The 288,358-nt window shown below is 39.4% G+C and overlaps 1 protein-coding gene and 1 long non-coding RNA gene across 4 annotated transcripts; both read left to right on the top strand.

Annotated features, from left to right (window-relative positions):
* The first annotated feature begins 77,770 nt into the window (after nucleotides 1–77,770).
* Nucleotides 77,771–81,419, top strand: LOC147218314 (uncharacterized). The gene is made up of 3 exons (XR_015108833.1): nucleotides 77,771–77,807; nucleotides 79,356–79,410; nucleotides 80,541–81,419. It is a non-coding gene; the product is annotated as an uncharacterized LOC147218314 (long non-coding RNA).
* A 32,475-nt stretch (nucleotides 81,420–113,894) lies between these two features.
* LOC147218313 (netrin receptor UNC5C-like) lies at nucleotides 113,895–287,721 on the top strand. Of its 3 annotated transcripts, none has more exons than XM_086174323.1 (18): nucleotides 113,895–114,328; nucleotides 196,339–196,575; nucleotides 212,580–212,723; nucleotides 225,506–225,609; nucleotides 249,844–250,024; nucleotides 251,894–252,061; nucleotides 252,378–252,542; nucleotides 256,519–256,575; nucleotides 265,340–265,531; nucleotides 269,198–269,298; nucleotides 270,604–270,739; nucleotides 271,480–271,567; nucleotides 273,650–273,818; nucleotides 276,854–277,087; nucleotides 278,562–278,711; nucleotides 278,994–279,158; nucleotides 282,285–282,463; nucleotides 283,853–287,721. In XM_086174323.1, exons 1-18 carry the CDS (start codon nucleotides 114,187–114,189, stop codon nucleotides 284,013–284,015), a joined length of 2,775 nt encoding a protein of 924 aa, XP_086030449.1. In that variant the 5' UTR covers nucleotides 113,895–114,186; the 3' UTR covers nucleotides 284,016–287,721. The 3 variants fall into 3 exon arrangements, with proteins under 3 accessions (XP_086030449.1, XP_086030447.1, XP_086030448.1); XM_086174321.1 differs by having other exon boundaries at nucleotides 269,081–269,298; XM_086174322.1 differs by lacking the exon at nucleotides 256,519–256,575 and having other exon boundaries at nucleotides 269,081–269,298.
* The last annotated feature ends 637 nt before the right edge of the window (nucleotides 287,722–288,358 follow it).

Genomic DNA, 288,358 nt, shown 5'->3' with positions numbered 1-288,358 from the left:
AAATTGACAATAGGCTGTGTGTTTGTGTGTGAGGCAGGGCGAGGCAGAGATGGCAGGGATTCATTGGATAGCCTTTGTACAAACTCCAGCCAGTGGATGGGGCTATCCACTGGCGCAGGCACATCGATAGCACATTTTTGCTATTTTACTGAATTTCTTACAACTTCTGTGTTTTGTGAACAGCAGTGGGGTGTCATGAGCACACAGAGTTGTATCAAGAATGTTATGTTTTCCCCTTCCCCCTTGTCAAAATCCTACCCTTTATTCAGTGAAAATGGCACGCTCACGTAGTCCTATACACTCACGCGGTCTTCATATTTATGATTCTACTGAGTCCTTGCACGGCCATTGTTGAACAATCGGTCTTTCGGACTGTGCGATGCAGCAGTCTGTAAAAGCAATCACTCTGAGATATCACAGGTTTTCAAACAGAAGGGACATGAAATTACAGAGAATAAAATTGAATATGAGTTATTTCCTGACAATTTTGTCTGGACAGCCGAATAAAGATTTTACACCTGCATTCGTAGAATGACAGATATCTGCTTTGGACGCTATATGATCCATTTACAATATATTTTAAATGACATCTGGTCTGCCAACCAAATGGCCAAACCATGTATTTCTATTTGTTGTTAAGTTAACTTCCATCCAGCCATGCTTTTGCGATGCTGGCATGCTTTTGACAAAAAAAACATTGCCATATTAGCCCTCGACTCACTGCTGGCAATGTTTTACATAATAAAATCATGGAAAGTGAGCAGGAGGAGTTTGTTGCTTGAAACATGACTCTGCAAAATTTTATTTATGGGAGATGAATTGTGTTCACATCCCTCAAATTTTTCAAATCCAGTCTGAGATATTTTGTGATTTTCCTCCTATCCCATTACCGTAAGAGTTTGTGAACACGTCTTTTACTATAAGTCGCTTTTGTCACCTTTACTGTAACACTGACAGATGAAAATCAAATTAATTAAAACAAAAAGAACAGTAATGTAAAACGACAGTTTGCTGTAATGCAGCTTCTTGCTGTTCCATGGGTAGATTAAATTACTGCATGCTATTGATGTTCAACGGTGATTGTATGTTTAAGAGATTATTGGATCATACCAGAAATGTTTGCGAAGCCTGAATGAATTGATCATTTCGCAGAAATTTTCAAAGAATAAAATATCAGAATGAGTGTTTGAATACTGGAATCCATAATCCTATGATCAGGTATATTAGTAAGTATAATAAGTACAATTCCTATTAGCGTCTCTCCTTTTTGATAGTCCCTGGATTTAGCCTTGTTTCAATTTCACTTTCAAAATCTTTGTGTACCAACCCTGGATCCAAACCTCAGCGGATATTTGATTGAAAACCGGCTTCTCTCTGAGAGCATCATCTTGTGAAACCCAAGTTTATTGTTTCTTTTGGATCTCTATTCAACCACCAACAAACTGTGGGTTTATGACCTCATGCATAAAAGCAATAATGTCAGTCATATTAAGCTCAAAAAATGAACAATTTAAGCGACTAAAGGTCCCATTTTTTTGATATCCAAAAGCACAAGAGTATCTCTCTCTCACTCACACTTCCTTCCTCTCTCATTGCTACTGTATAGATCACAATAATGTTAGTAGTGACACTTCCTTCCATGGCCATTCATCTGAAACAGAATTACATAAGCCATTTACCACCCGGTCTCCATGATGGATGGCAGGGCCCCCAGCCAAAGCAGCCAGGCCTGATCGCTTCGCTTTTCTCAGTGACAAATGTCACCGGGGAGACATATGACACCTTCCAATTTTGCACAGTTTTAAATGAGAATATGTTTGTGAGAAAAAAAAAAATACAAAAGCTTTATCATACATGAAATTATCAACAGCGTTTGGGGCAACGTTTCTCTATATATTCCATCTCGTGTTGGTGACTGTCACATTGACTGATAGACTTATTAGAAAATAATTGTGAATCTAGGTGATTGTATTTGCGCGTGTGTCCGTGCCCGTTAATAAATTACGCATATTGTTTTTTTCTGGTGTATTTCTGGACCATTGATGATTGTCCACACAAATGGGACTGGGACCAACAAGTCAGGCTAGAGTAAGAGGCTTCTGTTTCAGGACAAAATAAAGATGGTGGGACACTTTGTGGACACCGTTGTTTTCTCCGAATCTCCAAAGCAAGTCTGAAATCCGGGCTGATGTTTATTTTTTTGCCCTCCGCTTCCCGGTATGTCATCGTTTTTGCAACTTGACACCGACAAATGGAGTTGGATTCAAACGAGATAAGTCATGCTGTATATGACCACACTGCACTACAAGATGCCATTCAGAGTTGATATTCATTAAAACAGCTGCAGGGCTACTTTATTAGATACTTACAAATGGAGATATACAGAGGAGTCGATAAAATATTTGCATTTTTAAACGTTTTCATTTTGACATTACTTGCGCTCTCTTGATTATCCACGTTATCCACAGAATGAGCATACTTTGTTTTTGCACAGTGCTCAAGTGTGCACCGAAACACCTTGACAGAACACGACGCTTAGCTTTAATTAAGATGTTGATTAAGGTAAAACAATTAATTACTGTACTTTTATTTCAAAAGACAAATGATTTGAGGTGCTGCGATAAATGTTGCACATAATTGTTTCTTCCGCTGTCAAACAACATAAAAACGATGCAGTTCTGAATGTGAACCCGTTGAAAGCACAATATTATTTTATTTCATTTCTTCATATTCTTTTTCCAAGTTATATAAATCCATCTTGTTGTAAGCACAGAGTGCAACCGGAAACATAATTCTATTTCAAATCATTTTAAGTATGGCATCACGAAAACGTAATTATAATCAACAACCCAAATTCAAATGAAACGGCGCCGTTTTCTACTGCGTGCCTGGGGAAAAAAAAAAAAAGAAGACAATCTGCATTGCAAATATTATTAAAGGGATTTCATTTATGAAGCACCTTTCTACCTCAGTGACACACAAAGCACAGCATGCTGTTGCCTCATTCACCCATTCCCACGCACACTCACTGCCAGAAACCTTTCAATTACCAGATGGCCACTCTGCCTCCCGAGCCATGCCACCCCCATTAAGCGCAACTTGTCATACAGTAACAGTGTCTTTTTCTATCATCATTTTTACTGTGAAAGAAGAAACAGCTGAAAACAAGGATTTGTTGGGGAATTAGATATAAAGTCTGTGTGTGTGTGTGTGTGTCTGTGTGAGTGTATGACAGAGAAAACAACAGCAAAAAAAAACCTTATCACTTACTCCAACCGCACTCCGTATCTTTATGCTACAATTAGGTAATTAGGGTGATTACATACGATGCGCGCGTGTGTTTGTGTGTGTGTGTGTGTGTGTTTGTGCGCTCCCGTCTTCGGCGAGGACCGACAATTGACTTTAGCAGATAATTTGGCTGCAGCTCATGAAAAGAAAAAAAAAAAACATTGCGTCTCCGCGAAATATCGTGACCCACATTATCCAGATGGTGCCGATTCACATCAGCAAGCTCAGCTTTTGAGCTTCACAGGCTGATCCTTGAGATTCAGTCTGAGATCTGTAGACTGAGACTCAGCTGAAGAGCCAGGTGGGATTTAGATGGGACAGAAAATCTGTGACTGAGTGTACAAAGCTCCACTCAGGATTACCAATGAGGTCACTGATAACTTTGTAAACTTCCATAGACAATTGGAATCATTGTGTCTCTTCCATTTGTGAAATGAGAAGAACGTTTATACGTCATAATAAAAACATTCTGCGGAGAAATATTTGCTAAGAGCTGATTCTGAAATAAGATTGTTGTTATTCAATGTTCTCATTCTATTTTAGATTCGACCCCAAGTTGACCTCCACACACACCAATGCACTCACACGCAAACACGCACACACACACACACAGAATCTCGTGCACATCAAGAGAAAGAAAGTCAAAACCACCTATTCATGACATCCACATATTCAGAATGACACCAGTGATGTGATTTTTCCAGTCTTTCTATAAAAACTCAACTGCGTGTTCACCTCAGAAATATATTGATACTTTAGCATCACAATGATAGATAGCCTTTTACTGTTTGACTCTTAAAGAATATTTGAGCCTGGTGTCCAGACATGGCGTGGGTTTTAGAACAGAAAAGATTTGAGATTCAAGTGTTGCACTGACACAATTCTCTTTTTATTGCACTAGGTTTTTTTTAATGTCAAGAAAAAGGGCAATTTTGCTGCAATACCCACCCGCACTGTTTGGTTGTGACGCTTGCAGCATTAGTATTGATGCAGTAGTTTGAGCCTGAATCCGTACAGACTAAAGAAAATTCAATCAGTCTATATTTCATCTGTTCCCGACCGCCGACAAAGAAACAATCTCTGCCACCGCAGATTATAATCGTGATGAAAACCCAACTACGGCCGCAGATCCAGACAAATACATGTCTGCACAATTAGATCACGTAAGCCCGTGCCATCGTTCATGGAGACCGGATGTGTCACGGAGACATCAATGTGTTTGTTAGCAGCACACAAGGTACAAAACACTACCAAATTGCACTGGAACAAAGGAGATCTTTCAAAAGAGTTATATATTCTATAAATGAATTTATCAATGAGTGCCTCTATTTCAACAGAATTACAAGCGCCCGTGTATTTTCACCTGTGCTGCGGATCAGGAGAAATTCACTTCCACTTAAAATATTTACCATCATATTGCTGTGAAGAACCTTCAGAATATTTCCACAGGATTGCTACGATACGTCTGCGGAGGTTCTCAGTCATCCGGGTCATGGTGAATTCAGTTCTGAGGAAGCCTCTCGGATGAGGGGTGAAATGCCTTCAAGTGAAGAAATTCGGTTCTTTATTTTGTTTTATTCCCAACTTTCAGTATCTCCTCCAAGACACTTGATCCTGATTTACATGTAGAATTTAAAGTGGCCAGTAGAGCATCCATCCACAGGTCCTCTCAGTCATCGGACTAATTTGAGTCACTGCCACTCACTGATCTTCCAGGGAGAGACAGAAAGCGACAGGGAGCGGGCGAAAGATAATTTAAGTGTGTGTCTCGCTCTTTCTGATCATCCAAATGCACTTTTCTATCACTGTCTTCAAGCTCCTGTTGATACTTTCAGTCGGACTTGTTTACGGGTTGTCAGATTTTTTAGGTTCCTTCAAATTATTGGACTTTCATAATAAGAAACCATCGTCTCGAGGACAATTCAGGATTGATGAGGTGGTAGAATTACAGAGTGCGAGAAGGGAGAGGGGCTGAGAATAGGTACCGAAAAAAAAAAAAAGGAAGAAAGAATTTGCTGACAGCCTGGGAGAGAAAGACAAACCGAATGAATGCAGTCTGAGAAGTGAGGATCAAAGCGTCGGGATATGACGGGGTTCAGGATAGAGGCTTTTCAAAGTGACAAAGCAAATTAAAGAGATGTGGAGATGTAGGCTGAGGGGGTGCAAGGAATCGTGGGGTGACGTGGAAAAGAGGAACGGCGCATCAATGCGGGACGGCGCTGTTTTCAGAACGACGAGTATGAGAATGGAATTGAGACTTTGGGTTACTCAGCAAAAAACTAAGAAACACGAAGGGAACAGAGGGTGGATGTGACGCAGAGTAAGAAGTGACGTCTTCGATAGTGGAGTGTTTTAAAATGTATTACACACACACACACACACACACACAAAATTTGTCACCGCACTGTCCTCAGTCAGCCAAGTCAGTCTAATACCAACCATACATTTCAATACTTTGAAAAGAAATTTTAAAAGACTTGTGGAAAACTATCATCTCACGCCAGCTCTCATCTACAGACTAGTTTTTAGAGTTCTGAGATGGAGATTTTACAAACAATATTTTAAGACTATGAAAAGATTTGGAAAGGTTTGTAGAAAAATACAACTACATTCTTTCAGCCATTTATTCCCCCACCACCATACAGTGTTTTTACTAGGTATTGGCAGAGCTCTGCTATTTCAGTCTATCGCTTATCCTTCTCCGCTCGGTCGTGATTCATCGAAGAGTTGACATTGTACAAGCTGGGCTGTTCTGCCCAAAGCGCCGCCGTCCGCTCCTCTTCCTGGTCGGCCCATATTGATCGGAACGTCCTTCACTGTTCCCCTTCATCAATACCGCCGACAACTTCCATCTCTGCCAACAATACCGCTCTGGTGATTGCTTGTCTATCGGGTTTGGTTTTTCCAGTTTTGTTGGAGCTCATCTATGGGTTGTTGATTGTGCTCTGGGACCGCGAGAACCGGGGGACTTGCAATAAAAACAAAATAAGTTTAGTATCCAAAGCCCAAGGCTAGGAAAAAAATGACTGTAAGATTACTAGGTTACATGTAACACCGTGACTCCACTTAGACTCATTTAGACTCCTAAGACTTCCTTCTGATTTTTAGTTTTAAGTCTGCGTCTGTAAAAATCATATGGTATGAGTCCAGCTTAACTGTATTTCGTAAAACACAACCCTCCTTCTCACAACTGAAAACGAGCCCTTTAACAAGTAGCTTTCCTACGAATAGGTTACTTCTTACAGACAGTGACTACAACATGATAGAGACCCATTAAAAGAGGATGGTTTCTTTTCATGCGGGGCAAATGCAATGCTTGTTGGAAAAAAAACAAAACAAATGAACCGGCCATCAATAGAATGCATGCACAGTTCTAAGTATAGCTGGAGATAGGAAAATAAAATTAAAAGAAAAAAAACTTTATATGTACAGAACCGTTTCGTTATGGCGATAGCAATGTGAAAGACCGTTATCCAAAACAAGACCGTGAATGTTACTGATTTATTTTATTACCTTGGTTTCTTGAATCATGTGCTTTAGAGCTTACATTCATCATAAAATGGGTAAAATTGTATCTCAGCCTTTTAAAGCGTGCAGTGCATGTATAAGTTACTCTTGTATGAAATCTATTTATCACACAAATATTCACTTATTTGTACCTCTGCAGAAAAAAGTTTTTTGAAATGTTGCAAACCTTTTTTTATGTTTTTCCTGCACTGCTGCCTCTTCAGCCTTGACTTTTTCTTCCCCTCGTGTTTCTTCCGTCCTCCGCCTTGACCTGTTTTACCACTTACGCCATTCAATTTACTCTTCATTCTGCGGTTGAAACTTAATATCAGGAGAAAGTTTTTCCACTGCCTCTTTGTATTTAATTTTATTAACACGGTCGGTGTAGGCAAACAAACCCTTTTCAGACCAGGTAACATTAAATCCGAATGACAAAGAGGGAAGTGGGCGTGTGAAAATGTCCGATCGCAATGAGGTGGTCAGAACCACATTCTTTATGAAAAGAAATGTGTCAGTGAGGCAGTTGCGCCTCTCTCACTCTTTCACTTGTTAAAAGTTGATTTTGATCAGCCGAGGTCCCTCTCTCTCCCTCTTTGTGTAATAATTTAAAATGAGTAATAATCTAGCTACACCATCGAAAAAGATGGTGTTTCTTTGAATGGTTTTACCAAACTGACTTCGATATTGGATTTTCCACATGATTAAAAAAAACAAACAAAAAACACCTGCAGATCTTCACTCTCTTACAGTCAAAACCATTGAATTAATGATTTTGAAATTCATTGATTCATTGAACCGGACCCATCGCAAGCCAATCACAGAGTGACATGTATTTTTTATTTGCCTCTGGAATGGGTAACTAGTATTCATAGCAAGTGGTCATTTTAGACAAATTGTAATACCAGATCATAATTGATATATTTCCATCACAAAACTCAGGACATGTTGGTTTCTTGGCCACTTGGGCATTTCTTGATACGTTAAACATAATTTATGCGGACAGTTGTACTCTGGCCATGATTTGCTTTTGTTGTTTTGCTCTGACCTTCATTTCATAATGTCCAATGCTATGAAATATTAAACTTTGTTTTTCATTTCACCCCAACATTTTCAAATTACCTCTTTTTTTATGTGATGTGGGAGACATTTTATCAGCACTTGAGAAAAGTTTTTATAGATGTGTTTAAAGCCCATTGACATCCCGTCACGATGTTTATGACTTACTATGTCCGACACACCACAGAACAGTCTCAATCCCTCAAGGGCATCAAGAACAATCAATATAGATAAAAAACTTGACTTTAATAATGTGGCGTGACATATTCTTGAGGGATTATTGCGATGTCCCATCTTAAACTTCTGCAGAAGAGACCACAACTCACTTTTATTTTCATAGAAAAATAACAAGACATCGGTTTGACTGAATTTGATTAAGTATCTTATATAATCGGAACACCATCAAAGTGTGAGATTCATGTATTCAAAGCGTGAATGTACCTGGTCTTTATTTCACAATGAGCACTGGATAGCAGAACTATCATAATTGCAACGGCAATCAGATCAGTTTGAATGTATTAGTGTGGTTATATTCCTGGAGCATTATCTATCATAATGTACCAAAAAATTGGACATCCATTGTCAGTGTGTCGTGAAAGAGTTTTCTGCAAAAGACTAAAATATATAGTAGTATGGAGATTTTAAAAAGAGTCATTTCTGAAATGTCACCACATCCCATCCCATCCCTACCAACTACTGAGCTCAACAAACCCGGCTAACCTTTACATGTTGGGCCAAATTAAACTGTTTACTTTTTTTGTTTTTGCAAGTTTCGTGCCGCCTCACTGTATATATGAGTTGAGAGATGAAAATGTGGGGAGCAGAAGTATGATAGTGATTATACATTATACTTTGTTTTCAATTAAGGACAGACACATTGTACCTTTTCATCTAAAGCTACATTGAAAGGGTTTCAGGAGTCTGGTTTGGCCTTTCGTTGCTCTCCTTTAAATGTAATGTGATGACATTTACAGACAATTCCAATTTTAACTGCTAAAGTTGAAACAAGGATGACATGGTTCAACACTGTTTAGTGGACTCATAATATCAAGCTGGTGCCTGAAATGCTGAAATTGGAAATGCATAGCTTGAAAGGTGGATGGCGCAATAATTAGTGCTTCAAACCTCACAGCGAGAAGGTCCCTGGTTCAATTCCCGGGTTCAATTCCAACCATGTCTGCATGGGTTTTCTCCGGGTTCCTGCTTTCCTTCCTCAGTCCAGAAAACAGTTAGTAAGTCAGTGGAGACCATCAATTGCCCTGACGCGTGCACGAGAGGGAGAGTGCTTGTATGTCTCTATGTGTGGCCCTGTGATTGACTGGCGATCTGTCCAGGGTGAACTCTGCCTCTCGCCCATTGACAGCCGGGGCAGCCTCACCGCCACAGCAAGCCTGTGTGCACAATAAGCAATATATATGATGATGGATTAATGAATTAATGGCACATTGAGCTAGAATATTTCAATAGGTAAGATTTTGATTTTATTTTAGATGTAACCTTTCAGACTGTAAGTTGCATAGGAACAGACAAATGGATATGCAGAGGATGTATTATATTTAAAAACAAACAAACAACAAAAAAAAAAAACTGTCTGACTGACAGATGTGACTGACAACCAAAGCATACGATGATGTAATAACTGGCCATTTTTTCAAAAGTAAAAAAAAAACCAAATAATAATTTGATGTGTTACTAAACAGATTTGGTTAATTGCAGGAACTGCATAACAGTCACATCTACAAAAGACCAAAACAGGGCTAAACAAAGTATTAAGCGCTCATGCTAACTGGATGACGGAGCATTTGTTAGACATGATCCATTTCCAAGGGCCTTATGTCGGCATACTTGAAGGAAACCCAGTGAAAAAGCCCCTGTCACCAGCTTTGATTTCGGTAACTGCTCTTAAAGCAGGGTGAAAATTGGCCTCAGCTGAGCCTTTTCATACAACAAAAAGCACTTAGTGAGAATGCTTATGAATAAAAATGCCACGGAAAATTGGAGGCTGCTCCAAGACAAGGTTTTGACAAGATGGCAGTCTGCCATTTTGATTATCTAAATTCACCCCTAAAGAGCTCTGAAATAAGGAAAATGATCAAGCTACATTCCTTTGGCAACCAGACTAGATGTAACTGTATATCCAACTAGTAATGACTTCTCCCTCCATTGCCACAATGACCTTATTCAAACCAGATCGTCTAACGCCGTCTATTTAGGATGTAGATTCTACCTATAGAATTCAAGAGGGAAAAGTTGGTCAAAAATTAAAGTTTAGACATTTTATATTGAGTAAGGATTAACTTCTGCCATCGCGCCCGGTATCTTCTCCAACTCTTCCTGATGATGTGGTCACCTGGGATCCTTCCACTCGGCACGACAGCTGTCCTCCGCAGCTTGTCCGCAACCGGAATGTCTGGCTGGATGGCAACGTCTGGATTTGCGTCTCTGGGACTGAAAATCCCGCAGGCTCTTGCTTCGGTCCTTCTGGATCACCTTTGTGACTGTCGACCACCTCGAATCCGATGACAGAGTTGCGCTAGCCACTTGATTGTGACACTCCATGTATGCTTTCCCTGGCAGCATCTTAAAGCCTGCTTTTATATATTGCTTTGTCTCAGGGTCATCTTCGCACAGCCCGCGCTTGGGGTCTGGATGTTGGCCTTGATCGATCTCGTGTTCAAAGCTTGCTCCTGTGTGATCAATGCCTCCGCGCTGTCTTTCAGTGCAGCCTTTTCGAGCCAACGCTATATTTTTGCGATGTCAGCTACCCCAGGCTGTTGATGGTAGATGCCATTGTATTTGTCTGTGGCTGACCTCTGCGCAGCCAGCTCATGGTTGCCATTTGCTTGTCGGATCCCCGGGTATTTGCAGCTATGCTGAACATCTGCTATTTTGCCTTCAGATAGTTCAACCCCTTTGGTGGTGATCATCTCCCCCCCCCCTGCACATCATCCACCCACCCTTATCCAGTCCAAATGATACCCCCTACGACAAGGCTATGATGGCCCGCTCAGTCCTGTCTGGGTTTTCTTACTCCTCTGCCATTGATAGTAGACTTTGGATTATTGGAGAACTGTCAATTTGTTGGAGAATGGTCTATTTATACTCCTGGTCTCAACTTTCCTGCTGTATCTCTTCCAGGCGGGTAGCCAGGGCTGCGAGCCTCTGCTCGGCAGTCTCCAGAGCTTCGTCTGCGGGCATCTTGCTGTATCTGGCTGGCACTTTCTTTCTGATCCCTACACCTTTCTGTATCTCAGTTTGCAAGCAAGCCTCTCCAGTTGTTGCCGTGATCTTGTTCTCCATGATGCATATATATATATATATATATATATATATAAATATATATATATATATATACAGTTACATAGGATTATTGGTTTCTGTTACTGATATATTGTGAAGTAGCAGTAGCTATAATAAAAACAAACAAACAAACAAATCATTCTTTGCTGGAGCAATAACATGAAAACATGAAATAGGGGAAACTGTACTGAGCACGGTTCATTTTAGCCTCACTGTCTGCTGTTGTTATGCCCTGACAGGACTATTGAACAGAGAATCTCTTAATTTCCAGACAAAAATGCCAGCTTTTGATCTTAATAGTCCTCGGGGATTTCACTGTAATTCGAAGATGACTCACTTTACTCTCAGTTGTACTTTTAATCATCTCTCACATATCTTCCTTTCCTCTGTCATTCGGCTCTCTTGCTCCTTGTTAATCATTGACGAAGAAATGTTGATTGAATTACATCAGTGACATCGGAAAATATTAAACTATGTTTCTGGCATGTAAAATCACAGCTGAAAATACTTATGATTTGGTCTCTACCCCCCCCAACCCTCCTTTTTTTCTTCTTCTGCAGAATTCCGCTCTCTTTCTTCTTGTCAACCAGAGGCATTGGTTGACACTTGACAAGTCTGCATTATACCACCATTTATATCAGAAAAAAAACAACAACGGGGTCCATATAAGCCCATGTAATCCAGAAAGACGTCAGTTATGCAAGATATTATATATGCATTACACTCAGAGCTCTGCCACCTAATTGTCTCAATACACTTTATGTAATCATTTTGAAGTGTCATGGAGAAAAAAGATGACAAGAAATTGGTATGTTACAAAAAAACAAAACAAAAAGTGACTGCAGTCAGTGTAGCAGCCATTTTCAAACCCCGTCATGTCATACCGAGGCAATGGGAAGGATTTTCGAGTTCAAAAATACTTGCGTTCTTTTAATGATTTCGCCATGTTTTGATGTTGCCATGCACTTTTTAGACCTTGTTATTATGACTAAGAGAGTTTAATTTCACTTTTGCTGTAAAGCGGTCAAGGAGTTTAAAGATATCAGGCCTTTTGCTCCTGTTACGTCCGTGTGTTTCTAAAAGCCATGATGTGCTGGCCGCCCACAGCTCTGTTTGCACATAAAAAAAAAACAAAAAAAAAACAAGACAGTTGTCAAACTTCTGTACACAACCTTCTTTCTTACCTCGGCGATGTTGTCGTTATGGTACTCTCGACAAAACGCGCTGCGTGCTGGGGGTCGGGCACTTCAAGACACGAGGAGCACCGGTGAGTCCGCCCGCTCTCCAGACCACATTTGGTTATCAAAACCGGCAGGGAAGTGACAGTGAAGTGGTTTCACCTGTGTACTCAAAGTTTCAAGTGCTCACTATTGGTAGCAGTGTCCTCTCATTGCACTTGCGTCACCGCTCTGCTTTGAAGCCACCGACAACAGCTCTAAACTATCTCTAGGCCTCCTCTTCCCTAGATTTACTCTTTTCGTAAACACGATCAAAAGAAACTGTTGCAGCAAAAGGTAAAAGGAAGATATTTGTGATTAAAAAAAAAAAAAAAAAAAACTAAACATGTCTATGCAAAGAAATGTGATGATATTTGGCGGCTGGGATGAGAGCTCCAGCATGAGATCGATTCGATTTTATCTCATAAAACCAAACGGCTTCCGATAATCTTGTTTCGAGGATTTTGACACTTGTATCAATATTACTTCACTCAAGGACAAATTGCTAGTGATAATTACTATCAGACGATGCTCCTATTTGGATATATTTATTTATAAATATAAATATTTGATGTAGTTTTCCAACCCTTACCAACCACAATAGATCACCAATATTTCCCAATATTTGTCTTTGCTCCTCTCTTTCCCAAATAAACACACTGACACTGGTCCCTCCCGCTACTCTCCTCTTTCTTGCTCCCTCACAAAAACTTGGCTGGGACGGGCCATGACCATGTAGAGAGGAGAGATAATTGAATTTCTCCCCAAGAATAACTCACATCAATGCTGACAATTTAAACAGAGCCACGCGCAAAATAAAAAGACGGGGAGGGTCTCGTATCAGCTTAGCGCCACAATTAAGTTCAGGAGGACAAAGACCCTTAAAGCCTGAAGAAGAAAAAAAGGAGGGATAAATGTGACTATTGCATCTCCAATTTGTAATTTTCAGTATTCATGGCTTTCAGAGTAATATCTCATTAATTCAGATCTCCTCCTATATGTGTGCACAAGTGATTGCATATATGTATCGTCCTCCTTGAAAGTACAAGTAGCTATAATGTCGCAAAATACAATTTCAAATTAGATATGCACAATTGCAGTATTGTATTTTAAGCTCAATATGCAGTTATGGCTGTTGATCTTGTTGACCTCATCACCTTTTCTCAATCTCTGGGAGCATTTTTTGAATGCTGCTGCCCTCACCTCAAATAGTTCCTCTATTGGGAATTTATTAAACCTATTCTCGGTCTTTAGTTTGCGATCCATACATTTTCAAAGACTCATGCCAGGGAATCAAATCAATGAGGCGATAGAAAATGTGCAAATATCACAAGATACTGGTCATACTGGTCAAGAACAACCCCACTGGTGACAATCGGCCAAAGGCAGAGTGGACACAGCACAGTAACATAACCTCATATATATATTGTATATATACATATACACGTATATTTTCACTTTTGTGTCTGTGCTCTTTCACATTGTATCAGTAGTAATCTAGATTTCTTTCATAGAAACACAGGTCAGAAAACAGAAAAGGGTCAGAAAATCTATCTTACCATTGAGGAAAAAAAAAACCCAAACAAACTAGGACTGCAAAGACCTTGAATTCTTAGAGTGCTGTCCTGATTTCCAAAGAATGGGACAGACAGCAATGTTCAGATATAAAACATGTTCTAGCGAATGGCACCGATTTATTTTTTCCGTTCGTTTTCATGCGGTAAAAGAAAAGAAGATGGGTCGGTGCAATGTTTTTTTTCGACTTCATGTAAATAAAAAACAAAACTGTCTCACACCACAGGAATTAGAGTAGCATATGCTATGCATAGTGCACACTTTCTTCCCTTGCAGAGAGCCATTAAGTTCCCTTTTACTAATCTGCTCCATATAGCCTGGCTCTCTGGTTCCTCTTGCTATTTAAAGGCCACTTGATCTTCAGGCCAAAAGTTTTTATCAAGGGGCTTGAGCTGCTGGACTACATTTGATACAGTTCAGCGCTTGGTTAGACTTGCAACCAAAGAGTCAAGGACCTGATAAGATTGATAGTTCAGTCTTTCTTCATCTCATCCTCATGGCTCTCAAATCGCTGGTAGTTTGTTGGATTTGTAGATTTCAGTCCAGGGCTTCTTTCTTCTCTGTAAACAGTTCATTTCGGATTTCATGATAGTTACGTTGTCTGTAAATCATGAAGTGGTCAGTTGATCTTGGACTTGTTTTATATTTTGCAGTCACTGCCTCCTTTCCCCGAATGTTTGATCTAGAACACCACTGCTGGATTTTTTTTTTTTTTCTTCTGCAGTTGTCTTTATCATGACTAAAACCCTTGAATGAATGTGACTAAAACTTTGAATGCCATGGATTTCTGAGATCAGCAACTGGATATGTAATCGCATCATATGTTCTGGATTGTTCAATGACACAAGTGGGGGAATTTTTTGCTGCAAGATATATAGTAGAATTACATCACATTTCTCAAAATGTTGTCATGGCAAATGTTGTGGTTATTATTCTGTCTCTATGTCCGATTAATCTTGCCATCTGTTAGAACCTCCCGATAGCAATTTCTTTGAAGTAAAATGTGCAGGTGAAATATGAGGACTTTTTTTTTCACTCGGAAATTGAAGGACAAAAACAAATGGCACGGCATCGGTTCTCGGTGTTTACGCGTCTCACCTGCTCAGTGCAGTCTAAGCAGCGATTGTTGGTTTCACCTGTTACAAAAAAACACTATATGCAATGTCAGTGCACCAGCTGAACAAAGAAACAGTATTCATTTTGTTTAAAAATGCAAGGCAAATCTTATGCGGACTACTGAGGAGGGAGGGACGTCCTGTGATTTGTGCCAGGCTACAAAACTTTGTCTGGGCTTTCAAGAGCAGCCCCATTAGTTTGTTCTTCAGACAGACAGAAGCACAAAAAGGAATAATTTCCCCAGCATACCTGGGATTTTTGGCCGCATCGATGATACTCATTTACAAATCCCAGCAACATCTAAGATATGTTATATAAAAATGAAAAGCTTTCATTCAAGTAATATTCAGGATGTGTGCAATGCAGAAATGACCAGATGTGGTGTCACACTGGTAAGGGTCTTCATATCACGTATTCACCCGTATAGCACACTGTCAGATTTTGTTTGGAGGGTCTTCTTTCTGGAATGATGTTTTCAAAAAGTACCTGACATTTAAAAAAAACGGCTTATGACACCAGCTGCCCGAACGTAGACGGAAAGGCAATGTTGGACACGGCTGTTTATTTTGCTCAACCCAGGTGTGTGGTACATGGTTTGATTTTATATGAAATGTGTCCATTCTTATTAAACAGGGTGATTTTAATGGGATGACCAAGATCAGCGACAAAATATCAGTATTATTAATATTTTTCTCTGTACCTTTCAGTGTGAAATAAAGATGGGGTGAGGGAGCGCGGGCAGCATAATCCTTGAAGTGGCTAGGCTACAAAAAAATATTGCACAGCCAGGAAAGTAACTCTCCCAATGGAGATGGGGAGCCAGAAACAAATCAGCGACTGCGATACAGAGGGAGATGTGACAGACTGTCTCATCAGAAGCTATAAAATTTGGATGATTTTTTTTTTTTTTGTGATGTATAAAACATTTAAGATGAAATGGATCAAAATGTTCATTCCATTCCTGATGGATCGGGGGATACAATGTTTCATCTCAAGTTGGACGGGGTAAAATTCACCTTAAGAGGCTATAAAGACTGGTTCAAGACTTTTCTTCTCATTTACTCTGAAATCTATCGGCAGCAAACTGGGATACACCCGGAGATGATTGGACGAGTGGTCCGGCCCAGTCACTTCTAGGATGACTTTACATCGATGTGGAGGGTCGGTGAGCAAGTCAAATTATAAATATATATCAACATCAACAGGATCTGCGACGGTGTCATCGGGATGAACTCCACTGACTTTCAATATATGAAAATTGCAGATTTGAATTGACACACAAACCTGCATGCACAAAAAACAAATATCAAGAAGAACATCCAAATAGCCAAAGTTTTGTGTTCGAAAACATTGTTTCACTATTGTGTTGGTCACAGATTCCTTTGTATGTCATATGGGGAATATTAATTATCGATGCAAATACAAATTACTCAAAAACAGATGATGTTAAGGAGAGGATTAACAATTGTAAATATAGGTTTAGAGTCAACGTTTATCCAATAATGTGCCATAGTTTTGTGTCAATGTTCTCAGAAAATGGCCCATATTTCTCAAAAGCAATGAGGAGTTATGGAAATATATAGCTGTGGGGTATTCTGGTTGTCTCAGTGGTGCAGAGCCCATTTATCACGATATTGTGACACCGGGGGGAATATACTCCCTGGGAGATTCCAACAGAGACGGATGCCAGGCACTGAATATTGTACAAATGAATATATGCAGGCCCGAATGCATGCATTTGGGCAAACCCATCCTTAGATGTTGCGTTGCAGAAACATGTGAAAGAGGAAATGCAGACCCAACGAAAGTGGAAAAATATGACTCAAAACAAATGTTGACATTCCCATACAGAAAAGTAGAGGTATTGAATGCTTCAATGAATTTAATGAATCATATGGTGGTGTGCTTTGCTGCTTAACATGCCACTTCTACTGGCACAACCAATCAACCACTACTGACCCCAAAGAAATGACTTATTACCATTTAGAGACACATGCTTCTGAAATGCAAATTAGTCAACTTTAAAAATGTACATTTAAAGATCATCTTTCCACGATACAACTGTAGACAAAAATATTCGCGTTTCAACCTGATGATGTGGGTTTGAGGGTTTGCTTGAATGAACCATTGATTGAAACCATAGGTTTGGTGAAAAACAAATCAGAACAAAACATAGAGATTAGAGTACGCAATTCCTCAGCTCATCCCAACACTGAAGGTATAAATCATCTAATGGTGTTTGAATTTTATGTATATATATGTATATATGAATACTAAGGGTTGGAAAGAATCTTACAGATTACTGGCTATTGCCAAATAAGCCGGTTATTGCTGTCTCAAACATTCTTGTGCAGTTTGTCTGTCCAGCCTCTGCGGCTAAATATGAAATGAGAAAAGCTCCGTCGAGGGCAAGTCAGATGTAAAAACGGTGAAGAAAAAAAACACTATTTGTATAATGAGTCAATCATATCAATGCATATTTTATTGAAATTTATGCAAGACTTGTCTAAATCCAAGATGCATTTTGTATGTCATTACATTAATGATTCAAACAGTTAGTTTGCTTTCATATGGGAGACGCCTTTTTACAGAACACAGAAGATGAGTGGGGTACAGTCTATTAACTTTTCTGCCGTCTGGTGTTCAACAATTTTACAACATCACATTGACAACTCATAAAACCTTTTCTTGGTTGTTGATATTGGGTTTATCATGCTGTTGATGATGGTCATGTTTCCTAATAGAGTTAACAACTTTGTCCCACTTTGGATTGTTTCACGTTAACGTCCCCTGGTAACGGAGGACAAACCATTGTGGCGAAATGTACCCAGTTTCCTCCACATGTGGGAAAACTAGTTGTGATTTGCCAGGTGTTTGAAACACCATTGGAAATTGGAATGAATGGCAGGGGATCTAGATGGATGTGCGGGGTAAAAAGAATTGTGATTTTTTTTGCCAAGACCATTGTTTTTTTCTTTTATAGGATGCAGTAGCTTTTTAATACTTGCATATTAATAGACAAAGGGAATGGCAGGAGCAAAATCTGTCAGGTTTACACAAGTTGATATATATGCTTCTCCCTCACCGTGCAAAGCAACCAGATGCAGTGCATGGCTGTTTGCCTGGATCATGGAGAGATTGCAGATCCAGGGTAAACATACAACTCATGGCAAATCCTGCATTCTCTCCTGGTTTTAGTCTGATTGGTTTCATTGTTGCCTCTCACATCTCTCATTGGTTGCTGCTTCATTAGTTCCTTTAATTTGACAGCTGTAAGTTCAGCCTGTTGTGTCCATGGCAGTGTTTTGTCATTGGCCACTGTAAATGCCCTCTGGAAATCTTAAATGAACTGAGGAAGACCAGGCAAATGTACCTTGGCAAATAGTTCCTCGTATAATGTTCTCACGTGTCATCTATATGAGGTTTTAACAAGCGAACCATTGCTTCAGGTAGTACTTGGGATCTGAACAGCACGACTCACTGATTTGCTTCGCGCCAGCAAAAACTCTCAAGACAAAAAGACAAATGGGCGAAGGGTGGGTGTCCACATGCATTCAGAGTGTTTGCAGCAAGGTACTAGATATTGGGAGAGACAGTCAAACGGATCATCCAGTTCATCAAAGAGAAAGAGGAGGAAGACGTTAAGATACACTGTGTTTATTCCTGGTTGTGAGAGGTGGGGGATCTTTCCTCCTCTGTCAGCTCTCATCACTACAAAAATTGAGCCGAAATGTTGAAGGCTCTGCTCCCTTTAGCTACATTCCTCCTTTGCGCTTCTGTTTCTTCAATGTGGTCTGAGTCAGAGGTGATAAACGATGCCCAAAATCCTTTTTTCCGGAGGAATTGTGAAACAATTGCGCACGACTGGACGTTCATGCTTTCATTCATAAGCAGGCGTTGATCTTGGCAGGGAACACAATATATCATAGATATCACATTCTCGAGAGCAATTTAAAGCATCATAGTGACATCTTTGTGTAATTAAATTAGTTTTAAAAGTCTTTCTCAATATGTTTTATTTTTTTTTTTTTTTCCTGTACCGGATTCCTACAGTATGCAATAAGAGCAAGACTAATGTGTTTTACCCAACAGATATTGTTTTGGTTTGCAATCATGTTCAACTTCAAATGTACGCACACATCTACTCTGTCTGCTTCTAAAAACAATGCAAGAAATGAATCCCTCACAAACTGGATCACAGCAACGTCTTGCTGCAGTAAAACTGCCACACTTGGATTTTGCTGCTGCTGTTGTAGTGACTGTTGCTGTGAATCTGTATTTCCAACCCGTGGCTTAACGTGCTTTCAGAACATATGTTGACACTTCCAGTTGGTCTTGATTTAAATCTTTAAAGTATCTCAGAACTTAATGTGAAACGAAAACTTCTTTAAACAAGGTACATATATGCATTTGGGAACTGAGTCAAAATTTTTCGAGAATTCTGTGAAAGCCCCGAAATGATTTTCATGCTTGCATCTGAAAAAAACCTACTTTTGGGATGTAATCTTGCCTTTTCTAGTCAATCAAGTATTTTCACTAAAATGTAAGAAAGGGGCCAAAAATGATCCCCTTGCAGATTCGTATTGGTAAAATCTCAAATTATTTTAGGTAAAAAAACTGCTACACAAAATACCCAATGGTTTAAATATCTTTCACGGCAGATCTGATGCATCACCCTATCCTGAATCGACCCAATCATTATCAAATCAAAGAATGTTATCATAATAAACTCAAAAAAAGATACATTTTTATGTTGGTTTGCTGATCTCTTAGTCGCATTTCAAAGCAAAACGATACCCTTTTAACTGATTTAGAACAATGAATATGACTTCTATTTTGATGTGGGTTGATTTTGCACATCACTCAGCCCTTGTTTCGAGTAAACACCCGAGTCTAAATGACTTTAAAGCAGGGCACTCACTCTAAAATGTATTGATTGAAGTATTCATTAAAAAAACACTGTTGCTCTGAAACTTCTTGATTTATCCTTGCTTATGGTGTGTTGAGGGACAACAACTTTTATTCGATGAATTATTGTAAATTTCACTTCACGTCTGCCAAGGGTTGATGCCGATTAACCCAATTACTGCAAGGCGATAAGTAGGCAGATTACAAAAAAGCGTTACGTTGGATGAGTCGGGGTTTAATACGAAACGACTGTCCCTCGGCTCACTCGTGCTTGGACGGCCCTCAAATCCACATAAGGAACCTTTCAGTGGCATTTGAAGATTTTATTGCAGTTCTATGAATCACAGCATGGCGCCTATACAGGACACATCTAATCACGACAGTTGATTGTCAAATGCCTCATCCGATACAAACGTCTAATCGCTTTCATTGGCATAGGTGTCCTTTTGGGTCCGGTATGTTTAGGCAGCTAACACATATCTGGTGAGGTGAAAATGTGTAAGGGCTGACCATTCAGCATGACACTCTTTGAAAAATGAACATGAAATGCAAATGAACTATTTCATGATTTTATTTTTTTAACATGAAAATTGCATACTTTTTATGTCTTAATTCAGAACACAACGCAAAAGTTTTTACCAAAATTACTCTAAATACCACATAAAATGAGGAAAAGGCCTGTCTGAAAAAAAAAACCTTCATAAAGATTAAACATATCTAAGTTTATATGAAACATTAAATATCATTCACTATTAAATTCTTACTATGAACTTCTAAATTCAAGTGAACATGAAACTAAGACCAACAGTGATATTATTCAGGAGTACAAAACATTGAAGTCCATATGAATCCTTGTATTACTCGTTATCAAACGGGAGAAATGCAGTGTTTTTCATTATTTCAATTTTTGACTTTTTGATGAAAAATACATAAGAGAAAAACGGGCTGCCGGACCAAATCTAATTTGCAATTGATTATATGACAGAGGCTACGGGCCGGTGAGAATTTGAACAGGGGCCGCGTTTAGCCCGTGGACCGGACTTTGGACATACGTGACCTAATGAGTGTGGGTGTGTGTGAAAGGGAATGTAGGTTGAGCATTTCTACAACCTCTGTCATCAGACGGACTGCTTTGCAACACCTAAAGTGGTGTCAGGAGTTTAGTTTTATCTCCGAGTTTACAGTGTGCATGCTTTTAGCAGAGAAAAGACAACCAAACTATTTCCACAGTGTTGAAGTGAATCACATATTTGCAGACAGCTCACAGTTTCGAGGGTCATCCGATGCTGATACATTCAACAAACAACATTAGTCTCTTGCATTTAGGTGAAAAACAAATCTTTGCTTTTCTTATTCCCTATTTTGCTGCCCGGGCACAAACTGTAAATCCTAGTTGATTTGATGTTCATTACTGCTGATCCCATCCTACATCCCGGATTAAGTCCAGATGTTATTTATACTGGCATCATCTTTTTCAAAAAAGCTTTCTTGGATATTATAATTTAAATCTGAAGGAAATGTATACAGATATGTTACCAAAATAAAGGGGTAAAACCAAATATGACTGTGTTCACAATACTTGAACTTAAAAGAACTTAAATTCACATATGCGTGGTGGACTTCTGCTTTATCCCAGCACTGACCTGGTTTGAAATCCAAGCAGTTTAGTCTTGAATGAGTTGTCCCCATGACAGCACTTCACGGGGAATTTGAATAAAAGAGCTGCCTTTTCGAGTCCAAAAACAACTTGCAGCACTCAGCCGGGCACAGGTCCCTTTACTTTTTGGTGATATGCTGAAAAAAAAAAAAGACTTGTAGTGTCATATTGAAGATAAGAACGATGAGTCAGATTACTGTTTAGCCGTTCACTTTGCCTCCATGTCTTGTTCTTCAGGATTTTTCTGACTAACTTTAACTTCACTAATTTATGAGTGACAAATATCTCTCTGTAATGTAGGTGTGGTCATTTGGTCCATTTTCAGCTAGGTAATATTGATATTACTAATACTAATGCTGATAATTAATATGTATAGGGCACCTTCCATCAAAATGCAGGACAGGAAACAGGGAATAAGAGTAGGATACAAATGATGCAGATTAATTAATCATTAATTCATTCATGAATGGATGAATTCATTCATTCACTTATTTTCTCTCTCTCTGCTTTCTCCTTTTATATTGAGTTATCATTGGGCGAGAGCCAGGGTCCTCCTGGACTGGGCGTTTAATATATATATATATGTACATATCTACTATATATAACACATACATACATACTGTATCTCTATATATGTATAATAATATAAACATGCAATTCTACTTTTTCTGTACCAGTAAATATATACATTGAAATTGATTTAGGAAAACCCTTGCACAGTTTATCCTTGTATATGTGTGTGCGTGTATATGTCTGTGTGGGCACGTGCATGTGTGTGTATGTGTGTATGCGTCTATGTGTGTGTGTGTGTGTGTGTGTGTGTACTTAGCATTACAATCAAACAGACACCGGGAGAATCTTCTTCTAATTGCTTTTTTACAAACACCTGGAAAGTGATCAACAATTTCATGCATTGGTGATGTCAAACTCAGGCTTTAAATTTTTGGTTTATTTTATTGAACATATATTTTCAAGGACTGTTTCACACGCTCACCCATGTAGACACCATCTGTGGGGGGTTTCAACCGATGAGATATTTATTGGACAAACCATCGAAAAAAATGACTCGCTTTCCATACAGTTGATAAGTAGCAGGGTGAAGCTATGAGGATCCGTTTTTAAGAATTGACGACTGCTTATCATCTGCCCACAAAATGGATAATAATCTGAGCAAAAAAAGAGAATTTACTTTGAAAGCTGCCATGGTTTGCAGTGAAATCTTCCTGGCTGGGCAGGAACCCGCTGCGGTCATATGATAGAAGAGGCAGCTCGAGTTCAAACGGTGCATATATAGATAACACATAGATCTAGATCAGTCAACTATAAATCCAATAAAAAAATGTACCAGCACTAAAAGTCATCACATGTAGCACTAATGATACTGACTGATCTTGACTTTGTGGCCACATAATGTAATTTGTGATGATTAATATTGTTAAACCACTACTGATCACGAGAAAGCTTTGTCTTTCAGGATACGACGCTAAACACGTGCAGTCAGACTGCTAACAGCGGAAAAGGTAGAAGATATATTACTTCTTAGAAATGTGCGATATAACAAACGTAACAACAGTCGGTCTGGCCGTGCGGAGAGAATCTTGATGTCTGTACTCAAAGATATAAGTAAAGTGAAAATAAATAAAAGAAAACCAATTAATAATTAAATAGGCATATTTTTTGGGAATAAAATTGGAAGTACTCTTTAAATAAAGTTCATGTGCCACTTGACTTTTGTTGTATTCATCAGTGTCTGATCTCCATCGGGGAAAATGGGCCGGTGGTGACAGCATGTTCGATTCTGTCTGTCAAAAGTTTTCTGTGCTTAACAACCTAAAACCTTCCCCACACAGACGCTTTGGCATAAAAATATTTCTTTAAAATCCAACGGGACACATTCCTTCTGGATTTTTCACATTTCAGGTTACTTAGTTACGAGTCAACGTTTCCCCAGTGCTGTGGTTTTATGGGTCGGCAGTGACACACTCTTAAGTTGGCCCGTCCTCTGCAACTCCAGTGGAAAGTCTGGTGTGATCCTTTGCACCTTCTCCCGGGTGATGTTAAGGGCCTGTGCATTGCGATCTGGCTTGGTAGTTCCATAAACAGCTTTTCTTTTCCTCTCAAAGAAACAACACGTGTTTTAAATAAAAATGACCATGCTGGTTGTTATGATAAATAGATCCAAGGTGGGAAAGTATAGAGTTCCTCTGCCTCGAGCAATAGTCTTCCTGTTTTGATTAAGGGTACTATTCTAACCACGTGTATTGCATTATCTCGGAACAGATTGTACATAATTAAAGTTTGGAAATAACAAATATAGATACTCCTTGAGACGCTGATGAATAATGAATGTATAAAAATGATTAATTCCCGCAACTGTCATCGGACATGAAAATTTAAGTTTGGCTTTCATTAGACCAGGCGTCCCTTGCCTCCTATGACGGGGTATGGAGCCTATTTGGAATTTGAAAAGAATCTTTTTTCCGATATGAGCATTATAAAAGTAGAACCAGAGGACGGTCTTCACCTTGAGCTTATTCATAAATACATTTGAAAAGAAAGGTGTGGGAATAAAGCTGCCAAAAGACCCCCCCCCCCCCCCCCCCCCGCCCAACACGCCCCTTTGCATCAGGCGGAGAGTCGCCACCATCAAGTTGGACGGGGTCGGACCAGATTCTAAGAAGGCATTGACGAGATTCCCCGTGGTGAAGGCAACTTAAAATGCGGGATAGAACTTCCTCTAAAGGCATCCTTGCATCAAGTCAACCAAATCATTAAATCCTCCCGTGATGGCTGGCGGGTCAGGTACTTACCAGCGGCTCCAGTGACTCCTAAGGAGTTGCATGAAGGAGAGGTCAGGCAGACCTCCCAGCAATGATTCACGATTGGAAAGTCTCTCTGGGGAAAGGACATCGTCTTACATTATGGCCTGAATCTTAAGTCTTAAGGAAATGTCTTGAGTACATTAAGTTTTCTACATGTATGTTGGTTTATTTTAACAAATACCCAGCAATCGTGGGTTTGCTGTGCTTCAGTTAAGATTTGTTTTAATGAGGCTCTGTGAAGCAGCCACGTGGGATGCTGATAAAAGTGCAAAATATCACCGCACCAGAAATCTAAAATTCAACAAACTAATCAAGTTGAAAAAAAAAAAGTTTAAAAGAAAAGATCAATTTACGACACAAACGATATCAAAGCACAGTTCAGAAACTCTGCTTTCCTCTAAAAGATATTAAATAATACATAATCATTATTTACTTTGGGAAAGTGAAACTTGGATGGAAGATAATTACTCATTAGATTACTTGGACATGTTAAATAATGTGTATCAACATGGAACTATGTCATTAAAAACATCAGTTTTTAGTAGTTATGATTGACTGTGTGCGTGCGGCAGAGGGAATGAATTGAAAAAAAGAAATGTAATTTGATCATGTACAGAATTCATCATGCTGTGGAGAACCTATATTCAGACAGTCTCATCTATTATGGAGAGATCCATAAGTCTGTGGACAGAGAGGGAGACGGCGCGAGGACCGAAGGAATGCACGGAGATATAAAGGGAGAAGGACAAGAATTAATTGAATCAGATGGATCAAGACAAAGATATTTTATAAAATCCGGGGTAATTAGATGGATTAATGAATCACGGACAATCCTTGAAATGGAGATTAATTCTTATGGCATGGCCATCATGTTATGTATTTATCAATGTCAAGTGTTTTATTCATAAGGCATAGATCTGGCTCTGTCCCTGTGGCGAATAAAGGGATGATATGTTTAATTTAGAAAGTTACAGATGATGTAGAGGAAGAGGTGTCGGGACCAAATATGGCCACGAAGACAAAAAAAGGTTGCTAGAAAGTCGCCATTGCTCTTTGATGATGTTCTCCTGATTTCATCCATACAGTATGAGATGCTGATAAGCGTGTGTTTAATACCTCGCATGTAAGATTGTGTCTTAGAAACACATTTTCACATGAAGTTTTACATGTAATTGACAGCACAGCTTGAACAATAAATCACGGCGGTCCATTTGAAACGGTGAGCTGATTATGTTTTTGCTCCAAGTTTTCAGATTTTTATCCCTGGCATTTAATCAAAATGAGCAATTGCTCCATGTCCGTTATTCAATGTGTTTTTGATAACCGGCTAGTGACTCAGACCGCTGGGAATTGAAACCAGTTGTGGAGCAATTTCACCCACAGTGACTGGATAAAGACTCTTTCTGAATCACCAGTTATGATGTTTACAATGGAGAGACTGGTTTAGTCTTATTGGTCTTTATCGTAGTCCATTCAAGATGATCTGTCTCCATCACACATTTCTAATATCAGAATTATATGAATTATGCCTTATTTCCACTTAAAAATCAAAGTCACTGGATCTGTGTCCCACATTCCAACGTATGCTTCTCGTAACACCTGTGTGCTGCAAAAAAAAGTGACTGTGAATAATGGCAGTCATTAGTTTTTTTTAATCCTGTTAGGGTTGATGCTTTCCTGCATGATGGTTGTGTGATACAGACAGATCAACACACACACACACACACACACACATGAAAATAAGAATAACACATGCATACTTACATGCATACATGCAGACAAACCCATGCACCAATTTTACTTCCAAATGCATCATTCATAAAATAATAATAATTATCATCATACACACATACATATTACACTTGTATGACAAAAAATTCAAACACATGGAATTTCCTAGGGGAATAGCATTGTAATAAACCTTTCTCTATAAATATGTTCTAAAAAGGACTGGAAATAAAGAACTAAAATGTCAGTGTATGTCCTTGAGACCACTTTGTTCCCTTCTGCTGTCTGCTCTGCCATCATTGCTAATTACAGTAAATGACTTTTAATATGGGATGCTGAGGCCTGCCTGATGTTGGAGATTAAGCGTCAATATGCATGTAATGTCACACTGTCTTTCTTCGTCATTAATCAAGGTTATGTATGAAGTCACAGCCTGGGAACACGTGTCGCTTACCATTAAACCAAGGAGCGGCGTTATCGACGACATTTAGAATTGCGTGAAATCCCTGCTTCAATTTTAGAATTAAAAATAAAAGAGAAAATTAAAAAAAATTGTTAGTGAGTAGTCTGACAAGACCCCCAGGAGAGCGGCAATCACATCACCCATTAGGGTTATCTACAACCATAAAGCTGAAGATATAAATGAACTGCTAAAACACTGCAGCCTGTCTCATCTTTTCCAGCCAACTATTTCTTTTCTTTTTCTTTTTTCTTTCTTTGATTTAATGAGACCAGTCTATGAGTTCTGTACCGCAAAGCTAAAGCTTCCAATACATTTCTTCCAGTGAGGATAAATTATGCAATAGCTCTTCCTGCAAAAATTCAACTGTCGCATCATTTCTGTCATCTTGTGTTGATCCTGATTAGAGGCTTGGAAAAATTTAGATTCCAATAAAAAAAAGAAAAGAAAAGGACTTCAGAAAAAAATCTATGCAAGACAATTTGATCGGTGTGCTCCAAATGATAGAGCGGCAATATGTGCAGCAAAATGTAATGGCTTGTGACAAACTAAACGGTCCCTGAAATGTTTGAAAATAATTTAGTGTTTATCCATCCACTGATTTGCAGTACTCGAGTAATGGCATCAAATGTGTATAAGAAAAGTTTACTTTTCTCAATTTTAAGCTCACAATGTAAATGCAATGAAATCTCATCAATTAAAATAACATTTTCATTGCCCATGAAGCTCGGTGTCAATCATAAGAATTGTTCTAAATTATGTGTGGATCATTTCCGAGCTTCTACAACTACTGTCACTGCAAGTAATAATATTGCAAATATATCATCTTTATTAGACAGCACGCTTGGGCAGGGGTCAGCACTCTTGCTGCACAGTAAGAATGGAAGTTCAGGTCTGGTGGCTGTCTAAGGTCTCTCTGTATTGGGTTTGCATGTTTTCCCTGTGCCTTTGTGGGTTCTCCCTGGGTTTTCTGGTGTCCTCTCGCAGCCCAAAAGCAGGTTAATTGAAGACTCTCGCTTATGTGTAGATGTGGATGAGAGAATAAGTAGGGTGTCTTATGTGGCCCTGAGATCGACTGTCAAGGATGAGCAGCATAGATAATGAATGAATTATCATGATTTAATTCATAATACAATCATCATATCTTGTCTGTGGAGGTTCTCAGTCATCCAGGTCATGGTGAATTCAAAATCTTCTCGTGGCGGCAACTGGACTTAAATCCGAGAGACTTCTTCGGTTCTAATGACTTGTGGGGAGTTTCCGAATATAACTGCCGGGGTTGTGGGCGGGTCTAGGTTATGGTGGCTTGTTATGTAAATGTAGGAGCTGATCGGCAGAAACTATGTCTAAGGGGGTTGTTCGTGGGGACAAAGGAGCAATTTTTGTGGGATTACCTGGATTGGAATGTGAAAAGGTAAAGCTTGGCAAATGAGTGAAACCTGTTGGATCCTTTAAATGGAGGTTGAGGGCTGGTTGTGGTGGTGAATCTTCCCGGGGTGTTTGGAGTTTGCAGATGGTCCCGGTCAGTGTGTGCAAATTGGTCTTGGTATTGATCCCAATAAGGTGTTATACGTCGTGAAAGGTTGTGTCTTAGGCCCCTCCTCTGTTCAGAGATGGTTTTTCTGTTGTGACAGACATGGTTGTCGTCCTCCTGTGAAGAACATAGAACAGGAGGAAAACAAACAACAACAAACAAAAATACATCTTCATACCATATGTCGCTGGTGTTTCAGAGAAACAATTACAAACACCATAAAACCGGTACATTTAAAACCCCACAACAGCCTGAGACAAAAACTGGCGCTCCCCAAGGACAAAATACCCAGGCATAAGATCGAGAATGTGGCGTATGCTGTGACTTGCACTGAGGATTGTGATGGCCTCTACAGTGGAGAGACCCAACAACCTCTGCACAAATAGATGATCCGACACAGGAGAGCCAACACTTCCGCCCAGAGCTCCACCTACACCAAAGGGACAAGGACCATTCTTTTGAAGACAGCAATATTCGCATTCTGGTCAGAGAAGACAGATGCTTTGAGAGTGGAGTCAAAGAAGACGTCTTTATCAAAACAGAAAACCCATCTCTGAACAGAGGACGGGCCTCAGACACAACCTTTCACAAACGTATAACGCCGTCCTGGGATCAATACCAAGACGGATTTGCACACACGACCAATCCCGTCTCCATCTGAACCAGCCCCCGGCAACTTCTACATTCACAGTTCATGTGATCCAACAGGTTTTATTTCTTTTCCTGGGTTTAGCTTTTCACTTTTCCCATTCCAATCTCTTGTCCCCAATGAACGAAGCCTCCATTAGCATAACAACCCCTTAGACCTGGTTTCTGCCAGTCAACTCTTACATTTACATAACAAGCCACCATAACCGAGACCCGCCCAGAACCCTGGCAGTTATATTCAGAAACTCCCCACAGGTCATCAGAACTGAAGAAGTCTTTCGAATGAAGGGTGAAAAGTCTTCAAGTGAAGACATTCAAGTCCTGTTGCCAAGACAAGAAGATTTTGACATGATATCATCAAATCCACTGTCAATGTGCCGGGTTAAGAATGAATTCATTGCCTAACTATGTCATTTTATTAAAAATACATGTGTATTGCTGTTAATGAGCAGGTGGCTGGTTGTTAAAAACCCATCATTTTTGTTCCATTGCATTGCATTCCATTCAGACATACATTAAATGGCTTTTTATATGTTCACCTACACTTCCTCCATTTTTAAGTCAAGCGACATAATACATTAATATACGAGTGTGTTAATAACATAGTACTTTAAGTTGGTCTTTTTCATTTTGTCGAGTTTAATTCATAGATCAGGCAATAGGGATGTTGAGTTCTAAAGAAAGATAAGATATGCATGTCATTGTAGATGCGGGAACGAATTTGCTCACTGCTGGAAGCCCATGACAGTCAAGTACACCAGAGGTCTCAATAAAACTACTTTTATTTATGAAAAGGGAAAGCCCGGAGAATGATATCACACACAAAGTAACACAGACCTTGGTGCGAAAAAGTGAACCGCGAAAATAGGCTCTGTTTACCAGACCGAAGAGTTGGCAATGTAAGAAAAATTGGCACGTTACACAAACTATCCAGGTAGGAAAATGACAAAAACATTCGGGTCGGTGCCCCTCTTTAGGAGAACAACGGTGATGTCACTGGAAAATGTCCACGGAGCCAAAGTTTGACATGTGAGTTTTATTTCCGCCGCGGATCTGAAAGCATGCTGGTATTACTTAGGGGGAAACGATCAGATCAAATTGAACAGATCGAGATGAGGTCGTTGCTTTTTTTGCTCCCCACGGTGACTGGATTTTTTCATTCACCTTTAAAACTCCGGCCAGTAATGAATAGCTTGTGCAATTACTTAGCATCATTACGATCATTATGTTATTTGTCTACACAATTATTATGCTGCCTGTGTCGCAGAATACCCAAACTGGACAGGAGTCTTGTGTCCTGACATCGTTGCAATTTAATCTCCTTTAAGCCTGGCCCTTCAATTTAAATTGTCTATTACATGGCACTAACGACTCTGACCTTCTCCGCCATTAAATACTGAGCCGGCAGAATTTGGGGCGGGTGAAGGGATGAGGGGACACGGAGATGAAATTCCTTAAAAAAAAAAAAAGGAAGCAAGAGGGAGAAGGACAAGATGACAAAGAGAAGAAGAAGACAAGATTTTTAAGGCCCTGGCATTCACTTAAGTCATAAATCTGTGGTGTATGGAGAAATAATGGTCGATAATGTGGGTAAAGGTCAGCAGAGCACGCCAGCCAATGGAAGATCATCAAGAATGATGAGTTTGGTCACACACTCCTTTAGAAAAATCATATACATTCCCCTTTGTCTCTATTACATATTTTTTTTTCTGTTTGGGTTTATTTTTCATTTCATTTTTTACAGTCTTTCAGATACTGTAAATGTAATCCCGCATAAAGACCACCTGTAAGGATTGCTGCATTTATTGGGACAGGAAATATTATCATTGACGACCACCTGACAGAACGTATCAACTTCCTGTCTAATGATCGGCATCACGAGATTGTGGGAGCTCATGCATGTGGTTCTCACCGGGGACCGCTTCACTGATTATTAGTGGATAGAAAATTCATTATCTGGTGATAATAATGCTCACAGGTAGTGACTTCATAGGTTTGTAACCATCTGCTGTTGCCATGGATTTTTTTCAACATCGCTCTGCATTCAAAACATACAATTCTTTTCAGCTTTAAAATTGAATCCTTTGTGTGACAAATCCTTCAGTATTCAACTAGCAAACCCCTGTATGAGAAGTTGGCAACCAAAACTTTTGTTTGCCGGTTTTGCTTATGTAACATGTAAATGGGGTTAGAAGTTTAATTAGAAAATACAACTAGTCAGCTGTAACACATCGTTGTTAAAATTGTTGACTAAAGCTAAATGTATCATTGATTTCCATATTAATTCCCTGCTTCTTAAACCATAAAGAACACGGACAAGCACTTTTAAGCGTACATTTATATCGTAGTCAGAGGCCGTCGGATGCCTTTTTTCATCGGCCGTCTGGATCTGAGAGGGCGATTATTGCGTAATGTGAGCCATGTGAGGAACTCAGAGGGCAGACGTCACAGACGAGAGAGCCGTGGATGGATGCCATTTTTCAATGAAACCGTGTAGGACAAAACCTTTGGATGGATAATCATTTTGCTGCCAAATGAAATGCAAAGTTATGTTTTGTGCTAAGTTAATTTGTCTTAAACTCTGAGTCGATCAGAACATTTCATTCATTATCTATTAGACTGCTTATCCTGCTTATCGGGGTCGCAGGGGGGGCCGGAGCCTATCCCAGCTGTTATTGGGCGAGCGGCGGGGTGCAACCTCAGACTTCCAGAGATTTGGAGTCTCGCACATTGTTCACATTAAATAATTTAGTCACAAGTCACTTGTGATTTATCTACAGTACATAATTTATTGCAGGATGCAGCGGGTGCTTTGTTGTCACCAGATTGCAGCAATGGAGACTTTGGAGAACAGGTGAAGAAACGTTTTGGAAGCGGTGAGGGAAGGTCTCAGGGTGACGCGTGGTCGAGCGAATGGGCCAGAATAACAAGCAAAATGTAGAAGAGGCGAGTGAGAGCAGCAACGTTGTCCGATTTAGACAGTGGCATCGAAGAACAGACGGGTGGCAGAGCTGGAAGCAGCAGAGATGACGATGCTGAGGTTCTCTTTGGGAGCGAAAAGGATGGATAGTATCAGGAATGAGTCAACACATGTTAGATGTTCTGGAGATGAAGTCAGATTGTTTGGACGTGTTAAGAGGAGGGATAACGAAGGTCCGGCCGGAAGGATGCGGAGGTTTTAACTGCCAGGCAGGGGGACTGGAAGAAGGCCGGAGAGGTTTATGGATCAAATGAATTGACAGGAAGTCAGTTGGTGTAAGAGAAGAGGATGCAGAGAACAAGGTTAGATGGAGGAAGATGATTCACTGTGGCGACTCTTCGAGGGAGCAGCCCAAAGCAAAAGAAGGCGAATTGGGTGCTTTGTAGAGCTGAAACAATCTTAATTCTGATCGCATTTCAAGCCCTTTTTTTTTTCTGTTACTCTTCATTGTGTGCTCTCTGCGTGCTCTTATAGATTCAGCCTGCGCCAGAATCCGTGAGAGCAGTTCATACTGTATGTGCATCTAATCTGACTGATTTCCTATCAACCTGTTTTTTTCCCACACACCGTGTCCCATATGGCTCTTTATTGATCCACTTTTATGCACCTTCAGCTTGATTATGGAAAGTAGCGGAGGTCCTCGCTGACAGAACAGGCAGAGATCGAGTGCAGATTCACTACTATGCCAAACATTTGGTACATTTACCTTTGGAGATGAACATGAATCAGGATTAGCAGAGTCAAATGAGAATTTTAGCCACAACATGCTCAATCTAAGCGATCCAATATGATCTATGCAAAATGCAGGGGTGTAAGACGTCTCATATTACCCTTTCACAAGCCTGTCTTATCATGTGTAACCAGACAAGCTGCTTGTTGACTCAACCTTGCCTTCCTCAGAGGCAACATTTTGAAGAGAAAATTAACATTTTGATGAGAGTGACGTCTCAGTACGCTGCCGAAGCCACTCTGTCGTCTCCAGCTGATAAAGACTTTTTAAAAAAAAACTGTCAGAAATCATCTCTCCTGCGATCGAATCGGGACGATAAAAATCACGAGGAGGTTTTTCATTTATTTGTTCCATTACTCATCAAAAAAAAAAAAAAAAAGAAAAGAAAAAAAAAAACAATCATTCTGTGGTAATGATTAAATCGAAATAGAAATTATGGATTTGACTGTAAACTTGGCTTGTCCTTGTTAATTGAAAACATTGTTCTACTCTGCCTTGTGGGTATTTTTAGTTGAAGTTTTTTTTTTTAACATCTGAGCTCAAAACTTATACTTTTAGAGCGAAGGTTGTTGTTTGTACCGTTCAGCACTTTGTCGTATGTACAATAAATGGTCAGCTCAACATAATGACATCCAACTTTAATGGCACATACTGCAGATACAAACTAAATTCCTTAAGAAGTGCCTCTGGAGACTGCCCTTTTTGTTTTAAACTGTGTATGAATTGCATCAATATTATTTTAAGTTCCGGGTAAATAAATTGATAATGAATTCCTCTTATGGTCGGTACAGACAATGTCATATTTAGTCTCAACAAGGACACGGTATATTGATTTTGTTTGATTTGCTATTGGTAAGTGTTTACGCCATTATCCATTATTGTGTTGGAAATGAAAGCCTGTTAAGGTTATATAACATAATTACCCTGTGATAAAGGCATCCGCAGGTTCTGTTGAACTCTTGGAAAAGTACCACACGAGTCTTCCCTCATTTCAGTATCTATTTTGAATTACAGGGTTAGATGATGAAACACGTGTAATACACTTTTGATATATTACACTTACCTTTTTCTAGCTATAGATGTTTATGTCAGAATATTGCAATGCATACTCTTAGAAGTATTTTCTTTTGATTCATTGTTGCCATGATAATCAACTTGTGTTTTCGACCCCGGGCCACCTTGAGCCTTTTTGTGTAAAAGTTGTATGCTTTCCAGCCTGACTGCACGGGTTCAAAGTTCTCTGACTTTCTCCCCTCAATCACTCCAAGCAGGCTTTTTGGAAAATGGCCATCAGACAGCTGAAGACAAAATCTGGAGACCAGTTCTAAATATATCAGTATTTACTACATTTGGTTATTTCATCTCCAAATCAACAATAGATAATCCATGTGGTTTCCATTTTTATTTATTTTATTCATTTATTTTATTATTTTATCTGGATGCCTGATCCTCTTTCAATTCAGTAAATAAAAAAAAAAAGTCGTAGTTTAAGTGTTATTTCAGTCTTTTATGTCTTATTACACTCACTTGGTTCATCTGTTCTTTACGTGATGAACCCTAAACTATTGACAAGTAAAAAATGAATGGGCAAAAACTTGCGACGAGGCGACCTCGAATATGGGGCAACGCAATCCCTGTAATATATTGTGATTTTGTTTTTCCCTTTTTATTGTAATTGCATCGTAATTAATAGCCACTGCCTCTCTGTTGTATGGAGGATAAAATCTTCTGTGAATTCAAAGCTTCGATAGCAAGATTACATGGTTCAGTATCTCGTGGAACAGAAAAGAAACAATACTATGGGGGATTTTTGATCGCAACTTGTGTGCGATTTTACACAATTTCATTAGAATTGTATGAAAATATGTTGTGAATCCGCCCTTGCTTTGTATCACAGAATCAGTTCCTCAGCAGCAAGTCTCTTGTGTGGTAGCCTTGGATGTGTCCTTGCAGATTATAAGGGTAGTGGAATCTTGCTTACTGATTATGTGTCCACAAGCCCTGCAGATCTGAGCAGACTTTCTTTGATGCATGTTTATGGTGAGCACAGCTTGACGGCTTCTGTGAGACCTACTGCGCCTAAAACACGTCTGAATGGTTGGGTATCTTTATTAGATATTTCTTTCCTCCTCCATAAATAGTATTAACCTGGTTTTTATTGTAAAGCTCTTCCTAGCTGCATTATGTAACAGTTTCTTGAGGAGTGACAGTATGGTTTGAGAAGGACTTTATCCTCTGCTTGTAATGTGAAAAGATTAAATGCAAATAAAATTGGAGTATGGACACCATACGGTATATGAAATAAAAATGAAGTACTTGTTTATTCTAGTGCATGTAGAAATTCATTTTTAGCCCTCAAGATAGTCCTCCGGTAAAGATTCAGCAACCCACAACTTGTTCTTAGAGGTTATAAGCGGTGCTTATTTGTTTGGCTACATCAAACCTCAGTCCCAGCACCGACTTGTAATATTTGATTCCTCCGTCTCCAACGCTGTTCTGAATGGCGCAATGGTGGTGGTACCATCTGCAAAGTATCAAGAAATGTCCAGACCCCGAATGTCTTGCAACAACCTTTGACCCGACTCCTGTCTCTGACCAAGACTCATAAACACAGGGCCATCATTATATAATGTAATGTGCAAAACAAAATATGAGGTGGCTCTCTTCACTATCACCCACACTTTCAATATGAATTATGAAATATATAAGGGTATAACAAAGGAAAATTAAACTAGTTATTCTTCTCGACTTTAAAACACGACTTTGCTAATACATTCTGTTACTATAGTAACAGTAATTTGACTCTTATACTGTACTGGCCTTGCACAATTTTCACCATGTTTTACAGGGAATAGCAGACCCCCTAATATTCATAATCTTCATCTATATAATTCATTTCTGTCAGTCTCTATGGCTGGCTGCTGCTTTCGATGCGCTTAGAATAATGCAGTGCCCCAAAAAATATGGAGTAATAATACATTATTTGAGTTCTCCTGTTCATTTGTGTGTTATATGTGTAAAACAAGATACCACTCCATAAACAACCAAGATTCTGCAGTCTTGCTTAATATGCATACAAAGTATAGCTGACATACATACTGTCTAAACACATATAGCGTAAAATGTATATCGCATCAAATGTCATTATAATCTATACTATTGCTTTTTACCTTTTACCAGGCCGACTTGTTGATTTGGAAAAGCCACAAAGGTAGTTTGACAAGCATGTATGCTATTGTGTACCATTACGTGATGTTAGGAAAAAGTGGCAACCCCGATCCAGCGATTTAAATGTTATGTTAAGCTCCAGATTACTGGCAGGTAGTCAGGTTTTCACTTAACAAGGTAGTAGCTTGCCAAGGCTGCATCGGCAGACGCAGTAATGTGTTTTGAAACCAACTTGCTGGAGCAACGAAAGCCTTGTCATGAAATCTGCATGTATTTGTTAAATCAAAGACTTGTACTCAAAATAGGTGCAGCATTCATGTTAAACACTGTTATCCACTCCAATGATCGGTGGTTAAGTCACTGCAATAAAGTCATTACTCTTCTACTTCATCTTTGTTGCTAGGTAACATCATTCCTCATGTTGCTCAAACCTCAGCATAGTAATGTTGGTGTGAAAGTACGGTTCCGTGTCGGTAATGCCTTCCTTTTTTTCGGAAAGCCAGCCACCTACAGGGAAAAAAAAACAAGGTTGCTGGTTAAAAAAAAAATGCGCAAAATTATTTTATTGAAAGAAGAGGCAATGGAAATGTCTTTGTAAAGTATTACATTAGGGAGCTTGTGTCTTATGAGAACATTATAAATCTGCTCAACAGTAATAGAGCGGTCAGCCTCTCAGACCAGAAAATGACTTATTATGTGTCAGCTTTTCCCATCTTCTTTAAGGTATTTTGGCTAAAATTCTTAATAATTAATTTCCCTATTTAAAGTGTGTCATGTTTGATTTATCACCAAGAAGGTACAGTGAGCCTACAGCATCGAGGTGGCACTGACTTCTGCATGACAAAAACTGAGGTTCAACTCAACAGGCATTCATTTATTTGATTATTTTTAATACGGGTTTCCCGTATCTATAATTAAAATTGTGTGGAATAAAAAGGTGTCTGCAATGTGTAGCAGTGCAGTGAGGTAGCTGGTCAGGGTGTCCTGGGTTCGGAGTGACTGTTTGTCTTAGTTTGTTGCATCTGCACACCAGTTCGAGTAGATCTTGGCATTGTACGGCCCGTGGGCCACATCCGGCCCGTTTTGCTTTCTTATCCGGCTCAAACTACTTTCTTTTAATATTTTCAATAAGTATTTTCAATCAATATTAATACGTTTTAATATTTCAACTTACAACTTTCAATATTTCAATATTCATTTTTTTCCCTTTGTTTAATTTTGTATGGATGATTACAATCAAATAATGTTGCTACATTTCTATGATCATTATTGATTTTGAAGTTGAAATAAAATGCCGAAAAATCTAAATATTTAAATTGCAATTTACATTTTGTTCAATTTACATGCTACCTAGTTGGCCCGCGCATAAAAATTAAAAAAGAAATGTGGCCCGCCAGGCAAAAAGAATCGCCCACCGCTGAGTTAGAGATCACGATGCATCTTTGCCGAATCAGGCGGTCAGTTGATAAGCACAGTAACTTACACACAAGAGTCTTTTTTAATATTTATAACATTAACAAGAGTATTCTTAAGGTTTCGGCTGGTGGTTTGGTCTCTGCAAAGTAAAATACCAGACTTAACATGTATCCATTTAAAGCAGTACCCTTTCCTTCTGCACCTCTGCAGATAGGCAAGGGATATTGAATTTCTACCCCTAAAATTAATTTCAATTATTATCTTCAGTTGAGTTAATTCTTGTGGTTGTTTTTTTTTTATTGACATAAACCTGCTCAATGTGTGTTTTTTGTCTGTGAGCCAGGGCCAGCTGTTACGGCGGCGATAACAAAGGATGGAGAAGTTGTTTATTTTTCAAGATGCCATTAAGTATAAAAGAAGAAGAAAATCAACAACAACACAATACCTTGGTGAAATCTTAAAAGAAAATTAAGGTCTTTCAATATGTTTTACAAATGTTTCATCATCCTACCCAAAGAGAACACACTCAGGGACAAACAGAACCTCAGGCCCTTAGCCAAAGGAATATCTTTTCATTTAGATAGGGTTATTTTTATTTCATGACATGGCCAAAACATTTTCACAAAGTAAGAGCCATCATGGTCTTATTTAGAAGCAAATAATATGTTTAACACAAAGTAAGTAAAGACAGGAAAGCCAAAGTTTCTCCTGTGTTTAAACGTTATTTTTGGCCTATGTGAATATGATAAAAACCAGATACCTGTTTTCAGAAACAAAATAATATTCAGGTTCTGCGATAGCGGCGGAAGGGTAAGAGCCAAACACAAAGACAGTGATTTTCAAACGGTAACGTGAGGGATGGGGGATGATTAGGATAAGTGCCACAGCACAGCGAAACATCCCTGCAAAAATGTCATAACAGCCACACTGAATTTGCTGTGCGCAAAGTGACTGTAGGATTCAATTTAGTTCAAACTCGGAACATAATAAGCAACTGTGCCCACCTGCCCCGACATGCCAAGAAGTACCTGTAGCTGCGCTGGCTTTACCACTGTATCATAAGTCATTTATGCAAGAGATGAAACAGCTCCTGAAACAATGGGACGTTTCTGGCATTGTGCGTCTATAGGATTTATGATCAATTCTTTACTTCTATTGTGTTGCGGCTCAAATTTAGACATATACGTCATCAAGACAGATGGTCTCATTCCATTCATCACCTATGCTTGGGAATAAACATCATACCGATTTGAATATATAGCGACGGCTTGCAATTTTGCTTAAAATGTTACTTGGCCATCACTGGCGGTTCACAAACCCATCTTGGTCTCTTTCTTCCTTGTTCGTTTTCTTTATGGGCCTCTGGTTTTCCTTTCCTGTCAGAACAGTTGCCAAACATCATGTTTCCCTGTAATTCTCAGCAGAGGAAAGTGATTCATTGAAGGTTACCCGGCTACCCAGCAGCCCCCACCTGCCCTCGTGACTGCTCTCTTTTCTTATATGTGACGATCCCTATGCACACACACACACACACACACATACACACACATTTCATGTGCAAATGTTTTCAATCAAACGAATGGCTACAAAGAAAAAAAAAAAAAAACATGTGATACATTGCGATATATGTTGTTGAACGTTAATTAAGGAGATCTACTTGATTTTGATAGGGTGTGTATAAAATAATACAAATACAAATTTACCCCAGGCCAATGAAACCTGGGTCATCTAATCTTGGTGAGACCACTCTGGGAGGTGAAACCTTTCCGTTCTTTAATATGTTTGATTAATTACAGGAGTTTCAATGTTTGAATCTTGGCTAAAGTGGTGTTAACTTTTTCAGTGAGTGTTGTCGTAAACAGAAGCAGGAAATTAAGGAGTGCAAGTACTATCCTATTAAGAGATTATGCAGGCATTATCATCTTAATGCTTTAGTAGTCAGCATTGCTTTTTCAACGTTAACAACGAAGTCTTTTGATCATCAGCGGAAGGAGCAACTCGGACTTTGGAAAAAACAAAGGAGGAAGAAATATTGTCAATTTGGTGGATAAAAAATGTGGACGGGAAGGGCGGTTTTCAGGGATTTGCATCCCAATGATAACAGCGCAAGATGATCTTTCTTTTGTCAAAATAAACAAGGAGACGGTCGGAGTCGAGGAATAAAGGTGTGCAAAGTTAGAAGTGTTACGCTTCATGAGCCTATATGTGAAGGGGAACTGATATTGAGCATGGGTAAGAAATATCAGTTTGGTCGAAATAAAATAAAGAGGATGAAGGGACAATATATTTAAGGGCACTTTTCTGTCTTTACTCCTGTCGTTTGCGTTTGAGCACCTTTTTAGTGAGATCAAATATGTCCTATATAACGGCACGTTCAAAACATACAGAGATACGAATGCAATGTCAATACTCGGGGTTGTGTTACCGTTGCAACTACCTCAGTGTGGGCAAACTCCGTGCTGCTGTAGAATTATATTCAGAAGCGACACATGAGATGGGACAAGGCACTCGGGAGACTGAAACCCAGGGGTGCGAGATTCAGTTGCCAGCTCATCTCTTCAAGTGCCAGGGGATGAGGCTCAGTCGCTGCAATGCACCGCACAAGAGAAATGATTCCCGCTAAAGGATCCACCAATTTAACTTTACATTTAGTAGATTAAATACCCTGAAATTTAAACTGAGAATTTCCTGGATGTTTTCTTATTGTTCTTGGATGTTGAGGAGCTTGAAATGATAATAGTAATAATGATAATAACACAGACTGCAGTGGAAATGTGAAGTCAAAGGGGTAATGGGTGCTTCCACCTCATATTTCTTCTCAGTTTGCACGTTCTGTTCCCCCTCAAGTCCTTCCAGTCTCTCCATCCCTTGTTATCAGCGAGGGTGCAGGCATGGGGATCCCCTGAGGAGAGGTGCCCGGAAGGCTAAAAACTGCCTGCTTTCCTGTTCCCTGCCTCGCTTTTCTTCAAGCCTGAGGTTGAACACCATCAGGGAGTGCAAGTTACTGGGTTACCGTGGTGTCTCATTGTGAAAACGCAGCACATGCAACCACTTGCAGGCTTGATCCTGGGAAAAGAATTTGCCAAACATCTGAAGATAGGCAAGTACTCCCAATGACCCTAAAAGTCGAAGTACAACCATTACACAAATGTATGATTAACTTTTATGTCCCTTCATTAACCTACAGTGAGGGTTTTAACATAATATAAAATTGTAATACTATTTTTATTGTGCTTTTTTTTTTTTATTTATTGACCGAATCTTACCTGTAACTGACTGTGAATTTGAGATTTAAACAGTTCAATTATGGACCTGAGTTTGTGTTCATCTGCATTGAGCTGAATAAAATGTTGACAAAGATTACAGTTATTCTTCCAGGACTGATCACTTCGAGCTATTGTTTGTTCAAACTAGAAAGATTTTTGTTTTGATGTTTTCTCTCATGCTCAGCGGTTTATACACAATTTGCATGAGGAAGTCATAACAACCTTGTACTCATCATTTCAGCAAATGCAATGTAATAGAATTGCTTCTTAAAAAAAACACATTGACCTTAACTGTAACAGCTAAATTTTGCCTTTCCAATTCCAAACAGTAAAACAAAGCTTTTGCTGCCAACATAATAACAGTGATACAAAACAATCCAGTTATTTTTTGGCGGCAAGCTGTCTAAGAAATATGGGGATTTGCGTCATGCAGACACGAGTAAATAGATAAGCTGCGACACACTTTATTTGAATTATTTCAAATAGTAGCCGGGATCACACTATTGCTCATAGACAAATGTTTGTGGCAGCAACACGTATATTTCTTGGAACAAAGACATCAAAAACTGACAGGGCCAAAGCCCTGCCATACCTTTTTCCTTTAGCCATCACTTAGAATAAATGGTTGACTTGTGAGCCAATAGCTAAACATTATCACGAGGCCAACCTCGACTCTAAAGGAATAATTTCGAAACAAAATCAATCCCCGCAAAGCTACTGGGAGAGGAAAAATGGTGTATGTTCTGTGTTTTTGTCTCAAATATAACAGCTGAGGCTTTGGTGATCATACCTCTCTAAATGTTTTCTCTTGATGTGATCTGCTCCTCAAAGTTTTCTGAAAACACGTGCACGTGCAGAACACGGAAAACCTTTTGAAATCTAAAAGACCAGCCCAGGGTGAACGCCGCCTCTCGCTCGATGAAAGCTTGGGTAGGTTTCCTGTCCTACATAGTCGTTGAATGAAGGAATGGATGACCGAAAAATTTACCAATATGTTTATTTTCCATTTTTTACTTAAAATTAGGTAACACGGGGCGCCAGGATGGGCTTGAGGAGAACATTGAGAACAAGTTCGTTCAGTGTGGAAATTTATGTTCACTTATTGTCGGCAACGTAATGTGATCATCTGTTTGAAGGAAACATGGTCTGCTTTGCATACAAATGACTCTTATTGCTCTGGAGAAGACAAATAGAAAACACAATATGTATGTACACTCTGCACCATTGTAGTATTATATTAGTAACTTACTGATTGTTATATTCTCAAGGCGATACTGCGATCTGATTGTTGGTGTGCGTGGAACGCATGTTCTTCCCGCTTCTGCGTGGGTTTAATCCACATGTGTAAATGGCAGAGATAATGTCTTATAACTCTATGTATGGCCCTGTGATCAAGCGACGGGCCAGTCCGGGGTGAACGTTGCCTCTCGCCAAATTGAAATAGAAAAAAAAAAATCAGTTGATCAGTGAACAAAACAACAGGATTTATATATTTATTTAGAATTTTGAATTTGCCGTTGATGGCACATAATCGCACTTCCTGTGTCAACAGTGTGATGATAACCTGCTGAAATGCTGCCGATTAAACGGTGCTGGTCTTTGCACTAAATTTAATCATAAAGACTGATTCCACCATGACTTTTTCTCCGCGTATTGATTCAGAAATAATTGATAGATTCAAAAATATTGATACGGGTTGGTGCGTATTAATCCAGGATGCTTTAAAGAATATTTTGAGACAATTGTATGCAGTGCAGAACACTGTCTGCTATGAGAGCTTTTTTTTATCATTACAGTGCTGCCGCCAGAGTGTCACAACATCGGAAAGGAATGGTTTTGTGTACGTAGCACAAAGGACAGCGGGGGAAGTAAAATAGCAGTTTGTGTACCCCATACTAACAAATTCTGCAAAATTTTCCAATATGCCAAGCCCTCCACAATCATTTACAACACTTATCCCCAGGCATTTACTCACAGTCTAGACATAGAAGCTCTCTCTCCGTGTGGGCATTTTAACAATTTCGACGTAACTTATAGCAGATGTTATTATCAATTATTATCCTTTCCGGCTTTCATGACTATTGAAGCACCAGTGGAAAAAGTGTACATTCATATTCATTAAGCTACAACTGATCTCTCAGCTCGAGGAAATTTTCCCCAGGATAAAGTGCTTTTGTCCGGGACTTCTTCTCCCATTTGATGCCAGTATTATCTTGTTAAAGCCGGTTGGTGCAAACACAATGGATTGTTGAGAACGGCATCCAGATGAAGTGTTTACATCCATTAGCCACTGCCTAACCGCATTTCAGTAGCTCCACACTAAAATTCAGAAAATATGAGCTACTGTTTTTGATTCTTCAAATAATACCATAAGGTTTTCATAGATATTCCACAAGTTGTAGTCTATTCCTCTGAGATCAGAATGAGACTGCAGCTATGCACATTAGGAATCCCACCACGATGCTGTCACTCATCGTACCGTCTGCACTTTTCAGTCACACATCCAAGCTCTTTTAGCAGACAGACATTGTAGTGTTCAGCTGCTCGACAATTTCAGTTTGTAAGTTGTCAGTCAATGTTTGACCGATGACACATTCGTTCCTGTTGCCGTGCGCGACTGTGTCACAGCTGCGCACTCTGCCTGGATTGAAAAAAAAAAAATGAAAACAATAACAACCCGACAAATCAGACATCAGTCCTCCATATATCTGCTGTCCTTTATTTGCCACATGGTAGAACCACCATCATCTAATGATGGAGGCCGAATAAGACAAAAAAGTTGTCTTGTTCCGTTTAATGGCCAAAACAGATTGATTAAACTGTGACTCTGTCTTTTAACAAGCTCTTAAATGCCAGCCTACCCACAAATTCTCGGATTTAATTCCAAACACTGGAAAGGTCACAGAGAAAAGCAGCTGCTCTGGAAAATCTTGACCTCGGTCATGTTGGTGTGAGCTTTCCAGCTTTCTTTGCTTTGCGTTGAACTGATGTACTGTGTTTCATTATTTCCTTTAAAGATTACAGAGAATCCTTTCAGTGTGTGCAGGCTTTTCATGCATATCACTGCGGGGGAACAGTCAAAGGACACATCAATGTTTTCTTTTTCTCACAGGTATTATCAGAAAATCAGTTATACATTCAGTAAGATATGAAAGAGAACAAGTAGAGGGCTGTCAAGATAAGTCACTTTTTCCAAAGCTCCAAATGCAATTGGCCATTCTCAAGAGGCCAGAGACACATAGCGCATGAGGTTTCATACATTCATTTGTTTATCCATCCATCCATCCATCCATCCATCCATCCATCCATCCATCCATCCATCCATCCATCCATCCATTCATTCTACCTACCGCTTGTCAGCCAGTCACCGACCTCATTTATTTATTTATGCATTTAGGTAGTTAGTTAACTAACAACTTAACTCTTACTATATATCTATATATGCATTCAATATAGATTGATGTGTGTAAATGTTAAATAATTTTAAATATCAAAATCCTAATTATGTGGTATATTGCTGATGTTACTTATGTGTCTTTCATATATATATATATATATATATATATATATATATAAATGTATAGACTCTTGATGTTTCCGACCGCTCAGATATCATTGCATTAAAACTACAAGTTTATTACATTTCTGGTAATAGTAAGGAAAATATTGCATTCATTGCACATTCCAAATTTCACATTGCAATGCCAACTGAGGTGTTTTGTAGATATCTTGTAAATGTATCCCTGCTCTGCATCTCGTTTGTCATAATTAAATAAAGTAAACTTTACTAATTAAATGGAAAACTGAGAACAGACGTCTTGGGGTCGGTTTGGAAGAGTCGGTTCCTCCTGTTTGAAAATGGCTACTTTTGTTTTATTTTTTTTTCACAAAGAAAGCAAGATAGTTAGCATTTAAGTTCATTAGAATCAAGAGAACTTCTGTTGACCAATTGACCAAGAAGATGATGCTAATGAGGACTAGTCTGTGTTTTCTCGAATACGCGGAGAATGAAAGGGATTTAAAGACATAACTGCTATGTTATGCAAACTTGATTGATCATCAGCTGTTGCTGCCAAACCTTTTGCTTGAAACGCACCTCTCCTCCTCCTTTTTTCGTAATCACAGTCTTAACATGCTCCTTTTATTTTGCTGCTCATTGCAGTTCAATGCAGGTTCCTTGTTTTGAGCTCAGCCGCTCCTCATTTGTGCTACTTGTAAATAATAGCTGTCGCACAACGACAAGAATGAATGAAGTGGAAATACAACTTGAGCGGGGAAAATCAAACTGCTCATTTAATTAGATGTATCTTGTATTTTTCTTCATCAGCCCTATTTTTTTCCTCACTTAAACCTTCCTGTTTTTCCTGTTTAGTTTGGTCTGTCTTCATTTCCCATATTTTCTGTTTTCCTCCCCTCTTGTCACCATTTGTCGAGGGTATTGTCTGTTCATCCCTCACTACCACCTTGTCTATTTCTTTGGTTGCCTTCAATCAGTAGTTCTGTCATGTTTGCAGATATGTCAATAAAACGAGTAAAACCACATCGACTGTGAATGCCTCAAACCAAATAGAGGTATCGTCTCTGAAATGCGATGTTATTTCCTGCTGTTAGTCGACCCACTATATATCTCAATCCCTCAGTCCGCCCACCGTCTACTACTATGTGATCAGTTATCAGATAAAATTGCAGATTAGATTTTCTTGAAATGAATAAATCAGGTACGGGCTGATTTAATGACTCGATACTATCGAAGTCTGTGAAATTTGTTGGTCTTCGGAGCATTTTCGCCAAGTCGCGTTGTGACTTTTTAAAAATTTATTATTCATTTCCTGAACAGCTCAAGAGGAGCAGTAACATAAGAGTTACATGACTATGTTGCAGTCAACTAGACCCTTATTGCTTATTTAGGTGGATCACTGTATTTTCAAGGGTGGTACCAGGGTTTTCCTGGGTTTATTACAGCCCAGTAGAGTCCAAACATGTTTAAAGGGTAATGAACTTCACTTGAACTGACTGGATTCCTGCACACAGGCTTCTGCTAGTTGAGGGAAACAACCGACTTATAGCTGCACAGCAGGATGACGGGTTTTGGGGATGCAGTTTGGTGTCAAAGTGATAGAGGCAGAGTTAAATGAAACAAAGCCCTGATCACACCAGGCTTGAAAGCTGTCGGAGTGCAGGTTTATGCCTGGTATTAAAATTAATTTCTGCGTGTCCTCAGTAATCACTTGCAGTGATGAAAATTACCCACTCTGCATGTATAAACTGGCCTTTTCCATTTATCAGAGACCATATGTGTTTTGGTCGTAGCCCTATCTACCCAAGAGAATGCGTATGTACTGCAATTGTTTTTTTGAAATGTAGTCAGTTAGTTCGTTAGTTTTGATTCCTGGTGACATGGTGGTGAAGCTGTGTGCGCTTCTGCTTCACAGCAAGGTTCAATTCCGACCAAAGGTGTGTGTGGTGTTTGCATCTTCTCCCCCGTGTTCCTCCCATAATTCAAAAACATCCCGTAGGTTCACTGAAGACTCCTAATGGCCGTGACGTGTGAAAAATAAGGGAGTTTGTTTCTCTGTAAATGACGTTTGAATGAAAGAGTGAATGGTTGTGTATCTCCCTGTTACCCCGTGATTGACTGTACTGGTCCAGGGTGAACCCTGCCTGACACTGGGGAGAGGCTTCAGCCCCTCCGCAACACCGACTGCAGGATTATGAATGAATGAATGCATCAACAAACCTAGTCATTCATTTTCCATTGGCTCTTCAATACTGAGTGAATTCTGTTTTATTTGATGCTATTACAGAGAGAAAGATTGAGCAGATTGCCTGCTGGTTTGGTTCTATACATTTAGGGCAGACACACACAAATACACACACACACACACACACACACACACACACACACACAATTATGAATGACTCTTTACGTAAGCATCGGTAATTAGGAAATGAGGCATCACTGGACGGCTTGCATGTCCACCAGGATACAGGGTATATTTACATCAGTTTTAAGCAAAGTTCTCTTGAGATCACATCAGTTAGAAGTCGAGTTGACTTCAGGTGCAGTGGGGAGTAAAGAAATGTGTTTCTTGCAGCTAATGACATTGCACTGCTTTTGATTCATCAGGGACTGTCCAACCTGAATATTAGTCCTAACCTTGAGAGGCAATCCTCTCTAACCCTTACCTAAGTCAAAACCTCAAAGCAAATAGGCATCTTTTTAGGTTTTAAACACATAAAAAGGGTGTGATCTTGATTTAATCTAAGTGAAGATGGTCACTCCTCAATTCCCCATCAACGAGCAGGGCCCTGCTTGGGTGCCCACTGACTACCATCAAGGATTCAGAAACATCAAATCATTTTCAGTGCTATCCACTCAACTCCCCAGTAAGAGGACTGTAATATGCACAAGGGAATTTCATTGTGGCAGAAACTTAGCCAACGATAGGTGGCATAGCTAACAACCACTCTCCGCTGCAAAATTAGTTACTGCTGGCTTATTGTCGAGGGAAAATTAGCAGCTATATGAGGGCCACTACCGCTGGGAATGGAGTATCAAATGTATTCCTAGTTCTATTGGCATCAACATCTTAATCAAGTGAGGTCAAACACTACGGAGAGAAAAAAAACGAAGGAAATTAAAGGCCTCTAACACTTCGTGAAAGGCGATGTTGGGTACAATCGACGACAGCGGCAATCAAGAAAAGAAAAGAAAAAAGGCCGTGCTCCTGCAAAAGGTATCAGACCCCTTGTAAAACTGCTGCTTGACTGCGGCTTGTTCTCCTCCAAACCTTTCTTATTTTTATCTACCTTTTCTTGTGTTCTTAAGTTGTTTTACACTGTAAATGGAACAAGAGCTGCTGCACTTCCTCTGCTGTTCATGTAAGACAAGTTTACCTCACCAGCTCTAGTGATTCATCTGCCAGCTTTCCCCGACTGCCCGAAGGACCGTAGTAATGCACGATAAGTGCACAGGCAGAGTGAGCATAATAAAGCACTTCCTTACCACCGTACTAGTCAACCTACAGAGCCGACCTTTTTTCTTTCAAGAATGGCTGTGAAAGGATAGCCGGCATGGGGTTCTGTTATCTGTGGTGTTCGTTTTAAAGATATCCAACTCACTTGGCGGGCACATGAGAAAGTGCTCTTTGCAAATATGCAGTAGAACTCGATGTCCCGACTAAAACCGGACTTCGAATTCTGCTTGGCAACTCTCCTGTATCGTCTGCTTCAGAGCAACGTAACACTTTCATGCCCTCTATGTTAATTCAATTGATAGTCGCTAATTGTTGCTTCAAATTTTCAAGTTCTAGTTCGAAAACAGTCGGTGCGATGATCTCTTCTGTGAAGACCTCAGTTTATCATGAGGTTGATGTTGTCAATGAGGTGATTTGACAAAATCGTCCGGGTTGTGATGCAACCTCTTAATAAGATGTTATTCAAGGAAATATTATGAAACAATAGCTCGTAGCTCTTGTCGGTCGGAAGAAGTGCATGAAATTGCATTCATACCGGCAATACCGCGTGATACAATGATCCACAGGTGTTACCCGACAACAAATTCGATTGAAGAGAATCTGGTATCAATCATAAATGAAGTTGAAACTATGAAGAACAATACCTTATATCTGTATATACCGGGGAGCGGAACCCTGTTCATCTGACTTCACCTTTGCAGTTCTCAAAGACAATCTTGACTGGGTCGACCCCCGGCAGGACGGCCCGCTTGAGGAATACCAAACACTGGGTTTTGTTTACCTGTGAGGCAGAGCTTGGCAGTTCATTGTGCGCTATACTACCCCGTGTTCCCTCCAATTGCCCCTCGAGGGCAAATACAGTTTCTTTGATTCTGATTCTGATTCTGATATAAGAGTTTCCTGCTTGCTCTTCAAATTCAGGTGTGTAAAGACATATATCTGATTCAATATATCTCTATATGATTGCTTTACAAGCCAAAGCTCTGTGCATCTCTCTTAGGACTGCACAGTATACGCGAGTTCATCACAGATACACAGAGAACCTGAGGGCTATAGACGCAGAATCAGACAAACAAGTGTGGTGGGTGATGGTGGAGATGATAATGAATGAATGAATAATCAGAAAGTTATCAGTTATCAGCACAGTAGCAGTGCCTTTCCTGTTTGTTGCAGGCTCACTGTTTGGGTGGAGTGAATTTTGAAGAACGTAAAGAATGGCACTTTTAATCATCGAGATCATCATTCATACACCCATTTATTTGATTGATTTTGAATATATTGAGTGGGTGGCGGAAGATAGAGGATTCTCTGCAGTAAATCGGTCTGTGGTTTCTTCCACAAACTATCTTTCTTATGTTTTTTTCTTTGATTTTTTTTGTGTTTTATTCCATCCACACCTCTGATAATTAAGCATAGCAAAAGGAGCTTTGAATAATCCTTTTAAACACCCAGCTGATGCATTTTAAAGTTGCGAAAGTTCAGGCCAGGGTGACAATGTTCCTTCTTATTCTCCTATAACCTAAAATAAAACTTGGCTAAATTTCCTTCATTTCATATATTGTAATGCATTGCATTGTGCTAGGTGAGAGAAATATAACCCCAAGCTGCTTGTGTCAGTCAGAGATAGCTGTAGGGGTCTATGGGTTTATGATAATTTCACTCTGATTTATATAACACTGCTTACCATAGTATAGTGACTCCTTAACTTGTGCCCAGGTAAGTAGAAAATAGTTTGTTTTTATTGTTTTTGTAAAGGAAAATTAAGAACTCAGGCAATATTTTTTGTAATAGTCTAAGGGCACAGTTGGTCATAAATGCTGGAATCAACATCAAAATGTGAATTTTAAATTGGTATCTTAATGACACCTGTGGTTTTAACCTGGCGTCAGGGACCAAAGAAAAGTGGCTGTCATATAAATCTCTGTTTAATACCTTCTTTTGATCGAGATGGAGCAGAAGAAAAGTCAAATATTTTGTATATGATTGGGAAAACCACCAACATAGATTTATAGATGGCAGCATTGTTGAAATAGATGGCATTTATCCTGATGGTGCCCCAAATATGGTTTTATATAAAGGCTTGAGATTTTGATATGCCACATTTTTTATTTTTGTAAAATGAATATTTATTCTGCGTAACAAACAATTCCCACCGAACCAGAGAAGCCCACATACCGACAGCCCAGAGTGTTTGAGTTTTTTTAAGTCCTGCACTTTTGTACAACTTTTTCCCCATATGCAGAAACAGCTCCACAAGATGTGTTGTCACAGACTAATTCCCAGCTTCAAAGGGAAAACCCGCAACGGGATGCTGACTGAGGCTGTTGTGTAAAGAAAAAAAAAAAAAGGAAAAGTCTGACTGGCACCGGGGATTGCACTGGATAAAATGTCAGTCACCAAGCCCTGGGCTTCAGCTGGTGATAAAACACTGCTGGCCCAATGGTGTAAAACTTCATCATTAACGTTGCCAGAGATAGAAGTTAGAAAGACACATTTTCATTGTAATCTGCAAAAATTAGCAGGTGTTCAAGAATTTTCTTTACTAACTAGTGATACGGTAACTGTGTCTGCTGAACTGTTTGAACATATCGGAAACAGTCAAGAGCCAAGGTCTTGTAATTTTGCTGCAAGAGGATTTTGAAAAGGAGGTTTGGTTGGAAAAAAAAAGGCTAAGACGGAGGCATCCTTTGAGTTGATGTGCAAGCTCGCAGTTGTGTCGATTTGCAGGTTCAAAAGCAGCACATTACGTTTCAATTATCTTGAACTGTCAATAAGGTGATCAGGAGATTCTGCGCTTGTGAGTCGAGCTGGCTTGTACTGCCCCGTTCTGTATAAATATTTAATCGTGTCCATATGATACTCGACAAGCCTGCATTGGAGGACCTTTTCTGAAAGACTCACATCAACTGCTTGAGTTCTTTCCAGTGTGCCACCCCACTCGTGGTTCAATGTCATTCAAATGGCATCGGAGAATGTCATTGGGCCATCTTTCACAAGGTCAACCACATGGTGTGTGTGACCGTGTGTGCGGAGATTGCAGAAAGATGCCATCATATGTCAAAGAACCATGGGCAACCATATAGCCGGCTGCACACGAAAGCCTCAATTCTGCAGAAGCAGGTTTTGTGCCTTGCCAGAGAGATCTCAAATGACTCTCTGGCAGGAAATGATCTTCCAGACCCAGGGAATCCTATCTAGCAGTACTGCCACGCTGCACATAGATACTTAGTTATTTGCCGGCACTTGGAAAAGGCAAGAGGATTGCAATTGAGAGTTGTGGCACATAGAACATTTGAAACTGCGATTCCGATTCCCAAGAATGTAAAGATGCTGTAGCATTAACAGCGTACGGAAGCAGAGTCATTATCTAGGAGGAACCCGGGGGGAGCAAATGAAGTACATTAAAAAAATCAAGTTGCAAGGTGTTAGTTTAAAATGAACAGGCAAATTACTGTTAATTTAATGCGAACATTTGACATCAAATATCTTCTCTAATACAATGCAATGAGAAGGTGCTCAACAAAAAGTCCAGATAATGGAGCTCGTGAATAGTGGAAGCGTAAGAGGATTATGACTTATGAAAAAAAGTTCTGATCCAAGGTTTGTTTTCTCGATTTTGTTGAGAAGAAGGATGTGCTCGGTCCACTTTCTTCGCAGTTTGGTAACCAGCATGTGGTTTATCATATTTTTCTTTGTTTCAGCATCATCACCTTTCCAGCATTATGACTTGTTGTTCCATTCCTCTGTCTCTGATTGAATTTCCATCACATGCTATTATTTAAACGGCATAAACATCAGTCTGATCTGGGAATTTATAAGCACCCAAGGGATTATACAATTTCACCTGGGCGTTTTGGTCTGGTGATGCCAGGATGCTGAAAGTCCTTTTGAGATTTTGAGTTCTCTCTGCTCTGTTTTTGGTTTAAAAGCAGCTAATGGTACCATTATGGTGCCTGTCTATCAAATTCTAAAACATTTTCTACTTATTAATTTTTTGAAGTATGTAAAAGGAATGTTGATAGGTTAAAAGCTTATGCTGTAACTGTAATTTTATAGTTGGGATTATATTCACTTTAAAATAAAGGAATTGAAACCTGGACCTGTATTGTCTCGTGAGGTTGACAAAAAGTATGGGGAAAATGGCTTTATTATGTGATTTAATGGATCTTTATAAGGCCTAGTTCTTTGTTTTAAATTTGTATTTCATAGGGCCAACTCCAATGAACTTGATTTGTATTATTAGTCTTTTAATGGGTAGCCCCAAGCTGTTTTGTTATGGACATGAGAGTCCCCAGCCTTGCTGCCCTGAGCCAGGAAGCCTCCGGCCAGTGTCCTCCAGCTTTCTAGCAAACTTTCCCTTTAAAAACTAAAACCAACTTGAGATACAGTTTCCAGGGAAACTGTCAAAAATGCCAGTTTTGCCATCACGGTGTGCTGTTCTCCTGCTCAAGACAGGGGTTTAGGCGATTTAGAGTGATTTATGTTGCTCTGCTAAAAACCAAGTCGAGTTTTAGTCTTTCCCATTGGACTCCAGAGACATTTTGTCCTCAATGTTGTCCACAGCTGTCAACTCATCAGTCTATTTCCAACTTCCCGAAAAGCAGCAAATGTCACTTTCACAAAAACTGCACCACAATTGCGAAATTATAACCAAACATTAATCCAACTTATTTTTCTATTAAATCTACTTTGGAAACATGCTTCAAAATGTTACATGTATTGAATCAAATACATTAATTGCCCATTGTTTTTTTTTAAATTTTATTTATTTTCTTTAATGCATCATGGTTGACATATGAGCAGGTGGCAACCACTTGGCATCCAGGGTTGCAGTTGGGGGTTCAGTGTCTGTTAAAACCACTTGGCTTGGAGGAGCGCGGGTATCTAACCAGGAATGTTCGGTTCCAAGGACGGCTGCTTTAACCCCCTGAGCCAAGCCGTCTCTCTTTTTCTTTTTTTCTTTTTAGATTTACACCACTTATCTTGCACTCATGGACAGTTGGGACCGGAGACTATCTCAGCTGCCGTTGGGCAACAGGCGAGGCTCACTCTTGAATTTTTGTCAGTCCGTCGAAGGGCCACACATAGACACATACACCCAATCATTCTCCCATTCACATCTCATACAGAGATATAGAGGTATTTGCTCTCTCACTGACACCATCCTGGGCATTTTCAGGATCTCTGGTTATGGATTTCCACCAGGGAAACCTGTGAAAATACACGCAAACGCAGGGAGGACATAGAAACCCAACGCAGAAAGGCCCCCTGATGGAATTGAACCAGGAACCTTGCTGTGAGGTAGAAGTGCCGACCGCTGCGCCACCGCGCCATCCAACTGTGTCAGTTCTATCACACGGCAAACAAATCTTTGGTCCCAAAGCAGACCTGGGCATTTTTATGGCCCGCGGGCCACATCCGGCCCGTTTTGCTTATTTTCTTTACATGTCTGAACAAGTATTTTCAATCAATATTGAATTTAGAAATTCCTTATTTTTTTCCTTTTGTTTAATTTTGTATGGATGATTACATAAAAATAATATTGGCACATTTATATGATCATTCATGATTTTAATGTTGAAATAAAATGCCAAAAAATGTGAATATTTAAATTGCAATTTTCATTCGGTTCAATTTACATGATACCGTACCTGGTTGGCCCGCATGTAAAAATGAAGTAAGAAATGTGGCCCGCCGGCCAAAATAATTGCCCAACCCCGTCCCAGAGTATGGTGCTCCAAGTACATCGAGTGTCATGCAGGGCACCAAATATAATGGCATATTAGAAATAGTTACATAATATAACAACCAATATAAAAAAAAAAGCTCTGTTCAAAATTCACATGCTTGCCTATGCCAGCTCACTGAACTGAAACACTCAGCAACAAGAAAAAAAGTACGGCACTGGTGAAACATAAGCCGTATAAAACATCTGGAGGAATGGGGCCTGCCTGTTGTACTGTGAATTTTCACATGTTTATATGTTTGCAGTTCAATGGTTCAGTTCTACTGTTTCAGCTGAGACAAAAGAGAGAGACAAAGTCTTTTCCCTATGGCATCGGTGATATATATATAACTATTTTCTGTTCCGTTGGTGAACTGCTGGGCCTGGTGTGAAGGAAAAGCCGAGCAACAAACAAATATGTGTTAATTTGAGGATTAAATTTGCTTTGCCATTTCCGGATTTCCAGCTACAACAGGAGCTGTAAACATCTTATCGGTAACTGTTGAGAGCGCTCGTATTATTTTTCTAAAGTAAACCTTAAATTTTCCAGATGGGGAGATTAAGCTCACACAGAGAAGACTTACATTAATTGTAAATAGAGAGCAACCATAATTATATCCAAAATAAATATCCTTTGAATAGGTGTTATTATTTTCATTATGTCTTTAAAATATACTTTTGAAATCTCGTCAACTTTAGAACTGAGCATTTAAGCAACTCTGACAAAGATGACTGAGATTAGTTTACTACTAGTTTACTAAAGGCATGGATTTCATCATTGAAATACCGGTAAATCCAACATCCATGGTGGATTATTTTCTGTAATGACTTATATATACTAAAGTTTGGAAAAAATGTCACATACTTTATTCATTTCTTCTGCTGCCTCGCCCTGCATGTCATTGCCGGTGCTCTGATGGAAGGAGTCACAGTAAGTGATCATCGAGGGCATTTCATCTGAATGCTGTAGCTCGAGACCGGGCCGCTGTCAGCTGCAGGTCATGAATCTTTAAACCTATTGCAGTCTTTTATGCTTTAATAAAAATAAAACCTAACTCCATAACAATGGTAAATCAAATCAAATTAGAGCATTTTGTTTCCTGTCTTATATAAGCTCCATCGTGCTCTTTTGACCCAAGACTCAGCCTGCATCATTTGTTGCGTGGCTTTTACATTTCTCCCAGCGTTATATCATGTGTGTGTCACTCATGTTGCTGCATGTTAGGTGACTTGGGTTTGAAGTGTTGTTTCCCCCGACCCGCTGTTTGAGCTCGTCTTTTCACAGAGAAAACAAAACAAAAAAGCTTTGCTGCTGAGCTTTCAACCCATGCAGGTTTCTAATCATCCGAACGGCACCGTAAAATCTGAAGTTAAAACACATAGAAATGGAAAGTCCTGGTGCTGTTCAATTAAGGCGGCTGTATCCACATATTGTTCTCATGAACTCTTAATAGAGAATAACATAAAAATTTTGTTTATTGACATATTCTAAAAATATGGATGACTAATAGAAATCTTAAATTTATGTTATCTAGTTAGAACTTTCTGTTAGGGGCTTGCATGTTCTCTTCATGTCTGAGGGGCTTTTTCTGATTTCCTACCACAGTCAGAAAACATGCTGTAGGTTCATCAGAGACTTCAAATTACCCAAAATGTGAACAAGGGGAAATGGTTGTAGGTTTCTATATGTGATCCGGTGATTGGTCCAGAGTGAACCCCGCCTTTTCCCCAATGACAGCCGGGATTGGCTCCTGCTCCCTGTTGACCCTAAATGCAGGACAGGTGGTGTTATTGATCAATGAATGGACGGACGTTCGGAGTAAAGTTGTTTCAAGACAGTAACTAGTCATAGGGCGATTACTGATTCTGGACAAGTTTGTGATTTCATTATTTTAATTTCAAAGATGAATTAATAGCTTTTGTGGCGTTTCTGCATTTATAAAACCAGCAGACTTAATCTGGTGAGGTAGAATATTTGTTCAACTGAATTAAACAAACAGTAACATTTTACTTATCTGCGCAGTCAAATATTGATGGGATTTGGATCATATCAATATTCTGAAAATGACCATGGTTTCTGCTTTTGTTTTCTGAATGGTAAATCTTATGTAAACTTTGAGCTAGTTTAATGCTGAAGTTATTCCTCGTATTGTGTTTTCCTCTAAAGATCTCATAAGATACACTAATTAAAAACAAAGTTCTTCTTTTTTTGTCTGATGTTTATTTATATACAATTTTCACTTTATAAATCCAAGATCTGTTTGTCACTAGCCAAGATATGTCATGAAAAAAAAGGTCTTGAGAAAAAAAAAAGCTTGAGAAAAAAAATAGAAAAACATTCACATCTGCTGGCCAGTTAGGGATGGGTGCTGGATCAAATATAGGGACTAAACAAAGGTTTGAAAAAATCTGCACACCAAGAGTGCTCCAAAAATAAAGATAATTTATTTTAGTGTGACATTTTGAGCAACAATCCCCTCCTCTTCAGATGCTTACCAAATCTGTTTCATGGAAAAATGGTCAAACATCCATTTGTTAATTTTATTTATTCAAGTTTTACACTCCACTGAGCTTGTAGAGGCATACTGAATTATTTGCAAACACAAATAGGTTTTTGAATTTACATGTACTCGTTCTTATAGAGAGGCAAGCCTTTTAGTGCCGTTTTTTGGTTTTCATTAACCCGTTGATATAATTGCCCCACGCGATGATATTTGTGTGAGTGCACAGGACGCAGGTGTCATCAGACTCGATGAGAGTCCGCGTCATTGCCTCCACTCATTTCAGTATCGAAAATTGCTGATCTTTAAGTGAAAGTGATTGAATGCCCTGTGTTCGGCCATGCATACCTTTTACAAATAAGGGAAAATGATGTTACTATCAATAATTTCTTTTAAATCTGTAGCTATTCATGAACATTCCTGTCCATCTGCATGTTTGTCTGAATGGCGGGTTGTTTGGCAAATACAGAAGGGCGGTACAATGTTGAGTCCTGCTTGTTTTGCACAGAGCATGATTTGCTTAAAAATAGTCGATGTAGCTATGTTTTTTTAAGAGTAGGGGATGCGTCATGAAGCGGTCTAAACAATCCGAATTCAATTTGCAAAATATGTATTTTTCTGTCCACTACAAAATCAATTGAAAAGATTTGAATGAAAAGTAATGAACAAATTGTTCAATCAGAGATAGAGCTCAGAATTTATGATAATCTCTCATGTATAATGGGGGCAAAATGAACAGATGAATTCTTGATTTTTTTGTTGATTTTGGCACTTTGACATCACTATTAGTTTCTTATTTGTGTGTTTGCTAGTTGCCACTTTTGCACATGTTTATACTGTTTCTATATCGTCAGCATATCATTTAGTTGCAACTTGTTGAACAAGTCTTATATATATTGTTAAAACTGTTCATTGGTTTTTATTAGCTTTCTATTTTTGACTTTTTTTTGCACTGTTCAATTTCTGCTGTGAGAGGCTAAAATTTCCCCACTGTGGGATATAAGAATACTCTACTCTTCAAGCAGTATCTATTTTTGTGTATCTAAAAGAATTTGTGGTTTTACTCCTATTCTTCCCGTTATTTATTATACACTTCAGAAAAAAAAAAAACATGTTGTTTTTTGTTTTTTGTTTTTCTCCAGGCACTGACCTTGTTACCACTATGTCTAAACACCTTAAGAACCTGACTTTTGAATATTTTTATTTTTTTGTTTTTCACCAAACACACCCACAGAGATTAAAGAAGGGATGGGAGCATTACTTTTCATCATGCGCCTGTTGCAGTGGTAATGTATTTCATCCTGAAAATAGCTTTAGATCATCAAAATAGAAGAATAGCGAATGAGCGAGTTGTGCCGGATTTGCTTTTGGATGCCACACAGTTATACGTGACGAGTCGCTTGCTCCTGCTCCTTCTGTCAAACTTTAATTTCTAATGAGGACACACACACACACACACTCACACATACATGTATATATACATACATGTATATATAGATATAAACAGATTCTGTGCAGTCTAGAGTGTGCTGTTAACCATTATTTGACTGTCTTATAAAAATAGACCCGAGTAATAACTGGCGGTGGTGTTCATGGTTGTCACAGTGATGAATGGTTTCTAGGGCAACACAGGAAGTCCATTTGGAAGGAAATCTGAAAGAGGAAGTAGATAACAGATTGAGAAGACATAGCTTACTGTGTATTTTGCAGCTACAGGCTATTAGAGTGACCAAATGGTGAGTCAACAATGTTTGGCATTTATTGCCACAGAGCAATTATCAACAAACAATAGATATATAAATGAGAACAATGAGACAAAGATTTTATCTTTTCAATTGAGAAGACGGAAAATAGTCGATTCTATGATCAAAAGTAATGAATGAAAACTGTTAAGCGGCATTAAGAAGCGTTATTTGCCTTTGTATTTATTTATTTATTTGACTTTTTGACATTTGTTCCTCTCCCTGCATCATCCCTCTGCTCATTTTTACACTAAAAATGAATTTATCTCCGGCTCCCAGCAAAGTGTGATTCAGAAGTAAAGTATTTAAGTCATGTTAACAACTGCAGTCATTTGATGTTGCACGGGTTATCAGGGGTGATTCAGTATGACAGTAAATAGTTTCATGGTGATTTCCATGTAGTCTCCTAACATTTCTTTCTACCCACTCACTAATCTGTATGTGTAAAGCTGAGATAGTGTGCATGAATAATTTTTAAAATGTATTTTTCTAGTCCCTCTTGCTGATTAGTAAACAGCTCAGATTTCTGCTAACATAAAGATCAAAGGGAATTTTCAGTGCAATGCTAAAAATCGCTCACCCTGTGTGTATGTATGTGTGTGTGTGTGTGTGTGTGTGTGTGTGTAGATATGAGTTTTTGTATGCCATGTTGCCCATGTAACACATGCACAAGCAGCCCATACAACATCAAACGGATCAGAGATCACACAATACAAAGTATGTAATGCATTACAGGATACATGAAAGCGTTGCTTAAGAGGAACAAGACAAATTAAGAGGACATAAAGCTTTCCAGATATCTGCATGTAAATGGACAAGGGGGTTTTAGGCTGTATAGCTTTAGGTTTGAAGATAGATCATGACTCGTGCTTTCCTCTGGTGGGGGTGTGTATGTTGGAGATGGAGAGATATCTCACGCTGAGACAATATTCTTAAACCCCAGTTTGGATCCTAATCTTCTCCTTTGGGCTGCTTCCTTCAGGGGTCGCTGCAGTGAATCATACACCTCCATTTAACCCTATTCTCTTCATCTGCTTCTCTTACAACAACTAATTTCATGTCTTTGTGCCTGGCAGTTCAAGCCACAGCCTCCCTCTATCCAGATCTTCACTATAATAATAATAATAATGATAATAACAATGATAATAATACATTTTACTTAAGGTGCGTTAATTGAGAGTCAAGGACATACATAAAAATACACAAAATATAGATTAATAAAAAACAATGAAAATGAAAAAAAAAATAAAAGTGGAAAATTGCTTAAAAGTACTTAAAATCCTCCACCTCCACACGTATGCATGTACGTATGTTTTGAAATAGGATGCTAAGATGCAAAAAACACTAAATGACCTTTGTTTAGTATACACTCCATACTTAAACTATATTCAGTTCCATACATATTCAGCGTGTTACATTTCTTTTTTTGCATATCCTCTGCTTCTTTTTTCTTTTTTGAGTAGAATATTATTTCCATTTGGAATGTATTTGCATGTACGAATCCACGTCACGACAAGCAAAAGTGAAAAACACCTTCGCATGAGCCTTCCAGAGAAGCTTCCTGCGAACCCGACTTGAACAGCTCTCAAAAAAAACATTTGATAGTCATGAGATTGCGCGAACCACAGATAATCTCCTTTCCAAGAGAAACGATAATGAACAATACGACACCTCAGAGCACAGCTCTCAGTCACCTCTCCTTACTTCTGCAATTACAAAGTGTGTTGTTGATATGAGCCAGTAAGTTGTGCGGGCGGATCTCTCCTTTTTCCTCTCTCAGTAACAGCTCATGAAATTCCATATTGTTAAAAAATATTCTCTGAACGGTATCATTTTTTCTTCAATCAAATTGATAGTTCTATCCCCCTGTCACTAGTTTTTATTTTAAAATAGGTGTCTGAAATAAATTGCTAAATCAAATGTTTGAGATCATTTCTGTTACCCCGTGATTGAAACATGAAGAGAACATAGAAACCACTTCTTTCTGATGAGTAGCAGAGTGTTACATTTATTGTTCTGTTTAATGTTCACTGGCTCTTTAAATGTTCCACAGTTTTTTAGCCCAACCAACCACTGAGACATCAGGTTAGGAAACCATTTACGGTTATTATGTAGAGTGAATAATAGAATAATTATTTATTACCACTAAAATATACTCAAGCTGAAATAGTAATATTGCTGCAGGTCGGGTATCACAGTCGATGTGGTTGTAAGCCAGATTGACACAGAAATGCGTGAGTGTTTTTTATCATAGGTTCAGTCTGGCAATGTGTTTCCCTGTATTATAATTCTTATTTTGCTGTCCACAGGGCGGCCAGATAGGTAGAAAAAAAATAAAATGAAAAATAATGAGCATATTACTCTGATTCAATTCTGACAAGGGGACCTGTCTGTGTGGAATTTGCATGTTGTCCCTGTGTCTGCGTGGGTTTCCTCCGGGTTCTTCGGTTTCCTCCCACAGTCCAAAAACATGCGTCTGGTTAATTGGGAAAAATTGCCCCGAATGAGGGAGTGAGTGAATGATTGTTTGTCTGTCTATGTGGCCCTGCAATTGAGGCTCCAGCATCCCAGCGCGACCCTGAGTCCAGGATATGCGGCAGGCGATGGATGGATAATAAGGATATTATTGCAGTGAAACATAACAAGTGCATAGAAAGAAATGAAAACAGTATGAACAGGATGTGCAAAATGGAAGGAAGCAGTGCTAGTTGGAATTTACAGTTGTGTTCACTCGATGTGAGAATCAGGGTAAACTGCCATCACAAAAGTGATTTCGAAAAACCGTTTTTAAGTTTCTAATATAGTTAAACCACAGGGGGGCTACTATGCTTTACACCCATGTTCGAGCCAAGTCAGTGTGCATTTCAGGGATTGCAAGAAACGATGTCTCACCCAATTAGCCGCCCTTTTTCCTCCACCTTCATGCTCGTACATCGACATCAACCTCTCCAGGAGTAACAGATCCCTCACTGAAAAAGATGCAAGCTTTTCTGAATGGCAGAGCTTTATATTTGCTCCTGTCACTTGTTAATTGTTTACCTGCATTTAAATGCTTGATTTCTGTGCAACACAAATTTTCACTGAGTTTCTACATTTCTATGCAGAATATTTTGTTATTTATTTCATGTAAGCTGTTTATCACAATATGTAGCAATTGGGGATTTGTTACATAATGTGGTGTCATTACATAATGAGACGCCATAAGATCCTGAAAAGTCTCTACGGCTCTGAAAAAAAACAAAAAATAAAACTTCACAAAAATGTTGCCCTTGAGTCCTCCAAATGTCTGTCTGGCTTGGTGAATAGTCTAATGGATTAATCTCTGACCCTTCAAAAAAAAAAAAAAAAAAAAAAAAAACATACCAAAAAAAAAAAACTTGTTGAGAATGGAATCCTCATGAAATAAAATGCCCAAGTGCACTGAGCTGCAGTACAGTGACTCCATGTACCACAGCTTGCAAACACAAATGAAGTCATTCTTACTGTATTCAAATGGAGGGGCAGTCAGTGATTGATGGTGCAGAATGTTATGATATTGTGATTTAAATTAACTAAAATGGCAGTGTAATTTGTTTTGTATACATCTGGGCTAAAGTACTTTCCTATGTAGTAGTGACCAAGAAAAATCATATGCTTCTTTGGAGAGCAATCACATAGAGTGTACTACCATTTGTGTGTTACTTAGCCACAAACTAATCTGATAACATTCAAAGGGCCAAAGTGAAGTTATTGATCTGAACAATGAAAGCAATGTCTGAAAATGTGAACAGCCTTTTAAATCTTAATAAAATGTTGATATTCCTAAAAAAATGAAAAGTCATTTTTCATATTGAGTTATCTCTCTGGCTCTATCTTCTTTGTATACAACTAAAATTTAAATGAGATAGGAAAAAATAAACATATAATATTATTTTTTGGTTGAATGGTTGATAAAGTAATTAAAATACTTAATTACAATCAATGTAATCAATTTAATCTCTATAGCCCCTACATCGCTCACAGTTAATGCAGAGGAGCAATGTCAGTAGTTGCACAATTTCCACTTTAAATGTCTCTAAAAATAAATCTCTTGCAAGGAGTGAAAAACTCTAGATATGCTGAAAAGGTCAATCAGCCGCTGAAAAAAATCTGTCATTGAATTCTCAGGTCTGTTAAATCAGTTTTTTTTTTTTTTCCAAGCGGTGGGGTTTTTTTTTCCCTCAAAACACAACGCTGATCTTGGGTAAGGCTCCTCCAACACATTTATCCAGAAACTGCCTTTACTTGCATCACATACACAATATTTGTGTCACTTGCTCTGTCCACCTACACAAGCCCATTAGGTAAGTGCACCTCTCTGACTTGTGGGCCAAATGTATATTTGTTTAGTGTTCATAGGCCATGCTATGCTGCAAATGTGATGGTAATTTAGTTTTAAATTAAATCAATACAGCCACGTTTTAGGCCAGCGAATAAAAGCAATGAAGCTGGACCATTCACATCGAACTAAACATGTTAGTAACAGACATTTTTGTCATTTCTAAAATGTAATTAATTATGCATTAATTTATTGGACCGGTAGTCTTGTTATTTCATAATTGAGCATCTATTTGTTCCACAGCAACATCACATTCTGCAGGTTTAGTAATATCAGAGTAGCAGAATTCATAGTTAGGTATATCCTTGTGACATCAAGATTTTTTTTAACATATTTCTCATACTTTTAAAACAATGGCACTGACAACAACAAACTATGTTAGGATCTGCATTTCTGATCTCTTAGTGCTGCATCTTAAGTGGGCTGACTGGAATTTCAAATTCACTTTATAACCTTCTAATGTACAAGATACTGGCTCATATTTATCATACACCATTAGAAGTCTTTCACTTGTACTTGTGTGTGCACGTGCATATTTTCTTTGATTGCAACCTTTTGCTCAATGATGAATGAGCTAATTTCATCAGCAGATGTAAAGGCTTTTCAGTATTTTATGCAAAAGTGCCCACGTTGTTTTATGAGATCATTTGAGCTTTACATGTAAAAGCCTCAACATGCTTTTATGAGGCAAAAACCTTTCCCAAGTTTCTACGTGTACACTTTACTGGTATGTGTGAAGGCATTGCAGTCGGCTACGTAAAATCCTTCCACACTTATTATGAAAGTGTTCCATTGGCATGAGTGGATACATGCACTGTTAGCTGTTTTTTTTGTGAAAGTGTTACCGTTTGTCTCTGTAATGTGTGGAGAGATGCATGGCATGGAAGAAAGGTGTGTGTTTGTCGTTTTCCTCATATATTCACCCCTATTTTACTTCCTATGTTCACTCCGCATGGTTTATAAGTGTCAACAAAAAATCATAGCTTATTTAGGAAATTATATAAGCAAATTCTTTTATTTAATATAGTGTGGGCTTATTCCTTTCTCACAATAATGCTTGGACATGTATACTTCATAATATGCAATATGCATCACAGAGGCAGCGGGGTCCCTTCTCAGTGTTTATCATTGTGCCAAAAAGACAGATGAACCGTGTTTCTAAGGGAGAGTGCGCACATACTGCTGTCATCTGGGAAAATTAAATAAATAAAACAAAGATAAATTAGCAATGGTACTATCATTCATGTGATGCATCTGTGGGTGTACTCAACCCAAATAGTCTGGGTTATTCTTTAAGGTGCTCCAGGATTTTTTTTTTATTTTTTATGATTACATACATAATCTTTGATTAAAAGGAAAGAAAAAAAAATAGTTTGAAAATGTTTGATAATTATTTCAATCGGTGTCTTTTTCAGTCTGTTTGTATATTTTTTTTTTCTCATAATTATGGGATGTTTGTGCAGCGTGCTCAGTCATTTTTAACTATGATTCCGAGTAGAGCGGGACCAGACAGAGTGACGGAAACCAGAAAAGCCAACTTAGAATAGAAAAGGCATGCAAAAAGCTCGCTGCAACAGAAATGGGTCATTTATGTCACCGTCTAATGACAGGCTGTATGTCACCAGTTGGCACTGGTGACACTGGCTCGGCTCCTCTGGGGGACGTGACACTGACACGAGGACAGACACTGTCACCAACCTCCCCGCTTTTTTTTTTTATTTTGGTCTTTTTTGACTATCTTATGCACATCACTGCCAGTGTTTCCATTCCTTCATTTATGTGCCATGCGTAGAGTACGATTCTTTGTATGAATTTATGTGTATGGGTGTGTGTGTGTGTGTGTAAGAGGAATGCGACATGTGCTTGTGTCCACACTGGTCTCCCACTGGTAATTCGGAAGTCTTGCCACGCGTGTAGAAACAGAAAAACTCTTTTCGTAATCTTTTGCAATTACACATACTGCAATTACTGTTGCTCTTGGCACCCAATAGCTGGTCCTTTATAGGTGTTTTCCCTGTGTTAGGTCCCCATCTCATCAATATCACTGATTGTTGGGCAAAAATGTTCAAATAATTTCTTTTCATCTGAAAAATTGATGCCTTTCCGAATGATGTTGATCGTACTCTAGCCCACAGGCAAAGCAAATATTGTGCTGCATACAAGAAACGATGTTAATGTGTTTAATCATCCCGCTTTGGTGAATCTCTCCTTTTTCCTTTTTGAAAATAAATTTGGTAGATTTCTGGAAAAGATGCCAGCAGTTTCCAAATGCATGCGGTGACTGAGAAATACTTGGTGTCAATCAGTATCTCTCTGACTTTACGCCACACTGTTTCCGCGGTCATCTATCAAGCCTCAAACTGCGCATCTCTGGACGGCGTCCACCTGCAGGCAAATGGGGTAACCGGGTTTATCGAAGCTCGAGATGAGGATCAGGATCGTGACAGATAACAGCTGAGATTTCACACATTGGTCCTCGGTCGTTGACTCTGAGGTGAACTTGACTGTCAGTTTTACCAGGCTGACACGCTTTTATATACTTTCAGTGCCCGGTGCACTGACTGGATTGATACTGCATTAGGCACGCTAAAAGAATCCAGCACGGATGACAAAAAGGAAAGTTATTTAAGATTTTTCCAACAGTTTGCTGAGAAACTTGTCCAACGGCACAAGAAAACTACAAGAAAAACACGGAAAAAAAACTACATTTCTATTTCAGATCATTTTTTAGCGTCTCCCGGCAACACGAGTGTTATTATATGGTTACCGTCACCTTTCCTTTGTTCCCTTTTTCTATGAGGTTATCACCTTAATGTTTTAAAAGGCAAAGAAATAGATATCTCTCTATCAAGAAACATATTATTAGGAACAGTGGTATTGCTTTCGTTTGCTTTTATCCGCACGTGTGGTTGTGACATGTGCGTATGTGTCTTTGCAAGCTATTCTCATGTTTAAGTTAACACTCAAGAGTACAAGATTACATCTTGAGTCGTGTATTTCTTTTTTAAGCGAGCAAGCTTACACAAAAACATACTCGCACAAACCATCTCGCAAAAGCTGTTAACTGGTTCCTCTTTAACAATGAGCGAAGACAAACTTGAACTCGGATTCTACCATCTGTTTGTGTGCAGCGAATCCCACTCACCCCCCGCCCTCCGCAATCTGCTCAGACACACTCAGACTAGCATACATGCAAAGAAATCCAGCCAGAATATCCTTCCCACGGGTCCCCAACATTCAAGAGTATGGTAAGATACACAGAGACAAAGATTCTGCAAAAGTTTGAAATGATAAAATAGGAATATGGCAAGACTATATTGAATCTACAGTCCAAGCAGTTGTTTCGTCAGACCCCCCGGGGGACGGGAAGCGATCGATTAGATAATTTAGTTAAAATTGATAGGGGAAATATTATTCATTTATTGGGATTGGTTGGATTGACTTTGAATACAATTCAGTTGTAAATGGACACCATAATATATAATAATTACAATTGTGACTAAAAAGACTATAAAATATATATAAATATTAATATGAATAATCGTCATAAAAAAAAAAAAAAAAAAAAAATAGGATACAGAGAGCTGAAAAAACAGAAGACTTTAAAACCGCCCCAAACATGTAATTTACTGTTTCAGTCACCTGACCTGAAGGAGGGGTGGCCAATCAGATTTTGTTTTGGTGTGTGTGTCCTGCAAGCCAAGGATTTCATAAATGAGCTGGGAAATTATTTAATCACGTTTTTTTCTCGTATGATGTTCCGTCGCTCTAAAGGCTAAAACATGAAAAACCAGGAGACATTCTTGTAACGTTGTGAATAGTGTTGGCCACATCTTTGGCACGCAATCACTCAAGTGGAATTCTCATATCCTTACAGCCCTTTAACCAAAATGGAATTGGTAATTGCTTGTGACCTCCGTATTCTTTATTTTACCATAGGTCAAACCAAAGGCATATCAGAGATTTGAGACGAGACGCTTGTGTGTTTTATTAGTTTAGAAGTCCATCACAATCACAAGCAGCAAAACAACAAAAGCGCTACATGAAAAATTCTCAGCCCTTAAAATCTGTCCCAACTGTGTAATCCTAACATTTAGCGACCTATCTTGAATCTGTGGGGACAAATATTGATCTGAATAACCAATAGTCAAGTCACAGGATAAAAATGTAATCAATAAACCTAATTAGAATTAAAAATTGAGCAAGCAACTTTGTGTAATTAAATCAAAAGATTTTTTTTATGCCTGTCTCGTGTGTGGCAGTGCAAATGTAACTCGAGAGATCCTATCAGGGACACCAATATTTCCCTCACAACTTTAATTACAAACATTTTCTTGATTATTTGCTTCTGACACAGCATGTCTTGTCGCCCCCTTTCTCTTATCGATTATTTTCTATCAATCTCTGGACTCTTAGTTTACTCCTGTTTGTTTTCCTCAGAGTTTTAGAGCCCTCAAATACTCTGTATTTCATCGGTTTCGGGGACAAGAGAGTGGATTTTGTGGACAATTTCGATTGTAGGGCTTTTCTGTGTAGAGTCTTCGTGTCCTCCCTCTGTCTCTATGGGTTTCCAGGTTCTCTGGTTTCCACCCACAGTCCTAAACCAACCGATAGGTCTATTGGGGACCAGACGTTCAAATGAGGTAAATGATTAATCACCATGACCTGGATGATTAAGAATGTGTACACACTGGTTGGCGTGACTGGTTGTGCGCCTCTGGATGTGTGAATCAGAGGGGGAACGGTTGCGTGTTTCTATATGACGTGTGAAAAAGAGGGTGAATCCCTATAAATGGCTCTGCGATCAAGCGCCGGTTGTTCCACGCCGAACCCCGCCTCTCGTCCAATGACGACAGGGATAGGAACCGACCCCAGCAACCGAGTATAAGATTTTATTCTATTTAGTAAAAAGATAAGCGGTATAGAAAATGAACAAATCAATAATATCTAATATTAAATGAATTTACTCATCATCACTACTCCACTTTTCTATTTTATTCATATCCTACTTAACATCATATCAATCCATAACGTTTAATATTTATTATTTTCAAGTGCATCCCAGACTCTTGCACTGTCATTGCAGTTCAAGCAAGAATGCAGAAGAAAAACCTGAAGCGAACTTGTTTAAGATGTTTTTTTTTTTTGCTTTGAGATTTCTCGATGACTGATATGTGAAGTCATTGGAAAAAAACTGAAACTCTTCTCTTTGCAGAAAAACTCTAGAAAAGTGAGATTTCATCAAACACCAGGTGAGCTTTTGGGATCTGTGCTGCGAGCGGAATCAAAATGATTATGATAATTATCAGTAATCTTTAACCAATATAATAACTATTATTATTAAAATCATTATTGTCTAAATATAATTCCCAACACTGTCAGTGAAATAATGTGCTGTCAAAAATAGACTTCATTCACATAAACCCGTCTCTTTTTTGTCTGCTTGTCAACCTGTCATCTTCATCTAAAGTCCTGATTATTGTAACTTTATGTCTTCATATCTTTTTCTTTCCTATTTTTGGTATTTTTGCAATTAAATAGTGGCCACGATTTCTAATTTCTACTTAAACAGAACAGGAGAATGTATATTGATTTTTGCGACTCTCAGCTCTGGGGTGACAGGAGTCTTTGTTGAGTCAATCATTAACACTTTGAGCCTCACATCTGTAACAACACAGTGCCGCTCCAAGTGCCAGATGGTTATAACTCAGATTAATCACCAAGACAGTGCGTATCCAAAAATAATAGAAAAACATGTGTATGCATTCCTTTCACCAATATGTCTAAAGCTATGCACATCTGTGATTCTTTTTTTTTTTTAAATAAGTCTTCGAATTCTTGTCGTGCACACATTATGCAGAAAAGACATAAGGTTTTGTGTCTCGTCAACCATATTGTCAAAGGGTCAGTAAAACTAAACATGTGATGAAATTTAACTGAAGAAGCTTCTCGGATGAGAGGTGGAACATCTTCATGTGAAGAGAATCAAGTCCGGTCGCCACGACAAGATTTTGACAAGGATGAAATTGAAGTGTTACTAATCAGATCAATTATTGCTGTGCTAAACATCTAACGAGCAATCAAAAAATAGATTAAAATCTAATGAATGCAAAAACTAAATCAACACAATAGATGGCATTGAACACCAAAAACTGCATAACAGCAGGATAATATAAGACAGGGTTGGGCAATTGTTTTGGATGGCGGGCCACATTTCTTATTTAACTTTTATGCACGGGCCAACTACGTTTCATGTAAATTGAATAAAATGAAAATTGCAATTTAAATGTCCAAAATTTGGCATTTCAAATTTGGTCATATAAATGATTACTATGTAATCATTCATACAAAAGGAAGAAAAATGAGGAGCTTCTAAATTCAATATTGATTGAAAATTCAAAGAAAATAGTTTGGGCCTTAAAATGACCCGGTCTGATATAAGACAATGTCACCGTTAAAAAAGCTTTTTACTTTTTTACCATGAACACAGAGGGCAAAGATCAGCTGGAATCATATTAAACCTTTGACCTCATATTGGTCCCCAAACTTTGTATTGTTTTCTGTCACTCTTTCTTTCTGCATTAGGCAGATTGCTGCTGCATGTTAATTGTATATAAAAACTAATCTCACTGCCTAATGGCTCAGCTGCTAATGAATTTGTTCGTGCATACATACTAATGTGGATGCACTTCTAATGACAACGGCTAAGTTTGTGCATTAACATCAGTCCATCTGTGCTGCATTGTGCACTGGTTGAGATAAAGCTCCGTCAACACAAATTCGGCAGCGGAGTTGAGCTTGAGAGCGAAACTTGGTACGCACTTCACGGGCCTACACAAAATAATGAAATGCGGTTAAAACGCACCTCATTTTACCGATGTAAAACAGTTTGGCCGGCACACCTTCAACATATGAAACTGTTTATAAAAAAGTTCTGGGCTCTGCAAATATTTATCTACCGGACTGGGAAAATGTACTCTCTCATCAGGCAGGGCAGAGTCAGCAGGGTTCATAGAAGAGCCTTAATCTGCTCTCCATCCTCTGCCCAAGGCTTTTCAGACATTCACAGAGATGCCTCACAAACTGTGTCAGGCTTCAGTCGCTGCCAAGGGAGAGCTGGTTTTGCAGTATTAATAAAGGTATATGTGCATTTAAACAGCTTGCAAAAATTCAGCCCAGGGCTTCTGGTTATTAGAGGGAATGAGCCATATCAAAGCTGCCCACAACTCCACCTACCAGTAATCTATTCCTCCCACTCCCGCTATAACAGATGGCCACACCCTGGGTACTGTCCTCTCTGAGATTAGACATACATGTGTCTGCTCCAACATTCACTAAATAGGGCAATTAATGTTTTATCCTTTTCTTCCCACTGACTGTTCTCCTAATCATAACCTCCAACCTAATGAGAACCCGTCGTGGCTTCTTTTTCCTCCCACTGTGCATTTCTTCCACACGGCCCAGACTGATTTGTTACAATAAAACATGAAAGCCTCCTATAGAACTCTGTGATTTGTGTTTTTAAAAGTGTTACGAGACGGCAAATATCCTCGCGGTCTGTCGTGAAGCCCACCTCGACTGAAACTAAGCTCCTTATTATCAAAAAGGAAACTAAATTAAAGATCCCACCGCAAGTTATTGAGGTTTACTCACAGCATAATGCAGATTCGAGATTCAATAATGAGCACAAATCAAACTGTAATGTTGTCCTTTGTGTTAAAAGTATATGAAAATATCAATAGGGATCACAAAAAGAACTACTTTGTCATGTCGAATTTTTCTTGAGAATAATCAGCCAACTAACTTGGAATTATTTTGTCAATGTTACATGGATGTAGAGATATTTAGATCCTGTTCTTACTGTCTTTGAAATACAGGAAATCCATATTACGACGGATTAGAATGACAACTCAACACTGAGCACTTTAGAATGACATAGTCAGTGCCGTTTGGCAATTCAAACACCAAAAACACTTCCTGTTACATAAAATAAGAAAGAAACCGACGATGGCAAAATCTGCACACATTTACAAGAATCAAAGAAAGATAGGTCATGATCCTGTCATCCATTCTGAACATGCTTCACAGAAGCAACGTCTGTTTTTATCATCAGTCTTGAAGATCTCATTTCAGGAAGGCTCAAAATTTGAATAACCTCGACGGTGTTGGGTTTATTATATGTGTTACTCGGTGTGTGTGTGTGTGTGTGTGTGTGTGTGTGTGTGTGTGTGTGTGTGTGTGTGTGTGTGTGTGTGTGTATGCGAAGCACTTACCAGCGTGCTCGTGTAAGAGTGATGTGCAACCCACATAGCAGACATTTATCAGAAGAATGATATTTAGTTTGCAGAACCACCCATGTCTGAGAGGACATTTGCTAGTCAGACATTGTCAACATCTCCAGAAGTTTCATAAGAGCATCTTCACCTTTACCTCTCACTTCTTGAAACAACACACACACATACAAACACACACACACACACACACACATGCACAAAACCCCCTTGAAGTTTATGAACCGTATCCTGCTCTGATATTATCAGAATGTACCGAATGTGACAACCTCTTGTTTCTGTTTAGACAATGCCAATCCCACCTACTGACACCGATGTAAGTGTCATCATCAAAATTATCTGCCACCTGGTCACTGAGCTCAGCGCCTGTCAATGTTATAGAAATGCAACCTCCCGCCCCGCGTCCCAAAATGACAAAAGACTGTCAGCCGCTCAGACGTCGTCATCGCAAACCCTCATGCGTATCAAATTTTCAATCCGGGCCTTGAGTACACGAGCAATATGCGGGTAAAAATCACCTCACTCCTGCTGTTTTGCATAAATACAAAACTCTCCGCTGCGTTTTCCGAGGGAAATCGCCAAAAAGATTGAAAGAGTAAAAAAGGCCAGAGAGAAGCTGTTCAAACAACTCGGTGATAAGAACATCTCCTACCCAATGAAAGAAAAATCAAGATTTCAAGATTCCGCAGCATAAAATGATCAGAAAAGAACAACAAACAACGAGGGAAGGAAAAGTACCATTTTGATGAGAAGCCAAAATAATCACAGATAATTTGAATAAGAAAAGAAAAAATTCTCCCCATCGCACCACATTTGCAAGCCTCTTCTGCCTAGAGTTTTGGTTTCTTTTCAGCCCTAATCGCTCTCTCTCTCGCTCGCTCTCTTTCCAGACCTTTGCAGAAAGTTGATCAAATGACACAGCACTCAAACAGATCTTGCAGAAACCGAGAACAGAATCCATCAGGCTCTGATCACCAGACACCAAATGAACTCCGCCGGCACCATTCACCATGGCAGTTGAAGAAGCAATTGCATTTCTAACCAGGATCACGAGCCACTGTTCCATAAGCCACATTGAGCATACTGGGAAAAGACAAAAAACAAAACAAAAAAAAACGGAATTATTCTATCTCGACTTGCGAATCACATTCAATCAACGAGCATCCAAGAAATCCACCAAGCTGGTTTAGGAAAAAGAAAAGGCCACCAAAGAAAATAACATCTGGATATGGATAGAATCAGCCCGGTTATACCATTTGCTACAAAATAGCTGTTGACAATAAACAGAACAATGGATTCAATTACTGTGTTTGAGACACAACCCTCAAATTCTCTGAACCACTCAATCCATCATTTCAAGTTTGCCCAATAACTGCCAATTGAAAGGTAAAGTTGTTTCCACAGTCTAATGCCCTCTCTACCCCAAGGAAGCCTTATTTGCAGGCCAGGTTTTAGCCCCCGTCTCTATCAACTAATCATCCCGGACAACATTCTAGCTCCAGCTACCACTGCCAAAGTATCTCAGTTTGCAGCGTGAACACCATTTCAAAATGCTCTAATGCTGCAGCCAAAAAAAGAACATAATACAGGCACCACATGGGGTAGCTGCATCAAAATTGTGAGCATCAAGAATATTTTTTTTCCAAGAATTATATATATATATAAAATTACTGTACAAAATTGTGCAAATTATAGGTACATTCGCTCTGCATTTATATAATGAAGATTTAATGAGCGGCATTAATTACACTCGGGGGGGTGAGGAGGGGTGGCAATGCGGGTTTTGCAGGGAATTGGGGAGTTGGACAGTTCTGGGGACAAAGATTTCCCTTCTCTCCTGGGTTTTGCAAGCGGGGCAGCGAAGTCTGCGACCTGAGGGGAGCCGCTCAAAAGCAGAGTGTAAGATGTGGGACTGATCTGCAAGGACCTTTTTAATATTTGAATGTCATTGAAGCAGGAGAGAGGTCAGCCAATTATTTTGGAGCATACCAAGGCGGTGCGCTTGAGGCGATTCCTGTCGTGTTGGGGGAAGAGTGTTTCCTCCCCATCATGGAATCGAACCCGGTCTTCCGCGTGACTGGCGGAGATACTGTTCCCTATACGAACAACTACAATAAGCATTTAACCAACAAGGAAGCGTCAGACCTTTGTGTAACTTTTCAAAACAAACATGACCTGGATTCAATACATGCATAACCTTAACAAGTAAAATAACAGACTCTCTCAGCTCAGGGGATTCTGCAGAGCGGAAAGTACGGAAATCCCTCTCAACTATAATTGAAATACGCTTTCAATGACTGCTCCGGATGTTTCGTCACATCTAGATCACGGTTTGCCCGCCAAGTACAGCGCTGCAAAAAACACAGAAAAAAAAATAGTAATTTTTTTTGTTGTCTGTAAATCACCACCCACAACATTCACACCAAGAACAATAACAACAAACTGGCTCTGGGATTCTTAAAATCACAACAAAACCCCCCAGAAAAGCAGCCGGCTGAAGCCCCACATGCGGCCACCAGTCAGTGTAGACAGGTAACTCAATTTTCCATCAGTGCGGTGGCAAATCATCCACTTGGACACGTAGTATCATTCTCTTTCTGAATATGTCATTATTTATCCTGATGACTGGGGCCTTGGCCTGGGCGTTTTGTTCCATAGCTAAATCATGCCCACTCCTCTTCCCTTAAAAAGACGCGGTAAGATCGACAGAAAATGAGCTATCAATTCCCACAAATAGCCAAAGACCATCGTTGTCGGAGGCAAGGTGACAGTATTGAGTAAGGACTCTCTGATGTGTGAAAGGCCCTGATCCAACAAAGCCATCAGCTGTCACAAAGGACTTGTGAATTGGTCAGTTTTTAAAATCTCATCGGCCACTAAAGCCAGATAAAATGTCCCGATCCTTGGATTGAATCCCCGAAAAACAATAGAAACTCTGCCAGAATGACGGTGCTGACCGATTGACATTCACGTACTCTATAAAAGGCATCTCTCCAGAACGCATTTCAGCGTGAGCTTGGCGAGAGGGACTATCTGCCCAAAGTGTTGCTTTCTGCTTTCTTATTCAGCATCACAAAATTATGTGTTTTGCATTTCATGCAAAATGTTTGGCAAAAGCAGGGAGAAAACCTTGTCATTTGGTAGAATAGGTTCCTGTCAGGGGGAGCACATCAGAATGCAAAAGTGGTGATACCCATGGGAAAGCCATGCTGAATACAGTATTAGTTGGACAGGGACAGCCGAATAAAAGCAAAAATAAAAATTAACAACAAGCAAACAAACATATCAAAATTCAGTAATGAGCACCGATATTGTTTATTCAATTCCTTTTTTGAAGTTCTTGGCAGGGCAGAGATGTGGTGATAGTTACAACTCAAGACACCAATGATTGCAGCTATTATATAAGCATGGATGTGTCGGTTCAATCTAATCTTCAAAGACCAAACAGATAAATATGAAAACACCAAATGAAAAACCTCCTCCGACTGAATGTTTGTGAGGAATAATTCATTTGATAGGACAGAAGGTGCTTGATGAAGACAACTTATAATGAGATTTGCAAAGTACTTCTCGGTCACTGTGGACCCCTCAGCAGATGTCAACCATGTGGGCCAGCGCACATTGATCCCAAGACACGAGTACCGAGGATACAATAGGACTGTTAATGAAGAGCATTTTCTTAAATTCTTGCCCGTTATGAGCCGCACTACATAGCTGCCGTTCAACGGAGGTCTCAGTATTTTAGGAGACATGGTAGACATTGACAACAATAATGCAGACAACAGTTATATTGGCATTCCAACAATACAAGTGGGACTCTGCAAGGCTTTCAGGCCACATCAAGCAAATAAAAACATATAGACTGGGAACCCCACTTTGTTCACATGGAATTTGACATGGTGAAATTGTGGGGGATAAATTGTTTTGATCAGGATTCATTTTTATGGTTATTTGTTTCGACCGTGATACGTGACCATAATATACCTATTAGGTAGCTATCCATGGTGCTGAATCTGAATAGGGGTTAGCGAATGGACCCGATCCCATGTTATTCTCATGCTGTTATAATAGCTGTCAGTACAAACTGATACTTGTTCAGTGAACGAGACAATAAATGTAAAATAAAATTTGCCAGCCTATTTTATAATTGTCTTTGTCTACCTCCTCGTTGATGTTGTGTGACCCTTAAAGAATGTTTATCTCTTCTATACCAGCATCTGCTCTCGTATACTGCACGTGGGGTCGTTCTTACCATGTAGATGAGCTTTTAACTTTAGAAGAGGCGAAAAGTGGTTTTGATCATATTTTCTAAAAGTTTCCCGGCCCTTGAACTCTACCTCTCGGCAGGGCGGCCATGGATCTATGACGGGTGACTCTGGCCTCACGGTCCGTTGCTCCCATCCATTCACCGGGTTCATCTGCATGACCTCAGCCCTTGACTTTGCCGTGATGCCCCACGGCCTCGGGGAAGCTGAGGCAAACCTCGGATGATGCGCCTCAACCTGGAAGAGAAGTCAGCGCGCAGAAGATGTCCCACAAGTGAGCCGATGCTCTCGTCTGTCTCCGGTGAGAGATGCGAATGTAGGTTAAAAGCTACCGAATAGCCAAATTTCAGTTTGATGGATGAACTGTATGCTGGTTGCTGCTGATGTGTGAATGTGCAGATGTTTTGTCACAGAAGGGGTGGCATGAATTAAAAGCCGGAGAGATTTTCACATGGAAAAGCTTGGCTCTTAAGCATCCCCTTTTTTTTATTTTCCACATGCACTGTCAAGAGCTTATTCAGACATTTTGATTTATTTACTTATCTAAAGGAATGGGAAATTGTCTCTATATGTTTCTATATTATATATATTTTTTCTATATTTCTATAGTTTATTCTTCGGTCATTCTAAATAGTTGGAGGATGTAGCTTGAGGCGATAGTTGGTAAACCAACTGGTCCAGAATATGCATTTTAATAATCAGCATGCCACAGTTTCGATTGTTGTTATAAGTTGAGCGTTCCATAACAACTGCAGGACATAGAAAACTGTCTGGGTCAAATGCTGTAATGGGGCAGGATCAATGTTTCATCCTCTTCAGTTCCCGCATTTCCTACGGTACTTGTTAATTTCTGCTGAGCCTAATTCAGTTCTTTTTATTTGTTACCATATATGAATCCATCTCTTCCTCAGCAAATAATATTGAGCTTTTGTATAAACAATTAATTTTATTCAAAAGCTTATCAAGGAAAACTATTTCCAATATGCTTTTTAAGTAAAGAGACCACACATCTTAATACATCAGGAAAGCTCAGCATATTTTGGTTACTAGTGTGTAATAATAAAGATGGATTTTTATTTATGCTAAGGACAAAAATGAGAGGAAACGCACTTTGTTGTTAAACACTAATCCCAATGTCAGTAGAGCTGGTTGATAGCAATTAGATTATTTTGACTAAAGCAAAATATCTTACATTATCTATCTGTGATATTTTGCATAACCCCAATGCCTCAAAATCATTTGACAGAAGAAAAGAGAAAACAACCCGCCGTGCGTCCACACATATTTGCAGATTTAATTTCACGAAGCAGATCAGTCTACCCCATTCAGAAACTTCGCCGCATCCAAGCCAATCAAAAGGGTGCAAGTTTAATTTGTGGACTGGAGATTTTTTTACTGAATATTTCAGTACTATAATTCTTATGTCACTAGTTTTATCCCTGACTGGTTGTTTTGCTTTCTTGTATCTCTTTACCCAATTTCTTTCTAGGATTTAGCCAGTTTTGTTCAACTCACTAATTTTACTAAGTCACAATCTAGCATAACTTGTTCTTTTAAGTTAAGACACTCGTAGATAATCAATTTGTTTTCATACCCTAATTTCACGATTATTCAGTCTTGTTAGAATCCGGTAATCCTGAATAGATCCGAGGCTTTCATCCAAGAAAGGATCAAGAAACTTCAGCCTCGGATTAAATATAAAATACCCATTATTTTGTATTTGTAATTGACTGATCAAATTATGGGCACATACTTGTGTGTGTGTGTGTGTGTGTGTGTGTGTGTGTGCGAAGTGGCCTGTGATCACTGGCCAACTAATCCAGGATAAATCACGCCTCTCGCCCAATGACAGCTGGGATGGTCCCCAGCCCCGCTGTAACCCCGAGTGCAAGATGTGTGGATCCACGATGAATGCATGAATGTGTGCAAGCCACTAACCTTAACTTGTGACCCACAACCGCCCCGACAAAGTCACCCTAGATAGTTGGTAAACCATCTGGTCTGGTGCGGGATCAATGTTTCATCTTCTTCAGTTCCTGCATTTATATGAACCCATCTCTTCCTCTGCAAACAAGATGGAGCATTCACATAAACAATTAATATTATTCAAAAGTTTATTCAGGAAAACTATGTTCAGAAGGGCTCTACAAAAAAAGTTTGAAAAATAACTAAAAAAGAAAAATTTATATATCTCAACTTTAAGTAAGACCATAATTGTAATTACTGCAACAATAAAGAGGAATAAATTGGTTGATTTGATTGATTGATGATAAGTATTTCATTCATAATACAACAGGCACCGAATGTTATTAAGTAATTGTTTGGCATCCTAATGACTTCCCTTAATGCCTTCACTCTCTAAATGGGTTTGATTTCAACATGTGTGTATTACTGGTTCTTCTGAGTTGCAATCTTGATCATTTTCACATTTATTTCTCAAGGACATAAATATTTACTGAATTTCACATTGAACAATGTTGAAAAAAAAAAAAAAACACGACAAAAGCACCGGTTTGCTTTATTCATTCAAATAATCAAATGTGAATATGTGTCCGACCAATGACACTGTTAATTTGTCATCGTGACATTTTCAGTGCATGGGTGCGGCTGAGTGTCCGTGCACAGTGGGTGACTATGCATACTTGTCACTGTTTATGTGTGAGTCTTATATAGCATGTGAATGCGCGCACATGCCCTTGACTCTGTGTGTAATAGGTCTGTACATTACGGGCATCTGTAACAGAGAGGAAACAAAAGCCTCAGCTGGCCTCTTTTGTTTTAGCAAGACAAACGGTTGAGAAAGAGGTCTTTATAATTATTCAAAGTGTGAATTAGTTCTGCTAAGCCCGTTTCACGGTCTATTCATCAAGACATCTCACTGGGGGTATCCTCATCCCCTTAGTGCAAATTTGCGTGGACTTTGACTGAAGTTTGTACAAATGTCTCGTCGAGGTCCGGGCGATTCTACGAGTTTGTGTGATTTTCATTTCTGCCAGGGGGTTTCTGGCCCTTGATAATATTTACAGTGTTAATCAAAGTAGATGATAGTTGAAAGGGGCAGACAGAGGCAGACCAAGACTGCTTGACTGAACACATGTCTAAACTCATTCTCTCTTTGTCTTTCTCTCTCGCTCTTTCTCCTTTGCTCTCTTTTTACCCTTACACACTCACGCACACACATGCACGTATTGATTATGGCAGTATACACAGGAAAGTTATCAGTCCCAGGGGTGTTACTGTGTTCACAGGAAGAGGCAACTGATAAAGAAGGCTGTATAGTTTGTAGACACTTGCATGCATTCTCTGACTGCATTCCCTAAACTAATATTAGACTGTCTCGGTGCAGTTTATATTGAATACAGCTGTCTAATTTCTTTTATGCAGAAAATCTTCTCACAGTCTCCATGGTGTGTGATCTGAAACATGAAGCCAGAAAAAAAAAGCAAAAAGAAAGAAGAAAGGTCTGGTTTCTCAGATATGCAGAAAGAAAAACACTTTGCAGCCAGCTTGTCAGAAAAGATGCTACACTGTTTCTACACAAGCAGAACACCACAAACAGCAGAAAATACTCAGGTATAGTTTTGTTTTTCAATTTCATGCCATGTTGTGAATTGCACAGAATGAAGCCATAGAATAAGATCGGTGTTTTAAATGAATAGTTTAAGCGACAAGCCCTTTCTCCTCCCCTTCCTTTTGCTTTTCCAGTCCTTGGGAAATGCCTTTTCTCCAGAGGAGGTCGGGAGGAAAATACTGTATTTTCATGTTGTTTATTTTTCTCTCCCTGGTTTGCATATCTTTAGCCTCCAGCCAAGTGCTGTTAATTAGGTAAACAGGTAATTCCCTGCACGAGCCAAACACCGTGTGCTTGTATGCACACGTGTATGAACTGTACGTATAACCTCTTACTTCTAATGTATAGGAGGCTGTCAAGGCAAAAACAGCGCAATGCCTATCATTAACCGTTATCTATTTTACACCACTAAACAATTCCTTTTGAACACAATTAATGGTATGAAAACCCCATGGTAACAGAACAATAGGAAGTTAGTTGTACATGTCAAGTTTGGGTCTTTACTGCAAGCATAAAAGATAAGAGAATAAAGAAGCTATAAAATAATAAAGGAGAAATAAGTGCAATCTGAAGGGACAATGGGAGAGACAGAAAGAGAAAGGGGAAAGAAATGCGATATTCCGTTCTTATATGTCAGGCTCACTTGTGTGTGACATGTCCATCTCAGTGGGGACTTCCTGCCCCTGCCTCCCTGTCTGTGTTTTTTTTCTCCTCATCACTCTATCCACTCCATCGCCATCCTATGCCACAGCTCCATTTCTCCGCCCTTCACTGCCTTAGAGTTGCTCAACCTTGTCATATCTCCCTTTTTCTTTCTCCTCACGAACACAGACCTCCCCCTTCCCTCATGCATGCACACACATACCAACCTCACTTCACTTATCCTTTGTGTGATCTAAATAAATCCATTTTATTTTATTCAGCTTTGTTTGCATTCAGCACTTGTGTGTACGCCATGGTCACAGTTTTTTAAAAGCTATTAGTATCTACCTAGAAAGGTAGAATGTCACCACACGGTTTACCTGACAGTGAGACCAAATTAGGTTTCCTGGTGTCACAAGAAGCTTTATCTTTGTAAGCTCAATTTAAGAACTGTCAAAAGGTTATTGGTGTTGAGTTCAAACATCCCGAAAGAGTCCGCATGATCGGGAATTTCATGGGAGTTTACTGTAAGTATACTGACTACCGCAGTTCATTCTGGCAGACATAATTGGCGACGTAAAAGTGCCAGTGAATTGTATTCAGTGGTTATTTGATATTATATCAGTATAATAATTTCCTTTAGGTTGACTTTCAGACACAGACAAAGTTTTACAAAGTGTGTATATGTACGATCACGGGTGCGTTCATGTGTTCCCACTTAACATCAAGAATCAGCTCTCTAGATCAGGACAACCTCTCTTCTTTGAGTCTAATTTCCACTGGTTAAAATGGCCAACCCGCTATTTTATGTCTAAGCGTTTTGTTTGGCTGTAGTTGATAGAGGGACGGTGGACACACTCTGTTTTCTCTGTCTTTATTCTCCAAATCCCTGCCTTTGGCATCTCCAGTGTGGCCTGCAAAACAAGTCAAAGCCATGGTCACCCACAGGTGTTGTCCTGGCAGGTAATGAATCAAAACCGCCGCCGCCAACCCCCCCAGTGTGTCGTCGGAGCTGATCTTGCCTCGTTGCAGCCCGCCTTAGCTAAACCCGTCAACAATGGAATCCAATTGTCCTTATATTGTTTTAAAGGGCTTTTTGTCTCGCTGGTAACCGCGCACGTAGCCACGGCATTTTGATGAACCATATCCAAACATAAAAACGAGTTTTCCCTTTCAAAAATGCCATCGGTTTGATATTTTGCTGTTTTCTTATTTCACCTGAACTTGCAAGTCAGAGGAAAAATGTCAATTATAAGAAACCGTCGAGGAAGTACTTTTCCAGTCAAACATTACCCATAATACTAATACAGCTTATTATCAAGCATTGCAGACCCAGTCGCATTGTGCGCCATCAATCACCACTAACTGGCTGACTTGACTGTTACATCATAAATTGCGGGGGCAAGTCTTCTGAAGACCAACTCATTATCTCTCTGTACAAATAACTGCCCTGTCCATGGTGAAGGACATACAATTGTGGACATGAGAAATTAGTTTTTCAGGGTTAAACACACACTTTGAGATGGGTGTTTACACTGCCATCAAGAAGAGATAGAGGTTAGTGACCATAAAGTTCACGCTGTGAAAGAATGTTCTAAATCTTTTTTTTTTTTTTTTTTTTGTGTGTGTGTGTGCTGATGTTTTTATTCCTGCATGGGTGGGATGCGATAAAAAATGATTGTATACGCCGGTAATGTAAGTGCATTGTGATAATGGCAGTCATTTTTATTTTTTTTTAGAAAATTTGGACTCTATCCTTGGAGCCGTCGCATAAAAGTACCTGCAGAGACCCTGAGCGGCTTTGAAAAGTCAAGCCGAGAGATACAATGCGTCTGCATTTTATAGCAAAGATAATGTTATGCATGATACAAAATTTGTCAAACATTCACTAAGGATTTGCAGACTTCAGAATTGTCAAGGTGCACAAACTGGACCACTGCCACATTATGCATTCATTTGGAAAAGTGTTGAAAAACAGTCTAAAAGAGAAAGCCTGATGTGAACTTTCAATTGATTTTTTTTTCTTTTGTCCATGAATTCCATCATTTTCCTACCTTTAACCAGGTAATATTTTTTTTCTTTTTTCTTAAAAGGAAACCAACGCGGCAGCACCTATATGTACAGTTATATGACGCTTTGAATATTCTCCATGCCAACCACTGAGGCTGGTACTATCTGGAAATTGGTAGCTGCACCCATCTCGTGAGAAATGACTTCCTCCTTGTGTCCTTTATCGCACTGTAGAAAGTTCGTGTCTTCACATGGGCGCATTTGATTAGTTTCTCTACAGTGTATAATCTTGGATATCAAATAATGATTTGCAATTTTCTGTTGTAATTTCAATAATATATTTGTTTTTTTGTTTTTTTTCAAGACTGATGTCATAACGGCTTTCACCTTCCCGACTCATGCAAGAGACAGATACCACCGCTGCCCCGGACCATCGGTTCATTAGGCTCATTACCAACTAAGTGATTAATCGGGCTTTTGTTACTAAAACTCGGTGGAAAATAATTACCGACATTAAAAACCCTGCATTGCAGAACCAATTCAGTGTGACCTCTGCTGTGTGCGTTATGGACTTTTTAGCTCATGGATATCAAACCAGAACTTAAACGATGATAAAGTATCAGTAAACTTTCTTTCATATAAAATAATTCACAAAATAAGTGCCTGAATAGATCTCTTAATGAGATATAACCCAAGAAGTTGCTAAATCTGCTTTTAGTCGAGACTGACGATGGATCGTTTCAAGGTTACGATAAATGGGAATGAACGAGGATGAAAAGTAGAGGGAATGGCTTTGCTACCATCCGAGTTATTACGTCCGAAGTTCCTAAACTATTGGCAGACTGTGACATGTCTGATTGTCTGGTGGCAGAAGACTAAAGATTCATCTTCCTGTCAGAAGGAGCTCTTTATTCCTTATTTTGCATTCATTGTCATCGTCCGATACCCGCATACTGCATCGAGCTACGTCTTAGTGGATGGACTCTATATAAAATGAAACCCTGTATTTCATAAGATATGTCTGGACTCATTGCATGGATCTTCTAGAGCTATGTCACTGAAAAATTGATGACCTTAATAAATACAGAGGGAACTTTTCTTTTGCTTTTTCGTTTTTTTTTCAGTGCTGTCAGAAGATAATGGTCTTCCTCAAAAGAAGAGAACACACTTCTTCTGTTTGTTTTAAACCTATCGTCAACAAAAAAACAATTAAAAATTCTAAAAGCGACATGAAAAAGTCTCAAAACAACGCTGTAAACGACACAGCATTGAATTTTAATATTCAGTACATAAAAGTACTTCCTGAACCTGATAGTATAAATATTGCTGGTATTTTTTAATTGAATTGTGTTTTGTCCCAATGAGATGGTCTACTCCAAAGCGGTGCTGAATTGGTGTGTGCATGTGTGTGTGTGTGTGTGTGTGTGTGTGTGTGTGTGTGTGTGTGTGTGTCAACCACCTTTCTCCATCTCACCCATCCTTTATCGTGTTACTCTCTTGTCTCGCTGCCAGACATTTTTCTTAATAAAACAACAAAGTTCCCAGTTAATGCTCTTTAAAGCTTTGTCAGACCACTCTAATCAACAAAAAAGCCTGGCTACAACCGTAATTTGTAAAAAAATAAAAAAATAAATAAAAAAGAGCAAATAGCTATTTCAAGCTGGAAAAGTCTGGGCCGCAGTCATAAATTGGAGTGAGCTAATAGTTGTTTCCCAGAAAGATAAATGCAGTTAAACATTTTAAAGTATCACTTTGCTTTATTGTATTTTCTTCTCTTATCAATCTGAGTTACAAGAGTGTTGTGGCCAAATGGAAAGCCAATTTCTTCACCAACATACAGTTAATCAATCACATATTTGTCAAAGGATTCTCTTAAGGAAATCACATTTTCCGCAAATCTAAATATTTCATTCAAAACTAAATTACAAGTAATGTTGTGTGTGTGTGTGTGTGTGTGTGTGTTTGTGTGTACATATGAAAAACAGTGCAATTCGCAAAGATAACAGAAAAGAAATCTTGATCTGCTGGTGCTTTGCCGAGAAGGGCTTCGGGATACACAGAAACTTCAAAATCCATCATGTTGAGTGCCAAAAGAAAAGACAGCATGTCTCGCTCAGGGTTCCAACATCCACAAACGGTAAATGCTGGAGTTTGACAAGCTACGATTAACATGCTTCAGCAAGAGTCGGCCGGGGCAGTAGGTCAGCGGGGAAGATATCCTTATCTCCGCACTCGAAGATTGGGTACCAGGCCCCCAAAAGCACAAAGTTGATTAGCCAGAAATAGAAAGCCATCAATAAGTTGGTCACCCAGCGGCCTGTCTGGCAGGTTATCAAGGCCAAATGGCAAAGTGCCTGCCTGCTACAAAATGTAAATGTAGCGTCATGTCAGCGCGGGCGACAGAGGTGATGAGGAAATGATGGGGAGATTTGGTTCCCACAATGGGAACAGATGGGGTGACTTCCCTTCTTCCAGAAGAGGCCGGATCATGAAGTAGCCTCTAAGAAAAAAGAAAGGGCCACACAGGTTGACTACAACTGGCAGCGACGATGTGATTCGGACTTAACCCCAGAACACTAACGTCGGGTGATTTTCACCCACACAATTCTTGTCGTGTGATTTTCATTGTGTTGCCATTGTCTGAGTTTTATGGGTCCTTGGGTAGCTTCAGGCTGCTGACTGATGTTATTAATTGTATGTTTCTTTCCCTCCTCCCATCGGCCCATCTATAAATTGATGGAAACTGTATTTTATCCAGGATATTTTATCGGGTGAAATACCCAACGTTAGTGATGGTGTTACTTATTTTAACGTTAGTGTTCTAGGGTTAAGAGAACAGACGGTTTTGCAGGGGGATGCGGCACAAGGTGAAGGTGGGTACGATGATCCGTATGATAGGTTGGTAGTAATGAGGAAGAGACTGATTGATACGGGTAGGTGAGGCAGAGAGATTTAGATGGTAAGGACACGTGGAAGGCCAGGGTGATTAAGATTAGAGAGGGGATGTATTGACAGGTGCCAGAAGTGTGAAGGTAAAATGGAAAGAGTACTTTGAAGAGTTGATAAATGAGCGTGGAGGTGGAAGTGGGACTGCATCAGGGATCAGCTCTGAGCCCCATCCTGTTTGCAGGGGTGATGGACAGACTGACAGATAAGGCTAGACAGGAATCTCATATGATCTTTGCGGATGACATTGTGATCTGTAGTGAGAGAAGGAAACAGGTGGAGCAAAATCTAGGGAGGTGGAGTGAAGGCGAGCAACGGTAAATATATGCATATATACATATATTTACATATACATTTGTGTGATGAATGGCAAATAACAATTACACGAAATAACTCAATATACTCATGTCGACTGAAATGTCAAAGATGCCCCGAGGCGTTTGTTCCCTCTCCAGGGAAATTAACAGGCTCCTATAAATTCAGACATTGTAATTAGACAAAGATACCGCTTACTTCCATAAATCTAGAGGTTATAAGTCCATTTCCTGTCAGGAGTGGGACACACTTCCTGGTAGAGTGACGGAGAAGGTCAGAAGCCAATGAGGGAGGTCAGCGGTCTGTTTCACATCAACTCTCATCAGCTTTGTCTGTTTTTTTGTGTTTACTCTTTTCCTATATCTGCTGAATGCAGCCTTTTTTACACCCGTTCCCCTCAATTGAAGCATTTTTGTTCCCCCACTGCTCCCTCTTCCTCTTACACTTTTCCATTCATTCTCTTGTTGCTTCTCATGCTGACATGCTCTCTCTTCCGTCGCCTTAGGCTAACACACTAGAACAGACCTGACAGTACCAGCCATTCAGCCTGCAAAATCAAATTACCATGGACAAGACAGAGTAATAAAAAGCAATGGGTTGTTATATGAGGTACACACTCAAAGAACAAGGCCTTAAGCAATTTGATCCACAATATTCTGTTTGTTACTTACTTCAAGCTATGATTAGATGACTTATGATTTCAGAGCAACAATCTACTCTTCAGACTACACTAGAAATACCGATATTAGGGGTCTATTTCTTTGTTTTTTTTTTTGATTAAATGTCATATCTGTGGTGTTTAGTGAGCCAAGGTAATGTATTTTAACTTGTTGGTGAGAACTATCTGTAAAATTTCGCCAAACATGCCATTTTGTGTTTGTGATCGAGTGAGTTAGTGAAGAATTTCTCTGTTTTTTGCCCGTATCACTGTTTGTACTTGTCTTATCAAAGTGCCCCTGCAACCTTTGACATTTACCATTGAAAATGACCAGAATGAGCAGCAGCCTCTGCTACATTGCATCTTGGGAAGTTCTGAATGGTCAAAAGATATTTATGTATTCAAAGGACGGACATTTGAAAATATCACTGCCAGAATTTTTTCTTGGCTATTACATCTGAAAAAAAATGTTATGTATTTAAGTCACTAAGTTTTTCTGTCTTTGAAATATCATTCAATATTTCATAAAAACTTTTCTTATTTTTTATCATTTTTTTTTAGAAGTGACTGTCAACTATTCACTTCACTGATTTTGTAAAGTCTCCAGCTCACTGTCACCCACCTCACGTTTGGATCGCTGTCAAAGACACCTTCAACTTTAATCAAGACAAACTTTTGACATGGAAACAAAAATGTTTTCACTTTTATTTTATTTCTTTTTTAATGGTCACCTCATCAGGTTCATGGGCACAAACGCACTTATATGCAGACAAAACACTGTCAGACAGGCAAGTCTTTATTCATCAGTCTTCGTGTTTCTTGTCCTTCGTGTGCATAGAGGCAGCTGATATTGCAAGGATACAGTAAGATAGTCAGAACTGTGCAGAAAAGTCTGGATTTGTATGTTTATTTGTATGTTTTCCTTCAGGGACAGCAGATGAAAAACTCCATTTCAGGAAGAGATTACATTAAAAAGAATGGGAAAAAACAAATACAATTAAAATAGCATGGAACAGAGGGAGAACACAGTTAAGCGGATAAATTATGACAAGTGGAAAAAGGAAATCTGATTTTAGGGGAGAGGATGTAATATTGATAATACTGCAAAACAAAGGAAAAGCGTAAGAAAAAAATCCAAATGACAAAAAATCCAATTTAGTTGCGCTTATTACTTATTGTATTACTTTCTTCTTCCCCAATGCGCAATCATAATATAATAAAGACTGAATAACAGCAGAGATCCCCTATCGTCCTGTTACAGACAGGAAAGAGCATAAAAATAGATGTGCAACAATTGTGCCTGCTAACTGTAAATGCAGTGTGATTATCCTTCAGAGTAACCTTCATTTTAATTTGAAGCTGGCATTTTGGGGGGGCAAACAAGTCAATTTTTAATTTGATATAGAGTTAACAACTGATGCACTGTTCCATTCTTTTGCATGTGTTAACTTTGAGAACAGGTCAAAGGTATATCATATATTACATATTCATTCTATATGTTTTGGAACCCCTCTTCAATGCCCATGCTTGGATTTAGCATTACGATTCATCCTGACTGACGTAATCACAAGTGGACAGCTTTTAGTGTGTGTGTGTGTGTGTGTGTGTGTGTGTGTGTGTGTGTGTGTGTGTGTGCTTAGACCTGACCTTAATGTGTCTAAATGCATCCCTCCATACAATTTATGATGTGATCATATTTGCCCATGAAGGTTTGTACTTACAAGCGATTGCACAGGGTCATTACGCTCACTTCAAAATGAGATTCAGAATCAATTTGATAATTGTTTTTGACTCATTTTTGTTTACCTATATATTTATATTTGTGAATTTAACTTTCTCACAGCGAATAAATCTCTGGTTAGATCCCGGCAAGGATCATCTTTGTGTGGCGTCTCAATGCTTCCCCTGTGTCTGCGTCGGTTTCCTCCATTTTCTCTGGTTTCCTCCTGCAGTCCAAAAACATGTAGTCGCTTCATAGGAAACTCTAAATATCCCGATAGAATGAAAGAGGCTTGTATGTCTGTATAGGATTTATGGTCTATACTTATCCTGCACTTGTTGAAACTGCTGTCAATCTATTGGCCGAGGGGAGGTTTTCACTCATGACTGATTTCCAATCAATTACTGGACCACATATAGAGACATATGAACAGTCACTCTTTTATAGATACATTGACCGTCTTATTCACGCTCATGGATAATATAAAGTCCTCAGAGGTTCTACATGTGAGGCAGGAATGCTGAGCGCAAATAAGAATAATCTCAACAATAGTAACAACAACATTAACACAACAGTTAGCATTTAGAGCAAAGGTATTCCTGGGTTGGTTCTGGTCGCTGACTGTGCCTGATGCAATCAGTTGATTTGGGATCCCAAATTTTATCTCATTATGTACGCTTGTTGAAATCTGGACTTGAGTTCCTTCACTTGAAGATGATTCGGAAACTCCTTGCATGTCAATAGATCCCGGGGAAAAAAGAAAGAATTTACCCTATGGGGATCAATAAAGTTTATCTTATCTGAACAAACCTCTCAGATGAGGGGCGGGACGTCTTCAAGTGAAGAAACCAAAGTCCAGTTGCCACGACAAGAAGATTTGGACAAGAATTCACCAACACCTGGATGACTGAGAACCTCCAGACTCAGTATCAATGAGTTTGTTGCTGTATGTATCCATACGTTGCATTTCCACTATCCGGTGAGCAGAACAAATGGCACAGATAATGAATTATTAAATGATAATAATGTGCTAATGTACAACTGACTCCCATTTAAACAAAGATGACCTGGGGACTTCTACAGTCCATCATTGTGGCGCTGGTCATAAGTCATCCATGCTTGAGTGAGACTGTGACCACAAAACTCCCAGACCGTAAAGGTCTCAGACCAGCTCTGGATGGGGGCCACAGTGAATCGATCTGTGCTAACTACATTCAGACCTGGACTTGCAACTGTTGACATTTGAATGGATCACCCAGGGCGTGTCCTAATGCCAGGTATGAACAAGGTCACAAAGGAAGATTTCATGTCTGATCGGCATCTGTTTTGCCGGCTTCTATGTTGTATCAGCAAAGAGGAAGATTCAAGAAAATCATCTAAATCTACATCAGCAGCTCAAGTCTGTTCTGCTATGCTCACCTCAAATCCAGATAATAGCTTCTCACGTTGCAAATTTAAAAACCTAATTTTTTTTTGAGAAGACGTTACTTAATTTAAAAACTTTTTTTAGGGTCATGACGGATGGCGACAATTAGGAAGGCAGGAATCTAACCAGGTGGTTAAATGAATCATTACCCACGATAGATAAAATCGTGTGGATTCATTTTTCCATTGTTCGGGTCTGGCTCGGTTTCCTACTTTGGACACTAGAGGGCATGAAATTGCCATCACGTGTCCACTAGTGGTCAGAAATTTGGGGAGGTATTGGCACTGAGTGGAAAAATGACCAGATTTCAATAGAGTAAATGGGTATGATCACGTACAACCATGGCATTGCCATCCATCCATCTAACTGGGTATAAAGTAGTCTTGATCTTTATGGTCATTCCTGCAGAAGTCTCAATCCCAAAGAACAGCAATTCGACAATGACTTGCAAATTTTTCCCAGTGATTGTAGCATAAGCTAGAAAAGAAAGTAAGACATTTACCTGCCTATGGCCCGTAAATGCAGATTTTATTAACATCAATCCTTCTGTTTGGAAGTCATGAACCGGTAATTGTATCATTCAGGTATAGTATCTTTGTGGAATAGATCATTGAAGTTTCAGACTGTAAACCTCCAGTCACCTCCCATTATGTAATGCATTCAAACTTTCATTGTCCATTTTCACACAGGGTCACGGGGCAGCTCAGCTTAATCCCAACTGACATTGGATGAGAGGCAAGGTACGCCATTCAGTAAGTCAAAGGGCCAAAGGAGAACAAAAATGAACAAAAAACCCTGGAGGACGTGGAGGAAGAAATGCCTCAAATGTGGCATCTACACACAAAGACAGGACTAATTTACCATAAAGCATATTTCTGAAAATCTCAGAAACTGTGAATTTATTTATTTTTCTATTTATTTATTTCACAACCAAGTAGTTTTAGCGAGCAACAAACTCGATTTTGTCATTTTACATATTCCACAAATCATTTGCATTAAGAAAGTAGTTTGATGCTGCTGTCCTCTATATGCTCAATGGTCTTTCAGTAATGGCATAAACTTAATTGCCCAATTGCCCATAGCTATGGATATGGGATGAAATTGCAAGATGGAAAGTACTTTACCTCACTCTTGCTGCCTGAGCTCAGAATGCTGTAAGATTATTTTGTTGGATTTTTAACAGGATAATTAAAATCAGTTTGTATTTTTGCACGTTTTGATCTCAGTGTCCCTGAAGATGCTGATAAGTCATGGATAGGCCATGAGTTATGATGTAAAAAGCACAGACTGGAGCGCTAGAAGAACTTTAATGTGAGAGCCGCAATGGAGATTCATATCCGTGCAGTAAGTGACCATAATGTAGCAAAAATTAAATTGTTGATAAGAGGGAAAGTTAGGAGAGCTCTTATTTTAGCATCTCACTGACCATTTCCAAACCATTACCATTTGAAAAGCATTTTGTTTCAGATTGCATGGCTGTCACAACATGTCAGCCGAACACAACTCTCCACACTAATCTCTGGGCTTGATCTCCTTTGCTTCATTTCAAGCTTCCATGCAAATCAATTCCTGGTGTTTGGAAAAGCCTTACACTAAGTACAGTGTAGCAGGGACTATATAGGATATTCCAACAGTATAATATATGAAGAGTTTGGAAATATGCAAGAATAGATTAGCAATAGTTTAAATGTATGCAGTGTGGCGCTGGACTGGACAGCGCTGCAGCCTCCTCACAGCAAGAAAGTTTCCTCCCAGGATCCCATGTTGCACATGGAATAATGTGCACAAGGACAGACCTTTAGTATGTGAACCCCAAAACACCAGGATGGCTGTCCTTCTCAGGTGTCCCCTCAATCCAGCTTATTATCGTGAATATTAATCACAACTAAGAATAGTGACTCATATGACCGATAAAAAATCTTTTAGCATTTTTGTTTTGTCTCATTTGTGTCTTCCAACAGTGAGATACATTGAAAAGACATCTCGACCGAAAGAGTTCTCTTGCTAATAACTATTCCTTTCCTTTTCGCCATTGTAATTAATGTTTTGCAAGGAATAATGTGACATTACCCCTAAGAACAAGGGAATTGCATCACAACATTCATGCTGCAAGGCAGTACAGCCCTGAGGGCTATTGCCAATGTATTGCGTTTGTATTTTGTACTTGTGTATATTGGGGTGTTTCTGACTTCCATGCTAAATTAGCAAACATTTTGATTTGTATTGACACAATCCCAAGTGTGTGCTTTGAGCAGATGGAAGCAATAAAAATGCATATAAATATAATTAAGATTAAACTTAATTTTTTCATTACCCATCCTTGACTTGTATTAAGCCACTGATGTGATATAAGCCTTCTGGTTCATTTTTAACTTTTTTTTAATTTTTTTATTTTAATTCAAGTACATATATCATATATGATAATCTATGCCACAAACAGCTAAACAAAAGCATGGTGTCACTTTAACATTTGAAGAGTTTTCCAAAACTGTCAGTATACGTCTACGTCCACAGTGTCGCACTTGCCTACCTTGCAGTGCTACAAGCACGATTCACCTCCAAAAGGGCATTATGGAATTTGTTGTAGCCTCTTTTCGAAGATATTTATGTTGACTGGATATATGCTATATGTGTATATGAGTATAATGGGGGATATAGTGCCTTGATAATTTCTGCAAATGAAGAAATTTACAGACTTGACTTGAAAATTTTAATTGTGCCAAGCCACTGTAGGCAAAAGATGAGGCATTTCTTCAAGGATCATGCCCTTCAGAGAAATGTGAAGGTCTAAAACCATGCAACAAATTGGATAAACCTCAGGTTGGTGTTTAACAACATTAATTCTTTCATGGTGCCTCCATATTTTGGCCTCCCGTCATGCACACAGCACAGGTTAGTGTGTCATATGTGTAACTGTATAAATCCTTGGGCTTTCAAGCATTCAACTTTTTTTTAGTGAACTAACTTTTTGAGCATGCAGCAGATGGCTGATTTCTCCAATTTTGTAGACAAGGGATCGCTGCAGTTGGTCACTGCTTTTCTATTGCAAAGTGACTGATCTACTCAGTACCTTGATTTCTGTTGTCGAAATCTTCTTGACTTGGCGACTGGACTTGAATTTCTTCACTTGAAGACGTTTCACCCCTCATCCGAGAGGCTTCTTGAAGGTTGAGTTGAACTTTCAAGACAAGTAGATTTCAACAAAACTTCACTTAAGTCTTGTTCATCTCCCATTCATATCTTGGGACCACCACAATATGCAAAAACAAAGCCACGGTTATTTTATTGCAATTAAACCAAACAAGTCATACCTGGTTTGCATGTAAATGAAGAAGATAGCTTGTGAATAAAATTCACAGCTTTGAACTGTTATAATGCATGAGGGATACCGAAGGAAGCATGAATTATATAAAATTGTACTCTTGTTCAATAAAAACAATAATCTCAATATACATGTAACAATAAGCCATCATATATATATATTTAAGCTCATTTCGCTTAGAAACACTAAGAAATAACTGATGCAAATGATGATGTTGTTGAACAGGCCAAGGCTAAAAGCTTGCATCCTTTTTTCATGACCACATTGGAATAAGACGCTTCTGTCATATGATATTTTCCTTTCCACTTTCGATCAGGAGACCAAAGAGGAAGGTCAAGGACACTCCCCTAGGCTGATATGGATTCAGGACACTTCAGCCCCGCAAATGCAAAACCGGCTGAAGGTAAATCTCTCTATATACCGCAGTACCCCCAGGATCACTATTCAGCTGTGACTCATATTCACATGTCACTGATTACGTCGGGCTTAAGAGTATATAATGCGTTGTAGCGTTATGGAGAACATCGGCGACCTACCTTGTTGCAATCTAGTTTCTGAAGAGACAACTGGTGGGGTGAATTCTCATTTCTCTCTAATTTAGTGTGAATCAGCAGTGCATCAGCCTTCCTTATTCCTGAGTTCCAAGGCAATACTGCTTTTCCACCTTGTTAAAAAGGTTCTCAGATGCAGTGTATCTCTGATAACCAACACACTCCTCTCCCTTCAGGCGAAGGGAGAGAGAGAGGCAGGCAAACATCCAAATGTGTTCCTCCGTCAAAGGTAATGAAAGACGCCCCATATTCTTTGATCACACTGCAAGGGCATCAAGCTTGTATTAAATTTCTGACATATTTCAGATGCTCAAGGCCTTATCTGTTTTCACACAAATATACACTTTCTGTCATGGACACACAAATGTGCATGTAAATAAATCTAGCATATAACCACACAAACTGAAAAGCATAGACACTTTCAGGACTGTCAAAAGTGGAAACAACACCTCGGATTTCGCAGGGAAGCAGGGCTCATTTCTATCACTTTTCCAAATGATGTTGACACCAACAAAAGTGCCTGTCTGTCTTTTTCCTTTCAACCCGCTGCACCATCGCCATCCCTTTCTCCCCTGCACGTCTTTGCAGTCTAGAATCTTCAATTCAAAAAGAGCTTATCATGTTTCTATTTGGGAAACGGTGTAACGGTGGACTGTCTATATTTTTTTTCCAAGGTTCCTTAAAAGAAATACTCACGCGAGCAAAGACTGTGAAGTTGAAACCAATGTTTGGTTCAAAAGATATGCAATGTGTTTGAATGTAGCCTTGCAGCAGTGAGCTAAGTATTTGTAGCTTTTACTTTATTTGATATTAACTCTGTCATTCACTATTTTTGGCCGCAGCACTATATTGGCTGATGATGGATTCACTCTACCGTTAGTTTTTTGACGCATTGTGATTTTCCTATATACTTTTGGTATCTCTTGAAAATGCTACTTTGAGTGGTTAGTCACCAGTTTCAGTTTCAAAATTGCGTGCAGCTTCGCATCTTTGTCATGATCTGTGAGATCACATGTCTGATTTCTTTGGAAAGGTGCCGTACCTGTGAGAGCCGTAGCGCTCCTACAGCAACGGTGTGACTTGCTGACAAGTTATTTATTAATCACCGCGCCCACGGATCGATATTCACCTCGACCCTACACTTTGACCTGCTGCACACAGATGAGCAGAAATAGCAGGCGCACACATGGCGACGCCTACACGATCTTTGTTCCCCGGAATATCCGTGCCGCACGTCTTGTGATTCGCAATTAAATTATGACTTTTGATCATTTATGAAAATCATTATCCATCTTCCATATCAAAGCCTGGTGTCCTCCTTTCATTTCCTCTGTCATGAACAAAGGAGGGGCATACTGAAAATTAAGCTTCGTTTCAACCGCACGTAACATTTCCAAATCCGGCAGTAAGAGGGGAAATGAATAGGACAATGGGAAGATGGTGAAAGTAATTTTTTGTCAAAAACTCAGCTTCTACTTGTAAAAACAAGCTGGCACACTGTTAACAAAGACATGTGCTTAGAAATGATAAATTAGTGTAAAATGTAAAGCATTTTTAGTTCCCTTGCACCCCCGCTACCAAGGAAGAGACAGATTACGGGAAGAGAAAGTGTGTCACCATCCCAAAGAGACAAGAGTGAATGATCAAAGTGGAAGTAGAATGGCTGATGCTAATGTCACTGGATGGCTACATATCTGTGGGCAAGTTGTTAGAGGTTCGGTTTTTGATCCCCATGCCATGTCATCCGAGAGTCTCGGAGCAAAAATATAATCCTCAATGAAACAATGGCCTCGTGACCAAAGAGCAGCGGTGACACCTAAGCCACCGCACGCAAGGTTCTGCATTTAGGGGTCAAGTGAATCCACGGAGTCACGATGAGGGATGACGGCGTGGGCCGACGGAGGGAGGCAAGGACGAAGGTGAGGCACGAGGTAGATTCGATACGAGGAGTTAGGTTAGAGTACGCCGAGCAAAGACCTGGACACGAGCGAGGGAATGAGAGATGATGGAGTGGAAATGGCGGAGAGGAAAACTGTGTCTGTGTGATGGAGACAGAGAGGAGCGTTCGGGGCAGCAGCCTTGCTCCAGGCACTACTTCTCTGTCAGAAATGCCATCTTTATCTGCTAAATGCACTTTTGATGCATCACCACATATGTTGGTGTAAATTACTTTTAAGACACATATTAAATGGACCGAGATTGCGGTCAGACCGCGACGGGTCTATTTTTAATGGAGAGGGAGGGTAAGATTTCTGGCACCGTTCAGGGTCTTAACTCATATTACATTTTATTTGACTGTCCTTCCTTTAATCTTATTTTTTTCCCTCCGCTTTTTCACACTAATTCCACCACTGCCATGCAAACATTTGGCAATTATTTATTACACAATACTTTATCACACTCTGACCTTGATGTTTTCATCTTAAAAGTGTGTGCATTTCAATTGAAGTGAAACAGCATGTTTAAATGAATGTAAGCCATCTCAGATACAAGCAGAAGAAAATGATGACATGAACTTTGTTATTCATTTCAAAGTCAAAACACAGTCTAGCACACACACTCACACACACACTCACACACACACACAGTTAACACATGCAAAAGGATGGTACAGTGCATCATTTGTTAACTTTATATCAAATTAAAAATTCCCTAGGGCTACATACATATTACTCAGTTTGTCACGTTGGTTTTAGACGGATTATATTTTCATAGTCTGATCAAGAGGAGAACTGTATCATGCAACAGTTTAAAATAGTTATTTTCTTATAGTGCTCTGTCTTTTCATGTTTAAACAAAGACAAGTTATAGGGAAGCGCCCATTAAAAAGTGACACCGGCAAAACACTCACATATTCCAACAGAACTAAAGGGCAGACGCGGCACTGGGTAGACTTACTGCATCAGAATAAGACTCCTTAATGAGGACTAATTACCTGACAGGTGAAGGAAACCGACGAAGGGAACAGAAAGAAGCTCGGACGCGAAAAAAATCTCAACAAAAACACAAGACAATAGCTTGTAGTGGAAACGTGTATTTTCATGCTTAAGTAACCCATGCTTACATAATATTTTAGAGGGAAGTTGACACTGCGCTCTGCATTCCACATACCAATTTGATATAAGCTACCATGTCTACATATAAAATGGAAGGCTGTGAACAGTTGGACATACTTCCTGCAAGTCATAGCATATGAACTGAAGCTGTATGTGTTTATTTTGGTGAGGCACACATCGCATCAAAAGCTCTCATATGTTCTTTTTTTTTTAAATTTCTTTAACTTCTTTATTACTCCATTATTGTTACTGTGTCCATGATTCACAGCTCATAATTGACAGAGTATATCAGTCGATCTGTATGTGCGTGTATGTATGTATGCATGTATCTGTGTTTATGCATGTATCTGTGCTCATGCTTGTATGTGTGTCTCCTCCTTCTTCTTCTTCTTCTTCTTTTGGCTTTTCCGTTCAGGGGTCGCCACAGCAAATCAACTTTCTCCATCTAACCCTATTCTCTGTATCCTCCTCTCACACACCGACTACCTTCATGTCCTCTTATGCATGTATGTGTGTATGCATGCATATTTGCATCTATTTATGTATATATGTATGTACCGGCCTTCCTCTTTTTTCATCTATTGATCTATATACAATAATATAGTGTTTATCTGTCAGGGATGGCTGTGGCTCACTTGGTAGGACGAGCATCCCTCCGGGGGAAAAATGTGGACGGGTCAAACCCCGGTTCCTCCTGTCTGCATGATGAAGAGTGTTTGCACAAGTCACCGAACCCCAACTTGCTCTCGATGACCTGGTTAGCACCTTCCATGCTCTGCCGCCATTGGTGTATGAGCATGTGTGCGAATCGGTGGGCATAATCTAGCCTCAAAGCGCTATATGAATTGAGACCATTTATATCCATGCATAAACAAATACACACACATACAGACATAAATCTTCAACTGTTCATGAATGAGATTTAAAGACAGTAAAATTATCTCACATCATGCTTGCTTTTTTGGGCCCTCCCACATTGTATGACAGATAGACAGAAGTTGCCCATATGTTCCTCCTCTGTGCCTAATGGTGTGGTTGATAACAATCCAACTAGAACTTTTCTCATCTTAACTAAAAAAGCTCTGATACATGTTGTAACAGCAAGGCATGAAAACTTATGTCAGCTAGTATAGATAAAGAATACCAGCCAATCAACACTCCTGCATTTGATCCAAAATTAGCGATATCAGTAACAAAACATGAATTATTTATGCTCATGCCAACGACCTGAAAGGGGAATTTTCCAAAAATGGATGTTGGGGTTGAAAATGTGAACCTGAACCAAAAAACAGAAGAGGTTAAAAACCCTTCATTGTACAAAAATTCACCTACCCAGCAAAATGAATCCAAAATGGCCCACCTTTCTCTTCCTTGGCTTCTCTCCATTTCCTGCAAACTGCTCCCCAAGCTGAGCGAGCCAACAGCTGAGATCATGATGGAAAGTCACAGTGGTTCATGTAGAGGCAAACATGACTTAACCTCTACATGCAGAATTGAAATATTTTCTTTTAGTTTTTAAAAAACCCTGTATAGTAACAGAACAACACATAGTTTGGTGTCATAATCAGATTTTTTTTTTCCTCTGAATAATTTAAGGATTCTTTTAGACATTTTACATGCTGATTAAAAAAAAGAAATAAATAAACTGTAGAAACTGTGCGTCTCGCTACATTTCCCTGGTCAAGAGACAGCGGAGAGCGGTATTGGATGTCTGCCTCTGAGAATTTATTTACAAGCCAATGGAAAATTTTAGGCCCTTAGGCGAGCACATAGATTTTAGTATGCCAGTGTTGATGGGTACAACTGTAATTGCAACTACCAACTTTTTCTCCCTCTGTAGAGTGCAACCGGCTATCTGAAGACACAGCAACAGACTTATGCTCTGAAGAGTCTCCGTACTGCAGTGGCCGTAAAAAGGGCACAACATTGGAGATAAGCGCAAAGGCATTTATTGTTCCACTGCTTTACTTGTGGATGTGGAAAAAAAAATGGCCTATGTTCATCAAGGGAAATATATACAGTATATATACACTCGCTGTGGTGCAGCATTATGGCAACCTTTACCCAACAAATGGCAACACTCTTCATAGTTCTTGTTTTAATGAGACTCCAAACTCAACAGAAGACATTCACCAACAAAGTTTCACATGTCCGGGGGGCAATAAAAAAAGAAAAAAGAAAAAACAAGCCACAGACTAACACTTCTCTGTCTTAATTGGTGAGACCCACGCTTAAATACGGTCACAGAGCGTGCATCATGGCACTGAATGTCAGAAAAGTATGACAAACCAATCCTGTCAGACGTCCAATAACGCATTCTTCGTCGCATCCAAAACTGCGGGAATTGTTTCTTGTTCTTCAATCCAATTCAGCATAAGTGTTTACAAAAAAAAAAAATGCCTGGGTGGCATTGTGCCAGTTTTCCGATCAAATCCGCCGCATGCGAGATAGCCGGCTGTGATTGACCTAGTATGTGCTACATGTGTGAAAATTGGAATGAATATAATATAAGGCAGTTCGGAAGAGTGAACTGCAACTCGGGGCCTGGCTGGATGCCAGTCCACATATTGCATGTTTCTGCTTAAAAAGGGATACTGTGCAAGTGTTATGGCTTTCCTTTGAAGAAAAAAAACACATTATCATTTTAGTTTTATTACTGTATATATGGTGACTTATTGTATTCATAGACAAAAGGCTTTTGATTTTTTGAGTAAAACATCTGGAATGATTGTAACTTACAATACCTCCCACACCTGTTATTATAGGTGCTGGGAGAAACTTCTTTGGTGGACCTTGTGTAACTATTGCACAATCCTTTCATCACGTTGACTTACGCTTTGCAGTCATGGCTATCAGAATTATTGAAAACCTCCGTGGGTGCTGTAGGCCACTCTCTTTCCAGTCGATTGCATGTTGCTATGCAGAACCAAATTCTTCTGGTGCATGTCATATTGAGTTGACTTCCACTTGAGACAAAACTGAAGTGGGTAGACATCGCCAACAACACGAGAAGTGGCTCAAGGGATTTTCCATCCATTTCAGTTTCTCTCTTTGTGCACCGTCTCGCAGGACACAAACCAACGACCAAGACGTCCTTTCACCGTTGAATTTATTTTTTTAGATGTCTTTAATTGGTGTTGGTATAAGTGATATTCAGACATTGCTAGTTTAAAACATATCACACATCTGTTTTTGGAAACCCTAAAAATCGCTCCGGTACAGTAAATCAAAAATTTGCTTATATGGTCAATGTATTGGTAACTTTTTATGCAGGAAGTGAATAGGAAGGGAAGCCAGTAATTGTAATTGTGAATGGTATGAACAATGGTATGGGCAGATGTGTCTCTGTCTGGCCGAGGCAATGGGTTTTAATTAATCCGCATTGCAGAGAATGTCAAGAAACAAGCAACTCCAACTAACCTTTGTCATATCAGGAATGATTAACAGCCGTCGGGCTGCATTTCTTTAGATTTACCTATTGTCAAGAAAATTATTGCTGTTGCCATCATCACTGAAGGAATTGCATTCTTAAGATGGCTTTTCTTTTCAGCAGTAAAACCAGATCGAACATATTGCTGGTGAAGAACAATTTTTTTCTTGATTTTAGGACTGGCTGTGTGGGTGTTAGATTTGGGAAGTCCCAGCATATAATGCAACCCTACTCCTGGCATCTTCTGCCAGTGGCATTTTAAAACACCAGTGGAGTCGGGGACGGCTTCGATGTAAAGGTCACTCTGCAGACCACATGCTGTTAGGTACGGAGTTGCAGGCTGGGCTTCCTCCTTTCTACTTGTGCTGCTATGGGAAAGCAAAAGACACTTGTGCACTTCACTTCATTTCAATCATTCAAAAACAGCTTGATTTGCACTTATCTTCTCACCCTCTGGTCCAAGGGCAGAACTGTTTCAGGCAGCCTTTTTCCATTATATTTCTGTCCGGCGTGCTGTGTTTTTTCAGCTCCCCTTTCTATCTGGATGGAACAGACTTCTGGGACCCTTCCACTCTGTGTCTGAAATGATTTGGGTTATTCATGATTGACTACATTAAATAATGTACTTGAGCAATGAATTTATCAGACATATTTTAGTCGTAAATTCACTCTCAAAAAGAAGGATTCAAAGTATATCTTTTGTGTGCCTGCGGTTGTATATCTTGCGAATAAACAAGTAAACACAGCTGTGAATGTACCGATATTATGTACTATATAGCATAAGTACTCCATGAACTACTGTAATTTTACTTTTTAGCGTGTCATGAGAACATCATAAATCTTTTCAAGCAATATATTCAACATATTCTACTTCAGGAAATATTATGTGTGGTCATATTTTATTTGACATTCCTAGTCATGAAAAAGAAGCCTTTAAAGTTTACAACCGATATACTTTCTTATTCTGCTATTTTTTTATACTCTTGGCCGTGTAATGAAGTCCTGTCCAGTGACTGAAGTATGTATCTATTTATATGTTTGCATCTGTTTAATAGATACAATTAAGAAATCAGGGTAACCCAGTAAGAACTGACATACCACAAACAATGAGGAATAAAACAATCAATGATATACAAATCTATAGTCTTTAGTCTGCATTTGATATAGATATACCATCTAGATTGTGCATAATAGATATTCCAGATTAAAGGTTTGTTATGAGTAGCATAATCTCATGATGACAATCATACCTTCACCCATCTTCTGCACGTCCAAAGAACCGCCTGTATGTCCTCGGGCTGTGGGAGGAACCTGGAAGAAAGAGACGGGGAGAACGTGCAAACTCCGGGCAGAAAGGCTGGAATCGAAACGAGACATACTGCGTATTCACAGTCAGAAATGCGTTACATCTGCAAACATCTGTTGCAAGAGAGTTCACGTCGTAGTGGTCACTGGTCTGGTTTCACGTCTTTACTAAATGGCAATATTTCCATCTCTAAAATGTTCTCAATTTTCGACACCGCGGGGAGACAGTGATCAGCATCCGTGTGAAAATATCCCACTTCTCCGGTTTAACAGGTGATGCCGAAATTAATGCTGTTCAAACGATAGCTGAAAAAGCTGTTAGGGGTATTGTAATAATCTCTGTTTGTGAAAGCCAAGTCAAATTGACATAAACCTTAGATTTACGCCTCGACGAATTATCATCAAGCGCTCACACGAGCACCCGCTTACACATGCAGACATTATGGATATGTACACTCGTGTACACACACACACACACACACACACACACACATACACACACGCACGCACACGTCTGTACTGTCCATTCGCCTTGCTCACATTGTATCTTTCTCAAACACACACCAACAAGCAAGGACACATGCTGCTTTGGAAGGCCAGGGAGCAGCCGCTAATGTGTTGCTGGCTGCCCGTAAGTAGCTGCAAACTGTTTTCTTTCATCTTCAGGGGACGAGATGAGGAGATAGCGGGATGGAAAGATTGGGCAAACAGACTGCTTTCACATGAGCAACTCTTATCTTCAAAAAGCCAGGTTTTCAGAAACTCCAGTGTTTTCAGATAATCAGCAATTTATTCATGTCTCTCCTCTCCCTCCCCCCCCTCCCACCCCCGCTGTGCAGGGAAGTTTTGAATTCAGAGCAATTCAAACTTTGAAATCCCCCAAAAAATCACAAACAATATGAAAAATGTAATTTGTTTTACTGTCCTCAGGCAAGGACGGACCTCATTTTCACAATATTTAAATGTGTTATTAAATACTTTCCTACATGGCAAACAAACCAAGATTTGTGAGAGGATTTAATAATAAGTCTCTCATTTATTTGGAAAACCTTAATGCCACCATCAGTGAGTTGAAGGATTTTTTTTTTAAAACACACAGAATGATGTATTTGATTAGAGAAAAGGATGGCTTCATTCAAGTTATTTATACCTCAGTTATTATGTTTCCTGAGTGCTTTTTTTTATTTGACTTAAATATATAATTTACTTTGAAGGAGTTTGATTGGATTTCTGAATAATTCATGCCGGACGAGTTAAGTAAAGCTGCCAGGTGCTGATTTTGGAAAACTCACAATTTCCGACTCTCCTGCCAACCAGCCAGAGGATGCTTGCTGCAGCCTATTTCCAAAAGTTGAATTTAATGTATGTTGGAGATTTGGATAATATTCAGCTAATTAAGAGAAATCAACACGACAGTAAGGGAGGAAAGTAAATGCGCTGTTTCTAGCTCGCACGATACATTATCATCTGGCCCTCATTGGTGCATTTCTCGTATTTAATCGTCAGTATCATGATCTTTTTTTGATAAATATTTGTTTTATATGAAATTTAATGGTAAATGGTGAATGCATAATTTACAAAAGGATGGAGTTCACTTTCATTGATATCCCATTTATGTACAACATCCAGATATTAAAGCACAGTTACATCCGACTTATTCAATTTCTAATGTATATTTGACAAGAGATTGTGATGTTTTGCATGGAGAGCAGGACAGAGAGCACGACATCACTTCAACAAGATCCAACATGAATGTCATAACAAGAGCAGGGCTGAAAAAATATAACTGTGTTTGTAAAGAAATGCTTTACTTGAAAGAGAGAGGGCACGTTGATTGTACTCGCCCCGAACTTGGCGGGTCAAGTCAACATCGAGCTCGGCAGCAGACCTGGACTTCAGCTTGGTGGAGTTTATTTGAATACAAGAACAGAGGCCAGCACAATGCCAAAGCAAGAATACAAAATAAAAAGGAAAAAGAAAAAAAAAAAAAAGGGAAGAAGAAAACTGGAAGGCAAACATGAGGAATATCAACACAAACAGTGCAGCAAAGCTAAAATTCTGAACACGCTCAAAGACGACGTGAAATAATAACACGAGAAGCGGACTGGTTGACTGACTGACAGGAATGGGTGAATGAACACAACAGTGGTTTATTTTAAAAATCCACAATGTTAGTTTTTTTTTGCTGCGCTGTGATCTGCATTTTAAAATGATTTATTATGCTAATAACTTTCCCCACTGCGTAATTACACCATCATTCGTGGAAATACTGCGATTATATAATGAACCTCTCAAGTTGATTTGGGGGATTTTCATTTCTGTACATTTCAAACCCTCCATCTTTATATCACACCATCTATTTGGGGGGGAATAGATCAAGATAAAAAAGAAACAATCAAAAAGCCCAATAGGAAAGTAAAAACTTATGCAAGCTCAAAAACAAACAAGCCGTCAGACGGTGTTCACCTCTTTTTTTTTTCAAGAGTCAAAGCATTTGCAGTGTAGAAACATGTTTCCCTGTACGGTGAAATTCCTACTTTGCTGTCCGCAATACATTTAGACATGTGCTGATAAAGAGTTTATAAACATTATTGTAAATATGATTTTAGGTATGAATATGAACATTGCAATAGAACAGTGGCAGTGCAACAAGACGTTTGAGTGCAGTTTGCTGTGCAACTCACAAAGTCCAGGTGCAAGGATGAATGCAATCTAAGTGAGGCTTCACATGTGCAAGGAGAAGAACGAGTGTCGGCTGTGCAAGTGTCTGATGGCAGTCGGGTAGAATGAGTTCTTTAATCGTGTTGTTCTAAATTTCACACTCCCGTACCTCCGGCCGGAGGGTAGGAGCGTGAACGGTCCATGTTGGGGGTCGGGCACTGTCATTGGCGATGGAAGGAGCTCTCCTGTGGACTCTGCGGTGGAAGGCGCTCGGGTTCTGGTGATCCTCACTGCAGTCTTTACATTACATTACATTACATTACAGTCATTTAGCAGACGCTTTTATCCAAAGCGACTTACAAAAATTGCAATTCAGTAACCGAAGAGTGAGTGCAACTGGCCCGTAGTCATTCAGACAGGTGGGTGGGCTGCTCTTGAGGAGGGGAAGCAGGTGGGGACGGCGCTCTGGCCGAGGGAGAGGTTGAAGATGGCGGCGAAAACATCAGCCAGCTCATTGGCACGAGCCCTGAGGGCCCGCCCTGGGATGTTGTCCAGTTTTGAAGGTTGCAAGGACATCTAAAGAAGAGTTGTAAATATATATAAAATATATAATGCATTTTAAGCTTTATAATGACACTCGAGGGTAATTATCAGGTGAGACGTGCAAAAGATATTTTAGCGCTTAGCGGCTAGATGTCTGGAGAACATAATGAAAATCCATGATGTCATCAATATGACAGGTCATTTGCTCAGAAAAGGCCACAAGTACTGGACCAGTCCATTTTCAAACCACATGAGAAAAGATTTTTAAAAATGCTTGGCAAATACAAAGGCTCGAAAGAAAAAACACACACAGGCACACAAGGACAAGCTTTCTTCGCCTCCTTGTTTTCCTTCGGGATGTTCCGTTCAAGGGTCGCCGCGGTAAATTATCTGTTTGTGTCTAATACTCTCCTTTGCATCGTCTTCTCTCACATCTACCGACTTCATGTCTGCTTTCACTCCATCCGTAAACCTCCTCTCTGGTTCTACCCTGATCTTCACGATCCCTCCTCTGTACACGTCTAAACCATCTCATTCCAACTTGTGTCTCCGAAACATCTTACATGTGCTGTCCCTCCGATGGACTCGTTCCGGATCCTATCCATCCTTCTCACTCCCAAAAAAGAGCCTTAACATCTTCATCTTCACATCCCCCGGCTTTGCGTCTTGTCTTTTCCTCAATGCCACTGTCTTCTACAATTTTCCTTCAACACCTCTTTTATCACAGATCACCCCTGACATTTTGCTCCTCGCTCACTCAAGGTTCTTTACCTCGTCTCCACGCTCTCCGTCGCTCTGTAGCCTGAAGGCGGGACGAGGCAGTGTTCTCCTTGAGCCGGCCCTGAGCCCGGATAAATGCAGAGGGTTGTGCCAGCGAGAGCGCCCGACGTAAAACTTGTGCCAAACTAAGTATGAGAATAAATACCAGTTTTAAATGATGCATTCAATAAAAGCATTGACAGGCATCCAGCTAGTTAAAGTAAAGCGTTTGGAAAGACGCCGACGTTCAACTGTCCGTAGTATATCATTGAATAACGCGGGTATCGCAAAGAGGTAGTGCAAGTATCTGACCGAGGTGGTATATTCTTGTTAACATCCTGGAAAGACAGTGCAAATCCTGCCTCTTTTACGGCAGGCTTTCCTTTACTTATTTTCATAACCGGATTGTGTCCTGCTTATGAGCATTCACAATTTCAATATGGGCAGTTTAAATGCAAGAATGGTAAAATATGCATACATGTGGGGGATAATAGGAATAGCATTGAACCTTGGAGGCTTTTGCCTATAGATCTATAATAAAGAGTTATGATGCCTGATTAATGATCTGTCAAAGGGATAAATTATGTCTTTTTTTGCATTAATCTTTCAATCTAAGAAATTCTAGCCCCGTAAATATGTCAAAAAATGTGTCACAATACCATAGAAAATAAATTTGTTAAAATATGTTTGTATATGTCTATAACCCTTTTCTTTAATTAATAAAAACCGAGTACCGTGATCAAATCCGACATTAATCACTGCCTATTGGACATCGCTGTCTTCGGTGCACTTAAGAAACCCTTCATGCACGTCCTCAGGAGAACGCCTTTGAGCTATATTCATCCTGATCGCTTTTCAACGTTCCCCTGCCTCACATTGAGACAGAGACAACACTTTGCAAATTGTCTCTTATCCTCGTGGCACTGCTGGATATCTCAAATTGAATCAGTCCTTACTCAAAACACCGGCAGATTGAGGGGTCTGGTAATATCTTGATGAGTTCCAGGTTCGGGCCTTGAAACCAGGACCTTGGATGTGTTTGAAATTCTCTTTTACAGATGAAAACGCATGTTATGATCATCTGCTCTGAAAACTTTGCAAGATGACTGTGTCTGCCGCTCCCACCTGCCGTCAACCAACTTCCATATCTCAATCACCGGCGTCAGATTTCTTTTTCCATTAAGATCCGGAAAACTACCATTCTGCGTCTCCAAAGGTGACTGTTATGGATCAATAAAAATTTAACCTAGAATGTGAAAAATCCAAATTTTAACCAAATCATTAATCATTCATAATGGTGAATCTTTCAACTCTCTTTCAACTTGGATTTTATATCTTTAACATATTATGACTGAAAATTTCAGGTTATGTTTGCTTATTTCTTTAAGGCAGCATTGGAGGATACGTTTTAAAATGTAACTATACCAGTAATTGTTTTTATTGTTGCCATTTCATATTGTCATATCATATTGTTGACATATTTTTGTTTTGTTGTTGTCATATTGAATTTAGGAACTCCTTATCTTTTCCTTTTTTTGAAATTTGTATGGATGGTTTCATACAAAATAATCTATGCTTTTATATGATCATTAATGATTTTAAAGTTGTAATAAAATGGCAAAACCATTAAATATTCAAACTGCAATTGTCATTTTGTTCAATTTACATGATACATAGTTGGCCCACGGAAAAAAAATGAATAAGAAATGTGGCCCCTCAACCAAAATAATTGCCCACAATAGACCTCCACTTATGGCATTCGTCTACCAATATAGTCATGAGCCAACCATCTCAGTCTCCAAAACACCTGGAAACATCCCATTCCATGTATATACATACATATATATATATATATATATATATATATATTTCTTTCTACCTTCGTATGTAAGTCTGAATATTGACATATTTACACACACTTATATGTACATATTGAAGCGAGTCAAGAATGTTGGGATTTATGTTGATGCTTGTTTTCTGTGTGATTTTGGGGATACTGGAAATTTTGTGGGTGTGGTTTGGGGAGGAAGGAATTCTGTTCTTTGTTGTTTTTTTTTGCCTGGAATTGAGCGGGAACAGTTAGTTGTATTGCACTCTTGTGTGGGATGGCTGTGGCCAACAACAGCTATTGCTCATTAAACAGACTTTTTACCATCAACCGGGTGTTTTTCCTGACTAAAACGCTACAATATTATGATTGACAATTTCAGATTATGATTGCTTGTTTCTTTAAGGTAGCACTGGGGGATACGTCTTAAAAGTAACTATACCAGTAATTATTCTAATTATTGTCATTTCTCATTATGGCAACTGTTTTTTAAGTAGTTTTACTATATTTTATGTAATATTGTAAATGTATATATATATATACATATGTGTGTGTATGTTTGTACGTATGTCTAAATATTTACATATATACACACACTCATATATACATATATACACACATAAATGAATATATACACACACATTAGAAAATATATATAAACAGATAGATAGATAGATAGATAGATAGATAGATAGATAGATAGATAGATAGATAGATAGATAGATAGATAGATAGATAGATAGATAGATAGATAGATAGATAGATAGATAGATAGATAGACACTCATATGTAAACTTTATAAAACAATCAGATTTTCCACAGGTTGTGCTAATATGTCTCCATCACTTCATGTTGTTTTGTACAAAGCGTGTAAAGGCTGGCTCCAGGTGGTCCCCGCCAATTCCCCAGTTAAGCTACTTAAGGGCTACCTTGGGATTTCCCATGATGCACCGGGCTCCTCTCTGTCTTTCCCCCCTCTTCCTCCCTCTCTGGTTCTGCTTTACCGTTAAAAACAAAGTTTTCCTTCGTCACTGTCATCAAGCGCTTGCTCACAGGGGAACTTCTCTTTGTAAATACAAAAATACAGTGTGGTCTTGATCTCTCCTTTATGAAAAATGCCCTGACATAACTTCAGATATAAAGTCTTATGTGTCAAATTGAACTATGTCCAGATAATGCAACTCATAGGAAACAAGCATTTACAGCAGAAAAAGTCACAGTATGCTAAAAGGGACACTATAAGTACCTGCACTTTGTAGCATTGCATAAACAAACCCCACTTGGAGCACTCTTTGGGGTTGTATACTGATATTCAGATCATGCACCACCTATTTCTCCTCTTTATAGGTGCTCTCAGGTTACACAGATTGTTTCTACAGTTTTGCGGATGTACAAGGTAAACTTCCCCTAACTTTCCTGACCCCTCCCCCAGACTGACGACTGGCCTAATCGGACCAGGTTATTTAAGACAGCTGTGGGCCTGCTGCAACCCTTTTGTTTATTCCTGTCTGTGTGTGGCTGGTAGTGCAAGTTGCTGCAGGTGTGTTGTTGCCAAGATCATTTAAGAACAAAGTGAGTCACTTTGTGATGCATCCCAAGTTTACGTTTTAACTTTTGTTTTGTTTGCTGTATTGTGAGCATTGACTTTTGTTCACCTGCTGCTTTTTTTCCCTCGGGCTATTTACTACCTAACTTGTCCACTTTGGATATTGTGCTGTTGCTTTCCTAATCGTCTGCTTTCTGTTGTGTGTTTTTTTTTATATTCTATTACCTTTCATTGGAAGCTGGTCAGTTCCCACTCACATAATGCATGTGAGCAGAGCAATGGACGTGACTGGTCTTCACCACCTCTGCTGGGAGTTGTGATGCCTCTTGTGAAGTTTGCACTGTAAATGAGGTGAGTAGTGGCTGCACCCCTCTTCCTCAAACCCCCGTCAGGTTTTATTGGATTTGTAAAAACAGCATTTTAGGGCAAAGTTGTGGTTTTAGATCAACATTAGGGCTCTCAGGTCCTCTTCCGTATATTGCTTTTATCTGTCATTGCCAAAATGAATTGTTCCTTCCCTCCCAGGTAGCTCCTCTGACTTGTTTTGCAAAATGTGATGGTTGGTCTTGAAGATGTCCGTCCAAAATTATCAATATTCAAGGTATATGCCCATTGCAACTCCCTGTGTTGGTGTTTTTAATTTTTTTTCCCCCCATTTATTGTCTTTACCACACATTTTCAAAGGTTGCTCAAAGCATTGGTGAAACTTCATCATGCATCTGTTTTCAACTCTTAATTTATAATTCGGACCTTGACTTTTAACAGGTATGGTCTTCCTGAGGATCGATCCCTGAAGACGTAATCAGGCACATATAAATTTCAAGTTTTCAGTATCTGAACTGGTCAATTCCACAGGGGCGCACATGTATACAGTGGATATTGCTTTCTTGACTCATAGTTTGGGATTGTCACAGTGGCAGCGCACCACTTCTGTGGAGATGTTGTCAGGGTTGACAGACTTAGTTTGGCAAACATTTATTCGCTATCTGAAAGCATTCCCAATATACAGCCTGTGTTGAATTTTATACATTTCCACATGAACATCTGTGATGCATTCAAAGTGCGTTTCATCAAGTCAGCTGTCAGAGAAGCTGATACTTGGTATCAACATTGTATTTTGAAACTGTTGTTCACAAAGTTTGAACATGATCTGCCAAAGCAACTTGTGCATGTCAGCTTGTGTAATCTATCACGATCGGACCCCCACCCTCCCAAAAAAAGCTGTTTTTGAAATGTTAATATTGATTTCCCGGCAAAGATGTGCCACAATGGCAACAAAAACTGAACATACATACATGCATGAAGATAGCTCAGGTAAGATTCTGTTCACTAAGAGGATTACAGATTAAATTTCACACAGCATCATGCCCCTTTGTTTGTCCTTCTAGATTACAAGACTTCCACGGTTGGTCTGGGTAGGACTCACTGTTGAAAAGCTTCTTCATGCTGAAAGCATGACGCATAACGCTATTTGCCTTTAGCGTGAGGAAAACTACAGTGGTTAGGTTTATATTGTCAGTGCACTTTGGAGTATAAAGAAAAAAAATACTTTCAACCCTTCATATGAACATCTATTCATGAGACTTTTTCAAATACATTGTAAAGTTTTGAAGAGTCACCGTTCAGTGTTCGCAGCAGGCCGTGGGCACAGACAATCATATGGGGCAGGGACAGAACCAGGATGTTCTCCAGTATTCACAGAGACCACAAAAGATCTCAAAACGCCTCCTCAAAATGGTAATGACCTATTTCATACCCACTCGCTCACAGTTTAAGCAAATGTAGATCTAAATTTCATGTTTATGGTGTCATTGCGACATGGTTTTGGAAGGACAACTCGGCGTACGCTACCTATATTTTATGTTCACAAAAAAAAGAGATCCCTCCATGTTCTGTCTTCAGCTGCTTATTTTACAAACCAACTTATTCTTGTTTTCATTGATCTTTCTATCAGGATCTGGCTTGAATTTATGTTTTGAATTTTGCATGTTCGCAGCAGGCAACTTGATGTCTTAAATGCTTCCGCAGATTACCGCTTCCGCTCTAAACCCGTCTCAAATGCCACCACAGCATCTTTCAATGTGAACCCATTGAGGGATTGTGTGTAGGTCTAAGCCTCTACCTGTGTCAGCCGTATAGAATATTCCACCAGTTATTTACTGAAAAATATTTGAAACCTTTTTCAGTAAAGGGGAAAAAAAAACAGACTTTCAGTGCAAGTAAAGATACTTGACATGACTGCTGAAAGTCACTTGATCTTTTCTGTCTTACAAAAATCTAATTTCTAAGTTGGTCGTTTCCTACTGCATTTTCCATGTGAGGCTTGTGTGCGGCTCGTCAGAGCACTTGAACGTGTTTCCCTGTTCGGCATGTGTTTCTAGTGTTTTGAAAATTAAGCTATTCTCAATTGAATTTTCTCCTCATTTTAAAAAGCCCAGTTCCAACTCTGTCATACCCACTCATTTAGCTATGGGCAGTTTCATTGGCTCTCACGATTCAATATCGATAGAACAAAATAGCAGACTTCCACTCATGAAATGAACACAAAATTGATTTTACCTCGGCTTTATTCAGTAATATTATACTTTTTCTTTTAACCATTACATTGATTATATAAACAAATAAAATTAGCAACAAATGATTTTTTTATGATGTATAATACACTTCACTGCTTAGAAGGTCACATGCTGACTGGGATTTTCAATTTAATTTATTGTAGCCACAGTATTTGTTCTTACGGGAAAATCCTGTACTGCCATTGTGTGTGTGTGTGTGTGTGTTTGTGTGTGTGTGTGTCAGGAAACAATTATGTCTAATGAGACTGATATGCGAGTTTTGTAGTCTGTCCATCTGCCTCTGTGGATAGATTTCTTGATTCATCTTGGTTTGCGGACGTATGTAACAAAGCAAGAATACACAACAGAGCAATCTAGAGAATTAAATTGTCAGTACTCATCACCAGACAACCTTACAAACAACTAAAATCAAAGCTGATCTGAAAGGATTTGTGTCGTGGACAGTGGCTTTTGCTGTATACAATGGGAGAGTGCAGACACACACACACACACATCTAATCTCCAAATACATGACTTTCCAGTTTCATTTTCGCTGTCTCAAAATAACACATGACCAAATCCTCTAACAAATAGTCAGTCACATCTAGGTGTACCACCTGTGCCCCCCCTCCCCCATGCTCTCTCTTGCTGCTTCTCGCTAATCCACTTGAATGTAGCTGGATATTAGATTAGAAAGTTATAGATGTGATTATTTGTCCCCGAGGACAGCTATCTGTTCGCTGATTAAAACATGAAGTGGGGGCCATTATGTTTAAAAAGATTAAACCTAGTCACCCTTGTGGGAGTCAGTTTTCCATTCTAATACAGAAAAGAGATATCGGCGGTGCTGGCTTGCACAGATACGAAGACACCGGCGCGCTAATGCAAAAGTCCAAGTGACAGATGTCATCTTTCAGAGGTAGTTATTAGAGCAAAGGGGAAGTAAGAAATCACTTTGCATCAACATGTGCATAGACTTTGTTTTTAATCAGGCTGAGGCGGTAGAAGAGTCCCCTTGTCCACTTGCCCAAGGTGTTTTTGATGGAATTTGAAATGGGAGACCACTTGTCAATTTCATGCTTTTTCATAGGGCTGTCTTTGTGATGCTCAGCCCACTTTTTATTCATGTGAGCTTTATGATTCTTCTTGGTGTCACCTATTAACTCCAACACTACCCTGTTGAGGTATAAATGGGAGGTTCTTAAAGGTTTATTTCCTCATTGCCGACTACTTCAGGGAGGCTCATATACCGGTACTTTTAATATGTATGTTTGACCAAAAACCGGCATGTATGTGGCTCAGTTGGAAGCGCAGACATTCCCTTGATTGAAAGTTTGCCGGTTGGATCCTTGGCTCCTCCCGTCTGGGTGCCAGAGTGTCCTTGGGCAAATTATTGACCCTCCGGGTGTTCCCGATGGCCTTGTTAGCGTTTGGATTACGCCGATTTGTTGGGCAAAGTGCTTTGAAAGCGCTCCATAAGTTGAGACCGCAGAGCTATTTTCTGTTTCAGACGGTTTTCCAATCACTTTTGAGGTCAGGAATGAAACTAGGCTGGTACGTCGTCTCGTCTCTCATCGTAAGAGCTGTGTTACGTTGCTGACCGCTCCGTTTATTCCTCGTTATCAACACGGGTAAAGAAATGCTGGATTGTCTTGCTTTCTGCATTCAAATAAACTGCAACTTGCTGATTGGCTTGGGAGTTAAGTCAGCACCGGAGCTGTGTCCCAATGCCACTATCTTCTTTTTGCTTAAGTAGGGGAGTTCTTTACCACTCACACTTTTTTCCACAGCTGTGGAATCAATGATCCAAAAAAGTAAACAACCAGGAGAAAGAACATCAGATCACTCCTCTGGTTCCCTGTAGAAGCTGTTTAACCAAGGGTCGGCGGAAGGGTACCGGTCTGCGGATCATTTGGTGCTGGTCCACGCAGAAAAGCGTTCTTGGTAGAAATAATACTTTTTTCATTAGACCTCCCGGATCTTATTTTGAAAAACGACTGTTTCCACACTTAACTCTGTCATACACAAGCTGCCACAAGCCAACCCTTGAAGAAACAAAAGTCACGGGGGAGCTTTTTCGGGAGGAAATGAGCAAATGATGAGACCGCCGAGGCGTCGCAGCCTGCCACCAAAAAGAAAGCTGCATTTAAAAGAAAATATCAAGACTCCTACCTACGTTACGGGTGCATTGCAACAGGTGAAACACAAGCTACGCGACCATTAGACATTTGCGATAACCGGTCCCCGGAAAAATTTTCATCCATAAAACTGGTCCCAGGTACAAAAAAGGAAAAGGACCGCTGTGTTTGACGATCAGAAATACACTTACAAAGGAGACCTTTCAACTGGTGTAGAATGATGCTGTGAACATGCTAAAACACCAAGAAGATTGTGTATCAATAAGCACACAGATGAGCTAAAGCGGTGGGTTGGTGATCTATCCCAGCTGTCATTGGGTAACCGTGAGGGTTCAGCCTGGACCGGTAGCCGGGCCACAAACAGAGACGTACAACCATTGACCCTTTCGTTCATACATCTGGGCAATTTATGGTCGCCAATAAAGCCACCGCCCATTTTTGGGAATGTGGGTGGAATCCGGAGAGCCACGGAGACTCCACCCAAAAAGGCCAACTAACAGAATCGAACCAGGGACCCTCTTTATTCGAGGTGGGATTCTCACTTATCTAGTACAGGGGTGTCAAGCTCATTTTGGTCCAGGGGCCACAAAGGGCCTAATTTGACGTCAAGGGGGCCGGACATGTAGATTCATTTCCTTGAGGAAATACTCAGTCCAAATTTTTCCTTTGTTAAAGTGCAAAGCTCAGCAGGTAAATTATATGTAATTATTATATGTATATGTATTCTTTATATGTAATGAACTGTTCCACAAAAAAAAATACATGACAAATTAATATTAAAAAGTAATATTAAAGAATTGATGAAATTACAGCCTGACAATATTGTTGAGTTAAAAGAGAAAATCTTGTCACTGTGGGAAAATTTATTAGAATATTGATTGGTAGCATAAACTAGAGGCATTCTGGTTATTAAATCAGTCTTTTTAATTTTGCCTGTTTTTTTTTCATATAGTTTTTTTGATTTATATAGAAATAAAAGACAAGATCATTTTAACAATGTCACTGGACGATTTTTCATCACAAAATCAAACATTTGTTTTCAAATTTTGAAGGAAAAAATACATTGCAAAGTTCCTGTCTCATTTTGTCCTTGCCCGAAACCCACTGTATAAAACCCCCAGAGGCATGTGAGAAAAAACATCTGATCTAAACCCCTGATATAAACCTTTGTAAATAAACATTTATACATTAACATTTTGTTCTGGATCAGATGATTTCACATCGATATATTTTCTACACTACACCCAACTAAAACTCATCCCACAGCTTGTGAATGCTTATTTCAAATTTTGCGGTAATCATTTTCAGTTTTCGAACCATTTAAATTGACCCCACATTACAGTGACCACAGGAGAGGAGATAATGTTTTTTAATTTTGTGGTCATCATGTTAACATCATACGCTGAAATCGATACATAATGAATGTACTTGTCCTACACCTCACCGTGGTAGGATTAAACCGCAGCGCATTTGATTTGATCTGATAATCAGGACGCCTTTAGCGGTGCTCAAAATTGGAACTTTCATTTTAATTATATAGATATGTAATATGGGTTGTTCTACCCCTGGAGCAGCGAAATCCCCATCCCCATTGACTGTTGCTAATGTAAGTGTTGATCCATATCCAAGTGCGCCATATGTTTCTGGTGTAACTTATTGCTTTCCCATTCCCAATAAAGCGGACGAATAAAAAGGCTTTTTACAGGTCCCCCGTGGGTGGCGGCTACTTCCAGTGGTAGTCACTGAGCTGTGGGGCTACACTGGTGACAAATGGCACCGAACACACATTTTAGTGTTGCCATTTACAGAGCGTGATCCTGGCTGTGCGACTGAAATGACTGGAGGAAACACCATGACCAGTTACGTTAGGTAGATGTGTTGATGACCATATCATTTTGTACTTTACATTTTAATGATCTATGATTTTTAATCTTGCTCCAATTTGTTCAACCCCGCTCCTCCTATTTGCCAATGAGCTTGAATACGTATACATACATGTGTGTGTGTGTGTGTGTGTGTGTGTGTGTGTGTTGCATGCTTGTCTGCTGTTGGCTGAGGCTGGTCAGAGCACTTGAGCATGTCTTTCTGTTCCGCATGTATTTCTGGTGTTTTGACAATTTAGCAATTCTCAATTGAATTTTCTCCACATTTTAAAAAAGCTCAGTTACAACTCTGTCACAGCCACTCATTTAGCTATGAGCAGTCACACATCTGTCTGTCTGTCTAAATATTTACAAAATGTATGTGTGTATGTATATATGTAAATTTATACGAAATGTGTGAGTCTCTATACTTCTCTATGCACGCCTTGAGTGCATGACCGTCAGGGGGCAGACATCAGGCGGTGTTCTCGGGAAGAGGTGGACGCAACACACACACACACACACACACACACACACACACACACACACACTTACGCGATTACCATATCAAACTTGTTCTAAGCTTATGGATACATGATGAGAAATAACAGGTTGATACTGAGTTACTCAGCATGAGTTATGTTTAATTTATCTATTTTTTTCTATACATTTTTCCAATGATTTTTCTTTTTTTTTGTTTTCTTTGGATGGAGAGGAGAGGAGGAGAAAGAAGTGTGGTACGGTGATAACCAGAGGGCGGTGGCATTTCTCGCACTCTGCGTAAACGAAGGAGCGGAGCGCAGCGCACGGAGAGGAGAGGGAGAGCGTCTAGTGGCGAGGCTGCAGCGGTGCCGCGGACACGCGTGAAGGGACCCCCGCGGTTATTTCCACGGCCACTCTGAGCTCCCAGCCCGACCCACGCCTTCTCAGACGGACTTAAATCCACCGGGGAACCGGCGGCGGTTGGAACCCACATTCCGGACTCTATCACTTCGAACCCTGTGCTGGAAGGGGGAGGTCGGATCCCCCCCGCCCGCCGTCCTCCCTCCCTCCTTCCCTCCCTCCCTCCCCAACCGCGTGGACTGAGGACTTTTTCCCCCCGTGTCTTATGTGTTTTTGCCCGTCGTCCGTCATGGGGAAAAGTGCACGCAGGAGTGGAATAGGTCGCGGCGGAGGATGGGCGGCGAGGATGCGCGCCGCGCCGCTGCTCCTGCTTCTGCCGGCGCTCATTCATTTCGGAGTCGCCCAAGGTAAGTCCGGGGCGCGCGTCTCCCGTGCACCTTGGTTGGTTGTCAAGCGAGGGAACCAGACCACCCACATGCACACACATGCACGCACACACACATACGTGCTTGAGGCATTCCCTTGTGCAGAAGGTTGCAGAAGTATCCGTGAGCTCTTACTTTTTTTTCCTCTCATCTCTCCGTGCAGCCGTGGAGCGGTTAGTTCACGGCCGGTGTATTTTTTTTTTTAAGATGTAAACCGTTTGCGCATTTGCTTGGAGGGACACGCACGTAAACACGCACACCTCAATCCTAGCAGATCACTATTTTAATGGCAGTTTGGAGCAACTTATGCGAGATCCTGTCAGCAGTCAGGGGCTGAGGGGGAGCTGAGACGCGTTCAGGAACCCGTGGGGACTTCGGCTTCCAGTCGGAACGGAGTGGCCGGTCGCCCCCCCGCTGTCACTCTTTCTGACGGATCGCGTTTATGAATATGGCACTGTAGATGCTTAAAGTGGAGGATATCGCTGTTTTTTACGCGATCCGAGGCTCTCCTTGCGGGCTACTTCTCCCCAAATCGGAGGCGACGCAGCGTGCGCCACTTTGCGGATATTGCGCTCTTTGGCAGGGCTAGACCCCCCCCCCCCGCTTCTAAAAAAAAAAAAAAAAAAAAAAAGGAAGGTCTCCGATCATCATCATCTAATTTTTTGAAATCGACACCACGCAAAAACAAAACGAAAAAACACGAATTTTATATGCGCTTTCCCACCGGGAAATTTGCGCGAGTGGTATTCGTGGTTTGGGGGCGCGGAGGACGCGGGTCACCGGCGGAGGGAACGCAAGAACAAGCTGTTCAACTTCAGACTTCATAAATAGATTTAACACCCCTATTTTGCCTTGAACGGGTCAGAAACGCCCCTCCTCCTTCTCCCCCGGTCGTCTTCATCCATAATATTTTATAATTCTGGTTTTGTTTTGTTTTTTCCCCCCCAACGACAAATTGCGTGCGCCCCTGTTCGGTCATTTACGGTATGTTTATAATCCATCCATATTCCTCATTCACATTTACTTTTGAAAAGCAGCAGGGATAGTCTATCTGGCATGGCCTGCCAGCAGATTGGTGCGGGTATTTATTTTTTATTTTATTTTATTTTTTTCTGCTGAGTTTGATCAGTAATTGGACTCCGCGAGGAAACATCCGCACCTATTCATCATGAAGGTTTTCTCTCTGCTAGGCTCCCTCTCGGTCAATACATGGCATTTTAGAAGAAGTGGTGCGGTGGGGGGTTAAGTTTCACCTACTTTGACACACACACACACACACAAAAAAAATTTTGTCCATGGAAAATAAAAATAAACAACGAAAACCGATTTCTGCTTTTGCAGATAGATGAAACTCCTGAATCCGAATCCTAAAAAGTTGGATTTTCCTCTCCGGTTCATTCCAGTTTGGGCTTGTCTGTTTTTCTGCCTCAAACAACTCATGCCTGTGGAGTTGTTAGTGCCCGTGTGTTTAGTCACTCCATCATTTATTTATTTTCTTTCGCTGAATGTGGAAAAACCAAACACCAGGCGCCCCTTGGAATAACTGAGTCAGAAGATCATCATCTCAGGTTAGGGATTATTCTAAAGCAGTAAAGTTGAATTGATTTTTGCCTTTAGATAAGTTGTGTTGTTGAGCGCTGCTCATACGTACCTGGAGTGGGAATGCTCATGGCCCTGCAGAGCAACATGAACTTAGATCACGTGAGATTGATTTGTTTTATTTTTATACAAACTAACATGTACAAACCTCAGATGAGACGTGTTTGTTGAGATGCTCTTGTTGTTCTTGCCCCCCCCAATGGACACACACACACACACACACAAAGACGCACACCTCCAGACCCTTCTGCTATGTTTAGAAGCCATTAGCAAAGTTCTCTCGCAATTTTTTTTTTTAACGTGAAGATTCAAGATAAAGATTTGCCTTTATAAACTCTAAAAACGACGACTTTAAGTTCGCAGTCAAGTTCCCCGGCCCGGCTGCGCCAGATGTTTTGGTGAAAACACATTTGGTAATTTTACGACCTGACGTGTTAATGCGGTCCCTGTCACTCGATAATTTTACGCGTTCTTATAAATGCCCGGTCGAAGTTTCTCTTTCAGGTCCGTTGTTGAACCGAGCACAAGTTTATTTTAGTAGCCCTTTCATTTAATTCTAAATGTTTTGTATTATTCTATAGACTTTCAACAAAATGAACATGTTCTGATTCACTGTGGAGTTTTGTCAATGCAGGTAGTTACAACGTGAAGATGTAAATGTGTGAACTCAAGTGCAGAAGTGTAAAGATAGAGTGCTGCCCCGTGTGTGTGTGCGTGTGCGCGCGCGCGCGCGCGTGTGTGTGTGTGTGTGTTTTCATCAACTTGGCAACGAAAGAGATGTTTGTGCTGAAACTGTGTAGAATGTGTTTCTCGCACATGCGTTAGACTGTCTATATGCGGAAGGTTGTGTGATTTTTGTACGGCTGTGTGAACTTGGCATGTGAGCGAGAACACAGCTCCTGCAGAGGTCATATGTTGTTTCCTCGCATGTGTGTGTGCGTGCGCGTCCGTTTGGCATAGCAATATTGCCAAAGCTCCCATGCTGTCTTCTATTATGCTGTGATCCTGTCCCGCGGTGCGCTGTGGCCATTCAGGGTTCAGAGCTTCTGGGGTTTGGGGCGGGAGACGGTCGGGAGTTATTGGAACTAAACGGGTCGGTTTGATAGGCTGCGTTTCTGCAGCCGCCGCGCCGTGATTGGCGGGTTTTAGTTGGTAGATCTGATGCCCTTTCTGCACCAGACGGATAGGGGTTAGACAGGGAAAGGGTGAATTGATGAGAAAGGGGAGGGCGCTCTGTGGGTGGCTCGGAGCAGCTTTGATCACTCCGCTAGGACTTGACAAACTGACTGCCACACGCATTAACGCACACATTTCTCCAGCTCCGTTCTGCGTCTGCGTGTGCTCGCGCGGGCGTTCACGGGAGTGTGTTAGAGAAGGTCTTCGAGTGTGTCGGGGTTGTTGTGCAGTCGACCCTCCTGCTGCTAAAAGCTGCCTAGCGATGGTTGAATTCTCTCCCCCTCCGGCTTCGCTCTTCTTCCGAACCATACTTACTCATTTAAATGTTTTATAGGTTTTTACTTTAAATGTGACCGGTGACAAGACATTTTTCCACTTGAGTTTTTAGCCAATCTCAGTGCCTCTTTTTGTACACCCTGTTAGCTGCTAAATTGTTTCTGCTGACCTTTGTGCTCCTCTCCTTGCATGTTCATCTTACCAGTCAGTAGATTTCCTGCCTTTGGATTGTGAACGTGGATTCTTCCCAGCAACACGTACCCGCATTTTATGTGCGGTTGATTTCAAATCCGAACAATTACAGCCTGTCAACTTTTAACACTGTTTTAAAATGGAATTGATAACTGTCAATTCAAGTCCCCACAGATTAAGGGGTTTGTTTTTTTTTACATTTTTTTATTTATGGGAAAGAGTTGCATGAAGGGTTTCTTGTTACTGATTGAGATGCAATCTGAGAGCGAATGTGGACGTGGGTGTTTTTAATTATTTTTTTTTCTCATGTTCATAGAATTGAAGAGTTTCTGAAGCGAAGCACTGTTTGTAACCACACATATAGTTATGTCTAGATGTGTATTTGTGGATACTCTATTTCTCATCAATACAAATTACAATACAATAAAGAACCAACTCACCCAGATCGGGAGTATTTGCCGTGTCATCAACAGTGTTTTCAAGGCATGTTTTTTATTTATTTTTTTTATTTTTGTGATGTATATTTATTTTTTCCACTTCACAAGCAGAAATTTTGTCTGGTATAAGCTCAAATATATAATATCCAAGCGCTGTGTCGACACATGCGCCTCACCACATAAACCGTTTTCTCTCACTCCGCTGGGGAAAACCCAGGACAGACCGTAAGAATGCATCCCTGTGTGCATTCATGTCCAGGATCAGTTTTTTTCTTTCCTTTTTTTTTTCTTCTTCGTTGTCGAGCTTGAGAAAAGACAAAGAAAAACGGGAAGCGACATTATTTTCTGTAACGGATTCCCAGCGTCTTCCCCTATCAAGCTTAAACCCTTCTAGAGTTTCATGTAAAGATCTGGAATTATGAATTTTTCATGGCCTGTGAAACCCAACGCCTCATTTGAGGCTTTCATTTCCAGGCTTTCATTTCCAGGCTTTTTGTTTTAGTTAGATAGAGCTCCGTCTCTCTCTCTGTCTCTCGCTGTGTTTCTGTTTGCATGTGGTGAGAATGCTGTTTGTTCCCAATCAATGGCCTACTATATGGTTCCCACCGGTCCCACATAGTCCTGCCATTCTGTGAAAAAAAAAAGAAAAAAAAGAAAAAACCCAACCTATTTTTTGATAGCAGATGCAGTTGTACACTCATGTGTTAATCTTTATTTCACTATGTATGTATCCAATGTTGTCGTAACCAAGTACGAGTTGAGATCATATAGTTTTGGTGTTTTTAAACATAAATTAAGACGGGTACACCCATTTTTTCCAGTGTCCCAAGGCGCCATTTCAGCTTCCTATCGATTGTTATGTTTTCTCCCTCCATCCCACTGTCACACTTTACTCTCCTTTCCACTTTCCGTCCCCGACTCTGGCGGCACATCTTCCACATTGGCGCTCCCGATTTTTACGATTTTCTTCTCAAGCTGTCTCCCCCCCTTCCAAACTGTATCCAACTCTTGTGGGATTTGCGCCGTCCGATCCGATGCCCGTCCGAGCAGCGGACACGTCGTGGCCTGAACGCACAAAAGAGCATGACATTATGGGATTGTCTCTCCCGGTCGTGAAGCTTACCGTACACACTCCTAGATGAGTGCGACAGAGGCAGGGGGTGGGGCAGTTGGAGAAAGACAGGTAGAGAAATTGAGTAGCACCCCGCATGCCAGCTGCTCTCCATTCAAATCCCGTATATCTCTTTGTTTGTTTTGTTTTTCCTTGTAGTTTAGATTTTTCATGGTCTATACATCTTTTTTTTTTATTTAATTTTTATTTGATATGGTAAAATTTGTTTTTAAAAGAAAAAAAAAAAGCACAGGCTGGTTGATTTGCCTCAGAGACAAGTAGCATGCTGTTCTTGTTGGTGACGCGCCATTACCAGTAACATTTAGTGTGTTTGTGTGTGTTTAAAGAAAGCAGCTTCTGCCTCTTCATCTTAATCTGTCCATTCTCATGTCTGGATATGGGCCAAAAAAGTACCTCTTTACTGCGGCAATTAGAAAAGCAGGCAGGATTTTTCGGGGGGGAAGCGTCTTTTGTCCGATTTTCTCTTATTTCCGATTTTCTGCTTTAACTCCCTAAACTCTTTTGAGTCTGCGTGAAGCAGCACAGGTGTCCATTTCTTCCATGAACGCCACACAAACACATGTTTTTATTTGTTCTCCACGGCAGCGACGCCTTCGGGGCAGACACATGACCAGCAGATGGTCGCTGGGTGTTTTGGCTGAGTAATGTGCCGTGGTGGGAAGGTCTTATTTGTGTCACCATGAATATGTAATCGAGGTTGCCAATGAGAAACGACAACTTGACACAATAGGGGGTCCAAAGTGCTGTGACATCAGTTTGCTTTTATGGTTATTGTCCGTTATTGAAGGAGTGAGGAAGGGAAAAAGAGGAGGAACAATCGAGGGAGCTAAAATGCAGGCAAATGTGGGAAACGGAAGGAGGGGAAAAAAGGGAGGACTTCAGAAAATGAAGTGTGGAGAGAAAACATAAAATGGGAATGAAAGGGGTGGCTGTTTTTTTTTTTTTTTTTCTTTTTTTTTTCATTTTTCTGTTGGAGAATTTGACATTCACGCTCATTTTTTGATTGGAAACAAAGCCTCACTGTAAAAGCCCATTAAACTCTTGGTTGGGAGTGGGGAGAGGATTGGGGAAAGATGGAGGAGGGAGAGGGGCCAGTGGGCTGAGCTGTGTTTGGAAGCTGGCTGAAAGATTAGTCTTTCTCTTCTTACTATCTGTCACCGCTGCATTCTCTCCTCCTTTGTAACACTTTCTCTCCTGCTCTTGTTGTTAACATCTCTCCTGGCCAGGCCGGGTTCCTCTGTTTTTCACCATTTTATTATTTTTTTATTTTTTATTTTTTTTGCTCCCTTGGTCCCAGCAGTAGTCTCCGTCTGCGCCAAAACGATCTTGCAATCCTGTGATCCATCTGAAAGAGTATACAATAATCTAAAGCCATAATTACGATAATTGTTACTGTACCTTTTTTAAACTCCTATGGTAAGGACACAAACACACACACACACACACATGCAGTTGCAAAAGGGTGCATTTTGTGTGGGATGCCCACACAAAAGATTTAGTGTATATTAAAAGGGAGCAAAAGAAAAAATGTTTGCATGTTCTGTAGACATGATGTAATGTACCGGTGGGGGGGGGGCAGGAATAACAAGTTCTCCTGAAAACTTAAATCTTCAGATGTGTGCAGAAATGGAAATAACACTTTTAAGAGTGAATGGGGTATGTTCTGCATAAAAGGTCCACACACTTCGTGCACAAAAGGCCTTATGTACAAGTCCATTCACTTATTTTGGCTTCACAGTGGTTGTAAAAAGGAGGTGGTATATTTCACCCTATGGGTGACAAGACCGCATGTAAGCAGTTTGCTTTGATTCATTTGGACATCATTCTAAGTGGCTAATGAATATAGCTACAGCTTTGCTGAGAAGGCATGTTCTGTACGTGCGCGGGCCCGTACGTGTGTGTGTCTGTGCGTGCACGCGCCTGTGCACACATTTAAATGAAATATCACATTGTTATTTGCACGTATTAGCATGTGCACATTTTTTTTCTTCATACCCAGAGGAGCGCATGAATACTATAGATAGCTGGAGCTGAAGAGGAGGAGGAGGAGGAGGAGAGATACCGGAAATCTTGCTTACTGAAATCTTTTGTTCTCGCGGGGAAAGAAGGTGATCATAGAGGGTGAATGAGCGGAAGGGAGGAAGTAATACTAACCTGGATATGGGGATGTGAAGTGTGGCACCGAGATAAGAAGAGGCTGTGGGGCTAGTAATTACTTGGAGTTGTTGAAATAGGTTTGATTAAACAAAATGGTGGCCCTTAGACGTTAAAGTGACAGTAGGTGGTTTTCCAGATGGCAAGCGTTCATGGATATTGATCAAATAATGGGAACAAAAGGTCATGATAATGCAATTTCCAAGTTCAGAGAAGAACATTGAAATAAATGTTCATTCATTCATTTATAATAAATGCCAATTATCCTGCACTCAGGGTTGTGGGGATTTAGGCTGGAGCCTTTACCAGCTGTCAAGAGGTGGGATTCACCCGGGACCCATTACAAGTCGATCCAGGGCCACATTTAGAGAAACGCGGCCATTCACTCTCTCATCCACACGTCACATAGAGGCACACAACCATTCACCCTAACATTTACATGTCTTGGCGATTCAAGGCCTTCTGTAAGGTTTTTGTGCTGTTTTGGAAGCGCGAGAACCCGGAGGAAACCCACTCGGACGGGGGAAGAGCACGGGGAATCCGCACACCAAGGTCTCACGTCAGAATTCAACCCGGGGCAGAGATTATGTTTTTTTTTTCCCTTTAAATTCATATAGAAATGTTAAATCAAGCAGGCCTCCACACACCTCCACAGCCGTGGACTTATTTTGCTGAAGTCTGTGAGGAAAGTTTGGGCTTCTGCCACAGAGGTATCAAGTATATATTTATTTGTGTTGCTCGTTTAAAAATGTATCATCTTACGGTCCGTGGCTTTGGTTCCATCTGCCTCCACAGGTTAAACAAAGTGCTTTTCTTCATCCCTCGTCGCCTCGTCCGACTGTAGAGCGGACCGAGCGCGTTCTCCCTCGAGTGACATTCCGCACTGCGCGCCCGGTGTCGGCTGGCATATGTGGTCGTCTGAATATCTGTGCATCTGCGCTTCGTCTTTGGTGTACTGACCTTATTATGAGGGTTTCCTGCAGGGATGTTACTTTAATATTGAGTGAAATGAGAAACCTTCAATATGTATGTGGAGAGGTGGATACACAGCTAATAAAAAAAGAACCATATCTAACTAAAACAAGCTCATACGGCTTGTTATTAATATCCAAATAATATTGATTTTCTGTATGAGCATAAACTTTTCATTTCTTCTAGATTATATTTTAATTATATTTATCTATTGATTTTGCCACCATGAAATATGATTATATATTCCTATATGGTCCTTACTTTCGTGACCAAGAAGTTGGATCAAAAGTGAGAAAAATCTCACTTTAATTTCATCACACCTTAACTAAAGCTAAAACAGTGTCATGCCAAGCACCGCTAATGTTATAGTGAAGTTGGATACAGAGAGATAATATAACAATATAATATAATAATATGAAAAGCTCATAGAAATGAGAGCGGATTTGAAATATTTGGATTATCTTTCATTATAACCCCCAACAGGACCACACTACACCCTCCAATGCTTATTCTAAAATAAATATTTACACCACTCTCAAATTATAATCCTCATTAAGGGAGGATTTAAGCCTGTTGTTCCCCAAAATCATTCAATGCAAAAAGGTATTTTTTTCGGGGGGGTGTCCAGAGACGCGGCCGGAATGCAAAAGGAGGGGGATCGAGTCACCATCTCTGCCCCATGGGCATGGATTCAGCTTTGGGGGCAATTATAAAATCTGAATATGGACTCTCAATGGGGGGGGGGTCATCTGAATAAAACTAGTAATACTTTTCCTAAAAAAAAAATTAAATAAATTGAAAAAAAAATGAAAAAAATAAGCGTGTTTCTACAGCTGGCGGTAGAGATTATTCTTAAAAATGCCTCAAACACAAAACTGCCAAATTGTTCTATATTACTGATAGTGCTTAAAAGCCTGAATGTGACTTTCATTTACTTATTTTATTTTTTAAAATGTAGATACTCACTGTGACTCAGTCAGTGGTGCATAAAGTGCACACCTACTCAGTTGTTTTCTTGTATTTCCAAACTTCTTTGTCTTCATTGATCCTCACCCACACAGGCACTGTGTTTTTGTTATGGAAAGTCACGTTAGGTCACTGATTTTGTTTTGTGATTTTCGGCTTATTAGCTTTTATGGGCATTTTTTTTCCTCCCCCTCAAACTACTGACCAATAAATAAATGCATAATTGTTCCAGCTTTGGATGCAGTGTTTCTGTCCCTTCAACTTCCCGTCTGTGGATTTTCCAACTTTAACAAAGTATTTCATTACAAATCGTGGTCATGAATATTAAAAAAAAAAAAGAACAGCACAAAACAAACAAAAAAAAATCTCTTTCTGCATTTTTGGTCTGATTTCATGGTGCAGGGTACATTTGAGTTATAGGGAAGGGTTTCTTAATGTTTAAGAGTTGTACTTGTGTGACTTATGAGTAACAATTAATAATTTATAATTAATTGATAATTCATTTTAAGATGATGACAAATTATTGATGTCACCGTCAATGACATTTTCAGTAGTCTTTGTTATTTCATTATCCAACTTACTTTTTTGACGGAAACATTGAATTTTGAGGGCATCGTTCTTTGATTTAATCTACATTTTTGACAAAGAAAAGCTGTTAGTGTGGACACCTTATCTCTGAGAGGATACTGTTGCAAGATTATGTGATTTTTATCTGGTAATTATGTGTTCAGAATCCCTTTTAGGAAAAATAGGATTCAAACATACTGTCGTCCGAGGACATAACGATGAGTGTTCATCAGAATCTAGAATCATTGAATAAGATGCTGACCAATTGTAAAGAACACATTATGGTGTATAATGCGCAGGATCATTTCCCACTGGCATCTGATCAGTTAGGGTTTACTATCGATGGCTCGCAGTTTGACATGTCAGCATCCACTCTCTGCAAACCCTGCCTTAAACTCCGTTACAGTTTCAAGCTCCCGGCTCCAGCTGTTTTCAGTTGCGACCGATTCGACGTCCCATGAAAACTAATCAGCTGTGAACCCTTTTTAAATATCCCATTTGTGCCACTATACTCCTATTCCGATCCGGAGTAGCTAAAAAAAAAACAAACAAAAAACATCAACGTAACAATCAAAAGTTGTTCTCTAGATTTGGTTTTGAACTCTGCATATCAGGCCAGCTTTAACTTGAGCGGCAGGGTGAAAATAAAACCCGGGAGGAAAGCAACAATCACTGTGAAGCTTTGCTGTTTGCACTCTTGTGCCGGATCAATTTTCTCATCAGATTTGTGTTTCCACATTGCAGATTTGGTGGTATATTTGTTGTCTGGTCCTGTATTCTGGCACTCAAAAAGGGGCTCTGTTTATCTTGTGTACTTGGATCTAACATTGCTTTGAGTGAAATTCTTTTAATGCAAATTTAAGGAGTGACTGATTTCTAGAGGAACCCATCCATGGTTGCTGTAAGGTATGATCAGCCATGTTAGTGGATTCTAGATTGAAAGCAGGCTTCTGTTGACCATCAAAATAATTTCCCTTAGGCACAGCTGGTGAAGAGCTGCAGTAAGTGTTCTCAGGATAAACTGTGTCTCTGTCCAATGGCTTGCGGTTGAAGTGGTCGGAAAAAAAACATTCGTAAACACACACACACGCACGCACACACACATGCGGAGGCAGCATAATAAGGGGAAAGTATCTCTTCCATGTTAAAGCGCACCCAATGAGGGGTTTTCCAGACAGGGATGTACACACACAAACCGACTGCTGAGTGTGACAGTCAGTGAGCAAGTGCCGGTATACACTCGCCTGTTTTTCTCCCGGACGTTTTCGCAATAATAGTGTTGAGAGGACTCCATTATCCCACTCTGGGTGTTAGCAATGAATGGATGAATGGGGCTGATGACATGTCGCCCAAATGTGTCATTTAGGACAGGCTGTTGGCAAATGATGTGTCAGAAGGGTCTCTGTGTTGACTGTCTCTTAACACGGAGGTCACTTCGTGCCTCCCGAAAGCCGGGTCGGCTCGATGAGTGCACAGCCTTCCCTCTCGGTTCGTTCAGTAAACCGGCAAGGTGTAACTATTAGTCTCTCACATTTCTATCCACCGAGTCTTATTTGTTCGCTCGTACACATCTTTATCCGCCCTTTTCGATGCCGTTCTTTTTAGCCGTGCTGTGAATTGATATGGCGCGGAATGCAAAATAGCATTTTAGTTTCGATTTTGTTTAAATGCAGGCCATTTCACAGATAAACTATGTGTGAGATGAGATCTTGATGAAGCTATCCAGGGCTGGAAAGAGACAAGGGATCTTGTTAAACATGTCACTCGCAACCAAATGTGATACTGTAAACAAGAATATGAATGCAAATGTTGTTTTTGTCAGTGCGATGCAGTAATACTATTCATTTGATGAGTAGCACATTTTGAGTGGTAAACTGTGAAGATGAATATCGTTGATGCCGCCGTTTATACTCGATTCTCAAGGTGATATTGTGTTCAGTGACACGATAGCTTTTCTGAACAGTGTTGGCAAATTAATTACCTTGTATTCCACCGGCGTTTGCATCGTATATTTTTTTTGTGTCTTTCTCATAAAAACCCGAACCTATTCCCTCTCCTTATGAAGGTTGTGGTTGAGCTTTTGAAGGATTTTAAGAGGATGAAGAGTGAGAAAGGTTGCGCTCCATTGAGAAAAGGGACTATTGTTAACCTATGCCAGTCTCAGCATATATGCTTAATTCCAGATAAAATTCCAGCGTTATCAGTAAATGTTGTCCAAATCAATACAGCCTTGGTGCAACCTGATGTACACCTGAAACCATGTCAGCTTGAGGAGGTATAAAATACTTGTTACAAATGTTTTCTTCACAAACACAAATTGGATCCAAATGGGACTTCAGCTTTACCGAAACTCTGCTGGATCTAAAAAAGGAACCCAAAGCAATCTAGAATCGTCACTCACCAGCATTATTAGGTTTATAAGAATCTTATCAATATTCTGTGAGGACCCTTCCCACTGGCTTTGTAAGACATACCACTTTATTTCCATTTTCAGTCACTCTTGTTTTCCCGGCCGGTATTATAGATACATTCAGGCTTGAAAGTTGACTTCATTATTTTTCAGTCAAATGCGATGCACATCTGTCTTTGCACGCACCAATTACCCAATTCCAAATTTATATTAATTTTCAGCTCCGCTAGCACAGAACTAGAAACAGTACATCAGTGAAATTCTTTCACAGGTGTGGCACCAAACAAGGGAAAGGGGAGCAAACAGTAGGGTGCGAGGTGGGCAAGAGACAGGCAAGGTTTTTGAAAAATCAATCATTAAAAGAAAAAAAAAAAACGATGTCAGGTGGGCATAAGGGGTCCAGAACAATCCCCAAAAAACAGGTAGGTTCACCGGCCGGATCAAGTGAAAATGAACGGAAGCTGACAATCTGAGCACGAGTCGATGATGTTTTCCTTTGAAAATCCAGAGCGTAATAATTCACTCTGCAAACATCCTGAAAGCTGATGTGCTTCCTCTTTTTTAAGAAATAATGACATGCTAACTCCTTTAGTGTAAGCTTACACCAGAGCACTCAGTCTGCCAGATGATTTGCATTCTACCCCTTGACTATAGTCGGAAGCCTGAATGGCAGAAGTAATGAAGTCTTAACCAGCAAAATCACATTATTTCAGAGTATTGCTGGCTGGGGTGGTGCTCTCAAGGCTTTTTGTTGTGACATATGAAATACATACAGGTATAGATGCCCGATAAAGAGATTATGCAAATCTGTTAACATATGTAAACAGATGATTGCTGATCTTTTCACATCAGGGTTATTTGACAACGCCTCGTCCGTCTCTGCACCATCCGCTATCTGTCGCATCTTCATTCCCTCTCATTAAATCCACTTAAGTCCACAATGCTCTCTCCTTCATTTTTGTCTCCCTAAATATCTTCCCCATTCTGTCCTAATGGAATAGGAGATTTAAACTTTTAAAAAAGAAACATTTGAAGTTTCTTCTTCTTTTCTTTTCTAAGTTCTGAGAAATGTCATCCACACCCAAGTAACAATTTCAAAAAGCAGAAAGTAGCTGACTGAAGCCAGACAATGCCCACAACTCCCTCCAGCTCCTCCAAATCCTTGTATTGTTGTTGCGGTTATTTGTGTTACTTCTTCCTCTGAGCCCCTCCAGGGTTTTGGCTTATCTCTTCTCTCTGCTGAGGTCTTGTTGGAGAACGAGGGCAGGGCGGCTGCTTTGGACTTAACTTGCTGCGGACAAAGTTTAACATGAACTCAAAGTTGCACCTAATCACAAAGTTGTCCATCAAGTGTGCTTCCATATATTCCTTTTCTCTTTTTTTAAAAGTCACGATTGCAGATATTCAGTCAGATATAGTTCACTATAGCTATATATATATATATATATATATATATATATATATATATATATATATATATATATATATTCAGGGGAAATAAATCTCAAAAGAAGTAGTCAGCTATGAAACAATGCTTTTCATGTGTTCAATTCCATTTCAGCTGTTTGTGACGTTCAGGTGATATTGCCCGTAGAATTAATTAAATCGCTCGAGCGGATTATTTGTTGCTTCAAGGAAGCATTTGATTCGCAATAATTTATTTCGAATTTAAAAGAGTTGAATACCTAATGGGGTCCTGCCTTTAGAAAAGGGCTGTTGTAATTGTGAGATAGCGTAGCCGGTCACGCTGTTACTCCATATTGGATATGCAGAAGTGGTTAAAGTGTATGCAAGTGCACACACGGGTAGAGTTAAATTCTCAGAGATCCGGACACCCACAGTCCCTCGACCAAACCTCAACGTGTGAATCCTAACCCTGACCCTGTTGCTAAGGCTTAAATCTCAAAATGCTATTTACAATTGGGTCACCAGCAGTTAGGGCACACAAAGTAACACAGTGGGTTGCTGTTTTTTTGGATCCTGCAAACATACTGGACCGGGACCACACACACACAGGCAAACACACACCGCCTTATCGGTCTGCTGAAACGGTCGTTTAATAATCAAGTACTCTTTCCTGTCGCTGTCTCCTTTCTTTTTCTCACGCACACAAACACATGCGGGTAAGTGGGTGTCTCACACGACTGACACACTGTCGCGCGGCAGATTATTGATTCTTAGTGTTGTTCTTGAGCTGTTGGTTAAACAAGACAGTAATAATGGAGCAACATAGTTTAGTCTGCTTATTGAACTGTGACTTGCTGACATTGATTATTGTCTCCTGCCTCTGGAAGCATTTGCATCAGCCTGTGTGTGTGTGTGTGTGTGTGTGTGTGTGTGTGTGTGCGCGCGCGTGTTGTTGTATTCCAAGGTTTTGTTTGTTGTTTTAACCTTTCAGAGTAAGAACCATTTCAACTGGGACAGGATATTTTCGTAAATCCCCTATAATTATTTTATAATAGTTTAGAGGTTGAAGCTTAGTCATAGCTCCAGAAAATATGGAGATGAGCATACAGGACTCAGTAACGGTGCGGGAAAGAACAATGAAAGTTGAATATTTGAGTGGAATATCGCACAAGACAGAATGTCATGGGTCGAGGTTGTTATCTGGGCAGGATATCGACAAAGACAACAGCGAAAGGATAAACAATTGATTTAACACCAGGATATGTGACATTAAAAGGTGTAACTTTCATTTATTATCTGCACCACTTCTTCTGCACTCCGGGCTGCGGGTAGCCTGGAGTCTCTGCCAATCACCGTCGGGCGAGAGACTGGGTTCACTGCCTTTCAGTCGACCACGGGGCCACATATAAAAACGTACAACGTTCGCTCCCCCATTCATATTTCCTATCGAGACGAGCAACCGTTCGTTCATTCATTCACACGCCTGTGCAGTTTGGGATCTCCAGTGAACCTACTTCATGTTTTGGAATGTTAGAGGAAACCGGAGAAGCCGGAGGCAACCAACGCAGACGCGGGCAGAACATGCAAACTTAAAAACAAGTTGTGCGGATATTCCTCTGAAATCCAATTCATCATTGGCCATTCTGGCTATGAATTTTTCATGATCGAGGAAACTCCGAAAGTTGCTAAAAGGTGTAAAACTTTTATGTAAAAATGATATTCCACTTTATTTCATGGTTTGTTTCAGAACACTATGCGGTGTGTAACCTGATTAGATTTAGAAACTTGACTCAACGCTTCACTCTTGTAATGTGAACTATCAGGCGGTATCCTGTACACTTCAAAGAATTCATTCAGCCCCATGAATTTCCATTCATTATAAGCTGTTTTGGTATTGCATAAAGTTATACCGTATAAAATTTTCATGCCTAAATCCCTACAACCAGGCATGAATAATTTATAATGGTTCAATGCATGAATTGGTCATTTGTTTCCATGCCAGTACTTTGACGGCTGAGACTTCCAGAAAGCGTTGACATCGAATACTGAATTATCCAAATGTCTGAAATTGGCACTGAGAGAATCCCCTATCAGGTATATTTTAGTATAATTAACAGCGAAAAAAAAAAAAGAGCAATTTATACATTTCAGTGCTCCCCACATCTTCGGCTCAGCGGTTGAATTTGAGTCTCCGATACTCACAGAGAGATGCTCGGCTTGCAGTCTCCGCTCTATCATTAAGGGTCTTCGTTGCAAACACATGCAAGGTCATGCACACACATACTTAGAGAAGGCATTTCCAGCTCCTTAAATGCTTTTAGTCCACAGGCTTAAACAACTACATTTTCCCGTTTGCTCACTTACCGAGGAATATGGTATTACCTCCTCATAAACTTTGCTGATAAATCTTGATCTATTGCTTTCATAAATATTTACGCATCATTGAAATAAACAATTCATTAAATCGAATACAACTCTGAATGCCCCCAGGTGGGCGGTATGCCCGCCTCAGTCCCCAGTCCCCTACAAGTGGCCCTATGGTTCCTTAGTGGTCACAAGGACTGTGCTCTTCAGATACCCGGACGTTGGACCCGGAGCCTCTTTCCCTCTTTGGAGTTCCCTGTGCTCTGATTAACGTCAGTACCATTGAGACCTTCCTCTTTAATATCTTTTCCTTTAGCCGTCACCACTTTGCCAGTCTAGATCTGGAAGTCCCACATGATCTGAGCACTTCATTCTGAGGCCTCATTGGAGGAGTCCTTCATTTCCATACTCAATATCCAACCCCGGTATACATTGCCTACCATTTGGTTTTAAGGACACTTTTCCTAGCTTATAATACTCTTGAAATTAAACTATGGTGATTTTAAATCAAAATTAAGTAAACTATTATTTTTCTTTAATTAAAATTTGAAACTAGGGTGATGCAGTGGTTAACGCTTCAGCCTCACAGGACGAAGCACTCTGGTTCGATTCCAACAAGGTGACCTTTCTGTGTAGAGTTTGCATGTTTTCCCCTGGTCATGAAGCAGGTTAATTGGAAAAAAATGGGAAAATTGCCCCGAATAAATGAGTGATTCGATTGGTTGTCTGTCTGTATATATGGCCCTGTGACTTACTGGCGACCAGTCCAGGGTGTATGCCGCCTCTTGCCCGAAGACAGCTGGGATAGACTCCAGCATCCCCTGCGACCCTGAGTGCAGGATAACCGGCAGACGATGGATGACTGGATGGATGGATGGTTTTAAATTAAACCACATTAATATGCATTGAATTGTGTCAGGGTTTTTTTTGGGGGGTGGGGGGCGGGTACCCTGCACTTGGGGTCTTCTCTGGTGTGGCAGACCTTAGCCTCTTTTGCACTTGTGCTCAGTGCCTGTTCCTGCACTGCCATAATCAGTGCTTCTGTGCTTCACCGTCACCCTTTTTTTTTCCATCCTCTCAAATGATTTCTCAATATCAGCCTTTTGCTCCTTGCTGTGTTAGGGAAGAAATTCTCCACTGCATCATTGGGTATCTCCTGCTGATGGATTCACTTAGTAGTTCATCTTTGGCAGCCATCGTCCTGATATATTCACAGATCTTTTTGTTTCCATCCTGTGAAATGGCCCTGATGTTCCACCAGCCTTGGCCCCCCATGTTCCACTTGTTGTGCAGTCTCAGTGTACTTGACTTGGCTGAAACTTTATGTGCATCTTGAGGAGCTTCCTTTTGGCGATGCCTGTCTCCTTTATCTCCTCTTCTAGCCGGTTCACGAGACAATTGGGGCATCTGATGACCTGATGCGCATCTGCCAAATGACTGTATTCTGTATTCTGATGACCGTACGTGTTGATCACCCAGATGTTGTTCTGTCCTTTCAGAAAACTTTTCAGGATCTACCTTAATCTGTGTTGGTATTTGGCTACGACTGACCTCGTTGTGGCTTCTTCATGGCTAACAGCTTAATGTTATCCACGTAGAGAAGACAACTTGTTATTGCTTCACCTCAGAATCATCATCTGCCGCCGCTCGTTGTGAAGATCTCACTGAGAGGGCAGGGACCTGAGCTGCGTTACCGAACCCCCTTGGTATTTGCCGTACTTGTTAGAAACCTGTCCATCAGGCTTCGGGTTGGTCCTGAAAATAATTTTCAACAGTCTTATTGAATTCTTCACGACGGTCTTAGTATCCCATTCATATTGCACATCTGTGTGTGGCACTGAGTCATCGACTTTCCTGTAGTCAATCGGGACAGTGGGCAGATTGGTCTTTTTGATGCTTCCTTGGGTGACTATTTTTATTTGTCAGTGGCTGGTGCTTTGCCGGGAATCCCTTATTACCATTTATATAATATAATGATTGAGCTCGTAGAGTGCCTGACCCAATGGCAATGCGAATTGACATTGATTGTTATTTTTTTGGGTCGATACAATTTTATTTAGACTTCATGTTGAGGCCACAAGTAAACAGAGAAAATACAGTTTTAAAAATCAGTGTTAAAGAAACTGTGTTATGGAAACTGGAAAAAACAGCACGCCACTAGCATCAGGGGTCCCTGTGGTTATAATAGTTATTTAAGAAATTACACGACTTTTGACATAAAGCTGATTTAGGTGTAAACATGTGCCACTGATACAAATGTCTAGGAGTGTAAACTGTTAGATCCAACAGTCCAACTGGTCCAACTTCTGCTTTGAGATATTGCTTGAATTGTATTCTCTCTCTCTCTCTCTCATACGGCTATTCTCTTCCTTTTTTTACACTTTTTTCCGCAGTTTCAGCATAACCTCCTCCAGCTGAAAATGGCCAGAGGCATTATCCCGGAGTTACTCTTGGGTGTTTGAGGGAGTTTGAGAAAATGTGAATATGCAGAATTGTTTGAGGTGGAAGGGTATAGGCAGAGGTTGTATGAGAATCGAATGCATCCTGCTGTGCGTTTGTGTACGTGCACTTCCTTGGACTCTCTAATTGGGGCATGGCTTGTGTCTTTGCCTCGCACCAGCCATTTTGACACAAGTCCCACGTGAACATCGCTGTAAATCTTGATAATGGTATTAAGCTCGTCAAGCCAGTCGGGGACTTTAGCCAGCAGTGCGTGCGTGCATGCAAACACAAACACACACGGATAAGGGGTTTTGAGCACTAAGGAACTATCAAAATGTGCATACTATCATCCAAAATCTGCCCACTACTGTAAAACAGAGCGGCCTCTGTGGCACTTATATCTCACCGCCTCTGTGAACGCATGCATGTGAAGACAAACTCTGCAATGAACTTAAGATAAATTCGAGGTACGTAAAGGACTTTATGAAAATCATAGTCCTAGAATTGTAACACAATAGTGCACCGCTGTCAAATTCACAGTGGTTGGAAAGAATTTCAACAGAATATAATTATAATCCGCAGAAAAATGATGTGACCGTCAGATACACATCTGTGTAGTTTCAAGCTGGTTAGACATGTCCTTTGAAAAGAACCGTCACAGCAATAGGTATCGTCCTGTCAGCATAATATTGTGGGCGACATAGGGAAATTACAGCTTGTCCTGATTGGTTTGAGTGGCTGTAACTGTGCTGTGAAAGAACTGAAATTGTTATGCTACCTCAGCAGGTTTCAGACATATTGAGGCTAGCAGGAGACAGAATTGTATTTGAAGTCCCTGCCTTCCGAACTCAGCTTGATGGTTTCGTACTTGTCGGGAGACAGTTTGTCCATAATAACATGGTGAGTATTTTAGGGACCTGCAAAAAAAAAAAATGAAGAAAATACCTAAAGTTTATGATCCGACCGGCTGATTGTGTGTTTGCATCTGATGAATGCGCGCGCGAGTCTGTAGTCAAACTGTTGGAATTACGCTTTTGTCAAGTCAAATTGTATTAAGACAGTAGGTGGTGTTTTTGACTGCCTCTATCTTTGATGTTAATAAAAATACTTTCATCATCTTCACTCCGCGGCAGTGGATGTGCCTCACAGCGAGTTTCTCGATTTGTTTGTTTTGTAGATCCGAAAACAAGTCGTACCACGATAGGTGAATTTTTCACTCCCGGGAAATTATCTGCCAACATTGGATTATGATTTGCCATAATATTGCGAGATACACATCGTAAATCTCTATAAGCCATGCAAAAAAACAAACTAACATCATTTTGCGGTGCATTTCAAATGGCATGTAGACTGTTTTGCCGAAGCTACATCAGAAGTCAGGCCTCTTGATTCCCTGCAAATGCAAATGTTGTTGCAGCCAAATGCTATAAAATCTAATGAGAGTAATGGGGTCTAGTGTACTCAGTGATGGGCCCAACATAAAGGAAATATGTGTGGTTAGGCGTAGTGTAATACATGGGGAAAGATGCCTGCAGCTGTTCCTGCTGGCTCATGCTCTTTTTATGCCTTCATCTTTGAGAGCAGACGGAAAATATTATGATGCGTATTATGAAGGAGATGGGAAAACTCTGGTGTATTTCATTTGCTAAATGAGCAACCCTCAAAAATGAAAACATGGTTTGGTCTTTTTATATATTTTCTAATTCTATCATTTCTTTTTTAATTCCAGTCAACTGCAATTATTGTCCAGTTAGAAGTGTATCCTTTACCGAGCTTGAACTCTGGAAAATACGTACATATTTTTATATGGTCACTAGCTGAATACCAAGACCGTTGTAATCATGGAATGACAAGACATGATGAATGCTTTGTTTGCAAAAAATTACCACATTTACAATGAAAAAAATCAGCTCGAAGAAAAGAGACCGGAGGAATTAGAAGATTTAGCTCCCTTCCTCTTTTTGGTTTTGTAAAAAAAAAACTGTCTGCAGCCCCAGGATGACCCCCTCCGTTTAATACCATACCGGTTTTCATCAAAGAAACTGTAGAGCACAGCAATAATCTTTCTTTATGAGTGTGATCAGAATGGGTTGAGCACATCTGCTTACAATGCATATAAACCCAATTATACTCAAAAACAACCCCCTCTTGCAGCGATCTATATTTTCTCTTCTTAACAAACTCTCTGCTTTGAGTTTGTTAGGGGAAATAAGGGGGGATATAATCTTCATGACACCTGGAGAGGAATCTAATAAGGGAGACACCAGTGGGGCTTGTTTAATGATTTTCTCCTTCAGTCTTTTTCAATTAGGGTAACTTGCTGTGATCTCTGCTCAGTCTTTCTCCGCTCTATTTGTAGCTCTCTCCCGCAGTCTGATATTAGTGTAATGAACTTGTTAAACTCTTCTCATTGTGGCCCAATTTGAACCAATTTCAATGGCGGAGACCAATGATTTAGAAAATAAAGAGATGAATGAATATAATCAGAATCCCGTTTGATATTGCAATTCAATATCATGGGTATTGAGATCAATAATCGTCCCGGACACCGTTCAGCGGATCATTATTCACCCACGCCGCTCATTTGAACTGAAATCCCTGTTTCGTGTCACGGCACCAAGCAAAAAGTAGATACAGCTCGCTCTCCTTCTCAGATGATCCCTGACTGTCGACTGCTCTCCAACCGCAACGATAAATAACGCTCTCTTGCACAGAAAAAAACACAAGTTTGTAAGTGTTTGTTAGCTGCACTTCCATCAACAGGAAAAAAAAAAGAAAACAATCGATCAGTACTTCGCTAAGCTCAAGGGAGGAAGGAAACAGCCAAACAATTTGTAAGACGTAACAAAACTAAAAGTATTAATCAAAAATGTTATTCCTCCAGCGACTATTTACATTTAAATGCCAGCATTGCTGAATTTCCAACCTCCAACTTTGAGTAATGGTTTTTTAAACTATGGTCATTCAAAGAAGATAATCAACATTACTAATCAGTAGCTAGACCACATCTGCCTAAATTAAATATTATACATTTGAATCACTCTAATAAAAAAATATATATATATAAATAAATAAATAAAAAATAAACTGATTTTCTCCATGTAAAAAAAAAAAAAAAAAAGTCATTTAAATTAAAAAGAGAATATACATTTCAATGCACATGTTATTAAAGGTAATTCATTGTTTTTAAGATGCCGTCTTAAGGTTTGGATTTACGGTCCTGCGTAAATAAAAGGAAGGGTCTTCAGGAAGCTCCTCTGACCTTCTGGCAGTCAGTAGGGCACATTACGTTTGACTCATTAGCTAACTGGTACTCCTGCTCACATTCAACCCAGCAACACGCCCGCCTGACTCTCCCTCCGAATGTACCGCATGTCCCGAAGACATGTCATACTTCCATGTCTAGACTGTCGAGGACATTTATGTCTTCATTCCGTTACCCCAGGTGACAGGGCATTCAGTCTCCTCCGGGAGGAGGGGGACAGAAATCACAAGGCTCCGACTCCGAGTGCGGAGCGTTTGCGGTGTGTGCAGAAAAGTGACACGGGCACGCCGGGGGTTACTGTGTGTGTCTGCGTGTGATAACGTGGTGTGTGGAGTCCCAGTAGTAGATGTGCGGGAGCGCATGTGACTGCCATGGCCAGAGGAACTCACTGCTTTCATACTTTTCCATGTTGCGACATATGTGTTCGAACGTTCGGGAAATAAAAGTATATTTTTGCCGATGGAGAGATGGAGGCAAAACTGCAATGGACAAAGGCAACCTCACATAAGGGTGTAAAGGAACGAAGAACAACTGTAAGATCTGTATTTCATTTAAAAAACATCATTTCCCCAATTTATTCTCTTAATCGTGTGTTTCGTGAGGAAAACAGGTCGCGTAGACTTTGGGTGAACTATTACTACCATATAGAGGATACCGAAGTCTAGATGTGATGAAAGGGGCAGAAGTAGAACCACGTGTTTCAAATTGTATCGCTCTAAAATAATTGCTGGAAGAAAGGGCGGCTGGATCCAGTAAGCTGAGTTGAGACAGTTGTGCGGCATGACCGGGCCGATGGCAGGCGAGTGGCGATAAATCATAAATGTGATACCCTGACATTAATGTGTGTGTGTGTGTGTGTGTGTGTGTACACATGTGTGCATGTGTCTGTATGTGTGTCTGTGTGCACATACATTTTGTGTCTTAACATTAACTCGACAATTCCTTCCCAAATGTCAACACATAGGTCACTCTTCTTTTTTTTCTGCAAACAAAATGTGATTGGTTTACAGGAGTAGCAAATATTTAATAATTTGCAGTCCTGTCTGCACACACACACACACACACACCGGTTCCCCCTGCCCACCTTAGAAAAGCACAGCCTTTCTGTTACTGCTCACTTACCACATACTCTATTGCCCAAGTGGGACATGGCCTGGAACTGTTTTACTCATTCCTTTAAAATATTATACACACAGAAACTCTTATCCCCAGATACTGTTAATTTAAGACCGTTTACATCATCATCAGTTTGTATATTCATCTTAATCACTGTTTTCACAGGAATATGTCATAAAACTGGAAACCGTTATCAATTAATGAGCAAATGGTCTGAAAAACTGGCTCAAAGAAATTCAGCTGGTTCTGATGGGAATATCCAGAATGTGATTGCCGTCATTAAATCTGCGGTGTTGATGCGTTTGCTTTATTTGCGCTATTTTCGCGAGGTGCGTCACTCCTCTTAAAATGGTTATTTTCTCAGTAAGGGGACATTTGTAATGCTTACAACCCCCTATTCATTCACATACGGTGAGGCCACACTTGGAAGTCTGACTACTTCTGCATTCTTAATGGGTTTGGAAATACCAGGTTTGGAAAATCAGACAACTAATGTTATGTTGCATTTAGTTGTTAAGCATAGTCGGTGCAATTCTTGTTCCCTGAGGACAAAAGGTCTCATTCTTTTATGTCTCTGAAATTGATTCTTCTGGAAAATGACACCTTTTGTGAGAGGGCAACATTAAATTGGCTGTATTAATCAATGCGGTATCTCTTCCCCCTCCGGTTTACTTTCCCCGACTCTCGCTCCTCATCGCGTCCCTGAAACCTCAAACTGTTTTGATCTGCAGATTTTACCCTTTTCCTTCTCTCCCTTTCTTTTCCATCATATTCCTTCTGCCCCCCCACACACCTCCCCTTTCTGTTCTCTCCTTCTCTCCACGGAAAGGAAACAGTTTAGGGAACAGTTAGTCAATCGGACCACTCCGTCCCACAGAGGGAGTGCAGAATAACGAGTACTGCCGGTGGATAATGGCCATGATTTAGCTCCCCAGTCAAAAGGTTGCGCTGCTTTTGCTCCAGAATGAATGGACGTAATAAGATACCCCTTGGATAAGCAAGTCTCATATGAACTGCCGCGCAGTTGAACCCCAAATGCCTACTTGTAAGTTATTTCCAGTTTTTAAAGAAAAAAGCTGGATACTTTCTGGGCAGGATTCTACTTTACTCAAAGAAATACAGTTACTAAGAAGTAGCTGGAGTTGTAAAGAGTATGACGGATGGAGAAATTAAAGGGAAATCGCAAATGGTATAGCCATCGTCCTGACACACAATGAGACGGAGAATCATTGGGCTGATATAACGCCCACCCCGGGATGCATTAAAGAGGCGAGGGGAGAAAGTGGGTAGATTTCTATCGCGCGACCGCTGCCAGATACTCTTCAGTTTGAGTTACTCCGAAAGTTGGCCGCTCACCGAGATGAGTGAGTAAATCAAAACGGACCGAGTGAAATATTTCCGGTGTGAGACGTAGCTCTCATCCCGTTCACGTAATTGTAAAAACATGGATGACGACCAAGAGTCGTAAGCAGCGGCGCTACTGAAGTGTCCTGTACAAGCCTCAAGCTATTAGCTGCATTTTTACAATTGCATGTACGTCTTTGCAGCCCCATATTGACTTAATTAGTCATTTTTGTGTGTTCCATCCTCAGCAGGAGCTGATGGTTTACATGCCGTATATTTCCATGTGGCTACCATTGCCTCTGTGTATTTGCATAACTGTTAACATGCGGTAGTGATTACATTTATATTTCCAGTGCTCGAGTGCTGAAGTTAACTATTTGAAACACATGTTTTCTTTGTCCTTGCACTGGCTACTGTGGAAGTTAAGAGGGTGGTACACACCCACACACACACACACACACACACACACATATCGAGAAGAGGTGGGAACTCGCTATTGAGTCAACACTAACTAATGCCATATTGCATTTTTTCTAGCCAGGTTTTTTTCATTTTATTTTATTTTTTTAATGATGCCACAGCTGCTACCTTTTTTTTTTAACTAGATTCTCTGAATTTCACTGGTGATTAGGAACAGTTGAAAAATGAACAGTTGACTGAAAAAAGGCAATAGCCAATTTGTTTGTCACAATTAATCGGAAATAAACCGACCGTTACTTTCGAATTGGGCTTTTAATACATCTGCTGTCCAATCTTGTCTCTAACATCCATTAAAAAACAAAAAAAGCCAACATCTCGTGGAAGTCCGGACAATTTTTCAACATTTTTACATCTGATATAATTCCACAGGCTTTTTTCCCACCACACAGTCACAAAGGAAGGGGAAGCCGCTGTCTGATGGCAATAAATAAACATACATTGTAAATAAATTGCCACTAGAAGTGCAGTTGAGCCTGCAGAGCACAAAGCCTTTATCTTTAGCATTTCTCTCTTTTGTTCCAATGCTGTAATGTTGTTGTATGGTGAATTGATTTTGCCTTTTCACTGCAATGTGACGGGAAAATACTGTGTATTTTTGCAGAAAACAGAAAAAGACCATTCGTCAAATGACTCGTACAAAAGACAAACATTCAGCTCATTGAGAAAAATCCCTGTATCTATTGTACATACAGCAAGAGGGATGGCTGGATATGTTTCACGTCTTTTATATATCCCTTTTTCATTCAAGTAGATCTTTTTTACCTGAGATCCCTCGAGTCAGGACCTACCATTTGCTTTTCTGAAAGCTCTCGTTTTACTATTTCTGTGTCACCCTTTTTTTCATAATGGAGAATTTCAGACTGCTCTTGTTTGTTTGTTTGTTTGTTTGCGCGCGCGTGTGTGTGTGTGTGTGTGTGTTTGTGTGTGTGTGTGTGTGTGTGTGCGTGCCAGCCTAAGCACTACTATGTTGTTTTGGTTTTAGATTTTTACATCCAGTAATGTGTGTAGTATGTTTGCATTCACATGCAAACACTGCATTGTTGTTTTTTCCACCAAACCGAAAAAAAAAAACAAAGTAAAGGATCTTTCTTCAAAGTCAGTCGCTTCGCATTCCGCCAGGCTGATGCGTCCACGCATACTCGAGCGTAACGTTTCATACTTGCCCCATCACCTTCTACTAGAATCCTGACAATCCAGCTGGTGCTTGTCAAATGATTGACATGTCAGACAGCCAATTATAAAAGGCAAGGGAATGAACTAAACATGTAGCAGCAGGGCACTCAGGTGTGATTTATGAATTAAACATTAGAAAAGTTCCCTTTTTATTTGTATTCATGTTTGTTATTGACTGTTGATGGCTGACGGTGAAAGTGTGTTACAGAAGATGCCAAATAGTGAGACCCGGCACGGCAGGAACGATTGCCTTACATTTCACGGGGAGATTCCTCCGCGCGGCTGATGTTTCAACTGCTGACATTAAGCGAAGGGATTCGGGGAAATATCTTGGGATCCTTTTTTTTTTTTTTTTTTTTTTGAACAACAATAGCATCAGTAAAGAAATTATAACTTTGGATCACAATGTGGATCTGAACATTTGATACGTATGGGGAAGTCCAACCCCGATGTCTGTTAGCTGAGAGCTGCAGCGAAGGAAAGAACGCTAGGAGAATGTGTGGCAGCCTGGAAGAACGGAGCCACAAACCACAGGGTGATCAGGGGGATGGTGAAGCTCTCTCTCTCTCTCCTTCCCATGACCCTGATGGCTTGCCAGCCTACTGAAAGATGGGACCCAGGACACACACCAGTGCTCAGATGGCAGCACTTAGTCGTAATAGTTGAAATGCAACCGCGCCCTACAGGCAGATCCAGAGTTGAGTACCCACAAAGAATGGACTTTAAAGTATTGAAAATTTTCAGCCCCCAGGGTGCTTTTAAAACAACTCCGCTGGCTGGGACCCACGAAATCCACAGTCAACCTTTTAGGGTATAAAGACTCAGCCTAAAGCGGGCTTGAAAGCATGAACCTAGATTTGTGCAAGGACACACGCTTGCTTGATATGGGCCAGTAGAAGCCCAGAGGCTCTGCAACACCAATTTCGTTCCAAGATCAATATTGTAGGTGTTCACAGATTATCGTAGTCGCTTACATGTTTGGTTGAAACATTTCTGACGGATAAATATGACCCTCATTCCACTTGTGTTTCTATATTAATATAATGCTTTGATTGAAATCCATTATAACATCACGCGTAGCTTTTTTTTAATTAGCGAGGAATGTATTGGATATGCCGCAGGAAAGAGAAAAATAAGAAAATAACTGCATTAAAAGTTAGGTCACAACTAGTTTAAATGTACGAACTGGGAAATATTTTGAAGCAAAGTTAAATGAATGTGGCTGATGTTTCACTTTGCTTGAGAAGGTTAATTGCGCATGACTTTCATTCATTGTTCCTGCTTTCTTCTTTCTGCTGTTTCCATGGGAGGTCAGATGAGGTCTTTTCATCGGGTCAGTTTCAGTCCCGCCACAAGTGATCCTTATCAGATTAAAAAACAACAGCTGTTTGTCTTTACGACTGTGAAATATGAAGACAATCTACCACGATGTGGGAAATTCCAATTGTTTAACAGAGGACCGCCGGCGTTTGTCCATTTCGTTGCAGTTTTCTGCTCAGTCTCGACTTTTGTGTCTGAAACCAAACAAAACGACATCATTCTTTCGTCCTTCTTGGATCACTGAGTTTTATTCCGTCTCAGACAGAGTGTAGTGGATAAAGCAAGGAATCGGTGCCATTTGTAACATTCATTCACTATCTATTCCGCTTTTCCTGCAATCAGGGTCTTGGGGGGTCTGGAGCCTATCCTAGCTGTCATTTGGCGAAAGGCCGGTCAATCCCAGGGCCGAGAACCAACATTTTAACCTTTTCCTGAACAGCTTGCATCACATGGATCTTTTTTTGTTTCTTTTTTTCCCCTCAACTTTGAACTTCCATGGTGAAATGTTGCTTTATGCATTCAGATCGTCTTTTGTAAAATAACAGAGAGACTTCGTAATGGAAAAAGCCAACAGGAAGATGGTAAAACATCCTGGCAGTAATGGGACAAACCATCATTAGACTCACTGTAATACCATTATACTACCGGCACATATGGGGAAAATAACAAAAAAACAGCCTTTTCCTCTCCCGTAGTCTCTACTCCTCACCTTTTCTCTTTGATTCCTTCCGAGCCTGCGTGTCTCCCAGGCACACAGAGAAGTTTTTTTTTTATTTCATTTTTTTTTTTTTTTAGCTTCTCTTCTCTCCCTGATTCTGACTTTAACTCAGTTTTAGGGGATTTTGTATTTTGACTTTGCTGTAGTTTTCCCCCCCGAGTTTGTCTCCTTCCTTATGCACCCAGCGAGATAAAGACAAGTGGGTGGCTTATCTGTGTTTCACTGCCTAAGCTTGTCCTAAGTTCTCTGCAGCATTGTCTCTGTCACGAGATACATACAAATGCAGCAAATGTTATTACTTTAGACCGCCTTTGCTGCAGTTATTGGCATTTACTTTTATATATATATATATATATATATATATATATATGTATATGTATGTTTTTTTTTTTTCTCATTTACCTCCAAAAATTTGTGATTTCTTGGATTGTGTCAACATATTGAACTTTTTGAATTATGCTCTGCAATTAGAGAAACAGGGCAAGAAAAAAACAAATAAAAGGGATCTTACTTTTACTTATTTCTGGCTGACATCCATATTGGAGTCGCTCAGTTGTGTTCTTAGTTAAAAGTCAATCATGTGGTTTACATTTGATTCTCTTGATTGGTACAATTCATCCATTGTGTAAACCTATAGCGTTTAAATATGTTTATTTATTTGAACCGCGTGTGTGTTTGAGTGTGCGCCCGCAAGCAAGTGGGCATGGATGTGAGATGCACATTAATTTTGTTGCTCTGTAGAATGACTATAAAGCTTTCCTCTTTCTATATCCACACTTAGAATAAGTCCGTATTCTCCATGATGTTATTCGTGTTGTTGCCTGTGTGCCCCGATTTCATGCTCTCACCTTGTAAAGCATCTCTGAAGAGAGCGACTAAAGGATGAATCGAAGATGGGTCTGAAAAGATGGGGAGGGAAATGAATTCTTTTTATTTCTCACAATATGTTTTCTGCTGCGTAGATGTTTTCACCGCGTCAGCTCGGCACACAGAGGGGAATTATAGATGAATTTGTTTTTTTTTCTCGTGCCAAGTGAAAATACTGTACGCTGTCGACCAATCAGCACTAACTACTCCCAGCCAATCACAGAGGTTTCAAGTCACTAGATATTGTTGACGACCCCCCCACCCCCCCACCCACCCCCGACCCCCACCTGAGTTCACCATGGGACTCCAGGTTGTCCCAACAACAGAGAATCAAGAAACCATTGACAATTTATATTGGTTACTTTCTCTCTTTTTCACTTCCCCTCTCCCACATTTCACTCTCTCTCTCACACATGGACGTGCGCACACACACACACACACACACACACACACACACACACACACACACACACACACACACACAGGCACTTAGAATGGGGACAAGCACACGCATGGGGATTTGGAAAGTGGTTTTGGACATTTGCTCTCCTTCCAAGCACTTAAAAGGGATTTCAAAAGGAGAAAATGGAGGAGAAAAGAAATGCAGAGGGATGAAGGAAAGAGGGAGGGAGGAAGTGAAGGGCGGAGAGGGGAGTGTGTCTAAATAGGATAATAGAAGAGTTGTTCCTTCTCCAGCTAGTACCACATAGCTCCAGTGTTCTCCGTATTTGGTATCAAAGGTATAATTTTGGCTTTGGTTCCATGTTTCCTTTTCCTGTGAGGCCACTTCTGTCTTTCTCAAAGTGCTCTAATTTAGATTTTTTTTTTTTTTCAAGATGAAAAATAATTTCAATGACTGCAAAACAGAGGTGGCAGATTAGAACAAGTACATACGCGAACGATTAATTCTGTTTCTTGCCGCTGACAATGGTTCCGGGCAAGTCTTCGTTTTGCTGTTGTATTGTGGGTAGCGCTGTTTCAAATCAGCTGCTTGAAAGTAGGTCGCCAAAACATCAAAACAAGAAATTGTCTGCATATTGTTTGCAGGTTTTTAGAAGTCTGTGATCCCAGAGTGGTGTGGTCGCGGTACTTTTTTCGTTTGTTTTTCATATTTCTTTTTTTTTTTTTCTTCATTGATTTTGTTTCAGAACAGAGAAGGCTGATTGACTGGGGCCAAGATTATTTTCCTTTGGTGGCAAAAATATGCTGCACCAATGTCACGGCAGAGCCACCGGCTCCCGAGCTTTTAAAATCAACAAAAAAAGAGGAAAAAAAAGTGAAGCTATGCTCATCAAAACACAATTACTGAAATAAGCAGTGTGTGTGTGTGTGTGTGTGTGTGTGTGTGTGTGTGTGTGTGTGTGTGTGTGTGTGTGTGTGTGTGTCCTCAGTCATCAATCCTCAATGCGCTGTAAAATCCCACTTGGGGCGATTCACAAGTTGAAAAATTAAAAGCATAGAATCGATGATTTGAAATTTCTGGAAGTAATTTTTCCATTTAAAATGTAGTGATTCAATGCTTTTCAACACTTCTATATGGGAATAAAAACATTTCAAGTGATGGAAAATATGCTTCCTACCTCCTATTCATTTGTTTTATGTTGCCATCTAATCATGAGTATTACAAGAGAAAAAATTATTTTCATATAATATGAATATGAGGTCAAATTTTTCAGTCACAAATCCTAGCAAAGCTTTGGAAAGGAAAGGACAAACCCTGGAAGCCACTAAAACCTCTAAATAGAATTCAAACAGACCCTGAACATTCAAATCTACACGGTAACCACTCGGTATGAAGCCGCTCTGTCTCTGATATTGAATCAATATGTGCAAATGTTATACATTTTTGCTTACTTCTCCACCCTAGTACACGCACCAGTGTGTTTTGAAAGGCTTTAGAGGCCTGGGAAGCTTGTTTATATTTGCATCCATTAAATGTGCACCGGTTGAGCAAGAAGCCAATGGAAAAGCAGAGAGTTAAGCATGGATTAGCGATTATTTATTCTTATGTCATTTTCATCAGTGGAATTGGGCACCGTTTTGCAAAGGTAAGGTTGGAGTTCATCGCTATGTATTTCTATGCAGAGTTAATGTGAGTGTGTGAAATGTGTGCGGTCATTAACTGAGGTCATTCCCTCCGTCTCTGGTCTCCTCTAGGCGACGGCGCTAAGTGCTTGTTGAGTGCAAGGAAAGAAGTTTTTTTGTCACCTACTTCTTCTCTTCTTCCTTTTTCTCCCTTGCGCTTCCTACACACTTAACCTCATTAGTTACCCTTCAGTTGACTTGTAATTTCAAGTCAATGCGACTCCTCACACACACACACACACACACACACACACACACACACACACACACACACACACACACACACACACACACACACACTCTCACTCTACAGGCCTTTTTTTCCCAGAATGTCTCCACATATATGCACCAACTGTTGCACACTGATGGTGCTTCCAGTATTTCAGTTAATGAAGAAAGAGATGGCGAGGCAGAGGTTTGGAAGCTGGGCGCAAGTGCTGAAGAAGGGCCCGGTAAAACAAACAAAAAAAAAGGTTTTGGTCTCTTCTAGCGACAAGTGTGTATAAAATATGATGTTGTTTCCAAGACGAAATCCATATGGACATTGGCAAAGTGTTAACTGTCCAGATGTCATGAATGGTCTCAGTCTATGGCAGGAATAAACATATGGTGCTAGAAATCCAGACTTAATAATTATTACTAATTAAACAAAGAGGGAGTATCATCCTTCATTTGGCAAGTTTTTTTTTCTCTCCCTGTTTTTAGGGAGAAAATGGAAAAAATTGAAAAAAAAAATGAAAAAAAAAGTAAATAAATGAATACTTACATACATTAGTTCGAGTTTCATTTCTCTGCCTCCTATGCAGTCTCCAGCTTCATGTGCATCTGCTTTCATGCTTCTTCCCAGAAGTTCATTAGCGGTAGAGCTTGCGATGATTAAATCCTCATCGTTTCATTTGAATGGGAAAACAGAGAATAAGCTGTCGGTGGAGTCTAAACGGTCATTAAAAAGCAAGCTAATGTGTCCGACATCTTTTTAAAGCTCATTTGCATCCCCCAAGGTAATTCAAACACACTATCACTCACGTTAAAAGTCCCGACAATAACTATTTCAATAAAGTCAAAATTGGTTGAAATGTATTTAAAAATGAATTTTAATTTGCGTCAATGTGGTAGATGACACACATCAGGATTGAACAAGGATATTGGTCTCTTCTATTTAGTGGCAAAGAAACGCATTATGATCATATTTTTTTCCTCATCTGTCCTCGAGGCTTCTTGTGAGCAACTTAGCTCATCCATTTATTTCTCAATTATTTATTGTCAGCATTGAATTACACACTATTCTTTTGGCTGTTAAATACTTGAATTGCAAACATGCGTTTACAAACTGAACAATTAAAACATGCATGCACCTTCTTAGAATGTGAGGAAATACAAGTAAGTGTAAACCAAAGCGAGGCAAAAGCATATTCATCTTATATAATTCTACAGTGCCATCATTAGTTTGACCTGTAAATTGCTTAAGAAATATATTGGATTTTTATAAAGGATTTTTTTTCCTGCAGAGCAATTGATTTTGTGATATTCCAAATATTATATCCTCAAAAACAATTAGACATTAGAGTTTAATCCCCTCGGCAGCGGTGGATCAACCTTGCACGTTTTCACCACAACTGTGTTTGAATAACTATTATAGCCCCACTGCTTTTTTTTTTTTCGCTTTTCTTTCAAAGACTTATTTTACCTTCACTTTTGGTAATCTGTTACCAATAGGTCATGGCAAAGGGCCTCAAACATGTTAAATAAACATTAACAAAAGACCAATATGCATGTTTGATTACCTGTGTAATTGAGCCATTCAGTTCAGTGGCATTTGCTTAGCTCTTGATTAAACCTGCACGAAAACATAGCCGCGGTATAAATAGACCACCTGATGAGGAAAGTCATCATGTGACAGGATGAGAAATCTGGAGCTAACTAATTACCATTAACCACAACCATTTACATAGTTAATGTCCTTTCATGGACCAGTACAATGGGTTCATATTTTGTGGGTCATTTTGGAGATTGTCAGCTCATGGTGAGGTCTGAACCCCACATAAAGTGTAAGTATCACCTCCATGGATGTAAATAAAATCCAGATACAATAATTTAGTCTCAATTATCTTGTCATTTCTTTATGGGGAGCAAAAAGCTAATTTGATTTTGCAGTTTGATTGCTAAAGCCGAGTTGGAGTCGCGTGCACCCGTCACGTCAACGCCGGCCCGCCTGGCATAGCTTTTCCTCTGAGCTGCAGAATGAGCAGGTCTTTAATACGGTAGGGTGAGTGGACATATTGAATCAGGAACACATACAGATGAAGCGATGATCACTCCCGGACTCTGTGCTGTAAAAGATATACGTCAGGTAGCCCATACACAACACGGCCTTTTTTATTAAATGGGAGAGATATATTTGCTTCTGACAGCTCAGATCACCAATCTGGAAATATGAAAGAAAACATTTATTGTGTGACGTACATATTTTATTTTGGGCGGCACAAGGTTTGACACTCCTTCCTTGCTGCAAGAAGGTCCCTTGTTTGATTCTGACCTTCAATAGGTCTTTTGGAAATCTTACATGATGGGTGGAAAAGTCAATGAATGAATGAATTTCTATTTCATTGTGTTCTACTCTTACTTAGTCTCCTTTTTGTAGCTTTTTTATAAAGCGCTTTTCATTAATGTATCATTATTGGGAAAAATACCACGCACATCAGTCTTCTCATGACTAGGTCTGACTGTTCCAGGCAGATTATTTTAATGTCTTTCTTCTAAGGTAGATGTCCTTTTAAAACTGTATCTGTAGCAACGTCTAAGTAGTGTAACTTTGTGTGCTGGGCCTCCACTTAGAAGGTGTGTGCACTGGCCTGAGGAATAAAGTGGCAAGCTTTAGGTGCAGCTGTCGGCTCTAACTTCCCTTGCATAACCCGCACGCGCAGTCAAGCTTCCCACAAGGGAGTAGGGGTTAACCGGATTTATGTATAAAGAGTAATTTGATATTTACCAGAAAGTGGGGATTAAGACTGGGTTGTATAAATTTGAATAAAAACATAAAAATTTTTTCCCCCCAATTATGTAACAATTTACTCAAATATCTTTAAAATTTCCCATAACGAAGTAGGAAATTAAAAAAAAAAGTAGTGAAAAGCTAAATGTAAAATCATGAACCGAGAAGGAGCTAATATAATTTTGTGTATATATATCTATTTATATACATATGTGTGAATTTATATCTATATATATGTATAAGAAGCAAATTTAACCCTTGTGTTGTCCTGCGGGTCAAAAGTGACCCACTACCATGTTTAGTGGTAGAAAAAACACCTTAACCTCTTTTTTTCCAACTTGAAATTTTATGACTTTTCCTAAAGAGACCCCACAATTAAAAAAAAGTGATACTTCTTTTTTGTTTATCTTTCCACGTGGGCTGTACACCACTAGGATACAAAGATTGTCTTATGGGTCATTTTTGACCCGTAAGACAAGGGGGGTAAACACAATGTTAAGATCGCACGAGGGTTAATCTCAGAACTTTTTGATATATTGTGCAGCCGTAGTTGGCATCTAAATGTTTTTTAACAGAAAAAATATGGAATAGAAGTAATTACATATCAAATTTTATTACATTAGCCTCAAGAATAGTAGTAAAATAAGTATGACACAGGATTGATCAAACTTTCTCCATTATTTTGATATGTTATTAAGTCTAACTTTGCTTCAGATTTTTATTTTTTTTTTCTCAACCCCTCCTAAAATTGCATTACTGTGTGCAGTGATGCAGTCAACCAACCCAGGCGCCGGACTACGAAATCTGCCTGTTTTAATTGCCTAAAACATTTCTCCTCCTCCATTTCTCTGTTAATGTATCTTGTAGCTGATAGCATCCACATTGTTTCTGTCTTGTGGCAGGGTGGATGTTTGCTTTTCATGGGTGTGAAGGGTCTTGACTTTAATTTAATTGGATTGTGCAGTTTCATGGAAACTGTCTCGGGCACTGGAGGAAAATGTTCTCTGAATGAGTAGAAATTCAGATTATGATCTTGAGAACACAACGTGTATATACACACTCACACACACCCACACACACAAGTGAGGTACAGTGTGCAAGCGCACATGCACGCATGAACACAGGGAAACTAAATAATCGTCTGTCATCTGTGCAGGCCGTGTTCAGCTCTTTCTACTCTACTTTTTTATTTGCCTCAGTGATTTACTGATTCAACATCACTTTAAACAATCTGGACATTTCGGTCTATTCACTCTCAGTTAAACGTTTTGGATCTCCCTTTTTTCTGTACTCTGTCACTTATTTTGGTTTCCTTCCACCACTCCTCATATTCATCCCTTTTTTTTTTAACTGTAATTAAGTTATGGGCTGACTCTTAAATATTCTTTGATAAAACATGATATATCAGTGTCCGTAAGGATCTCCATGTGCTCAATGATCATAAAGAATATGCGTTAAAACTTTATCATTCAACGTCCGTTTGTACTCAGATGATTCAATACTTTTAACAGTCAATGTAAACTTCTCATTACTGTGAATCTAAAATTTAAGCATGTAAATGATCGGCATTTTCTCCGGCTTCGTCTGCAGAGAGTTGATACAAACCTTAAGACTGGTAATGCTGCCGTGTCTCAACTAGCAGAAGAGATAGTCGAAAAGCCTCAGATGTCTTTTAGCATCAGTTCGTCTTAGACCAGGGTGGGCAAACTACAGCCTGCGGGCCACATCCGGCCCATTGGTGTTTTTAATCCGGCCCGCCAAAGATTGGTACAGAATTCTTACTAAATGTGAATGATTTGATCAATGAATGTGGGAGCTCAAACAGGAGATTATTTTATTTTTTGAGCTACTCGAGAATATTTCGAATGACACCGATTGGCTTTTTGATTTAGCCTGTACTGTGGACATACTGACACACATGAATGAGCTGGACGTGACGCTACAAAGGGAAAAAAACTGGTTTGTGCATGAAATGCAAGCAAACGTCAGAGCCTTCAACACCTGATATGTACTGTTAACTAATGCGTTTTTTCTTTTTGTATGTATCGTATCTTGTGCTAACCCGCCCCGTCTGTCAAATTTTAGAAGTCACTGCGGCCCCTGAGCCAAACAGTTTGCCCACCTCTGTCTTAGACGGATGCGGCTCCTCCAGTCTGTATGCTGGAGTGAAGAGCATTCAAAAAAAGATAATTTTATGCAGGTAATCTTAATTTAAGGACGTTGTGTATTTTCAGTTGATAAGTCTGCAAATACCAGGTGTAGACTGAACTGTAGCTTTGTATAATTATCATGTAAATTTGTTTTCACAATTTGGGAAGGGAATTGGTCGACTCCAAGCTCTTCGCTGTTTTTACATCACAAATGTTGGGGGTGGGTGGTGAGCAATCATCTTAAATTCCGCCTAGAGCCTTCAGGTGGAATGAGGACGCTTGGATGGACGATGGCCTGGATAAAGCTCCGGGCAAAGACACGCTATTTATACTTGACCACAATTTGGAGGATGTGACCGGAAGTTGGGGTTGCTTAATTTCTGGTAACGAGGGGTTAACATTTCCGATCGTCTCTCACCGCATCTTCTAGATGTCATTAATGTCCGTTTTGTATTTACAGTCACACAGAATTTGGGAAAATTAAACTGAAAAAGAAAAAAAAAACATTATTTCTGATTTATACAAACCATTATAATTGAGCCCGGCAAATGAAAATGACAGTGTATTAACTGAGATGTGTTCCAAGAGACAATTTTTTCTGGAAAAAAATCATTTGAATTTCTCCAAAGACACTTGAGTTAAAAATGAATTAAAGGCAATTAAAAAACATCTAATTTAAGAGTGATAGAAGACTAGAATGAGTCTGTCTTGCCAAAATTTCCTGTCTGTACTTCTGCAGTGACAGACAAGAGAGCTTTGACTATCTTATTTTCTTTTGACTTTTACCTGTATTTCTAATTCTTATTGATTGTTGGTGATCAATTATGCCTATTAATCTTGCTCTTAATCTACAAAAAAATGTCTTATCACCTTTCTTTGTCGGAAGAAAGAACACAAGGAAGAAGATTGGATTGCTAATTCTGGTCCGTAGAGTCTTTTGACTGGGTTTGACCCTAATTAATTTGCTTTGTTTAATTTTAGAAAGTCCCAGTGAAAGGCGCTGTTTCAGGTTTCATCTAAGCAAAATCCACTGATGTTGAAATGTTTTCCCTCAGACTACTGATGATGAAATTAATCACTGATAGACCCAAACCTTTGTGCTGTCTAGAAAACGCAGGTTTGAATTCTTCAGGGACACTTTGTCATGTTAGAAAGCCGAGCATACAAGGTAGGTGCAGGATTTAAAGCACCACACGTGGTACAGTTTCCTACCAAGTTTCAAGTGTCTACAGTGATACAGTCCTTTAAAATAATAAGTATATCTTCTTCATCACTTCACCCTCTCGTAATCATTCTCCCGATATTGTCCTTTTCTGGTTTCCAATTTAGTTTTAAATCAGTCTTTTGAACTTCAGAGCACTGTGACATCTGTTATTATATTTGTGAAATTTGACTATTTCCTCTGATATTTCATTAGACTAATTTAGGGCAATGCAATCTTAGATTAAGGTCCATAAGAAAGATTATCTTGTAATTTTTAATGATTTCTGTGTGTGTGTGTGTGTACATGCATGTGTGTGTACAAGGGGAAAAAAAAGCTTTAATTTGTAAGTGAGACTCATGCTGAACTAATTAATTGTGCGGATTTCTGCCACACTGGTTTGCATTGGCCGTACCATTTGAGGGGGTCAGGAAGTCTGAGTGTCTCAATAATTGCATGAGTAACTAACACTCTATCTGTTAGGCGATTAGAGGGATTTTTGTCAGAAATTTGGGGTTTGAGTTTGTTGCAGTTTTAGCAGCTCAGCAATCCAATTTCCCACATGGCTGCTGTCAAAGGCTCCATTCTAAACTGATGGGAGTCTGTTGTACTCTTGCCAGAGTACTACTTTTAGATGCTGTTAAAGATGTAGACCTGGCTGGCTGTCATTACGTGGTCTGAAGTCCCATCCCATGATGCTCCACAAAGCAATTTCTGCCAGGAACGATGTAAAGTGGCACATTGCACTTGGAGAATTAAATGGGTGTCTTCATGCCCTTTACTTTATAGCCCGGCATCTGCTTTGCCTCCTCCTTCTTGGCCGCACAGACTGCACACATCCCGCGGTCCTGAGTGCTGCTGTTCCCTCGGTACACGGGCATGCAAATGTTGGCAACTAAAGCTTTGGCATGCTGTGCCATTTCCTTCATGAGAGCCTCTCTGAATTGTTTCAATCATGGGATTCTGATATTGAGTGCCGGTCACTGTTTTGTGCAGGATGTAATGTAGCTGTTGACAACTGCGACGACGTAAAAAATCCGGAAGTTGACGTAAGAATCAGCACACTGATATTTACAAATTCAACAGTTCCTAACACACTCAACAGACAGATCACATGATCTTTTCGGTGTGAATCCAACAATAGAGAAATATTTCTCCTCTTTTTTCAATGCCTTTTCATAAAATGGATAAGTGTCATAACTGTTATAAAACTTTAATTTGAGCAAGAATTCTTCCTCTAGGTTTGGTTTTTCTTGATTTCCAAGCCATAAAATTAAATAAAATAAAATTAATGAATAAGTACATGTCAAAAAAAAAAAAAAATATATATATATATATATATATATATATATATATATATAGCATCTAGTATCTTATTAAAAATAAATAAACATATATATATATGTAAAAAAAAAATCGCATTTTGTTGATTATTACCATTAAGTATAAAAAATGATACTGTGTTCAGCAAGCCACTGTATGTTTGATTATTTAATCCTCAGCTTACTGAGTATCTTCTTTAGTGATTATGAAAGTATTTAAACTGTCAAAAACACCTGATTAGGGGGATATAGCGAAATCAATCCAAGAAATGAATTATCCCCCACAGTACACTAATTCAGGGGTATTGAATGTTAATTAAAAAAAATGATTTACAGCTTTGTGGATTAAAAAAAGAAATAAAAATTACCCTCTATTTTCCTTTTCCCTGTTCTTTCACCTTTCTATCTCATTCACTCCCCTCATTCTCTCCTGACACTGAAGAAATTATTCTCAGTAAATTACTGTCTCTCTCTTGTCTTTTGTCAAGTGGTTTGAGGCTTCTACAAATTCTCCAAGAGACTAACATCAAAGATCTTCCAAACCACTTTACAATTAGACGAGAGAAGAGCAGCTTAAAAGAGAAGATCTATGAATCCACTTAAAAGGGCTAGTTTTCAATGAAAAATGCAAGCAAAACACTGAAAGTTGTTGCATTTTACTTTGAGGATGACAGAAGTTAATTATATATTACCCCCGATTATCTGAATATTTAATTTGGATAAGACTCTGGATTGATTTATTTGTCTGTTTTTTCATCCTTTATTGAGGTACGAGCGTGATATCTGGCTGTTCTACTTCCAAAGTTTCAAGTATTTAAGCTTGCTTAAATTGTTCAACAGTTGACACATGGCAAGGAGTGATTTTTATTACCCGGGGTTTTAAATGTATGTATGTAAATATATATAAAACCCAACCAGTTCACAAGTGCTTTCCAGACCTGAAAAAGGAATTCGACTGTGTCCCTCGGGGAGTCGTACGGGAGCTGCTCTGGGAGTATGGGGTATCGGACTCCCTGAAATGGAGCGTCCAGTCCCTCCTGACCTGTCAGAGCTTGGTCCACATCCGGCTCCGGCAGTAAGTTGGATTAGTTTTCAGCGAGGGTTGGGTCTCCGCCATGGCTGCCCTTTGTCACTGACTCTGTTCATAACCTTTTTGAACAGAATTCCTAGGTACAGCGGGGGCCTCGAGGGGATCCGGTTTGGTGGCCTCATGATTGGGTCACTGTGTTATACGGATGATGTAGTCGTCTTGGCTTCATTTGACCGTGACCTCCAGCTCTCACCGGAACGGTCCGCAGTCAAATGTGAAGTGGCTGGCGAATGAGCACCTCCTCGGTCTTCAGATGAAAAAAGGTGGAGTGCCCTCTCCGGGTCGGGGGTGAGATCCTGCCCAAAGTGGAAGATTTCAAGTATATCGGAATTTTGTTCATGAGTGAGGGGAAAAATGGGAGCGGGAGATGGACGGGAGGGCGGTGCAGCCTCAGCAGAAATACTGGCTCTGCGTCAGTCTGTTGTGGTAAAGAAGGAGGTGAGGCGAAAGTGGAAGCTCTTAATTTACTGGTCATTCTACGCACCCACTCTCACCTGTGGGTAGTAACCAAAAGAACGATATCAGGGATGCAGGCGGCCAAAATGAGTTTCCTGGTCAGGGTGTCCGGGCTCCCCCTCAGGGAGAGGGCGGGAAGGGGTTTAAAGTAGAGCTGCTGCTCCCCTCCACATCCAGGGGAACCTGATGAGGTGGCTGGGACATTTATTCCAGATGCATCCAGGATGCCTCCTTGGCGAGGTGCTCCGGGTATGTCCCGACAGGGGGGAGGTCCCTGGGTAGACCAAGTGGATGTGTGTGTGTGTGTGTGTGTGTTTGGGGGCTATGTCTGTCAGCCAGCCTGGGAACGCCTCGGGATTCCCGAGGAAGAGCTGGACGAAGAGGCTCGGAAGAGGAATATCTGGTCCTCTCTGCTCGAGCTGCTGCATCTGCGATCTGACCCTGCGCAAGCGTCCGAAAATAGATGGATGGTGCTAATTTTGTAATGATCCATCAAACAGAATAGACACATCGAGTATGCATCACTAGTCGCTCCCCTCTCTTTACACTTCTCTTACAAAAACAGAAACTCAGACAGAGATTGGTCTGTATTTGCAGAAAAACAAATTGCGTGAGATTGACATGAAAGGGAGAGAGGCGGATAACCAACCATAACCACGCTCTCAGACAATAGTTTTATTGAGTGTAGTATCCGCAGAGAGAGTGATGCAAAGGGCCATTGAAATGTTGAAATTTTTGAAAAGCAGAAAATCCCCTCCTGCGTTCTGTTTATCACCTCGTGTCAGCCACTAACCAACAGAGAAATGGACTAGATCATAGATAACAGATGTCAAGTTAATGCTACATGGCACCGCTGTGACTGACATATCCAAGATGGAAAGAGGAAAAACCAAACGGAATCAAACATTAGAAGTGGAAGTGTGCCGATTAAATATTTTTTCTGCATAGTCTGTCTTCAAGGAAAGTCAGTAAATCAGTTACAAAAAAGTTATTTAATTAATGATATTTCTAAACTAATGATATATCCTTGTACATCTATAAAAATGGAGGAATATGTCAGTTCCAATGTAAATCACAGCTGCTATTTCATCACAACAAAGCCTTGGTGAACCTTGATAAACTGTAGAGGTAGTTTCATGGGTATGTTGTTCATGGTAACTGCCTTGTTGATCGTTCTGAAGCCAATTATGGCAGTAGATAATTGAAGTTGATTGCTTTGAGAACAATTTTCTGTTAGCAGGCCCGCCACCTTTGCGATCTGTGGTAATACATGTGGTTCTGTTATTTTGCGCAGACCAAAAAATACAGTGTGGTCTTATACGATAACATCAAACTCCCGCCGCATGGAGAGATTTAACTTTTATTTATTTTTTCTTTAACAGTGACCTTTTTCACTCAAAATCAAGTCGCAACGAGTTGGTGCGCCGACTTGTCTTGCAATTACCACGGAACCCATTGAAAGACAATTAGGCTGCTGTGGTTTCAGCTATCGCAGGGATCAGATGAATGTGCTCATTATTTTGTGAGGTCATACAGTAAGTGTCGTTTCCAACAATTCTAGCAGAGTTGGAGAAAGAACAGTGGAATGCAGATGTAGAACTCTGTGGCTGAACACAAAGGTTCCTTAGCGTCTAATAAATGAGTTGTTGATGAAGAGTACCTTTGAAAGTCAGACTGGCCGGGCCCGATGCCAAACAGAGTAAAACTAGGTTTAAAGTTGTTGGGTTTTTTTTTTCTTCTCAAAATTCATTCATCATTTCCATAACTGAAAATGTCTTGTTTGTCTATATTTATATTTCTTCATCTACTCAAATTTCATCGGCGGTAATGTTTAATATGTTTCTAATATTGCTATCAGTCTTTTTAATTTGGGGGCACTGTGAAAGTGCTCCAGTTATGAGGATTTGTAATGTACAGCGACCAATACAAATAGTATAGTGCTTGCTGATGTATCAGTGTTTGTATTTTGGCTCAATAGATATTGCAAAACTGAACATGAATTACAACACAATAAATAAATAAGGAAAACAATATATCTATCTATATATCAATATATAATCTTCATACACACATCCTGATCGGTGAGCAGATCTGATACTCCGATCTTATGCTCCTCCTTAATCAAATTTCACATCTTCCGCAATTTCTAAATATCCTGAATATAATTACTTTACTCAAACCATTGAGTTCGCTGTTGAACTCAAAAATAAAATTTGTCTTCATTAAAGATAAATTAGTGAAAGCGTAATTGCAGAATTATCCTACTGTAACAGTATCTATGGGTACGAATGGTAGTTTTGATGGAACGAAAGAATTGTCAGCCACTTTCAAACCGGCATCACAAATCGGACAGTGCTTTGGTTAATTGACCAAAAACAAAACATCCAATAATGATTTGAAGATGAAAGGGCCAAAATAATGCAATCATGTCACCAATCATATGAAGATATACAAAAAAAAAGGAATTTTGGAACTTCATGTAGTAAACCAGCCTTTTGGTGTATGTAATGTTCTTTCCTTGTCTGTTACAGAAAACCTCCTCTATGAGCCGCAAGTCCGAAAAGGGCGACAGCAGGCCTGATTTTCCCAGAAATTGACTGGCGTTTATGTTAGACAGGAGTGATTGAGTCTACTTGCACAATGCGACTGAGTGGTGTGTTTTTCTTTCACCATTGGTCTTTGGGCAATTGCAGAATCTTGCTTTAGAGAGCACTTAAAAACAACACAACACAAGGCAGGTCAATTTCAATCACCATTAGTGATGGTCAGCCTTAAATGAGTTTCTTAATACCTACATGTTTTCTTTACCATTCTTTGCAGATTGCTCCAAATCTTAGCAAATCTGAGCAACCCCAGGCTACTAGTAGGGTCCATTGTTTTTCCTTACCTCTCCATGATACAGCAGCTTGTCTGCAGTCTGGCTGCAGTCAGCAGTTTCAGAATTGCGGGATACAAAAACAATATATGATAAAAATGTTGGATTTCTTACTGACAAGACACTGCTTTAGATGACCTGGTTAACGCCATTGGTGTGTGTGTGTGTGTGTGTGTGTGTGTGTGTTTGGATGGATGAGAGCTATCTAGTGCTTTGAAAAAACAAGGTTTTAAAGTGCTGTGTACAGTAAGTGGCAACCATCAACTATTTACTTTAATTTTTATTTTTTTATTATATATTTTTTTTATTTTACTAATGATTGCTTCCTTTTTTAATTTTTTTTTTTTATTTTTATTTTTGATCTCATTTTATTTTCCAGACGTTGTCTCAATATTTCCGAAATTGTTTACCGGGTTCAAAAAAGTACTCCGAATTTCAGCGTCCAAAGCAAGCAAATCTGTAAAAAACATTTAAGAACATTTTTGTTGTAATTTGATTTAGTCCGTCTGAAAATTACATTTGCTGTTGATACCTCAAAAAAACAATCTGACCCAGACATTTGGTCAAAACTGCACATGTGAGATTATTGGTGGTTGGAAAGGAAGGTAGGGGGATTGTTGGGGATGAACCAAAGCTCACAGAGAAAGGAGAGAGATTTGTGCTGAGAGAAAGCAGAATGTCGTACCACAGGGAGTTGGGCTCAAAAGGGATGTGAAAAAGAGACACAAATAGTACTGTGAAAGGACTCTGAGAGGTTTCCCAAGGGGACAAGTCTGATGTAATATTTAGAGGTACAAGGGCCAGTGATGTCACCTCCACTAGCTTTTAGACCTCTCTGAATAGCAGTCAAACACTGCCAGCTCCCCTGGTGCAAAATGGCTACGCCTAAGCAAAGTGACATCAAGCAACATAGAGTACAACTTGTAGACAGTGTTAACGTGTTTCCCCTCTGCTTGCCCACTACCTAAGCTACCGCATTCGTGCAAGAAATTCGATGTAACACAACACACTTTTGTTAGGTTTACCTGCTTTACAACATTTGGTGTTTACCTTTCCAGTTTCCTGGAATGACTCCACTGTGGAGCTGCTACTATGATTCCTGCACGCTATGAGTTATTCCATCTCTGGCTGCGTGCAACACAGAAAATCCATTTGAAGAATATTGCCACGGATGAAAGTTTAAACGTGTTTTAATATCTTTAAAGTTGCACGTTTTAAACTTTCAGCAGCTTGTAGAGAACCCACCGTGATGGTCAGCTAAATGTTCATGATCAAAGAAGGCAAGCAATTTCTCCTCACACAATTATTATGAATCGAAGAAAGCAAGAAATACTCAAAGTGTATATAACGGTTTTTACATTGAACATAAAATGAAAATTGATTTCTAATCTTCGAAAACAAAAACTTTGGAAATGTGACAAAACAGAGTGCATCAGACAGAAGAATAACTAGTTAAAACTATAGCACAAAGCAGTGCTTAGTTCAATACTGGAACACGTATTTTGCGAGATTACATGAACTTTCAAGCTCGTGGCCCCTGGGACCTGCCAGTGCCTGCGCTGTGTATGTGTGTGTGTGTGTGTGTGTGTGTGGGGGGGGGTGCTTATGTGTGTTCGTGCGTCCACTTGTCTGCATGCTTGTGTGTGTCCTCAGCATGACAACAGGCCCTTTCATAAAGGTCATCTACCTTAAGGCTCCAACTGTATGCTGGCTGACCCTGGAAAGACCTCCATCTCCGTTGTTTCTTCCCTTAGTCTCTCTTTTTTTTCTCTTTATCTCAATACAGCACAATTTCAAGAGACTGCCTCGCTGCGGTTTGTTCCTTTTGTCTGACCTGCATTTCATACTGTTTTGACCTATTTCCACATCTTTTTTTTTTCCACCAAGTTCCTATCCACCCTTTTCCTTCTCTGACTCAAACTCACCCAACCTAAGTGCCCCGCTGTTTGCGTTTCTTCATCCTTTCACACTTTTATATCTTTAACTTCCTCTTTGCTTTTGTTACTCACTCATACGCACTTTCTCATGCATATTCTCTTTCTTGCACGACCCCCCTCACACCCACGTGGATGCTCTCCTATACTCTCTTGCCCCGGCTAAATCTTCCAGAGACATTAACATCTCATGTTAAATGAATGAGCTCGGAGAGGTTGACCTGTTTCTAAAGTTGGGGTTTAAGTCCGATCTGAGCTGTAGCTTATACGGATGATTGGGCAAGGTAGGTTAGATAAGGCAAGATAGGTGATTAATGTATATTTTTGCTGACATTTTTACATTACATGCAACACTGCACATGTTTGACTAAAATGGCGATGATGAATGGCTGAATGCAAATACTTTCTTTCTGTACGGACTTTATTTATCCATTTGTCAATTCGTTTTTTGTTTGCTCAAGTGAACTGCATAGCATTCGTGACCTGACCTAAACAACATTTGGAAATTTGGCATTTAGATAATAAAGCTGATTGACATTATGTGGCGGCATTTCCCTCTTTGTTGTTTCAGACAATGTAAAACACCAAATATCAATTCCCAAAGCATATGCAGTTATCGATGTAAAGCCTTGAAATAAACATTTTTCCATCATCCTTTTCAACATCCGCGGTTCGATTGCCGGCTCCTCCTAATGTGTCGAAGTGTTGTTGAGCAAGATACTGAACCTCTAACTTCTCCCCTGGCGCTGGTCGATCGGCAGCCTACCGCTCGTGGTTCATCCATAATGGGTTAATTGCAGAGAACAAATTTCCCCACGAGGGACTAAGAAAGGATAAATTATTAATCATCATTATTATTATTATTAAATAAGTCCAATGAGTGAGGTAAAAGTTAAAAGGGCTGATTCATGGAGTGAGCTGAATCACTGGAAATGGGAAAAAAAAAAAAAAAAATCTGAATACTACATCATGCAGCGGATTCCCACCCCGGTTCACATCACACTTGGGATTTTTTATTCAGTCCAGTCAGAATGCATCGCATTTTGTAGGTAATGTAGGACTGATTGATACTGTATAATATGATAGATGTGCAAGAAATATGAATTATTAATATATATATATATATATGTATATATATATATATATGTACTGGGGAAAAAATGTCTTTCTTCCCAGCATCACCGTGTGTATAATAATTCTGTCAAAGTGAAATGAATACAATATAATATGTTGTACAACCAAATTATGCCTTTTAGAGATACTTTTGCATTATTTTGGCTATTGATCCGGTATATGCATACAAATATAATGTTACTGATCCACAAAACAGGGGAATTTTGCGCCCAAAGATTTCCCATCAAGCGAGCCCTCTATTATCCCCAATCAATAATGTCTATAGTTTCATGAGCCCAAAACCTGGACCACATTTGGACCGCACTAAGCTACTAGACACCCGGGTTATCATGGGCAGGGACACTTAAATCCAGGATTAGCTCATTATAAAGACATTTTTTTACCAATTTAGTGATTTTCTCAGATATATTTCAGTAAGCAAGAGGCCAGACTATGCTTGGTATTACTATCAATGCTATTTTTTTCTTGTAATTTCAACATCCATGCCTCTTAGGGTATAATGTATGTCTTTGACATTTGCATGGCAGTTGCTGCCGCGTTCTAAACTATATAACACTAACATATTTCAAATGATGCAGTTGTGTTGTAACATTTGTTTTGCAAAACTGCTTTTGTTCTGCTGGGGGGGTTGGTAGGATGAGTGCCACACCAGTCAGGTGCGCTGTTGTAGTCAGAATTATAACTCTGGGTGCATTTTTACTGGTACACAAGGTCTTCTATTTATTTTTGTTCACCCTTACTTTTCATAATGAGCACTTCTTGTCGTTAGATGTTTGTGCAGCTGCGGCTTTGAATTTGCGAATTTCACAATAGTTGCAAGCTGGCAATGACAGCCACTTAACACATAAAAAAAAAAAAAAAGAGGAAAAAAAAAAACTGTTCCTTTGTATATAGCTCTGATTCATTTAGAAGGTCTTATCCTTTAAGTCTTTTGTGGGTCGGAAGAAATTACATTAAAAGAGCATTCACATAGGATTTCATCTATTTTTTTGGATGAGTCAGGTTTGCCGTTGCATAATTTCAAGGATCAAAATAGCAGAGTGTCAGAAAAATTGAACTTAGATCAGAGTAGAGCCAACACTGAAATGTGCAGTGTCTGTCGATCTCCATTATCACACTCAGATTGGGCTGATGGGGAGACACTAAATGGGCAAGTAATCCGCGACTATCTATCACATACTAACAAATCGAGCGTGCGTCTGTACCTAAACTAATCTCATACTGGTGCACAATACTCCCCCACTTGGTTTTGACTCTAGGCTTACTACACTATGTGAGAATGGACCTTTCAGTGCATATAAGTGATTCCGCTGTATGGCGACAGCGGTTGACTAATCTTCAGTCCTAATCTCCTTGTATCAAAAAACATGACAGCACGAATTATTACCGATGTAATCCTCTTGAATCAGACACGTTAGATTCGTGTCTACATTCCAATAAATGCTTGTTGAGAGGATTCTGTGACCAACGGATCCAACAGTGGGCACGTGCAGAAATGCTCATCAAAGTCTGCTGTTGAGGCGCAACAGCAAAGTGAGCTTCCGTCAGAAGGCGCTTCGGCCGCTGGATGCTTGAAATTGTGTACCTTATCGCACGTCTGCTTTTCATCTTCCTTCACTGTCTGTTCTTTCCTCAAACTTCCATCGTTCTCTGTTGTTGACTCATCTCTGTTGTTTTGCTTTTGCTTGCTGTCTCTCTTGGGTCTTCTTGAAATGTCCCTGAAGACTTTCATTTCGTTCCCTGGTCAGCAGTGGAAGAAATTATTGTTATTTTTATTTATTAACCATGTTTTCTTAAGACATAGCTTTTCTTGCAAATTTATGCGGCGAATGCCGGAGTCCAGTATTATTACATTCATGTCGGGACCTAATTAAATAATCATAAAGTTGACAAAAAGGGACAATCTATGATTCATCCAGACCAGTAGAATACAATTTTAGTCATTTGCAGTTTGTTACATTAATCTTTCTTAGTACCAATTAACATGAGATGACTTCTGTCTTCTGTATTTGCATGGACACGTGGTAGTGACACATTGTCATTATCAAAAGGGAAAAAAAAAAAAGTTTGAAAATATTATTGAAAATATTGTATTTGTGTGTGTATGATAGAGATTTAATATTTGTACCAATATTCTTCTTCATTAAACTTCAATATTTCTTTCACTTATTTAATTTGTTTTTAATTCTAACCATATAAAAATTATATTTACAAATGTCCCATCTAGGGATTTCATAACAGATGTATTTTTGAATTAAAGTGAAATGCCTTTAGATACAGTGTTTTCTTCGCACATCCTGGGAATACTCAGAATTTCATACTGCCTGGTTATAGGACAATTAAAAAACAAGCTCGTTGTGTGCGTGCTCACACACACACACACACACGCACACACACACACACACACACCTACCTGTCTTTATGTGGGGTCCTCTCAAAGTAGCAACAGTAGATTGGTTTGTCATGTTGCTGACTAGATACTTCAGCTTTTATCCAGGGCAAAGGATTTGCCTTTGCAGTGTACAAACACACACACACACACACACACACACACACACACACACACACACACACACACATACACACACACAGGCACAGCAGGTTTGTCCTTCTTTGCTGAATCAAAATGCTTTATTGGGGTGAAAACAGTAATCTGTCAAAGTCAGTTTTTGTAAGTGTTGGAAAGTTGGATGGAGACTTCTTTATCCTCTCAGCATTTATCTGTGTTTATATATGTAAATTCCTCATTTTTTCATTCTCTCAGTTTCTCCCTGACCCCTCGCTGCGACAGTGATGTATAAACTAGCATAAATGCACATAGTTTTTAATCTTCATGTCATTGAATACACTCTTTGCATAGACTGTGCCAACTAACTAAATTCATTTCTTTTACTCATGCATGGATTGAAGTAGTTACAGACGGCAGCCATGGCTATAAAATGTATATTGTGGACAATCTCCATTTGATGTGTGTGAACCTCCTGTGGTTTGCTGAGTTAAAGTCGTGATAAAATACCGCTATAATGTGCAGTAAATTCATATTAACTTGCCATGCATCATTAAAGGTACATAACATCTAAACTTACTCCCCTTTTGTCGTGCACGTGTGCATGCGTGTGTGCGCACGCTGTGTATGTGCCCCTGTCTGCCTGTTTTTCTGCTTGTATGTTTATGTGTTTATTTTAATATTTAACAGGGCATTGCTGCGTTTCAGTCGCTGGGAATTCTGAAAATTTGATTTCTATACAAACGCTTTTAAGTGTGGAAATGAGTCATAGATTTAAAATTAATATACTTAAAATTAATCAAACTGTTACATTTATGAGTCCTGTTGCAAATGGTGTCCGAGTGGATATAGTCTGCATGTCTCTGGACACATCTTGCAGAGATGCATTTTTGTGATAAAGTAATAAGATGTAATTTCAGTGTATATTCAGAATGTTTCAGAATAATAAATGTATTTGATATATATATATATATATATATATATATATATATATATATATATTTTTTTTTTTTTTTTTTTTTTTTTTTTCTTTCTCTTAACAAGTCCCCCAATCAGCAATGTATGATGCTTGGGGGAAAAAAGAAAAAGGTCAAGTTCATCTATTGGAATTACATTGATTTTTGTTCTTTATTTTTTATGGAAATATAAAACTGAGACTGATTTTGACACAATATCAGTGAAGGTCAGCTGAGTTTAGCTTGTTTTTTTGGTAGCAGGACTCCATTTTCCACCGCATTACCATAGTAACACTATAACTTCCTGCTGCTCATGGCCGATCAAATCCTTTCAAAAAAAACACCTCTCACTTATCTAATAATTATTGTTAGGGGGACATTTGGCTTGGTAAAATGAAGGAACCCCATAATTCTACCACCGTGGGGTCTTTAGCCCTTGACGCAAACCACTTGCTGGGAGCCGCTCAGTGACTAAGAGATCAGACCGTGGTTACCCTTATGGTTTCCAGGTGTAAATCCTGTGAATGTGATAAGGATGCTCTCAGAGAATCGGCCCTGAATTAAAAAAAAAAAAAAAAAAAAAAAAGGTCACATCGTCCAGTTTTTCATTAGAAAGTCAGTGCCTCCACGGATCGGGGAGACGCCTGTCGTTCCGGCATGTTTGTAGGTGAAGAAAGACTCAGCTTTACAGCTTTTTTCCCATCAGCCTCCCGAGAGAAGTCCATATACTATGGGGATCAACACAGTGATGTGAAGCTCTACTCCTGGCAGGCAGATGAATTGCTGCTCCGGGTAGCGAGTCTGGCTCCAACCGGGATTCTGATTGCAGTGGAACCAGATATGTGTTTGTGGGTAACTGGCTGCGCGCTGCCGGTCTGTGGCTGTGTATTGCCGCAGGGGCAACGTGTTTCTTTTTACTGCTGAAATTTAATTTAGTCATGTGATTATAAGATAAACAATAATTGCGGCTCATAAGTTTTGGTATTGAAGATTATATTTTCTTTGACCGGTCGGGGGTTTCGCAGTGTTCCCTCATCGCATTTCGTTATCACCTCAGGTCCTTTGGAGAGAGAAAGGAAAAAGCTAAAAAAAGAAAAAAAAAAAAGTAAAAGAAGCGATATCTGAAAGCTCCTTGTAGCATGTACACTAAGAGGAAATACCGGGAAAAATGAACTATAAATTTGAGATGATAACTATGCAGTAAGGTTTACATAATCAAAGACCCATTTTACGGGTATAAACAGTTGGTTGTTGGATTGAAAATGTATTTGAAAGACTTTTCTCGTCGAGATACACGGTATGGATTACATCTGTCTGTCTGACTGAGAGTCTTGATGTTGTCTGGCTTCTTGTTCTTGTTTTCCAGTAAACCTGGGTGTTGCACGCTCCCTTTTTTGCATGTCTGCAAAAGAGGTTTTTTTTGAGCTTTCGCATGTGATTTGGCAGAGCTCATTGGATGTGCACAAACAACTCTTTGTGTAAATAGCTCATTAGCGGTAGTGATGGAAGGGGCATACCCCTGCGTATGTATCTATGTATGTGTTGATTGATGGGGGTCACAGCAGGGTGCCAGGCCTACTTACAACCTCCTCCCCTTCCACTCCCCTCTGCTCCCATCACTCCCTCCTATCGCTCTGTTCCACCCTCATTTAATCTGGCAGCCGAGGCAAAGGAGAGCAGCGAGAGTCACCGAGGGACACTGCTCGTCTTCAAACATCCCGCTCTTTTCCCCCCTCTATTGTCACCTTGTCTCTTTACTTTGCCCTCCCTTCCCTCCCCCTGCAGTTTTGTCTCAAGTTTAACTTCTCCCACCTCTCTGTTTTTTCCCCCCCTTCTGAGAGACAACATGCAAAAGCACGGAAGTGCCAGACACCTTACCATGTTTTGTGTGCCCTACTTTTTTTTTTATCTGCCTGAATCACAGCTCATCAGCTTTCAATCTTTTTTTTTTTTCTTTCTTTTGCATTTGAATAGATTTCAAAAATCCAAAAACACTGTCGGGAATATCTCCATGATAGTCCCAGGGTTATACGCAGGTCTGAATTCCCTATCTGTCTGAATACGCCCTGTGATGTCTGGTAGCTTCAACCGTTTCCCACACGGTCTGATACGCTCAGATCCTTTGTCACCTGAACTTGTCACTCTAACTTTTTTTTTTTCCAAGTCAAGCAGGGAGTAATCTTAAAGATTTACATAGCTGCAGAAACAACAAATATAAACAGGTTAATAGGCAAAGGGTTGTTTGTTCTAAATGCTGTTTGTCTAAAAGTAAACATCTTTCCATTTTCAGTTTGTCTCGTGTGATCGCCGTTTTAAAAGTGAGTCATTTGCAAAGGCTTTATAAAAAGAAGTCCAAACACAATAGTTTGTGCTTCGGTCATTTGGTGGGGCACTTTAACACTTGACCTTTGACCTCATTTCCTTTCCAGCTTCTTTTTCCCCTCTATTATTTTCTCCGCGGTCACTTCAGTGTTAGTGCGTGTGTTTGTGTGCGGCGTGCATGTTACGAGTTTTTGTTTGAATTTTTGGTCTGTCCTTTGTTTGTTTCCTGACAAAGAGAAAGTGGGTTTTGATTGTCTTCCTGTGCAAATGTTAAACAGAGACTTAACCAAAGCGAGCGTCAGGGAGATAGAGCGTGACTGATTTGACAGGTGTGCTGCCAGGAGACAGACAGGCAGGCAACAGTTAAAAATTCCGACAGCCAGGAGGTCAGGGAAGAATCCGGGGAGTGAACATAGAAACAAACGTGTATTATGGAGTTCTTTTTTTTTTTTTTATTTACATTATCTTAAATACATTTTTTCCCCAAGTCAAACCGATCAGTCTTTTTTTTTTTCCCCCTCTTCCTTTTCTTTTAAATTATCCATGTCCAGAGGATGGAGGCAAAAATAGCAGCTGCAGGAGTAATGGTCATAGCCAATAATTATATATCAACCGGGACAAATTGCCATAATGGAGCTTTATATTGTTGCCATGGGAACAATGGAAAGGGTTGAAATGAGAAGGAGAGTTACAGTAGATTTTGGCAAATGGTGACATGGCAATACATTTTCTGAGAATGTTGCAGGACATATGTGCAGAATATTATGCTTCACAATGAATAAATATGGAAGACTATATGGATCATCAATATGAAAGGACAAATATGTACGTACACGTTATGCCAAGACACATCTTTATATTAGATACCTGTGAAGCGGGTCCTTCTACCGCTAACCTATGCGAAGTATTCTCAGGTTACTATCCAGTGAATTTCAAGATTTGTCAGTCTCTCTTAACTTTAGTCTCTTAACTCTAAGATTGATGGTTCTTGGTAGGATCAGAGATATTTGTGTATCTGTTGTTAAGATGACTTCATGCAGATAGATAACAGGTCAGGGTTTATCTGGGACTGCACTGAAACAGTCTCAAACATGCAGGCAATGTTTAACAAAGTATGTAAAGTCTACATTTTTGGTCTCTTTTGTCCCTTATTTTCTCATCTTCCTCCCTTAGCAGCTGTTTTTTAAATGAATGTTTAATGCGCTTTCAACGGGGAAAAAAAAACTGCCATTTGAAAAAAAAAAAAAAAACAAGAGGAAAGAAGAAGACTTGAAAACGTCACGATTTAGTCACCATTAGGAAGTAATCCCTTTAGTTTTTAACGTTCGTCTTGACGCATAATGGCAGCTGGAAACCGAGGAGGAGAGAAGATATGAGATGTCACAAATATTCCCAGTCACAGAAGTGAGTGATGTGGTTGGTCCCCTTTGGGACTTGTGGTGATCTACAACTGTTTCTAACTCCCCGTGTTTTTTTTTTTGTTTTTTTGTTTTTAAGGAAACCTAGGATTCACAAAGACAATATGGCTTTGTAGAGAGGTTTTAAAGTGAGATGAGTAAAAAGGTGGCAGAGGAAAAGGACCTGTTAAATAATTGCAAATGGGAGAAGATGCTGATTTGTCTACATGTTTTCTCTGTTGATGGTGCAAAAAATATCAGGTGTTTGGTCTTGTGGAAATAAAAAGATCTTATTTTTGCATAGGGAAAAATAACAACAAAATCATTCAGCCAATGTTATCATGTCTGCAGGCTTCAAATGCATTCTTTTTACTTTTTATATTTACACGATTGTATATTTCTCAACATAATACATCCAAATTTTATACCGACACCAGCCCCCTACTGTTAACAATCCTTTTGAGAAGCTGTTTTAAAATGACAGATTACACACTTTTGTTTTGGTTAAATAAGTATTTCATTCATCTCTACATTCGGTCTGGAATGCGTTCAAACGTTCAGTCCGGGACAATAAGTCAGCAAAGCGTGCTCCAAATTGTCTGCAGTGTAGTGAATACCTTACAGACAATCAATAAGACTTTAATTCATCACTCAAAGATAATTTCATGCTCTCTCAAGCCCATTGGTTATATTAATACATCTATTAAGGCACTGGGCTATGAACTTAATATTACTCAGCCTCAGAGGGAGTGGAACAGAGAGAAAGCAGATTGAAGAGAGTGCCATGACCACCGCTATCTCCGCCTGTTAAATGAGACTTTAAACTGTTAATCATCTTGGTTAGCTTCCCTCTCAGATGAGGCCCAGCACTTTAAAGGCTAATAAGGCTCAAAAATACTCACTGCATCGCCAGAGGTAACAAGCCATTCAGTCGCAGGTCTATTTGAGTGCCGGCCACTTATCCTTTTCATTTTTTTTTTTTTTTTTTTGGCAACACAGAAATGATACCATCAACCATGACCTTCAACTTTTTGGGATCTTAATATTTTGAACTATGTCTGATTTTAAGCTTTAAAAAAAGGGCTCATGAAAAATGAAAAATAAAAAATATACTGAAAGTCAATTCTAAAATGGTTAAAATAGGATTCTTGAGATATTTTTGAGACACCGGGGCAAGAAACTGTATGTCTGGGAATGAGCTTTATTCCTGCTAAACATGCAAGAGACGGGATGTTTGGGTTTGGAGTTGCGCACGCGTTGAACAACATGCTCGCTTTTTAAACCCCTTGTACATGTCAGCAGATGCAGCCCTCTGAGAAAGTCGCTTCACGTCTCATCTTTTTCCGCATCTTAAAAGTCAGGCGTAAGAGACAGTTATTATAATGGAGAAGAAAAAGCACTTAAACGAGGAGCAACTTTGACGAAGACACAACTCGACAAAAAGCATTGCCAGAGTGTTCGGCATAAACAATAATGAATGACAAAAGCAGCAGTGATCGGTGAGTCATCTCCCACAGCAGATAATGACAGCTGTCACTGTTTTGATTTCATACTTTTAAGGCCTTAAAAAAAAAAAAATCTCTTTATTCCCCTGTAGTCTGCTTGTTCCCTCATTTTCCGGAATCACAATGAGGTCTCAATGTGAAAATGAGATGACTGCCGGTTCGGGGAAAAAAAAAAAAAAAGCCCATGAGAGTGAATGATTGGCAAGTGATCTGAACGCTTTTTGACTCGTTCCCGCGGATCCGTTCTGATTCTTTGTGTCTTGGGAGTACGGGAGGGCCATCTCCATATCTGTTCTTTTTAAATGGAGTTAACAGTTCAGGCTGATTTTAAGAAAAGCTTTACTAAATAATGGAGATAAAGAAAGAGTGTGTTTATCTTGACAGTAGACTTTCCGCCAGCGGAGGTTCGTGTTAAGGACTGATTGCTTTAAGGATGCTGTGTGGTCTCTTGTCAAAATTCTTTGACTGATATAGTGCGAGGGTCAGCAGAGTTACTTTGCATGCAGTTACTTTGCAATGAAAGAAAGAGGCCACCATGCCTGTGTGTGGTTGTGTGTGTGTGTGTGTATGTGTGTGTGTGTGTGATTTCTGACCTGTGGCAGACAGAAAAGACTTACAACAGCAGGGGTGCTTCCTCGCTATTACCAAGAAACACACACCTGGCTTCCATTACACACTAGTATGCACGCAATCACAGACTTGCACAGATAGTCACACTGTCTCCTTCAGCCCATCAGGCTGCTTGGTGTACAGCTGGAACCATCAGACGCTTAATGGAGGCACTCTACCATCCGCTTTAAGGCATTGTCAACCTATTACAAATGCACACATAAACACGGGGGCCTGAGTAGAGCAAGAAGCACAAACAACGCTCACTCCATTGACAGAGCTTTAAGTCCATCCCTTTACAAAATTACAGACCACTTTAACCTCTTATTGAACGACAGCAGGCGATTAAGCGTCTCCATTCACAACATGCTCACACAAACACACACACACTCACACACACACACATATACACATTTACACATTTACTTAAAGTACTCCATCATAATATAACTTAAAGAAGCAGCCATGGATTTTTTGGTTTCTTTTTTTGTATTCTTCTACAAGAGCTTCATATGTATGTATGTATGTTTGTGTACATATATGTGTGTGTGTGTGTGTGTGTGTGTGTGTATTCGTATATATGTGTATATATGTATATGTATAAATATATATGTGTATATATGTGTGTGTACCTATATATGTGTATATAAGTATATGTATGAATATGTATATGTATATATATGTCTGTGTGTATACCTATGTATGAATATGTATATGTGTATATATATATATATATATATATATATATATATATATATATATATATATCTGTGTGTATACCTATATATGTGTATATATGTATATGTATGAATATATACATAAATGTGTGTTTGTGTGTGTGTGTGTGTGTGTGTGTGTGTTTGTGTGTCTATAAATATATCAATTCCATGAGGAAAAATTAAAAAATCAATACAAATGAACTCACTTCAAGCTTAAGATAGGATAATAGCTCATAGGGAGGCAGCGGCAGCTTGGCTTGGTTTAACTACGAGACAGAATCCCTGTGAGAAGGAGGTCTGAGAACGATTCCGTTCCAGGGCAATTTACAAACAGTGACGCAAACAGTAAATAGTGCTGCAGTCACTCAAAAATGCTGCTGAGCACAACCCAATTAGATATATTTGCTGCTAAATTTTAGGGTGTTAGAATATGAGTTACAAATCCCACTCTTCATTTTAAGATGAATGGTGTTGTTTGTGTTACTTTTAATTTTTTTTTTCTTTTGTAAGATATACCAAACACATGGAAACTATTCTCAATTTTATTATTAGAATTCGCTTATATTATTTTGTTTTTCAGTTTCACTTTATTTTCATGCTAACAGAGCACTTTGAAATATTTCCCTATAACAGAATCCACGCAAAAAATATCTATTAGTGATGGAAATAGATAAATTTCTTCGAGTTAAAAAATAGTGACAAAAAATAAATGCATGTATCTGAAATCTATATTCTTTTGACATTTGAACTGGCCAAGGAAATAGAGTGCATCTCCGGTGACTTTAACGACTGGCTTGTCACACCGTGACTGACGAGACTCTAATGGACGTGCACTTAGCAGAGACCCGATAGATGAAGCTGAACAGCGAGAGAAGAGTGGGAAACAGTGGCGAACAGCTCCGTAAGTATGTGTGTACGTAAGCTAGCCGTTGCTTATGGCAGATGTTGACTCGGCCTCTGACCCGTTGCCTACGACACAGTGGGAACACGTGCTTTCACACAGTAGCAGGAACACCCCAGATTCCACAGTGATTTCTTATCTTTTGTGTGTACGTATGATCACGCATATCCCCGTGCATTTTTCTCTGTGTTTATGTGTGTGAAGAGGCAAGCGTATGCTTGTGTGTGTCTCATTTTCAAAGGAATGCGCTCATCGTGGCCGCTTTTAGCCAAGCAAAGCCTGATGGCTTTTTTTTTTTTTTTTTTTTCATGAACTACAGCTAAGTAGCACCCCATTGTGTATGGCTTATTCTGACAAACACAGAAAAACAAAGTGATTGAGGTTAATGACTTGGGGAACAAAAAGGTCTTTCAAGTTCCTTGTTTAGATTTCCCTTTCTGCAATGATTAACTCTCACAGGATGTATTTAAAAGCAAGAAAAAAGAAAAATCCACTCTGATAGGTCAACAGCTGCTGGAAAAAGGCTTCTTGAACCAGGAAGTCATCAAGTGTTGTTCGTCAACATCATGCCATGCGCAATCAGGCTCGTGCAATCAAGTTTGATTGCACAAATGTATATAATTTGTTTGTTTTAGCAAGTGTAAAACAGAGTCTCTGACTTTGAAAAGCGCAGTATTGAACATACCAGGTCAAAAAGAGCGGAAATGTTAATATTCTGTTATCTTTTCAGCGATTCACTTGCTAGTTAATGTCTTTCTCTTCACATTTTGATGCAAACATGAATGTCCACAATTTAAAATAACTAACACATGTATTTCTACAAAATCGCACTTGTGTCAGGGACATCGTCACGCTGGGGAGTATAAAACGAAAAAAAAAGAAACAGGAAAGGTCTAAATATGAGATGTCTTTAGTGAAGACTGCCAGCAGTTGTTGATGCATCAGGTATTTTAGAGTTTATGTGTGAACGCAGACACTCACAATGGCAATCTGTTCTTCCTCTGCTCATTAAGCTCAAAGACGCTGGTGAAGAAGTGTTTCTAAATTTCACACTTAAACGCAGCCATCAACACACACACACACAGACGCACACATACTCCAATGCACATGAAGGCAAGATGAACTTGCACAGATAAACAGCTGAAAAGTAAAATGTAGTGTTGCACACTGCCCAACAGGGACCATAAATAAAAAAAAAATAAAAAAAGTTAAGAAAAATAACAGTGTATGCGCAGGTATTTATTGGTTAGTGTGTGTGGTGAAACACGAAGGAGAGCAAGCTTTATATTTACACACACAGTGACAAGACTACTTGGCTAGTTGTCAAAGCAATCCCTCAACATAAGTGGGTGATTTGAGATATTTTGACTTTTTATAGTCCCATTATAGCTATAACCCACTCTGAAAATTTGCCCAATAACAAATCTGATTCCTTTGAATCAGTATCATATACCAGATCGTGCAAAATAAACATGTCATTCTCAGACGTTTGTTGCACCGAGTCATTTCGATGATGGACAGTAGAAATATTAAATTTGAAATTAAGTGTAATCACCTGGAGTAGGTTAATTAAACATATTTCTTCAGCTGATCTGAAACATTTTATGAAACATTTTAACATTTTATGACTGCTTGTCCATGAGTGGTTACCTACCTGGTATGCTATGTCAGAATATTGTACGGTGTAAGGAGTACACTGTGAACTGGTCAATGGTAAATTTGTGTGTGTGTGTGTGTGTGTGTGTGGGTAGTCAGAAGCAGGTCACAGTCAGGGTTGGCTCTGATTTTAAACCCCACAAATATTCTGATATGCACGTACAGCTCAGCCTTTGTCATGATAAGGAATCTTTGACACACACACACACACACACACACACGAGTGATATGTGGAATTGATATGTAGTTCTGGGGGAAATGTAAATAAGATCACAGATTACACAAACTAACACAAAGAACAACCACATGTTTTAGAAGCGCGGAGTGTTATTCGAAGGGACACCAGAGAGGCGGAAAAAAAATGAAGAACATCAGAGTGGGAGAAGAGAAAAGGGCTGAAAAAAGAGAGGGAGTGAAAGTGGGAGTGGGCACGGTGACACAAAGTCTGAAATATTTAGGGGAGATGATTTCAAGCATGTAAATATTCTAGAGAGGTACAAGAAGGGAAGTTCTGAGCCCGCTGAGGATGTCTGGTTCGGATATACAGCCTATTTGTCTCACTTCAGACAGAGACGACTAATGGCTCCTCTTTTTTTTTCTTGTTTCTTTTCCTCCTTTGCCTCTCCATCGGTCAGTATTTTAACAGTAATTAATTATTTTTACTACCTATTTTACTCTCCTATGCTTTTATCCTTCTTCAAAATGTTCCACTCTGTGCGGAACAGGCATGACACAACAAGCACACACGCACGCACACACACACACACACACACACACACACACACATTGCACTTCAGATTTGACACAAGCCAGACAGAGCAATTATGGTCTATACCAGTGCCCCTGTGTCTCATCACCCTGATTGGTTCAAACAAGACACAGCCTTATTGGGTTTGCCCCCCCAACCCCTCCGCCATGCCTATACAGTGAACAGCTGTCATAAAGTTCCATGTTTTGTTCTTCTTGTTATGGTTTTTGTCAGGAGATACAAGGATTGAATTACCTTGTCAAATTTTTAATCCGGGTTCTGGTTTCATGATTCACGTGGTGATGCAGAATGTTCTATATTGGGATTTGGTAATGTCGTTTTTCAATAATCTAACCAAAGACTGTTTTGTCTCCTTTCTTTTCCTTTCTTTTTCACCTCTTGCCACTGGTTCCTGGTTTCCTCTGGGCCTGCTGAAATCATCCTCAGGTAAGAAAATCATATTGACTATGCACTGATGAAACTAAAAAAAATACTCACATTTGAAAAAGGTTTTTACCTCAGTTCAGGCTTATTGAGTATCACGTGGAAGGAAAGTTAGTAAATACCAGTGAAATACATATTTAGAAGTTACCATTCATTGCAAATCCATTTAAAGTAGTTTTTGTTTACTGTGCATGTGTGTAGGTTGTTTCTCATGCGGGGAGACCTATTCAGTGGGTTTACCGAATTCCGATTGGACATTCGCTCCCATTAGTTGACTCTTTCTTCATCTCCTTAGTGATTCATACCCCACCGTGTGATGGATCTTACAGCCAGACAGGAACAATCTCCAAAATGTTCAGTCATACCAAAGTGAAATTCCTATGAACTTTGGGCTATATGGCAACACGTTACTGAATCTTGTTAGGTGACAGCGACGGGGAGATACAGTTTTCTGATTCTCATAGAAATTGCTTTGGACAAGGACAGTGGTTCTCGATCTCCAATCCCCCTCAGGGTGCGTTGTGTTTTTGTTCCAGCTTATCCGTCCATCTAGTCAACTCAATTGTGCTGTTCAGTGAACAGTGAAATGGACTTAGCACCTCCTCAGTAGTGTCAGGTGTATTTGTTGTCTGAAATAAATGAACAGATGGTTCACAAACCCACACAAGTCAAAGAAGCAAGAGGTGTACGTGTGTGTGCGTGTGTGTGTGCATGTGTGCATGTACGTGTGAGTGTGTGTGTGTGTGTGTGTGAGCCAGTGTGTGTTTGCTTGCTCGGGTGTATGAGCCTGTGCACACGTGCACGTTTTAGATTTCATTTAAGCGTGTCCACACACACACATGTTTGCCTTTGTGTATATTTGGTTTCTCATAGGTGTTTGCTCTTCTGTGCTTTGAGCGTATTTATCTATCTATTTATTTATTTATTTATTTATTCATTTTCTGCTGCGGGGCAGGGTTCGGATGAGGGTCTGGGGTCCTTCATCTGAAGGAATTTCTATTTTTTCAAGAAATAAAACCCAGTAGTACATGTAGGCTCAGCAGGTAAACATTAAATAGGTTCAAGTAAGCGCAACGTGCTGGAGTACACTGTCCAATGTTGGTGTGCGTTCACACACACTGCTTGCTAAATAAATAATAATTGGTCATACTGAGCTTCTGGTGATTGAGTTTGAAGTGAGATTTGTTTAGAAGCTCAAATGCCAAGGTGAGGCCAGTATAAAGGTGTAATTTGGATTTAACTTTAATGGCTGGATTTCAGCCATTTTTTTGGATACACTTTTCAGCTACTTTTAACTTCAGTGCACACAGAACGCATGTTATAATAAATATAATGTTTGTGGCAGAAAAGCTAATACACAAAAACATCAGATCGAAAACTCATTTATTTATTATCTATACCAGTTATCCTGCAGTCAGGGTCGCCTGGGTAATGGAGCCTGTCCCAGCTGTGATTGGGCGAGAGGCAGGGTTCACCTTGGACCACCATTCACACGTCTGTGAAATATAGGGTCTCCAACGGACACCTTGCATGTTTTTTGACTGTGGAAAAAAACTCACGCACACATGAGGAAGAACATGCAAACTCCACACAGGAGATGGAATGGAAACAGAAATGTTTTTGCTGCGAGACTGAAGCGCTAACCACTGCGCCACCGTGCTGCCCCCTATTGGAAACTATTTTTCTTAATTTCGATTTACTCTAGACGTGACATTGAACGTCACCATTCTGTCAAAACTTGAGTTTTAGGCTGGGTTGTTTATGGGTAAATAAAAAGACAAAGATGAAAAAGGGATCAAGTGCCAGGAACAAAAAAAAAGGATGGATGAGGAGATAGTTTCATGTAAAAGAATATTTTCAGTAGGGTGAAAGGAAAAAAATAGGGTTTTAAGTAAAAAGGTTATTATGTGTTGAAAACAAAACAGCCGTAAAAACATCAATAGAAGCTCTGGATTTAGAGAGGGAAAAAGGAGGAAGGACTTTATAATTAAGTTCATTGTTATCAAAGAAGCAGTAAAAGCAATGAGAATGCAAACAGAAGGTGAAAGCACCTGAAGCAGATTTTTTTTTTTTTTTTTTTTTTTTTTTATTGACAAAAACAAAACAAGTCTGAAGACAAGTGAAAAGGAAGAAGGTCAGAATGCTAAAAATCCAACAACAGGTGAAGGTGAGCATTTGAAGCCTGACAGGTTAAAGAGGAAGACATTTAGATCAATATATAATGAGGAGAAAAAAGCGAATCAAAGAGCTCGGTGAGGGTGACGAGCGAAGAACTGACTATTTTTCCCGTAGTGAAGAATCAGACATTTCGTCCTCTTAAAAAAAGAACAGGAGGCGTTAAGGGAAAGAGGCACATCCGCAGATGGACAGAGGCTCGGTTCCAATTCCTGCTCTTGACCCCGAGCACTCAGCGCTGCCACCACACTTGACATACTTCTGCCGAGTACAGGGTGTCTCGTTTCTCATACATCCAGCCTGGAGAAAAGGAAAAAAGCCCTCTGAGTGACGCTTTCAAAAATGTTTAAATTGTATATATCACATGTAAGGGCTGAATAGTGTTCTAACATTTTTTATAGCCAATACAACCAATCACAGAATAGAAAGTTATTAAAACATCTGAGATGTCCAATAGCTTCAAGGGCACTCAAACCAAGCCAAGGAATGTGAATTGGATTTTGGACAGAATGTGAGGACAGAGTCCCGACTGGAACAACAACCGACCCAAACCAATGATTATTTAGCGAACACAAACCGAAACTCGCTCTTGTTTCCCGGCTCCTCCTCCTTCCGACCCTCTATTTCCCTATTTCTACCTTTGCTCTAAATCATCACCTACTCATCCTATTTTCCCCGGCCTTTTCATCTTTTCTCGTTTCCTCTCAATTCTCTTTGCCGCGTAACCTTTTCTTTTTCTCCTTATTGTCCCCTTTTCACCCTATTTTTCGATTCCGTCCGTCACATTTTAACTTAATCCTTCAATGTCTTCCTTTAATACCATGCTTCCACCTCCTCATGCCTGTCTTTCTCTCATCCATATTTTTTTTTTTCATCTTTCTCTGCAGTCCAGTGAATGATTGTTAATGGTGTTATGGTATGCTTGAATCCTGCTCGTCCTTGGATTCATCATCTCTATCCCGCACGCTTTCTATGCATACATCTTCTTTGGAATTATTTTCTGATTACCCTGTGTGATGTGTGTGTTTTCCATCACTTGGAGTAACTGCTATTTAGTCACTAGAATTTCAGATTCCCCTTGTGATAATTTTTATATTCTACTTACGGTTGATATAGCTGTCAATGTATTGAGTTTCCTACAGTAGTCAGGTAAAGACGTGTTTTTCAAGCCAAGCGTTTGTTATTTATTTCCAGCAGCCCTGTGGGAAAATAACACGTTTAGAGAGCCGGAATGACCTTTAACACCCCTTTGTGTGCGATATCCAGTAATATCTACCCACGTTCCCGTATGGCATATTATCACGTGTTTAGAAAAATAGCGAGATTTGTTTCATCGGTGCAAAAGTTGAGGTCGGACAATGTAGTCGTACGACCGGCGCACGGAACAGCTCTCCGTGGGGCTTCTTCCGCTGCGTATCGGTGCTACTTTTTCCCATTTGAGAGTGACCTATTTTTGCCAAATTGGTCCATGTCACTGCCCTCATGATGTAACAGCGGAATCATAAATTACATGTCATTTTGTCAGCAGGTGCACATGTAGGATCTGCGCGGACAACCCGTGTTGGACCAAACATTTTTTGGCAGCTGCGCACACACCAGAACACATTCATTAGAGACTAAACTATGCAGTTTGGGCTGATTTTTCTTCTGAATCCATCAAACGTAAACATCAGAGAAGCCTTCAAAGACGAGACTCCTGCCGGGAGTGTTTACTGAGAGATTGAATCGGAATAGATCATTCGTCAGGTGTGCATTGTTTGTCTTTGCCTCTCCGGTTCCTTGAACCATGGCGATATCGTCGAAGCCGCGAAAACACGTTTGAAGCAACGCTCATTTAATCTGCAATCACACACTCATGGAAAGTAAAATTGCGATTACAATGTACTTATTGGGTCCCCTACTGTCCTTACGCACCTCTGTCTGGATCCATATCAGTCCTGAGATAAATTATTTATCACAGCAAAACATGTAATAGAAAACAAAAGGGTGCAAATGGAGAAAGTATATCACAGCTAAGATAAAAACAGAAAAACAAATAGAATTAGAAGAAAATCCTGTTCTTAAGGAATTCACGCCCAGGGGTTGCGAGCAAGAAAAGCCGTATTTGCACTTACTTCCACAAACGTAATCTTATTCTTTTCTTTTCTTTCCAGTAAACACTACAGCTTTTAGGCTGTTTGTTAAACAGTATCTAATTTTCCATCTCATCCCAGACATCAAACATCAGTAGAACCCCCCCCCCCCCCCCCCCCCCCCCGCGCTCCCTCCCTTGGGGTCTTAGCTTACTAAAAGCCTTAACAAGGTACATGGGGGTGCGGTCTCAATAAACACTTACTTTGATGTCTGCGCGCTCGGGTTCAACATCATCAGCGGATCCTCCGTTCCGACGTGGTTTGTTGTGTTGAAATGATTACAGCTCACAATGATAGGACCCCATTCATTCCTGCGCTCTCCGCAGCCCCGTGCCACACGCTATTTTTCATTTAGTGGTACACTTTGTTCTTTGAAGTTTTCATTTCCCTCTGCTCTCACAGCTCAGCACGAACGGGCATGATTTGAAATCCAATAAAGAGTATTTCATAATTATGAAACTGTGACTTTTGGACTATTATCGTATTTCCTTGCCGGGGGGGGCAATGCATCCTAAATGTTAAAAAAAAGTGGCGATGAGAGTGAGCCTGTAAAATGATAACAAACTATTGATACAGCTTGAAACTCTTCCGGCTCAAAGGTTAAACTATTATGTCAAAAAGAAATTAAAAAAAAAAAACCTTGTCATATTGGCTTTCGCAATAGTTTTCCAATAAAATGTTGTCTTTGCCGTTTGGTTCTCATTTAAAAAAAAATGTCGGATATAAATACATGTTTTATAATGATAATAATAGTTATTATTGCTGTTGTTGCTATTATCAACAAAAGCAAGAATAAGAATAATACATAGTTTTTTCACCATTGCACGTGATCAGTATTTGTATTTAAAGAAGAGTAATAGTAAGAAATAAACAAACACGGTATCCGTCCGGTTGCCATCTTTCTAATTTTATGTGAATATGCCTCAATCTAAGAGAAGAGACTGGCTTGAATTCTAATTTGAATATTCCCCATGTTCTTTGTCGGTAAATCACTCGTGTTTCTGAGGGCAGCGCTGAAACATTTGGACTGACACTGTGACTTTGTGACTGTCCTGAATGTGCTCTTTGTTTTGGTTTGACTTTTGGCTTTATGACAGACTTTACAATTTATATCTGGTAATTTCCTTTTGTCCTGTTTTAAGTTTCATTCTTTCCTTTCCTCTGCACTCCTCCCACCGCCGTCAATTTATTAGACGGGTTTCGCTGCAGTATCCAAAGGCCTAAGGCTAGATTTAAATAGATTTTGGTGTGAAAATGAGAAATGCAGAATAGCCAGAACAAAGTTCTTGTGAATATCTTATGGTGACCTCGTACGTGAACAGATCCAGTGCCATCCGTGTCCCTGTAACATGAGAGGGAATGGAAGAGCTGAACGGAAATCGGTCGCAAATCTGGAATGTGAGGCAAAACAAGCCGTGATTGAGGAATTTGCAACTGTTCTCAACATTCATTAAAATTCACAGTATTTTAAATTTTCTAAACGTTTCCTTCCATTGATCCTAAGCAGTGTCCAATATCCCATGACCAGGGATATCCAAGCTTTTGACCTTTTGAATAGTTTCATACGAAGCACTTTGTGCATTACTGATCCTTTAGGAATCTATTTGGCTATTAACATAGACATAAATTATTTTAGACAGCGATGACTTTTGCACAAGGCATTCCAATGTATCTGCTGGTTTTCTGTATGATTTTACATAAATGCAGGGGTCTGCAGTCCTCTGTGTCCACAGCTGCATTCGCACAACGTGCCCTTTATACGGTCGGAGACTGACTTACACGATGCGTGCACATCCTTAAATGGCCAATTTCATCCTTGATTTGTAACTCAATGGTCGAAGAACTAAAAGGAGGGATGAGACAGAAAGTAGCCCTTCACTGTAGGGTCATAAATCCTCCATCCAAGAGTATGGACACATGTCTGTTACATATGCGCTACAAGGTATAACTAGTTATTTTATAGTATGAAGATGTTGAGAAAATGGGCCAATATAATCAGGGTGATTATAACTAATAAGAGGAGCTAAATAATCATAAGATATCTATTTATTTGTTAGTAGTTAAATCCATAAAGGAACATCGCACCCGTCCTGTGCATCTTGTACAGGAAATAATATCTCCGTCTCATTTTCAGTTTTAACAGGCCATTTATTTTTGTTATTTGCTGCAGCGCATTCCTTTCGAGCTTCATCGTCAAAAAAAAAAAAAAAAAGAAACATTGAATTCACTGTTATTTTTCCAAAAGGTGTTTTATCATAATTAAGACAGCTTGCACAGTCTCAGCACCGCATACCTCATGTCATAAGAAAACCAGCATTACTAGTATACAAAATACAGGATAATGATGGTGGTCTGTGGTTAGCTCTTCCACCTTAAAGTGAGAAAGTCCCAGGTTCTGTTCTGACTGGTTTCTTTTCTGTGAGGAATCTCAGCCGGGAAAGGCTCCACAATCCCTGACTGCATGACAACCAGTATAGATAATAAATGAATGAATGATCGTCATCATAATGATAATTAATCAAAACATGTAGCCTAGCATGTTACTGTGAAATGGAGAGCATATGGTTATTCACAGAGTGATCAGAAGAAATACTTGTAAGGAGAAATTAGCCCGGAAGTTAATTTCCACTGGCGTCCCCGACCGCGGCATGAATAGAAAGAAACTCGCAGATGCACGCTCTTCTGTGAATGGCTTAATTGCAGAGGAGGATTCTTTGCACTCTCATGGAGCGCACTGGAACGTCTAAGCAAACCCAGAGATCGGTGGGCAGGGGGGGAAAAAAAAAAAAGAGTGAATGAAAGAGAAGCTCATCTCCAAGGGCTCAAGATCCAGTACATGTTTCTTCCTTTGCTCATTTTTTGCTTTTGTTCTTGTTTATCTTCCTCCGCCACCTTTTGATTCCTCTTTTTAATCCTCCCACTCTTTATTTTCTTTGCTCTTTTCTTGTTAGCTAATGTTTCCCACTCACAAAATGCAGCTCACATACATCTATATTATATCGTCTTTGAACGCATTGCTGATGCATGCAAGATAATTCCTCACACCTGTGCGCGTGTGTGTGTGTGTGTGTGTGTGTGCGCGTGTAAAAAGAAATAGATAAGGGAGATGAAGTATCTTGTTAAGATGACCCCAGAGCGCTTATAAAATATGTAACATCACCACTACTCTGACAAACACACTGTCCTCATGTGGCACCTGTAGTTGCAAACATTAGTCTACATTTTTTTGCCTGAAGTCAAGTGATTTTAGAGCAATTACTGGTCTGATGCTGAAAAGACTTATTGTTCCCTGCCTTGCTCCCCCCAGTAGTTTATGATTGGCTTTGACAATCATTTTCACAGTGAGGTTTCAGAGAATGTGACAAAGACCATGATGTGCCGTAACGGTGCTTTTGTGCTCGCGTCACCTTTCATGATGCGACTCGTCCTGTGTTTGGGTTGGTGTTAATCCCCCCGCAGGCCTCATCTGTCATGCTTTCTGGCTCGGCCCCTCCTGAGCGCAATATTGTAATAATTGCAAGGCAGTGACCAGATCATGTGACCTGGCAGCCAGGTGTCAGTATAGTATAGTATACAGGTTGGTCATATAAAGGTTGTGTTCGAAAATATCCTTTAACAATAATTGTTGCTTTGTCACTAAAACCGCATGCGTATTCTGCTGTACATCCTAGAATTATGTGCAAACATTCTGCATGAACCCCAGCTTGCCACAATTATTTTATGATTATTCTCCGCACATTTTTTTTTCACTCGTATATCCTGAATGAAATGTAAGTCGTACGCTACTTATACATCTATGCAACCAAAAGCGAATCAGGTGTGGATTTTAACATAAAATAGTCCCTCAAAGTCCATATGGTTTGAGTCTCACGTAGATTTGACTCACAAAGTTTCCCAACACTAACATGAACAGGCGCTAGACTCGCACATTACAACACTGTCACAGTCCAGTGCCCGCAATCAGCTTTGAACATGGCTTGCAGAAATCTACTCCTCTGATACACAGTGAGCCAATTTGAAGTTTTAAAGAAATATATCTTTTGATTAATATCTACAATTTCAGATAAGCCTTGAGTGATTATGATGCATTTACAATTCTCCGCGGTGCTACTAGTATTGCAGTTCCCACTGATAATAAAAGCTCCTAACATTTCAACACAGGATGTGAACATACATCATCTGCAACCTTATAATTTGCACATGGCAGCTCTCTGAAAACCAGTAGTATTGGCAGTCTCAGATGAAGTCCATTACCTCTGAGCTTACAAGCTTAAAAAACCTAAAACCCATTCATCAGCTCTTTGACAGGGCAGACTACTGCAAACAGATTCAGTCATGCAGCGAGACCCCCCCCCCCCCCAACACACACGTACACACATATACGTACACATACCATTTCAACTTTTGACCTCAGCGTCCACCTGCACTGAGACTCTAATCGTGTAGCACATCTTTATGACACACACACACACACACACACACTAATCAGTCACGTCAGAGAAAATTACTCCGGCATCCCGGGGAGTTAACCTTACCCAAAAGAGTTTGTATGAACTACTTAAAACTCACCATTATCTTCACATTAGAGTGAAGCCTTCATCCAAAACATGAGGGATTTAAACTTCAGGTTTTTTTTTTCCTTTTTTTTTTAAACAAGTCAAGCATTCACTCTTGTTTTTTCAAACAGATTCATGATAGTTCACCTGGAGTACATATACACACACACACACTTAAAAGCCTCGTCACCTTTGACCCATTGACCCCAGCAAACTAACCGACCTCTTGTTATTCAACCTGTTTAGAACTCTTTGTGTGGGGCCTCGCTGAAAGGACTCAGTCATGCAGCACCGGTACCCCCGAGGCAAAATTCAACTCTCCGGCAATTAACATTTCCACATTTCCTGGGCTGATCGTATACATTTGTCCCCTTTTCACTTGAGATTTGAACTTCTAACCTTTTGACTTGCTTAGCCGCAACAGCGCCCCGCCATCTCCGTCTCCTTCCTTTGCCCGTTAAACAAATATAACGTAACGTATGCCTGTAATACGAATCCCGGGTCGTTCCCGTCGAGGTTCACGGTTCCACGTTGAGCGCCGCATTTCGGCCCGAGTCCCAGACGCGCCGCCACTCCGCTTTGCTTGGAATGTGCGGCGTGTCTATTTTTGACGGAAGGTGCATCGATATACACACAGCGCTTTTTATTGGGACAGGAAGTCGGACACCCGATAGGGTGTAGCTTTCTGTTGATTTTTCAAACTGAACTCCCTTACAGCGGCTGGATCATAAATCACATCCCCTCAGTTTTGCGATACTTTTACACCGTGTTGGTATTTCAGAAATCCAGTAGTGAGGGGATTTAGATGTACCCCATAGTGATGGATGTTTAAAAACAACAAAACAAGTAAAGGATGAAATAGTTTAAGATCATGCAAGAACTGTGAGGAAAAACACTAAGATAAAATATTTGAAAGTAGGAACGAAAATTAAAGAATAAACACAATTATTAATGAATAAAGATCTTTCCTCCTATTTCTGTTCAAGTATGATATCCTGCCAAAATAGTTCACTTTAAAATGTATCCGTGGTTAATTACCTGTATGTTCTCAAAGGCACAAGATTAATTTTGGATGGTGTTGAGGCTTTAGATGTGTTTTTGGTGTCAAAATGAATTGTTTATTACATGCATGTTAAGGACGCAGCATATTCTAATTTATTTTCTCCTGAAAAATATGGCTAATTCGCCTTTCTCTTTTTCTTATTGCTGCTTCATTTCAGATTCTTTTTATTAATATTTCACACTGGCATCGCATTTTCCATAATTTCTAGCTTCTTTTGATTGGCTTTGGCTAGAGAGGAAGTGACAGGCAGGATCAGTTACACGGCAGCAGTACTTACTATACATCGGGCTCTAATTCACTGTCTTGCAAAAGTGAACGCAGTCATGGAGCTTTAACTCTTTTCTTTTATGACACCCCTCTGCTGCCCTAAGTGCTGGGGGTAAAATAGACCATATTTTATATGAAAGCCCGAGTACTGTCTCTTCACCCACTTCAAGGAAGAAGGACCTTTGCCGGCAAAATCTTCCTTTCGCTTCTTTTAAACCTTTGCTTCTCAGACAACCTGCTGCCATTTGAGCTTGTGAAGTCCCTCACTGCTTTGAAGTGCACAGCCGTGCCCCCAAGCTGAGCCATTTGCACGCTCGCCGGCATCAATAGTTTGCATCTGGGCCACGTGTCAAAATGGTTGTTTTCCTCCACCAGTCAACAAAATCAACGCAACAGAACAACACGGTAGCTACTGGAATATGTGCATTTATCTGCGCTGACACAGGGGCATGTATTCCTTTGGGTTTAAGAAGCCCAGGTTGCGATTAAGCAAGAATAAAAAAAACACCATTTGCATCCAAAGTACACAATTCCCACTGCTAGCTGAGGAAATACATGTTATGTTCACTCACACTGGAAAAGTACCAAAAGCGTAGAGCCGGCGTGTCGAGGTTAATTACAAAGCCATCTTTGACTTTACATATGCTAGGAATGCATTTTTAATAGTCACGCAAAAGTGCAGCCTATGAATAGAAAAAAAAAAATGTAAATATAGCTCAAGTGTTAAATCATATCTGACTACCCTGTGCATTCAGTTCCAGTCAAGCCACACACATTACTTTGATAATTATATTTAATATGAAAAGCAGGAAAATATGAAAGAAAAACAAATGTGCTAAGAGGTTTGTGTATGATAGCCTGAAAGAAATGATCCAAGTGCACTGTCAAAATGTCTCTCAAACGGATGTTTACTCTTAACTCCATGAAATACCAGCGATTATTAAAAAGCTGAAAACATCACATAGTTCTTCACTTTGTAACAGGTGGGTTGGTTAGTGTGGCCTTTATCGGGTTGATAGCGGCATTTTGAGTGGAATTTCATTCATTGTAAGAAGTCATAAGAAAACAGATAACTTTCTGTGGAAAATGAAGCTATAATAATGACGATAATAATAACGGTAATTATAGCAGTAATAATGATAAATTTATACAAAAAAAAATATTCCAACAACCTTTTATTCAATATGATCCAGAAACCTCAGTCAAATAGATAAATTATTAGATACATGGCTGGTGCAAGGTACTCTGCTTTATGCATGCATTTGAGATTTACAAAAGTAAAATGTGTAATTCCTGTTTTCCTGATGTGGACTGTTTGAACTCCACTCTCGCCAAAACAGACACTGAGGTAATTATTAAAAGGAAAAAAAACAAAAATAAATTTGAATAATTTATTTTCCATTTTCTGCACCAATAACTTGCAGTCGCTCAATACATGGATTGTTATTTTTTTTCTCCTCTACTTAACACCAGCTTGTTTGTCTTTGGTCTTAAGTATGATGTCTTTCTAAGATACAACATAAGCATGCTGTAACCGACGGTAATGGCTTCATCCGGCTGACCCATGTTGGTGTCATTTCTTTTCGATTCTTGTTGCTTTATTTCAAAGCTAAGAGGTTTGGTCCAAGCAATAACTTGCTTCCTTGGTTTCTAGGTTCATTATTCTAAATCCTAACAGTGCGATTGGTCTCATTGACTACTCTTAGAGTTGTTACTCCCAGCTTGATGGAAGAGAAAGTATCCAATTAATTTGCTTTCGTGCCAAAGATCAAATAATTTTTGTCGGAGTGGAATTAATTTTTAATTTGCATCGGTGTAAAGTCGGTTGTATAATTATTAGCATTCGCACACAGTGAATAAAAATGTACATACTTCCAATATAATGCTGCCAATTTTGATGAGGTTGAAGAATTCTGCTTTTGTCTCTCATAACTTTCATGTGTGTTTCATGACTCTTTGTCATTGCTATTAATTTGCGACATTCATCACGCATCGCACATATGCACACATTCATTTAGGAGTAAAGAGGTTCATTTTAGTAAGAAGATAAAATGATCAGAATGTGCCTAATGTCGACAGTGCCAGTATTTAGGTCGACACCTGGCCTGAATACGTCAACGGCATCAAAACCTATCAAGGTTAGGCAGACGGTCTGATATGAAACTGCATGACAGGTTTGATTTAGGCCTGCTTTCATTTTCCTTCCGTCATGTGACTACCTGTGATTCGGAGTTTCGTGACTTGGGAATGTTTCTTTTCCTCAGCGACTTATAACACCAAATTCATACCCAGTTGTAAGTTTTACAAGACTTTGGTTTTAACAAAAATAGAGCTAAAAATCAAATGAGGCTGTTTTTCACTGCCGGCCCTTTACCACTCACACATTGCCACGCTCGTGAAACGTCTGCAGCCCTGCTCAGTAACTACTGCTCTAGTTCCCACAAGCTCCAGTAAAGCTCATTTCAAAGTAGCACTTGTGAGAGTAGCGCACCCAAGATAAAATTTAATTAGGACTCTGGCAGCAGAGGATCAGGCGGAGAGAGGTCGAGAACTATGAACGCGCTGTCAAAAGAATAACCCGATGTTTTGGAGACCGTCGTCTTCGCGCTCACACCATGTCAGACCGATGTTGCTCCTCACGGGATTCCCCGGTCTGAAGCCGTGGATGTACGTTTCGAGGAGGAGATGCGATGCATTACTCATGTATATTTATTTCAGAGGTCGCCGTGTAAATCCGAAGAACAATTAAAAACGCAGCAAAGACTAAAGCTTTGAAGGTGATGATTGCACATCGGAAACGTCGTTTTGAGAAATATCTCTGAGCACAGAGAGACTCCACCTAGAAATGTGAACGGGAGCAAAAGTTGTGTGGCTAATGTGCGCTCATGAGAAACGGGAACCAAGAAGACGAAGATAATATAGCAAGTAATGTGTTTGTAATAAGGTCAGAGGCAGAAGTCCATTATGAAATTCCCTTGAGGATCTATTTATAGCGATCCCATAGCAAAGGGATAGAAAAAAAGGGTATGGACAGCAAGCGGGGTAGTGAAAAAAGGACAAGTTTGAGATGAAAAGTAGAAGAGGGAGGATGACTGAGTGGGAGGCTGGATGGGGGGTGGAAAGAAGCCAGGGGACTGCACAAGTGTTGGGAAAGAGTGAAGATGGGAAAGGCGAGGAATGGAAAATAGACGGTGAGAGCAGGAAGAGTGAATAGATGCCAGGGAAGGAGTGACGGATGTGGAGGGGACTAAAAAGGAGGTATGAAAAGGCGAAAAAGAGGGAGAGAGAGCCTCAACAGATGGAGAGGCATTAGAAGTGAAATGTCTGATCCAATTTTATCTTCAGCTCTGAATAAAATAGCCAAAATATGGGCACAATCTTCAAATGAAATATGCCTGTAAGCTGTTCTTCATTTGAGTTGAGGCCATCTTTTGTGTGTGTGTAGGTGTGTGTTTGTGTGTGTGAGTGTGTGTGAGCAAACCAAATTTATGTATTTTTTTTGTCACCAAACAGACATACCTCAAATTTTTTAATGTAGTGGATGATAAGGTTCACAGCAAGAGAAAAAGCAAACTGATGAAGTGCATGAGCTTGGTAAATGTGTAACATACATAGAAAAGCCATTTTGCAAAAACAGGCATTTCTTTCACAAAGAAAGGCTTTACTGAGGAAATATGAATTTTGGGAGTTACCTAGAATAAGAGTGGTGGGTTGAATGTATCACAAACCCCCAATGCCAAATCAGAAGTAACATGATTTGCAATATAGCACAAACAGGTTGACGTAATCTTCAAAGATATCAAATAACCAAAAAAAAAAAGATGAAGGGATGAATCAAACTGGTATTAAATGGCAAATATTAAGACAGGCAAAGCCTCACAGAGAGCACTGACAGATGGAAAATAGACCTTCGAATAGCTGGATGGATGCCATCCAGCACAGCCATGCACACAACCAGCCAGCAATACTATCAGTTGTCATCCGCCCAGAAAAAAAAAAAAAAAAAAAAAAAAAGAAAAACGCCATCCTATCATCCTGAAGAAACAAGTTCTTCAGCGGCCAATGTTTTGATATTGTAATGCACTGCCCTGCACTGGCTGCTTGTATTAATAGTGATGCTGAGCTGTGATAGTAGAGCATGAATGAAAACGATGCCTCGCTTTTTCCCCCCGGGCCCATGAGGGAGACGGAATTCATCTGGAAGATAGTATTACACAGCAACTTGCCCAACATTGTACCCCCACAAGGTTACATAAACCTATGCATATAAATAAGATATTCTATCTGTGTGCATATGTAGTGCCAGTGCAGTGCACCCTTTATTGTATGATACAAAATTAAATGGGTGATACACTAGGTAACAGTTATTTGTGATGGTGAAATCGGTTACCTTTTTTTTTTTTTTTTTTCCCTTGCTTTCTTCGGTTTGGGCCAGCTTTGAGACCGTGACGTGGGAGGAAAAACATAGGTGATGTCATTTATTTTAGTAGCCAATGGGAGATTTCAGCTTACATTACATTAATGCATTTTCTTAACTGAGACAAAGTATGAGACAAAGAAATTATTGCAGTCCTGATGCGTCCAAGGAAGAGAAATGTTCCATTTGTAAAGAAAGGTCTTACAGAATAAGGTCATTTGTTTAATAATAAAAAGAAAAAAAAAAAAAAAAAAAACTCAGTTGTGTGTCTTGAGCGAAGACAATCGCCAGTGCCATGATCATATATATTTGCAAAAAAAAAAGAAAAATCTATAAAGGCTTCAGTGGACAACTTACATAAATATTTAAAACATTTGCCCATCAACGGCTGTGAATCAGTACAATCAATCCCAGAATCCAGTGCAAATTGTTCTTTTCTTTTGACCTGAATATTAGTCTCAGCAAACACATGACTATGAAGGATTTTCAAGACGACCACGTATATGTCAAGGTTGCCAAACAAAGAACGGACTCTTGTCCAACATGGCGGCAGTTTGTCAGGCTTTCATGATAAGTGTGTCTCTATGGAAACCTTGGAGTTCTCTTACATGTATTTGTAATACATTTTTAATAATAATACCAATCATAATGATCATACATGTGCTTCTTCTATTATTATTATTAGTAGTAGTAGAATTGCTACTTCATTAATATTTTTTTGTTTTTCAGAAGACATTTGGATTACATATGCTACCGGTAAAGTAAATTGCCAGTGTTATACATGAAATTTAAACTTTTGTATTGCACTTAATTATCTATTCATAATGGACGAGGAGTGAGCAAAACTACAACCTGTATTGGGAGAACATACAGTTGTTACACATTATACTGTATGTATGTAAAAGAGACATATTTCTGGATGATGATGCTGACTTATTTAGTACAATTTAAAATAATAAGTCAAGTGGAACCGAGAGATGGAATGGAGCTCATCCTAAGCGACTTGCCAATATTGGTTTTCATTGCTTCTCCACAGCACACTGTTTTGTTTTGTTTTTTTATGTGTGTCTGATTGAACTGTTATTCCAATCAATATAGCTGTGTATAAAAGCCCATTTTCCTCATGCTGTGTGCAATGAACGCATTACACCACAATTATAGCGAGATGGTTCTAATCTATTTCTGTGTGTAATAAATAATTGTGTGAGCTTTGAACACTGCAAAATCATGGTTAACCAGAGACTTTCGTCGCCATAACCAAAAGCATCCCGCAAAGAAACAGATGAAAGGCTGTGTCATCGCACTGGTTATGCTACCCATGTGGACAGTTGTGCCGTTGACTTCGTTCAGAAGCAAATAAGTGAAGCGGTAAATACATTTAGAAAAAAAAAAACTGACATTGTACAGACCGACTGGTCCTCATCTCGCCTCACTACGATTGCCATCGATGATAGTGTGACATTTAGGTTTCCACCCATGCACTGAGTCACATGAAATAAACTGTAACCCCGGTCTCCTTATATGGTACTCAGCCAATGAGAGAGAAGAATCAGATAAAACCCCACTATGGACCAACATGTGCTCTCTGTTGAGGTGTATCTGTACACCCAAGATTAACCACATGAACTACAGATAAGACATGGATTTAGTGCCATTTCAAGACCAGTTAAGCATGCTCACTCCAGTTTTTCATTGAGCTATGTAGTCTAATTTCCTTGCTGTCGGTCTATCTATCTAAAACATGGAAATTTCCCTCCTTAAATAGAAAGGAGATGGAAAAGTACCCCCCAAAAATCCCCCAAACAATTAAGAGCTAGGAAAGGGTCGATGGCAATGTTCTAAGAATAATGTGTGTGTATGGATGTGCACGGGTTTGCGTGTGTGTGTGTGTTAATTTTGGCAGAGACCGACATGAAAAATCACAGAACAGCAGTGATCTGACAGCATCTACCTGCCAACTCCCACACATCAGCTGCTCCTTAGCTATATGTATATTGTATTTCAGTCCAAGATGTGTATATATAGCATATACAATGTCTGATACCCTTCAGTGGCTGTGCTCGCATAGTGTGTGTGTGTGTTATTCTCTTCTCCAATGGTCAAGCAACGAAAGACTTTGTTTATCATTTAGTAGAAAAAAAACAAACAAAAACATATGTTTCCTTATGATGATAAATCTTTTTTTTTTTTTTTAATATTCCCATATACAGCTTATTCAGATCATAAAAATTATATTAAATACAGATGACTCTAATTAGTACGCTTTAGAGTATGAGGGAATTTTTATACAATGGTTTTTCATTGTTGTGATGTTCCTGGAGATTATTGTCACAACTTCCTGGTAGGTGATAATTACATTTGGGTGCGTGAACACAAGCAATAATGTCACAGGCTACAATTTTAAGAATCAATATCGGCCAAAAATGATCTCCGTCCTTAAAATACCCAGCTGCTTGTCTGACCTCCTGTCATGACGTTACTGAAGCCTTTGCGACAAGAAATGGTGAGTGTTTTGGTCGTACCCAGTGAGCTGCTTTGCAACATCATTTATCAAGCCTTGACATGCACATAATCTTCTCCTTCTTCCTTAACAAATTCAAATGTTTTTAATATTTGCTGCTACTGTAAATACAAGCACATAAGTAGAAATACTCTGCTACATCGGGATAAGGGGTTAAGAGGGGTAAGTAGATCAGGCCATTACTTGCTCTTATAATTCTATGCTTATGTTTTTATGTCAGTTAGCCATTGGATGAATCATCAACACAATCTGAAACAAATTAAATTCAAAACAAACTTTTATTATCCTTTATGTTGTCAACTTTATATTTTCATCAATTGATGCAATTACAAATGAACATATTACCTTTAAGCTAAATACAATGTGTCTGTTTTTTTTTTTTTTTTTTTTTAACAACAATACAAGTCCAATGAATGTCTTACATCACATCTTTTTCCTCATGTTAAGGCGTTCAACATTGACCAGCATTTGCAACTAGACTTTTGAGTAGAACTAGACTAGTTCTTTCAAATCAGCCGCTCCTAATGTCAGGTTATGCAGCCAGTTTCCACAAATGAAAACAACGGAAAATGTGCCACTTAGAGTCTGATGTCTATGGTTGGTACAAACTCGATCGACCGCAGATAGGCCACTATCCAGAGCAAATTGACTGTGGCTAGAAATCTAACAATGTCAACTATCGCAAAGCTGTCAGGTAGCACGAAAACAAATGATGCCGCAATGTTGCTTTGTTTCCGTCATTATATGCCAACTCGCATTATTTACTGAAAACAATGTCCAAACTGCGGTTCCAAAGAACATGGCTGTATTATGATGCAATTTGAGTTCTTTCTTCATACTTTGCCACTGTAAAAACACCTATAATTCAGCAAATCTACAAACACTGTGTCTAATTCCATTTAATACAGTTATGATAAATTTGTAGACTCCAACATTGACAAACTTTGAGACTGATTATTAAGGATTAATGTTGATCTTTGCTGGCGCTGCCAGAGTTGTGCATTTTTTCAAGCCCATCCCTATATTTCTGAATATTATCAAATTTAGCATTATGTAACTACAGATGACATGACAGCAAAATACATGCACACAAAGTAGCATAACATACAGTTTAATATGACGATTTATAATGCCCTGCCTCCACAGACGCTCTTAAAAATGAAAACCCTGCTATGATGCTGCTTTGATCGGATGACTCCAGGCAACACGGCTTTCAGAAATATAAATTAGATATGCAACTCTTCAATGTTTTTTGTCATTGTTGTATTTATGGAAGTTTGTCTGTTTGAATATATTAAGTTCCTTAACGTTTATCAATGTGTTTGTCTGCCAAGCAAAACCATATTTAGAAGTAATGTGTTTAATTTAGGTCAGCAATTCAATGACGAGATTTGAGTGGATTTAATAAAACACTAATGCACGTAACAAAAAACCGGGAGGAGGGACATATAAATCAAGTAAATATCTAAATCTAGAGAGGGTTTCTATGTGCATAAACAGAAAATGAACTCACTGTTCATATGACAAGAAGGTCTTTGTAGTGTGTGTGTGTGTGTGTGTGTATGTCTGTGTGTGTGTGTGTGTATGTGTGTGTGTGTGTGTTTGAGCACGCTTGCTTGGGGGACGGCATTCAAACTCAATTTTGGGCCTTATCTGTCAAACACAATGAAAGTCTGAGGCACAAACCAGCTGTCACTGTACAGTCCCACATAAATACTATAGCTTTTAACTACTTCCTTCTCTTATTAATTGCCCTGAAACCCTTGTTGATATATAATTGGCTTTGACAAGGGGTCCGCCGCAAATGTTTTATGTTATATCTTCCTGGGGTCATTTCTGTCAAATGGTCATGGTTGGCCACCCAGTATGAGACAGCCATTTCCTCCATTTGCAATCATAGACATACTTTGAAAGATTTATTTATTCATTTATTTTTCCCCCTGTTGTGTTAAACATGCCAAAAAGATAAATTATATTAAATTAAATAAATCAACTGAAAAAAGAAATGTTGAGCTGCTGGAGGTGGTTCAACTAAGTTCCCTGTTTTTGGAATAAGTCATTCCGGCCACATTTCTTTTAAACTTTGAGTTTTTACATTTTTATCATAGGTCGTGTTCCACAGGGAAATACAGAATATCCCATTGTATTTATAAGAAAACAGAAGTCTCTTTGTCTCCAAATCTTAGCCTTTCATAAAAAAAAAAGAAAAACCCTAGCCTTGACGATGAGGCATTTTCTTTGTTTGTGTAATGTTTTTTTTTCCCTTGTTTTTCTTTGTTTTTATGTGCGTGGGAGTGGAGTGGTACAGATTTACAGTGAGACACAGGCAGGCCATAGTATTCGATGCATGATGTACAGAAATGCAAAGAAATCTGTTGATTTAAAATCCCCAAATATTTTCTGGTATATCTGTGTTTAACTTGTGCGGTTTGGTGGCTTGTGTATAAGTGTCTGTGATAGAAAGGTGGATTTGTGTATCCTTTTATGGCAAGCAACATATTTAGACATAAGTGTGCCTGCATATTTAATAAATGTTTGTGTATTTATTTTGTAGTTGCTGCTTTTTTTCCTAAAATGTAGAATAAAGGATTAAGAATTTCATCATCCAGGATTCAAATGAACATTGCAGAACATTTTTGAATATAAAGTAACTCTGGAACATCCGGACACACACACACACACACACACACACACACACACACACACACACACACACACACACACACACACACACACACACACAATCACGTGTTAAGTCATTTTGACCCTCCATATTTGACTTGCTACATAAGAGAGACCTGTGGGTCCATGCCTTAGAATTATTCCGTTTTAACCTACGAATATAATCAAAATATAACAATTTATCATACAGGGTGATCATTTCACATCGCCGGTGACACTCACTGTTGATTGGCCATTTTTGATGACATCATTCTCAACTGATTTATTGATATTTATTGGTTGTGTTTAGCATGTGTTTTAAAGTGGGCAGACCGACAGGCACGAATGAATGGATAAATGTGGTTTTTGCCCCCGGTGCAATATTTACTACACGCCATAAATCGAACCTGGATATTGTTCTGCTACGACCATTCATTATTGATGGCAGCATTCAGGCAAGATGTTTATGAGCTCGGCTGTTGGGGTCAGTAATTCACTCCGTCAAGGGAGCAGGAGTGAGGAGCCATCGGTTCAACAAATAGAACATGTTTTGGCAGACGGATGAAAATAAAATGTTGTGGAAAGGAACGCGTATGAAATTTCAAGAGGAGAAGACATGAGACACAAAGACGGGCCAGGAAAAAAGGAAATCATAAGAATATCAAGACAAAGCTTTTATTCATATGGGATTTTTATCATCCCTCCCCCTTTTTTTTTCCATTCCCCCCTCCCTTCTCTCTGGCTATCAAGTTTCCTGTGCCAATCAATAATTTATAGCTGTCACTCCAGAGCAATGAACCCCCCAGCTCTGAATGACAGATGAGGGTGGGAACGGCTGTTGGGGCAAAGTGAAAAGCACGAGGGGGTTGTGGGGGGGGTTGGGGGGGGGGGGGGGTTGTGGGGGGGGGATAGACGTAGGGAAAGCAGAGTGGAGACGCATAAAGTAACAAGAAATAGTAATACAGAAAGCAAAGGCGGCGCAGCTCGTTGGAAAATAGGCTGACAAAAGAACAGTTCCAACACGACGGCAGATAAATAACCAGGAGTGGGGCAGCATTTCGCGCAGATAATGAAATTATGCAGCGGAAATGTCGACCAATTTTCATACTCTCAGAGAACTAATTACAGAAGCAAGAGTGAAAATGTCAACTTTGTGACATCAAAGTGGGGACGTAGCCTACTCATTTTTTTTTATCATTTTTGTGTCTTGTTGTTTTACCTAAGCTGCTTTAACTCCTAGCCCACAGCATAGTCATTTCACAAGATAAGGGCCCAAACTACACACCGAGCAGAGGGAATTAGTGATTATATGCATGTGTGTGTTAAGGAATATCCATACTATGTGTTTCGTTTTATGTGAAGGTGTGGGAGTAAGAGTGTTGATGTGTGACTATAGCATTAGGGATTAAAAGAGAGTCTGAACCTTGATGCCGTGGCCAAAAACTCCTGCAAATTAAACATTTCCGATGATTCACAGCTCACCAGGTGAGTCAATTACACAGGAACATCGGGCTGATGGGTGTTCAGTCACTAAAGGAAATATCTCTCGGAAAATGTGCTCCTAGGCGCGGACTAATCCACCCTTTTTTTTTAGTTTGAGTCGAGAGAGCAGCTGATCTAAACACACACACACAAAAAAAAAATTTTAGAGATTAGATCTCTGTCATGATTTCATACTGGTAACATTTATGTTGTAAACATGTATGAAGTTATTCTGCTGGAAAATGATCTTACACGAGGTCAATGGCATTTGTCAGATCAATAAATCCATGCTGTGATTCCCGATCAGGTCCCAAACCTTTGACCTCAAACGGGATGCGATCGAGAGGAAGGAAACCGGGCCGCATAAAGATTATCAATGTTAATGTTTGCACGCTCCCTAAAGACACACACACACACGATTGTTACCCTTCTGATCTCATAATTGTCTGAACCTGTCACAGAATTCCCTTTGAGAGCTTCAATCATATTGTAGAAATAAGGTTTGTTTGCACCTGTTCTTGGAATGCCTTATGTTTACACAAACTTGGCATCCTGGGGTTTTATATGACATCATTTAACGTTGCTTTAATCAGGGAAAATTAGCAAAACTGGTGCTCGGGACAGGAATCTATGCTTTCGGTGAGCAGCGAAATCCCTAAGACATATGCTTTCACCAAAACACCACAGGGTAGATAATCGGTTTTCCTTCACGTCTCCACCTACATATTTGCAAAAAAAAAAACCCCAACATATCCTTCATACCTATTATGTGTTCATATGTCTGAATAGCAGCAAATCCCTTTTTCTTCTGCAGCTTACAGAACGCTGTTTCCGAAATATGTGGTTTGCTTTTTGATACCATCCCATTTAGGGGGGGGATTATATTACATCAAATTGTGTCTAAATAGAGACCAACTTGTTCAGGCATTTTGGACAATACACAGAAACAGAAAACACAAAGGGCCACTGGCAAAGATTTTATCTCTTGCAGTGAAAAACAGTCCTAAGGTCAGAAATCACAGAATTGGGAGGCAAGTTTTTGTCATTACACCTCTTGTTTTTTTTTATTTTTGCAAAAGAGAATGAATTGCTATTGAGCTAGCACAAGTTTTGTGAGTTTGGTGAAAATTCAGCACAGTTTCAGTGCAGTCTTGTGTGTGGTGACAGCAGACTCATCACTTGCAGGGCGATCACTGAGGCAACAGGCAAAAAATCAAAATCCTCATTACCAAGAGCACCGGGTCAGGCTTTAGCAGCTACATTTACTGAGTTGTTTAAATCTTCCTGCTTTATAATAGCGGCAGTACGAAATTTGATATGTTTTTCTTTCTCCCTGCAGTGAGAGATGATGACGACTTCCTGAGTCTTAGCGAGCTCCCAGAAACCTTCCCCTCCGACCCTCCGGAGCCATTACCTCACTTCCTGTTTGAGCCTGAGGAAGGCTACATCGTCAAGAATAAGCCCGTAAATCTTTATTGCAAGGCCACGCCGGCCACGCAGATTTACTTTAAGTGCAACAGCGAGTGGGTCCATCAGAAAGACCACACCGTGGAGGAAAGAGTGGATGAAAACTCAGGTGAGTTGAGTTTCATGAACAGAATCACAGACAGTCACAAATATGTGCAGATGGAAGCAGAGATTTACTTGAAATGTTACGGCAAGTATGTGAATCAGATTACAGAGAATGATTAGGAACAGATAGTGAATTGCAGAGAAGGGTATCCGACGCACGAATGGGCAAGCTGATTTTTAAACCCAACATGTGTCAGTGGCCATTGACAGATTAAGTGCAATTGTGTGGTGCACAAAGGAGTTATTTCTAGAGACATTTTCTGTCCAGAGTCAAATGTTTTTTGGGTAAAATTGAGCAAATCCATTGCTGAAATAAGTGCTTTGACCTACTTTGAAATACGCAGTGCACAGGAAAAGTAAATGGCAAAAATGCACTTATGTGTGTTTCCATGGTGGAAATGGGCTGTAATGGTTCTCATAATTATCTGCATGTGTGGCATTTAATTAAATTAAATGTCATATCCCATACCTTTAAGTGTTCAGTACAATTCTATACTGCCAATCGAAGAAACAGCCATTAAATATTGCTAATGTATTATTCTGATTCCACCTTTTATATGACTAATTTATACAAATATATATATATAGGAATATGTGTGTATCTTCTCACCTGCATGCTTGGGTTTGTGTTCACACACCTGCTTGTACACTTTGTTTGACCCCCTCAGATACAGTAAAGTTCCACTATTCTCCACATTATTTGACTTCTTTTCACAGTATTGCTATTTTCGTCATCCTGGTGACATTTTGAGTTGAGTCACCAGAAATTAAGTGAAACGCATTACCATTTTGAGAATGTGGCTTTTTCACCAAATTGTCACACTGTACTTTCTTTTCATACCAATTACTTGGAACTCCCATTATTTTATCAGAATTCAAAGTCACATGTCAGAAGTGTGTAAATCGCTGACCTTCTTCCAGTGCTGTGCTGTGAGGTTCAGAGGACAGTTTCATAGCCTTCACAGCAACCTGCAAGTGCAGACAATGTTCAGCACTTGCTGGTGTGCAGATGACCTCAGTATCTAGGTTTGGACCTCCTTGTTAACAAGCCTGGATCCCCAGAGCCAAAACTGAATGCTGAAGACAGTGTAAACACCAATGACAGTATCATCCAAATGGAATAAACAGTAGGGCAAACACAAGAGTATGAATCACTTATTAATCAAGCAGTTAAGCACACTGTGTAGAGTTTATTATCGTCATTTTTTTTAGTTATTATCACAGTTTCTGACTTAGTGATACACAATATGTAAATTTCATGCAACTGAAAGGGGTATAACAACATGCAAGATTTTCTATTCTTGAAAACAAATCTTAATGATTTTGTGCGTGTTGACGAATGCTTCATTTTTGATGTCATGGTTGATCCACTGGTATGTTAAACCAAAACAGTCACGTGGAAATTGCAGTTTCTACTAGTCATCTGTCAAACATACAAGTAAACGTTAAGTCCAAATTTGAAATACAAATTAATTACATTTTCCACATAACTATGTTTTGCATCACAACGTTTTGCATGACGCATGTAGGGAACATAAATAAGGAAGTAAAAGTTGGGGACGTCTTTTAAAACCTCCCACAATGAGATTGAATGGCAAAGTCAAGCTTGGCTTATGCTGGCTAACAATATATCTCCTTTTATCCATTTAATTGGCTCAGCTGATTCCTATGGAGAGGTCTCATTTAATCTGCTTTAGTCAACATATATTTCCTACAGTTCTGCCATTTTTGCTCCACTCTTTGTTCCGCACACCGTGGAGCGGTCTTTGGTTCTGTCAAACCCCCACGTTTTGCATAATGGCAGATAGGTACCAGAGCAAATTCAGACTTTCAATTTAAAAATGCTTCAGGATGTGTTGTCCAGATTGTAATATTTTACTTTCGAAGTTCCAGCCACAAGCTATGAATGTTTCTTAGACTCTATGCTTTAGAGCAGTGGTCCCTAAACTAGGGTCTGGGGGCCGGATACGGCCCGCCTCAACATTTTGCCCAGCCCCATGAACAATTCCAGAAACGCATTATGATTTTATTTTTTTTATTCTGTCCATGTAATTGTGACTTGCACATGCATTGAACTTAACATTCTATTCCACCCTGCTGCAGTCTGCGCCTTATTTGAAACCCCTCCCTCAAAAAAAAAAAAAAATCCTTTCTGTCAATTTTCTGTCAAGATCCCAGAAAGGGTTAATTTTTGGTTATGTGTGGCTTTCTGGAAAACAAAAAATGTTTACGTTAAGACACCTCTGCATCGTCACACTTTTTGTTACAAACTGGCCCGGCTCCCGTAAGACAAGGGAAAAGTTATTTGGCCCTCGCAGGAAAAAGTTTGGGGACCCCTGATTTAGAGTTAAGGAACACACACTAAGAAGGTACATGTTTAAATCTGTGGATACATGTATGCTTAGGAAATTTATACGTTTTTTTTTTTTATTACCTGTTTTAAGGTTTAAGTGACCTGTGGGACTGATATTGCTGACTATTGCAAAATTTGTTTTGGTTACGCAATAGGCAACTGGAGCCAAAAGCCCACTTCCAGTCGCCCGTGTTTTTATTTATTGTTCTGAGTTTGCATTAAGACTGACATTGTTGCTTACTGTGTCGCTGGCGACCGTCATATTCTCCATCTAAATAAAGCACTGTGAAATAAAGCAGACTAAGCAACAGGCTCTTTCAGTAATTGCCTAAAATGAAATCTGATTACATTTTCCATTTGATAATTTATTTCTTTCATCTCTATTGGATTTTGATGCTGGACACAGCGCTCCCACTGACTAAAGCAGAAAAAAAAAAAAAAAAAAAACGTAGTCTTCAACTTAAGTAAAAGGATTAATTGTTGTTTCTTGGCCTCTTAAACACAACGACAATGGGGAGGAGGAGGATTGGCATCATTATTATCACCCGCCTCATCTTTATTTTCCTGGGGAGTGTATATGTCTGGATATGCAGCATTAATTGGGTTGAGGCTTCTGTCAAAAGATTCACGGAGCAGAACTTTTGTTTCCCATGGCCAGTGACACGTTCGGTGAAGCCCCCCTGTGCAGCTGTGGCTGAACATTTCTTCCGTTTGTGTGGCCATATTATATCGAAGCCAAACCAGTTACATGGCTGGCGACGCATTTATTTCCAGCTCGACAATATGCCGTGGTGCCTCCACGGTGTCTAGCAATGCCGATTCAGGCCCAGCTGCTGCTCTCTGATTCATCGCCACTCATATGGACTTCAGCTTTTTCAAATAGTTAGAAAAATCATGTCCTGAGCAAGATTTGCTTCCTCTGTCATGTTGGTATGATCTCTTATTCACTAAATTTTCATCTGTGAAAATGATAAACAAGTAATGTATGACAGATATGTTAACATAAATCACAGTGTAATTTACGTTGATGTATTTTATGTTGTTTATACAAATTCAGGTTGGTTGATGTATTATAAACATTTCTTTTACTCCGAGATGGAGAACACTTTATGTTTGCTTCTGTGGAGGATATGAATGAGTGCCCAAGACCACCTTTCTAAAGCCAAGTCATATCTTAAATACTTAATATTGCGGGTATTTCTATTCCGTGCTAAAAATTGAATGTGAATTACTGGGTACATCATCTCATGCTAATCAATAATGGATCTCGTTCCTACTGTGCGGTTGTTTTGTCGTCGGCATATTTCTTCTACAGCACACTGAGGTATGATTAGTCTGACGGGCTGCAGTAACGTGACTCATCAGCGATGACAAGTCGTACTTCAACCTTTGGTATGAAACAGTTCAAGAACCTTGTGTGGCTCCTAAATAACTGAAGATGGAAAATGCAAATGGCAGAAAGAGATTATTATTATACAATATAAGAAGGAATGTTTTCATCCACATATGATCAATGTCCAAAGTTAATGTGCAGAATTTGTATTTAAGTTTAGTCTGAGTTAACAGAATAAATATTGATTTCAACGGAATGTTATTATATTAATTTTGAATTAAAAAAGACAGAAGAACACATTTTAGTTGTAGAATTAAGTAACATTAACAATCCACTAAAACGTGTGTCGTCAGGAAAATGCAAGATTTTGTGTTTAAAAGGTGAGCCTGCCTATTCTGGAAATTTCATTTGTGTTCCAATCCATAATAATAGCAACTTTATAACGTAAAAGAAAAAAAAAAAAACTTTGTGATAATGAGGTATTTTTTTGCAGGCAATAAAATTGTTTATCTTAATGGGCACAGACCACGATTGGTAGAATTTAAATCAATGTGTTTTATTAATCTCATTATTATTGATTTCAAAAATGTTATTTCTTTATTTTCACTATTTTTCATTGATTTTTTTTTTCTCTATTCAGACAACAAAAATTGGCATCAGTTGTAGCTGTAGTTTCTATGCATGTCTTGGAGCTACATGAAACAATCATGTCTTATTTTGTACAAAACTAAATAATTCAACTCCAGACTGAGAGTACTCCTTCCTGTTGAAACAAGCCCCGGGCTTGTTTAAAACATGAACGTGGCTTTAAATCTTTAAACTATGAAGCATATGTTTTGGTTTATGCCTCATTCAGTACAAACCAATAATTATGCATCTGCAATGAAATATGTACTTTAATATTATAATGATATAAATATTTAAGATATTATTTCAAAAAAATGTTCACATGATAATTGATGCTAAATAGCATAAACTAAAGTATTAGATCCATGCAAAATATGTTTGTTTTTTTTGTCGTTTTTGGGGGGCGGGGGGTGTTTTGCTAAATGTTTTGTAATGAATGATTGTATAGAGTTAGATAGAGATGTTTCTGAGATAAACAAACACCAGCTTGAAATTGAAAGCAAAAAATAATAACCCCAGAATGAATATTGTAAAATAAAAGAAAAAAGAGACTCATCATAACTTTTGACTACTTTTGAACACTTTTTAATTAAGGGATCATGGATACGGCATATGCATTATGCAAGCGTGCATCTGCAGATCTTGTGAATCAAATAGCAAACTCCTCTCTGTCTGGTGAATTCACAGCATGTGCACAGTGTTTATCTGTTTAAAAACTAAACTCTGCAAGCACCCCCGCCCTCTTGTCTCCTGTTGTTTCACAGACACAGCTAGAAGCTACAACCTCCATTATGGTTTTTGATATCTCCACCATCTCTTCCCCCCTCTGTAATTTCCAACAGTGGAAAGTGGAGAGCTGAAATAGATAAAACCTGGATTTGGGGCTAGGGAAGGGGGCGGACGGATGATTGTGCAGAGCTAGTATAAATGGGGAAATACTAATGGAGATTTTAATGCTGAAGCACCATGTCTATTTGACTTTTGTGATTGTGAACTTAAGTTTGTAAAGACATAAAATGACACAACAGTTTATATGTTTTCATTTATACTGCATATATACTGTATACTGTACCATCCTGTTTACTTCGCTCACATCTTCAAGGCCAACTAAACATCTAACGACACAATTGCAACATAACTGAGATCTAACTGAGTACCCTCTTTAAAATGGCTCTTTAAAATCCGTACCCCACAGTCCTTGTCTTATTTACATAACTCACCTCTTGGCCAGTCACATCCCAGAGGACCTCGCTATGATGCCGCTTTCTGCTTTTCCCCTTTAATCACACTGTTTACGCTCATAACCCTCCTATTCTCCCCTTCGCAGGGGAAATCTTCTTGATTTGGGACACATACATACAGTATGCAGCCCGTTAGCTCTTGTGGAAATGTTCATATCCACTAATTTCTTTGAGTCGAAAGCATTGGGATGTTCATTTATTCATGTATTTTATTATGTCCTGAACAACTAGTTTGGTATAATGTCAATTCCATTTTCTGCCTATGGGAAATTTTCACGCATTTTGTTTAAAACAGTTTCTTAAATTAGACCCCTAGGGGTATGTGTCCACCAAATCTATATTTTTCATTTTTTAATATTTTCCTTTCCTTTCTTGGGGTCAGGATATTGTTTAATTATTTGCACTTGGACCGGCGCGTTCTTAAACAATGCCCGGCAGTATGGCTTGGTCAATGATTTAGTTCAGTTAGTTCCGCATTGCTGCAGTTCACAGAGGAGAGGAAGGTCGAGGCTTTACGGCAACCAAACACCTGGACTGACACGATTGCTGGAAATCCTAAACTCAGATCTTTTTTTCAAATGGCTACCTGGCCTTGCACGGAACTTAAGACTCTCCTGTAGGGGAGATGAGCCATTTGCAGTCACAGGCGTGGGCAGAAAAATGGATCAGTGGTTAGTGAGGCCAGCCTCTAACCAAAAAGTTAGTGCTTGTATTATGAAAACACCACTGCCTTTCGTAGTTTTTACAAGGTAACAAGCCAAGAAGTAGATCATATGCAAACAACTTCCTTTATTCCTTATTTGTAGTGACATTTACTTAAACATGCTTGTCCATTTTAATTAATTGAACTCAACCTGAGTAACACAGTAATTTCTCTAGATCATATATCTGTTTTTCGAAAGGGCATCTAAAGTGTTGCCTTTCACATGACGCACACAGACTCCGTACATCTCCATTTGTCTTGAAGTGTATTAATGGCATAATGTGTAGTAGGTTACTTACTTTGTTTCCATTAGCTAAAGTGTAAATTATTCGTCTGCCAGCACTGACCTGTGACTTCAAATCCACAGATGCATAAATTCATGCACACACATTATTGGCACACCGTATTGGCTGTGGTGATTTGTGACCTTCTTCCCTCCTTTGCTGCCACCTCACTTGTATTGATTTCTTCTCATCTTTTTTATTTTTTTTATTTTTTTTTATTTTGCCCTCTTCCACTTTCTCCTCCCTATTAATAATTCTCCTTTTCCCCACCACTTGCTAGATTCTGGCATTATTTTCACCTCTTTACATTTTCATATCCTACATGCTCACTGTTTTCTTTTGTCGTTGTCCTATGTTGTTCTCCTTCCGCCTCCATCATCTCGTTCCCATTCCCGTCCATCCTATTTAGCAAGCACCTCATAAGGAGGTCAATTAATCTCTTTCTTAGACAGATGCTATCATTCTAATATGAATTAAATATTTACACTTGGAATGCATTTGATATTCACATCAGCGAGCATCTGGGCTTTGCCTGACCACATCTGGAATTAGTCTTGCTCTCATAAAAATCTGATTTTAGGAAGGTGTAAATGGTATTATCTTTTGTCACATATTGTTTAAAAAAAGCTGTTTAGTTTTCTAGTGGTTACCAAGAAGGTTTACTTTTAGGACTGAAAAATCAGAATCACAAGATGCCAAGACCTCACATACAGACACCATGACAAAGTAAATCTGACGTGCAACAATTGCAATAATAATAATAATAAAAAAAAACCTGTGTGTTAAAAAATGTGTCTCACATCTAGTTTGGATTAAAAATGAACAACAGAAATGATCGCTATGAAAACCAATACACAGTGTGCAAAAAAAATAAAATAAAGGGAACGCTTAAACAACACAATGTAACTCCAAGTTTTCCCCTTTATCTTTTTTAACAGTATATTTTGACTTGTGGATGAAGTCCCAGCCGTGTGTGTGTGTGATACAATGAGACATCGACGCTCAGTTGATGTGCAGGTTGCAGAAACTGAAAAGAGAGCGTTGCACTACAACATCTCAAACAGCGCTTTGATCAGGAAGTAACAGGCAGGTGATTAACAGGCTCGCATTTATTGCACAGCACTTGTATTGATTACTTATTTGGGTTATTAGAATTTATAGAAAGACAGATTCAGAAGCAATTATTGAGTCTAAATCAATCCACTCTCCAGTTATACTGATGCACCCTGAAGGGGTCTTCAGTTTGTTTGTTGTGCGCCTGAGAGCCAGATCTTGTTTATCCGATTGACACCGGGCCCAACTCTAATGGACATTTATGCTGACACATTAATGTGTTTAGTCCATATTCAACAAGACAAAAATTGATTGTTTGTGTTTCTCTACTCTTGCAATCTTGCACAAAAATTGGCCTGATGTGATGGTGGTGAAAATTGTTTCATCAGATATTTTTTTTTTTTTTTACACACATTGAGCCTCAGTAGTATGAAAAAGATCCACATGTCGTCACAAAAGCTTGGCACCTCCTGCCACCGACCTGCTCAAATTTTGCCGTGGGACGGCATCCCATTCCTCAACCGGGGGGTTTTTCTCAGGTGAACCTGCATGGCCGCGTTGATCACTCCAGCACGGCCAAGCTGACTCCACACGCATTCAATTAAGGTTGAGTTCTGGACTCGCAGCAAACCATTCAGTCCTAGAGATGCTTTGTGATGATCCCGGCTCTGTGGGCGAAAGTGTTTTCAACCTGGGAGGATGGGGTTAGGTCCCAGATTCTGAGATATGGAATCACCACCGGCTCCAGAATCTCATTACGATTGAGATTGCCTTCAATGATAAGTACAGGGGTGCATTTTTGCAGCGCTATCCAATTGTTGAGCTGCATTGCTTATTGCTCAGATGCATGATCCTTACAAGTTGTACGTCATTGTAAAGGTGACTAACCAGGCTCTTCAGCAATGAATAAAACACCACCAATCAGTACCAATCAAGTGAAGATCAAAATAATGTTTCCAAACTTTTTAAAGAGTTTTTAGAGCACGAGGGCCTACTCATCCGTGCACCATTTTCCATTTAAAGAGGAAATGAGTTTGATTCTAGTCTTAATCTGTATACGTATTTCTGTTTTCCAATCATTTGAGGGTGTGTGTGTGTGAAAGACATTGCTTTATTCCGTGTGTTAATGTCTGCATTTGAAAATGGACGTGTGTTTCCTTGTTTGTGCTTGAGTGTGTGCGCATTTGTGTGAAATTGTCCGTGTTTGGCTGCAGTTTCCTGTAGACTCTCTCCCGTGTCCCGGAATGCCCCGGATCACTGCTTCTTTGGAGCTACTCAAGGACATAGAGGTGCACTTTGAATGAAATCCACTTATGTGCACATTCACAAATACATAATAGGTTTTTAAACATGGACAAGGAGGAACTACAGTGATCAATCAATGTCAGTGTGTGTAAACAGAGGCCATTTAAAGGGTGTATGCATCCACGTACGGATGTGTACACTTTGCCTGCTGTGTGCTTTGAGGATGTTCAGCGGGTGACAGGCTCGTGCTCAGTCGTTTGTTCTGGATTCCAATTCTAATCCAAATGTCTCACTTGCTACTGTTTTCCTCAATTTAGTTTTTTTTGCCCTACTTTTTTCCAATTGTCTAAACATTCCTCTTAAGAATATGAATTATAATTATTCAGAGTGCTCTAACAGAATACAACATGCCAACTTTGGCATATGAGCTCACAATTATGCAAGATAACTAGATTTGTATTTAGAATATCCCAAACAATTTATGTTTAATTATTGTGTGTGCGTGTGTGTGTGTGTGTATGTGTGTTTTGCCTTCAACTCAACTTACTCAACTTGCTTTTTAATATTTGAGTATAAATCTCTTCCCACATTACTTATATTGATGTTGGTGATAGACCACTGTCCCACACATCAAACCCCTTTTTTCATTTTTTTATTGCTTTTTTAGAAATGCTCATGTGATTAAGCATTGCAGCATTAAGCATTATAGATGTATCTGACATCATATTCAAACCATAGTCATTCCTTGATTGACACGTCATATGAGAAATTTCTGGTAAAAACAAAAACAAATAACAGTGGTAGTATCTGTGTGACTTTCAAGTAGTTGTTTCACATAAAATATACCCAGATCTTATTTGAAATCTTGTGATGGTGACCTGCAAAACACCGCAGAGATGCTTAAAGCTACGGTAAATAACTGAACTGAGTTGCACATTGTGGCACCTCAGTGTAGGATTTTAATGCTGCATGAAGCACTGAGGCCGCTTCATCCAAAGATGTAGCAACTGACTTAAAAACAAGCTTTTTAATAAATCAAAAACATATTTGTTTTTATTGTTTTTTTTTTTTTTGTTTTTTTTATTAAATGGCATCTCTTTTCTCCATTCACTTTAAGTCACTCAACAAAACTACCTCGGTTTGTCCTTGACTTTTTTTTGGTTACCTGCTGACATACCATGCAGGGCTAAAGGGTGAACCAAATTACCCGGGTAACTGTAGAGGGCTCCAGAAAATATTTAATCATGTAATTATATATATTATTTAATATGTAATTATCAGGGAGTTAAGAAGCTTTATAGCTATTATCATATTTGGTTTCACCATATTTCATCAGAGGTCTTGAAATTATTATAAGCTGATGTCCTGTTTTTTTTTTTCAGCTGAGCTCTGGATGAATCAGTGAAGAAATTATTTCATATTTTGCATCAATATTATAATACCAGAGATCTGAAGCCTAACTGAGCTTCTCTAAAAAAAAACCACTATTGAATCATGCCACATTCATGTTGCAGATGTCGTATTTACTGCAGTGAAATTCATGTCTGACCTTATGTCTTTGTCTCTGTCCCTTTGTGGCTCCAATGAAATAATAATATCCAGTGTTGAGTTTTTCTATATATACTGTTTCTTTTCCCTAAAGGCTTGTCTATTTGACCCGTCACTGATCACATTTAAACACCAGAAAGCTTAAGAGTGCTTTTTTCCCCTCTTGTTCCCTTATCTCTTTAGTTTTATAAACCATTTACCCACAAACTGTGTTTTCCTGGACATGCTGACTCTCCTCTAAATGCATTTCACTCCAACACTATCTACCTCATTTCACTCAAAGAAATCAAGATTTTATATATATTATATAGAGAGAAATTTAAGATTTTATATATATATATATATATATATATATATATATATATATATATATATATATATATATATATAGCACAAAAGTTTATATCGACAGAAAGGTTTTGTTTGAGCCAGATAAAATGTGAAATGCAGTGAACATATGAACATAACAATATGCATATGCATAATACATATACTGTACCTTCTTGTGTGTGTGTGTGTGTGTGTGTGTGTGTGTGTGTGTGTGTTGAGGGGTATGTAAATTACAATTTTAATGAAAGCATGACTCATCAAACCTGTAAATAGCTGACAGAACCATATATGTGTGTGTCTGTAGTAGTTGTAGTAGTAGTGAGCAAAAAGTTAAATGTCTCAAATATAAAAACATGAAATACATAAGTCTATTCATCATAGTCAATACAACTTTAAACAAAAAAATGACCCAAACCTCTCAATCTAGACATCTCTTGCAGGAGGCCAAGCCTGTCTGAGAGACAAGACTGAAAAAGCAGGATCAAAATACAGGAGCATGGATTGTGCATTTTTGCCATTATTGTGAGAGTGCCTTGACAAAGCAAAATGACAGAATTGCCATGTGAAAGTTAATCTCTCCAGACCTTTATTTAACTTTGTAAATAACTTACTGTATAAGTGCACGTTGAGAGTGTAGGTTTCAACCAAAATGTGTCATATTTAATCCAGCATTGATATTTCTTATTCAACCTTACAAGTTCACTATTTTTATTCAAACTCAACCCCCCACTCTTATACAAATGGACCCCAAACCAAGACCTATATTAGCAGATTAGCCCGGTCTATTATGAGTAGGAAGATGAGCTTCCTATGCTCATCTTTTATGAGAAAAACACGAGAAGCTTGTGTCATTACTGCAATCCGTCACTACTTAGCGAATAATGATAAGTGAAGACTTCTACTTTCATCATATGTAACAGAAAGTAGGGTTTGAGATTACTTCTACTTAGTGGGACACATTTTTTGATCTTCTGGGGAGAAAATGTATATATATATATATATATATATATATATATATATATATATATATATATATATATATATATATATATATATGTATATTACACACTGTACAAATTAAAATTAAAGATAATATTCTCTCTTACATGACCATGACAAATGTATTTCAAACTGTATTAAATATATATATATATCTATATATATAATTATTATTATTATTATTTGCATTGCTATCATTGTATGAATGATTATTTGCATGATTATTATCATTAGCTTTATTTATTTGTATTATTCAGCCTTTCTGCTTTACAACAATAGCTTGTCAAACTTTGCACCAATAACAGGACTTGATGTTGAAGGAAAGAAATGGAATTTTGTTGTCGTTACATTCTAGGGAGTAATTTATCATAAAATGTAAATATTAAATTGTCATTCTCATTTTTACTGCTTTGTTCCAGCAGTAAGTACATTTTGCCTCCAACTAGTTGAATTATATATAGTTTAGGGATCATATTTATCTTCTATATGTGAAAATGTATATTTTCATGGGTATATACCAAAGTACTTGCAGTCATTGGTAGAGATGAGTGTTTTTTGATCGACTGTGACGGATTGGAATAACGATTTTTTTTTTTTGGTCGGTGGGGTCGTGCTTCTGATTTGATTTCAAGGGCCCGTACTCAGCTACCTAAATTAGATATTTTCATGCTGTGAAACCAATGCTGCCCTGCTCAGTTTTCTTTCACAATGTCTGTATGCCCTTTTGATTTATACATTCTTTCTGTTCTCGGCGTTTAACAGTGGAACAAGTCGCAATATGAGACATTTGAAATACATGGTGATCTGTTACCGAAAACTGGGTGTCAAGACGGTTACGTTTCGAATGTAGAACACAGGTCCATTGTTTTTTTGTTTATCAGTTTGTTTGTGTTTTGTGAAAGGCATTTCTTATTTATTTATTTTTTCAAAAACTAAACAATTTGCTAAAAACTTTAACCTCAACTGCAAGGAGGGATTATTTGGGAGGATTCTTTTTTTTTTATTATTTTATCTTTATTTTTTTGCACTGGAATGCAGTTTATAGGGCAAGTATTAAACAGATGATTTCAATATTAATACAAAGTTCTATGGGTTTAGTTCGCTTTGATTGTTTTATCTTTTTTTTTTTTCGGCTTTGTAAGATACTGTGAGCATTTGAATATCTTCGTCTAGCTCTACTTTCCATGGCTCTATACTTGAAGAAAGTGTCTTCTTATCCTGCACAGCTCAGTGTGAGTTTTCAGTCGGAATACCCGATGAGCGGCTTCTGTCCCACATGAGTGGGTGAATGTTGAGTGTAGTTTCGACTGTATTCAGTCGAAAGCAATCATTTGGAAAATGTGATTAAAAGTATTGCATAACATTTTAAAAAACTTTAAATTTTTTTCCTATTTCGACTCTTGGATTCTCAAGCCTATATTTTAGCTCTGCTGAACACGTAACTCTGTTTACTGTTATGCAAAAATCCACCTTTTTTCACCTCTTTTACATCGAATGGTACGGCGATTAATACGTCTTCTGCTGCTAATTCACTTTTCGCTTTCTAGCTTCCCATATATGTCTAATGATTTATTTCTCCAAACCCTGCGGTTCAACTGGGATGCGTTCTCTGCATTTGTTTTGAGTCCGTAAACTGTGACTCGCCGCCTCGATCATTTGAACCTTCCCTTTTGATAGCCTTACTTTCCTCATTACTTCTCCGGTACGCTCACTGATCTCACTCCTTCTTGTCCTTTTGCTCTTTTCGTCCTTATGTTGTGTTTTTAGCTTGCTGTCGCTCCCCACCTACAGTTGACTGTGCTTTAGTTCTGGGCTTCTCGCTGTTTATAATTGCCTCTTTCACTGCCATTTTCTTCACCCCTATTTTTTTTTCGTTGTTGTTGTTGCTTTGTCCCCTGGTCTTTCATTTTAATCGGTAATGCCATAACAATCTCCCTTGTTTGCTGGTTTCTTGGAGCCTGGTTTTCACACTAGTTGTTGTTCTTTGCTCTCTGCCCTCATTGCTCATAGCTTACATTCACTGACTGGCAATTATTCTTTGTTTTGCTTGCTGAACCTTCAACAAATGTTTTTTATTTTATTTTATTTTATGCCTTACTTGCTTCTTAACCTCAGTGCCATCAAAGTTTCCTTTTGACCAACCAGCGCTTCATTCATTACGCTTTTTTTTTCTCATCAATATTATATATATTTTCCCCAACACAAAAGACATGTATCCCAATCTCCAGCTGTTTTTTCTTTTGTTTTTAACAAGAACTTGGTTGCCGTTCTATATTTTTGCCCTCTTGGGTTTCTCTTCATTCGATTGCCAGCCATCTGTCTCAAGCTCAACACAATCCTGCTCACCAGGTTTCTTTTTTTTTTTTTTTCTTTTTCCCTTCCTCCCAGTCCCCTTTGACTTGAAACTGACTTCCTTATTATAAATTTTTCAAATTTTCTCCAGTGGCAAGAACTCCGAGTCCTCATAAGTAATAGGTTCAAGTCAGATTTGGGCAGCCCAATAGAGATGGGTGCTTGGGTCTTTGTAACACTGGTGAACCTAAAATAAACCGCCAAGGTCTTTTCTTATAACATCTTGCCTGTCTGCTCCCCAGTTCCCACATACCTTTACTTAAAACCCATTTTTATCTTTTTTCCCTGTCTATTTCACATTTCATTGCCCTTTCCCACTTCCAATTCTGTCTCTTTTTCTATTCCTCTCACGGTACCTCTGTCAAGATGTGCTATAGTTACCAGTCTTTGTCATTTCCTCATTTTCTGTCTGGTTTGTATGGATAACTGTCTCTCAGTCCTTCCCGCCGTCTTACTTCTGGTTTATTAGGAGTGATCCGTACCCTCCCTTTCAGCAAAGAACATTGCTGTTATACAGCTATCCTTACCTTGTCTTTCAATATGAAGTGTTTGTCTCTTAATAGTTGAATACGCCTATCAACGAGCATGTTTATGTATGCATGTCAGACAGAAAAGAATGATTATTAAATGAGTCCAGATGTTTTGCTGTCCATGAGTGAAATCATAAATTATCTGGAAGGAGGAAATAGATGTGTGGTTGAATGTAACTGTTGTTGGGCATATTTGCATCAATGTTTTGTAGCAACATCTTCCATCTTTCTTGTGAAACTTGTCCCACATTTGCAATTCATTAATGTTTAATCGCTTATTATGAATTTCATCACGGCCAGTCAATTATTGGGGAAACGTTGGGGAGAGACACCAGAGAGAGGGGAGGGTGTTTGTTTTGTTGCAGGGACGTCAAGTCACTCGCAGAGAGACAGTGATGCAGGGGTGAAAAAAAACAGGACAAACCTACAAGATCATTCACAAACACATTCCATAGATGAAATGTCTCAGTGTTGTATCAAAATGCATCCAAAGTCTTAAGTGCATTGGCAGTGTGCGTTGACTTTGTCACATTTGTCATTAACTTTTGGAAGATCTTCGTAGCAGAACATGCATTAGTTGACTTAAAATGGTTCAACTTTCAATGAGGTCAATCAACAGCCCTAATGTTAAAAAAAGATATGTTTCAATCCTGTGTTCATCCTTTGCTTCCCATTTCCTCTCTGCTCTGCAGTCTTATTTATGTGAGCTTCTTTAAAGTCCTATCAGTTGGGTGCCACTATTTAAACCTCACATTATTCCTCACATGGAGCTACTTTAAAAGGGAAAAAAAAGAAAAAGAGAGAATTGGCAAGTAGAGGGGAAGAAGTGCAAAAGAATAATCTTGCAAAGTTCAAGCTGAATCCTAAGTGAATCTATTCAGTAAAGGACCTGGGTTTGTAAACAGCAGCAGATATTATATGATTATCCCTGCCTCTATTTACTTGCTTAGATATTTATTTCTCCTTCCTGAGCAAATTTAAAAGCCATATCACGAGCATAGCTTGAGTAAATTTAAGCTTTCAATCAAAAAACAAAAAGAAACACAAACAAACTAAATAAAAGTACAAAACTATATATTATATTATATTATATTATATTATATTATATTATATTATATTATATATTTATATAAAAAACATTTTTAATATAAAAGACTCAATGAAATTGGCTAAAATTTTATTAGGAAGGTAAATGACTGACTCACTGACCTAAGTGACTGTGCCTGCAGTCAAAGGTCAGTCACTTGAAAGGGTGTTAATATTTATGCAAACACTGACCATACCTGATATGATTTAAGTTACTTGATACTATTTTGTAAAAAAAAAAAAAAAAAGATATAAAACATCTTTGTGCCTAAACTTGAATTTTGATGTAAGTTATACAACACTGTCTCATCTTTTCCTTTCCAGGTTTAGTGGTAAGAGAAGCCAGCATAGAAATAACAAGGCAGCAGGTGGAGGAGCTGTTTGGTCCAGAAGATTACTGGTGTCAGTGCGTGGCCTGGAGCTCTGCTGGGACCACTAAAAGCCGAAAGGCTCATGTGCGCATTGCCTGTGAGTATGAACAAGATACATTCAAGGATTCAAGGTAGATTTCAACGTGAATAAGCAATGTAACAAAACTATATTTAATATTCATACATGAGGACAGGCCAAATCACAAATAATGGAGGTGACATGTTTTCCTCATCAATTTAGGCCTATTTTTTTTTCTCTTTTACCATGCAAATACATCTTTTACATGCATTACTCCTTTTTGATTCTATGTCTATATGAATAGCACAGTATATCATCATTCACTGAGAGGTTATCCCTTGTGAACATGACAAGTAATGCAGTTTTTATTTCATGGCCTCAAACTCACCACACACTCATCCTCAGGTCAGCAACTTCATATATAACCACAGTGGGATCTGAGATAAGTTGACCTGACCTATATCGTCAAAAACCCCTCCACGTAACCTGTGTGATAAAGTCACACAGTCAGAGAGCAAAGTGACACAGTTCTGGCAACAGAATAACCCGCATAACTCTTCTGTCAATGATGTGCCTGATCGACGTTTGTTATTATGTCATGACTTGTTCTGACCAATCAGGCCAAATAGAGTTGTTTATCTAATTCCGGATGCAACTTTTTTTTTTTTTTTTTTTTTTTTTCATAGAGCCCGAGTTATGACACTTTTCCTGCAAAAAAAAAAAAAAAAAAGTTCTTGTTCTGTTTCTACAGCCAAGGTTTGTGTGGCCCAGTAATAGCCGCCCTTGTGTCCCCTTGCAGGGAAAGCAAGAGTTTTGTGCTTGAGAATGGCAGGGGATGTGAACTCATCTCTTGATGGCCGTGAGTCATAAGGATGTGCACAGAGCAGCGTGTCTAATCATTAGCACGTAAAGCTGGCGGGGCGGGTGGGGCGCTCTCGTGTCGCCCTTGGCATTCAAATGCTTAAAGTAATCCAGCAGTGGGAAATGGGACCATCCAGCATCTTGCATTTGATCCAAGGGCCGGCCATTTAAGTAGACATCTACTTGTGACTCTCGCAATAGCCTCCTGAGCACTATGGTGAGAGCTGGGAGGCCATGATAAGTTCTCCAATATCTGCAACTGACACAGCAGCGACGTTGCTTGCTAACCGCAAGGAGCGGGCGGCAGATCACAACAAATTGTCTCACGAAACAAGATGTAAAATCACATCTGCGGAAAAACTTTTATTTTCAATAGTTTCCTTTAAAAGTTGGGTGGTCAGAAAACATAATTACCTTATCACTATGTTGTAATTTGGGACATACAAATCACCATTGTTATCAAAACGGTACTTTTAAGTTCAGTAGTCATGTTTAAATAAGACTTCTGTTGGACATGGGTCGGTTTTTAGATCATGCCGTACTGAAATGTGTGGTTTTGCTGGCTTCTAATTCCCGTGGTAGTTTCGACAATAATCGAGTGTATATCTTCTGGCAAATGCAAACGCTCTGTATCCCATCTGGAAAAAAATGCAGTTTCGTCTTGTCGTAGACATAGCGGGAACGTCATTCAGATATTCAAAGATTGTCTTTTCCTCGATGTCAATTTACTTTCCCTACTAATTTTCAACCCGACATTTTCCATCAAGGCCGAGGAGACAGGTTAGGTCACGATATGTACAATCGGAATGCAGCCAAGGATATAGACCTCAAGTCGACCATCAGGAGCTTCCTGTTCTGGTTCGGCGAAGACTGTAACAACACAACTGGGAGACTGACTAGCAAAGACTCGACATCACTACAGCAGACGCCATTCATCACTACATACATTATCACACAGGGAAATCATGTTATAATTGATAGACCACACCGGCACAGGGGAGGCCAGGAAAGGTTGGATCCCGTTGTGAGTGATGGTCATTTTATGTTTCTGGAGCAACAGGGCAGCAGGGGAGTAGAGAAGTTTGATAGAAATCACGAAAAAGCCTTGTTTGTTCTTTCACCATAAGCCTCATGTAGCTGGATGGATTGGTCTTTCAAAAGCGCCTTTCGTTGATCTGAGATTTGAACCCGCGGTTGTGGTTTTCCAAGCATCCCGGCCATACGAGACAACTGGGGGCTTGTCAGAGGGCTGAGGTTATTGAAAGGTCAACTGGAAAAAAAAAATAAAAAATAAAAAAATAAATACACATAGCACAAGTGACACAACCTTCCCCATTTAAGTAGCCTGTACTGACAGTGTGGATCTGCCTGAGTGAACTCTCAAAAGGACAACTGGGGGTTTTAATAAAGTCTATTCAGGGACACACCGAACAAACTGCACAATGCACTCCTTAAACAGACAGTATCATTTTAACAGACACACACAGTGGAAATACTGTTTTCCCATGTCGGTCTTATCGACACTGCAGGAGGAAATCCATCATGCTGACCCTTGTTTTTCACTTCAGGTTATTTTATTTGGCAGTAAATATGTCTCTTTTTTTTCGCTTTTACAGGCTTGTGTTCTTTTATTTATTTACTTCCGCACTTGTATGTTGTAAATTTACTATCTGACGATGACCATGAGTGTGAATTTTGGTTAGCTGTTAAAACTAGAAGCGCAAAAGCCTTAAACTAATAATAATAATAATAATAATAGTTATAATAATCCAAGAAAAAAAAATCACAGTATTTGAATGCAGAAGGAGCGGGGATATTTGACGGATCAATAATGCACAGTTGTAGGTATATCATGCGGCAAATAATCAACTCGGACCAGTCCTCTCCGATGCAGTGCTTAGAATACTAGTTTATTCTTGAATCAACGTAGCTGCAAATTATCCAATACCCTGTACATGATCTCAGTTGTGCTGTGGCGCCTCAGAAATAGTTAATTTGGCTTGTGAGCTTTGAAGGCTGCGAATGTAGAACAGATCATCATAACTCTCAGCATTGCCTCGGTATGTGAGGATGTTTTTCTGTCTGTCAGTAGAGAGTTAGTGACACAGTCAGAAATATCCTCCTCAGCCCCGCTAATAACATTCTCGAATGGAATGGGTCCTCCTCGGGGTGCAATGAAAGCTGGGTAATGTGCTGTTTTTGGCTTATGCTCAAGCTGATGCACACCGAGAGTTGCGGGATGATGCAAGCGTACCTATGGAGGCATCCCAAAGTCACAGTGGAGACCAAAAAAAAAAAATGTAACCGGGGAATAAAAAAGCACAGAGTTCAAGAGGAGTCTTTAGTGATTAAACATTAATGTCACATTTGTTTTACAATCAAGATGGCAAATCTGTATGAAGTAAAATGTGCACATTTTGAAAAGTTCGAGTGTTGCCCACTTATTAAAGAAATATAAACCAAATCTAAGCAATGCTTCACCCTATTTGATTTCAATTGTGCTACTGAATCTGGCTTTTGTAATATTTTACAATTGAAAGTTGACAAGACGACGTATGAACGCGGGAAAGAACGCAGCTTCTCGTCCCGGGTTCTTTTTCTTATTCCTCTCACTGTATACTGTGTGCTTTTCCCTGTGACTTTGTCCCCCCGCTGCCCTTCGCTCTCCCTCCCTCTCGTTCTGTTATAACAGTGATTTTTCCCTTAACCAGATCTGATGACACTCAGCCCCCTCTCATGCGATAACCTTTTACTTCAAATCAACCCAACCTCCTGACCTACCCCCGCTTTCGGCTCCTATTTGGATCCACGGTTGTGATTAAAATGCTTCCTGGCAGCTCCAGCTTGCTGAGCAAAGTGTCATTTCTACTGCACCAGAGCAATTCAGCATTTCTCCTTCGCGTTCCCATTTCCTCTTTGTACTCATTTCCTTTTTTATGTTTTTTTGTTTGTTTTTATGTTTGTTTCAATCTGATCACAACTCTGTCAATCATGTCCATTTTTTTTTACTTACTTGTTTAGCCTCTATTGCACACAATTCAGTATCCTAAGGCTGTTTCAGTGACTGTGGAGTATACATTTCATGGCAGGAGGTAACGTCAGAGTTTGTTTCAAGATAATAGCAATCAATGTTGTGGCTTTAAATGTGTCAAAAGCATAATCAGAGATATTAAATGTTTGAGTTATTCCTCAGTGTTTTTAAAACGAGACACTTAAGCTGAGTTATGTATTATGCAAGCTGCTTTGTGCGAGTTTTTGGTGAGGCAAACATACTCAAGCACGCACACACACACACACACACACACACACACACACACACACAGTCACCCAGTCAATGCATGCACATCCACAAGACTCGACAAATGTGCATGCACTGACAGTCATGCTCCGTGGCACAGTAGCTATCAGGTTCAAGTCAAACAATGTGTCAAGGTCACACACACACACACATGCACACAGACACACGCGTGCACGCACGTACACACCGACAGACGAGCACTCAGACACACAGAAATTTCAGTGATGATGATGGCAATTTGTTCTGCTACCTTCCTCTGAGACGTGTGTGAATAGCAATCAGCAGTCTAGACACCCAGGGATGTCGAAAACCAGGCAGTCTATTGAGTCAAATATTAAGTGTCTGTAACTGAATTTCTTCAGGTTATAGATGCCAACCTCTTGAGTGTATTACAAGGTTTCTGTAGGTTTAAGTTCAGTCTAGAATAAGTTGCTTCAGACATAACCACAGTCAATAGTTTTCCCGAGATATGTTCATTAGAAATGCAGTCTTCCGCTATCTGTTGTCATATCTACGTTTGTATCCTCATCACAAATGCTCTCATGGCTTGGTGAAGTTACCGCCTTCTAAATAAGAAAACTGATCAGCAGCTTAAAGAAATGAAACAAAAGTGATCTATAATTTGTATTTTTTTTTTTTATGTTGCTGCTTCCTTGCTTGTTTGTTTGTTTCTTTATGCTAAAGTTGTGTTTTAGTTCATGAAAATGAATTGGATATGACTCATGAAAGTTTATCCCTTCACACCAACCACAACCCTTTTCCAGAAATGGTGCCAGTTTATTTTTTTCCCCTCTGGATGACGTCAAGAAATTGCTTGTTTCTTACTTTTAGAGACTTAATGATGGTCTTAAACACTAAATGAACTTTTTTCTTATGAATACCCTCACATTGTGTGTGTGTGTGTGTGTGTGTGTGTGTGTGTGTGTGTGTGTGTGTGTGTGTGTGTGTGTGTGTGTGTGTGTGTGTGTGTGTGTGTGTGTGTGTGTGTGTGTGTGTGTGTGTGTGTGTGTGTGTGTGTGTATTGGCCTCACCTCCCCATTAAACCACTGAGCTTTATCCCAGATGTCAAAGACTGCTTGAGTGTTAAAGTGACAAGCCACAGTGATGAACAAGCAAGACAAACAAAAATAGACTACCCAGTGTTTAAGAAAGGTGATAATAAGAAAAAAGAAAAACGAAAACAACAACTTGTACGTTGACTTTATTACTCAAAAGCATTGGTTTAGAGAGAAATACCTGAAACACAGGAAGTCACTGTTAGCAGAGCTGAAGATGTTACTTATAAAACATATATGATGCATTTAAGATGATGTAAACTTACTGTGATTGCCTTCTTTTTATACTGTAAATACTTTTATACTTTATGTTATACTTTTTTTCTACAAAGTTGATTATGTGTTTTTATCCAATTTAAAATATTTACATTTATATGCATAGCCTATATAGCTATGAAGGTTTTTTAGGAAGAACTAATGACAGAGGTTTAGATAAAAAAAAGAAAAAAAAAAAAACAAAAACATCTTCAACTTGGATTTGTTCTAAGGAATTATTAAGGAATTGTTGGTGTTTTTGTCAGGTTGGGTTTGTTTGATTCTTCAGAACGTGGCCGTGGGTAAATGGGGCTTGTCTGAAGCCTGAGGTGGAACGTCGGTTACGAAGTGTTGAAATGACAGAGTGTAGTTTGGAAACTAGGTTGAGGGGAAGATGAAAAAAATGGAGGTTGCTGGAAGAAAATGGTATTTAAACAACTCTAAATTATCATCACACCCATAGCGGTCTGCCCTTATTTCACCTGCTTCTTTTTTGTATTAATCTTAAATCCATACCCTTCAATCACTCTGTAACATGTGCCACTGAAATACAGCATTCATGTCTACTTAGATCACATTTCTTACTATAAGCAAAAAAAAAAGAAAAATTCATGGTAAACTAATTTACTGTATGAACTGGTGAATTTGTTCAAACCACTTCATTACTGAAATTGATTTTAAGTTTCATATTCATCTCTGTTTTATTTCAGATTTTATCTTCGAAATTATCTTATGCCCCTTTATCATGTGTATTGAATTGCTATTTGAAGCCATTTGTCTGATTCTATCGGTTGTACTGTATGTCACTGAAGGGAAACTGGACGCCCAAATGACTTTCTCTGAGACTAAAAGCAACTATTTTCCTTGCTTTTCTTTTTTTTTTTTCTTCCCAAGCATCTCACATTGCACTTTATTGCTTGAGCAGCTCTACCAGGGGAAACTGTTATGATTTGGCATGGGTAACGTGCAGGCAGAGGCACCCATTTTGCATAATTGCTCTAAAATGTGCTTATGCAGAGGTGCCTGAGGCAACATACTAACCACAAACATAATAACAGTTTTAGTCGAGCAGTGGAAAAAAAAAAGAAAAAGAAGTTTGGGGTGGAGAGGAATGGAGGCAGAGTGACAGTGGGGGGGACTAACCGAGGCAGAAGGGAACAGTTTATGCAAGGAGGGGTCGCTCTTGAATGGATGCTTATACAAGTCTGCCCTTTTGTACTTTTCAACCCTGCTGTGTTTCCCGAAGGAAAAAAAAAAAAAAAAAAGTTGTTTGGCGAATTTATCTGTGGTTTTATACAATTATGAAGCCAGATAATATTATCTGCATTTTAGGGTGTGAACTGAGGTCAGTGAATGGATGTGACACAGCTGTGTACGCTTTTCCCCCTGGACAATGCTCCTGGGAAAGAGATGGGAACACACACACAAACCTGCGCGCCTTCTTTTGACATGGATCGGTTGTCCGGTGGGGTCGTGAATGTTTTGTCACATCACCTTATTCTCTTAAAAACTAAAATGTTCGCACGGCAGCCGAACTGGCAAAACTCTTGCTTGAAGCGGTCCATTGCGCTTAGTGCTGTTTAGTGAGTAAGTATGGATTATTTTCCGTTCATTCCCCAAGCAGTCAGCTTTAGTCTCCCTTAATTTCATTCTTCATCTTTATGGAAATCAACTTTCACAGCCAACTCCTAATTAAGATCAGGAAATCGTTCCCGGGATTTTGGATTTTCTGGTACGGAGGGGAAAAAAAGTGTGCCTCACCCCTCAATCACTTTCTAATTTTTTCTGGCGTCTGCTTTATTTTCACACCTTTGCAGAAACTTGTGTGTGTGTGTGTGTGTATGTGTGTGTGTGTGTGTGTGTGTAGGTCTGTTTGAATTTCTCACTGTGAGAACTGTTTCAAGAATCCTTTGTGTGGATGTGTCTTGCCTGCTCTCGTCTCAAATTCCCATGTATTCTTTTCCTGTTACAGTATCTTTATTTATTTTTGTCTGGGTTTTAGCGTCTGCGTATTTTATAGAAGCGGTATTATGGTGGAGGTGGTCTTGTGTGTGTGTGTGTGTGTGTGTGTGTGTGTGTGTGTTGCCTGTTTAGCAGTGTGGCAGAATTTGGGCTGAAGCTCTGGGTGATTGCTCCCATAATGAACCATCATGCTCTGTTTAGGCTGTCACCCCACAGGAATTGACTGTATTATGAAGTTTTGATTAAGCCTCTGCAATACTCCATATCCTTATATGACTCTCAACAGTGTTTAAGTTCATTAAACTGTTTAGTTAGGGGGTAATTCTGGAGAAATGTAATATTATTGATATGCACACAAACCTACACACACACACACTGTAATATACCTTATTGTAAGGTATGTGCCCTCAGAAGCTGAAAGCTTTGAATTATTTTACAGACACATGAGGACAATAACGATTCTTGATACACATACTTATAGATATGCTTTTGAACTTCTTTTTAAATTTCAATATTGTTAAGCAGTTTTAATATAATTATAAGATAATGTCTCGTACTTTTAAAAAGCTACAAAAAGCAGCCATTACAGTTAAACTAAAAACGTATTATATATATATACATTATAATAATAATAAGAATAAGAATAATAAAAGTTGATTGTACTCAGGCATACTTTCATTTCCCTTTGGCAGTTAAGAATAAGAATAAGAATAAGAATAAGAATAAGAATAAGAATAAGAACAACTTTATTTATCCCGAAGGAAATTGTTGTGCCAGAGTTTCAAGTAAAACATAACAATAATTAATAATAGTTGGAAATTGTATAAACAGTAAAAAGAAAAAAAAGAAAAAGGGGGGGCGGGAGGGAAATAAGAAATACAAATAAAACTATGAAGTGTCAAAGTCAAGGCTATAAAGTGTTTTAAGGTCTAAAGTTCAAAGATTAGCCGTAGTTAACAATAATATTATGTTGTTTTTTTTTTTTTCATTGTATTGATTGTGAATTACTGAAAATTGCCTAGTGACCCACTTGTAGGTGCTCTCCCATGGGTCTGAAGCTGCTTTATATAAACGCAAAGGTGACAGTGTACGACACCTCGTATCCCTTTCTACCTTACCTTCTGATATTCCATGTGCAGTTTATCCTTGAGGATTTCATAATATTCGGTTTGAATATGTTTTTTTTTTTTTTTAACTGCACATAAATAACAGGTACCAAAATACATGTCAGCTGGCAGGACATTGCAGCGGTCGAATTTTGTTTTCAGCTGCTTCATAATCCTTATCGGTTCAGTTCCAAAATTCTTTCTACCCCACAAAAAAACCCTTAAGGCAGCTGCGGCCTAAAAGTTACAGGCCTGTTACTAAAAGGTCGTGGAGCTGCCAGACAAAATGTTGGTGTGGGTGTGAAGGATCAGTGCTGTCTCCTCCCACAGCGATGACAGAAAAGTTACCCTTCAACAAGACATCAGACTTCCTCTGCGTGTTTGTGTGTTCACAGAGGGGATTGTTCAGAAAGCAAATGTGATTTCTTTTCCCTGGGGATATTAATTCTAGGCTTTGTTCACTATACAGAGTGAAAAAACCTGCTGCTCAGTATCAAAAACGTTCAGCGATAATGTGTATGCATAAGAGAAGTGCTGTAGAAAATATTAAATCTATCATTTAGAAATTTACATCTACATTATCTAGGAATTAAGCATTTCTACTGCCCAAACCCTGACTGCCACCTAACCAGTATAGTTAATGGGTGGATGGAAAAAAGTTTGTTTTGTTATTGACATAAAGTAATTGGTGATAAGTTTGTGTGCATATTCTCTTTATTAAATCTTTTCTTTTTTAAATGTATAATTTACTGCAGCAGCAATGACAGTCCAGCCCTGATCATAAATTCGATCAGTGTCTTTGTCATGTCTTGCATGTCAATATTCTGCCCTGGCGTGATGAAGCCATTTTAGGTAGAAAGCAGATTGAGCCCATGGCTTGGGTAGGACGAGTGAAAATTAACAAATAAATACTCTCTGACATTATCGAGTTTCACGTTTGAAAAATAAAAAGACATTTTTTGAATAGAACACTTCTTTTAACTCAATAATGGGTCCCCTTCAACAAACCAGTCGCATCACTGTAACCAACTATCCAATGGGCAACTCTGCAAGCTCCAACGGGTTTTGTATGGCAATTCGAAACCACTTTTCTCCAAATGTAGACGCAGAGGCATATTATTTTCATAATCCTGAGACAACCGCGGGGTCTAAAGTGTATTGAGAAAGTAAAAAAAGCAACAACGTGTGTTTACTTCCCACAGCAGTTGATGAGCAGCATGGAGTTTGTTACGTTGTACATAGTTCCCGCTCTGCCTCATGCATTCCGCTGTTTTGATTGGCTGCTCCGTTGGACGTCCCATCGGCGGTCGCAGGTCCAGTCTGTTAATTCCAGGGGAGTGTTTTGTTTGTGGCAGCTGTGAATTCCTTTGGAGATCCAAATTTGGTAAAGCTGGGCTACTGCAGACTCTCATTCAAAATAGAAAAAAAAAAAAAGACATCTGCTGGATCAGGTTGCTGTATTTATTTTCTTCCTGAAAAGACCCAGATAACAGTGATGGAGATAATCAGAGTTGAGTGATCCTTGGCAAAAATCAAGTTATTGTTTTAATGTCTACTCTTTGCCCTCAAGCTTTAAATTCAAGTTCGGAAGTACGGTACAAAGCCATTGTACGATTGATTATATACTTTAGAATACGATGACAGTTTGCATTCTCTTTTCTTCCCACACATATACAACATCTCTCACATCCAAGGATCTGACCAGAACGTTAAATGCAGAAAACCAATGTTGCGTAACAGATAAATACGACTGTTGCAAGGGAGACATTGAGAGAATATGAAGATTCTTTTTGTGTTCATTTCTATATTCTAGGTTTTTGTTTTGTTTTTTGACAACGCGCTTTCGTGACTTATCTGCACCGCTTTCTCTCTGCGAGTGTGACGTTTTAATCCTCGGCCACCTGCGGTTCGGACTTTTTCGGCGACTCCACTCTTTCACCTCCTACGTTCCAACTGTGATGATCCCTGATGAAATCCATACAGTTACCGGGCTTAAACTGACTGAGTAGAATTTTTAAAATGTTGTGTGTCATCGAGCAAAAATTATGTACAGTAGGTGCGAAAATTTATTTTTTTTACTTTAATTATTGCATAACTTGACACCAATATTCAAAACATCAAATAATAGATCCAATCATTTATTATATACTTAGCTTAATGTGTAAATTAAGTTCTTAATCAATACAATTCAAAAACGTGTCAATTTTTTATATTCATCTGTATTTATGTGTTATGTATTTATTTATTTGCAACACTATATATTATATAATATTAAATAACAGCAATATTAATTTCAACTCTGCATATAAAAGTAAGTTTCATATGCAGTTTATTTGTCTTCCCTTGAGAGCTGGGATTTAAGTTATAATCAAAATTAGTTATTAGTTATTAGAATGACGACTTATTTTTTCAGCAAAACTATTCATATATTTATGTTGCTATCCTTAGTATCCTGCATTCATTTGTCTGTTATAGGACCTAGGATGATAAAATGTTTGGTTTTAACACACCAAGCACCAAACGAATGTATTTATATCGGTCAGGATTAAAATGGAAAGGCTAAATGAAAATAAAGAAATATGTTATCCTATTTTTTGCTTGTTCTCCACCATATGTTCTGATTTAGAAATCTGACAGACCATCTGATCAGAGCCATAAATAACGTCACCCTGTAATCCCTGCTACAAGTCCGCCACACTCAAGTTACAGTTTGTTTTACGGCCCCTCTGCTCTGACAGGTTAATTATATTAACATATGTTAAGTTCACTCACAAAAAACAGGGATATGTTTATTAATACCATATAATCGCACACTTGGGAGTTTTAGAGGCAGGGGTTATGTTTTAATTCGCCACCAAAGTTTAATTGCATGAAATGGAAAAGGACAAAGTAATTTGATAAGTTTGCAAACCACATTACATGTCGGGATTACCTTATACCTGAAAACACAAAATTTGAACATCCCGGTTGTACATCTAAGGAGACGTTTTACCCACAATCTCATGTAAAGTATGATTTTTGTGTTTGTGTAGGCCCGTAATGAAAACATTAGAATAGTCTGTACATCCATCTTTCCACCCACGGTGGTTTTGTACACAACGCCTTCTCACCGTCCTCTTTGTTTGACCATCTACCGTTGTTTTTAATTAAGCCCGAAGAATAATTGCTTTTTCAGCTACTGTGGGCTTTTTTCTTTCCTCACCGCAACGCAGACTGAAATGTTCTGGGGGGGAAAAAAAATGGCGACACATTCCGCACTGATTTGTAATGCTGTCATTTGTCCCAGCATGTGGACCATTAGTGTGAATCATTTATTGTCTTTGGCGTGCTTGGGATCCTGCAGCTCTGGTACGTCCATATGGAATGAAAGCAGGGTTAGATGTTGGGCCTGGTGACAGAGGCAAAGCATACGAGAAAGCGGCCCACAGTTTATCTGTTTTGAGAAGAAACTAAAGCACTCAAGTTGTGTGCTTTTAGCCCTGAGTGTGTGTGTGTGTCAGTGTGTATGTGGACACGTGCATTGACTTGTTTTTTCTAATCTTAAAGCTCATTTGCAGAGCTCTCTCAAGTGTTGCTTCATCGGCACAAAACAAACAGCCACCGAACACCTCTGGTGCTGCAGTCGTTTATTGCGAACATCGGGTATTAGATGTGGCCGTGACAAAAAGTCATTCACTTGACATTCCAGTAGATTTGGCAGCATCCTTGCATCTCCATTTCAAATATCGATGCTAGCGGTCCTTCAACTTTCATTCCGAGTATCTTTGCTGCCAGTGACAACTGGGATCGATCCATCTATTGCATTTGTTGACAGTGTATGTGTTAGTCTTACCCTTTTCAGGATTTGAATTTGTCAGTGTGATAGTGAATATTGATGATCTCGACAGTGTACTGGATCTGTGTGTGTGTGTTTGTACGTGTATACGCTCGAACCTCTTCCTTTCCTTTCGGCTTTTCCCTTCAGGGGTCATCACAGTGAATCAACTTTCTCCCTCTAACCCTATTCTCTGTATCCTGTCTCGAACCAACTAACTTCATATCCTCTCTCACTACGTCCATAAATCTTCTCTTTGGTCTTCCTCTAGACCTCCTGCCTGGCAGCTCCAATTCCCACATCCATCTACCAATATATTCACTATCCCTCCTCTGTACATGACCCAACCATCTCAGTCTGGCTTCTCTGTTCCAAAACATCTAACGTGTGCTATCCTTTAAAGGGAAAAAAAAAAATCCTCAAACATCAATTTTTTCTTATATCCTTGAATTTTTATCACGAGCATTTCCTTTACAAAAATATGAAATTTTTTGTCCTGTCTTTTTCAGACCTAAAGAAGTCATTTGAACAAGAACCCCTCGGCAAAGAAGTGTCTCTGGAGCAGGAAGTGCTGTTGCAGTGTCGACCTCCAGAGGGCATACCAGCTGCAGAGGTACGTGCGACGTTAGCATCACCCTCAGCCTGAAGGTTAACCCGTCACTGTTTTCAAGGTTGAGGAAAGGAGTGCCGGCCGAAAGAGAACGGAGTGACAGACGGAATTGGATTGTGACATATGACAGAAAAAGTAGAAAAATAAAAAAAAAAAGTTGTAAAATCTGAAGTCACTTTGGATGTTGAAAAGTAACCTGGAAGTGCTTGGGAGAAGTGGGTTATTACAGATGTGACACTTGAATTTCCCGGTTCGTGTGACTAGCATACGACAGAACAGACCCGTTTCCCTTTTGCAATTATTTCACAGAGCAACGTGTTCTGAATTTGGGAGGTGGGGTGAGGGGATCATAACCGGTTTGATTGTTTTTTTGTTGGAAATTCTCTTTTTTTTTCATGAGCAAAACACACCTGTAAACACCAGCAGAAATCCGCCTCTACTCATTCCAACGAAGGGACCCGCTTGAAATAACTCCAATCAAATTAAACATAAATATGAGCAAAGATATCGGCTTTTTCTCCAGAACTGGCGACACTTTTAATCACAGAATCGCATTTTCATGACATTCATCAATGCCAATTTGGAAGGACGAAATCATTTTCAAGAGCTCTGGATTCTGTTTTGAGTGGCAATCGCTTGGAAACCCTGCCACACTTAGGTAACACTGATCCAAAGAAATGTCCCGAGGGAACCAATTTGAGGCGCAGCAAAAAGTTACCTGAATATATCTCAGAGTTCACAAGTTTAGCCGTCATTACTTTTCTCTTTTACTTCATCTTACGTGACACTCGAACTCTACCCGTGCCCTCGACAGGCGCAGAAATTAATTGGAGTAATTAAATAAAGGGCATTTTTTTTTAAATGAATAACTGACATGGTCATTGTCAACACCATTGATATACGTGTTCATTAAATGTAATTTTAATGTTTCACTCGGGTAAGGGGAAATTACCGTCACCATTTAAGCAGGATGGTAAGTTAATCAGTCGCCCCGTACCGTACCTCTTATTTTTCAACCCAAGAATTCGACACGGTGCCTTTTCCTGAGTATGTTAGATATTATGTGCTCTATGCGCTTGTAATTTAAACAGGTGAAGCTACTAAAATAGCTGAGGGTAAAATCCATGCACTCGTGATCAAGAGTTGCACAGCTTAATATGAGATGATGTCGTACGCCTGGAGCGCGTTGTCATCGCATTGACTTTTAATTCACTCATCAAGTATGTGGCACAATAAACATCCACTTTAAAACAGCCACGCATGTCACTTCCACTCCCCGAGGACTCGGAGTGAAGTGAAGAACATAATTTACACTTCAGATAGTTCTTTACACCCTTCGATTCATCTGACTGTGTTACCACCTGAATGTATAAAAAGAAATAATTCAATTTAGTCGGTCACTCGGGAAGGGCCACGAAACACTTGAAGACGGCTGTGTTGCTGGATAAGGAGTTTCCGAATCAGGTTTCGCTCCTCCGGGTTTGATAGTCATTTTCAATTGCGCCAAAGTACAGAGCTCCTCTTGGGAGGGACGGAGGGTGTAAAAACTACAGCAGGAACGAGAGGAGGGAGGGAGGGAGGGAGGGAGGGCTACATGGAAAAATCCAAGTGGGTTTTGAGGAGAAACAAAGATGAAGGTCAGGTAAAAAAGGGAAAATGTGAGAATTCTGCAAGATGCAGAGTGATCGTCTTCATCTTCGCCGTCCACCTCTAGCCGTAGCCCTTCTCCAATCATATTTATGTTCCACGCAAATGAACTGGTTCAACTGTGACATCGGTTCAACGGGAGGAACCATAGAAACCTCAGCACTCAAACAAGGACACAGTTTTTCCACTTTTTGGCACGTCTTCTCAGACACACACACTCACACACACACACACACAGGGCACTAAATCTTGGAAACAAATCCCCCCTCTAATCATTCATTACTCCTGCATAATATATGCTTTCTTACTGCATTTAATTTTTGACATCTGAATGAACACAGCGTATTTTTATAGTCACACAAAGGGTGACTCTTATACCAGAGGCATATGCACGTACATGCGCTGGCCTGGCGCGGGGAGCAACCGAACATTGGAACCCGACATTCCCTGCTCCTCCCAGCCAGTCGAAGTGTTGTTGAGCAAAACTCTGAACCCCAAAGTGCTCCCCTGGTGTTCCTAAATAGCTGCCAACTGCTCATCATCCATGATGGATTAAATGCAGAGTGGAATTTTCGCACCGGATTAATAAAGTATAATAAAAAAATAAATTAAAAAAAAACCAGTGAAACCCACCAAAACGTGCACACAGACACAGAAAAACACACATACATCGAGAGCTTTTTTTTTCCGAGCGTGTTCAATTTGCTACCATTTCCGTTCCTTTCTCCTGTCGTAATGGGATCTCCGGGCAAATGGATCGGTCGGCCTCATGTCTGCTGAAGCTGATTAGAGGACTTTAGGTCTGAAACCTGCTGATGACCTCGGGTTGTAGCTCTTCACTTCCTATTATTATCTCGCCAGACTTTCTATTTTTTCCTCCCGTTCCCATCAAAGCTCATCATTTTTTGCCATTTAACACCCACTATTTACGTTTACCTCTTTCTCTTTGTTGTCTCGCCCTATAGACATATGCCTTTTCTCACTGACTGACAGCTCCTCTCTGCCGGCTTCCTGCGACCTCACTAAAATCATTCTAATATTAGTAGTTGAGGTTTCTGTGTAGACCAGTTGGGGACTGTTGTAAAGCTGTCAACGTGATGGGGTTGGTGCCCCGACATGCGATACCCGTATTATAATGGCCAGCTGGCGACGTGAGGCTGTCAACATGCCACATCAAAGCTTTGGCTTTCTTATGGACGAATACGTATTCACACGTACGTTCACGTGTTATGTGTATTCTTTGCATCCTTCAAGCGAAAGGTTGGACGCAGCATGAGTCATTCAAGTGTTTGTGTCCGTTTAACCGTCACACAAACGTTAGCTTTAAAAGACAAAAACCTCGTGCAACACCGCAAAGAAAACATTTATATACGGATCGATGGAACGTTCGCCCTTCTGAAACTGTTTTTTTTCTGCTCAAACTCTCAGCGCACATGTCATAAACACAATGAAATCCCTGAGAAAAATCAAAATCAGATCGATTATCTTTAAAAAAAAAAAAAAAAAGGCTCAAAAGGTATTGGAGTCAAGGGGACGGTTCGGTAGTTGAACTGGAAAGGATTTATGGACAATGATTTCGATAAAACCTGCAACAAGTACAGCTCACTCTGCGCTGTCAGTGGAAACAGCTGTTATACTGATTTATGACGGGGGGAGAGGGGCAGTTTTAACCGGTTAAGATGTGGTACGGAGAGAAGTTTGGAAAACTTCTCGGCAGTGTGATCAAATTCCGATATGAAAACGTTTGTTTGTTTGTTTGTTAGAGACAGTCATACAGGAAGATGGACATAGAGAGACTTTCAGCGCTTGTGTGAATATTTGTGTGTGTCTGTCTGTCTCGCTGTGTGAGTGATTGCCCCAGCTGCAGTGAAATAAACACATTAGTGTGTGGTGACAGCCCCTCCACGTGTCTAGCCCTAACACACTCACACATTCATATAAACACACACACACAGTTTCACACAGTCACTGGATATGGGTCTGGAGTGTGGTCAAGTTCCTGTCACATTCTTAACCACTCAATCCACACCGTAAATTAGTCCAAGTTATTTACTGGGATAATGGCTTACGACCAATGTTTCCGAGGCATTATTTGTCTGAGTGTATTACTTCACTGCAGGAAATTCATTATATGTGAAAGTTAAACTCTTTTTTTTTTCCTTTTTCATTTAATCTAGTTTATTATATTCGGTCATGATTCATCATTCTCATGTGAGGCAGGATGACATAGACACACGCGTTGTAAACATGGATTTTGAGCCAAGGTACATAATCTCAAACTATATTTATTGGCCTTTGCCCAACATACCTTTGGACTTCTATACTTGACAGAAATATAGTTGCTAAAACCCATTCTGGCCCTAACCCTAACTTTACCCATTACTAATAAACCCCAACCTCAACCAAAAATCAAAACTAATACTGCTATTAACCCTGAAACCTGAAGCTGAAAGAGTCCTTACTGTAATGGACTTCGACAGCCCGTAAGCTCCCGCAGATCCACGGTTTCAAGTTCACACACTTGAAGAATCAGAACCGAAGCTCACTTTAATCCCACTGTATATAAGAGAAGGTTGACCTGTAAGGTTGTTACCTCCTAAATAACAACGTCCAAAACAAATAAAAGCAATGAGAGTAAAAAAAATGGCAATAATAATAAAAGTCACTCATCATTATCATCAGTAGTATTGTTGATTTTCTTATTATTTCTGGTTCAGTTTCTGGTTCAGTTACCCTGAATTAGATTTTCACATTCATTGCCAGAGCTGCAGTTAAAGTTAGGTCGAGTTTGGGAGCGAAAAGCTCTCCGAAAAACTAAAGCAAAATGATACAATTCATTATTTACGACGGGACGTGACGGACTCAGACTCGTAGCGTGACATGTCTCGACGAGGCGGCTCTCGGCAAAGTCCAGTATTCATCGCCGTCGCTCACAAACCGGCGGACACCCCGACATCTGGGATGCGGCAGATTGACGCTCCATCAATCTTTCAAAGATGCGAACATGCCGTTTTCTCTCTTTATATATCTACAACTTGAACCGAAAATCATCGTCAACTTATATTGTAAATCATTGATAGTAAGGCTAGATAAAACTTAGATTGACCTTTGTTTATCCTTTGAGTGTAGCAAAAATGTGTGTGTATGTATTTGTGTGTGTGTGTGTGTGAACACGTGCGCTTGTGTGTGTGTGTCATTGTGCATGAATGACTCTTTGTGACACAAATGACAGCAGACTTTTCTGTCAGAAGGCATCAGTACTTTTGTGTGGCCCAAACAGTCAAGGCTACCTCACTCTTACACTCATACAGTCCACTGTATACAGTTCTACACACATTACTCTTCAGTCCCTGCAGTCACCAGTGTTCATGTGTCATATACTGACGTTTACTAGCAGCTTCTATCCCGGGGTTATCACAGTGGTGCTGGTGGAGTGCTTAAAGTGGACAGTGAAGGTGACAGTGTGAATTAAACTGTCTAATAAATAAGACATGCTCTCTTCCTGTGCCTGCAGATAAAGCAGGTCTATTGAATTCCTTTAAGAATGAACTGTTTTCGGGCCTCTCGGAGCGCGATGCCCCTGCGCATTTGTCTTTTTAAAGAAAATATATTTCCAAAAATGCGACCAAAATGCTTATTAAGTGAAGAACTATGATACGTCATAAATTATGTTTATTCAGCATTTGAGAATGACCAAGAAAATGAGATCGGGCCAAAGTTTGGGCCCGCCACCCTCAACCGAAGTGCTGCGCGTTGTTGTGCCTGCCATCCCTGACGAATTAAAATCACCCCACCTTTAGCATTGTGAAGTTCATTCTGCCCTTTAGAAACATAGCAAACGGTACGTGTGTAACGTTGTGTTTATGAGTGACAATGATTGCTTGTGTGTATTTGTGTGGCTCTTTGCACAAAAACAATTTATGTAATGCCGCTTCTCCAATAGATCCTTACCTTAATCCTCTTTAAGCTCGCATAGTAAAACCCCACAGCTCATCTCCCATCACATTTTACCTTGATCCTCTGTCTCTGTCAGAAATCATCACCATAATCCACAGATTAGTAAAAAAAAAGATATATATAAATATTTTCCACTGCTTAGATGACTTATAGAAATAGTGTTAATGTTATTTAAAAGCAGCTCTGATAGTTTATTAGTGAAGAGTAATCTACAAATGGGAAAACTGAAGAACATTAAACATTGTCTGCACTCGTATTTTGGCCACGAATGTATTCCGACGAGATGATGATGATGACGTTGATGTTGAGCGGGATTACAATCATTATCTAATGGTGCGCGCAGTGGTGTTCAAGTGGCGACACAGATAAACACACACACTCACATGGAACACGGTGCTTTATCTCACTGACTCCTTGACTCTGTGCACGGCACACACTTTATAACCTCATTGTGACAATTTTTCCTTTAACACTGATGAAAAAAATATTAATTATGGATCGTGATTTTGGGGAAATTAAGAGGCCATGTGAACAGTGGGAAGCCTTAACAATAAAATGATGAGTCAATCACTTTTCACAGGCATCAAATGTATATATATATACAGTATACATATATATATATGTGTGTGTGTGTGTGTGTGAGTATGTATATATGACAAAAGAATTGATCTGTGTGTATATACATATACAGTGTGTGTGTGTGTGTGTGTGTGTGTGTGTGTGTGTGTGTGTATGTGTGTGTCTGTATATGTGCGTAAATATATATATGTGTGCATGTATGCATGCTGAAGTGTCCTTGGGCAAGGCACCTACCTCCCAGTCACTGCACATAAACTGCATGACAGCTCTCCGCCATCATTGTGTGTGTGTGTGTGTGTGTGTGTGTGTGTGTGTGTGTGTGTGTGTGTGTGTGTGAGTGTGTATGTCAATGCTTTATAGCGTAAAGTGCTTTAAGACTGCAAGGTCTGAGGACACATTATACATTTATATATACACATACACACACATATATTTTTCAGAGTGCATATGGATAACTCTTTTCAATGTCTCACAATTAGCACTATAGATTTATATTTATTTTGAATATTTCAACAATCAAGAGTTTCATTTCATAATTGTAGGATATACCGTTCACATGGTTTTCTGAAAGTTCGAACTCAAAGCTAAAACAGAATTAAACATTTGGTCAGCGATCCTCACATATATATATATATATATATATATATATATTATTTTTTTATTTTTTTTCCTCTTCCTATGGTTTGAGGTTTTGGACTTTTTGTGATGACTTTGTTTTTCCCTGTGGTATTGGTGGCCTGGATGAATGCCTGACTCTGAATAAGACAGAGATAATGAATACACTAACAGCTACAGCTTCTTTTCTTTTCCATTACCTATTCAATGGCTTGGCACACAGTTCAATCGTTTGCCTTCGCAATTTGTGTTTCTTTCTTTTTTTTTAATGCCTGCCTTAAAGTGACAGAGAAGACCATTAAATGCATTAGGACCGAGTGATTTTATTTATTTATTTATTTATTAATCTTTTTTCATGACCGCACATTATTGCTTTATTTTGCTCATTTTTTCCTCCCCCATTTTTCCTTCTCAAGAAAATCTTGCATTTTTTTTTCCAAAACTATTTTGCTGTGAGTATCTCTCTAGGTGCTCAATATCCGTGCTGTTCTCTGCCATTTTATTTTTCTCACAATTTCTTTTTAGGAGCTCCTTTTTCTCTCCCCTTTCATAGTCCTTTTGACTTTGTGTCCGTTATTAATGTGTCTCTCTCTCTCTCTCACGCCGCGTGTCTTTTTGACGTTCCAGAGACAACGCTGCGGGTTGATAGTGACATGACAGCGCGGAGTGTGCTGCATTGTCAGGCAGCTACCCCTGCTGCCCTCGGCACTCTTGACATTGTTGTCAGGGATGAATGGGCACCATGTTGAGACACTGGGTGCAACAGTGACAAAAAAAAAAAAAAAAAAAAAGTAAAAGAAGGTTTCTCTTCTATAAGCTTGTATTAGTTGTAACACCTTGCAAGACTCAATATTTTTAAAGTAGAGCGCACAAATGTGCACGATCAGTAAATAGTTTATTTGAATATCAATTACCTATCCATCCATCCATCTTCCCCCGCTTATCCGGAGTCGGGTCGCGGGGCAGAAGCCGGAGCGTGATCCAAGTAAAAGATTATAAATCTAACTGTTGTCATTTTTTCACTATAAAAGTAGTCCAGAGCCGTACTTATAATTTAATATGCTTACCTCCTTGAGGAAACGAGACAGTAAATTCATCACTTGGGACCGAAAAAAACTGACAAAGTTTAATTGCAAACTGTTAATTGCTTTCATGTGTGTCACTATTCAGATTAAAAGTATTCCTGGGTGGAATCCAGATTTTGTGTAAAGTTGACCGTTTTAGAAATACGATTTCATCGCATGATGATGTCTGTAATAATAGAGGATCTTACACCCTGATTATGAAAGCCTTTCTAACCTCGATACAACCATCCAACCAAGCCAACTTCTGTTGTGTGGTTCGTGAAATTAAATATGACTACATTTTTGCTGAGCCACATCTACCACGATACTGCTTACACACTTGGAATGTATTGAAACGTTAGCTTCTCAAACACTGCCAAAAAGCACTCACTACTATTGACGCTTTGCTGATTTCAGAAGCATAATTCTTTCAAAGCTAGAAGACTGAAGGCTGCTTAAGTGTGATCTGGCAAAGGCAGATAGACAGCACTTAGTGATGAGATACTCCTGTAATGATTTAGGACACCATGAAGGAATAATACGCTCCCCATATAGGCTACTGTTGTGTTTTTGAGAGTGAGACATTGAATGTATGCTGCATACAGCGTACAGTAAAATGCAGTAATAATAATAATAATAATGATAATAATATAATTATTATTATTATAGAATGATAATAATAATAATTATTATTATTATTATTTATATTACAATAGTATCATAATACAACAATGACAATAACAACAATGTTAGTTAAGTTTTTTTTATTGTTAGAATCATAATATATCAAATGGCAAAATACAAATATTACAGTAAAATAAAAAATATTATATAATAGAAAATAAAAAAAAGCATACAAATGCAATAATATTTGTGGATGTATTGCTATGCATTTGTTAATATGTGCAATTGATATTTGATCATTATTGCTTTGCAGCATTACACATTTCATACCTTGTTTGATACATCCTTTAGCAGAATATGAGCCAAATTGGGAGGTCTCCATAGTTTGGCTGACCCAGCTAATAAAGCAAAGCTGATTTTGTTATTGGGTGGTTTTAATAACACTAGATAACTAGAGAGTCAATTAAAAAGGATTAGTATGCCCCCAATCTCAGGGCCTCTTCATGCTTTAATGATTATGGAGTGTCATCAACACTCCTACACTGTATATTGAATCAGCTCTGACATGCACGGGAAAGTGCATGCACGCACACAGGCACGCACACACACACACACACACACACACACACACAGTGGCTCATATTGGACACACAGTCGAAGCATGAAGAAGTGCCCATGACTGTAGGGAATGCCAAGGTTCGCACTCAGATGCCGTGTTTGCACGAGCAGAACCTCATTTGATTGAATAAATCTTGCTTAAATCTTAAGCTAATTTCCTAAAATTTATGCTTTTACATTTTTCTTTACATTTTTCATGGGATCATTTCAATATGGCTCGTTGTGTTTAAGCGACCTAGTAAATCACTCTACTTACAATGAGTTACTGTTCCACGAAGGGGCCGTCGCTGTTCTTAGAATTCTCCTTTGCTCCTCATCCAATTACAGGTGAGTCACTATAGCATGATTGGATCAGGGTCTGACAAATGGGTATTGACTTTGACACTTGAAGTTAGGATAACTCTCTAGCGGAGCTCTTTACACACTGGATGCGAGGGGGACCGGTAGCGAGAGGCCGCGGGGCTCCAGGCCAGCCACCTCTGAGAGAAGCCTAATTTTACTTGTAGCTGCAAACTAATTTTTTCATTCACTACTCAAAACTTTGTAACTTGATGAATTTCAATCACTAAATTATAAGATTCACCCTCTAATCCTGTAACATTGGCAGGCATTTATCAATTAATTAATTTATGTTTTTTTTTTTAAATCTATTTTCAAGATAATTCATTCAAATTGATTTAAAACATTATAGTACTGCCTGTAACAGGGGCTCTTTTTTTTACGTTTTATGTTACACCTCGACACTTTGTTCAAGAAATGTAAAATTCTTTCTGTCTCTCTATTCAGCCATGTCATCTTTTCCTCCCTCCTCACTCGGCCATCTGTTGTTGCCGTTAGTAATGTTAAAGCACTTACAAAAAAAAAAAGAAACTAAAAAAAATAAAAAAAACTGGAGGGTTTGGCAGGAGCAGCATAATGCATCACCATCCAAAGAAATAAAGAAAGGCACAGACACAGAGGGTTCCAACACTTACTGCGCCGACCCGCATCCATTCACAAGTCTTTTCAGTGGTTTAACAAACTGTCAATCTTTTCATCACTGACTCTGAGCAATCAGGGAAGTCAGTCATGGGCGAGCCTCTCCCTTTAAAAGCCGAGGTGATCTCCATAGAATTTCTTTTCCAAACACTTACTGTATGTCCGCCTTACCACAAAACCCCTCTCCTTACGATAAATCCGTTGTTTGGACTATATTCATTCACATTTACATAACTGTGAAATGAAATTACTACTACCATGTTTTTCCAGAAGGTAAGATGCCGTATGCTATCTCAGGAAAGAAAGAAACACAAAAATAACCGAACTAACTGGCCAAAAAATAAATCTCAGTATTGCTTTCCCATTAGTTTGTGCATCCGCTCCGTTATGTTTGATCTAGTTCTCACGAAAGCATTTCCTCGCAATCCTCCAGGCTTGGGACGAACCAACGATCGCACATCTTTCTGTCATAGAAGAAGAGACGGTATTGATATTTCACTTTCCTTTCAGAAACACCAAATGATTTTCAACATTCCCCAATTCTGTTATTCTGTGATTCTGTTAATTCCAAGTCCAGCTGCTGCAAAATCGGCAGCTGTTGGAGAAATGTTCCCCCAATGTGCTCCAGTTGTCCCCTATCCGCGGCCATATATTTTTTTTTTACAACCCTCAATAGCTTTCCCATTTGCATTTTTTATTCATTATTTAATATTGCACATCCCCAGCTCCTTCTTTTCATAATTAGTTACTTGTCTTACATTTGGTTTTGTACATTTAATTAGTCAGGGTGTTTTTCCCTCTTTCTGCCACGTCTGTGTTCTTTTCCCCGTCGACTTAAGCTAATAATGAATTAAGCTATATTATAATATTAGAATAGATAAAAATCAACGTAGCAAATGAAATTTAGCTCGACATATATCGCCGGTTTGAACAAGGAAAACTTCCAGAATATCCACTTTTTATCTAAAGTAATATGAATAAATATGTCTCGGGAGTTGTGAACCCACGGAGGTCTATTAAGTATTAACAGTATTGTGATATGCTCCAAATAATGAACAATATAGAGGACACATGTATGCGGGCCAGCTATACATCTGTTCCTGCCATGTAAGAAGGCTGAAGACAGATTGTCCCATACCTGATCTTAATTCTGTTATGTTCAACTTTACATCTTTCATACATATATCTTCGCGTTTTTCCCCCGGTAAGGCCTTCCTTTGAACGTCCCCGTCTCTTAACGGCAGCCCAGCTGTCAGTCCTGAATTAAAAGCCTCGGTCTTTGATAGGAGATGGGATGCACAGGTCAACCACCTACTCATGGATCTTTTTATTTTTTAACTTTCTTTTTCTGTCTCTCTCTCTCTCTCACACACACACACACCTCACAACAGAGAACATCCAAAGATACAGTTTGGGGTAAAATATTACCCCCACCAATTTCTCCCTGTCTCTTGCTTATAGCACATTTAATTTCTTTCCCTTTCTGCACCACATTCCTCGCAGGACTTTCACTTTCCTTCTCTTGTTTTCCCAGGTGTTGGCTCTAATGGATTACCCCCCTATATCTTCCCCACCTCCTCTTTCCCCCTGTTTTTTCTCTCCACTCAGCAACTTAGACCTGTTTCCCTCTACCCCATCCATTCTTCTTCTCTTAATTGTAAACATTGTATGGAAATAAAGCTGTCTCCTTCGGTCTCCCTTACCCTCTCATTTACTTCGTATTTGTCCTTTTCATTACAGCGTATTCTCTCTCTTCCTCCATACGCTCCCTTTTTTGTCCTTGCCTTCTCCATTTGTTGACATTGCCAGGTTAGCTTTAATGGATCACCCACAGATATCTCCTCCTTGCCTACTCTTCCTGTTTCCTCATCCTCCTCCGCAATAATCACTGCCTCCCCAACTCCCTTTCTCTCCCTCCTTCACCGTTGCCGTGGAAATACTTTTCTCAATCCGGCCCTCTCTGGAGATTGTTCCCCATCCATCTTTTCCTCTCTCTCTCTCTCCACTCTTGAATGTTGACATGAGAGGGTGAGTCTAATAGATCATTGTGAAGCATCTGCACCTGTGTTAAATCTCAGCGGTAAAACTCAGTGTGTGTGTGTGTGTGTGTGTGTGCGTGTGTGTGTGTGCATGTGTGTGAATCCCTACAGAAACCCAATGCAGCTTTCTGTTCAGCACATCTGTGACCTCCTTTAAAACTCAACAACTCTCCTTTTCCTCTCCTCAGCTTGCCTCTCCTGCACATGCTTTCACTTCATCCATCCTCTCCTCCAGATCATTATAGGTGTTAAAAATGCAATGCAGAATCATGCAGAAAGTGTGCTTATGAAAGTGACTCTGTAAGAGTCACTCTCATAAGCACAAGTCACAGCTGAGTAAAGTCTGTGTGACTGTGCGTGCACTGCATCAGTCATCGGATGTATATGTAAGACGGGGTCCGGTATCCCATTATAAATAGGCTTTTGGAGCCACGTCCTAGCCCAGCTGAGTGTCCTTTGTGTCCCAGTTCTGTCTTATTGGGACACCTTGGAGAACTACTCCGGCTATTTCTCACACTCTGATGCACACCGGGAATTCTTTCACTTTTAAATGTGTTTCTCCCTCAGTGACTGACTCCACAACCGGTCCTGCAAGCGGGACTCTTTTCAAGAGCATTGAGAATGTTTGGTTGTCCATACAAACAACTCCTCTGAGAATTCCCTCTATTTTTGGTCCTTTTATATGTAACAAATGACAAGAACGCACCTTATTTTCCTCTCAACGTGTTGTACATCAGCAGTCTCTCTCTATATATTGTCTGACTGAAATAAATACAACGTTATATGCCAAATGCAATTAACATTTCGAGAACAAGTCTCAAAAAGCGACCGCTATAAGATGTGTTTTTAAATCACAAGAGTGGGAGGATTGTTGATGGCAACCCAGTTATGTCACTGTGGTTAATTGGGTCTTAATGTCACTCGCCTGGATCTAGTTAATTAAGCTGTCACAGACTCTGAAATCCCATGTTGGCATGCACACTCAGACGCAGGCACATTGACGTCCAACCTGCACAATCTGCCCAGTCTACCCAGTCCTGCTATGTATTGTACTGTGGCTGGAGTGAAGTCCCCACAGTATCAGTGGGCAGCAGTATTGTCTTAATCACCTCCCAAGTGTAGCGAAATTTCAGACAGAAACACCAGGACATATGGCCAATTAAGAGTGGAATGTGAATGGCACAGATATTATGCAGAATAAAAATCAATGCAATTCACGCCAAGGGTATCATTATCAACTATTTGTCACTGCAATGTTATTGTCGACGTGCATTATGTTTTGTGTTCTCCGCACTGCATGTGACACACTGAATTTTTGCTTTCATTTTTTTCTTGCATTCAAGTCATTGTTCAAGTCTTTCATCAATAATATTAGACTCTTATTCTGAGGTGATATACTTTAATAATTGCAATGATTCGCTTTTGAATATATGCACTTGTTTTTATACATTGAACCGTGGGGTTGTTGGGAATGGATTAACATGCAAAGCCTGGCTATTAATTTTACCTTGCAAAAGTCCAATTTCAATGCTAACAACAAAGCTTCCACTGGAAATTATTTTCATAATCACTCTTGGCATATATAAGCTGCTGAATTATAACCCCATCCTGTATTATAATTGCAATCGTATATACATTTATTCCAAATCCTTTTTTTACAATTGATTTTTTTCATTAATTTTTTTTTCTTCCAATCATTCATTTTTGGGGGGCTTATTTTCTGTCTTATTACGTCACAGTTTCTGCTGAGTTACAATATAATTTGAAACTCTTTTTGACATTGGTTTTACCGCTGTATCCAACCCAAAAGAAAACAGTTCATTGATGGGTGCTCTTTTATAAAATGTCGATGCAACAATGATCGCGTGTTCATCTCACCACAGAGAAATAATTTTGTCTTATAACCCTGCACACACAACATAACGCACACACACACACACACTCACGAGCCTCCTCATATACATGCGTGCTGTTGGATTAAATTTCTATTAGCTTTCCCCGATTGAGTTTGAAGATTGTTGATTAGCCAGTAATGGCCTTTGTTACTGCACTAATGAATTGCTTGATTATTATTCTACTTAGTTGCACATCAGGGGGCGGCTGCTGTGCATGTGTTTGTGTAGGTGTGTGTGTGTGGCATCTGTCACTATAAGGAACAAACAAACACACCATGTTATGGCCAATCGTCTGTTTTTTGTTTTGTTTTTTTTGGCAAAAAAGATGATTCCAGCTGAAGAGAAAAGATAGATGGTGTTGTTTGCCGCCACTCATCTTTCTTCTTCTCCCCCTTGTTTTTCCCATCTCTACTGCTTTCCCACCGGTCATTCTGCTGCGATATCTTTGTAACTCTGGCATCACTTTCTGTCTTTTTGTGTTCCCCTATCATTTCTATTAACCTATGTCATCACTCTTTCTTTTAATGTTGACTTAAATTTCCACTGATTTTGTGTTGACTTGACTTCGAGACGTGGCGGTGCAGTTTGTGTATGTGTCTTTTGTTCATACTGTATGCCTGCATGCGCCTGCATAAGTGTTCAGTAATGGGAACAAGCCTGCCAATTATAGTGATGGCTCTCTAGATGCAATTCCGTGCCAATAATAATGAGTTTGGCAAGTTTGGCGGCATGTGTTTTAAGTCCATATGCTATTGAGGACGGATTAGTCATGTTAGGCTAACTTCAATGCATAGATAAATTTACATTTTAATACTATTATGATAATTATTCAATTCCATACAACATTTTTTGTCATTTATCCCTTTCTTCGTGAATCCCACGGACGATCATGAATAAGATTATATGTGCCGAATTGAAATTAAATGCACGCGTATTGTGAATCTGCAGTAATGTATGTTTTAGGGTACGGACCTGAAAAGCATTTGAAAAGGCCATACGAGGACGATTTCCCTGATTCCCTGGAGATCGTCCTTATCCTGTTTCCCCAGCCTTGCTGTCCAAAATCCTCAGTGTGATTTTACCATGAAATGAAGTGACACACACTCCCCGGGTGGATTGCAGGAATTATTGAGGCGCCCCATGCACACTCATATCCACCCACCCATAGGTAGAGTAATCGCTATGATAGCTCTTTAACCCACTTATCTGCGGTCTTATAGGGATCCTGATAATATAGGTAATCAAGAGGATAATCCTCAGTGACAAACATATTACCGGAGTGATTCAGAGGCCCAGACTCACAGTATAGCTTGATTGCGGTGCAAGATTCCATCCATCTTCATTGTGCTTTTCTTGTTCTCTTTGTGTATTTGTATGTTTGCGCCTGCCCGCCGCTGCTACTTTGAGACATTAACATTTTGACTCAGGGACTGATTAAATCCATAGCTCTTGTATCTCTGTGTTCTTATCGAGTCTCGTACAAGACATTTGTAGTGGCTTTACAAAGGATGTCATATTTTAGCATTAGTCATAGATATGCTTTGCTTTGTTATCTCACTTTTCGCTCTGTGGTCTGCTATGTGTTCTGCTTTTGTGAGATTTATACTGTTTTTCCTTGTGACACAGAGACTATAATGTTTTGCTCTCAGTAACAGCTTTGCATTTCAAAACATTTTCAGCAGTTCTCCAGCGAAACAAAAGCGAGTCTATATCTCTATATCTTAGCCCACTTTTATCTTGCACAGCATGCAGCCAAGTCCCTGTTTCCCAACCAGACACAGATGCATATCTCAATAGATATCAGCAGTACATTACACTTCCCTTTTTTTCCTTCTTATTTCACAGCATGTGACTGCTGAACATCTTCAACCACAATTGAAAAATATATGAAAAATTATATAGATTAAGGACGCGATGGGAGGGATGCAGAGGGACAATCAGACAGAAACAATCAAGGCTCAATAGCCATCTGGAAAGAAAAAAAAAAAAAAAAACACTATGAATATTTTTTGTTAGATTGAAATTAATAATTTATATCTGCATAAGGAGTTCGTTGTGATGCAAGTACAGTAGCACAGGACAAACAAACAAATCTATTCTGCCCTGGGAATCGGTATTCCCTCAGACTTGAGGACACACAGCTGATGCAGCTGAAGCAGAGAACTCAGTCACGACTTCCCGAGAGTGATGGACAGGAAATGTTGAAACTATCTTTACACCTTTTAAAACCTTATCTGGCAAAGAACCATTTTAAAAGTTGTGTTCTCATCATCTGATGGACGCGACAAACTCCACATGTTGACGTTGCTTTGAATTAAATTACAACTAAATCCGGTTGCATGCAGCAGCAGATGTCCAGGCACAGCTCATGCAGCTGTCTGTTAAAGTCATACAGCCTGTTTTTGTGTTTCTCCATTGTTTTTTGTTGCTAGAATAACTTCAGACATGAAGTTTAGATAAAAAGTTACATGTCAAGGGTCCTGTCCTCTTTATATTTCTTGGAAATACATGTTAGCCTGACCAGTTTCTGGCAACCTTGAGTAACAGAGATTCTGTCTGGTTCTTGTAAAGTCCAGATGTGGTACTTCAAAATTTACACTAACTGTCTGATCACCAGGTTCTTCAGCAACATTAGATTAGCAGTTACTGCTGCTTTCCTGACTGTATTAGAGCAGTACTGAGCTGATAAAGTCAGTTTGTATATTTATTAATTCATTTATTCTTTCAGTAATCAGGTGCAGAGAATGGCTAACTTTTCTGTATTGTGACAAACTCAATTTTGAGATATTACCAATCATAGTCGGCTAGTCCTGTAGCTCTCATAGAAGTAGTGACTAGCAATCAAATTACGCCTCACCTTATCCTTCAAAATGGACCTCAAATTATTACTTGCAACACAGAAATTGCAGTATTGTAACGGAACAAAGCATGAAATGGAAAGTAGTGAATAGTGAGCAAATATGCAGGAAATATGCATAGGAGGCAAATGCTTTGAAATGTACTTGTAGCTGAATGAAAGTCTCAGTTAATGAATCAAGCAGAAATAATACATGATACATGAGAGTAATTGATCAGACAAAACCTTTATCCCTTTGAAAAGAAAGCCAATTCTTTTCTCTGAAGAAAAGAAGAATGGACTCTTTTTGAACTTCTTTTTTTTTTTATTCAATCCTGCCACAGTTGAAATGAAGGGCAAACCTACATCTTGTGCTCATGTATTTGCATTCATGTGAAGGTGTTCATGTGTGTGTGTATGTGTGTGAGCATGCTACGTGCACGGTTGTGATTGCACTTATATCGGCATCTTGAAACAGGCATGCATAACGCCATTATTTCAAATTCAAACTGTGTCAATGAAGCAAAGGGCTGTGGGTGTTTTCTGTATATATGTATCTAGTGGTGTGTGGATAAAGAAGAGAGACAGGTGATGTGGGGGTGAAAGTTAAAATAACAAATCCACATTCTCCCCTGGGGTTGGCCTGATCCAATCAGCCACCCTCTGCCACTCACACACACACACAAACGTGCACTCTTATACCAGCTGTGGATAATGATGCGATGGCAGTGGCAGTATTGCCACCACATGTGGTCTCTTTGTCTGAGCCCAACAGAGCGCACATCACTCTCACATGCTTTAACCTTCAGATATCATCAAAGACTGCAACTATTTTCAGTCCGTCGTCAAACCTGGAGTTCACGATGGGCATAAATCTCTTTTAGTTCTAAGCTCAACTTAAAGATGGATTCTAAAAGAAAGGTACGCTGACATTTCAGGCATCTGGAGCATTAGGTCAAGCTCAGTATTGAACCCATAACCGTGCAATTAGCGGTCAGCTTGCCACCTGAGCCATGTATCTCATTTAAGACAAAAGTCTTTATAATTCTAGCTCAGACACAATAGAGGTTATTATTCAGTTGTTTTTTTTTTTAATCTAATGAGTAGAACTTTGAATATTCACAAAGACGGATTATGCTATATGCACAGCCCTTGAAGATCTGCCAATACTGAACTTATCCCTCACAGCTATGTGCGGTCATGAAGACTCTTTTTTTGCCTTTTTTGCCCTGCTCATATTCCCGTGAGGGTACCCATCTGCAGCGAGCAAAAACAACAAAATAATAGCAGAAATAGTTATAATTAAAGAGAAATGAATGCGGCAGTTGATTTCTCTTTTCATCATGCATATCAATGAGTTACATCATTGCTTTTAAATTATGTTAAACCATTAAATTCAGGTTATTTAGGTTAACCAATTTTGTTTTTTGTTTTTTTCGAGGCATGAAAGATACACTTAGACTTCAGAAATTCAGTCATGTTTAAGTCAAATATTACTGAGAGAATGAAAAGACGAAGCCTGGCAAGCAGACAATCTTTTATTTCTGTTTTCTGGCCCCCATCCGATTCAGTCTGATTTCCAGTGGATTCAACCCCACAGAACCAATGAAACCCAATATTCTGTACGAGGCAGGTTGTAACAAAGACTGTGCAATAGACAATGAGGAACAAAAATGCCCCAGGGACTTCCCAATGGCTGTACTGGGCACCCCTGGAGGTATATTTGTAGAGACAGAATTAATTGCTGCCAAAATGGATTGATGGAACCAATATTAACTTGGAAAAGTTGAAAAGCAAACCCACCAAAAAAAAAAAAAGTCAGTGTGATGATGAAAGAGTTGTTTGCTTGCCTTATAAGGACATTTGGTGAGAAGCATTGTTGTCTCATGCTCTGGTTATTCCATCACGTGTTTTGAAAACTTTACTCCGAGGTCTGTTTTCAGCAGACATTTGGTAGATCTCCCATGGGCTGCCAACACCACCATAATAAATGACAATAGTAAATCTACTGTAGAACTTACTAGAGTGCCTGCTTGATTTTCCTCCGTCAGGCCATCGAGGCCGGTCCATCATTCTCCCCGGCTGGTGTCCAGATGTGTTTTCAATAGAAAACACATGCCACCTACAATGTCCATCTGAAACACTGGTTTCTCACTAACCAGGTATGATAATGATCTGTAATGGATGCTCTCGTTTTTTTTTTTTTTTTGCATTTTGTTCTGATGAATTTCATTCATTATAAGGACAACCTTGCGTCTCCAACTTACGTTACCATAGATAGCATAAAACTGATGTCAATGTTGTACCGCACAGTTATTATTAGTCTATGTAACTGTTCTACCATGCAGTCTGTTGCACCCATCGCAGTTATTTTAGTTTTATTTGTTGTGCTTTCTTTTGTTGGGTGTCCTGAATAATTTAAAGCAAAATTTCCTGCAAAACAGTTTTATGTGGCTGCTATATTTATTCCCAGATATGAAGAAACATCGCAATACAAACCTGTTGTAAATTTTCAGCGATGTTCATATCGAAGCATTGTGGAGTAAGCATGTCGCAGTCGGGCGGTCCGTAACATTTCATATAAATGAATGAATAAAGAGATAGATAAAAACATTAGCAAATTACAAATAAATGTATCAAATAAATACATTTTTGCGTAACAAACAATTCCCCCGGTTAGTCCAATCCACCAGTAGATCTGTCAGCCACAGCTGTTTTCTGCCGAACAGCTCATAAATTTGACAACTGTGCGTCTGCCATGGATGATTAAGAGACTGTTAGGTCAACAGAGTGTCGGGGTCTTCGGCGCTTCTCGGGGTTATGTTTAACTCAAAATAGTCCTCCGTCGTCTAAGGACCACCAGCTGCCATCTGCTCAGGTATAAAGGTGACGACTTCATGAACCCTGTCACATTCCTGACACTTTGTTAAAGCTTCTTTTAAATAATACACTCGGAAATCTTCATTCGACACCTCAAAACTACTCGGTTAAGCTTTATGATATCAATAAATAGATCTTGTAGTGGGTGGAGGGAGTGATCGCAATCTGTTTTTTTTTCGATATTTCCTCTGTCTTAGTTGATATTGTTATATTTTTTGACACATTAACATAAGATTCTTATGTACAGTGCAGACCAGTTCCTAAAGAAAAACACTCATTTCAACTTACACAACAATCGTCTGGCACCGATCCCGTTCTCTCTCTCTCAATATTTCATTAGAGTGGATAAGCTTAGATGAAGTTTTGTCGGTGAAAGTTCTCGGTCATCCAGGTCATGGTATGTCCATCTCACATCTTGTCATGGCAATTCCTCTGTGTTAAAGATGTTTCACCTCGTGTTCAACAGGCCTCATCAGTTCTTGCACCCCGTGTATGTGTGTGTGTGTGTGTGTGTGTGTGTGTGTGTGTGTGTGTGTGTGTGAGTGTGTGAGTGTGAGTGTGTGTCACTGGGCAGCAATCAGGTTGACTTGGAGTTGTTATGTTAATGCAGGCGTCATCATGTTAGTGCATGTGTCACTGGGGAAACAAAGGTAAGAATTGCAGCTGTAAACGTGAGTTGAATTTCTGAATTGAGGATTGTAAAGCCATAGTTTAGATTTTTGGAAGGAGTCCGTCAGTTCACCTGAGTTGTGGATTGGACTGGAGTCTTGGTGACCTGGTGAGGGTTGTTGACCTCTCCAGGTGAGTTATAGGCTGCAGAAAGTTCTGCAGGTAGGTGCGCATTGATCTGTCGGGGACGGATCTCAGCACCGATTTATCGTGGGTGAAAGGTTGTGTCGGGGGCCCCCCTTCTGTTCAGTGAAGGTCTCCCCGGTTTGACAAAGAACTTTCTTTGACTCCCCGCTCTGACCATCTGTCTTTCTCTTGCCAGAATGCGGACATCACTGTCTTAAACTTAAAATAAGTTATTTCAGAGTAATCTGTCATCGACTCTCAGAGTCAGGAGCACCTCGGCTGTATGAATTTCAGATTATATATTTAAACTGCACCTATTTCAAAACGAGTATTTCAAACATGTGGTATTACACTATCTGAATTAACGCCAGTATTCAGGTTAGTGAAACAAATATCAGAAACAGATTTAAATTGTAGAAAATGACTCTTCTTTTCTCCTTTTTTTTCAAACCCACATGAATCATATTGGTTGTTTATCTTGCACCCCCACATAACAAATGACAGGCTAACTGTTATAGATTGTTCTCTGCTGGGACGCTCATTGGATTAAAATAGATTGACATGATGATTACATTTGCATGTAAAATCCATATGCCATAAGTTTCTGGAACAGAGGACAGAACTGTACCTCGTCCAGATGGAGGGAAATCCAACTCAATTCCGTATTTTTTTTTTCCTTATTTAAACTATCCTGAGTTACTTCATTGTTCATTGAAAGCATCGGGCATCTTTTAAAGAGGCAAACATTTTTCTGCAAGTCGAAATTTATAAGCCAAATATGCAAATATAGTTGCAAAATTCACCAAATTTTAATGCTACATGGACTAAACAAGTCCCATATTCCCTTTAAAGGACTACAGGCCATTTTAATTACATTTTGAAACAAATGAAAATAGCGCCTTTGTTACAAAGACTAGTCACTTACTGTGGCAGTGCATGCAGAATGCCAAAATGTTTTTGTAATGTACTGGCAATGTTCTGCTCGTGTAACTCGTGGTTCCCTTAACAATTAAAGAAACATTGAACAAAAACAGAAAGCCTGAGATTAGATATCAGATGAATGAGAGCAGCTCTTGAAAGAGCGAGTGAAAGATGCATCATTGCAACAATTTACTGTGCAGCGCCAACACAAACGCCCTTAGAGCAAGTCATCAGCATTCCTTTGAGCGAGCCCTCTGAAACTGTAGACTTATGATTGTGAGATACGCAGCATAAACATTATGTGACAGGCATTTGCATGACCAAAGCTGCCAAGAGACCTGAGAAGATTCAGTGACATATTTCCTGAGTGAGTGAATGCATTTTTTTTTCATTACGGTATTTGTAAACTGCTGCTCCTGCAAGTTTCTCAGACGTGGCCCGATATGCCGTCAGAGGCATCCACTTCCCTGTTTTTTTTCACCTTCTAGGGACTTTCCACAGGTTGCTGTAAACGACAGAAAAAGCAGACTCATATATAGCATACAAGATCTTCATTTCATCAGTGAAAGACCGATCTTTTTACTTACTGGCTTATAAAATCGTTTTTAGTCCATAGACCGGTCCACACCATGGCCTTGGTTTTGGGGGATGGGGGGGGCGATGGAAGCGTCCCTGCTGATTCGGCTCGTGGCAACTGGATTGGGAAAAGTATTTGACTGTCTCGGGGAACGTCACAGTTAATGATTAAGAAATGACACCAAGCACCTCATCTGTAAATTCACCAGCATCAGCTGGCATTTTCATCAATACATGGAGATACTGCAGACCAATGCCCCTTCGAGCATCTTCCCCCTTTATGATCATGTCAATATAATTTTACTTATACGAATAAACATGTGTTTTTCACAGAAAGCATTGGTCCTGCGAGCGAGCGCTTTCATCATGTTGTGTTTTTACAGAACAAGGAAACATTTGCCAGACCATTTGTGCAGTATATATGTTTTTTTTTTCTTGTTTCTTCGGCATAACCTTTACTTTATAATAGAAACCGAAAGGTCGCACAGCATTTCACTTGTGATTGAGAATTCAGAAACTACAGTAAGCCTCATGGGCAAAGAGCACAGCCCAAACTCAAAAGATCACAGGGAAAATCAAGGAGAAAAAGCGAGAGTCCTGCCCGCACAGCCTGTGATGGAAGAATAACACCAAATTTCCTCTTTTCTGCACATCCCATTTCCTAATGTGGAAGGAGAAGGAAATTAAACAATGTGAATTAAACAACGTGGCCAGGATATTTACGTGCCTGCCATAAAGCTTGGACAGGCTAAATTTATGAGGGTTTGGAACAATAAATACAGCACTCAGGAAATGTGATTAGGCTCATAAAGAAGATAGTTTCCCGTCGTCCTACCCTTCACCCAAAGTACTTTGCAAAGGCATATGTTCAGTACATTTCCCTGTTTTTATTTATTTTCTTAATCTTCAACCTAGAATTGCGCCGAGTTAAACCCCACAAAAGATAACTTGGCCTCCCCTTACTGACTCCAACAGTGAGCACTTTTATTTTCATATGTTTATCATCGTTACTTACTATTTATAACAGCACAAATTTTGTGTATTTGATTTGATTTAACCATTTATCATTTCAAATAAAAATAAAAATGTTTAAATAACTAAATAAAAAGTTGATGTAAAATTGTCATTTTAGTAACTTTCTCATCTCTTCATATTTATATGACCTATATTATTTATTGATTTGCTTACTTATTTCAACCTGGCACTTTCTCAGGGCATTTCTGTGTTGGGAAGGGGGAAAAAATATTACAAGAGCCATAAATTAAATATAAACCAAGTAATCCAACACTAATATGGGAATAATTGTTCTTGAATGCCACTTTCTCAAAGATTTACAATAACCGTAATTTCCGGACTATTGAGCACACCTGAATATAAGTCGCACCGGCTAAAAATACATAAATAAATATATGTGTACATATATAGGCTGCACTTGTCTATGAGCCGCTGGTTTCCACGTTGTAACATGAAATATTTACACAGAAACGTTTTTTTTTTTTTTTTTTTAACTTTATATCAAATACATACCAGTAACATCCACAAATACGTGCTGGAAATGCTTTTTTTCCCCCAAACAGTGCCTCTAACGCGGCTGATGAAAAAGATGAATAATAACAAAGACAAGCAAAAGTCCATCCATCCATCCATCTTCTATCCCCTCTTTGTCCTACTCCATCTGATCTTGGTCTTGGTCTTCCTCCTGCGCACTAAAACCATTAAAGTCTTCTTCGGTGTCGGCATTGAACGGTAATTTCATTGGTGTTCATTGGTGTGACGAGGCTAAATGTTTTGGCAGCATGAAGCTCGTTTGCCCGAAAAAAAAAAATCCATAAATTTGCCACATCATTGTTTAAGCCGCAGTGTTCAAAGCGTGTGGAAAAAAAGTAGTGGCTTATAGTCCGGAAATTATGGTACTCTGAAGTCAAAATTGAAAGCCAATAGGAGCAGGGAAACATGTCCATTTAGGCCACATCACAATGAGACTCCTGACATAATGTGAGCACCCAGCAAACAACAAAATGAACCTCACAATAGTAATAAATATTGCAGTGCAATATTTCAATAATTACCTTTATTGGTTTTTCTGGATTATCGTGGGCCTGAAAGCACAATAAACATTCTTTGCAAAATATTTTATAGATGCCATGTGCCGTTGTCGACTCACCTTTGCAACACGCTCTGACGCCTTATGTTCCCCCCTTCTTGTCTTCCAGGTGGAATGGTTAAAAAACGAGGAGATAATTGACCCGGCAGAGGACCGGAATTTCTACATCACCATCGACCACAACCTGATCATCAAACAAGCTCGTTTGTCCGACACGGCCAACTACACATGTGTGGCAAAGAACATCGTGGCCAAAAGGCGCAGCACGACAGCCACTGTAATTGTTTACGGTAAGGTATAATGCTTGTGTGTGTGTGTGTGTGTGTAAGGGGTAAATCTATCATTTTGTTAGGCTAATATTTGAAATACGCTTGATATGACAGACACCAATAGCCACCCAAAAGCGTATCTGATAATCCAAGCCAACCCCCATCTGCCACATGAATTTTGCTCTACTGCCATGCCAGCTCCCTGTCTTTGTGATTGGCCTGATATTCCCTGTAAACTCCTTTGACCTCACCCAATTAAAATTCACCAATCCCCAGCCTTAGTTTCAAATTGGAGCATTTCAGCTTTCCAAATGTCTCAGTTTTAGCCAAGAGTGCCCGCACCGAACGAACAGTGCAGCATATGGCGGGGTGACAGCTGTGAAAACAACAAAAAGCCAGAATTTTTTTTTTTTTTCTCCAAGTTCGTTTCAGTCGGGATTTTATTTTTCACCGTGGTCACAAATCTGTGTCGAGAATTCCTATCCGGCCAAGTGAAATGCCTTGTATGCCTCTTCCTGCTTTCTATCTTTTTATTTTTTATTTTTTACTTATACTGTTTAAGGAAACAGTGTAAGGGGGAAAAACAAAAACAAATGTATAGCGGGATGAAATATACACGCTATTTCTCTCAAACATAGCACCCGATCTATTCACAAGGTGCGGCGTTTCAATCAAACATAACTGCACATGTGTGTGTGTGTGTCCCTAATATGGGGAGCAACATATCGAGTGGTTTGACACTGATGTATCTTTACAGAAATAGATTGTTCAATCTGAGGCTCAATCTTCTCAGCTCCACAAGGGCCCAGCTGACACTGATGACAAGGTAGAATAGTTGCAGCGGAACATGAGGGAATAAAGGGAGGGGCGGTATATAGAAGGGATGCATACGTGGACAAAAGACTGAGAAGATGAGTGAGTGTTAAGACAAGACGAGAGATGACAAAAACAACCGGATGTTTCCGGTTTATATGGGTTACCTTCTCTCGTTCTCGCTTTTGTTCTTGTTCTAATTGGCCATTAGGAGCAGTGGATTCTGGCTCTCTTCTTGTTTGTATTGCCACACTTAGTACTTTACATTTGTGGGCCTGCAAAACAGGAATTATGACTCAGTAACAAATATTTCATTCATTTATTTATTAGCTGTAGTCTGCCATAGAAGACTATGAGCCAGAATGAAAGGACAGGTGTATAAGACAGCGGTGAGACCGGCGATGCTGTAGGAACTAGAAACGGTGACACTGAGGAAAAGACAGGAGGCAGAGCTGGAGGTCGCGGAGATGAAGATGTTGAGGTTCTCTTTGCGAGAGACCAGGATGGATAGGATCAGGAATGAGTCCATCAGAGGGATAGCACATGTTGGACGTTTTGGAGAGAAGGTCAGAGAAGCCAGACCGAGATGGTTGGGTCATATACAGAGGAGGGATAGTGAATATAGACGGATGCTAGAATTGGAGCTGCCAGGCAGGAGGTCTAGAGAAGACCAAAGAGAAGATTTATGGACGTAAAGAGAGAGGACATGAAGGTAGTTGGTGTGAGAGAGGAGGATACAAAGAACAGGGCTAGATGGAGAAGGTTGAAAGGAAAAGAAGATTCATCAGCTGTACCCCTTATCCTTCGCTCAGTCGCAGTGAGGGGGGTTGGAGTCCATCACTGCTGTTACTGGACGGAGGACGGGGTTCACCCGAGACCGACCACCGGTCGATCGCGTCACCGAGAGACATACGACCATTCGATAGTTAATTCACGTGGCTGCGCAGTTTAGGGTCAATACGGCAACATACAAGTTGTAAATGTGTGCCTGTTCAATGTCTGTGCCGTGAATGTTGCAGGGGGACGAGAATGAGTGAAAAAAACTGAACATGAGACACAATCCCCGTTTTTCAATAGTGAATGGCGGATGGTCAACATGGACGGAATGGTCGGTGTGCAACAGCCGCTGCGGACGAGGCTTTCAGAAGCGGACGAGAAGCTGCACCAACCCCGCCCCTCTCAACGGAGGACTTCCCTGTGATGGACAGGCCATCCAGAAGCTGCCCTGTACCACTCTGTGCACTGGTAAAAAAAAATAATAATTTGGTGTTCTCTGTTATTATGTTGCCGTTGTGATTCCAGTACATCCTGTTTGTGATATATATATATATATATATATATATATATATATATATACTTTTTTTATATATATACTTTTTTTGTCCTTACTCAACACCGCTCCTATCCACTCCGACTGCAATTGTACAGCGTCAAATTCTCCTCGGTGCTGTCAAAATCCGACTGCCTGTTTTAACATGTATTTCATCCTGTATGCCCATTAACGTCCTAATACTAAGTGTGATTTTTTTTCTTCTTCTCCTTACCTTCTGTAACACTCCAGTGGACGGTGTGTGGAATGAATGGAGTAAGTGGTCAGCCTGCGGCACGGAATGCACCCAGTGGAGGAGAAGGGAATGCAATAACCCGGCACCAAAAAATGGAGGGAAGGACTGCGAAGGTCTCGTTCTCCAGTCTCAGAACTGCACGGATGGACTTTGTATGCAAAGTAAGTTAAAGCTCAACTATGACAAACATAAGTCTACAAAATGGTTGTTCCAGTTTGAGCGAACGCCTCGCCGTGGCTGTTTCAGGCGACGGTTGACTTTATCTCGAGTTAGCTCCAGATTAGGCGGACCATGAGGGTTGCAACGCATAATTAAATTTCTAGCCATGGGACAAAAGCAATAGTAGGTGAAAAGCAAGAATTTGCATTGGTACAGAGAAAAACCTCACTGACACGATTCTTAACCGTGATTTTCTTTTTTAAAATAATCTTAGCAGCAGCACTTGTGTTATTTTGCAATTTAAGAAAATAGCAAACAACAATTTCAGCCCAGATAATCACCCCCACGGTTTGTCTGAACATAAATCAAATTACTGACACTGCCGGAGCTGCTGAGCCAAACCATTTCAAGCTTGCAAATTCACTAAAATGTTATGTTCTGAAAACACGCCTCTGTTTATTCTGTAGGATGCGAATGAAAAGAAAACCCATCTCGCTATAGAATCACCTGTGGATGCACACGCAGCCAACTTGGGCCATATTCATCCTGTTTTTCCCTATTATTCTCTTTTTTTTTTCAACATTCCTCCTCCAGATGCTCCCACTGCTCAGTTCCACCCCTCAACGCCTACTTCCTACAATCACTTCTCTTTGCATTCAGTCTGCGATCCTCATCGCCATATATTTTTCCCACTGCTTCTTATTCTCCCGTGACCCTCCGGTGTTGTACCGTTCTAAAGCGACCCTCCTGCCCCTGCGTCTTCTTTTTGTAGTGATTTTTCCCCGGCTGTGTTTGTGCACATGGCGGGTGATTTATGGGAAGTTTGGGCGAATATCATATTGATTATCCTCAGTTTTTCCCATCTTTATGTCCTTTACTCGAGTCAAACCCCTCTAGTTTTATTACAAAGCAACGGTGAATAATAAGATGGCAGTGTAACAGATTTCGATTTTGATGAAACACATGCAAACACACACACAGACACTGGAAATATGCTCTGAGTCACAGTGGCGAATATAGGAACAGCCATTCTAATGTAGAGCCAATTATATTTGTTTGCTTCTAGGGATACCTTGCTTTTCCTCCCATTGCTGGGAATATCTAAAACTCAAACATCATGGACCTCAATCGGATTTGTTAAACTAATGGAAAAACAAATATCTTTTAAATACATTTAAGGATTAATTACCTCCAATAAACATATTTCACCTGGATGTTCTGCCACCGTTAAAATCTTTGTTTCGGCACCCTTCGCAAATAAAGACATTCAGCCGTCTGAAGTGCATGAAGGGTTCTATCCCAAGATTTATTGGGATTGAACTCTGTCGGATAAAAGCTTTTATGCGCTGCGTGCATCTCCTCATTTGACTCAGCAGCCAAAACATGTCAGGTAGTGCCTTTAGCTGATGCAATGTTTCAACCACAGAGGGAGTCCTTCAGGTCGAAGCCATGAACACACCTGCATTTAACACCTGTGATCTCCTTTATAAGCCTAAATGGGTCCTCTGACATTTTGAGAAATGTATCGCTCTATTTTCTATTAATCCCGCTGGCTGCGGTGGAGCAAACCTGATCTGTAGTTGTAGTAAGACACAGCAGATAACCAAAGAAAATAATTGGAAATTTGTATACTCAATACCTAATGTGAATACTATATTTATGATCACACTGTAGCACAAAGTGCTTAAGTACTTGTGTGTATATAGTGCCGGTGTTACATATAACACATATAACATTCATTAACTTCTTTAGTTACGTGACCCAGATCGTCCGAAGCTGAATAATTCATAGCCGTAGTACATAGTTTCGGAAACTAAATGCATTGTAGGTCCAACGCAGATTTGATTCTCGCAACTGCTTGAGTGCAAATGCAATAGTATGTCTGCCACCTGCCGTAAAAAAAAAAAATTAAATTATATCCAAAACAGGATAAACAGAAAATTGCTTTTCATACCAGTCCCCCTGCTGTCGGGACAGGACAGATGCATTTTAACACAGTTTATTAGTAACTTTTAATAGTGTTTTAAATTTGATCCGGCATTTAATTTTGATTCATTTAATTTGATTTAAATGCATCAATTCATTTTATGATGAATGCATTTATTTATGCATCTGTTCCAAATCAGTGTTTTTCCAGACCGCTCGAGCCCCGCATACCGTGAAGGGTATGTTGTTTTCACCATGTACATTCAGACCTAGATGTCCCGCCAGTCATTTACAGAAATAACAGCGTAGGCAGGGCTCCACCCTGTCCTCCGGCGGTGTGTTACATCCTGTGCTTCTGGGCAAATGATCCATCAGAAGGATTTCCCGGAGCCTGTGACGTATGGCCGCTGCATCGCAGATAAACCATAGATTTAGGCTCATTTCCCCTGATTGATTTTCTGTCTTTACAATGGGTCTACAGATGTGGTTTTTATGTCGGTACTAATGTTTCAACTGCTTCCTGTAGAATTAACAAGAGTCTATGATGTGTGTGTGTGTGTGTGCGTGTGCGAATGTGTGTGTGTGAGAGAACGAAAAGGCTCAAGCATTGATGCAATCTGTCAGTAAAGTGTATAAAAAAGGGTTTTAGGGTCACTTCTGTTCTTTAAGATATATTTTATGGAAATATAATGAAAAAATAATACCCTTCCCTTTTTTTGTTGCTTTTGTTTGCCGCCTCTAAATCTGAAACTGTTTTTCCATAACTCCCCTAAAAGCATATCAATCGATCAATGAATCAATACCCCCAGACCGGTATAAATGAGTAAAATATGGCAGAGTGTAGATCTCCCTCGCAGTAACTTTTAGGCTCTCAGGGTCATTAATGAACTAATAGATCACTTTAAGTGCTGACGGGTGCTTATGTTTTACATAGTGTTCCATAATTGACTACTTGCTCAAAATGCATCGTCCTCCTCCTCCTCTTTCTCCCTCTCTCTCTCTCTCTCTCCAATGATCTCTCTACCTTTTTTCTAAAGTTGTCCTGCCAAATCCTGAGAGGTAGAAATCCATTTGACCTCACTCCCGCCCTGCACGGAGAGCCTCATCTCTCTTTGTGTTTATGTGCTTATCTGGAGTTACATCAGTGTGAGTCTGTATACAAGCGTGCGAGCGCGTGTGTGTCTGTTTGCGATAGAAGTTGTAGGTATTTCAGACTTTTTTAAAGTTGTTTTATATCTTTTGGCCTATTGACATTTTGCTGACACATCGATCAGAATTCTTGGAACAGAGCCCCGTGGTGTCGTCCTCGCGAGCGTGACATTTCACTCGCTTCTTACCCCGAGTGTTTGTACGTATGTGTGTGTGTGTGTTGGTGAACGTGTACGTTTGGCACAAATCAATTCTGCTGCAAAGTCTATAACAGGACAATAATCAATACAGATACTCTCTGTCTTCTAACTTCTTCGTATTAGTTTAACTTATATATCATAATTGCCTGCAATAAATATCTATCTAAGAAGGCTGTTTTAGAGCGCCGACCAGTCTACTCCTTTTTGAAATACTGTTTTCTTTTCTCCATTAGTTTTATTTCCCCGCTGCATTTATAACATCTCTGTTAAACTCACCTCTGCACTATTTGTGCTGAAACACACACTGAAGACTTAATGGAAAGAATGAAAATAACTATAAGGAACATTTTAATTGAAAAAAAAGTGTGTTTGTCAATTTTTCTTTCCCCGCCAAGGTCGCCAGGCTGCGGCTGCATTGTCAAAATAACTTATTAAGAACTTCCTCATAATACTCAGTTCGTACACAAAAGCGCCACAACAATGAATTTCTAATAAAAGAGAAATTACTAGATCGGATCACACCGTGATTTTTAATATAAACGTGTAAAAGAATTAACACCAAATTGGGAAACATAATCTCCGTCATTTAATTTAGTTTCTAAAATGTGCCGCCCCTCCTTTATTTCTCTCATCTGTTTGTTTTGTGTTTTGTTCCCCAACCTCGCCATCCATTGCATCATCCCCCTTTTTCTCTTGTTTCAAGGTTCATTGTTTCAGAAGTCCACTGAGCCCAAAGAAAACAATGATTTGGGATTCACATGTAAGTTGACGCTTTATGATTTATCACCATCCATTCACCCTCTGCCTCACTCATCTTGATATTTCTTCCATTGATTGAACGTTGACCTTTAGATTATTGTGTCTGCCTTGTTTTTACATGCCAGTCTGAGAAATGTGATAGGTGCTTTGCTCTTGTCATATTTTTTCTATCCTTGATGCTGCTTCTTTTTCCAAAGAAAAAAAGAGACCCCGTTGAACAAAGGACCTCAAACAGGAGCTGCAAATCCAAAAGTAGATTCATCTTTCTTCACGGGTACCATAATAGAAATGTTGCATTCAACTTTCCCTTATGCTTAATAAAATGTGACGCCTATACAGTATATATTTTATTAGATTACTACATTTTTTGTTGCATATTAATGAAAAAAGAATGCGTGTTTCAAACCGCCAGTTAACCACCTTAATTTTTAGTCTCCCCCTCTTCTGTTGAAACAGAAAAAATCTATAATTATGATGTCATAAGATATGGCTATAACTCACAGAACACATTTTTATAGTTTTGTGGATTGTCATTATCATCACTTCTGCTCATACAATATCTGTTACTTTCCCATGCTATAGATTGTCTTCTTAGTGGATAGAGATTCACTCAGTCCTGAGTTTCCAGTTTTCCGCATCGTAGAGTCGTATGTTCTGTGCCTCTTCGAGTAGCATCGATGATAAAGCCAAGTGCGCCACGATCCACTCCCCGCTTCCCCGCACCTTCAAGGTCTCATTGAAATAAGGTCACCTTTTGTTGCGAAATCCAAACGTGTCAAGGATGCCAAATGATAAAATGTCAAATTTCAGACCGAACAATTACCGTCAACAAACCGATACATTCGCCGATAGATCATCCGTGACCGAGATGTAAACCGTTTGGTCCTATTTGAATGTAACGTCACCTCCCTGCGTCGTGGCCGAGTGGTGACAGATTCCTTTAATTAACTTGATTCGTTCTTTCTGACAACTGAATGGCAGTTAATCGTTTCAGCGCCAGTTCACTTGATGCAGCTGTGGTCACTTTGGAGGGGAGCCAGCTTCTGTAAATCCCTGCCAAAGTAGGCGTTTTGCCTCTGTTCGGAACACTCGCCCCGTGTTTACAAGGAACTGAATCACTCGGAATAAGCTCCGTCCGTAGATTGAAAAAAAATAAGGATATATGTACATTCTGCTTTATTTCATAAGAATCGGTGACTGGTCAATCATCACTTTGTCATCCGCTCATGTGAAATAATAATTACATAAAGACAAAGCATCGCCTCATGATGGTGGCGCCTCTTTAAAAAAGGCCGTGAAAAGATTGATTGAATATATTTTCGGGGAGGGATTGACCGAATGTGAATATATGTTTAATATGACTATATGAATAGTTTGAATGAGGAAAAAAAAGGAAAAATTATAATTGTCTGTAACTTATGTGTGCGCCTCTCTTTTTTGAGGCATCACTCTCAAGTTCACTGTTTTTCTCCAAAAGTACATAACAAGAGATTTATAAAAATAAGAGGAAGAGGGAGGGGACATTTTGCACTTTTTATCGCAATGCATCAGATTTTTCATCAATGCTCGAGCCCACATTTTATAACTTCTAAGCAATCACATGTGTTCTGTTATGTTTGTATACATAGCATTGAGACTCCTCAAAAAGGTTAAAGACAGTCCTCTATGAGCAGAGCACAACTACAATCAGCAAACTTTCTTATGAGCGTAATGTAATTAACAGAAAAAACCAAGAGACGCTTTGCTTATATGTAGTTTAAATCAAATATAACCTTTTAGCGGAAGCTTTTAAGCAGACATCGACATACAACTGTAATTAATCTGTGAGTGAACAACATAATGGAGGTTTAATTAGTTACATAAACTCCACTGACTCCGAGCCGTCTTATTTCCATGAGGATCAGTGCAGGATTACCTCTGAAAGCTCAGCCACAGCCCTATTGCGTCGTGTTCATATGTACACAAGTAATAAGTGCCTGATTACGTGTCTTTTTTTTTCTGGAAAATTGAAATCAAATATTTGCAGTTTTATTTCCATCATGTGTAATATTGCCATGTAGCATTGATTTTGTCCCTCCCATTGTTTTTGAACAATTTCTAAATGTTTGAAAGGCGAAAGGGATTTTTAGAATACAGTCAAAATAAAATAAAAACTTTTGTACAACGTGGCAAATCTTGATATGAATTTGTGTTGTCGAGTTCAAGAGCTGGAACTGATTGTGGGTTTTCTCTCAGAAGTTTTACCAAAACAAAGTCCCCCCTACAAGTGCTGAATGCGCTCTGGGCTGCTTAGTTGTCACAGTATATTTGCGATATTGAGGCTGAAGTCTGAAATCTCCAAAAGCAAAACACAACTCTATAGAAAACAGACAAACATAATTCTAAGTCATGTCCTTGTTCTCTTTATTATCCTCTCTTTATTTCGAGGCGCATTCAGAAATACTGCTGTCCGCCGGCCCAACAAGTCACCTTAAAACACTGTAACGCTCATATTTTTGGAGTTGAGAACGTCAATATTGACATGGATGAGTAGGACTGAGGAATGTCTGCTGTTTATTGTGGTTTGACAAAATGGCAAAATAAGGCAGGGGATCCAAACCGACGGACTAGATACATCCTCAGTGCTGGACATTGCTGTTTTTTTTTTTTTTTTGTTGTTTTTTTAGAAGGATTGTTGTGGTCCTGAAACACAGGCCAAAAGAAAGTTCATCCAGGAATTAGATTAGCCAGTAAAACAAGGCCATTGCTTCTGCACCACATCTCTGACTAAGCAATATGAAAACAATAGGCTGCAAGACTTCAGATACTAAATTGATATATATATATATATAGGCCATAACTCGAGCACCCTAGTGTGATTCAATGTGCAGCATATTGTATATTTGTTTGTTTTCCTCATATCAAGCGAGGAAAATATTGCTCACTTTTTTTTCTCTCCTACTCTTCCTCCTCCCATCCCTGCCAGTTACTTGGAGAAGATGTGTCTGCCAGGAGTGCAGTATGGGTGGTGTTTGTATGTTTGTGCCAAGTCAAGATCAAAAAGGTAGTTGAATGAGTTTCAAGTAGCGATTGTCCACAGCTCTGCTTTGGATGCAGATCACAGAGAAGATAGAGACGAGCTAAGCTGAGTTATCCTTGATTTCCCCCGTCTTTAAATCGTCTGTGCGGCGGATTGGACAAACTCTGAGAATGACAAAAAAGCTCCTCCAATCAATACACGGCATTCCAGGCTGATCGAGGACCAGCCTGTATCGATGATTAAGTGTATGAGTGTGTGTGCAAGAGTGTGAGAGTAATTTCCATAATGCCTTCTCCTATGTTTCGTGGTCTTATGGCAGCAAACAAATCCAGTCTCAACAAATAGGAACACAAAATGATCGATATTAGAAATGTTTTTTTATCATACAACAAAACTAAGTGGTGCCCATTGTTGTTGATAAACATTGATCCAAATATCCACAAACATATATGTTAAAGCAAATTTACAATGAATATACAGTGTAAGAGCTAGACATTAAGATAGAGAGCTATTCACTCTCTTATTCACACCTATGGACAATTTGGGGGCTTCTGTTAACCTGCTACCTGGGATGAAACCAGAGAACTTGGAAAAAACATGGATGTGCAGAAAAGGAAAAGAAATTGATAAAAAAAATTAAAATAAATAAATAGGGTGATGCAGTGGTTAGCACTTCCGCCTCACACCGGGAAGGTCATTGGTTCGATTCTGACCTGAGGGCCTTTCGAGTGCCCGTGATCTTGGAGTGTGGACGTGGGTTACCGATTTCCAAAAAACTCACAGAAGGGCATTGGAGACCCAAATTGCCAGACATTTAAATGAGAGGGTGAATGGTTGCATGTCTCTATTTCGGGCCACGGGACCCCCAACCTCTTGCACTACTGCCGGTTTGGATAGGCTCCATCAACCCTGCAACCCTGAGGATAAGGGAGTAATGACAATAAATGAATGAAAAGATAAAAACCAATAGTTTTGGTACAATTACATCACGTGACGTGCAGTGATGTTCATGGCTGGTGAGGCACTGACGTCATCACAGTCAGATTTACAAACATATGAACCCTACAGAGTAGCTCATTCACCATTATATTTGCAGCAGTTTACGTGTTTTGTTTAAAATATCATATCAAACTGTAGCATAGAAAATTAGCACATGTAAAAACAACGTTATTATCTATTACCTTTACTTATAAATTAAGTCCATGCGCCGCTCCTTCTGAAGAAAAGCATCGATAACTTGCTCGTCAAAGTCTTCCATTTCTTTCTTCAGTTTTAAAAGTCTTTCTGTCTCAGGTACAGTTTGAATGAGATCCTTCAAAAAGTTGATAAGCTGCCCAGGAGATTTACATTCATCCCTCACTGTTTGTGAGCTATACAGCTCGATGAGATCGGGAAAAATTAACTGGATGGCTGCACTTGACTTGCTAACTGTTTACTGCAGCTTGCTATTGCTAATTCTATTATTCTGTGGCCAAGTAGTAAGAAGGATCCCTGGGATCAGCGGTGCCCCCTACCATGAGGCACCGCCACTGCGTGCCTCACTTAATGTCTCTTCGCAGTCGTTTTATGATTACAGGAAACACGAGAAACACGTTACAGTTGTTGACGAAAAACATTGGAAACATCAGCTTAACTATGGAAATTTAGTTCATATATTAAAAGCGTTTTTTTTTTTAACAGTGATATCCACAGAGACGGCACGATGGTCTCAGTGCATAGCATGCCAGAACAGTTAGCAGAATCATTGTGCAATCCATAGTGGGCTCAGCTGGTTGCCGCATCACCGCACGTCTCTTCTTCATATTTGGAAAATAACTTTATAGTACAAATCACTGAATAAATATAACCATTTAGTTTATTTTTTTTCATTTTGGATTTTTTTCTTTCCATAATGACAGGTGAGGCCCGGCCTCCCCTGCCTCTACTGACTGCACGTCACTGCATCATATATGTATGACAAAAAAGGGGACAAAAAGCAAACCGATGACCTAAATCATTTTAAAGTTGAGTGAAAGTCTATCTGTGTCCACGCATCATTTGGGAGTCGGTGGCTGCTTGGATGAGTCCTTGTGAGAAAGTCGCGTACCTATCTGCACTTAGGGAGCCTGTGCGTCCTCCTCATTCTATCACTGCCGATTTTGTCATATTGGCTTTGCGTAGTACAACCTCAATCCATGCTTAGAGACACACAGCCGTCCAAACACATTATTCATTCCACTGGATTTGGTTGAAAGGGTTCACCCACGTTCAGGCGCTTTTTTTTTTTTTTCACCCCCATCTTGTTAGAAAAAGACAGTCTATTATGCAAGTCTGTCAAATAGCACAGAATACGACCGTTAAACAAAAAGAAGTTTTCAATCAAAGCGGTACTTCAGTTTTTTTTTTTTGTGTGTGTGTGTGTGTGTGTGTGTGTGTAGCTACAGAACAAAAGACATCAGAAGATGGCATGTACATTGAGCTAAAAAAGACTGGAGGAAAGCCACCATACATTCGTGTAATCGTTTTTACACTCTCATTAAAAGAAAAATGTGCGAGGACTCATTGACAAATCAATGGTCGACCCAGAAAAAAAAGACATGTTTGCGACCAATAATTTATCTGTGGATTTCATGGCCAATAAAATGCAGCTTTTCTCAGTGTTTTTTTTTTTTTTTTTTGATCAATCACTATCTTACAAATGATTGCATCACCATAACTGCTAATTCAAGACCACATGAGGGTTCTGACAGTGAGAGAGGGTGGCGTTCCCCTGCTTTAGTTTGATGTGCACCGCCTTGACATTTTAAGGGAGGAGAAAAACTGCAGCGTTTAATATATTATTAAAGTACTTGTTAAGAAATGACCTGTTGTAATCTTATTTAATGATAGATAATTTGACAGTCAGCATGTCATCCCTGCTTTTGCATGATCTTAAACCTTGAATACCTTTATTAGCGACGGTTGTTCAGTTGCAGTTTCGAGTTACTAGAAAGAGTATTTCAGAGGAGAGAATAATTCCAAACCAAAAGCGAAATAGAATCACATTCTCTCCCGATGACCCGACAACAGCAAGTACCATCTCTGTGAGGGGGGACATTTACGAATGAAAAATGAGCGATAATACACTAGAATTCAACAAAATCTATACACTTTTTGGAGCATTTAACTCCATTGAACAAGACTTTCTGGAACAAATACTGGGTCTTCACGCAACGATGGATTTTATGGTGAGGGATTCAGAACTGTGTTTTTCCTCAGCTTAAGAAAGAAAGATACAGAAATACCATTAAATTGCTTGAGTTTCACAAATCAGCACTCATGCAATATATATATTTTATTGCTATTTTGTGTGAACTGTCATACCTCGGCGTACCACTGTGGCTTGTCAGGTGTGTCGTCATGGCCTTCGCTTGACTCTGCGTGCCATCGCAACGGTTAGGCAACAAAACACGCCATTGGGAGTGTATGTATGTGTGTGTGTGTGTGTGTGTGTGTGTGTGTGTGTGTTTGCAGACGGTTCTGGCTATGTGCTGTCACATTCTGCAAGTTGGCATTGTCATATGCAGCTGATTTACACGCAGAACTTTCATGGAATTACAACAGTTATGGTGAATGCCTGCGTGGCGAGCACAATAAGCAGCAGCTCAACGGTTTCCCCCCCAAAATGTCTCAAAAGGAAAACAAATGACAGAGTTTGGATTCGGCTCAAGGATTGTAGACCTTTCAGTGAAAGCATAAACAAGATAATGACTCTTCAAATGATGACTGTTATGATCATAATTGAGATCACAAAGATGAAACTTAAGAGGATTATTATTTCAACCCCCTTCAGTAAGTGCAAAGACTTAAATTACATGGAAACTCCAAAATAGGTAGATTGGGATTTGGAGTTTCCCATAAATAATCTTGGGTTTCGCTGTTAAATTGATTGTTTAGAGGATTTAAGGAGCTGCGATGCACTAATGAGTCTAACCGGCTCCATCTGCAAACAGATGGAAGACATGAGTAAAAGGCTCATGTCTCATCGTGCTCCGAACACTCTCCTTTCTAACTTCTGTCTATATGGCAAACTGCTGATGTCAGCCTATCACAGATTTCTTTATTCGGCCTTCAGCTGCATGGCACAGCGTGAGCCAGTAGGAAGAACGTGCACGCTGTCTGTAACAGAGTCTTGTTAAAGATGATAAATGGCCGGGCTGCGTAAAGGCTGAGTTTAAGATAAGGGTAAAAAGTACACCTGAGGCGTCCAAGAATGTTACAAATAAATTAAAATTTTCTTTTTAACCAAATAGGAGAAAAGAGAAGATAGGAATAATAACCTTTAATAAGTTTGATACCCCTTCATTAATGAGAAAAACAAGTATAATAACACTTAGGCGGTACTTATAAAGAATAACTCTGTTTTGAATTCCACTATATTTGGGTAACTTGTGCCAGTGGAGTATGCCAGGGCCGCACTTCAGCTTAGAGCAGAGAGACATTGAGTTCATCTGGATCTGTGATCTACAGCGAGGACGTCTCTGGCGCTCTAACGTCCAACTCACAGAGGTGGCTCATAGCTCCCCCAAGTGGTAAATGAACAGCCAACACTATCAGTCTGACATCTTCCTCTTGTTTATATTTATACATGTGTGCGAACGTTTACGTACCACATTAACTGTTTTTATGCAAAATGAAGTTTGTGCTTTCCGTACTTCTGATGCAACTCCTTTTGTGAATGACGCCGACCGTTTGTCGTTAAAAAGCCTGCTATCTGTGTCTGGGCTTTAAGGAGAGGATTAAAGATGTTATTTATTTTCTGTGTTAACGGCGGCAGACAACTACATTGCTACAAGCTACGGAGGATGCGATTATTTACTGTACAAAGAGCGCTTTGACCAGGAGTCTATTCATAAAGGGTTGGCAGTAGCTTTCATGTCACCCATGTAGGCTTGTTTGTTTCATGTCATTGAAGTACGAGTGCATTTCCATTCCTTTTGACATAGATCCTTCCTCCTCCCCCTTCCTCTCCGCTATATCATTTTTTATATACTTTATTCTCTCTTTCAACTCCATATTTCATTTCTCTTTCTTTATTACAGTCATCCTATCTGCCAGCCAATCTCCTTTTCTTCCCCCTGCATTGTACTTGCTACTTATCCGCTTGCATGCCCTGGTTTCTACATCATTACCAATCGGCTTTCTGTCATTTCTTTCCTCCTCATTTGACCTCCTCTACAGTCTTAATATGTCGCCTCCCATCGCCGCCCCCGTTCCCTCTCATCATGTAGTTAAGAGTGGCACACACCTTTTAAAATTTGCATCACCCCGTCGGTTCACATTTTAGTTTTCCCCTCAGGGGCTTCAAAATGCACATTGTGAATAGCAATTCAACTGTTTTTTTTTTTTTTTTTTTTTTTTTTTTTTTTTTCCTCCCACTGACACACCTTTAAAGTCGGGCTCGGATTGAAAAGGGATGTTAGGTGTAAAATAATTAACAACCTCATTAAGTTTTAAGAGTTTTGTAAAAGGTGTCCCTGTCTTTTGCAACCTCTGTCTAGACAAATTATCATATTACGCGAGTGTGGGGGGCATTAAAGAAAAAAAAAAAGTTTCATTTGAAATGAAACCGAGATTGTCCTTTAAGTCTGAAAGGTTGCGTGAGTCTCAAATGAAAATGACAAGCGAGGAATTAAAGTGACTGAATGCTTTACCGAGTTGGGTGAAAATGTCTTCTTCCGAAAGGATTGTATTCAAAACAGTTTCGTCGGTCTTTGTGTTTCTCCAGCGGCCCCGAGCACGGACGACGTGGCACTGTACGTCGGTATCGTCATCGCAGTCATTATGTGCCTGGTCATCTCGGTCATCGTGGCTCTCTTCGTCTACCGCAAGACCCACCGGGATTTTGATTCCGACATCATCGACACGTCGGCGCTGAACGGAGGATTCCAGTCTGTTAATATCAAAACTGCCCGATCAGGTACGATTTTTCAGACGTCCTTCCCTGTGATTCGGGCGTCCCCACTTGAGGTATTTTACTCAATTAAGTTCTCAAATCCAAATCAAATTGCTTTAGAGGACTATGGGATGAGTGATGTTGCCATAAAACGGCATCAAAATGCAACTTTAGAATGCCTTCAATTCAAACGGTTATCCAACGTCTTGGACAACCACGCTAAAATCTTCTTTTACACACTTGTTGATATGATATCAACAAAAAGATACCCAATGTGGGAAACGCAGATTTCATTTTTATAGTGGTTTAAAAAGCTCCTGTTTTTAAATGTTATTGAAAATGTTATTTGTATGTGTGTTGTTTTGTTTTGTTGTTCTTCTATTTCAGGTAGATTGATCCATTAAGGACACGGGAAGGGCATTTAGACTCGGGACAGCTTATTATCACTGATTTTAACTAATTTTTTTTTTTATCAATACGTGTCTTTTTAGGAACTCCCAAGTTTTGCACTTACCATGAAAACAATTAAGCATGCTTTCTCACCACTGTTTTTTTTTTTTTTTTTTTTTTTTTTTTTGCCATTCTTGCTCTCTTTCCATCCAAATTGTGCATATAGGCAAATCACATATTTTACCAACACCCTGCTGACTTCATCTTTGTGCCATTGCCTCTGTCTCTGCTCTGCAACTCCCTCATCACGCTTACTCCAGCTGCAGGACACAATCCCTCCTTGTTTGTCTTCCCATTAAAGCCGTGCCATTTTTCACTCTCCTCTGCTTGAATTGTCATTTATTTCACTCTTCTTCTTCTTTTTTTCCAAATGGAAAGACCGAAAGCACCACCCAGCAAGACACATTTGCTCACACTTGTACGCTCATAGCGAAGGCCGTGATCAGTTGCATTTTATTCGGATCATTTTAAACGGATCACCTTTAGGGGATGAAATGTGTCAAAAATACTTAACCCTCATACTGAAAGCCACTGAAGGAGCCATAAACTGAGAATCACTGACTTTCAATGACTGAAAGTCAGTCAGGAGAAGAAATCAAATGTCAATAGTGAAAAACGCACATTTGGCTGAATTACTTTAGAGATGATGACGCATAGTAAGGAACGCGATAGACAGAAGAAAGATGGAAGTGCAAAATGATGGTCTACAGGGATTTAGGCCATTCATTTTAAGCTGTCGGTCAACATTTAGCATCGTACGCTGATGTTGACTGGTGTCTCTTCAAGAAAAATGTCAGCCTTTGATTTAATTCTCCACTGGTCGTGCATACAGATGGTAAACTAGGCCGAGACCGGTAATTGAATTCATTTTCGTATTGAAGAATATTCTCATCTCGGTGTCGCGGTACAAGATAAAGGAAAATTCCTTAAACAAGCCTGCCTAAGTTAAGCATACACTCGAAAATGACCCGCTGGTACACATGATGATGTCACGTTTCCATGACAATGTGGCCAGTCGAGGGTCCTGGTGACTCAGACTCATCAGTGAAACAGCAGCGTCGTCATCTTCAATCCGTCTTCGAACGCACCGCTTTGTGTATCGACTTCCCTTATCAAAAATGGCATCATTTAGCAAACAATTCGAATAAATTTTCTCTCTTGTCTGTCTAAGAGATTGTCTTTTTGATTGTCCTCGAAATGTTAACATTAAGACTAGAAATACATTTCATGTATCTGTGCCATGGACTATGCTTGAGAAGCATACAATGCAACATAGTAACAATTCAAAATGTTAAAGAAAAATAAATAACAAATAGTTTTGGATCGATCGAAGGCAGGCTAACATGAACAGTTAAAATATAAAGAACAGTATGTAATAGTGAATGAAGTCGAGTGATTGGATTGGGAGTCTATGTAGTGTCCAAATGAGCGCTTGGTGTTTTATCAGTGAAGCATTAGAATGCTTGTCACTCTGCTTTGAGGGACAATTTCTAATTACTATAAATGAAGAATTATGTCCCCTGCATATCTCACTCCCTCTGTCACTCTCTCTTGCTCATGTCCTCCATTTCTCCCTTTCTCTTTACCAGATGTCTCTCCTCACTCTGTCCCCATTTTTTTTGTCATTTCTATCTGTTAGTTGTGATTAGATTTTAGTAGGCATGATTTGGCGGCTCAAAGGGTACACAGTTTGGTGACAGAAAAAAAAAAAAGATAGGTACATGTCGGCATTCATGTACCGTGTTTATGTGTGTTTTGAATAAATGGTCATGTGGAAGGAATACCATGCTTGAAGGCACAACGTTCAACAATTTGTGGAGAGCAAATACGGATTTGTTCCCACATTACACAGCTGGTTTTCCTATAATCCCAATTCTAATTAAATCTCAAATATATGTTGTTTATTAAAGTCAGAATTAATATGCTGTGAAAGGTTATCAAACATTGTGCCGTGCCCGTAGGGCCAACACCGTCCTCCAGTTCATCCCTTGCTTATTCACTAACCTTTCCATGGTATGCTGAAAAAAAAGGGACAAATTACATTCCCCATCCTCAGGGACGTTCATTTAATTCCCATATACAGTGTTCTTACTGTGTTCATGATTATGTGCGTATGCACGTGACTCATAGGAAGGTAGGTGTTGGCTTCTAATGTCTGTATTTACAGTTCTGCACATCTGTACTTATAGATGTTTGCTCATAAGACATGAAAAGTGTTAAGTCTGCAACGCTGGCATACAGCAGCTGAGGCACTTCCAGACAGTGTTTAGGAAAACAGCCCATGTACTGCAGCCAATAGAATCCTTTCCATATCTTTAAATCACATCTGCAACCCCGCTGAAGCCAATTTTTCTTGCATTTAAAAAATTAGTCATTCTTTTGACGCTTTTATGTTTAAATTGAAATACGTGTGCAGTTTTGCAGCAGCACTATCTAGCATTTTGTTTATGACTTGATGGCTGTGCCGTAAAGTTACCTTTCCACTTTAAGATATATGGTCGTCCTGATGGAGACAAGCAGCGGACACAGAGGTTTGTCCGTACTTACAAATAAAACCCATGTGTTTTCAAGGAGCATGGCGGCTTCGGTAAGAAACACTGAGCATCATAAAATCATCTATAGTCTTGTTACAAAAGCGACATATTACTGTTTGTTTCATCCTTGGTTCTTAAATTATTTTTTCAGTGGAGAGAACCTGAGGGGAGCCTTGAAATTGTGGCGGTGTCAGACATTTGATTTTTTTGTGCGTCCGTCTGATGCCTTTTAGACGGGCTAAAAGTGTGAGAGAACTCTGACTAATGCCTGTAAAAAGAGAATGGCAGGTTGTGTTAGAGTTGGTCCAAAAAGGACCCAAGATAACAAGATACTTGGGTTTTTTTTTGGTGTCGATTCAAGGTTTCTGAATGAAATCATTTTATAAAATGCTCAATTACACCATTTATGTATCTCCCTACCTCCTTCCAGAACCCATTCCACTGAGCATCCCTGTTGATTAGTTGAAGCGCTTTTGCACTGATAAGTCATTCAACTCTAATCATTTTCTTGTAATATTTTTACTTTTATTTATGTTATTTTTCCCTGTTCCCATTCCCTCCCTCCCTGTCTCCTTGATTCCATCACTAGCCGATCTACTCACAGCAACTCCCGATTTGACAAATGCAGCTGCCATGTATCGTGGTCCAGTGTATGCCCTCCATGACGTATCAGATAAAATCCCAATGACCAACTCTCCACTCTTAGACCCTCTTCCCAACTTGAAGATAAAAGTCTACAATTCCTCCGGTCTGGTCACACCGCAGGATGATCTGGGGGGCGACTTTACATCAAAACTGTCACCCAAGGTAAAGCCATGGCATTTCTGATGTCTGATGTCTTTTGCAATCTGGGGCTTCTGTTGTGGAAGAGTTTGCATTGCAATATAAGACTTTGAAATATGCTTCTCGAATGATTCCAAAAAACAGGGGGAAGTATTCAGTTCATAGTGGTTATTGCTTTTTCTTTATAATTTCATACAAATTAAAACCCCATTTTGTTCATGGGATACACACCTGATTATTTTTTCCTTTTTCAAAAAAATTAGGATTGTTATTTTCTAATTCTAACTCTTTTTTTAAATCCCTGTTTTGTTTGTTCAACTGGTTTTCTCTAATTTTGTATTATTTTTTAGTGGGGAATTTCTTTTGTTTGCAGATATGTGTGTGTCCTTGACACACTGAAACAAGGTCTCGTCTGCTTTGTTGAATGTGGTAGTAATCCACTGAATCCTAATTCCTTCTTTTATGTCTCACCATGGGCCATGAAATGCAGAACAGGTCACATTTTACCACACACACCCTAAGGTGATTTCACGTCTGTAAATCTGCCGTGTTTTATCTCACCCCCATGCTGACTTTCCCAGGTGGAGGAACTTCTTCCCTCACAGCTTTGAGGCAGCTGTCAAGAAAACATCCAAATAAAAAATAAAATAAAATCAAACAATCATAATTAATATTAATATTAAATTCATTGGTTGTAGGAACATAGTAAAGCATTTCACATTTAAGGAACTGCTCCCGTACCATTGCCCTCAAATTTGATTGGCCTGGTAAAAATTCACCTTTACAGCCAGAGGCTGCCCTTGCACAGTGAAACTTATCTGGACATCCATTAACATTTAATTACAATACATCTATAAAGTATATGACTGCAGCTCTTTCAAAATAAAGTGCTCACATTGGGTGTCTCCGTGTAATTATGGACTTCTTTTGACCTCCGATGTGTGCGGCTGCCGTTTGCGCCAGTCATGTCGAATCAAAACCTGCCAAGGTTAATAAGTCCTGCAGGGGACAAACTCAGGTAACTTGTGTTGCACCGGCACGTCAGCGCTTCCACAAACGAAGGGCTTCATTCAAGAGGTTCATTAAAGCAAAGCTACAGAACCGATCTGCCATATTTGAACAGCTTGTCAATATTTCTTCTCGACTGACTGTGGTTTTCCGTGGATTCGTCAGAGATGCAGCCAAATAACTGTATTTCTCAGTCAGGCTAATGACCATTAGCTCGGCTTGTTTGTGTGTTACCAAATAACTGTTGCTAAAATGACTGCAAACCCTTTTGCTAATTTCATATTCATCCTCATAATGACTTTCTTTAATTCTATTTCCTAGATTACCCAATCTCTGTTAGAGAACAGCAACACAATAAATCTTCGCAACCAGAGTTTGGCCCGAACGCGCGACCCTTCGTGCACCGCTTACGGATCCTTCAACAACCAGGGAGGACACCTCATTGTTCCCAACTCTGGTAAATATCTACATTTACAAACACATTTTATAAATACTGAATCATGTATAATAATACACAATATCCACAGTGAATTCAAATGCCTATCTCTGAATGCCCATCTCTATCTATTGCATTTCTAATTTTTTTCACTATTCTCATATGGAAAATAAATAAATCAGTCTATCTTGCAAACTAGATGTCAAAGAAAAATATTAGCACCTTGAGCCCCCCTCAAAAAAAAAAAAATGGCACATCCACAAACAAAGAAGCATATGCACAACAGCCTTAAAATATTAAATATGCTACCAGAAGTGCTCTTGGATGTTAAGTGGGCTTCTTTTGTAGGATCTAATTTGCCATCAGGGACCTACCATGCAACAGCAACTCAGCCAACATACAAATCAGCCGTGAGATTTTCTTTTGCTTTTGGGGGGCTGTTTTTTATGTGATTTGAAAAGAAAAGACTACTCATGTTGGGATTTTAAAACAGCGGGCTGGCAAAATAATGAATAATGCAATCCTCTGATACAAATATCTCTCAGAAGCTACAAAACATTGCAGCACTATTCACTTGATGATATGTTTAAATAGAATTTTGAAAATTACTATGCACTAATAAATCCCGATGATGAAAAAAATGGGAGGTGGCGCATTCAATAATTTCATTAATGATTAAATGAATAAATCTAATCAAGGTTTTTTTTTTTTGTTTTTTTTTTTTTGCTTTTTTTCATCTTGCTCTTTGTGTCCCTCTCCAGGTGTGAGTTTGTTAGTTCCAGCAGGGGCTGTACCTCAGGGCAGGGTGTATGAGATGTATGTGACCGTGCACAGGAAGGACAGTTTGAGGTAAGCTTTATGTCTCTCCCCTCTATGATGTATGCCTCTTCCTGCAATCCCTGCTTTCACTTTATCACAAGCCTCCCTTGTTTTTCTTCATTGCTCATCTGTCTGCCGGGCGCTGACTCTGTTTGTATGTTCATGTGTGAAGCTCATTCTTCGGCTGGGATGAATGAGTGGATGAAATATTCATCCAGACAGTGTAAAATGCAAGGATTTATAAATACTATGCTAATGGTGAAGTTGAATTTAATATCAAGAGATAATGTAATTATCAGAACAGTGGTTAAATTCCAACTGCGAACTCTTCAATGTGGAGTTTGCATGTTTTCCCCGTGTCTGCGTGGGTTTCCTCAGGGTTCTCGGGTTTCCTCCAACAATCCAAAGGGAATTATTGTATGTCTCTATGTGACGCTTATCTAATATAATGTGGTACACAAAGAAAATTTCATGTCAATTAACAGGTTGATAAAAAATCCACAAAAAATGCATATCTTTTAACTATGAAGTGTTGTTTAATCTGGCCAACCTCATCTTAAAAAAGAAGGAAAAAGAAAAAACAACTGCAAGCTCATATAAAATATGCTGAACAATATTGTAACAAAATAGACATAAGTGGAATATTCGATTGTCAGGGATTTCCTGTTAGGTTTTGGATTCAGCTGTTTTTGGTTTGTTAGAAAAAAGCTCTTTCGGTTTTCCAAAAAAGAGACAAAATCAAACGGAAATACATCTTTGTCGAAATCTTCAATTGGCAAAATGAATATGTTATTTTGTTTATTTCTAAAGCACAGGAGATTTCATTCAACGGGATCGATATATGTCCTGAAGATGTGCATTGCCTTTCAGCCCACAGTAAATAAAATAATCTCCCTTTGAGTCAATATTATATTTTCAAGATGTGTTCGTTCTCAGTTTATCTGCTGTCTATCAATAAAATAATATGTCTGAAATGTGTGCAGAGGCAAACAGTCCAAAAGCGGTTGCTGTGATATGAAGAAAATGCAATTACTGTTGTATTGGGTTCATTTGCTTGTAGAAAATATTTTCCTAGCGAGGCAGAGGTTCATGCACTCCAGGAAGTGCCAGCTTTGGAAGATTGAAGGAACATATTAAATATTACATTATCAATATTAAACTTAGGATTGACAAATACTACTACTAATAATAATAATAATAGTGATAATAATAATAACAACAACAAATAATTCCTCAAAATATAGCTTTCATATCACAGGTTTCCATTATCCTCTATACAAAGGTAGCAAGTTAATAGTACACACCTACTTTCAAAACTCGGCAAAAGGATGTTGCCTGCATCTTACCAAACCCTGATTTTGTTAAATCCTATCTATAATGAATATTTCATTGTAGCTTACATGATGTATGGGATGCCGTGTCGCCTCCATAGCCTCTTTTCTAGTCAATAGCAGTCAATACTAAATTGGACCCCTGCAAAGCGCGATTACATTTCCAAGGGTCAGACCTCCTCTCTCTTCATCTCAGTCAATAAATGGACGGTTAAATCGCATTCACTTGCCTGAGCAGCACAGCAAACCACACATCCTTTTCAACTTTTTTATGCATTAATTTGTTTGCTTATCCATTCCTTTTTTTTTTTTTTTTCAATTTTAAGAATCCACTTTATTCATGTATTTATTTGTTTGTAAGTTTACTTATTTATTTGTTAATTTCAAAGTAAATTCTAAATTTTAAAGTGTTATGTATTGTATTCATTTGGAGTAAAATATGGCTAATACAGCTAATACAATGAATTTCAGTCTTTAATAAGCATTTACTTGTTGTCTGCGACCTGTTAACTAGTTCAAACCCAAGTGAAATCCTGCTGACTAGACTGATGGGGCTGGTTTTCTGCTTGTCTATCCAAGTCAAACAGAGCCACACCTCTGTCCTTTCTATCAAACAAACCTGACTTCATCTTACGTCATCATTAATAGAGAAAATAGCAAAGAGCAAAAATGAGATCGGTAGAAATTTGGCTGCTGATGCTCCCAATTACTTGTAGCCAGCAGTGTCACTCTCCTGCTCTCTACATTAAAAAGCAAGTTCCATGTTATCTGTCTTTTCCAGACCCCCAGTAGAGGACATCCAGACTTTACTGAGCCCAGTGGTGAGTTGTGGACCACCAGGAGCCTTGCTGACTAGACCAGTGATTCTCACCATCCACCACTGTGCTGACAGTGTGCAGGCCGACTGGCTCATACAGCTGAAAAACCAGCTGGCCATGGGAGAGTGGGAGGTGAGTGTGGATCAACACCACACTGTGTGGTGTTTCTCATGTTATGCTATAATGTTCTTTTATAATTTAGCTAAGTATGAAGCTTTTGCATAGCTATGTAATATAAACGACAGTCAGCCTGTCAGGACAGCAACGTTCGGGTACACAGCACACACACACACACATACACACACACACACAGATACACACTAGCATGATCTCCCTTAAGAAGCCCCTGCATTAGACACACACGGGCTGCAAGGAGAGAGAGGAAAAGATTGAAAATGAAAGAAAAGTGTTTGAAAAAAATAAATAAATAAATAGCGCCTGCAGACAAGCAGGGGGTTTGAGACTCCTATCAGAAGCAATTTGTTATGCTACTGCCATCTTCCCTTTCTCTCATCTTTTTTTCTGTTTATAGCCCTCTTTTTTCACACTCCTCTTTCCCTCTCTCCCCCTTTGTCTTAGCATGAAGTCTCTACCTCAGCAAACTCGTTCGTTTGTGTGTGTGTGTGGGTCTGACAGCATATGCATGTATGTGTGTGTTTGTGGGTGTGTTTGTGTGCGCGCATGTGTGTGTGTGTGTGTGTGTATCTGTGCCTGTGTGGGTGATAAGGCTGTCTTGCAGCATCACTGTGTCTACAAGGCCCCCGTATGCTGTCTTCTGTTGCTTATCACAGCTCAACACAATGTCTCTGCACAATTAGCCATGCATAAGATGTGTGTGCGTGTTTGTGTGTGTTCTTGCGTGTTTTTGTGTGTGTGTGTGTGTGTGCGAGAAAGAGAGAGGCACTATTGGTCCAGTGCAGAGTGCCAAAAGACGAGCGGAATAAAACTGGAATTTCATCAGAAAGTCGATTTGGTTTTTCTCTTATTGCAGTAAAACATCAATTTCCCATCAAAAAGTTTCCCCAAAACAGGGAGAGGTAATTTAATTCTCTTCACATCGGGGGGGTGGGAGTGGGAGTGGGAGATTGGAGGAGGGGCAGCCAGACTTATGATTTCGAGTAATAACAGATTCATACTATATTGCTTCCCGACCCCTTTGTATTGATTCGGCTCAACTGTAGGAACACAACACCTCATGAACTGGGATTCAAAACTCAATATTTGTATAACGAGTGTGTTGAACCGGGATCATCGGCAAAGCGCGCTTGCGTTGACAGATGTGCACTTGCAATAACTCCCGCCCACCGACGAGGAAATTAATATATATTCACAACTAATCGAACGTTCGCTGCATCCTCGATCAAAAAGAGCAAGCGCGCCCCTGAGCTCATAGGGCCCTATGGATTAACGATAAATCGGGTGGAGAGATTATTTCAGCCGCAGACGGTAGATAATCGCAGTCAGAGGACCCACTTTGCAAAGGAGAACCCAAACAAGAGTTACATATCACTTTGTAGACAAACTTAACTCTCCAAATAACCCAACTGGTATAAATCCCAGGGCTAACTTCGAATGTGGTTTAAAATGGCGCTCCGTAGCGGCCGTGAAGAGAAGCCGAGGCGTCTTTTCTCTATCAGCAACAGAGCAACTCCCATACTTGCATCATTTCCGAGCAACCGAGCGTTTTTCTTTTCTTCTCACCTGCTGTCAGAGATGCAGCCAAACTAGTGGGTCAAACACTAGGTGGAAAGCAAGGAAAAGTAGGGGATCCTCTTGTGACTGGTTGGTCAGTTTCAACACAAATCACAGAGGGATGTTTTTCAGAGATGTTATCCATGTGTGCTGTTGCATCCGACCTCGGGAATATTGGGTGTCATTAAAAAGTAGCATCTGACCACACGTGTTATATTTTTTATCGGTCAGCGGAATATTTGTATAATGCAGTGGGTCTAATATCTTTCCGGATAGAAACTATATTTGAATTTCATGGCTGCGGAAGGCGCATTCAACTCTGACGATGCACTATGTTTCCTCCTGTAGGTTTTTTGTGAAATTGTCATTCAAAAGATCCTACGTCAACCCTATAAATGCACTTAAATACTGCAAACCAGTCCTTTAAAAGTTTGCAAAATAGCTGCGGCTTCCAGTTTGCAGTAATGGCTCCAGATTAGTTGTGATGCCACCAGTGGGTTATTTAACTCAGTACAAATGATAGAATGGTGAACTTGTACTTCACCAGATGATGGACTGCGGTGTCAGTTAAACCAACATTCAATGCGAATATCAAAATGAAAGAAGAAAAGGAAAACGGTTGATATACCTATATACATGAAATTTGGCATTTAAACAAATACATTTTAATACTAGCATCTGAAGAAACACATGAAGTATTACCCTTAAAATAAAATATACTGGTGGGATATGAACCTTACTTTGCACCTTGGGAATAATTAGCCCTTTCTGTTTTTCATGTATTTAATAATAATAATAATACATAGGTTTTCTATAGCGCTTTTCATGATACTCAAAGACTCGTTACAAGTGAGAGACAGATGACAGAGTAGATTTACAGTCAAATATATTGAATATATTGAATTATGTTCATTTAAATACTATATATGTGTGTGTATATATGTATGTGATACTATACTATACTACTATATATGTAAGGAAAGTACTATATATATGTGTGTATATATGTATGCGATAAATATGTCCTATATGTTCTGTATTTTGAGGAATTTTAACAGACTTTGCTAACCAAATCAAGACCAGATGACAAATCCAGTTTTACTCACCATTGTTAACATTTGTTTTTAATCCTTGACATAAATGAATTCGACTTTCTTAGTTAATATCAAATATGACCCTACGTGGGTGTTTGGAGGATTGTTAAGATAGTACTAAGCGAGGTTCTCCAGACGTATCCCGTTAAATTCAAGTAGGAAGAGAAGTGAATTATTCACTGTTAATCGCTGGAAGCGTGTTAATGTCGAATCAGCAGAGATTGTATGAAGAACTGCAGATAATCAGTGCAGATTACAGCTCATTAAAAGACAGCTAGACAGCTTTCTGAAATATAAAAATGAAGAGAAGATTGAGAATTCATGCCAAATAAGTCCACCATAATGCAGAGTCTATTTTCAATTTTGAATGTGTTCCTCCAGGATGTGGTGGTTGTGGGCGAGGAGAACTTCACCACCCCATGCTATGTGCAGATGGACTCAGAGGCATGTCACATCCTAACAGAGACACTGGGGACCTACTGCCTGGTTGGCCAGTCTGTCGGCAAGGCGGCCGCCAAGAGGCTTAAACTGGCTGTTTTTGGACCCGTTTCCTGCACGACATTGGACTATCACATCAGGGTCTACTGTTTGGATGACACACAGGATGCACTCAAGGTAAATACAATACCAATTAATGTTCCGGGCAGCAATCTAAGTGCAACAAAAATAACTTTACTACAGCTACCGCACATTTCCATGTCAGATTTTAAGTCATATTAAAAGCACACTTGTCTTATGACAAATTGCGTGTAGAGCGCATCTTGACCTGTAGCCTTCTGCCTGAACTGGCGTGAAAGTAAGCAAGAGTGTGATAGAGACTGGTTGGGAGGGACATGCACACATGATCTCTTGCTCCTAACTACAGGAACGCTGACACTTACACTGTAATCGCTGAAATGATACAACAATAGCTGTAATATTCATGAAAGAAATAACATCGGTGGACATTACTTGACTGCCTTACAGACAAGTAATGCCTTAAAGTGTCCCTAATAATTCACGACTTTTTAGAGGTACAGTCTGACTGTCAAAAAAGATCCCTTTCACTATATCTTAAACAAATTCAAGCACATTCATAATACACTACATATTGCTGACCTTTTGTTAACAAGTAAATCATTGTAATATTGTTCCACTTCCATTGTGTAACCTCCTTTCAGAGGCCTACTTCTTACATACAAAGCCTCCTTTCTCGGGACATTAATATATAGTTCTCCAACTCTTAATGCATGAAATTCATCTTCTAAAAAACAAAGTGAACCGAATCAACATGAAAATGACAGGAACATTAGAATATTAAAAAAAGGGGTGTAATGAAAAGGCCATTTCAAAGAGATGATCTTTTTTTTTTTTAAAGAATAGCTCAAGTGTGAATATTGCATGCAAAATATATACAAACACAAACAAAAATGCAGGCTTATTCAGCTGGCTGTTAAAGCAGTTAGAAATTTAAAAAAAAATATAGCGGCGGAATTTTTAATTAAGAAGTCTGTTTTGGATAATTGATTGCTTTTCGCATTCTTCCGCTGTGTAAATGCACTCAAGCTGCCATGTGGGAGGAAATCGGTATACCCCCCCTTTTCATAGATTGCTTGGGCTTTAAATGTTACCAAAAATGTATTCAGTCATCAAAAAAATTAACCATACATTTCTGTCGACTATCCTTTAATTGTGCGTGTCAGGCATGTGTGCAAATGTATCTGAACTGTACCACTGTCTTATAATAACAATAATGAATAATACAACTCTGCATCAAGAGAGGAGTTCCGTTTTTGCCACAACACAACAGCCGAGCTTCAGCTTACGGTTCATTATTAAACACTGTCTTTAATTTAACATCTTAATGTCTTTCTCCAGTCGATTGCGGTAAGCATGGCAGCTAATGTTTTCCCAAAACCCGTGAATAGAGCTGCGGTGATTTTTGCGGCGATGAAAAACAATGAAACGTTTCTTGCCGACGTGCTTTTCAAGGCGCCAAACAATGTCATGCCAGATAGATTAAGACTTGATAATGATTTATGTGAATATGAGCAAAACTGTGCAGAAGGACATTTGCAGTAATGATTGTTTTTGTTGGGTTTCGGTGTAGGAGGTGCTTCAGATGGAAACACAGATGGGAGGCAAGCTGCTGGATGAGCCAAAGACTTTGAACTTTAAAGACAGCACACACAATCTGAGACTGTCCATCCATGACGTCCCGCACACACACTGGAAGAGCAAACTCATTGCAAAGTATCAGGTGAGACAAACACACCCGACATTGGTATTCAACATACACTATGATAGATCTTTCTTTTTTTTTTATGAATATAAATTTCTAGTTCATTACCTGCATGACTCGTTTGCTTAATCTGTTTGTTTGTTCTTTGAGGATAGATATTAAACACTACGCTCAACAATGATTAAGATGAGAACCCCTGATACTGTATTATTTCCCAAACATTAGAACTAGGGATATTACAGTATACTGAGGTTCAATTAACCCATAAAAATAACAGTAACGTTAACATCGTCTTCCTAGGAGATCCCATTCTACCAGATCTGGAGCGGCAATCAAAGAACTCTTCACTGTACCTTCACCCTGGAGAGACTGAGCTCAGCGGTCACGGAGATCAACTGCAAACTCTGCGTGCGGCAGGTTGAAGGAGAAGGCCAGATCTTCCAACTCAGCTGCACGTTGGAGGAGGTCAGTGCGGAGAAATTGTAACTCAAACTGTTTTTTTTTCCCATCTATTCCTACAGCTGTGTGCAACATAGAATTACATTACATTATTCAGGGTTCAAGGATACGATGTGTTTATTTTCACATGAGCGGTGAGGAAACGTGTTTCCCTGTCCAATCAACTTCTAACTTTGTTGTCCGCAATGATTGCAAAATAGTGACTAACATAGAGGAGACATAGGTAGCTCAGTAAAGACGTAACACAAAGAAATAGATGATAGCGTAACAAAGAGCGGTGAGATGCAATGGAAATGTAAAATGCAATTCAGCATGTGCTAAATAAGAGTGCAAATAGAGAGTAGGTGGTGAGGTAGTTCATAACTGTTTGAAGAGTTTGAATAAAAAGAAACACACATTGCGCACATTGGCTTTCCAGTTAGGGATGGCTGCTGGATCAAAAGTATCGACTAAATAAAGGTTTGAAAAAATCTGCACACCAAGAGCGCTCCAAAAAAAAAGATAATTTGTTTACATAAAGACAATGTATCATAGCATGACATTTCAAGCGAAAACCCACTCTTTTTCAGATGCTTACCAAAATATTTTTAACAAACATAATTTTTAAGGTCCCTTCTTTTTTTTTTCTTTTTTTTGCATCTCTTTTTACATGTATAAATTTATTCTAACATAGTCTTTAACTTGTTTCGAGAAAAGGCCCAATTAACCAATGCTCTTAACGCATGTACAGAGATGGAACTGAACATTATTCAGTTCCATCCAAGACAGATCATGAACAATTTAAGCATGCAATACATATGCAGACTATATAAAGGGGAGGAATTGCATAAACAGAACACGGCAAGGACAACCCATATAAACAACAAAAGAACATCCTTACAGACAAGGTCTAATATCAAAATCTTCATTTAAATCTTGTGGGGTTAGTTTTCCCAGTGCATACGTCCAAAACACTTCACGTTTCAAAAGGATAGAGTTCAGGCCCCCCCACTCTGCGAGGACATTTTACAGCCTCAATGCCTAGGTACTTTAAAGTGGAGAAATTATGTTTATCTTCTTTAAAATGTAATGCTACAGGGCTGGAGGACACCATCCCTGCAGTAGCACATAACGGTACATGGTTTATAAAGTTTGATAGCTATTGTGCCATAGCAACAACTATTATATAAACAGTATATACGGGTAGGCGATGTTAATATGCATTCGGACTCAACAGTTCATTCAGAATGGGCGTCCCTGTAATCCAAAGGTTTGCGGTTCGATCGCCGGCTCCTCCTGTCGACACGCCGAAGTTTCCTTGAGTAAAACACTGAACACCAAGCTGCTCCTCAAGGGCCTTTTTAGCAGCTTACACGGCAGCTCTGCTGCTGCGTTAGTGTAAAGTGCTCTGAAAACCCAAGGTGTGAAAGCACATTATAAGTTGAGATGTAAATTGATGAAAATTGTATTTTCCCTCGGTCTTCACGACATATGTTGGACTGATTTTCTATATCTAGTGTGATTTTTTTTTGCCTGGAGGATTTAAGACATCACTGTTTTTGTCATGCTAACAACTGGATATCTAGTCCTACAAATGAATTACCGTGATAAAATAGGAAGTTTGACCTGTAGACTAATAAGATTGGAACTTGCAAATGCCTTGAAAGAAATGTTGCAGGGCCTCCACCTGCCGCCATCACCATGCCGGAGATGGAGATTTATTGTTTCAACGTTCCGTCTCTTAAGAACAGAGAGCTTTCTGCTGTAAATTTCATATAAGCAAACAGCAAATAGTAATCATTCACATCACTTTGCATCTCCCTCTGCCAAGCCGCTGTCATTAGACTGCTGACTCCTTCCCGTCCAGGAGTTGCAGATTAATGAGCCGGAGGTTAAGATAGAGATGGTGATCGACAGCTCGGAGAGAGTCGGTACTTGAAAGCAGATTCTTGTGTTTGTTTCATTTTTTGGTATTAATGAGAAAAGTTATCTATAATTGGATAAACGGAAGTGAAGCAGCCAACAGCCAGATGTACCGAATCTTTGCCGGGGGGGAAGAAAATAGAGAAGCATTTTAGATAGAAATCCATAGATATCCGTGAAAAGCACGAAGGTTGAGTTCCACGTGTACCGTCGGCTCTGGCTTAAGTTATTTCTTAAGCTGTTTCTTAAGTCTATGAATGATTCCCCAGATTAGCCAAACTCGGGTTAAATTATAATCTAAATGGGGTAATCCAGAGCCCTGGTTAGCATTTCTGGATAAAGGGCTCCCTTTCAAATTGAAAGATATAGTACATTTTGTGTCCATTCATTTCTATCTGTGTACACAAAAGTCATTTGAAAAATGTTTTATTACTTAATTACTTACCCAAAACAACTACTCTTAGTGGAGCACATTGTGTGAACGTACTCCCCTCCAATTAATTTTCATTTCGATGGTAATAATAGGATATCTATGTGGTTAAGCTGCATATGGGCCATAATTGACAGATAATAGGCCACAATGAAAAGGACAGAAGCCACTTAAATTAAGCAGGGATGAGTTTAGGCTTAGCAAGACATTCTGGCTACATTGCAGCGTATTGTTACGCTGTAGCAAACGTGTCATGGATTTAAAGTAAAGCTGCACCAGGGGCATCGCCGAACAAGTCATTGACTGCTGGAAACAGCGGTTCCACACTATACCTCGTTAAGCAGGGGGACCGAATGCAATTAGCGCACATATAACTCTGCAGAACGATGACAGAGCAGATGACACTGATGAAGATAAAGACTTGAAGGTGACAGCGTTCCTCCGAAAATATCACATCATGCAAGTTTTAAGGCCTGGCGATTTAGCGTAGCTATTTTTCACTGGCTTTTCTCCGCATTCCCCGAAAAGCCTTAACACTGAAAGGACGATGATAACTGTGCAAGGGCGGTGAAAATCACATTCTAATGAAATCAGAGCATATTTAAGGACAGAGCATGATTCCTCAGAGGTGTCTTGGAATAACTGTTGGAAGGTTTTCAATGGAAACTTGTGTCTTAGATAACCTTTTCTCATCATGGTCAATGCCGGGGAATTACAGCAGGCCGACGCTGATGTGCATTCAACTTCATTCATCTAATAAATGCGTCACTCTGCCCTGTTTTTTCGCTCTGCCTCACCAGGAACTCCAGTGCATAGATACATCCCTTATGGACCCTGCCAGTAACATCACCACCTTAGTGGGGCCCAACGCCTTCCGCATCCCTTTATCCATCAGGCAGAAATTGTGTGGGAGTCTGGATGCGCCGCAGACAAGAGGCAACGACTGGAGGATGCTGGCCCATAAACTCAACCTGGACAGGTGACTTTCACACACATTCAAATTGATTTCACTTCGTCGGCTTCGTGACGTAATTTACTTATAAATGTGCGTCAATTCAGATGATGATATTTTCCATAGAGAGATTATTCAGCCACTATAAACAGCCTAATTCTTTCTTATATTCAATAATTCATTCAACAGAAAGTATAAAAGTACATTCAGAGAAAAACTCCAAAGGGACCGCTATATATAGAAGGTTGTTGATATCCTGAGTCCAGAACATGTCCTACAAGCTTAATTATGCTCCCTATTAGAGCAGAGATCTTTTAATTCAATGTAGTGCATTGTATTTTCTGCGGGGTATTCCATGTTGTGCCGCTACCTAAGCAGAAGCTGATACTGAGAGGATAATAGGATACGAGTGCACCTCATTGTCCCTGCGGGGAGCCGGGACATGATGCAATCTGTTAATGTAGGCACTGAGTGTCCCTGATCAGTGGGTGAAGAATGGTTGGGTCCAGCCAACAAATTGGTGTTGACTTCCATATTTAACCCAGAAGGTACTTTTCCAACTGAGCGTGATCTAATGTTCTTTTTTTTTTTTTTTCTTTCTTAAACAAAACAATCCTCCTCGCCGCCCTTGAAACCGAAACAACGTGACTGCTTGACTTCACAGCGAGACACGGGTGTTGCCTCCGCAGTCCTTTTACCTCACATAACTCTAACATTCTTATCTACATAAAAGCAGACCGATACAAACCTATACTTGTGTAACTGAAGTAATTAAAGCAACAAGGGGAAACTACTACACACATGCGAAACGTCTGCCTTGGCAGCGAGTTCACGTAACAGTGGGAAGCCCCTTTTTTTAATCGCCGCGTGAAAACGAAGAAGAGGAGTGAAAGTTAGATGAGGAGAAATAACAGAGAAAAGATGGCTTCATTAGGTGTAGTCAATGGTAGAGGAATATAAAAAAGAGAAAACGTTCCAACATGGCTATCAACTAATATGCGGAGGAAGAGAAAATGTATATATTTGATACAAGCGGATGAAATTCTGATGACTTTGGTGTACATAAACATCATTGGGATCTTTGTCACGGATGCCTCAGCATTAGACCAGCCCACTGCAGCTTTTGTGTATTTCATGCTCCGCAGCCTTTACTCTCCCCTGGTTTCAAGACATTTCTGCGATCGGGCTCAAATATAAAACGCCACGTTATTTTTTTTGCCTCATTTATTTAAAACCACATCCCACAGTTCATGTTTGCGTACAATAATTGAATGCCTTCTTGAACGGCATTAACGTGTCATTATATCCGGATACGGCAGCATCACCGGACGCATCCGACACCTTTGTGCATTTTCGGGCATACGTTCAAATATATGGAATAATGTGAATATGTGTCTCTTGTGCGTTTTCCCCCAGGTATCTGAACTACTTTGCCACAAAGTCAAGTCCAACAGGGGTGATCCTCGATCTTTGGGAGGCCCAGCACTTCCCCGACGGAGACTTAAACGAACTGGCTGCGGTGCTGGAGGACATGGGTCGCCATGACAGTAACTTCTCCTCCATGACGACAGAACACTGACGTGGTAACCTCAACATTTATAGATATCCGCGGACGATGGCGCGTGTATTCTCATGCAGTGACGAATATATCTATGAAGAAATTTGAAAGGAGGAAAAGAAGTCATTACCACATTGATTGAAAACCAGATTATTACCTAGTTACCGTCATGTCGACATGGTAACGGATAGGACAAGAAAAGAACAGCCGAAGACGTTGTTCTGGAATTGCGTGTGCGTCTTTATGTGTGTGTTTCTGACTCGTTGCGTTGTTATTTGTGATGGAAGGAGAGATAACGTTACTTACTTTCCAAGACTATCAGGAACAAAGTACACACACACACACACACACACACACACACACACACAAAAAAGGTTTCTCTCAGTGTAACGTCGACTGTTCTCCCGCAGTTACTTTACACTGAGTAAAAAGAAAGGGAGGAAAAAAAAAAGTAAGATACTGACCTTGAAAATCTACAATGGAACAGAGTCATAAAGCAGAGGAAGGTAAACTCATTATGTGACAGTGAGCGAAAAGGGAGGGGGGAGAAAAAAAATGAACGTGAAAAGGAGAAGAATCTTTCAGGAGACAGGAATAAACACAGGTAAACTGATTACACATTGGAAAGGGGCAATGGAAGAGCAGGTGATCATCTGAAAGAGCCGGATGGAAAAGTGATAATGAGAGAGGGGAGATAAAACAGTCATCCCACTCTTCTCTCGTGAGCCTTGGCTGTACGCATTTGCCCGTACAGTTTGTTGTCTTTATATCGTTTCCTAGGGAACGCTTTATGTATTCAGTTGTCCATATGTGTGGATCATTTCCTGCAAACAGAAATTTGCTATAACGTGACTGTCAATCAAAGGTCCTGACCAGAAACAAGCCCGAGAAAAAAAAAAAAAGGTAAAAAAAATCAAATAGACAAAAATAAGATAACATTTTTGAAAGGAAAAAGAAAGACACCCCATCGCCCCGCTCTTGACAGATGTCATATATTAAATCAAAGGTTTTGAGAAATCTAATACTAAGCCAGCTGTAACTCGTGCCTCTAATTTTCCTTTAAAATATGCAAATCCAAAGATAACACACATGATGGAAAACGGTAAAACGACGATTTTATACTATCTCTGAAACTTTTAGTTTTTTGGCCATTTGTAGCAGGGTATGGCCCATGTGGACTCGTCTGTTTTGAGGTATTTAAAATTGCACTAATGAAAAACAGATAGATAAGGCAGATGCAAACTGCTATGGTATATATTCTGCAGAGTATATTTTACAATATGTTATTTTGAAAGAATCACCATTCAATATTATTTTGTGTGAAGGGACAAAAAAAATCACGCAAATTGAAACAACGTGTTTCACGAAATGTCAGTCCCTAAAAGACTGCAACTCAAACATGACCTTAGAAAAATCGCTCGACTTCTCCCTCCTTATGACCCATTATTTGGACAAATATGTGGTAACACCGCATATTATAACATCCAGAGGGCGGGAATTTTAATCTCACCACAACCAAGTCTGTTTCTCTTGCAGACTGCGGGGCTTATTTCTGGACAGGATCGAACGAAGAGAATAGACAAAGGAATCAAAAAGTGTTTAACTAGAAATTAAAACGCTAAAATGTTTTGAAATATACCGATAGAAAATCCGATACCGCTCGATGTTCTGGTTCGATCAAACCTGTTTTAAATGTATAGGATATACATCTTAGATATTTCTGTCATATTCCTTGTGTTCCGTCCTCACAAAGATGTGTCATCTTTGTGTTTTTCCATCAGGCCATGTGTCACTTCTCTTATGAACACCACCAAGACTTAACTGGTCACTAGTATCACCTAGTGGCTCCTTGTAGAATAGCAGCATAATTACACTTGACCATCTAAAAGGTGTAAATACATGATTCTCATGTTCTACCGAGTGACCCTTTATCACCAGTTTTTTTTCAGTGACAATTATTGTGTTATTTAGACTTACTAACTTTTTTTTTTTTTTTTTTTTCAATTTTTGTTTTTGTTTTTTTTTGCTGTTGAGTGGTTTTAATAGGAATGACCTGCATGGTGGAACAAAACCAACATATCATTATGTTTTCCTTAGTTTTGAACTGTATGTTTTCAGCAACTAACATTCCAATCCTTTGTTTATTTTCTCAGAAAAAAAAAAGATCAAATGAAAAAAATAACATTTAAAAAAAAAAAAAGTGATATTGAGCTGAAAATCAGAATAATAACTCGAGAGGCGTACTGAAATGGAATATATCTTTCTGTGCTGGAACAAGACTCCAAATCACAGCTGAGATTCTACAGTGTTCCAGAAAGCCATCTACTGAGGAGGGGAAAGCAACTTTATTTTTCTTGGCGCTTGAATAGTCACCGACACTCAAGTGGAATACACATAATAGTTTTAAAAAAACAGCAGTTAAATATACAGTATATCTGCTCTGGACTATGGAGAGATGCCATATGTAACTGCACATCAGGTATGTAGAGGAGATACTGAGGAGGTCATTGTGAAGAACAACCAAGAAAGCAAAGGCTGAGTTAACACTGTTACAGAAGGTCAGACCTTTACCTGGTCATGACAGACTTCATCGTGTTACTGTCCGCAAAGGAGGACACCTTGAGACATTGATTTTTCCACATTGATTTCTCCTCCTTTGTTCTGTTGCGAAGGAGTGTGTGAATTGGGGGAAAAAAAAAAAAAAAAGCAACAGACAGAAAATCGGATATGGTGAAACGAAGAGGCCTGAAATGTGTACATTTTTTTTTTTATTTTGGGCAGCCTTGTTTGCAAAAACTACAGAAGTTTTATTTTTAGAGTGGATTTGTACGTTTTCTCATGTAACTGCTGGTGTCAGAACTGAGGAAATAAAAGAGAAGTGCAAGTCAAGGGTGCAAACATTCGTTCAGTGTGTTTTTTTTGGTTTTATTTTATTTTTTTATAATTTGTGTGTGCGTATTGAAATGTGATCCCAAAGGCCAACGCGACATCTCATAAGCAGTTATCGTGAGCGTCTGTGACAAAATTAAAAGCGGGATTTCCCATTTCTGAAACATGTTTAACAGTTTTCAATATGTACTGTGCAACTTGCCCAAAATTTTAATTGTGACCACACTTGATGTTTTAAAACAAAGGTGTATCGTTTCTTAAAGCCCCAAAACTTTGTTCCGAACAAGTCGAAACCCTTCAGTGGCTCAACATGTTAAATGGAGAGAATGTTGAACGATATGGATAGTTTCCTATAAGGCCGGCACACGTATGGCTCCAGAAGGTGATTCCTTGAGAAAATCAGGAAGATGGTGACATAATATCAAAGTATGTAAACTTATTTTCTACCCAAAAGGTGTACAGGTGTATACTGTTGGCAAATTCCAGAATATATTAAAAAAAAGATAAATACAAGTTTGTATGTTTTAATGTTTTGTTTCTTTTCATTTTTGTAAAAAAAAAAAAAAAAAAAAAACAGTGTCTACTATGCAAACTTGGCATTGGTTATCATGATAGAATTCTATACTCATAGCTGTGCTTGTAAGTGCATTTTATTTTACTATCAAGGGTGGTTTTGTTTTGATAAGTGCAGGGTAGTGTTGCTACATTTCGCTAATTATGGCACGCTCATGAATCTTGCTGAATGCTCACCTCTCTATCTCCTCTAATTGTTTTCTGTACAAAGTGTAAGAAAGAATTTTTAAGATGATTAATAAATTATATTTATAAGCAATGCTGAAATGTGAAGTGTTTATAGTGAGTCGTCATTCGTCTGCTGCACATAAGAAACACTGATGAAACTGATGGTGTGGTTTGCGTGGGATGTATCTTCTGTACAATTCACAATGGTTGATTTTTAGATTCAATCATCAGTGAAGTGTCCAGGTAAGAGGTCGGCAACCTGCGGCTCCTTGATCCCTCTAATGCGACTCCCTGTGGCTTTTGAAAATAATTAATAAGTATTTAATTAAAATGTATTTTATTATAGTTTGTTCACTATTAAAATGTAATTTTGCATTTGAAGATCATGGCAATCTTGTAACATCTAAATAAAATGTGTTAAAAAGTGGAATTTTTGGTTTGCTGGATAATTTAATTTTTTTCTTTTTTTTCTTTTTTTTCTTTTTTTTTAATACAAGAAGGACTCAAATAGACATTAAGTATTTTGCTTAAAAGTAACCTTCAAGCCAAGGAGTTCAAAATGTTTGTTTAATGCAGAAATATAATTTAGTTTTTCTGCAGTTTTTCATTGATTTAAAAAAAAAAAAGCAACACATATTTTGTTTCCCCGCAACCCTGAGTGCAGGAAAAGCAGCAGACAATTTTGTTTAGCATTAAGGCAAAAAATAAAAATAAAAAAAGAAAAAAGTTATATG

This window comes from Fistularia commersonii, chromosome 26 (assembly GCF_037954325.1).
Source record: "Fistularia commersonii isolate RoL2024-O1a breed Wild chromosome 26, RoL_Fcom_v1.0, whole genome shotgun sequence".
In the NCBI taxonomy this organism is placed as follows: Eukaryota; Metazoa; Chordata; class Actinopteri; order Syngnathiformes; family Fistulariidae; genus Fistularia; species Fistularia commersonii.
The sequence above is the reverse complement of the archived record's forward strand: the minus strand, read 5'-3'. Positions and strand labels throughout refer to the sequence as shown.

What these genes read in the sequence shown, in the direction of transcription:
- LOC147218313 (XM_086174321.1), top strand. Translation starts at nt 114,187, where the DNA reads ATGTGTTTTTGCCCGTCGTCCGTCATGGGGAAAAGTGCACGCAGGAGT. An exon ending in TCATTTCGGAGTCGCCCAAG is followed by an intron (nt 114,329 to 196,338) that starts GTAAGTCCGGGG and finishes TTCTCCCTGCAG; the next exon opens with TGAGAGATGATGACGACTTC. An exon ending in CACAGGAAGGACAGTTTGAG is followed by an intron (nt 271,568 to 273,649) that starts GTAAGCTTTATG and finishes TGTCTTTTCCAG; the next exon opens with ACCCCCAGTAGAGGACATCC.